We start from the raw sequence: 283,216 nt of genomic DNA, 5'->3' as shown, positions 1-283,216 counted from the left end.
GAGAGAGAGAGAGAGAGATTTCAATCTTGCCCATGGCTTTAACAAAGGTGGCATTTATTCCCTTGCTTGTTTCAGTTTTCCACACTGTCTACAGTTGACACAATTTTTAAATGCTATTTAGGGCTAGCATCTGAAGATAGCCGTGTAAACCTACTGAGTTCCACAGCACAATGAACTAACTTTGCAAAGGAGAAACAGTGTTCTCTTTCTCTGTAGCAGCCAATGACTTCCATGTAGACAGCTTTTTTTGAGGGGCATTCTCTAATAACATTCAAGCTGGGAAGCTTGCTCTGGGCTAGCTTCTACTCTAAGTAGTTCACATGTAGGCACTACTCTACTCTAAGGACTTCACATGCAGTAGATAATAATTCCTTCAGCATCCTCGTGTAATTATTATTTTTATCCTTGCTTCACATCAAGAAAAACATGAGCATGCATCAAGCAAGAGGCACAGGCAGGCTTCACCCTCCAGAGCCCCTGCTCTTAATTACTAACACTGATGTTAACCCCAGGATCTCAAGGACTTGAGACCTTGCCTTTCTTAACTTCTCCCTGAAGCTCTCTGGACCAATCCACGATTCAAAGTCCATCCATAATCCTGTGTCTGTGCTTCTGTGGACTCCAATATCTTGTCTTGCAGGCAAGCTGTTCAAGGTCCAATGAGCTCCCTAGTGGGTCACAGCCACAGCAGCCTTTCATCTTAATTTCCTGTATCCTAATCATCGCTTCTATTAGTTTCCCTGCATAGAATGTCCTTGTAGTGTCTCCTGGCCACATCTTCATGACCTGGTAGAAATGACAGATGCTGCTTCCAGAACACTACCCTGATTAGTTCCTTCCCATTCCAAAGTGACACTTATGTCTTCAATATTCCTTATACATTTTTATTATATTTTACATGACACTTACCTTACAGAAATCATTTAGCTATTGACATAATCACTCCAGTGTAATTCAAGAGCAAAATTTACATCTGATTTCTCTTTGGGACCTATGCTTATGGATAGGTCTGTGCTTGTGTACCACTTTACAAATAAATAAAGGACTACATTTTGTTAACAAAAAAAAGGCATTGCTGGCTAACAAGAATTATGAAAAGATAATTCTGTGGGGCCACTATGAATTAGGAAGAGCTAGACTTTTGAAGGACTTTGAATGGATGATGGTACCAGTTGAGCGAGAAGCATAGGTTTCTGTGCAATTGAGATGACTCTAGGTAAAGCATGAACACACTATTAACCCTCTAGTAAGTCACATGCTCACAAATACCTTTCAAATCATTTTTGTAGTCAGACAAAAGCAAACAAAACCCAATCATATCATGGCACAAAAATGGTAGCTGCTGCCTTTATCTCAACCAACAAGAGACTAAGCATGGATAGTCACCTAACAGCACAATGCAGGGTGTCTGTGGTTGTTGGGATCTTGAGAGGACCATCAATGATGAAGACCATCACTGATACTGATACTGATCCTGCTCTTGCACTCACTGTGGGAGACTTGCCATCCCCAGGTGTCTTTTTTGGCTATTGAGATAATGATCAACAAAACTGTAAATTCAGGAAGGTCAACTCTCTGAGAAAGAGCCTAAGTCCCTTTCTGGTGACTTAAGGGCAGTGGAAGACCCATGAAAACTTACCTGGTGATGGCACAAGAACCAGTGTGGTTTAGTGGGCAAGGATGTGAAACACACAAAGAAACACACAAATTCATTCAGCTTCAGTGAAAGCAAAAGGGGGCTCTCTCTATGTCTATCTTATGTAAGAGAGAGAAACAAAGCAGACCCTGAGACATCTCTGACCTGGGGATTTCCCATAATAGTGTCAGCCTCTTGGGACCTCAAAATTAGTCCCAAGAAATGAGAAGAAGATTGGGAACAGACAAGGTCAGGTCAAAACACAAGCCCTAATAAACACCATCCTAGTGAGGCAGAGGAGCTTCACATCATGGTGAAGAATCAGAATGTTTCCTATGTCTTTGTTCTCACCTCTTATTGTCTGCAGGCACATAGAAGAGATAGAACGCAAGCCCAGTTTAACAGACAGGGGCAGGCATAAAGGGCTGTCTGCTGTCCCCATGTCACTTGGGGAATTATAGGTGGAGCCAGGTCTGAACAGGGTCTTGCCGCTGAGACTATAGCTCCTTTACATACCTGCTATAAATAGAATTTGAGGACTGAGCCAGGGTGGTTTTTAAACTTTTGGATGAAGAGAGAAGCTTCTCTTGGTCTGCTGATAAAGAGGAAACTCAATAAAGGAGACTAATCAGAAGAGTCGCGTCGCAGCAATAGCAAATCCTCAAGGATAAAATGTGTTCCCACCTAGAGCCTTGTTAGTGAGGGCCAGAGGGATTGTGTCTTGAGATTCATGCTGATCCTAGGAGAGGCCATGGAAGCACTGTGCTGGGAAAAACAGGAAGTTGAGGTGGCAAAGTTACTCTCTACTGGGGGTTTCATTGAGGCCCTTTGAGGCCAGGAGCCTTAGCAATAGAGGAGATGAAAGAAGGAACTGGAGCAACTGTGCAATATGACTTTCATATTCTCTACTCTGTCAGACAACTGATCATCTGCCCAAACCCCAGAGGTAGTGCTTGCTCTGTGGGGTGGAGAGACACATCTTCCATTCTATTTTTTTTAAGATTTATTTATTTATTTTATGTATATGAATACACTTTCACTGTCTTCAGACACACCAGAAGAGGGCATCAGATCCCCACTACAGATGGTTGTGAGCCACCATGTGATTGCTGGGAACTGAACTCAGGACCTCTGGAAGAGCAGTCAGTGCTCTAAACCACTGAGCCATCTCTCCAGCCCACATCTTCTATTCCTTAGAAACTGCTAAGAGATCTTTTGGGGGCCTCCATATTCTTATCTGTGAAATGCTTTCCTTTCTTAAATTTTCTATGAGAATTAAATTCAACAATACCCACAGAATTCCTTGTAGGGGATGGCCAATACTTTTAGTAACTTAGTAACAATAAATAACCTTTATCACATGTTTGCTATATTCATTTACCAAGAACTTTACATCAGGTTGATTGAATTCTAATCAGTCCTTCCAATGATTCTGTAATATGCCTATATTTCTCCCATGTTGCAGATCAATAAATTAAGTTTCAATGTGATTCGGCAATTTCCTTACAACCACACAGGAATCTGAGGACTAGAGTTTAAATATGCATTTATAGTCACAACACCTATGCTATGGGTTCCCTCTCCATATCCTTCTATGAGATTCATTGACCCTTACAGTGTGTACTTTTAGATCTATTTTTATGTACAGTGCTGGTTTTTCTGTTTACCTTATTTAACATTTTTTGAGAATTTAATTCATCAGTACTATATTAACATCATTCCCACTGCAATTTCTTCCTCCTTAAACCCATCTTGTGCCTTCCAATTCCTTCTCAAATCCTTGACCTCTTCTTTATTATTATATGTATATATAAATACAACCTACTGAGTCCATTCAGTGTTGCTTATATATGTGTATGTTTACAGCTGACCACTTGAGATTAGATAACCAATTAGGGGCTCATCCCTGGGGAAAACTGATTTTTCTCCCTCTCTTAGCAGACATTAATTTCCTGTAGCTCTTTGTCTAGCTTAAGGCCTTGGTGATATTTTCTTTAGCCATGTCAGCATGTCACCTGGTGTCCTCATTGCATAGGTCTTGCTTAGGCAACTACACTGTTCAGATTTCATTGGTGTAACTTCCTGTCATCTATAGAAGACACTACCTCACAGTAAACTGAACTCCTGGTCCAGTTCTTTTTTTTTTTTTTTTTTTTTTTTTTGATCAAGACTCAATTTAATATTTCCAGACACTCAGTTTATAAAGGAAGGGGGAGGGAACCCAATTTCCCGCCAAGTAACTCAGGGTCCAGTAGCAGGACGAACACGTGTGTGACTCCAGGCAGCAAGGGCAGGTTCCAGCAGTGGGCGTGGCAGGACGAATGAGCCGGTAGCTCCACCCTTGAGCAGGCAGGTTCCAGGCTGGGGGGAAGGGAGGCCACATTTCCCCCCATTAGATAACAAAACAAAAATAAAAAAAGGGGGTGGCCTGTGGCAGAAAAATTATCTATGTTCAATAGTTCTGCCTGAGTTCCTAGGGCTAAAGAAAAAAAACCTATTTCCGTGGGATTCCCTAACTATTCTAATGGTAAACTGTATCTGGCTGAGACTGTCTTAAAAGCACTGACTGAATAGCAGCACTGGGCTGTAGGCTCTGACTTTATAATGCTAATTAGTGCTGAATAGGTAGCTACCTGTTTACATTTTAAGTAGGGCATTGGAACCCTGGCTGAGTTTAACTAAACAATATTAGAATAACACTGAACTGATAATCCTCTGCAATTTTGGGTAAAAGGCAGGGGAACAGTTTGAAGGGGTTAAGACCAGCTCTTTAGTACAAGGCCAATTGGCTTTTTTTTATTATTTGGGTGGGAGGCAGTGAAGGGCTTGCCCTTACGACAGCAAGGTCTCCAATCTCTCTCCCCCCTATTAATTAAGTTTAAATAGGCAATGCTTAACAGAGGTGATCAAATGATTTTCTCATCCGTAGATGAGTGGGCCTTTAACCTTGACTTGGGTGGACATTGGCCTGATTCCTCCCGTGAGCATTGTAACAACTCACATCTGTGGCTCTTGGTATCTTTTGGGGAGGGGAGGCAGAGCCTTAAGTATTTTTGGTTTTTAGCTGGAGTCGGATACCAACCTCCTTCAAATCAGGTGTGTCGCACAGGGAACTCAGAAACGGTCAAACTGGACCTTCCCTCCGCAGTAATCTCCTGCGCCAAGCGGTACCCATACTGTATTCATATGATTATGAATCAGTATCGCAATTCTGAGTTATTGCGAGGTCTCTATATGAGACTTGTCAACCTCAGATTTAGCAAGGCCTAGACAAGAATTATGTCAGTATTAACACCATTAATTTTGGTTAAAATAGGAACTGAAAGTCTTTCCTCTTCATCTCTGTTATTCCCAGTAGCCTGAGGAACTAAGGACACTGTGCAGTAACAGCAAGGGTGAAAAGCCAGAGGCCAGCTAAGGGACTAAGCCTATATCTATCAAAATAAGAACTAATCTTTGTAAATATATATGAAATTTCTACTTCCCTAGCTCTCCTGGTAAATCTAGATCTTATCTTAGACTGAAAAGCCACATGCTGGGATGTCTCTGGAAGGGAGATTAGCAGAACCACCTGTTTGCTCGTAGGGGTGGGGCGGAGAACAGGAGAATGTAGATCGACCTGCTTGAGAGAAGGAAGAATTCTAAACAATGAGAGTGTAGCAATGTAAATTTTCTGTTTGGAGAAGTCAAGGTACTTTATTTAGATGCAAATTGTAAAGCTAAAGCTAGTCTCCGGCCTCCTGTAGGGGATTTGGCTCAGAGGAAAACAATTTTTTCTGAGAGCTTCCACTCCCAGCACAAGAGGAATTTTAGTCTTTAGAATGATACTTACGAGGAGAGACAGAATCTGTGTTTACCTGACGAATTAATCTCTCTGGTAGTCACCGTGCTTCATCTTCATCTCGTGAAAAAACACAAACCGAGCCTCTTCCCCAGATTAGAACTGGATCTGGACCCTTCCATTTATTAGTCAGGGCGTCCTTCCATTTTACCAATGCATAAGAATTAGAAGTAACTGGGTGCCAGTGGCGTTCCGCTGCAGACTGACCTTTAATGTCAGTTTGCAAAAAGTTTAGGACAAATAAGGTAAAGGCAAGGTGAGCCTTTGGTGACCTTGGGGAAATGCTCTGAATTAACTTTGCTAGGTAATTTAGAATATAGGAATCTCTAATAATTGAACTGAATATTAGACCAGTCTAAGATTGAGTTAGAATGGCTGGTCACACTGAAGAAGAGTGAAAAATCATTATGACTCTATTAAATGACTAATTTTACTAAGTCTGAATATACAGTCTCTGATGTACTATTGCCATAAAGTTAAAAGGCTAGAAGCTAGTCTAAACTGGAAAAATGACAAGCAAGGATGGATCTAAAACATGAATTTAATCTTTTAGTCCTTTTAATCAGGACACTGAGTTAACTTACCTGTCAGCTCAGCACACGAATTACCAATATGCTTTTGTAGAGTTCTGTGGAGAGAACCTGTTTTTCCCTTTCCTAATAAGGTAGCTGTTTTAGGATCAATCTATAAGCCAATAAGTAGACCCTTTTAAGATACTAAAAAGCATTTATTAAATTTGACATTTTAATCTCAAATTTTGAAAATAAAGGTATGATTTAAATAGTGTGCATGGAAATGCACTAAATAGTATATATGGGGATACAATTTCTCTCTTTTGTCTTTTAAGAGGTTAAAGTTTAAAATTTTACAATATCTAACCTTTTGAATTAATAACTTTTTGGACAAAACATTTTAAATATTTGGCTGTAAAGGGGCAGTGACTAATTGCACTTTCAATTATTTTTCTTAAGGAACGGTTGTAACTAGAAGGCTAGAAAAGTTATTAAGAGTCACACGTGCATAATTTATTTATTTATTAACTAGAAATATGTATAAGCAATTGTAAATTTGAGAATTAATAGTATCTGAGGGACGAACAATTTTAAGTAATTATGAGCTCAGAGATATAGCATTGACTATTAATATATAAATTAAGGTTTGATTGTTCAGCATTTTAAAACACCATCTACAGCACACAACCAGATTATTTGTGCTGCAATAGGGGCAACTGTGTCTTAAGACTCCGCTCCACAGCAGCTAGTTGGGCCCACGTGGGCTAACGATCGGCTGGGAGGATGAGAAAAATGACTTTACAATAATGGTTTTTCTGGCCAAAGAATTGTCTTGGGCACAACTAATTTTTAATTACCAATTAACAACAATTATAAAAGCTTTCTTTATTTTTTGTAAAACCTTTTGTAGTAAACTAAAACACTAAATAATAAAAGGATACTGTCTCTGAATCTTTTGGGTGAGAGCAAGGATTTAAGGTAAACTTCCCTTGAGAAGCATTAGTTAATAAAATACTTTCCACTTAGGGAACAATATATACTGAAAGATTAAAACTTTTGGCTTCTTGTAAAGAAGCAGAAACAATAAACATTTTTCTTACATAATGTAAAGCTATATTAGCCATACATAGAGGCAAAATTTTCTAGTGATTACCAGTTTACTAGAAGCAAAAATCTTTGAATTTAAGCATTATTTTAAACATCTGAATAGATCTGTAACACTGTTAAAAAGAAATTTTCTTGAACACAGGGAAAAACTTTTTTAGGCATTGTTTGCAAAACAAAAGAAAAGGCCACAAGCCGCTCTGGGACTGCCCAGAGCCCTGTATTGACTCAAAGGTAAAATACTTTTTAATCTGAGCATTAATCTTAAATTTGCAATCAAACTGCAAGCTGCAGTCAATGGAACAATGGCAGTTTTAACCATAATTTTTAAGTTTTTTGTGCAAGGTTAGGATAATACCTATAACTTTGGGAAAGCAAAACCTATGTTTAAAACAATTTATCACTGTTAAAATCAATATTAGAAGCATTACTATCATATTACGAAGTTTGGATATCAATTAATACCTATGAATACCTATTAAAGCAAGCTTTAACGCTTTAATAAAGAGGCATTGCTTTATATCTTATCTTAAATTTTACTATTTAGGATAGGAACCACATTAATCATTATCTAAACTAGAAATATCTTAAGAGACTCAGCCTCTGAAGCTTAATCTCAAACTTTAACTCGCTTCAGGGCCTCACCAACTTTTTCCCAGGTTCCACAATCTATCGTTTCTTCTTCTTTGAACCATGGACAACAGCTATCTATCTTATCTAAAAAATTTCTTACTAATTGTACTTCAAGCCTTACTCCTTTTTCCTTAAGCAACTCCTGAAAACTAAAAACAATCGCCTGATCCATGATTTTGAACCCTTCTTTCTTCCACCTAAGCAGTTTTCTAAAAAACTGTGGCACACCGCCTGTCTCCGTATCTAGTTCCGATTAACGAAACTGCTGACCCCAAGCAGAAACAGTGTTGGGTCAGCACTGCTTCAAACTTGATTCGTATCCTACCGCATCCTCAGCAACACTTTACAAAACTGAAATTTTTTAGGCTAGCGCTAGCATGTGTACCTGTCCGTTGCTCCGATGCTCCTCCGATACGAAGATTCTTTCCTTTCTTGTGGAGCTCCACACAGCAGTCGTTTCTCTTAACATCCCTCTGCCATTCTTCAGGTCCCAGTTCTGGCGCCAACTGTTGCAGCCCGCCCGCGGTCCACAACACGAACGGTTCACTGAGAAAGGCAGTTCAGGCTGAAAGAGAGGAAACTAGACCGGGCGGAAGAAAAGAATGAAGTCAAGACAAGACTCTGATCAAGACTCCCTGGTCCAGTTCTTACAGTCTTTCTGAGTCTCTTCCTTGATGTTCCCCAAACCTTATATGTAGAAGTTATATTGTAGATATACCAGTTGGAGATCTGCACCCTAAAGTCTGTTGTTCTCTGCATTTTGACCAGTGGTGGATTTTTGTGATGGTCTCTGTCTGTTGCAAAGAGAAACTTCTTTGGTGAGGGGTGAAAGATAAACTTATTTGTGGTTATAAAGATACAACATGGCAGACTTCCGGCACCCTCCCAGCCGGAGGACAGAGACCTGCCCTGCAGAGAGCGCCATCTTGGCTCCGGGACTCCGCCGAACTTAGTCTACAGGTTAGAGTGAGGACCACAGAGGCAGACAGCTTCTGGGACAGGCAGGAGCCACAGAGCCGCTGAGGCAGCACCCTTTTGGGGACGCAGACTTCCGGCACCCTCCCAGTCGGAGGACATTGACCTGCCCTGCAGGGAGCGCCATCTTGGCTCCGGGACTCCGCCGAACTTAGTCTGTACAGGTCAGAGTGGGGACCACAGAGGCAGACAGCTTCTGGGACAGGCAGGAGCCACAGAGCCGCTGAGGCAGCACCCTTTTGGGGACGCAGACTTCCGGCACCCTCCCAGTCGGAGGACAGTGACCTGCCCTGCAGGGAGCGCCATCTTGGCTCCGGGACTCCGCCGAGCTTAGTCTGTACAGGTCAGAGTGGGGACCACGGGGGCAGACGGCTTCTGGGACAGGCGGGAGCCACAGAGCTGCTGAGGCAGCACCCTTTAGGGGCCGCAGACATCCGGCACCCTCCCAGTCGGAGGACAGTGACCTGCCCTGCAGGGAGCGCCATCTTGGCTCCGGGACTCCGCCGAACTTAGTCTGTACAGGTAAGACTGAGGACCACAGAGGCAGACAGCTTCTGGGACAGGCGGGAGCCACAGAGCCGCTGAGGCAGCACCCTTTTGGGGCCACAGACATCCGGCACCCTCCTAGCTGGAAGACAGTGGTCTGCCCTGCACAGGAGCCCTCTGCCTCAGGAGCAGGGAGCACATCTTGGATCCAGGACTCCACTGAACTTAGGAACTTAGTCTGCACAGCTGAGAGTGTGTACCACAGAAGCCTACAGCTTCTGTGACCTGCCAAAGCAACACAGCATCTGGGAAAGGTCCTGTTTTCCGCCTTCTTCTTCAGCCAGGAGGAGGTCCAAACCCCAGATATCTGTACACCTTCCTTTTAAGAGGAAAGCTTGTCAGCAGGGAGTGCTCTAACCACTGAAACTCAGAGGAGGGAGCCTGTCTCCCAGGTCTGCTGACAGAGGATACTCAGAATCCCCAGAAGAACAACCTCTGAACAGAGACAACTATAACAACTCCAGAGATTACCAGATGGCGAGAGGTAAAGGTAAGAATCTTACTAACAGAAACCAAGACCACTCACCATCATCAGGACCCAGCACTCCCACTTCGCCCAGTCCAGGGCACCCCAACACACCTGAAAAACTAGACCTGGATTTAAAAGCATATCTCATGATGATGGTAGAGGACATCAAGAAGGACTTTAAAGAACTACAGGAGAACATGGCTAAAGAGTTACAAGTCCTTAAAGAAAAACAGGAAAATACAACCAAACTGGTAGAAGTCCTTAAAGAGAAACAGGAAAACACATCCAATCAGATGATGGAAATGAACAAAACCATACTAGACCTAAAAAGGGAAGTAGACACAATAAAGAAAACCCAAAATGAGGCAACACTGGAGATAGAAACCCTAGGAAAGAAATCTGGAACCATAGATGCAAGCATCAGCAACAGAATACAAGAGATGGAAGAGAGAATCTCAGGTGCAGAAGATTCCATAAAGAACATGGGCACAACAATCAAGGAAAATGGAAAATGCAAAAAGATCCTAACTCAAAACATCCAGGAAATACAGGACACAATGAGAAGACCAAACCTACGGATAATAGGAGTGGATGAGAATGAAGATTTTCAACTCAAAGGACCAGCAAACATCTTCAACAAAATTATAGAAGAAAACTTCCCAAATCTAAAGAAAGAGATGCCCATGAACATACAAGAAGCCTACAGAACTCCAAATAGGCTGGACCAGAAAAGAAATACCTCCCGACACATAATAATCAGAACAACAAATGCACTAAATAAAGATAGAATACTAAAAGCAGTAAGAGAAAAAGGCCAAGTAACATATAAAGGCAAGCCTATCAGAATTACACCAGATTTTTCACCAGAGACTATGAAAGCTAGAAGATCCTGGACAGATGTTATACAGACACTAAAAGAACACAAATTCCAGCCCAAGCTACTATACCCAGCCAAACTCTCAATTAACATAGATGGAAAACCAAAGTATTCCACGACAAAGCCAAATTCACACATTATCTCTCCATGAATCCAGCCCTTCAAAGGATAATAACAGAAAAAAACCAATACAAGGACAGGAACCACGCCCTAGAAACAACAAGAAGGTAATCCCTCAACAAACCTAAAAGAAGACAGCCACAAGAACAGAATGCCAACTTTAACAACAAAAATAACAGGAAACAACAATTACTTTTCCTTAATATCTCTTAATATCAATGGACTCAACTCCCCGATAAAAAGACATAGACTAACAAACTGGCTACACAAACAAGACCCAACATTTTGCTGCTTACAAGAAACTCATCTCAGAGAAAAAGATAGACACTACCTCAGAATGAAAGGCTGGAAAACAATTTTCCAAGCAAATGGTCTGAAGAAACAAGCTGGAGTAGCCATTCTAATATCAGATAAGATTGACTTCCAACCCAAAGTCATCAAAAAAGACAGGGAGGGGCACTTCATACTCATCAAAGGTAAAATCCTCCAAGAGGAACTATCAATCCTGAATATCTATGCTCCAAATACAAAGGCAGCCTCATTCATTAAAGAAACTTTAGTAAATCTCAAAGCACACATTGCACCTCATACAATAATAGTGGGAGACTTCAACACACCACTTTCACCAATGGACAGATCATGGAAACAGAAACTAAACAGGGACACAGTGAAACTAACAGAAGTTATGGATCAAATGGATCTGGCAGATATCTACAGAACATTTTACCCTAAAACAAAAGGATACACCTTCTTCTCAGCACCTCATGGTACCTTCTCCAAAATTGACCACGTAATTGGGCACAAAACAGGACTCAACAGATACAAAAACATTGAAATTGTCCCATGCATCCTATCAGATCACCATGGACTAAAGCTGATCTTCAATAACAAAATAAATAATAGAAAGCCAACCTTCACGTGGAAACTGAACAACACTCTTCTCAATGATACCTTGGTCAAGGAAGGAATAAAGAAAGAAATTAAGGACTTTTTAGAGTTCAATGAAAATGAAGCCACAACATACCCAAACTTATGGGACGCAATGAAAGCATTTCTAAGAGGAAAACTCATAGCTCTGAGTGCCTCCAAAAGGAAACTAGAAAGAGCACACATTAGCAGATTGACAACACACCTAAAAGCACTAGAACAAAAGGAAGCAAATTCACCCAAGAGGAGTAGACGGCAGGAAATAATCAAACTCAGGGGTGAAATCAACCAAGTGGAAACAAGAAAAACTATTCAAAGAATCAACCAATCAAGGAGCTGGTTCTTTGAGAAAATCAACAAGATAGATAAACCCTTAGCCAGACTCACTAGAGGGCACAGGGAAAGCATCCTAATTAACAAAATCAGAAATGAAAAAGGAGACATAACAACAGATCCTGAAGACATCCAAAACACCATCAGATCCTTCTACCAAAGGCTATACTCAACAAAACTGGAGAACCTGGATGAAATGGACAAGTTCCTAGACAGATACCAGGTACCAAAGTTGAATCAAGATCAGGTTAATGATCTAAACAGCCCTATATCCCCCAAAGAAATAGAAGCAGTCATTAATAGTCTCCCAACCAAAAAAAGCCCAGGACCAGATGGGTTTAGTGCAGAGTTCTATCAGACCTTCAAAGAAGATCTAATCCCAGTTCTTCACAAACTATTCCACAAAATAGAAACAGAAGGTACTCTACCCAACTCATTCTATGAAGCCACAATTACTCTGATACCTAAACCACAAAAAGACCCAACAAAGATAGAAAACTTCAGACCAATATCCCTTATGAATATTGATGCAAAAATCCTCAATAAAGTTCTTGCTAACCGAATCCAAGAACACATCAAAACAATCATCCATCCTGACCAAGTAGGTTTCATCCCAGGGATGCAGGGATGGTTCAATATACGGAAATCCATCAACGTAATCCAGTATATAAACAAACTCAAAGACAAAAACCACATGGTCATCTCCTTAGATGCGGAAAAAGCATTTGACAAGATCCAACACCCATTCATGATAAAAGTCTTGGAAAGATCAGGAATTCAAGGCCCATACCTAAACATGATAAAAGCAATCTACAGCAAACCAGTAGCCAACATCAAAGTAAATGGTCAGAAGCTTGAAGCAATCCCTCTAAAATCAGGGACTAGACAAGGCTGTCCACTTTCTCCATACCTATTCAACATTGTACTTGAAGTCCTAGCCAGAGCAATTCGACAACAAAAGGAGATCAAAGGGATACAAATTGGAAAAGATGAAGTCAAAATATCACTTTTTGCAGATGATATGATAGTATATATAAGGGACCCTAAAAATTCCACCAGAGAACTCCTAAGCCTGATAAACAGCTTCGGTGAAGTAGCTGGATATAAAATTAACTCAAACAAATCAATGGCCTTTCTCTACACAAAGAATAAACAGGCTGAGAAAGAAATTAGGGAAACAACACCCTTCTCAATAGTCACAAATAATATAAAATATCTTGGCGGGACTCTAACTAAGGAAGTGAAAGATCTGTATGATAAAAACTTCAAGTCTCTGAAGAAAGAAATTATAGAAGATCTCAGAAGATGGAAAGATCTCCCATGCTCATGGATTGGCAGGATCAACATTGTAAAAATGGCTATCTTGCCAAAAGCAATCTACAGATTCAATGCAATCCCCATCAAAATTCCAAATGAATTCTTCAACGAATTAGAAAGTGCAATCTGCAAATTCATCTGGAATAACAAAAAACCTAGGATAGCAAAAACTCTTCTCAAGGATAAAAGAACCTCTGGTGGAATCACCATGCCGGACCTAAAGCTCTACTACAGAGCAATTGTGATAAAAACTGCATGGTACTGGTATAGTGACAGACAAATAGACCAATGGAATAGAATTGAAGACCCAGAAATGAACCCACACACCTACGGTCACTTGATCTTCGACAAGGGAGCTAAAAACATCCAGTGGAAGAAAGACAGCATTTTCAACAAATGGTGCTGGCACAACTGGTTGTTAACATGTAGAAGAATGGGAATCGATCCATTCCTATCTCCTTGTACTAAGGTCAAGTCTAAGTGGATCAAGGAACTTCACATAAAACCAGAGACACTGAAACTTATAGAGGAGAAAGTGGGGAAAAGCCTTGAAGATATGGGCACAGGGGAAAAATTCCTGAATAGAACAGTAATGGCTTGTGCTGTAAGATCGAGAATTGACAAGTGGGACCTCATGAAACTACAAAGCTTCTGCAAGGCTAAAGACACCATCAATAAGACAAAAAAACCACCAACAGATTGGGAAAGGATCTTCACCTATCCTAAATCAGATAAGGGACTAATATCCAATATATATAAAGAACTCAAGAAGGTGGACTCCAGAAAGTCAAATAACCCCATTAAAAAATGGGGCTCAGAACTGAACAAAGAATTCTCACCTGAGGAATACCGAATGGCAGAGAAGCACCTGAAAAAAATGTTCAACATCCTTAATCATCAGGGAAATGCAAATCAAAACAACCCTGAGATTCCACCTCACACCAGTCAGAATGGCTAAGATCAAAAATTCAGGTGACAGCAGTTGCTGGCGAGGATGTGGAGAAAGAGGAACACTCCTCCATTGTTGGTGGGATTGCAAGCTTGTACAACCACTCTGGAAATCAGTCTGGCGGTTCCTCAGAAAATTGGACATAGTACTACCGGAGGATCCAGCAATACCTCTCCTGGGCATATATCCAGAAGATGTCCCAACCGGTAAAAAGGACACATGTTCCACTATGTTCATAGCAGCCCTATTTATAATAGCCAGAAGCTGGAAAGAACCCAGATGTCCCTCAACAGAGGAATGGATACAGAAATTATGGTACATTTACACAATGGAGTACTACTCAGCTATTAAAAAGAATGAATTTATGAAATTCCTAGCCAAATGGATGGACCTGGAGGGCATCATCTTGAGTGAAGTAACACAATCACAAAAGAACTCACACAATATGTATTCACTGATAAGTGGATATTAGCCCAAAACTTAGGATACCCAAGATTTAAGATACAATTTGCTAAACGCATGAAACTGAAGAAGAATGAAGACCAAAGTGTGGACACTGTACACCTTCTTAGAACTGGGAACAAAACACCCAGGGAAGGAGTTACAGAGACAAATTTCGTAGCGGTGATGAAAGGATGGACCATTTAGAGACTGCTGTATCCAGGGATCCATCCCATAATCAACTTCTAAACGCTGACACCATTGCATACACTAGCAAGATTTTGCTGAAAGGACCCAAATATAGCTGTCTCTTGTGAGACGATGCTGGGGCCTAGCAAACACAGGAGTGGATGTTCACAGTCAGCTATTGGATGTATCACAGGGCTCCCAATGGAGAAGCTAGAGAAAGTACCCAAGGAGCTAAAGGGATCTGCAACCCTATTGTTGGAACAACATGATGTACTAACCAGAACCCCGGAGCTCTTGTCTCTAGCTGCATATGTATCGAAAGATGGCCTAGTCAGCCATCAATGGAAAGAGAGGCCCATTGGACTTGCAAACTTTATATGCCCCAATATAGGGGAATGCCAGGGCCAAAATAATGGGAATGGGTGGGTAGGGAAGTGGGGGGCGCTATGGGGGACTTTTGGGATAGCATTGGAAACGTAATTGAGGAAAATATGTAATAAAAATATTAAAAAAATAAATAAATAAATAAATAAATAAATAAAAGTTAAAAAAAAAAAAAGATACAACATGATGTACTAACCAGAACCCCGGAGCTCTTGTCTCTAGCTGCATATGTATCGAAAGATGGCCTAGTCGGCCATCAATGGAAAGAGAGGCCCATTGGACCTGCAAACTTTATATGCCCCAATATAGGGGAATGCCAGGGCCAAAAGAATGGGAATGGGTGGGTAGGGAAGTGGGGGGCGCTATGGGGGACTTTTGGGATAGCATTGGAAATGTAATTGAGGAAAATATGTAATAAAAATATTAAAAATCAAAAAAAAAAGAAATTCTGTTAGTAATTCTACTGGTTTAGGGATTGGGCAGTAGTAGGCTCTCTTCTAGTATCCATGACTTAACCAGTTATGTGTATTTGGCTAGGTGCATAGTACTAGCCATGAATCTCCTCTCACTAAGTGGATCTTAAGTACAGTTGTTATCTTAATTATACAGTTGTTGGAAGTGCCACTATTGCACGCTTGGGTATCTCTTGTCATACTGGTCATTGTTGGGTTTGGAATTCATAGGCTTTATATCTGGGTGGGACTATTGACTGCCCATCACTCTTTACAGCTTGCACATCACCTTTGGATACTATTTGTAGATCTATTATTTTGGATGACTATTGATGCCTGTGTAGGATGAGCAGTGTTCCAGAGATTAACTGAAGACATCCTAATCCCAGTAATAGCAACCTGTGATCCATGCTAACAGCCTGATTCTTAATGCTAAATCATACTTTCAGCTCCTACTTTTGAAATAACCCTCTCACCATTCTATTATATCTACCACTTACTCTCATCACAAAGAAGTATAAACTTCTTCTTGGGAAGCTGACTTTTCCATATTGACTCTTGGCTTTGTCTTTGTTACTTTTCTGTCACCATGAAAAAATACTGAGACCAAGGCAAGTCATTTTTAAAAGTATTAAATTGGGACTTACAGTTATAAAGGGTTAGAGTCCATGACCATTAAGGCCAGAAGCATGGCAGCATGTAGGTATTCATGATGCTAGAGAAGTAGCTGAGACCTTACATCTGATCCAGAAGCATGAGGCAGGGAGCTACCCAGGAATAGTTTGGGCTTTTGAAACCTCAAAGCCTGCCCCTAATGACATAACTCCTCCAGCAAAGTTACACCATCTAATCTTTCCCCAACAGTTCTACCAACTACGGACTGAGCATTCAAACATATGAGCCTATGGAAGCTATTTCTCATTCAAACCATGACAGTCTACAAAGCTCTTGGTTGAGGACTTATTACAGGAATACAGAGGCTTTTTGTTGTTCAGCAATTTTTTCCCTAAGTATAAAACCAAAAGCACTATGATGAAAATTTCCATTGATAGCAGAAACTAAAACATCAATAACATTAATTGTGAAACTAAGTATACTTTCCTAAATAAATCTTGAGTAAAAATGGGGGAAACTACTGCAGCATTGTTATAGGAATGTCATAATACAATGGCAAGCCATTGCCAAGTAGATTTTCAACTTTGGTTTGTCTTGTACTGGTCATTGGATCTCATTATGCTTTGAATGTGAAAGAGTCCCTAAAGAATTATATGCTTGAGCACTTGGTCCCTACCTGACAGAGCTATTTTGGGAGTCTTGGAACCTTTGGAGTGGGAAGCATGGGGCCCGTGGAGGGCTTCAGACTGATCCTACTTCTAGCCTAAGCTTTCTGATAGCTGTCAAAAATGATATCACAACCATGCTTCAGATCTTGATCTTGCAGCTTTAGATGGAGCTATCCCAGTCTCCATGCCTTTCTGAATATTATTTCTTCCCTTGGTCTGCTTCTGCCCTCAGGGAATCCAAGCATCATTGTGAACTAGATTGGACTTGTAGGAATAAAACTTAGCTGGGGAGGGTGGGTTAGGCACAATTTTGGTAGGTGTGGGAGAAAAAGCCTTCTCTAGAGACAGTCTTCAGTGAAACATCTCTTCTCACTGGGGGGAACAAGAGCTATACAAACCTTGGGGAGGGGTAGTTGTTAGGAGTTGACAAAGGACAAGCTAATAACTAGTAGGTGATCTTCCTGAGATGATCTATCTTGGGTTAAAAAAAATCCACAACAGATTTGCTCTGATAGACAAGGCCCAGGAGAAATTCATTTTAGGAAAGATTCCTGCTATTAATATGTTTTTCCTGTTATTATTAAACATATACAACAATCACTAGGTATTAGCCTAAACTTTTGAACAAATCTCTGCAGAACAATGAAGATGTACTATATTGTAGTGATGCTACTTAGACAAATAGATGACTTCTTAATTCTTAATGATGATTCTATAAGAATTCCTAAAATTATATCAGTATGAATTAAGCTCTTTTATAGAGAAACTGCTATTAGGTCCATTCTGATAGTCAATACTACAATGAGAACGCTGCCAGTCTTTGGTGTCATGAGTTAGTTGCTTCTGAGATAGTAAGCAGGAATTATACTATTCAGAGCACATGCCAAAAAGTTGTAAAACCATTAACCAAAGGTCATAAAAGGGAACTAACAATGTATTATAGGGCTAGGACAGAAGATAAAATGTTGACCAGGTTTATCTGTTCAAAACTTCACTATTAACTTAGTTATGGTTTTTATTTCTCCATGAACTGTGGAGCTGCAACAGGTGATGAATGTTTAGCCAGATAGTTACTCCTAATGGATATGCATGTAAACATTCTCTGTTGTAAACTTCTTGTTCGGTTTATAATTTGAATTTATGTGTGAACTTGTGATGAACTTTTTCCATGTGATCATGTATTCTGAAAGGTATAAGTTCTGAGGGCAAAAAGAGGAGAGCAATCTCCTTGACCCACTTTTCTTAGCAATTCTCCTCATCCCCCTCCTCTTAGCACTCCTTATCCCGCTATCCCCTTTTTCTTAGACCCCTTATCCCCTTTTCCTTAGAAACCTCTTTTCTTTTTTTCTTAGAGAGCTTTCATAGGGAACTTTTTACAACTTATAAATAAGTGCTAAAATCACTTTTCTTTTTTTTTTTTTTTTAACCATGGGATTCTGACTTTATTTTTTTTTAATTAGGTAATTTCCTCAATTACATTTCCAATGCTATCCAAAAAGTCCCCAATACACTTCCCCCCCAGTCCCCCACCCACCCACCCCCACCCCTTAGCCCTGGTATTCCCCTGTACTGGGGCATATAAAGTTGGCAAGTCCAATGGGCCTCTCTTTCCAGTGATGGCCGACTAGGCCATCTTTTGATACAAATGCAGCTAGAGACAAGAGCTCTGGGGTACTGGTTAGTTCATAATAATGATCCACCTATGGGGTTGCAGTTCCCTTTAGCTCCTTGGGTACTTTCTCTAGCTCCTCCATTGGGGGCCCTGTGATCCATCCAATAGCTGACTGTGAGCATCCACTTCTGTGTGTGCTAGGCCCCGGCATTGTCTCACAAGAGACAGCTATATCATGGTCCTTTCAGCAAAATCTTGCTAGTGTATGCAATGGTGTCAGCGTTTGGAAGCTGATTATGGGATGGATCCCTGGATATGGCAGTCTTTAGATGGTCCATCCTTTCTTCACAGCTCCAAACTTTATCCCTGTAACTCTTTCCATGGGTGTTTTGTTCCCAATTCCAAGAGTGTCCCTTTTTCTTCCTGCGACTTCAACTAGCAGGCTGAAACTTAGAGCCATGCTATTCCTTCAGAGATAGAACAAAGGCTACATTACTTAACCTTCCTCTTCTGTTAGACACAGGTGTTAATCACCTAAGCCAGAAGCTTTTGACCCTCAATATTAGAAGAAAAAAAAAAACGTCTTTAGGACTTTTTAAAATTTGTCATCAACATTCAGTACAGTTAGAGAGCTGGAACATCCTGAGACCATCAATCTTTTTTCTTTCTTTTTTTTTTAAATATTTTTTATTACATCTCTTCCTCAATTACATTTCCAATGCTATCCCAAAAGTCCCCCATACCCTCCCCCCCACTTCCCTACCCACCCATTCCCATTTTTTTGGCCCTGGCGTTCCCCTGTACTGGGGCATATAAAGTTTGCAGTGCCAATGGGCCTCTCTTTCCAGTGATGGCCGACTAGGCCATCTTTTGATACATATGCAGCTAGAGTTAAGAGCTCTGGGGTACTGGTTAATTCATAATGTTGTTCCACCCATAGGGTTGCGGATCCCTTCAGCTCCTTGGGTACTTTCTCCAGCTCCTCCATTGGGGGCCCTGTGATCTATCCACTAGCTGACTATGAGCATCTACTTCTGTGTTTGCTAGGCCCCGGCATAGTCTCACAAGAGACAGCTATATTTGGGTCCTTTCAGCAAAATCGTGCTAGTGTGTGCAATGGTGTCAGCGTTTGGAAGCTGATTATGGGGTGGATCCCTGGATACGGCAGTCTCTAGATGGTCCATCCTTTCGTCACAGCTCCAAACTTTGTCTCTGTAACTCCTTCCATGGGTGTTCTGTTCCCAATTCTAAGGAGGGGCATAGTGTCCACACTTCAGTCTTCATTCTTCTTGAGTTTCATGTGTTTAGCAAACTGTATCTTATATCTTGGTTATCCTAAGTTTTGGGCTAATATCCACTTATCAGTGAGTACATATTGTGTGAGTTCCTTTGTGATTGTGTTACCTCACTCAGGATGATGCCCTCCAGGTCCATCCATTTGGCTAGGAATTTCATAAATTCATTCTTTTTAATAGCTGAGTAGTACTCCATTGTGTAAATGTACCACATTTTCTGTATCCATTCTTTAAAGCCACACCTGAGTCGACTCTGTGTCTCCTTTCACCCTACTCCAGGTGGGAAGATCCCAGAAGGTAGGGATTTTCTGGGTGACTGTATATTATTGGCTGTGCCTGAGGTTCTGGAAATGCTTCATTTGCATGAAAAGGGATTCCAGGTGGCTTGCTGAACATGTCCTAATAAAGGAGAGAGGAAGTTTAACCTGAAACCTAGCTACTAGGCTATGTGACCACATCGGAGTCAGCAGAGGTGGGGCGTTGTAATGCTTATGTGAGCTAGGACATGCAAGCATAGAGCAGGGAGGAAGCACTCCCATGCCTGCTGGTCTCAGGGTGAGCTTTTGGGGGGTTTAGACATGTCTCAACCTCACTCTTGCTCTGGACCTACTTCCCCAGTCATGACTGCACAATTATAATGGAACTCTGAACAAAAGTTACCACCCCTCGTTAAAGAAGCACCTCTCTGCAGCAGACTGAGACTATTACAGAAAAATACGACTAGTCAAAATACAGAACCATTTATTTTTGGGTTCACAGTCCTGATAGATACATCTACAACACAAGTCCTGAGCCTCAGGAGTCATCACAGAAGAGGGGGTGAAAATATTTTAAGAGCCAGAGGACCAGGAAATCCACAGTGAGATTGTGTCTCCTAGGAATAATAGGAAAGTTACATCCATGGTACCTCAGCAATATGACTGCCTAGGTAAGACCTGAGCAATGATAATACCAATAGACATGCTATCGTGGAAGAGGAAATCTCACAGGGCCCCACACTCCAGACAAAGAAACTAAGAGATGCTGGCAAAGGGAGAATATGTCTTGTGTAAGAATGAATCCCCTAACTGGTTGTCCAATATCAAGTAGTAAGCCTTGAAATGTTTCATATATATACAAGCAATACCTAATGGACACAGCAGGTTGTATTCATGTATTTATGCATTTATGTATATATAATAATAACAAAGAAGGGAAGAGGCAGAAAGAGCATTAGATGGAGAAAGGGGAAGGGTTGAAATAATGTAATTATAATTTAATTACAATTTTTTAAAAAGTCACTAGGCTGCACAAGAGCTTCTGACAGCCAGAGCCCCCAATAAGTCCAGGCTGGATCAGGCCTAAATGACAGCCACAGCAATAGAAATTGTTCATAACTTTTTGACAGCTCTTCCCTGATTTGCTGGATATTATTAGATATTTAGTCAATTAAGACCCATCTGCTTTAATTAAAAATTAAAAACTGTTAATCCTTGATTGATGATAAAGTATCTCTGCTTTGTGTTCTTTTCTGCCTTTGAATTCCTTTCTTGGAGGATGGTGGAACAAGAACCAGAATGGAAGTCAGTTATGATCTTCACCCATCAGCTGTTTCATTATCTGTAGGGGCCTGGTGTTTACAGAGCTATACAAGTATGTTCAGGAGGAAACCAGTCCAGGGATTTTCACCCTGTCTTTCCAAGATAAGTAGTGGAAAATGGAATTGGCCAGTACATCCTTCAAGTGGTGATGGAAAGTGGGAGGGCTCAGGATCTTTAACTTGTCTGTGTGCAGTATTTATGGGGTGTGGGAAGTATGCACATGAGGTGCAAAGTCCAGGAACTCCATACATGTTCAGGCCAGGTGGTCATGGGGTGGTGGAAGCGTGAGTGGGAGCATAGAGTCTGCAGACCTCAAACCTGCCTGTGTAGGATGGTCAAGGGGCTCTTGGGGTAGAGAAGTGGGTGCAAAAGGTAGGTGGGCTGGAACCTCTTACCTATCTGGAATTGATGTTTGTAGAACCAGGGAAATGTTACAAGCAGTTTTTTTAGTAATTATGACACAATGCCCAAAGGCTTATAAAAATATATTTGAAAACATAAAATATAAAACTTGCAGTTAGTGGAAGATGGAAAAACAAATAAAAGTAAAAGAAAGAATAGCATATTTGGAGACTGGGGTTACTTGCAGAATATACAGCAGAGTTTCTTCAAATCAATGTGAAAATTATTAATGGTCTATATAAATGAAGAGGGACACAAAAAGATGAATCCCAACAAAGTAGCACCAATGGGTTACATTACCAAGCTCAGTCTGCCATACAAAATATTGTCCTGAGTGGCTTAAGCAGAAGAAATGCATTTTGCTACAGTTCTAGAGACACAAATTCCAAGATCCAGCTGTTCCCATAGTCAGGATCTGATGAGGTGTCTTCTCTTAACTGGCAGACACCTTTCTACTGCATCTCCGCATGCTAGAGAGCGAGGGTAGGAGGGGTTCTGAATCTCATAAGGCTGCCTTATTGGATTAGGACCCCCAACCCTACCCTTTTTTAACCTTGATCTCTTACACCTTTTGGGAAGGAGGCTTGAATTTTTGTTTTTTTGCATTTTTGAGAATTTTATACATGTATACGATTATTTTAATCGTGTCTACCTCCATCACCCCCACTGGATTTGCCCTGGATTCCTGCCCCAACATGTCTGCCTCCTAGGTTCACGTCCTCTTTTCCTTTGTAAAGAGCTATACCACTGTGTCTAATTAGTGTTGCCCATAAGTGTATGGGTGTATTGTAATCCACTGGGGCATGTTTACTTTCTAATTAACATATCTCTAGGTAAGTCACATTGTGGATGGAAGGGTCTGGGATTCTACAGATGAGTTGTGAAGGAATCATGATTTAACTCATATCATGAAAATTAAATATTTGATGATATAACCAAACATAGGTGAACCTCCAAAACTGCATCTCAAGATAACAATTTTTATATTATAATGATTTTTAATTATTTGCAGTTAAACATTAAAAGAGTTTATTTATAACAGCCATTGTTACCAAACATTTGGAGATCAGTTTTGCTCATCATTGGAATAATAAAATAGTGTAAAATTTATATAGAGTAAAATTATATATATATATATATATATATATATATATATATCAATTTTTATTTCCTTCAGCTTGGGACTTGTGTTTATCATAACTTATAGAAATATTTGAATAATAAAACAAATCTCTAAGGAAAAATCTTGATATTGAATGTATTGTGGTTTTGTTTTGGTTTTGGTTTTGTTTTTATTTTTATTTTTCTTGAGACAGGACCTCTTGCAGCCCAGGTTGGCCTCAGAGTTGATGTCAAAGAGAAGATTGAATTTCTTATCCTCTTGCTTCCACTGTCAAGTGCTGGGATTACACATGTATACCAGCACACCCAGTTTATACTGTGTTTTCTTCCCTCCTGTTCACCCTCATGCCAAGTCTCGCTTTCCTGTGAGTACCCTTCTCAGGGCACCCTGCACATCAGGGTTCCTAAGGCTGTAGATAAGTGGGTTCAGCATGGGACTGATGACAGTGTTGAGGATGCCAATGCCCTTGTCCTTGTCTGAAGCCTCCACTGACCCCAGCCGCATGTAGCTGAAGACCCCTGTCCCATAGAAGATGCCTACCACAGTGAGGTGAGAGCTGCAGGTGGAGAAGGCTTTCTTCCTGCCCTCTGAAGATTGGATTCTCAAAACTGCAGCTGCCACATGGATGTAAGAGGTGACAATGAGAATCACAGGTGCACCAGCCATGAGGACACCCAGACCAAAGAGCAGCAGTTCATTAAGCTGGGTACTAGAGCAGGACAGTTGGAAAAGCTGAGGCAGGTCACAATAGAAGTGATTGATCACATTGGGGCCACAGAAGTGAAGTGTGGATATGGCCACAGTGTGGGTCAGTGCATTGCCGAAGGCACAAGCCCAGGATGTGGCCACCAAGATCGTCTGGACAGTGTGGTTCATTCGGGTGCTATAAGTGAGCGGCCGGCAGATGGCCAGAAAGCGGTCATAAGCCATGGCTGTCAATAGGAAGCAGTCAACTCCAGCCAGCTGATGAAAGAAGAAGAGCTGTGTGAGGCAGGCTCCATAGGGAACTGTGCGCTTGTGGGACAAGAGACGACCCAACATTGATGGGACAGTGACACTGATGCAGCCGACATCCAACATGGACAGATTCCCCAGAAAGAAGTACATGGGAGTGTGGAGTTTGGGTTCCACAAATACAGCTGCCAAGATGCTTAGGTTGCCCCCAACTGTGAGCAGGTAGGCGAAGAGGAAGATTACAAAGATGACTGGCTGCAGCCCTGCTGTCTCTACCAAGCCCAGAAGAATGAACTCTGTAACTGCTGTTCCATTGCTCTCAAACTTGGACTCCATGAATTCCTGTTATAAGACATTTCAGAGTAGAAACAATCTCTCTTTACTGTAATTAATTAATAAAAAATACACTGGTCCACCTCCATATGCTGAGCCTGAGGGTAAACTTCTGTGTATGCTGGGGATGTTTGCTCTCCTCTAGCCCCAACCTTACTTACTGTCTCCAGTTCTGCTTTTACCTGGACTCTTCACCTGTCAGTTGCTTGATGGTACCATTGCCTTAGACATTTCTCCCCACACCATGAGAGGTAGTTAATGGATAAAGAAAATGTTGTATATACATGCAATGGAAAAATAAAACAAAGCAGAAATTGCCAACAGTAAAACTGTCTAAGTAAAACTCAAGAGAGAAACAAACACATAGGAAACTCAGAATTGGGAGAAAAATCAGTGAAGTGGGTAAATGAAGTAGGTAAAGTTGTCCATGTGATACATGAAGGAGACTGACTTATACTGACAATCAGCCCAGGCAACACAGTGAGGGGAAAAGACAAAGGGAGAGGGACACATAGGAAGGGAGAGAGACAAGGAGAAGGATTATACAAAAATCGAGTTTTTCTAAATCAAGAATCAACTATGAAATCTAAATGTCTTGACTTGTAATATAGGCCACAATTTGATATAAATCAAGAAATAGCATCCCACAAATAAAATTTTGCCTAAAACATGTATACCGACACCTAGAAAAAATGACTAGTACAAAAATGTCCCTCAGTTCCACCAACACATAGGAAGTGGGAGCTTTGAGATTTATTTCGCCATACTTTTCTTTTAATCCCAAATGAGCTATAAGGAGTCATATTCGTCCCATGGTCACAATGTATTATATATTCATGTGTCTTATATGTGTACATACACACACATGTGCACACATTCATGTGCTAGTCCCTCAGGCTCACAGAGTCTCCACTCATGGCTGAGTGACTGACTGTCCCTCTTCTCTTCCGTGTCACAGGCTTGAGAGGCTGTTCTTCAGAAGATTCAAGTTTCAGATTCCGACAAGAATTTTTCAATGTTCTATGACGTGACAAAATAGCATTTATTCCATTCCCTGTTTTTTTTAAAATCCACTAATAACAAAACAACCTGCTGGCTTACCGGTTCCCATCGGCATGAATCTGTTTGGGTTCTGCAGTGTGAGGTATGGCCTGCTTTACATGGTGTGTGTGCTTAAGCAGACGAGTCCTGTCAGAACATTTATCTTCTATTTATCAAGCCAATTCCTTCCTTTGACATCACTCTTGTGATTATTTTGTTTCTGCAGCTGTCAACGGATTTGTTTTTCTCATTTTTATTAGTTCTTAGAGGACCTCATAGAATGCATTTTGATGATAGTCACCTCTACTCCGACTCCTCCCAGATCTGTCCCTCCTTCCCTGTTCAACTTTGTTTCCTCCTGTTTTGTTTTGTTTTGTTTTGTTTTAAGCTATCTAGTACTGTTTATGCTGCCTGTATGCTCTTGGATATACGGCCTCCACTGGGGGATATGCCATGTCCATGCAAATTTAATTTCTAATCATCTATGTCTTCATTAAAATTACCCTTGATATACTTAATTTTTATTACTAGTAGTAGTAGTAGTGGTAGTATGAAGTTCCCTTGGCAATTCCTTGGCACCATGCCTGAGGCTTTTTATGTGGATGCTGGGAATCAAATTCAGTCCCTTATGTGTGTTTAGCAAGCCCTGTACTGACTGAGCCATCTACCAATCCCTGTATTCATCAAATACCTGGTTTTCTATCTTGAAAATTTGTACTTCTTAGGTGTGCTTTTGTATGTCTGCTAACCTCCAAATCGCCAGGAGACCATCAGAGGAAAGATTTGTATGAGGAATGTAGCAATGTGTCCACTGGTCAGGCCAGTCAAGATAGCTCTTCTAGACAGGCACCTAAGAGGACCAAGCTAAGTCTAGGCATTACACACATGCAGAAGAATGAAACTGGGTCCCTATTCCTCACTATAAGTGGAAAAAGAGCTAAAAATGCACCAAAAGACCCAAAGAAAAGATATGAAACTGCTAGGAGACAACAGGAGGAACACTGCAAGACAGCAATATCGGCAAGGTGGTTTTGGATAAGTCCCCCACTCCCCAAGCACATGCATAGCCAAGTGGGATTATGTTTAGATCAGAAGCTGCAACATAGTAAAAGAAATGGGACATATAAGGAACTCGGAAGACTCAATAGCAAACACCCAAGTCCTCTAGTCTACCCCATTTCTATTAGGAGTTATACATCTAAGTTCAGGTTTCAGATTGAGGGCTACTCACTGCTTCACAACAAGCCAATCCTGTGAAAGAGTCTGAATAAGCCATCCTCAAAAGAAGACACATGTTCGTTATGTCTTAACCTAAGATAAAAAGCTTTAAAAGGCACAAAATGTCCAGCTATTCATGCAAGAGAAACAGAGAATTTCTCTTATAAAACTAACTTGGCACTTTGGACATTTTCTTCTGAAGGTTATTGGAGATGGAGGGTGATGTAACATGAGTTGCCTCATGCATTTAAGAGGGACACCAGCTTTGGCTCAAACTTCCATAGTATATGAAGTATACTTCATATCCTACCACTGACAGAGTTCTGATGTGAATGGTGCTGAACCATCATACAAGGAGGCTGTAGGACTAAATTAATTCTGAACCTTTCCTGATGTATAACTGTGTGCTCAACACAGTACAAATGACAGAGGGCAACGTTTTTAAAAAATAAGAATTATCATTATTTCTGTGTGTGTGTGTGTGTGTGTGTGTACACATATGTCCATGCATGTGTGCATGGCATGTGTGCTACGGTGTTATGTGCATAGGTCAGGGGATGACTTGAGGGAGTCAGTTCTCTCATTCTACCATGTGGGGTCTTGGGGATTGAACTCAGGTCATTGAATATGCCAACAAGTGCCTATACCTTGTGGACCATCTTTCTGGCCCATGGAGTGCAATCTTAGTGACATATAGCTAAAAATTATCCCATTTCTTTTGCCAAGGGAAATGTTGGCTGTTAGTAATGCTGCAATTCTTTAATAAATACAGTTCTTCATGTTGTGGTGACCCCCAAACATAAAATTATTCTGCTGCTATTTCATACCTGTAATTTGCTGCTTTCACAAATCATAATGTAAATATCTGATACGCAAAGTATCTGATATGTGAGTCCAAGGGGCCATGATCCACAGATTGAGAACTACTGTGCTAGACACTGAAGACATGCCCTATCTCTACAGTTAATTTTCTATATACGACTTAGTTAAAGCAGCAGATAGGGGCACACAAGGATACTTGGCAGAGTGCCAATCAAAATCCAAAATGAAGGGTCCACAATATAGTGACTATGTGTCTGCTGTGTCTGTGAATAAGGTAGGGTAACACTCAATTTGCCAACTCTTACATTGTCTAAAATCCCCTTAAATCAATGGTCACCTTCACTGGGTCATCTTGTGGATCCTAACCATAGAATAACCTAGAAGTTATTCCATATGTGTCACAAGAATTGGAGTTCTAATGGGAGTAAGATAACTCCAAGGTATATCAAATAACCAAAGCATAAAGTACCTCCTGCTTGCTCTCTGAAATACAGTCTAACTAAAATTATAAAGCACTCTTCGGTTTCTTCTATCCACAACTGTTTCATCTAGAATGATTTCTTATTCCTAACTCTAAACTTTTTTGAATGAAAATACATATCCCCTATGGGGGTCACCCTGCTTTCCACTGCTTTCTGCTAACCAACTCTAGCATCTTTGTCTCTGCTACCCTCTTGTATGGCCACTTCTCTGTAGGACACAGCTGTGCTCCTCCGTGGCTTATGGGAGGGAAGACATTCAGCTGTCTTAGCTTCATATTCTCAATGCATAGTTTATATGCAGTAGATTTTCAGTATTTCCAAAATAAATGCTGAATGAACTTCAGAACTAGAGCCACGAGACCAACATGACTTCAGTGAGAAGGGACACTGGACTGGACTGAAGGGGCTGAGGAGGTCTCTTGGATGAGCCAGAAACTATGCAAAATGAGAAAGTGATGTGTTTGTAGGAAGTACAAGCTTGAGTGAAAGGCACAGATGCACTGCTGTGGGATTTTTTAATCTTTGTTTATATGAGATGTTTCTAAGGACTCATTAGGAAAAATTCAAACAACTTATTCACTTATGATTTTTTCCCAAACAGCCCCCCAAAATTTGTCAATTAGGAGGGCAAGGCCCTATGAATAAATAAGGCCAAACCCTATGAATAAATAAGGCCAAACCAGAAGAGTGAACCTCACAGAGAATCCCATGACCTCTGTTCTGTGCAGGTGGAACTTATTTGTCTTTCCCAAGATTCTGGGATGAGCTAGATCTGTACATCCAAGAGGTCGGTCTCACACAAGGTTACTGTAGTGACCTTGGCAGAAAAGTTCTCCTGCCATTCTCATGCATCCAGCCTGAGATGCAGACTTTCTTAAATTGAGCCTTAAGGACTCTCTGATGTCCCAACCAAACTCTAAGGGTCTGATGGAGAGTCTCAGTCAGGCCCTCTGATGAAGTCAAGATGGCGGGGTCCAGGCAGAAAGGCTCATCCCCCATTAGAAACAATAAGTAAGCAGGTTTCACCCAGGGAATCTGCCAGATGGCAGAAGGGCCCTGGCAAGGGTGACTACCCATCCCTGCCCAGCTTTTTGTTTCATTCAATGGGTTATCTAAACAAGACTTGCCCTACTGAATCCTATGAAATAAGATTCTTCCTCATTTGGTAGCAGCTCCAGTGACTTCTTAAGGAGCAAAAGGAGCTCCCAGGAGTACTCACTTACCTGTTGCAAGTCCTGAGCTGGGTAAGGCTTCTCTGGAAGAAAAAGGAGAGAGGGAGGCACTGTACAGGCCCTAGTCCCAGGGAGCAAGGCGGGGTCATATATGAGAAAAGAAGTAAAATGGAGATGAGATCATCCCACCGTGGGGCTCCATCCACCATAGCGGACTCTCTAGAGACCTCAGAAATTAGCCCTCCCAGGAAGGAAGAGTTTAGGGAGCTGCAATCCAAAAAGTAACCCAGGTCTTTAATGAACCAAATAATAATGCTTTGTGACATTTAACTATTTAAAAAAAAAAAAAAAGGCCTCACACTCCATCCCCTGTTCTACCTCTCATATTAATTCCATGAGAGTAACAAGGGAGTTTAGCAACCCCATTTTTCTTTATTTTTAAAGATTTATTTATTTATTTATTTATTTATTTTATGTATATGAGTACACCATTGCTATCTTCAGACACACCAGAAGAGGGCATCAGATTCTATTACAGATGGCTGTGAGCCACCATGTGGTTGCTGGGAATTGAACTCAGGACCTCTGGAAGAGCAGTTGGTGCTCTTAACTTTTGAGCCATCTCTCCAGCCCAGCAATCCCGTTTTCACATGAGGATTATGAAGTCTAGTGTATTCATTCTCTCCAGTCACTGTGGAACTAAGGACGATGCCTAAGTGAGTTGTTCTATGCTGTCTCTGAGAACCCTAAGCAGAGAAAACCAGGTCCCAGTTGGAATGACCTAGCGATGGGAAGGGGGCACAAGAAAAAGAGACAAAAGGAAGATGCTTTCTTGAAACTCACATGCCTAATGAGTGCCACATGAAGGTAGCACCTTTTCCCTGAGGATGCTGTTAGCAGGATCCTGGGGTGCATGGAGGGATCCCATGAGGGGAAGGCAGTAGAAGACCTGAGCTGTTAGGATGGTCCAACCCAGAAATGCCACTGCACACAGATTTTCCAGGGCCTTAGAAGCTGAGGGTCCCAATGATGAGATTAATGGCAGATGGGGTGGGATCTTAGTCCAGCCCCCCCCCCACCTAAGTGCACCTCAGCTAAACAGGACTTTCCTATCATGGTAGAGGACGTGCCTTCCTTGGGCACAGGACCTTTCTTCCCTTTTCATGATTTCTAGGACAGCCTGGTATGGGATGAAAGGCAACCAGACCCACTGATCTTCTCAATGAAAATAGAGTAGCATTTCATCTACCCAGGGTTGATCTGAAAATCAAATTAAACATGCACAAAGTGCATAATAAGGAATCAACAAATACTATGAATGATAAAATAACAAAAACTGATTGTTATTTTGCTGATGTATCTTACTTAATCTTCATAAAAGCTCTTTTTAAATCTTTTTTACTAGATATTTTCTTTATTTATATTTCAAATGCATAAAAGCTCTTTCATGTAGCCTCAGTATTTGCCCAACGACAGGGAAGAAAACAGGCTCAGAGGTGCTTTACTGGTTTGCCCAGTGTTGATGCAGCAGAGCTGGGACTCAAATTTCCAAATCAAGTTTTGACAGTTTTCCTTCTCTTCTTCCAACTGCTCAGAAACACAATTTTGTCCATTTCACCTACCCTCCGTGATTCTGCTTCTACCTTCAAGACTGAGGTTTGTGTCAGCTCTTTCACATGCAGTCCTGGATCTCTCCATCTGTATGATGTTAGCCAGTGGGAAGGGATGAGAGGCCACATACTCACCAACAGATATTTGTTGTTCATCTTGTCCAAGTGTTCAGTGTCTGCCTCATTGGGGATAGGGTGCATGGAGCCTGACACCCACAAGCAAGGCATGCTAATTCCAGTGTCAGGAATTCTATCTAAAAGCTACCATCACCTACACAGTAGCATTCTTAGTACTTGACTATTCTGCCCCTCACAACACATCTTAAAAGAAAACATGTCATATTTGATTAAAATTAGAGAAATGAATCCAAACAACAAATCAGAAGGCCTAGAAATACTCTGTATAAACTTGATATATACCATGCATCCATCTAGAGAATGATGTATTCAGGGGTAGGAAAATGGGCAGGCTTTTCAGTAAACAGTGCTGTAAGAATCCAAGATCTATAGAGGAAAAACAAACAAACAAAAGCAATGACTTTCTTCTCATATACTCAAAAATGTAAAAATGTTTTCAGTTTCAGGTACTGAGATACTTATATTAAAGAATGAAAATGCAAAAATATTAAGGCAGGTGTGGCAGTGCCTATAGGTCCAGCACTTGGGGGTGGAAGTAGGATAATCAGGAATTTAAGGTCCTCAGCTATATACTGAGTCCAAGGCCAACCTATGCTACATTGACCTTATCTAAAACAAAACATGCCTAGCAAAAATTTAAATATATTCTGTGAAATAAAGTTATGATCTTTTGCAAGATTACTATTTAAACTTACTTTATCAGCATTTATTTACTTTATCAGCCTAAGCTTTGTGACTCTCTCTTTGCACAATTTTTGTCCCTGTTTCTGTTCCTATTGTCCCTGTTTTTCTTCTCCTCTCCTTGACCTCCCTAATACTAAAGACTTTTTGCACTACTTTCATGACTTCAGACCTGACTTTCTCCAACTTTTGCAACATCTTTTGAGTATCAGAGGCTGACTGCATCACAAAGGCTATGTTTATAGATTGCTAGTTTTCTAGGGCTCCCAGATTAATCATGGTATATTCTTGCTCAGCATTGAGGGGTCACTCCAGGAAACCAGCACAGGATTCCTCACTTCCTTGGAGAACTTCAGAGACCTTAGAGAGATTAATTGGCTTTCCAGTGGCTCTCATTCTAGTCAGGAAGGCATGGCAGTGGGCATCTAGAGGTTCATTAGTGTTGGGATCCCAATTAGGTTGAGTAGAAGGAAAGGTTTGCTTATCTGCCTCTTCCATGGTTGCCAGAAGAACAGATAGGCAAACTCAGACAGAGAGACTCACTGCTGGACCAGAGTCTACACCAGCTGCCAGAACTCCAGCCCCCAACTCAGGCAGAAACTACTTGCTGGACTGGAGACCATATTGGCTGCCAGAATTCCAATAGAAGACCCACACACAGACCTCTTCCACTGTCTTCATGGCCCCCACTATCTACAATCACCACTCCCCTCTTAATCACTGTGCCCCACCACAAACTCGGTTAGAGCCCCACTGTTGGGCCAAGGTCACACTAGCTGCCAGAGGTCTAGCACTCAACTCAGACAAACACTCCTTGCTGGACCAAAGGTCTTGCTGGCTGACAGAAATCCAAGCCACAAGGACCAAAAGACCAAACTGGAAACAAGAACCAAGGAACAAAACATATATAACAAATATAAACTCAGAAATCAGGACCTAGACATATGATCACCACAAACACAGATGGCTAGATGCCAGTGTAAGAACAAAATCAACAACAGCCAGAGCAAAATGTCACCACCAGAGCCCAGCTACCCTATCACAGCAAGCCCTCAATATTCTAACACCACTGAAATGCAAGAAAATGACCTTAAAACTAACTTTATGGAGATGATAGTGGTCCTAAAAGATTAAATAAAGAAATCCTTTAAATAAATACAGGAAAACACAAACAAACAATTGAATGAAATGTATTTAAGAAATAAGTCCTTTAAAGAAAGCCAAAAAAAGTTGAAGGCAAGAAATAAAATTGTTCAAGACCTTAAAATGAAAATAGAAGTAATAAAGAAAAACAAACTGAGGAATTCTGGAAATGGAAAATCCAGATAAGTGAACAGGACCTACTAACACAAGCATCACCAACAGCATACAAGAAATGTAAGAAAAATCTCAGGCATTGAAGGTATGATAGAAGAAATAGAAACATTAGTCAAAGAAAATGTTAAATCTAACTTCAGGAAATCTAGGACACTATGAAAAGACAAATCCTGAGAATAATAGGAATAGGAGGAGAAGGTCCAGAAAATATTTTCAACAAAATCATAGAAGAAAATTTTCCTAACCTAAAGAAGGACAAGACTATGAATGTATAAGGAACTTATACATTTATAGAACACTAAATAGATTATACCAGAAAAGAAAGTCCTGTCCCATCCACACCCCCTACTGCCACATAGTAATCAAAACACTGAACTACAGAACAAAGAAAGAATACTGAAAACTAGAAGGGAAAAGAGCAACAGATAAAGGCAGACCTATTAGAATTACACCCGACTTTTCAACAGAGACTCTAAAAGCCAGAAGGGCCTGGGCAGATGTCCTACAGACTCAAAGAGATTCAGACTACTTGCTAGCCCAGCAAACTTTTCAATCACCATACATGGAAAAACAAGATATTCCATAACAAAGCCAAATTTAAACAGTATCTATCCACCAATGAAGCCCTATAGAAAATACTAGAAAAAACAAATTCAAACAATATCTATCCACAAATCCAGCCCTACAGAAGATACTAGAAAAGAAAACTCCAAATCAAGGAGGTTAACTACATCCTCAAAAACACAGAAAATAAATAATCTCACACCAGCAAAACCAAAAGAAGGGAAGTGTACACACACACACACAAACCAACAACAACAAAAACAAAATAAAACTGGTCATTAATGTCTCTCAAGATAAATGGACTCAATTCCCCAATAAAAGACACAAGCTAACAGAATGGATTAAAAACAGGATCCATCATTCTTCTGCATACAAGAAACACACCTCAACATCAAAGATAGACTTTACCTCATAGTACTAAGGGCTGGAAAAGGTTTTCCAAGCAAATGGACTAAGATGCACACTGGAGTGCCATTCTAATATCTAATAAAATAGACTTCCAGCCCAAATTAATCAAAGGAGATGAAAAATGATACTTCATACTAATCAAAGGGAAAGTCCATCAAGATGATGTCTCAATTATGAATATATACTCCCCAAAGGCAAGGGCACCCACATTCATAAAAGAAATATTACTAAAGCTTAAATCACACATTGAATCCCACACGTTAATGGTGAGAAACTGAAACATCCCACTTTCACTAATGGACAGGTCACCAAGACAAAAACTAAACAGAGAAGTAATGAAACTAACCAATGTTATAAATCAAATAAATCTACCAAATACCTACAGAACATTTCACCAAAACTTCTTCTCATCACCTCAGGGAATCTTCTCCAACATCAATGATATAGTCTCATAAAGCAAATCTCAACAAATACTAGAAAACTAATTCCCTATATCTTATCAGACTATCATGTATTAAAGTGGACTTAACAACAACAGGAAGCCTACAAATTCGTGGAAACTGAACAACTCTTTACTCAATGACCACTAGACCAGGGAAGAAATAAAGAAAAAAATTAAAGACTTTCTACAATTCAATGAAAATGACTGTACAAAAAAATTTGTACAGAAAAAAAATTCTTTTAAAAGCTGAATGTACAGAGTTACTCTGTATGGTTAGACAATGTTGCTTTCAGAAGACACAGGTTATCAAACAAAAATCTCAGGGCTACACAGAGAAACCCTGTTTTGAAAAAAACAAAAACAAGAACAAACAAACAAAAAAAAGCTGGGCAGTGGTGGCGCACACCTTTAATCCCAGCACTTGGGAAGCAGAGGCAGGCAGATTTCTGAGTTCAAGGCCAGCCTGGTGTACAGAGTGAGTTCCAGGACAGCCAGGTCTACACAGAGAAACCCTGTTTTGAAAAACCAAAACAAACAAACAAACAAATAAAAATCTCACACCAGGCATGGGAGGACATCTCCCTGCAAGTTCTTGATTGCCTGCCATGACCAAGTAGCAAGATTCTATTTATTGAAAACACCACACACTTTGGTTGCAGTACATAGAGGAATCAATCTCAAACCAACTGAGAAATTTCCTCTCTGCTAATTATCTTTCATGGTGTAGACTGTGTTGTTAAAGCTGCTAGAAGAAAAAAAAAATCAATGATCTTACCCAGTTGTGGCCTCTGCACGCTACAATGCCATCCTACAAGGCAAGATGCTTCCATTTGTTCAATAGTGACATAACTGTTATGGAGGAACCAAGCCTTCCTGATTGGACTTGGAGCCTTCTCCACATAAGGAAATTCTATTTCTGGCACTGTAAACCTGGTCAAAAGTCCATGGCTGGGGAAGTTATAGTCCTTAAGCAGGAACCTACTATTGTTATTTTTCTAAATAATCATGTTGTCAAACTACCTTTTAAAAAAAATGTGTTGATACCTGTAGATATGAGCTACTTTCAGTCTTGGTAGAGAAGAGAAGCTTTTCTTTTCAGTGATCAGTGATCCATGGAGACATACATTAGCCAATTAAACTGCTAAGAACAAGTGATCGTGAGTACCCAGTAAATGGAAACTTGGTATCAACAACCCTCCACAAATCTCAGGGAATATCATGAATGAGTGTGTAAAAAGTATGAAGAATGGGAGTAGTATTATAAAATGCCATCTTCTGATCATGATGTGGCTGCCGCACTAATGAACTTATGATAGCTCTGGTTAACTACACAAGGTCAAGCCAGTCAAAATTACAGCATGGATGAGAAGAGACTCACAAGGCCAACCCTTACCTGAGGCTCTATTGGCAGTTGATAGAGGTTGGGAAAATGATAGTCATTTTTCTTTGGTTATTTAACCACTGATCCAGTGATTTAGCCCATGATCCAGTGGATAGCCCCAAATATATTAACCTATGGGCAGCATGAATTGAATTCAGTGGGCTATAAAAAACAAAGTAGAGATAGTAGTGGTTTCTCCTCCTACTATTACTCTTCTAGATGGGCAAAGTATTAAACTGACTCCTACTGACTTACAGTTGTACCCATAGACTGATGCATCTCTCAACCCTTATCAGAGAATCTTCTATTTCCAGTAGATGGTAGCTAACACAGAGACCCAAAATTGGCCAATGTGCAGAATAAGAGACTGCAGAATATTGTTCCCATCCTGTATGTGACACATGTAGCAAATCCCTCCTCCTAAGGCTCAACAATCATTGCAGAAGAGTGGCCAGAAAGAGTGTAAGAGCCACAAGGGGTAGAAGACTATAGGAAAACTGTTTCTAGATTCAGCAGGATAGCTGTATCTAGGAACTCAGTAATTGAATGATTAATGGGTCACAAATAAAAGCAAGAAATAAATCAAACTTCCTAGAATTGCATGAAAATTGAATAAAACATCAAAACTTATAGGATACAATGAAGAGAGTTCTACAAGGAAATTTTATGCATATGGGTCTGGATTCTTCCCTATATTCACTAGGAAAAAATCCTAATTAGGACTTACTAATTTCTACCATCTTTCATAATACTTAAATGGCTTTTCATGTACATTTTTTCTTTAGGGACATGAATGAAGATTCTCCAGAACATATAGCCCAGAATGGATTATTGGGATCAAGGCTATATGCACTTCAGTACTCGTGGTTGCTCTGGGTACCTTTCTCTAGCTGTTTCACACACCCCTCTCTAACCTTCTCTGAGTATTGACTGAGAATAGCTTGTAATTTCCATTTTCTGGCCTGAGAAGCTGAACAACTCTCCCTGTGCCCACTATCTCCTATCTCCAGGAGATAGGAGAGCAAGCTATGGCCAAGGACTGACACTGAGTTCCAAGACTGTCTTTCTTCCAGTCAGGTGGGTGTGACTCTATTAGTGTGATCTCTGCCCCAGAGCTACTCTAAAACCAAGTGAAATTTTAGTGCAGCCCACATCCTTACTCTGTCTTCTGAGAGCATCCACTCCTCAATACCCACTTTCCCCATTCCCAGAAACCACTCTCCTTCTATAACCATGACAATCTGCAGAAGAAAGAATTTAATCGGGCTTACGGTTCCACAGAGATAAGATCCTGGATATCAGAGCAGCAAGCAGTAGCCCTAGCAGTAGGAAAAGGAAGCTGAGGGCTCACTCTTGAACCACAACCAAGCAGCAGAGAAAACTCAAACTGGCACAAGTCCGTAAAGCCTCAAAGCCTGACTCCGGTAGCATATTACCTCCAACATGACCACACCTCCCAGACCCTCCAAATGGCGCCATTAGTTGGGATCAAGTGTTCAGATGTCCAAGACGATGAGGAACATTTCATTTAAACTACCATAACCAGTAGTGCCAAAATCTGTCCATAATATTTGAACCCATGTACTGTTAAGTCTTTGTTAAGTCAGGACTAAGAAAGAACAAATCAGAGAGTTTAGGGGGGAAAGAGCAAAGACAAAGTTCTGGTCGTTTAGATTCCACATGTGGGCGAGGTCACTCGGTGCTTGTTTGTCCATGCCTGGTGTGTTAACGTAATTCCAGTTCCATCCACGTTGCTGCAAGTGGCTGGATTTGGGGTTTCTTTACAGCCAAACAGGATCCCATATTGACTCATTCACTGATGAATTCAGACTGTTTCTAACTCTCGGTTGTTGCGATCAATGCTTCAGGGAGTAAGGATGTAAGCAGGACAGACTAGAAGCTAACACTGATCTTTCCTGGGTGTTCATGACTGTTCAGTTTATCAAACTTTCTCCCTGAATTTTCAGGTTCATTGTATTTCCTAAACCATAAACATCATTGCTTTCCAGTTTGTGTCTGGCAGCTACATGGTCTGGATCCCCTGTATGCCTTCCATGCTGCTTCATGCTCCTGTGGTCTCACGTTCTTATCTGTCTACCTCTCTTTCATTACACTCTAGATACTATGTTTAAGAGAAATAATTAGAGGTCCAGGTGACTTTATCTCCTCTGTGTATACTATTTTGTCATTACTGAAACTAAACACCCAGGTCCACCAATCAAAATTCACTATTTGGCTATAATGGCTAACCTGGCCAATCAGGACTTACTAACTCATCCTAGCTCAGACTTCCTCTGTGTATACTATTTTGTTTATGAGTCCTCACTCTGTGACCTTGACAGGCCTCATGCATGATCCTCCTGCCTCAGCGTCAGCAGTGCTAAGATGACAAGCATGTGCCACCATCTATAGCAAAGACTTTCTTTTCAAAGTTTAGGATCAAGCCCAAGGCTCCATGTATGCCAGATGAACACTCTACCACTGAGCTACGGTCATGTCCTGGGTTTTTAAAAACTACCTTAACTTAGTACTTGAAGTCACTAGCATTTGATGTTTTCCAAACCTCTAATGGCCCAAGCCAACTTCAGGACTTGTGAGCCATTTATTTCTAGTTTAGTCTTACTCTTAGGGAAACTTGAAGGATTCTCTGTAGTAATGATTTGTTTCACCTCCTGTAAACAAGGTTCATTTCCCAATTCCTTTGCCTCCAGATATTAACATTGGAGCAATTAGTTCCATGTTCATCTCAGGTAACCATCTTGGGATTGTCTCCCCCAAGGCCTCTCCAAAACTAATAAATAACCCTTTCCAGACCCTTTCTTCATGAAACTGAGGTTCAAGCATCAGTTCTCAGAAACCAAGGACCAACCACAGCACAAAGAGCCTTAAATTCTGTCTTCTGATTTATAGGACTGAAAGCCCAAGAAAGAAGCTCCTACCTCCACACTTGTAGCCAAGAGGACAAGGCACCAAGTCCTGTTTTCAAAAGCTAAAGGACTGAAATTTTATCCTGTATATGAGAAAAATGAAGGCAACAGAACTAGAGCCACACAGAGCAGAGGGTAAGGTCTGGATACCTACCTACCTCCCTCTTTGCTCTCCCCCTCCCCTCTCCTCTTTCTCATCTTCTCACTCACACTTCCCCTTCAAAGTACTACCCCCTGCCCCACATGCTGTTCTCCATCCTCAAGGAGGGCTGCACAGATGAGACAAGAAGCCCATATCCATGTCCCCACTCACCATCATCCCACTAAGGAGGACAGAGGACTTGACAAAGCCTATTTTGTTTTTCCTTCAAGCGTAGAGTCCTCTTTTTTTTTTTTTTTTTTTTTTTTTTTGCTTGCCCTATACTCTTTCCACACACAGCCAAACACCTAATAGAGGGGTTTATATCTCTGCATCCATCTAACCACAACCACCCTCTAGGGTAATAAATCTCCTCTGTGCTGAGAATTTGCTGTCTGGGTATGTCCTGTACTGATTCAGGGAGTGGGCCTCCCTTTCACTGGGGCAGTCACAGCTCAAAGGCCTTCTCAGACACTGTGAGACCTGCAGCTATGTAGGTTGCAGAAAGCTGTGGTAGTCTCTGAGCAGATCCGGAGGAGTCATCCTCTTCCCACTCAGATACCAAAAGATCACCCTCACCCCGCCACAGCTGGATAGTTTCTTCTATAAAGAAATTCTAATCATCACCTACTCCACTTTAGTCAGCTCTGAAACACTCATGCTATATAGACTTCTGAGGCTTCTTTGGATACCTTCCAGGATGAGGAATCTCCTGCCTCCCCAGGTCTCTCTGCTGGCACAGCACTTGCTTGGCGTACCCACCTCATTCTGACCATTACTCTTTAATTCCTGACCTGGACAATCTCTCCCCTTGTATGGAAACCAAAAATAGTTCACTTGCGCACTCCACTCTCCTGTGCAGTTGCAACTCAGGGTCTGACATAGACCAGTCACCAACCATCTCAGTATCCTAGGCCCTTCACTGCTGGTACAGGATGAGCTGATGCTGCTCCTAAGGAGAGAGCAGAACCAGGCCCCAGACGGAGAGAACACTAGAAGCCGTGTTCTTCCCCTTTCTCCCACCCAGAGTAGAGTTCTCTGCAAAAATTGGGTGAAATATACCAGAAGGTTGAACAGGTAGCCCTTTCCATAAAAGTCTATCCAATTTATAATCATGTGTTAGGGTTGGAGAAATGTGCCCCATGTGGCATTTCAGGTTTTTGTCCAGAACCCTTGGTGAGATAAGCATTATTACTCTTGATATGTGAGAGAGCAGTTGGGGAAGGAGATTTGGAGGTACATCAAATTCCAGCCCCACCAGTTGCCAGTAGAATCTTGGAAATCCATTAGCCGTCTAAACATTTCTATGGCCTCATCTATAAAATGGATCAAAAGAAATATCTTCTGTGAATTAAGTGACTTAGTAACATCTAGGCAAATAGCAGTGATTTGTGTCTTCAACTAGTGTATTTAACAGCAGCTGTGGTTTTTGGACCACAGCTTTTCTGTTACTCTGGGAACTTGTCAACTGGTTTCCCCTTCGGTGTGTTGAAACTTCTCCCTTCTCCCTCTGGCTCTTCTGTCTCTTGATGCCCTATGCTTTTCTGAGTCTTTGTTCATTAGCTTCTTCTTTTCTTCTTCTTCTTCTTTTTCTTTTTCTTTTTCTTCTTCTTCTTCTTCTTCTTCATCTTCTTCTTCTTCCTTTTCCTCCTCCTCCTCCTCCTCCTCCTTCTCCTCCTCCTCCTCCTCCTTCTCCTCCTCCTCCTTCTCCTCCTCCTCCTCCTCCTTCTCTTTCTCTTTCTCCAGCTTTGGTTTTTTTCTCTCTCTCTCTGTTTTTCTGCTAGCACAGTTCATAGCAGTCCATCTTCAGGATTGCTTCTCTTCTTCATGCTAGATCAAAACTATTACTGAGCCCATCAAGTAAAATCTCAATTTTGCTTGTTGTGCATTTCAAAATCCTAGAGTTTCCACTGTTCTTTGTTTATACTTTCTTTTATTCAGATTCCCTATTTGATACATCATTGTTGGGCTTTCCTTTAGTTCTTTGGTTATACTTTTCTTTGATTTTATGACAATATATAAAGAAAGAATGTGTGTGTGTGTGTGTGTGTGTGTGTGTGTGTGTGTGTGTGTGTGTGTTTTGTACAGCTAGAAATGTAGCTCAGGAGTGAAGCACTTACCTGGTACACACAAAGCACTGAAATCAATCTGGGTTTGAGTTTATTTTTAGGAATGGAGGGAACAAGGTCTTATCATGTTGCTCAAGCTGGCTTCTGCCTCCTAGGCTCAAGAAATTATCCTCAGCCTGTTGAGTAGCGTAGACTATGGGCAAGTGCCTTCACACCTAGTTCTAAGATACCTTTAATACTAGGAAAGCTGTTGGTTTTGTTTATGCTCATTCTGCATCTGAACACGAGTGCTTGGTAAGCAATTGTTGTTGCTCACATTGCAGAAAACTGGGAAATGGACGGAGGCAACCAGAGTGGGGACTCTGAGTTCCTCCTCCTGGGACTCTCGGAGGTTCCTGAGCATCAGCGCATCCTATTCTGGACCTTCCTGTCCATGTACCTGGTCACAGTGGTGGGGAACGTGCTCATCATCCTGGCCATTGGCTCTGACTCGCACCTGCACACTCCCATGTATTTCTTCCTGGCCAACCTCTCCTTCACTGACCTCTTCTTTGTCACCAACACTATCCCCAAGATGCTGGTGAGCCTTCAATCCCAGAACAAAGCTATCTCCTACCCAGGATGTCTGACACAGCTCTTCTTCCTGGTGTCTTTGGTAGCCTTGGACAATCTCATCCTGGCTGTAATGGCATATGACCGTTATGTGGCCATCTGTCACCCTCTCCATTACACTACAACCATGAGCCCCAAGCTCTGTATCTTACTGCTCATCTTGTGTTGGGCCTTATCTATCCTCTATGGCCTCATCCACACCCTCCTCATGACCAGAGTAACCTTCTGTGGATCTCGGAAAATCCACTACATCTTCTGCGAAATGTATGTCCTGCTGAGGCTTGCATGCTCTGACACCCACATCAATCACATGATGCTGATCGCCACGGGCTGCTTCGTCTTCCTTGTTCCTTTTGGATTCATGATCATGTCCTATATCTGCATTGTCAGAGCTATCCTCAAAATTCCTTCAGCCTCTAACAAGTACAAAGCCTTTTCCACCTGTGCGTCCCATCTGGCTGTGGTGGCCCTCTTCTATGGGACACTTTGTATGGTGTATCTGAAACCCCTGCACACCTACTCCATGAAAGACTCAGTAGCCACCGTGATGTATGCAGTGGTGACACCCATGATGAACCCTTTCATCTACAGCCTGAGGAACAAGGACATGCACGGGGCTCTGGGAAGACTGCTAAGGAAGCCACTTCAGAAGCTAACATGAGGGTTGTTTGGGGGAAAGGGGAATGAAGTGGAGAGCATATAGCCTTCATGATATGCAGCTATCACCCTACAGATTATGCAGGAGTGTTTGGATACAGTCCTGGCTCTAAATGAAACCTCTGTGGTGATGGAAAGACATGTAAGTACATCCTAGCATCCTTTAGATCTCACCATCTTTGGTAATAAATAAGGTCACACTAACACCAACACTAGAATATTGCAGGGTCGAATTTTTCAATGTGTCTGACCATAGGACCACATTCTTGGGCTTTTCCAGATATACCCATTTATGACATAGAGACATCTTTTGTGTTATCTCACATACAACAAATGCACAAAAAAGCAATGGTGACGGATTATTGGTCACTGGGCTATGCTGGCATGGAAGAAACCCTTGAGAGATGAATTGACAGAGCCAGAGGGGTGTAAGACTGCAGAACGCAAGGTTCAGTTGATGGAAAAGTCATCCTGCAGATGGCCCAGTCGGCCATCACTGGGAAGAGAGGCCCCTTGGTCTTGCAAACTTTATATGCCCCAGGACAGGGGAATACCAGGGTCAAGAAGTAGGAGTGGGTGGGTAGGGGAGCAGGGCAGGGGGAGGATATAGGGGACTTTCAGGATAGCATTTGAAATTTGAAATGTAAATAAAGAAAATATCTAATAAAAAACATTTTAAAAAAACCCATTCTGCTATTCATCAACATATTCTATCAAAACCTTTGATAGTGTCTATCAAAACTTTCCAACTGGGTTGCAAGCATAAACATGGAGCTCAAGGCCAATTGTGAAAAATAGACAAGACTGTATGTAAATGAGCCTGCCTCACCAATTAAGAGATAATGTTTACCATGCTGATTTAAATATGCGTATCTATCTGCTTAAAATGCAAATGCTAGGGCTAGAGAGACATTTCAATTAAGAGCACTTGCTGCTCTTCCAGAGGACCTAGGTTCCAGTTCCCACATGACAACTCACAATCGCCTGCAACTCCAGTTTTGCAACTCCAGTTTCAGGGAATCCAATGCCCTCTTCTCACTCTTGTGGGAACCAGGCAAAGATATACATGCAGGCAAAATATTCATACACACAAAATTAAAATAAATCAATCTTTAAAAAAAATAACATAAATGAACAAAAGGAAAAAGATGCTACAGCTGGGGGTGAAGGTCAAAGTAGAACATATGCTGAGCATACATGAGGGGGTATGCTCAAGTTCGGGGGAGAGGGAGGAAGGATAGAGGGGGAAGGGAGAAAGAGACAAAGAGAAGGAGAGAGAGGGAGGAGGAGAGAGAAGGGGAAGGAGAGGAGAGGGGGAGAGAGAGAACACTAAAAGAATTAAATACACAACAAAACTTGAAGGTAAAAGGTTACAAATTAGCAGACACCATATTTTAAGTAAAATGTTGCTATAGTAACATTAGATAACAGACTTTAAAATAGAAAAAGCAGACCTTAGCAAGATCATAAACAAAAGTCTCCTCTCTGACCAAAAATAATTGCATAAAACAGCATGTTATTAAAATAAGATGTTTTGTCTAAGCCTCATAATAACAATGAAGATAAGCCTATCTATAGTGGTTGCACAAAATATAAAAAGGACCCTGTACTGGCTCGTTTTGTGTGTCAACTTGACACAGGCTGGAGTCATCACAGAGAAAGGAGCTTCAGTTGGGGAAATGCCTCCATGAGATACAGCTGTAAGGCATTTTCTCAATTAGTGATCAAGGGGGAAAGGCCCCCTTGTGGGTGGTGCCATCTCTGGGCTGGTAGTCTTGGGTTCTATAAGAGAGCAGGCTGAGCAAGCCAGGGGAAGCAAGCCAGTAAGGAACATCCCTCCATGGCCTCTGCATCAGCTCCTGCTTCCTGACCTGCTTGAGTTTCAGTCCTGACTTTCTTCAGTGACGAACAGCAATGTGGAACTGTAAGCTGAATAAACCCTTTCCTCCCCAACTGCTACTTGGTAATGATGTTTGTGCAGGAATAGAAACCCTGACTAAGACAGACCCAAAGCATTTTCACAGTGAAATGCATCACAGGAACACAGGGGGAAGAGGAGATTCCACTCTCTTCTTCCTAACTGCAGACACAATTTGCTCAGCTGCCCCATTCTGAATTATACTCCTTCTTACGCCATGAGCCAACATAAACCAGTCCTTCATTTAAGGGAGAGAAAGAAAAAGGAAAAAATTACAAATTACAAAGAGGCAGTAGCAAATATTCACCTGTGAATAATTAATTACCTTAAATATAAACAGATAAGGTTGTCCAATCAAAACATGTATAGTAACTGGAAGGATTGGGAGTAGGGGATTCAACCATGTGCTGACTACAAGAAACTCACTTTACTGCAAAGGATGTATTGAGATTGAGAGTAAATGGGTAAATCAGCAAAGAAATATTCAAATATGTATGTATATATTTTTTCCAAGCAACTAGAAACTGGAAGAGTAGCTATGTTTACATCAGACAAGTAGGTCAAACAAAAAGTCAAACACTATAAAAAGAAACAATAAAGGCCTCTTAAATAATGATAAAGAGATGAATTTACTAAAAGACATACAGCTGTAAATATCTGTGCACATATCAGAGATCTAAATGCATAAATCAATTGTTAAATGACTTGAAGGAGAGAGATTGCAACCATCAGAGTCCCTGAACACCCCACTCTTAGCAATTAGAAAACATCAGAAGATGAACCCTGGCCTTCCTGTTAGCCGCTTTGCTTGTCTCGATGACAAAACAGAATACCTGACAGAAAAAAACTCCAAGGAGGGAGGATCTATTTTGACAGTTTTGGGGATCTTAGACCACCGTGGCAGGGGAGGCAGGCAGCTGGGGCAGCTCCAACCAAGACAGTGAGAGCTTACAGCACAGGGTATTCACATCAGGACACAGTGAGAGCCCAGGTTTGCACAAGGAGGACACCTTCTTCAAGGCCTGCCCTAGCCATACTGCAGTCCCACTTTTTGGGGACTTTACATTACTTTCCAAAATGGCATCATGAGCTACTGGCCAGATATTCAAACATGCACCTGTGAGGAACATTTTACATTCAAACCACACAGATTGAAATTTCACTTTAGGCTAAATGGATCTAGATCTATCCAAAGCTGTCTATCCATGGTCAGCAGAATGTATATTGCTCTAGAGCTTGATTCCCGTTTGTGTGAACTCACCCTGGCTAACTCGGTCTATTTTGTTCTTCTAAAAGGAAACACCTGAGATTGAGCACTTTATTTTAAAGAGAAAAGAAAAGAAAAGAAAAGAAGAGAAAAGAAAAGAAAAGAAGAGAAAAGAAAGGAAAGTGCAAGGCTGAAGAGATGTGGGTCAGTGGTTAAGACTATTTGATATTTTTCCCAAGGACCAGAGTTTGGTTACTAACACTCACAGTGAGCTGCCTATAACCATCCATAGACCCAGGAGATCCTGTGCCCTCTTCTGGCTTCCTTTGGCACCTGTGCACACATGGTGTACATTCACAGACACACACACACACACACACATTTAAAAATGAAAATAAATCTTTTAAAATACAGAAGTCATTTCTCACAGTTCTGGAAGCTGGAAAATCAAAGACATTGTAGGGGCCAGTCCCTCAGAGTCAGTGCAAAACACACCCAGACACCAAGTTCCCTGCATCAAGGAGATTTATATCCTAGGAAGGATGGGGGTGAGGGTGCTAACTCTACATGGTACAAATGCAGTAAGCAGGTGTCTCTACAGGAGTGATGTTTAAGAAGAAAAGGGGAAGTCTGAGCTAGGACAAGTTAGTAAGTCCTCATTGGCCAGGTTAGCCATTATAGCCAAGTAATGAATTTTGATTGGTGGACCTGGGTGTTTAGTTTCAGGAATGACTTTGGAGTCTAGCTTTAGGAATCTGATTAGCAAGGGAGAGAAAGGAGAGAAGGTAAAACCTGCCAGCTCCCATTCTTGCCATGCTCCTGCCTGTTGAAGACCCACTCAATGCCAATCACTGAACTGGGTTTCCTTGCTTCCAAGATTCTGCCTTATGCATCTGTGCTGGCTGGTTTTGTTTGTCAACTTGACACAAGCTGGAGTTATCACAGAGAAAGGAGCTTCAGGTGAGGAAATGCCTCCATTTTCTCAATTAGTGATCAATCAGGGAGAGCCCATTGTGGGTGGTGCCATCCCTGGGCTGGTAGTCTTAGGTTCTATAAGAAAGCAAGCTGAACGTGATGAAAGGATGGACCATTTAGAGACTGCCGTATCCAGGGATCCTTCCCATAAGCAGCTTCTAAACGCTGACACCATTGCATACACTAGCAAGATTTTGCTGAAAGGACCCAAATATAGCTGTCTCTTGTGAGACGATGCCGGGGCCTAGCAAACACAGGAGTGGATGTTCACAGTCAGCTATTGGATGTATCACAGGGCTCCCAATGGAGAAGCTAGAGAAAGTACCCAAGGAGCTAAAGGGATCTGCAACCCTATTGTTGGAACAACATGATGTACTAACCAGAACCCCGGAGCTCTTGTCTCTAGCTGCATATGTATCGAAAGATGGCCTAGTCGACCATCATTGGAAAGAGAGGCCCATTGGACTTGCAAACTTTATATGCCCCAATATAGGGGAATGCCAGGGCCAAAAGAATGGGAATGGGTGGGTAGGGAAGTGGGGGGCGCTATGGGGGACTTTTGGGATAGCATTGGAAATGTAACTGAGGAAAATATGTAATAAAAATATTAAAAATTAAAAAAAAAGAACAAACCATCAAAAAAAAAAAAAAAAGCAAGCTGAACAAGCCAGGGGAAGCAAGCCAGTAAGTAACATCCCTCCATGGCCTCTGCATCAGCTCCTGCTTCCTGACCTGCTTGAGTTCCAGTCATGACTTCCTTTGATGATGAACAGCAATGTGGAAAGTGTAAGCTGAATAAACCCTTTCCTCCCCAACTTGCTTCTTGGTCATGATGTTTGTGCAGGAATAGAAACCCTGACTAAGACAACATCCTCCAGAGGGAAGAAATGCTGTGACCACATACTGCAGATGTGTGAACAGGAGAGCTCACTGCTACATAAAGATTCTTTTATATGGGTCTTAAGCTCATTCACAAGAAGAATCCTTGTTACCTGGTCCCCTTAGAGGCCCACCTCTTACCACTACAAGTTGGCTATTACATTTAAACACACAGCTAGAGGGGAAACACTCAGACCTTATCATCAACCCAACAGGGAGGTATTGGGATGTTCTAGGAGAGGTTAATTACACATTATACATTACAGATCACACGTTATTACACATTATTAACTACACATTATAGCCCCACCTTGTTTAGTCACCAGATGTGGGGTATCCTGGGAAAGGTGTGATCTTTAGAAAAGAGGGCTCTGAAACCAAGGCAAACCCTTAAGGAAAGGACCCCCAGCGGCTGTCCACTGACCATTCTTGCCGCGGCTGCACAGGGAGTCCAATGTGTTGGACTGTTGCTACTGTTGTTCTCTTGGGGAGCGGGAATTAATTTGGTTTTGAACAGAGTCTCACTATGTATGCCAGGCTGATTTCAAAGTCATGATCCTCCTGCTTCCGCCTCCCGAGTGCTGAAAGTACAGGTGTGCACCACCACAAGTAGCTAGAAAGTCTTGAAGTGAAAACTGTCTTTAAAGGTCATCTCCATTTCCCTGTGGATATGTGTGGGTAAAACTGTCATTAAAACTCTGGGTATACAAAAAACTAATACATCAACTTATCAGTGGCAACCAAGTCTCCTAGAAGATTGTCCACAAATTATGGTTTCTAATAATGCACATAACATCTAAACATCCATAGATGTTTCTAATGTGCCTGTTTTGCTTTACTTTGTTTTTTCTTTCTTTCTATGGGTATGGGTAATTTGATGGCATATATGTGCACCACCCAAGTAGAGGCCAGAGGAAGGTGTGAGGTTCAACCTGGGTCCTTGGAAAAAGCAATCGTTGTTATTAACCTCCATAGACCATCTCTCCATCCCAAAATATGCTTGATTTTATTGGATCTAAATCTTGGATACCAGGAGCCTAAGAGGACCTGTCTCAGGCTGGGAGATCTGAATGGACTTCAGTCACCAGCTCTCTTCCTCCCCACTGAGCGCTGCACCCTGGGTCAGGACACAAAGAGCCCGATGCACTGAGTGCCTCAAACCCACTCCAAGATGAGCTGTGTCCTTTGGAACCCTCTGGCTCTCACCCAAATAGCCTTAGTCTCCGCAGTGTCCCGCAAAGTTTCAGAGAGCGGAGGACCTCGGATCATCAGAGGAACAGACCAAAGAGGTAAACACACCCTGAAGGACAGCCTACCACAGAAGCAGTGGATGAAAAACCAAGAGCTCCCTGACCGGACCGGCGTTCGCATCCTCCAGTTCTACAGTCTTCGCGCTCCATCTAGCGGCAGCGTCTGGAATCGCGTGCGTCTTAGATAAAATTCCGCGGCTGTAATCCAAGATTCCAGAAGGAAGTGCATAAAGGCTGCAGATCCTCTTCTGCTTGACCCCACCCCACCTCACCCTACCCCACTATCTCTGACTCTCCCTAAAATTAAGTCATTCTTCCCCACAATGACCAGCTGGTGCCGGCTCCCAGCAATCTGCATTCTCATTCGCAAAAGCATTTGATACAAGGACGTAAAATGAAATCAAAGATGATTAATCCTAGGATTAAAATTGGGGAAATAATATATAAACACGATGACCTATCAGTCCTTAGACCACCAAAGTCATTTGATGAAACAGCACTCACTAGTGATTGGAAAAACAAAAATCTCTGTAGTCAAGGAATTAAAATAATAAAAACTTAAAAAAAAAAATCAGCACCCCTCCACCGCACCAGCTCCTGCCTCCAGGTTTCTGCCTCGGTTGAGTTCCTGTCTCAGCTTCCTTCAATGATGAACTACCGTGTGAAAGTGTAAGCTAAATAAACCCTTCCTCCCCAACTTGATTTTGGTCATAGCATAGAAACATAGGTCATTGTGTTTCTTCATAGCAATAGTCACCCTAAGACATCGTTATCACCAAGATGTTATAATCCCAAAAGTAGCCACATTTACTATTAGAAACATTAAAATGATTGTGCAAACTGTCTTTCTATGGGTGACTATGACAATGGGAGAAAGATGTCCCTCCAGATTCATTTGCATGTCCATTATAATTATGGTTATTATTTATTTGAAACTTGCAGAATTGTAAAAAGACTCCGAGAGAATCCGAATCAGAGAACCCAGGAAGGTGTGCCCAAGACAATGCAGCTTTCATTGAAGAACAAATTATTCTCCTCCTCATGTCACTTGAATAAAATATCCTTCCATCCCTCAAGGCATTGTTAGCTGATTTTTCTATTTCCTGTAGCTGGGCATAGTCTTCACGGATTCAACAGATAGTTTTGAATACACAAGAGTTTTCTTCTAATTTTCATAGAGAATAGAAAGAGCCAGGTGCCCACAACAGGCAGAGGGAGTATTCCCAACATAAAGACTAAACTAACAGCCCCCTTACTTACAAATTACACACAGGCACACACCCACCAACGCCACCAGGAAGGAAGGAAGGAAGGAAGGAAGGAAGGAAGGAAGGAAGGAAGGAAGGAAAATGTTCAGGCACATTCATGAGTTTTATAAAATGTAAATTAAAACTGTGATAAAATACTTCTCAGGCAAGGACTGGCAAGTTTATTGAAGGTGAGATAAATAAGGTATTTTCATACCCTGTGAAGAGATGTATTCATATAGCCACCTGGAAGGACAGTTCGGCAAAAGAAAGCAGTCAAAATACATATACATTTTATCACAATACTACCACTCCCGGGCATTGATCCTACAGGTGTGCTTGCCTACACATGCAAAACCATTTACAGAGAAATAGTATTTCAGAGGCACTACTTGTAGTCACAAAGGGTGGAGAGGGAAATAGTTAAATAGCCACATATGCCTCTATGAAATGGAACATCATCCAAGTATTTCAAATAATGAGGCATGGCTACAATCACTCCTGGCATCAGGAAGCTGAGGTAGGAGGGTTGCCACGCGTTCTAAGCCAGCTTAGGCCACACAGCGAGTTCCGGGACAGTCTGGGCTACTCTGCAGAATCCTGCCTTAACTAAGCTGAAAAATGAACAAAACAGCCAGGTTTCAAGTCAGCAAGAAGGCTGTGGTTGGGCAATGGTAGCATGCTTGTTGTCCTGACTAGTTTTACATCGACTTGACACAAGCTAGAGTCATTTAGCTGTCTCTAATGAGACTACGCCGGGGCCTAGCAAACACATAAGTGGATGATCACAGTCAGCTATTGGATGGAACACAGGGCCCCCAATGGAGGAGCTATAGAAAATACCCAAGGAGCTAAAGGGATCTGCAACCCTATAGGTGAAACAACAATATGAACTAACCAGTACCCCGGAGCTCTTAACTCTAGCTGCATATGTATCAAAAGATGGCCTAGTCGGCCATCACTGGAAAGAGAGGCCCATTGGACACGCAAACTTTATATGCCCCAGTACAGGGGAACACCAGGGCCAAAAAGTGGGAATGGGTGGGTAGAGGGGTGAGGGGAAGGTATGGGGGACTTTTGGGATAGCATTGGAAATGTAAATGAGGAAAATACCTAATAAAAAATTTAAAAAAAATTTTTTTAAAAGAATTATTAGTATGATCTCACAGTTTATGGACTGTGTAACTGATATTTGGAATTATACCTGACATAGCAATTTTACATCTTGAATAACACTTATAATGTACAGTTACATCATATAAGTAAAAATTGTAAAGTAATATTTCGATAATTCCATAGATAGAACAAAGCACAATGGATATCGTAAGTTACCTATCTTGATACTACTATATAAATTTTCTACACACATAGAAAAGAAAGACCTGCTGTAATAATGCATGAAAGTTATCTCTTATTTTTTGTTATGCCATTTATGCCCACAGCTTCATCTGTGATTCAACTAGAGTAAAAATCAAATAGATTTAAAAAAAAAAAAGGAGGAAAACCTCAGTTGAGAAAATGCCTCCATAAGACCCAGCTGCCGAGCATTGTCTTAATTAGTGGTTGCCAGCAGGGTTGGGTGGGGGGCAGCCCATTGTGGATGGAGCCATCCCTGAGCTGGTGATCCTAGGTTCTGTATGAAAGCAGGCCGAGCAAGCCACGAAGAGCAAACCAGTAAGCAGCACATCTCCATGGCCTCTGCATCAGCTCCTGCCTCCAGGTTACTGCCCTGCTTGAGTTCCTGTCCTGACTTTGATGATGAACAACAGTATGAAAGTGTCAGCCAAATGAACCTTTGCTCCCCAGTTTGCATTTTGGTCATGGTGTTTCATCACAGTAGAAACCCAAACTGGTATTTTACAATTTCAATATTATTTCGACAGCTTTAGTGATGTTTCTACCCGCTAAACATCCAGATATGTTTTTAGGTTATCAATATAATTCAGGTTCCCACTAACACTATAATTAAGAAGCAAAAATCTACAGACTCCAATTAGAAATGTGTTCACGATGGCTCTTTAGCTGCCCCCATCATCCGTTGGGTGATTTGTGGCGACTCTGTGTCCTAACCACTGGCTGGGAACGATTGATGCAGTGAGATATGCTCACCCACTGTTGTTGGGCCAATCAAACTCGGCCTGGTGAGACTTAGTCTAGAACCAAGTACTGCCTGCACTGTTCTCTTAAAGACAAGAACTGTGGACTATGAGTTAACAAAAACAATGTGAGTGTGTGTGTGTGTGTGTGTGTGTGTGTGTGTGTGAGTGTGTGAGTGTGTGTGTGTGTGTGTGTGTGTGAGTGTGTGTGTGTGTGAGTGTGTGTGTATGTGTGTGTGAGAGAGTGTGTGTGTGTGTATGTGTGTGTGTGTGTGTGTGAGTGTGTGAGTGTGTGGGTGGGTGAGTGTGTGTGTGTGAGTGAGTGTGTGTGTGAGTGTGTGTGAGTGAATGTGTGTGTGGGTGTGTGGGTGTGTGGGTGAGTGGGTGGGTGGGTTGTGAGTGGGTGTGGGTGTGGGTATGAGTGGGTGTGAGTGGGTGTGAGTGTGTGAGTGTGTGTGTGTGTGTGAGTGTGTGTGTGTGTGTGTATGAGTGTGTGAGTGTGTGTGTGTGTGTGTGTGTGTGTGTGTGTGTGTGAGTATCTGTGTATATGTGTGTGTCTGTGTGGTGTGGTTGCATGTATGTGCTCAGATGCATTCACCAATGCCTGTATATGAAGTTCATCTTTTTCTATTGGTCTCCCCATTCTTGAGATGGGGTCCCTCACTAGACCTTGGTATGGCACTTTGGCCATGCTGGTTGCAGCCCTCTCTGTCCCCCGGTGTTACAGACTTGCAGGGCCACCCTCGGCTATTTATGGTGGTGCTGAGGATCCTAACTCGGGTACTCATATTTTAACAGCAATCATTTTACCCACTGAGCCAGCTCCCCAGTCAAAAAGGCTTCTTCAGAGAGACGTTAAGAAGCTGGTCTACCAGCCTAGACCCCGTTACAAGAGGAAAAGCCCATAGCAACTTGAAGGGTGATGGTTTAATATAAAGAATTATTAACTATAAACTTTAAGGACTGTTGGAACTGGCAACACAGCCGCTATCCCTAGAGTGGAAGAGATTTCCCTGGAAGAGCTGTCCCACCCAAGGACTGGTCCAGCTCTGCCTGGCTCTGTTCCTGGAGGGTAAACCTCCATGATCCACAGGAGCAGAGCTTACTAGGCATCTGTCTCTATCCTCAGGGAGCTGTCTCACTGGGAGAAAGGCACCTCCAGACCACTGGGGATGTGGAGACAGGAGGAATCAGAGGACAAGCCAAGGGTCAGAGAGGGCTGCTAACCACTGTGCAGTCCATGAACTTTGTACTGGAGGGGCTGTGTGCAGGCCAGACTGGTCCTAAAGAAAGTTCTCTGTAGTAGGAGCCAGCCCTCAAGATGCAGAGAGTGCCACAGGAACCTGTCACAGAAGCCCCTAAAAATTTCTCTAAGCAGCACAGCAGATAGGGTAACCTTTCAGCAGGCCCTCACTTGCACCTGGCTTAGAACACAGCCAATGGATCTGAACCCATTTTCACCATCTCAAAAGTAAAGAGGGCATTTATCACTGAGGCTGATGTAGCTGGACTCAGGACTAGAACGAAGCTAATAGACAATTGCATAGTTACTGTGTCTGAAAAAGCTTTCTAGCTGTCACAAACTCATTTTAATAAATCCAACAATTCGACTCAAACAAAAGAAAGGAACAGAGAAAACCTGAAAGCAGAAGCAAGAAGATGACAAGAGGGGTGCCATGTCTGTCCTTTCGATGCAGAGGCACCTGCATCTTGTTAATAAACGCCCCTTAAAGACTTAAATTACTTTGAGCTAGTTTTGATCCCCATCACAAAACCATCCTACTAAATACTAGCTGTTAATAACGACGTCCTCAAATTAAAGTCTTAATAACAATAACACAAGTACACACATACACACAAATATACATACTCACACATACACGCATGCACACACATATGCACACATTTGCACATGCATACATGCAACATACACATACATACAAATGCCCGTGTACACACATATACACACATACACATACTCTCACATACATACACACACATACACATGCACACTCACGTACACACTCACATACACACATACACATGCATACACATAAAAACACAAACATGCATACATATACACACACCACATACACACACAAATGTACACATACATACATGCACATAAAAACACACATACACACCCAGATACAGGCACACACATAAACACACACACAACACATGCACATATACAACATACACACACACACATGCACACACATACAACATACACACACACACATGCGTACAACACACACCTACACACATCCTTTCCTACTGTATTCAGTATTATGCTTGAAGAGTAAAGCTGAATTTCACCTATACCCTACAGTCCACTTTTCTAGCATTTTCCTCACATTTCTTATTACTAATAAATTTTTATAAAACCTAGAGATCAGTATTTTAAATTTTTTTACATGTTTTCATTTACTGTGTGAGCATGCACACACCCACACATGTGTGCCTGCTGCATACATGTGTGGTAGTCAGAGGACTACTTGCAATAGTCAGTTCTCTTCTTCCACCAGGTGGGGGACCCAGAGATCAAACACAGGTTCAGCAGGCATGGAGGCCAGCTAGCATCATTACTCTCTGAACCATCTAGCTAGTCCACAAGATTTCCTTGTTGACTACACACACACACACACATACACATATACATGTGTATGCAGTGTCTTAGAAGGAGATTATTAAAATCCATCTGATGCCCTGCACAAACTTCCCACCACCTTGTGTGTGCTAATCTTGTGTGTGCCGGTGTCACCAGGCCTGATCAGTATCATCTACCTCATTGTTTTCTCATGGAGCTGACTGGGCACAGCTTGCTTTGATCACTTGCTTCTCTTAAATGGGCTGTTTCATGTTAATATTACATATTATGGGGCCAGTTCGGCAGCTTTGTTCTTGGGTGTGCCTCTCTCTTTCATTTATCTTGCCCCTGATCCTGCTAGCAGAGGGAACACTGGCCCATAAATATGAGCATCTGCTCTCCTCCCCCTCCCCGCCCCCTGCAGCTGTTTGTTCCTGGGGCTTCGAGTCATACCTGCCCTCTGATCATCTGTTTTGGTTTGGAGAAGGCAGCCCAGCTGCTTTCCATTTTAATAGAATCTCCCGCTCTTTGGGCCTCACCAAGCTCTCGCCCATCTATTTCCTCATAATGCTGCTCTTTCCTCCCAGCATTCCCTATTTCAGGATGTCTGTCCTTCCTGCAGCCACCATCCATCTTCATGTACAATTCCTCTTCTCAGGCTTCCTATTTTAGGACCTGTTCACAGTTCTATTCTCCTTGGTAATTCCTTTAATATTCTTACAAAATCCTGTTTTATAGGATATGCATTTTTCCACTAGGGCAGTAATTGTGGAAAGAATCTCCCTAGGTGAGGGGTAGATTTCTCTCCACCCTGTAGATTTAAGACAGGCTTCTGTCTAACCTGTAGGTAGGGGACAAGCGTCTGAGCCTGAGACTAGTCCATGGGAAATAGACTCTTAAATAGAGTCTGTACACTGAATCTGTGGTTCCCAAAGCATGGGACTACAACAGAATTCTCCATGTGCTCATCTAACATTACACATCTTTTGAGGCATACTAGTGCACTACTTTAATTCCAGCCCTTTGGAGGCAGAAGCAGGCAGGTCTACATAGCAAGCTCCAGGACAACCAGGGCTTCATAGTGATCCCCTGTCCCAGGACACACACCCCTCCAAAAAACTGCAGCTCCCTGGGCCTTACTCCAGAGTGATTGAATTATAAAAGTCTCAATACCTTAAATCAGCATTCTAGAGAAAGTTTCCCTGAGTGGTACTTATACAAGGAACCGCCTCTTTCCTGAATGTGGAAGAGGATAGCAATACTGGGTTGGTTTTCTGGGCCAACTTGACACAAGCTAGAGCCACGAGAGAAAGGAGCCTCAGTTGAGGAAATGCCTCCATGGGATCCAGCTGTAAGGCATTTTCTCCATCAGTGCCAACTTTAGTCTGGTAGTCCTGAGCTCTATAAGAAAGCAGGCTGAGCAAGCCAAGGGAATCAAGCCAATAAGCAGCACCCTTTATAGCCTCAGCTTCAGGTCTTGCCTCCAGGTTCCTGACCTGCTTGAGTTCCTGTCCTGACTCCCTTTGTCGAAGACCAGTGACATGGAAATGTAAGCAGAATAAGCCTCTCGTGTCCTACTTGCTTTTTGGTTATGGTGTTTCACTGCAGCAATAGCAAACCTAACTAAGACAATGGCCTAAAGTTGAGAACAGTCTTCTCTAAGGTCTCTGCACAGCCTGAAGCTTCAGATATCATTTCCACCTGAGGAAAGGGGACAGAAAGTCCTGACTCTTAGATCACTACCATAAAGTGACTAATGTGTCTTAGATTTCCTCTCTGAAACCTAACTCTGGCTCCTATAAGGAGTGGCTGCCACAGGAGCACACAGTGTGCCGTTAAATGACTAAGAGGGATGCTGAAATGGACCACAGCAATGATTCAACCCATCCCACACTTCAAATTCAGAGGACCACTGAAATCAACCGAAACAGGCAGGATCTCCACAGCTGTGCAGACGTGAACCATCTGAACAAGCAAGAACAGCAGCAACCCCACCTTACCCCCGAGGCAATCAATACAAGAACAGCTGAATGAAGGCATGGCTGCATTAGGCTTGGGTCGGGACTAGTAACACATCAACAAGACTGGGCTGAGGAATACCCAGAGAGCATAGAAAGCATTAATTTTGGATGTGTCTATCTGGGGCATCCAGAATCCATTGATTTGAATTACTAGGCTGAGTCACCATCACTCTCACCATGGGAATGGGAATCCTACAATCCAGGAGGGCCTGAAAGGAACCGAGCAGAGAAGGGACAGTCATTCTCTGCTCAAGCTGGCCTACTCATGTGTCAGCCTTCATGTGGCCCTGACCATCAGCTCTCCTGGTTCTCAGGCCTTCAGATCAGGACTGGACCTGTGCCAGCAGCCCAGCAGATCTTAGGGCTCAGATCTGAACTACACTGAAGCCTGAAGCCTGACTTCCCACAGGCTGCTCCCACCCAGTGTCTGTTTCCATGAGGAGTGGCAATTATAATTCTGTGGGATCTATGGATTCCTCGAGTGGACAACTTGACTGAGGACTCCCCAGTGGCCTTCAAGAAGTCCTTGTAGAAGTACACTGCTATTGTGGCCACTTCTGCCCAGCCCTTGACCCACTCAGTCTTTCCTGTAGGCATCACATTGACAGCTGTCCAAGCTGCTCCATCTCCCTCCCCGTTCTGCCTCATAGGCCTTTCCCCTAATAAATCCATCATTCCTGTCTCAATGTCTACAGAAGGACATTAGTGGAAGGTCAGACCAGCCCCTAAGCAAAGAAAAATTACACCCGTCAAACAAAGGAGACTTTATCCAAAACTGTTGCAATAAGGAAATGAATTTGAACCCAACTGCAAACATGACAGAGACCAGTGAGAAATTGTAGCCAAGTGGTGAGGTGAGCAATTTTCTGAGGTGGAAAATTACCAAGAGGAACTCAGTTGGGTATGGAAACCAAAGACGTGCTCTGGATGGAAACTAAGGGTAGGGAATCCTTACCTGGGTTAGATTGAGTTTTAACTTAGATGAAGCCTAATCATCTAAAGCGGGCTCAGAGGAGCAGGAGGGAAGTGAGGTTGACAGAGTCTGTATAACAACCCAAGGCAAGACAATTGTCCCATGATGCCAACCTCCACCAAAGGGCTGGTGAGACAAACTTTGAACTGAATGTGAAGTTTAAAACAAGTTTGGAATGGGGTTAATGACTATAACCGCAGAGTCGCAGAACTGGACAGTGATACCGATACTGGACCCAGCCAGACAGCAGGTGGAAAGAGCTGGTCAGAAAGCCTTCCTCCGTATAGTGGATAATGGGCCCCAGTATGTCCAAGAGCTCCAAGCTATTTGACCTAGGGAGGGGGTGTGCAGATGTCAAGAATCCTAAGAACTAAACCTCTGAGTTAGAGGTTCACCCACTTAGTGTTAGAATAATGGAATTCCAGGGTACCAGCAGGGTCCAAAAGTATTAAGGGCTAGTTATTGGCCCAAGTGAATGACATTCATGCCTTGTACAGCACTTTCTACATACATGAGAATTCTGTCCATGGGTAATATCTCCCCTTCCTGTTTTCAGAGAGAAAAGTTGAACCCAGGAAGCAACCAAACCCTGAGGGGCAGAGAGGTACCAGGTGCTTGTGTGAAAGATGGTGCTTCAGTTCAAATCTTGGAGGAGGCACTGCAGCCCCCAGCCCAGGAGACTACAGGTATGGGGTTCCACACAGGACAGGGAAGCCATTAGCACTGACAACGCAGTTTACCTGCTATACCACTGTTGAGCCAGCACTCCCAGTCATCTAGAACTTACCTTCATGTTAATATCAGCCATCAGATTCCAGTCCTAAAATGAGATGTGACTCTGGCCCCTTAAGTGGAATGGAAACACCACCAGTCTCGATGAGCTATTTTGGAGACTGAGATCATAATCAATTCTTCCCTAAGGCTTGTTTTTAAAATAGTAAGTTGGTCCTATGCAGTTGATGTAACCAGGGATAATGTCAATCAGTCTAAGACAGCTTAGACTTTTGCTCTTGCATTTTGTCCAGGAGGAATATTAGGTGCGAAGGAAGACCAAAGTGTGGATGCTTCCATCCTTCTTAGGAGGGGGAACAAAATACTCACAGGAGGAAATACAGAGACTGAAGGAAAGGCTATCCAGAGACTGCCCCACCTGGGGATCCATCCCATATACAGTCACCAAACCCAAACACTATTGTGGATGCCAAGAAGTGCTTGCTGACAGGAGCCTGATATAGCTGTCTCCTGAGAGGCTCTGCCAGAGCCTGACAAATACAGAGGCAGATGCTCGCAGCTAACCATTGGACTAAGCATAGGGTCCCCAACAGAGGAGTTAGAGAAAGGACTGAAGGAGCTGAAGTAGTTTGCCACCCCCATAAGAGGAACAACAATATCAACCAACCAGACCCCCTCCCAGAGCTCCCAGGGACTAAACCACCAAACAAGGAGTATACATGGAGGGACTCATAGCTCCAGCTGCATATGTAGCAGAGGATGGCCTTGCCAGGCATGAATGAGAGGAGAGGCCCTTGGTCCTGTGAAGACTCAATGCCCCAGTGGGATGCCAGGGTGGAGAGGCAGGAGTGGTTGGGTGGGTGAACACCCTCATAGAAGCAGGGGGAGGGGGAGGGGATGGGGGGGTGGGGGGAACCAGGAAAGGGGATAACATTTGAAATGTAAATAAAGAAAATATCCAATAAAAAAATATTAGGTTGAAGTAGGTGACTTCACCTAACTATATCAAGATGCATAGAATCCACAAACACACACAGAGAGAGAGAGAGAGAGAGAGAACATACCTCAAACCTCTGACTGCTGCCTCCATGTAGCCTGTGTACTCTGGACCCCATCCATTCGTCCATTCATCCATTCACCCAGCTGCAGGCTATGGCTCCTCTACCTCCTCATAGCTCCTGAGTGACAACCCTCCCCATGCTTGTCCCCACAGCCAAACTTCAGGCCCATTTCCAGCTGATAAATGTTTGTGTGTATTTCTTTCTTAATCATTTACCATATACGAATTGTTACCAGTTTTATTAAGCTTATATGTCTTTATTTCTATCGGTCACCAATAATGTATTTGAATGTCCCACACTTAGCCCATCTTTGCCACAGTTGCGGTTTCCCACGGTGTGTTATTAGGGGCTGGTAAATCATTACAGCTAACTGGCTACCTCTGTAAACATCAACTGCTACTGTAGAGATTAACATTATTAACTGAATCTCTGCTACTATACATAACTTTTTTCAAAGCGCGTTTGATCAATTAGGAGTTCATTTTTATCCTGATGCTTTCCATGGGGCGTCTATATCTGATAGCACAGAGAGGAAAATTCAGAGCCCGGCAATGTTGAGTAATTTGCCCAGGATCACAAAGCAAGTCTCCGACAGAGGCTTAAAACCTGCCTCTTGCCTTCAAATCTACACCCAGCGGGTCAAGCAAAGCACATGAATGAGTGTAGCCACTGTGAGTCAGAGGAAGATAAGAAAGGCATTAGTCATAGGCGACCCCTCAAACAGAGAATCTGCAAAGGAGCTTGGGCAAAGGAGAGAGACTGGTGGGCAGGAGACAAGTCAGTGAGCAGCAGGAGGCTCGTCTCCTCAGTACCACAGAGGCAAATAGAGTGGGTAAGCGATGGGTGGAGTGAGCAGTAAGGAGTGCTGGAGAGAATATGGTAAACTCGGGCCTCACCATAGGGAGTTCGAGCCCGCTTTGATCAATCCATGCCTGAGTAGGTTTAGTCTGACTTAAAAAAAAAAAAAGAAAAAACCAGAAACTCCCTTTTTTGTTGTTGTTATGGTTAGTTTGTGTGTGCGTGCACACATGTGTTGTGTATGTATGTAGTATTGTTACATATGTATGTAGTGTACCCATGTGAGTGCACATATCCTGTGCACACATGCCAGGGACATCACTAGTCTTCCTCCCTCCCTCTGGACCTTACTGTCTCGAGACAGGGTCTCTCACTGAGCGGGAAGCTTGCCATCTTCCCTTGGCTGACAAACAAGTTCTCAGTATCTGCCCACTTTCACCTCCCCTGTCCCCCACTGTAGGGTCACAGGATGTGCAGTCAGGCATGGCTTTTTGTGGGCTGGAGATTCAAATTCAGATCCAAATGCTTGCGGAGGGAGCACGCAATCTTATCCAACAAACCACTGCCCCAGCGCCAAGTTTGTTTGCTTTGTTTATTTTTAATATTAATAAAGTTTTCAAAGAGGTTCAAGCTGATAGCCACCCTCCAGTTGAAAGGCCCTGCCGAAAGTCTAGGAGAGCCCCGCTCCAAGAAATGTGAACTCTAATGGACACAAAATATGTTATTTATTGTCAATTTCTGCAAAGACACATTTAAGCAACAAAATATACATTTTCGACCTTTTAGAATTTGTTTTTATACATTAACAAATACAATGTGCTACCATAGCAATAAATTAGATGTACACTATTTACATCACATAGGCAGTCAGGATCTACAAATCACCCCCCTCACTGAGAGGAAGCAAAGAAAAGTCATCGTCACAGGGGTCAAACTACACCTCTTAGGTTCTACCACATGGGCATCTCTTCACATGGCAACCCCGGCACCCTGGGAGCTGGAGATCAGGCGGGGACATCACAAGTTGGCATAGACGCTAAGGAGTGGGAAGGGGAATTTCACCCTTTCAAGTAGAAATGTCACAGAACCAGAGACAATGGCAACTAACTCCAGTCTTGCAGCCAAGAGCACTATCCGCACTATCCGCACTATCCGCTGGGGCTGTTAAGGCCCAGGTCAAAGCCACTGCCCCAGCTACTGCTCACTGCAGACGGCCCTTGGCTCTGGGCGTTGTCTTCTTTCTCCCAAAGGAGCACATAGCCTGGCTGCAAAGAGACATGGGATTGGTGTGGGCAAGCGGCTGGTGGCAAAAACAGACACCAGAGCTTGGTAGGATGCCTCAGAAGCCCTCCGCCGAGTGGGCGGCAGGATCAGCCTTGTTCATTGTACCAACCTGTCTTTGTCTTTGATTTAGGGGTAACTAGAAGCTGGGGAGGGAACATGGAGTTCCAGAGTATGGCTAACTAACCTGGTTGCTGCTGGCCCAGAAGCCATATGTTCTATCGGAACCCCAGGACCCGACACAAGTACACACAACACAGCTGTCTTTGCAGACTGAGAAACAAAGGACAAAAGGTGATGTTTGAGTTGGCACCATAAAGGGTCAAAGAAAAGAAAATGACACTGGCTGTGCCCTGCCTGGTCACCTGAGCTGGGCTTTTATTACCCATCTCCATTTTAAAACCTGGAGAGGCCTGGGCCTAGACTCAGTGGCAGGACACTCACTCAGCATGAACAAGGCCTTGGGGACGTTCCCAGCACCACCAAAAAACTGAGGAAGGGAGGGATGGAGAGAGGGAGGAAGAAAAGAGAGATCAGAGAATTGGTTCATTTTATCATTTTCTGTCCTGATTTAGAACAAAGAAGTCAAGGGTAGCTAATGCAGTTTGTCTGGATAACTTTGTCCCAGTCACTGAAAACCCAAAGAAGCACTTTAGTGCAATCCCTCCTCCTCCATTTCCTTCACCCAAGCCCCTGGGTCCTCACTGATCAAAGCTTGTCATGCTGGAAAACTGCAGAGGCAGAGGCCCTATCAATACCCTAGGAACTCAGCACCTGCCCGCCAGTGCAGAGACCCCAGCTACCAGGCTTCCTCAAAACCCAGGCTCCAGGAAATGCAACTGCTTGCTGTGCCAACAGGAAGTACAGTTGGTATGCAGGAATGGGCCCAAGGCTGTTGTGGGTCTAGTGACAGCTTTGCCACTAGGCGGCTGTGTGGCCTCAGGCAAGTCCTTTCTGTTCATCTGAAGGATGACATGGTCTGATGAGATGCAAACAGGGCCCGGGAGGCTTGAGTATCAAATGGGGCCCACAAAACTGAAGTCCAGATGGTTTTCTAAGAAACACCATTTGACATTCATTATCACAGAGAGAAACTCTGGCTAAGGCCTTCTATCTGGAGCCCTCCCACATCTGCTTTAGTGTATCAACAGAGCTGGGGGCATCTGGATGCCTATTAACACCTGCAAAATATAGTTTCCAGGGTTGTGACCAGGAGAACCCCTTGTGGAGGTAACAGTGGAAGTGTCCCCCCACATCCAAGCAGAAGTATCAGCTACAGAAGCTCAGTCACATGAAGGAGTCTCAGCAAGGCTCGGAGCCCTAAGACTTGGTACAGCCATGAAAGGAAAGACTGGATCAGAGTGTGGAAGAACAGTCTCTAACCCAGAGGGCTGAGAGGAGACTGGGCCCTGCCATTATTCTATTCCCATTAAGCAGAGAACTTGAGCTGGGCTGGCGGTACCTACTCTGGAAGCCACAGGATGACCTGTTAGATAGAGAGAGGCATGAGCAGAGGGCAGGGGCATCTCATATCCTGCCCAGAGTACCTCAGCAGCAAACAAAGGGTGAGGACCACAGCCAGGGCCTCTCAGTTCCTCAGCACACAGTCATCCATCCTGTCCCCTGGCCCAGAGGTAATGCCTGCAGGCAGAGTAGCCAAAGCAGTGGGGACGAGGCTTGTAAGGTTTCCAGACAGCGTGGGACAACCTGAAAGTCCCTGAAGAGCCCCAGACCACAATGCAACATAGCATAATCACCAAGTGGGGAAAACTGTCCAACACAGAGAAGGGAGCCAGAGTCCTGTAATAGTTTCAAAGAAAACACAGTTTGACCTTTCAAGTTCAAGCAGAAACCTGCCAGCAGAACACTGCCAGAATCCACCCGCCTCCTTCCAGCCCCGGCTGCCGCTACACTGGCTTTTAATAAAAGATAAACAGATATTCTGTTGACCTTCTAACTAGAACAAATCTTACCAGACTAGTATTTCACGTAAGCAGGTTTCCCAAGTGGAGTGAGGGGAGAGCTTCCCCCTCCCCTGGCTGCACATAAGTGCGTGGGGGATAAAGGACCAAAACTGTGCTCGGATGACAAAGGCAGCAGAAACACAGTTACTATACCAGCCCCAAAGGCTGTCCCACCCTTCTGTACTTTGGCTTGGGAATATGAGCCTATGAAGACAAAGCACTTGGTTGGAAATTCTTGTCATCTGCTCACTGACACAGGAGCCCAGAACCAAGCAGCCCTGTGCCACAGACCCATGTGTACTTAATGAGGTGGGATCTTCAAGTGCCTGCTGTGTAGAGCCAGTGTTTAGCCTGTTGGATGCTCTATTCCACACCCGGCAGCAGAACCATCCTGCAAACCTGGAAGGCTGAGGAGCCAAAGACAGCTTCTCAGTCTTCAGGATGAGCCGGCTCACCCAGAGAAGGCGGCCATAACAAGGAGTACAGATGGCCTGTGGCTTAAAGCGCAGGCTCGTGGGGTCTGGGCTTCTAGGGGCCCTGAAGATGGGACAATGGCCTAAAAACCTGCAGTTGGAGATGGAAGGATGAAGACTAGGGGACTGAGCCTAGAATCAGTCCCTGGGCAGTACTGGTCCCCTCACAGGTAACAGGATCACAGAGGTGGAAGAACACTGTATTGTTTCCAACACTAATTCAACCACCACACACTAGACTGACCAAAACCTGCCAAGTCACCCTCCACTACATCTCCCCCTCTCTCACCTAAGACATGGCTTAAACTATGTCTTTTCCAAATTCTCACAAAAGTGGAGACCTGAACCCCTAATAAGCCTTCTCACCCAGAGGCTCCTGCACTGGCCTTGTGTTCACCTTGGACTCCACACTCCTGGATGCCCATTACCAGGGCTCCTCCAACCACAAAGATAATCAGCAGCTTGTGTAGAATTAGAAAGGAAAAAACCTTGAGACTACAGTCAAGGGAGCATGCAGCCGGGTCCTAGAACACCTAGCTCTGACTTAGAGCGTCCACCAGCCTGAGCCTCTTGAGGGGACCCTGGCAGAAGTGACAGAGCTCCCTAGGCCTGGGCTGGCAGATGTGTCGGAAATGCAGTAAGATTCAACCCGGAGGATACTGGGATATTCCTGGAAAAGCAGCCTTTCCACCATGTCCAGGAAGGCACTGCACTGCAACCCAAGACAGACAGTACCCACCCACCATTCTGCAGTTACCTCTGCTCCCCACCACACAACCCCCTCTGTCTGTCCCTGGGGCAGACAAGCTCCCTAGCTTCTCACTGAGCCCCCTGGGACTCAGAGTCCCCCTTGCCCATATCTTTTCCTGCATGTAAAACAAGATGCTAGTTGACTCAGATAGCCGGTCACATCAGGAGGTCAGAAGCACAGGTTGGGGCTTTCAGGTCTGGAGAAGGATCCGGCAAGGTCATGGCCAGGTCAGGACGTGGAACAGACAGCTGGTGCGCTGGGCAGGTGGCCAGTGAGACAGCAGGCCTAAACGGTCAGAGTAGTGGATGGCACCCCCAAACTGCTGGAATTAGGAGCCTTCGGTAGGCCAGAATCCACACTTCCCTGGGAAGATAAGGAAGGGGAGATGGAAAACAAGCATTAGGTCAAAGAGATGAAAACACACTGGAGCCAGAGTAGGGAAGCCACTTGCCCGTGGCTACACTCAGGACAAGGAGGCTGCCAAGTTCAAGGGGCCTGGACTCAGTCCCAGAAGCCGTGTGTAAGCATTGTATACCAGAAGCATCCACAGTCCCTCACAGGTAGTGGAGGCCAACATCACACTCTCATGTTCTCTTCTGTTTTCTCAGACATGAGTTAAACATAAAGTGAGCTTAACTCTACCCTCCCTCTTGGTCCCAACTCACTCATACTCCAGGGGGACCTCACTGAATAGGTGGGGCCAATGGGTCTCAGGTGACCGAGTTCACTGGTGTATCATGCCAGGAGCACAGACCACCCTGGGGTTGTCCCTCAAAACAACGCTTGGGTAGAGGCATCTCATGTCATATTGGGGAAGAGAGATACCAGCCTGGAGCCTTGGCCAAAATACAAGGAGAGAGACTGACTGTAACGGGGAAAGGAAGGGGTAAACGGGGAATTCCTCCCAGGGAAAGAAGTGAACCTTTCCGCTACTTCCCCTTCTAACTACTACAACCAGCTCCATCTAGTGTGGGGGTCTACCACAATGCCACTGGACAGCCCTTCCTGGCCACTGTTCTCAGCCCCGCCCCCCACAAAGGCCTGGAGATGTCCATCAACAGTAGCCCTCCATGTTCCTCAGCTGACATTCTCAGGCCATAAAGCCATAGACACTCTGACTTCAAGGGAATAGTCCCCTCTCATGGCCACAGTAAGACACTCACCTTGGACAAGGGAAGGTCTTCACTTTCACATTAGTGACCCTGTATAAGAAACACACAAGATTTTTTTTCAAAACACCAGACAACAGCCTCCACCTGTAGCTTTGGTGCACTTGGCTCTTAGCAATCAGAGTTTCAGGAAGGGACTTAGGCTTCCAGGGGCCAGCAGAACCCATCTCACCTCTGGGAATGGCTGTGTGCAAGGATGAGGTTCTACTGTAGGTGTGGCAAAGGTGGCTGGAGAGCTCCCAGCCTGGTCTGCACCAAGTAAGGACAGAAACCGTCACCCCCAGATCTGGTAGAGCACGAATCTCTGCCTGCTTCAGGAGACCCCCCCCCCGCCCCCATGGGCACTCTCTAGGTGTTCTCTCTCTCCAGCCCACTGGAAAAAGTCTGGCTAGGAGGGGTGCTGGAATGTGGGGTGTAGGACTCATAGGGCCCTTCCTTAGATGCCCACACCATCCTTACCGCACTGGAGCTAGCATGGCTGAGTTTATCAAAGCGGAATTTCAGGTTGGACCTCGGGGAGTTTCTGCTTTTGGCATCTAAGAAAAGAAAAAGGTTATGGCGCTTGAGGGGTTATTCTAGCAATGTCAGAATACTGGATAGGGAAAGAGGCCTCAACCTCTCCCCAAAAGCATGCTCACTAACAGGTACCCACCCATCAGAAACAATACTCGGACTTTGAGAACTGATGTACCCTACTTATTAAACACAGGTCACTTCAAATATTTTCAAAATTAAGTTATGGAATCTCATAAGTAAACAAGCCATATTCAAGGAAGATAATGGATATTCAAAATTTGTCATTTCCTCATTATATTATGGTGTTTTTACTTTAATCTGTGTTGTTACATCAGCTGTATTCTTTTATCAGAAATTGGTTAAGGTGGTAGGCTATGCATCTCTCCCCAACACCAAGCCCAGGGATATAGTGGTGGTGGCTTGAGGTCAGTCTCAATGGAAGCATTAAGACTACTGAAGTTGGCCTATAAATCTGGGCTTGGTTTATGGTTTTGTTCCCTAGATTTAAGAAACTAATGGAAGGGCTGGGAAGATGGCTCAGGGGTTAAAAGCACTGGCTGCTCTTCCAGAGGTCCTGAGTTCAATTCCCAGCAACCGCATGATGGATCACAACCATCTATAATAAGTTACAATGCCCTCTTCTGGTATGCAGACATACATGTAGGCCAAACACTGCATACATAATAAATAAATATATAAATAAAACTTAAAAATAAGAAAGAAACTAATGGAAAGTAATAATAAATGAACTAAACTTAAAAGCAGGTTGTACCCGCCGCCGCTACATTGTGAAGACCAGCGTGGGAGCCACCTGCTCCCCAGTGTTGAAAAACTACTACCAAATTCAGCAAAGAGGTTGTTTGCATCCCTGACAAATAAATGCTGTCTTTCTAGTGCAAAATGTCAATGTAGGCAGTAATATCCATCAACACCCACATGGTAACCAGATTTGACTGTCATCTGCAGCCTTGTGCTGGCTACAGGCACCAGAATTAAGTATCAGTAAAACTGTCCTGTGAGTATCTTATAGACAGAGGACTCAGAGTAAAATCTACTGAATATTTTGCCATTATTTTCAAACTGTGTTTCAGCTGGTAATGATGGTAATGTTGGTAAAGTTGACCATGTCCATGTCCCTCTCTCTCTCTCTCTCTCTCTCTCTCTCTCTCTCTCTCTCTCTCACACACACACACACACACACACGTGCATACATGTACACACACATGCTATTAGACCTCCCTAAGTACCCTGATGATTGATTTCCTCTGTGTCCCCAGAAGCCCAAGTATGAATAGCCGATGGCCAGGCATCTGCAATTACAGAAGACTCCTGGGTCATCCCTCTCCTCAACCTGCCTCTCCCCACACTCCCTAGAACAGCTAGAAACAGGTTTCTAGACCCCCAGGTCCATGTTACATGAGGTTAAGGGTCAAAAGCAGAAAATCAGGGTTAAATACAGCCTGGGGGGAGATATACCTGCTGGGGGTGTAGTTAGCACTGGGAAAGATTGCACGCCTGTTCCCCATTTGCTCCTGCCCTGAGTGATGTGAAACCAGATATACCTGCTGGGGGTGTAGTTAGCACTGGGAAAGATTGCACGCCTGTTCCCCATTTGCTCCTGCCCTGAGTGATGTGAAACCAGTTCGTTGCAGACACTCCTACAGCCTCCCCTTCACTCAGACCTTGTCCCAGAGATCATTCCTTTTCATATTTATTTAGTGCCACAAAGGACACAGTTTGGTGATAGATTCTACCCACCAATATTTATTCTATCCACTAATATTTAACCAAACTTTTTTTAAGTCAGCAAATGTATAGGGCTATTCTATTTTACAAACGGGGAAACTGAGGGTTGGGAGGTGAGCCAGTCAGTGCCACAGCTGAGGTTAGCATCCAACCTAAGAGCTGCCTGACCACAGAAGAGGGAGCTGTGAACTGATTGTTAGCTGGAAAGCTGTGCACAAAGAGCCATTTGCTTTTTCTCTGGTCTCTGCTCTATCTCATGACATCCTCCTTTTGACATCAGTTGGTCTCTACCGCGTGATGACCAGTAGATCACCACCCCCACTCCAGCCACTGTGGAAAAAAACAAAAATAACAGTTGATATTGCTGAAGTCCCTTGGGGAGTGAGATTACCCCTGGCTGAAAACGGCCAGTCCCACAAGACACATTTAGGTTAATGGTTGTATGATTTTTATAGTGTATGCTCATCAAATCTTTATAGGGAGCCTTGAAAGTCCTGAGAGAATGTGTTTTTGTCGACCCAGACAGTTATGTCAAGGACCCAATGCCTTAGACCATGGAAATGGCAAAGCCTCCCCTACCACAGTAAAGCTTCGGCCTCCTCTGGTCAAGAGTGTGAATGTTGACAGTGCATGGAAGTACAAGTGTTTACAAGTGATTGACCAGTGTGTGCAAAACCCAGCCACTGCCCTTCCTCTTCCAGTCTGTTTACAGCCTGAGACTGCTTGCCTACAAATGCCTCCCACTAAAACTAGCTCACCCTTCCCCCACAGTGCCCACCTGAGTGAAAATCTGTCACATTGGGTACTAGGTCGACCCTGAGAGCCAACCCCTTTCCTTTTTCTCTAACCTGGTACTTCCTACTCAGCTCACCTGTAGGGATCCAGAGAGACCCAGGCCCCTATACTCTCCCTAAGCCTGCACTACCAACCCAGTAAGCTCTATACCAGAACATGCGCTGCCATGACCCTGCCTCCCCTAGGTGCCCACTGTACCTCTGCTGATGCCTCCTCCCCAGCTCCCACTGATTCTTTCTATACTCAGCATGCAGCTGCAAAATGGTCTTCCTCAATGCCAGGCAGCTCTTCCAGTACCTTCCGTGGCATTTACCAACAATGCCCGAGTCCTCCCCAGGCCTCCTGGCAAGTCACTCATGGTCCCCATAAACCCTGTCCTTTCTCACCTCTCCATCTCCATGACCCTGCTGCCCTGAACCTCACACACACACACCCAGAACACAGTCTCTCATTCCTCCAGCCCCCTCCACTGCCATTTCCTCTCACTGTCGGGTGCTCAGAATCACTGCTGTGGCGGCACTGGCCCTCGGTGGTAACAGGTTGGGCAAGAGGTCAGCAGATGTACAGCCTTCTTAACTTCTCTACCATGGGATCAACATGAAATCATTCAATCCTCTGAGCCTCCGTCTCCCCATATATACGAAGATAAGAAGATGATAGGAAGATGGGGTACCCTAGTGGAGGTAACCGGCCTGACAGCTTAGAAAAGGAGAAGTTGGCCCATCAAGCATGCCTGGGGAACATCCCCTTAGGACTGCAGTCAGGACACATCTCTGCCCTTCTAACTACATCATACAGATCCTCACATGCTACTGACCTGTGGGACTCCGGCTCATGATGATGGGCGTGGCGGCAGCCCCCAGACTGGGGCTCTCGCTGCTCGGGGATGGGCTGTAGGCAAACACCTCCTGCTTGAAGGGCGAGGTTGTGGATGGCTGGCTGCTCTGAGGAGAGAAACTGGGTGAGCATGGCCAGTGTATACCCAGTAGCCCTACAGCTGTCCTGAGATGGATCACGAAAGCCACTGCCTCCAACCTCTACAGCACTTCTGCCTGAGCCATGACTTCAGCCTTTCCCTGACCTCTTTCCTTCCGAGTTGGTGTCCCCCTGGCATAAGCAACCTCCACCGCAGCTCTCAAGCATTCTGCTGAGACTCACTCTCTTCTTGGTAGCAACAGCTGCAGAGGCCACTCCTTCTCCGTGGTATTCTTTTAAAGCAGAGTATGACCAGCTAGGCCCCTGTACTGGGTGCTTTTGTGTGTCAACTTGACACAAGGCAGAGTTATCACAGAGAAAGGAGCCTCCCTTCAGGAAATGCCTCCATGAGATCCAGCTGTAAGGCATTTTCTCATTAGTGATCAAGGGTGGGAGGGCCCCTTGTGGGTGGTGCCATCCCTGGGATGGTAGCCTTGAGTTCTATAAGAAAACAAGCTGAGCAAGCCAGGGGAAGCAAGCGGGTAAGTAAAATCCTTCCGTGGCCTCTGCATCAGTTCCTGCTTCCTGACCTGCTTGACTTCCTTTGGTGATGAACAGCAATGTGGAAGTGTAAGCTGAATAAACCCTCTCCTTCCCAACTCGCTTCTTGGTCATGATGTTTGTGCAGGAATAGAAACCCTGACTAAGACAGCCCCAGAGTGCTGTTCTCTGATTGACTGAGACTCACTTACCCCACTGTCACACTCCTCCATGGCCTCGCCCTCCCCTGCTGTGCTGCTGAAGCTGCTGGTGCTGGAGGAGGAGCGGGAGATGTTGGCACGGCCATTCTCCTTCAACTTGATGAAGGGCCTGCAGAGAATGGGAGGCAAGGCAGATGGAGAGAGAGGCAGGTCTACCAGAAAACTGCGCTTGCCCAAGACGGCTCTCCCAGCCTCTGCTTGGTGGTCTTTGTGTTCCAGAGACTTCCAAAGTCAAGAACTACCACCCCCTGCCAGCCTGCCTCTCCCAAACCCCAACTCCCTTACTTCTCTTTGTTGGGGCAAATTTCTGGAGAGCTGGGATTTGATGAGGTCTCAGATTTTATCTCCTGAGAAGAGTGTCCGCCATCTGGGGTTTTGGGGGTGCTGGAGGCACTGTCACTAGGGAAGGAGAATAAAGAGAAGTGAAGCTGGAGGCCAGGAGCCTGCCCTTGTCCACCCTTGGCCCCAGTCAGAGCTCAGGCTGCGGGGGCCAGTACACAGAGGGTAGCCGCCTCTTCTCTCCAGACCTAAGCCTCTGAGATTACATAAGACAGCAGAGGTTTCTGCTCCCTACAACAAAGGCCAATCTGAATTCATGGTGACAGTCCAAGGCCACCAAACAGAGCTCCTGATGGCCTCTGGCCAAGTCTATCCCTCTCCCATGCTGCCCACCCCACCCCCACCCCCGGGCAGAGCTATGAATGGAGAGCCGGTCCCATAGTGAACTGAGCAGGGCCATACAGAAATCAATGCAGTACCCTTGGATTCCTGAGAGGGACAGGGTAGGGGGGTGGGGGGAGGAGGGGGACACGTGCTGTAATGACCCTTGAGAACATCCTACATATGACAGGCATCCCTGGGTTCTGGGAAGTGAAAGGATACCCTAAGCCCAAGCATCCAAAAGCTTCCTTCTCCTGCCATTCAGCAAAGATCACAATTTACCCTGTACCAGGACCAGGACAGCTCTGTCCTCAATTCACTTGTTTCTTCATTAGTATGTCAGAGCCCCAGGACCACTGATCTCTTTTTCTCTTTAAGCCTTGTTTGTGTACTTATTTATTATCTATGTGTGTTTGCCTGTGTGTGTGTATGTGCACCACAGTGTACTCATGGGTCTGTAGCCAGCACTGGATCCCCTGGAACTAGAATTACACATGGTTGTGAGCCTCTGTGTGGATGCTAGGAACTGAACCACTGTCCTCTGCAAGAGCAGCCAGTGCTCTTAACTGCTGAGTCCTCTCTCCAGCCCTTCCATATACTTCTTGTAATAGCAGCATTAATGAGGCATAATGTACATGTCACATTTTTTAAATGTTCATGGAATTGTGCAGCCATCGCCACAGTCTAATTTTAGAACATTTTAAGGCCTTTTTAAAAAAAGACTCTGGCTCATCTGCAATCACTGCCCACCCCCACCCCCACCCCCACCCCCACCCCTAACCTATTTATTTCTGTCTCTATGAACTCTGCCTAGTCTGGACATTCCACAGAAATGGGACTTGACAGCATACATGGTCTTCACATCTGGATTCCACTAGCTTAACACTTTCAAAGTCTTCCCCGGGCTGTAGCCTGCATCGGCATCTCAGCGCTTGTTATTTGTACATTTCGTGGGTATACTCAGCTCATCTTGCTTATCTAGTCATCGGATGACAGGCCCTTCGGTTGTTCCCACTCTGAGCTACCGTGAATAATGCTACAATTAATAAATATGTGTTGGTGTTGTGGGCAACTGCTTTCAATTCTCATGGTCTCGTACGTACATACCAACGGGTGGGATTGCAGGGTCTGATAAACTCTATGTTTAGCCCTTGGAGGGCTGCCACACTGGTTTCAGAGCAGATGCACTATCTCACATCCCCGCCAGCAACGTACAAATGTGCCAGTATCTCCGCATCCTTCATAACACATACTATCTACCTTTACAATCACAGGCACCCTAGAGGTGTCGATGGCCTATATAAACTCTGTGTGTGTGTGTGTGGGTGTGGGTGTGGGTGTGGGTGTGGGTGTGGAGTGGGGGAGGAGGGAGAGGCCTATGCATGTGCGCACAAGTGCTTTCAACTGCCTGTGCCTATGGAGGTCAAAAGTCACCATGAGGTGTGCCCGCCACAGCTTTCCTCCTCATTTTCTAAGACAATCCCTCACTGACCCTTGAACTCACTGATTAACCAGAAAGCCCCCAGGGACCCTCCTGTCACCACACCTGGCTTTTTATAAGGATGCTAGGGATCCAAACCCAAGTCCTCATACATGACCAGCAACATTAACCACTGAGCCACCTTCCCATCCCTCCATGCACTTTAGTGACCTCCTGACCGTCAAACCACAGGGTTGGGTCACTACAATGAACTTCCCTCCTAGCTTTGGAAACCACACACACACACACACACACACACACACACCATGCAGTCTCTCCTGTCTCTTCCTTCCCAGCTGTCCTTGCCAAGAGACCTTCTACTTGTCTGAGTACACTGGGGCTCTGTGCACTCTCTCTGAGTAGTCATAGAAATCTATTCAGTTTTTTTTTTTTTTTTTTTTGCATCAGGAACTCTGATCGCTTCCCAGTCAGGACCTCTCTCCTAAACACAAGGAACAGGACATGCAGGCACCTGAAGTGAGGTCGGGGTTCAGGGGAAGCCTGACACTAGGAAAACCTGTGCCCATGCGTGGGCACCTGACAGCTATCAAGGAGAAGAGAGCTGACTGGCCCCACAGCTGGGCTGGCATCCTGACAGTTACCATCGTGTCCGGCTGTCTCCCTGGCCTTCAGAGCCCGAGTGCAGGCGGGGGAAGAGTCCCGACCGCCGCTTGATGGGGCTCCGTGACTGATTCTTCACGGTTGCTGCGGCCACTGGAGGCTGATGATAAAACCGCCACAGTGAGTGCACACGCCCTCCCGGTTCTTCCCACCCCTTCTCTGATCTTCACATGACTCCTTGTCTTGTGAGACCAGAGAAACCAGCAAAGAGCTCAGACCCTGGCACTTGGGCCACTCACGGCCTCTTTCCTGCTCTTAAACCAAGCCCGTGCCAGCAGGTAATGGTCCAACAGAGCCTAGAGCTCTCGAAGGATCACCATAGTGGGGCCAGATGCTGAGCTGGTTGAGATGATTTAAATCACAGATTGAAACATCTAGAGGTCCCCTGGATGGTCCAGCGTCAACCTTTCACCTCACTAATTAGAAAGCCGAGGACCAGGAGACAGCGATGTGTCAAGGTCAGCTAGCAATAAGGACCCAGGGCTCCTGAGTTTCCATCACTGCTCGTGAATAAATGGGTATCAATGGACCCAGGCAGGAGTTACAGCAACCAATGAGAGCAGCTGAGCTGAGTGATGCACTGATGGGCAGTCTCCGGTCTCTGGGGAGGAGGGGGACACAGAGGTGAAGGTCTGAGCAAGAAGCCATGGAGCCTGCTAGGTTTCTAACCCCAGCCTCAATGCCCATCATGTGCTGTGCCACTCTGGGAGAATGGTCAGACTCTCTGGGCCTCAGTTTCCCCATCCTCTGCCACTAACATGACCTTCTGGGAGAAACAAGGTGATATATGTGAAAATATTAGGTAAATCAAGCCATTGCTCAAAAGGCTGTTTATAATAGAAGTCAACATCTTGGTGAGTCTATTCTGTTACTTAATTTTTTTTTCAAAGAAAACTCCACTTTATACAAATCAAAAGCCACTTGCCTTATTAATGGCTGACTATGTGGTTCCCTCCCCCGCCCTTGTGTGAGTCAAGAAGCCTGAGTTCACAGACCCACAAGGCTGGCTCTCCCCAAGAACTGAACACACAGTAATGAAGAAGCTAAGTTTTCTATCAGGAGGTCCTGCATTCAAAACCCAGACCTTCATCTTAGCTGGGTGACTTTTAGTCAGTTACCTAACCTCTCTGAGCCTCCTTTTCCTAAAGTCTAGAACAGAGAGTGCTCCTGTGTCTACACAGACAACCGTGACAGGGATCAGGTAGGATCTTGGATATCAGTCACCAGCTCAGTGCCTGGTGCAGAGCAAGCTGGTGTGGTCACTGTTACCATCATCAATAATTAGGGTCTACCTCGTGAGTCCCCAAGCTCAGTTCTTAAGAAAACTCAGAGAACAATTCATGGTACAAGCCAACCCCAGAGGCGACCTGGCCTAGAAGTACCACAGAGCCACTGTCATCAAGCAGAGGTTGGCTCACCTCCTCAGCAGCTTCAGTGTTCCCCAGCCCATCAACCAGCTTGCCCTGCTAAAGTTGCCTAGCCCAAACCTGGCATGGGACACACCCTTCCTCCCTCCTCCTCTTCCCCCACATGCAGGCCCAGTGTGAAAACACTCACCGAGAAGGTGGTCTTGGTGACTTCCATGCTGTTGTGGACAATGCCCCCGCTGAGGCTGCCAGGGAGGTTCCCACCATGCAGCTTCCTCTGGCTACCCACCATGGTCTCCATGGAATGGCTGCGCACACGGATGGCCCTCTGTGAAGGGTACAGAGTGAGAAAGGTCTGAAAGTCAGAACCTGGTACTACTGGATGACACTCTGCCCTGGGCTCAAGTGTACACACATGCGCACACACGAGCAATGAATGTACACACTGTTACAGAAGTCCACGCCTCAGTAATTGGTGTCTACAGAGATCTCTAAATTCTCTCAAGGCAGGGTCTGAGGGCTCAGTGCTGCAAGGTGGGCCAACCTGCTATCCTCATCTTATGGGGAGCGGAAGCAAGTCCTACAGCTCAGCAAACCTCAATGACACTGTTTAGTGAGCGACTCTACCTCTCTGAGGTATAGCTTCATTGTCTATAAAATGAGTGTGTCACGATTCCATAAAGGATGGAGGCTAAACACAGGTGCTGAACACTAACTCCTTTTTATTTTGGGGTGTGTGTGTGTGTGTGTGTGTGTTGTCTGTCACTGAGGAAAAGACCTAAGATCTCCTTCATGCTGGGTAAGAGCTCTACCACTGAGCTACCACGTCCTCAACCACACATCAGCTCTGTGTTCACAAAGCTAAGCTTCCTCCTAAGTGTGTACTGGACTTCCCTCCCCACTGTGACCACAGGTGTGACTTGTGCAGTTCCATCCACCCTTGATGTAGAACCCTGTAACAAGTTCCTGCTCATCTCTGACCCAAAGCTGCAACTTGCCACCCCTTGGACTTAGAGAACTGAAGTTATACTTTCCAGATCAACACAACAAGATCTGCATGGCTGTTCAAAGAGGTATGTGCTCAGACTGGGCACACAAAGGAACTTCTGTGGGTACAGAACCTTGTGTTCACTTATAACTGGCAAAAAGCAAAATGTGGGGCAGGTTGGGTGGGTACTGGCCAGCTGTTAAGTGTCTGGCCAATGACAACCAGGACAGTCAGGTTTGTCATGGTGCATGAGAAAATGAGAATAACTGAGCCATAGAAATGGTGACTGGACCCCTAGAAGAGCTGGACCTGGGGTGACAATCCCTCCTCAGACTTCTCTAGGGTACAATACTGCTCTGTGCAGGACCAGAGGTGCTTCTGATGCTTGGAACTCAGCTCCAACGACGGCAGGACTCCCAGTCAACAAAGTGCTCCAGGATCCTGGCTCCCTGGGATAACACTCTGTTTTGTTTCCATGGTGTTTGAAATGTAGGTACATTTCAGAGGTTTTCTCCAGTGGCCCCAAGCCGTTATATCATTGTCCTCTGGTCATCTATCTAGTTTCTCAATAAGATGGCTGGACAACACAACTTAGTGGTAGAAAGCACAAAAGTGTTAGATGCTGCTGCCAGGAGTCATGCCTGGGCTCCCTGCTGTGCCCCGTTAGCTGGGAACCCTGCAGGTTGCTAAGCTTCTTTGAGACTTATGTGCAATGGGACAGGGTGTGTCAACACAAGGAGTAGCCTTGAGAGCCTATAAAGCTCTTAAAGGAGAGGCCAGCACATCACACATGCAGCTTCTCTTGGTGTTGATATTAAGCACAGTGTGTTTGCTGTGTGCTCAGCACCACGCCAGGAACAAGAATTGCAGTACTGAGGCCAAAGAGGTAATGCATCCAAGAGTGCTCAAAACACACTTCTAAGAGGAGGCTAATAATGCAAGACCCAGTGTCTGTGATGATGGTCTCTTTGTGTCAGTTGTTTTGGGGCCTAAAGAGCAAAGGCTCCTGGACACCTGTACTATTAGTGGCTCAAGTACAGGTACCAAACTCCAACTGGCAGATCTCTTGCTGGCAGGACCAACATGCATTTCAATGTCTCCTCTTCCTCCTCCTCCTCCTCCTCCTCCTCCTCCCTGGGATACAAAGTACTCAGGCTCAATCTAAAGCACTAATTTAACTTATCCCTTACTAGAGAAGCTGGAGGGATGTCTGCTGATGGCTTTGGGGAAAGCATCTGAAAGCACTGAAGCCATCGGGGAGACCAAACCTGATGACAAAGCTGGAGAGGCCAGGACCACATGGAGGGAAAAGGGAAAGAACACATGTGCTTTGACCAGCTGTGCCAGAGTCACCTGGACTTCTTGCTACAGCAATTAGTAGATTTTCCTCACCATGGTGTGAGCCTGTCAAGACAGAGTAGTCTCAGAACTTGGCACCAGCCATCAGATATGGACTAAGCTGAAGCCGGTGCCCTTACAGCTGGACTCGGGCCTGTGCGTTACCCCTAAGGAATGTCTCTGGAGGAAGAGCGAAGCCCCTTGCTTCCCTTGAGACATCAGGAAGAGCTCCCACATACATCCATGCAAACACTGTTCTTCAGGACCCCAGGAACACCTTTGACACCTTGGAATGGTGAAAGGCCTCATCCTGCCTGCCATTCCACCTGACATGGGACAGAGACTCAAAAAGACCGCTGGTAGATGTCACAGCCCTCAAGACAAGCCACGAATGAGATGTAGGACTACCAGCCTCCAATCAACATCATGTAGCCTCTATTGTCTGAATCAAAGATGCCCCATGAGGGATGACACCTCTCCCCTCTCGGAACCACAGAAGAGTTGCCTAGCAACAGTGTTCCTGGGACACTGGTTGCTAGAGCCAGAATATTTGATTCATTCTACCACCCAAGCATCAGAGACTCCCTGGACTCATTGAAACCTGAGGATATGTGCCTAGACTGGAAGAAAGGCTTCTTACATGACACAAATGATTTGGTAAATGCCAGCATCTTTTTATATGGTTGTTCCCCTGGCCTGTCACCACCACTGTCACCACCACTTCAAACTCTTCATTTGTGTTCTGATCTAGCCCTCAGTCTCGCATGCTCTGAAAGGATCCAAGTATGAATAACAAGCCCTGTGTAACGTGTCCAGTCTAAGGAACTGCATACACACAATCTGATGAATCCTTGCAAGACTGAGGTATAGAGAGAATAGAAAATCTCTCAAGCGACAAATAAAATGTCACACACCACTAAGAGACAGAGCTGGGATTCAAAGATAGGATCCCAGACCCCAAGATTGAAAACACAGAGCTGGATATGGGAGTGTGTGCCTGTAATCCATACAACTTGGAAGACTTGAGAAGTCAAGGTTAGCCTGAGCTGTAGAGTAAGACCCCATCTCCAAAAGAAATGGGATAGGAAAGGAAGGGGTGAGGAAGGATAGAGGGAGAGGAGGGGATGGCAGGGCAGGGGGGAGGAGAGGGAAGGGAAGGAGAGATACAGGAAGAGGGAGAAGGAGAGAGAGGTGGGAGAAGGAAAGGATGTGGAGATGGGATAGAGATTAAGGCCAAGATGGAGCAATTCACTGGCTGATGAATTAAAGATGACAGGAAAGCAGGGGGTTTGGGGATCCAACTCTCATAAAAATGTCAAAGGCCAATGTCAGGGAGGACAGTGTCTTCAGATGCCCATGTGCCACTGTCCGAGTCAACAGAAAGAATCTGAGGACCCAATGAACTGACAGAATTCCAGGGCTGGGCAGGGTGTCAGTCACCTGCTCTCCTGCTCTTGGCAACAGGAAGGGTGAAGCCCTGGTTCCCTGGCAGGAGGAGCTGTCACAAAGATGAAATGAGACAGTGTGTGTGTCTAACCCCTGAGATGACATCTGCCCACTCAGGTCAGCTCTCCTGCCCCCATTTTAGAGTGAAGACAAGTGATGGTCATCGCTAAGACCCAAAACAATGCTTGATTTGAATGAAACTGTCCAGTGACATCTAAATAATTTTTCCATACTGTGGTCCAATGGGCAACTGAATGAAGTGCCATCCCTACCAATCTAGGCAACAGAATCAGAAGACAGGGGGTGAGGGTGGGGGAACAAAAAGGGGAAGAGGGACGCAGAGGAGAAGGGGGTAGTGATAGCATGAGGAAGGCAGTGGGAAGGGCAGTCATGGAAGCCTTTGTATTAGCTTCAGGAGGCTGGGGCACTTGTGCTTGATAAAGATCACCTGACCCCTGCTTGAGTCCTCCATTCTAGCTCATTCCAGCAGTGGGTGCCCTGACCCTCAGTCCTGTGTGCAGAGCGGGAATCTCGCCTACATTTCCAACCATGCTGGCCATTTCCCGTGACTGTCCCTTGCCGTCCTCCCGGCCGATCACCTCTAGCTGCACCGATCTCCCTCAGTCCCTATGGCCCCCAGCCCTCAGCCCACCCCACTGCTGTGCTGTGAGGTGACAGAGGAAGAATGTACTGCTTTCTCATTACCCACGAGTGTCACCTCAATGCCCAGCCACCAGCACCACAGCCTCCTTACAAGAGGTTTCTATGAGTTCTTTCAACTTAACAAACTCATCATCGGAGACAAAAATCAAGGAGATTAGCACAGGGTGGGGGTTGGGGGAGAGTGGAAATGCCCATCCAAACCCCAAGAGAAGTAACAGAGGCAGGGCCTCTGACACAAAGATATTACTAGTCTCCTGCCTGCTGAGATGGCTTCCATCAAGGTCTTCTGTTCTTCCAGCAGGAACATGCTGGTAGCTCACTTAAAGACTATGGCTCCAACCTATAAGCTGAGCAGAGCCAGGCCAAGGCCTGAGCACCCCACTCCTCTCTCTCTCTCTCTCTCTCTCTCTCTCTCTCTCTCTCTCTCTCTCTCTCTCTCTCTCTCTCTCTCTCCTTCCCTTCCCCTCTCTCATTGCAATCCATCCCTAGTACCATGACTTCCCCTTCCATGGAGCAAAAGGAATGGCAGAGATGTCAAAGGCTGGGGACTGTGTCTGCCCCATCACAATCCCCCATCCACCATTACTGGTGTCATGCAGGCCTGTAGCTACAGGACCCCCAAAAAAGACTTTGCCAGAGATGTCTGTTGACCTCTCCTGCCACTAGAGGTCAGGTGAGACCCATGCACTACCTACACCAGTTCCTCAAAGGGTGAGAGAAATTAGCCTGCTGCCTCCCTGCTCCCTGTGGTTCCAATTCTGTCCCATTGTTTTCTACCCCTGCCTCCATATTATGAAGACAGTAGAGAGTTGAGCCAGTCCAGTGTTCCTCAAACGAGGGTCCATATGTGCTATACCCATACCACATGAACAAATCAACTGTCATTTTCTTTCTTTTTACTTCATTACAGGTGATCTAGAGATAAATACCTTCCAAAAGGAAGTGATACACAGCTTCTTCATCAGATTAAAAAAAAAAAAAAAAACTGTGAGATTCCCAAGAACATGGCCACAGCCACCCCCTTGAGCCACAGAAACATCTTTCATCCAACGCAACACTGCAAAGATGAGTCTTTTCCATTAGAAATGTGTAGATTCTCAGATGGTCATCTAAATGAAAATGAAAACTTCCAAATGTCAGTAGACCTGACAGGTCCTGACATCCCTCCAAGCCACTTGGTTTACAAGCAAGTCTAGGTGTCCACAAAGCAACCAGTGCGTGTCTCCTGAAGGGGAAGCTTCCACTCACAGCCAGAACTAAAGTGAGGTATGAATGAACCGTCCCCATGGGGCGCACACAACCCAAGGCCACAGAGGCCACAGCTGGTCTGCTTCTGGGATGGGGCCCTCTAGGGAAGACCAGTCTGAAGGGGATAGAGAGTGGAATGTCACTCATCCCTGCGCATCCTTAGCTCGTGCCTGCCTGTGAGAGAACTTTCGAGCCACGCGTTTTCTTCCTGAAATCGTTGCAGATAACCCTTTATTCTGGAGACATCCCACAGAGGTCTAGGATTAATCCCAAACAAATGTCAGTAATCCTGACACCATATTCCTGCCTAAGGCACTAGAGACAGACTCTTGAACTGGGCCAGGGCCATGCCTGCCCCCTTGCCCAGGCTTCTCCACATGGGAGACCTGAATCAACAACACTGAAGAGGTTGACAAGAGAAGCCAAGGTCTCCTTCTAGGAGAAGAGAAACTCACTGGCCATGGTCATCAGTGCTCCAGAGGCTCACTCTGTGTGCCTGACCCTCATGGCCCCTTCTATCTGTCCCCACAACTTCACAACCTCAAAGGCAGGTATGAAATCTGAATTGAAACACGGGTCTGCCTTCAACCACAGAGTTAAAACACAAGTCCCTGCTATACTGGCTTATAGGCCAGTCATAAAAGAGTCTTGCAGCAATGCCCTCGCTTGAAAGCCCCTCTAGGAATACCTCAGACACCCTGAAGTGAAACAAACCAACGGCCACTCCTAACAGACGCAAAAGACTGAGCAAACTGTCCTGGAGCCACCATCCTTCGGCTGTTGAGCCACCTCATCCAGTGGACCCATGGGCAGAATGTCCAGAGCCGACATACAATGTTACAGAAACATTTGAAACCTTAAAAAAAATATATATATATATATAGCTCCTACATACAAAAGAAAACCTGTAGGACTCAAAGCAACCAGTGTTCATAGAATGTCTGCAAAGCACAGCATCTTACTAGCTTGTCAACCGCGGCTCAGCACTGATCATGCTACGTAAATTAATTTACTGTGGGAGGGAAGCGGAACACTTTGATAGGTGTGATACGAGATGGGGCAGAGCCCCTGGAGCCTCAGGAGGACACTAAGTGGACGATCTTCTACCTTCCCTTGGCCCAAGCCTGTCTCCTATTACCTTGCCTCATGCTGACCCTCCTTTTGGCAAGACAATCTGTCCACCATGGCTCCCTCTTCCTTCTCCATTCCTTTTCCCCTCTGTCCTTCACTTTTCTCAAAATCCAACAGAAATAAAGAAGAATCTCACGATGTAACCCAAGCTGTCCTTGAACTCGTCATGTTCCTGCCTTGGCTTCCCAAATGTGGGTCATACAGGCAGGCTCCTCCACACCCAGCTCCTCTTGCATCTAGATGCACCCGGCTTTGGCTTCTCCTCTCTCACAGCCTCTTCAATCAAGACTATACCAGAAACCCTAAGAATCTCCTAACAGCCTGGACAAGCACCTCGGCTCCTCCCACCCTCAGGAGGAATCTCAGCAGCTGGTTCTAGCTAGGGCCAGCAGAGCTCTGCCTGTTCTCAGCTGTCAGCTGGGCAGTGAACAACTGACCCAGACCTGTCCAGGCCTGGCCAGTCTGGGTGGAATCTTCATGGTCAGAAACTGGGAGGGAGTAGTATCATGTAGCTGTTAGGAATTTGGGAGACCTGAATTCAACTCTGTCTCCAGGGTGACCTAAGACTAATTATTTAGTGTTTGTGTCTTTGTTTCCTCACACGTAAAACTATCCTTACAATTACTAAAATTGAGTGTGAATTATTATGCCAAAATTATTATAGCCACAATTCCAGCCTTCCACACAGAGCTCTAATGACAGTTGGGAAGTTTAAGTCTATATGCAACCTACACAGCACAGTTAATGGGTGCCCTATTACCACAGCGAAAGGTATTTACTGTGTCATAGGCAATCTGCAATTTCTGGGCATTGTTCCAACGAACTCGCACAACAAGGTGACAGAGGTCCAATTTATTACCTCTGGTTCCTTAGCAAGAAAGCTGAGCCTTAGGAACTTTAAAGGTCTTTCCCAGTATCCTGTAGCTGGGTACTTTTAAAAGCGCATATAACCCCAATCCTAATACCTCAAAATGTCACGTTTATGAATCTCTCTCTAGTGGAAAACCTGGCAGAAACATAAGCTTAGAGTCAGAAAAATCTAGGTGTGAACCTCTGAGGTGCAGGGTCCTGAGACCCCGCGGCCTCTTGTAGCCTGCCCTCCAGCACTCACCCACACCCCTGTGTGTTAAAGGGGATATCCAGACATCACTATCCAAACGTACACGACTATATATATAGTCAGGATCAAGTCAGATGCCAATATAAGTGCTGTGTGGACCAACAAGCATGCAGCCAGGACATGATAATGGAGCCACCTGTACCCCTCACTGGTTCTGTGGTCATCTGAGTCCTTCAGGGGACAGGAAGCTCATTCTAGGTAAAACTTTTCTTTTTCAAAGCTGGAGAGACTTGCCTGTGGCTCCACCCACTCATCCACCCCCAACCAGGCCCTAGCACCTGCCAGCAAGGAAGAACCACGCAGCAGCAACCAACCTAGCTACTAAATACCCTAAGGCTTGTGACCTCAGTCCCACCATTCCACCCTGAACCACAGAGGGAGACAGTGGAAGCAGTAAGGGTCTTAGTTCATATGGCGTGCTCTCCTCTGCGCACTCACCTACCTGCTTATGAGACTTCCTGGGCTGAAGATGGTCCAGGCCAAGGGAGAGAGCATGGAGATACCCCATGCTCTGAAATCACCGCTGGCTGCTCCAATCTCACACACCATGCCCCAGCCCTTTGAAAAGTCCCACCCCATCCTGTCACTTCTGACTAGTCCTTGGGTTCTCAGGCTGGATCTCCAATAACTTAGCCATTTTCGTTCTTTGCCCTCTTCCACAGCAACCCAAACTCAGCCTGCGACCATACCTTAAAAGACTCCAGGAATCCTCCATGGCCCCCATTCTCGAACTTGTCCTCCTCCGGGCCCATGCCTAGCATGACCTGAGTGTGTGTGTGGAGTTCATCATGAAGGTTGTCCAGGAGAGCAGCTCGGGTCCGGTCCTACAAAGGAGTGGTATATACAGGTGTACAGACACCAACAGCAGAGAGAGACGTGTATTTTTTTCTCTGCTCTGGATGCCTGGTCTGAGGGCTGCTATTCGGTCACCAGCTCCTGGCCACGGTGGGATTTAGGAGAATGGGCTTCATGCTCACTAATGCTGCAGTTAGCACAAATGTTCCAGGCCTGCCCCCCTCTCATTCTCCCTGCCATACCAGCTCTTCCAAGGCTTACCCTGGGGACCCCACCCCCACCCCAGATCTCAGACCAGGATCTATATGCACAACCCCTCTGCCCATGGTTCTGTAACAGCCAGGTAGCAACCAGGGGCATGCAAGCAACCTCCAGGGGGACTCCAGACACAACAGACTGGACAAGCCCTTTCTGCAGGCCACAGTCCTAACAAAGCTCCTCTCCCAACTGTCCCCATGTCACCGCCGCCGAGCCTGAGCTGAAAGACTGAGTCACCCCACAATTCCACTTTCCCTGCCCTTATTTATTTCTAGGAGTCCATCATGTCTTCCCAGTCCAACCTTCTGACAGTGTGACACAATGCCAATCTATAAGAACTTCACAGGCAGTTACCAAGGGAAACGTTCATAATGTTTTATACCTACTGGTCTATGATTTTTGCTTGGACCACACTCATGGCTACCCTGAGGCACATGTGGCTTGCAGGCCTCTGGTTGGACACGCCTACCTGCAGTTTAGCCCAGTGCCTCCTGTGAAGGGTTCGCCTTTATTGAGCCTCTTAGACTCTTTAATCATTTCTAACTGGCCAGTTCCTGTTCTATCTCCCCTTCAACCTCTCCTCCTCCAACTCTAATGCCTGCTGGCTAATGATGTCTCTAACATGCGAGTCAAACACTTTAAAAACTTCATAGTGCCTACCACTTGCAAGCCACAACCCTGCTCCATTCAATGCAGCCACCATCTGCAGTCCCGTCTTCCAGCCACAGGAGGCTGTCATCTGGCCACACCCCCACCCAACAATGTCTGATTTTGTTGGGCCTTGACTGTTCCCTGAGTCTTGAATGACTTTCCAGACTCTCTTCATGCAAAAGCTTTGTCAGATGTCAAGATTCATCAGCTCAAAAGCAACATCCTCCAGGAAGTCTTCCCTGAACACACCCTCCATTATCCCTAGCAGAAGCAGTCACTACCCACTGGCTCCATCATGGCCCATAGTATAATACAGTAAATACACTGTATTACAAATCTTAGCTTCTCTTCTGTAAAGGTCCCTCTACCAGCATGGGCACTACATAGTACAGAAGTGATGTCTCACTTATCCTTGGTAACAGAGCAAGACCTGGACATACTACATGTTCAAAAAAAAAAAAAAACCTAAAAACCTAATGATTGGCAGGTAAGACCTAGAATCTAGATGAGTTCCTACCAAGGGAAAAAAAAAAAAAAAACGTTCCCAAAGCAACAGAGAGCTGAGGGCTTAGGATGAAGCAAACAAGCCCAGAGGAGACTTTCAGTGTGGCCCTCTCACCTCCAGCTTGGCGAACTTGTCTGACTTGCAGCAAGCATTCTCTGCATTCGTGAGCTTGGTGAGCAGAAACTCCCGGAATTCTGCGCCCTGAAATAGGTGGAAGAGGTTCAGAACTCTCCTGGCCTCTGCTGTCAGTCAAACGCCTCCAACCACAGTGACAAAAAGGCAGGAGAACCCCTGCATTAGCCCTCTCATATCCGGTCATTTCCAGCCAAGGCCAGGCCTGCCTGCTAATGTACCAACTTGAAAGCCAGCTTCCCCAGTGTTGGGAAACCCACCCTCCATAGGGCACCTTGGTCACTGGAGGCAATGCTTGAGGCTGGCTCCTGGGTCTAGAGCACAGTATAAAAGTCCTTCTAAAAACAGGAGGACAACCCTGGCATCAAACTCCCAACAAGGGCCACATTGACCTCAAAGGGTGAGGTGGGAGATATCCAGAAAGGAGATACCCCCAAAGCTATAACAGGAGCTCCCCACAATGCTCCCAGTCTACATTCAAGCCCATTCCAACTACTGACACATGGGTACAGAGATCTGGGGTCTTGGATGGGACAAGTATAAAAGAAAAGGTTCTTACCTTCTGGAAAACAGGTGGGCTTGGCAGAGGGGGGCCAAAGGCAGGCACATCTTCCCTAGCAGTGACTGATACCTGAATGAAACAATTTCATGTGGACTAAGACCGACTAGGAGTCCCACACCTTGCAGAAGACCAACCTACCTCTTCCCTCCTTCCCAGAACACAGAATGTCTATGTGAGCATCACCCACGAGCCCCATATGATGCTCCTCTAGTGGGTTGGATGGGATGGAATCCAGCATCCTTCCCTCTGCCTTCCTAGGGGCCAGAAGCAAGTTGGCCAGATGATGCCCTGGGCTGGGGAACCACTGAGACCCTAAGTACAGACAGTGCAGGTGGTGGCTAGGAGGTTTGCCTCCCTACCCTATTACAGCATCCATCCCAGAGAAGGGAACTGAGAACTACTGCTCATTTTACTGATGAGGAAACAGATGGCTAAGACATGGAACAAGCACCCCCAAAGCCAGAGAAAGGGGCACAGAGAATCCAGATTGCTCCAACCCAACTCTGATGCCCCATTAACCTGGCCATAAGTCAAACTCACTTAGAGTGTTACTGGACCACAGAAATGGCTCCACAGATTTAAAAAACAAAACTGACACACAAGCTTGATAAGTCCCCAAATTGTCTCTGCCCTCAATACCTGTGTGTCTGTGTCCCCCTCCCAACATAACAAGTACACATGTGCACATGCACACTCATGCACACACATACACACACACCACCACCACCAGCAGCAGCAGTAGCAGCAGCAGCAACAAAATCAACAACAACAAATAATTTTTTTAAACAAGTAAATACTGGTTGCAAGGAGAGCTTGGGGCTCTTTGCAAGTTGACACAGGCAGTGACCCAGGTCTGAAGCCTGGCTCTACATGTGGAGCCATTCATTCTGGCTGAGGCTTGGGCACAGAGATACCAAGGGCATTGGCTGGGAATGAGGATGGGGGACATCCAGGCTCTGGCCAGATGCTGAGGCTGGACTGTAAGACCATCCAGAGACTCCAGCACAAGGGTGGTCCTGCAGCAGGTGGCTTCCACTTCTCACCTCCTCTCTCGTGCAAGTACCTAAGTTTCACCTGCTGTCAGCCCCTGAGGCTACAGGGCTCTGGGGAGGCTGCCCTATCCCTTCACTAGCAGTGGCTGACGTGAAGGCCCTGGCAGGCTGCCAACCACTCTGTCCTGTGAAGTAGGGCAGATGCAAGAGTCTGCCAGACTGGGTGAGCAAGCAGCCTGGGGCCCTGCCAGGGCCAGTGGAGAGAAGCAGAGCTTCGGTCAATGGGGCCTTCTTCTTACAAGCTCAAGGCCATTTATATGGCCCAAACTGAGGTACTCAGAGTCTCAAGAAATGGTTTTGTGTTCACTGACAAGATTTCTGGCTGAACCCCAGCTGCTAGACACAGCCCACCCCCACCCCCAGCCACCAACCATGCACTGGTGGCCCAAGTCTAGTGCACATGTGTACTTGTTATGTTGGAAGGGGGGGACACAGACACACAAGTATCGAGGGCAGAGACAATCTGGGGACTTATCAAGCTTGTGTGTCAGGTTTTTGGTTTTTGTTTTGTTTTGTTCCATCTCAGAACAAGAATCTGGCTGCCCACTCTGGGTATCTGGGACACGTGGGACAAAGCACAGATGCCTGCAGGCCCAGCTGTTTCCCTGGCCCGGCCCCTCCTCCTCAGACTGGAATTAAAGTAGTCTATTCTGACAGGGTAAGGGTCTTCGGAATGCCTTTAAATCCACAGGTCAGCAGGGCAGGGCCCAAGACCTTTCTGGTAATGTCCATCCACCTCCCATCCCTATCCTAGCTCCTCTTCTGACCTCGGTCCCATCCCCTCCTCTCGGCTTACAACCAGATGCCCAGGGGGGCTCAGAGAGGGAAGGCTGGAGACCCAACAAAGCCCCCATGCCCAGGGATGGCCTGCCACCCAGAAGACTGGCAGGGCTGCTCAGAGGGAGTCAGGATAGGCAAGGGAAGGCCCTCCCCAGTCGCCTGCTTCACAGCCAAGACTTGAAACCTTGGCAGAACTCCAGGAGTGAGGTGGACTGGCCCCTGTGGGGAAGGATGGGGGAATCCTATTGATTGTTGAGCTGGAATCTCTTTCCAATCTAGAGTGATGGGAATGAGATAGCCCTACCTGAGAAGTGATCCGATTCTAGCCACACTTCACACACACACCCACGGGGCCGGTTTCTCACATGCCCCAGAGGCTCCTGGGAAGACTTCCAGCTCCCAGCTCCCTGGCTCTGTGGCTCTAAGAGCCCTCAGCATCAATCAGATTCAATCTCTTCCCTATGAGCAGGCGAATGGGCCTTGTTAGGCTTCAGGAAGACTGTCCAAGGGGCTAGAAACACGGCTCTATGGCTAAAGGCACTTGCCACCAAACCTAACAACCTGGGTTCAATCCCTAGGAGCCACATAGTGGAAGGAGAGAACTGACTCCTGCAAGTTGGCCTCTGATTTCCATGCGCGCGCGCGCGCGCGCACGCGCGCGCACACACACACACACACACACGTAGAAGACGAAGAAGACTGCTGTAATGCAAAGCCCGGCCCAGCGCAGAAGCCACCATCAGTCACTCAGGTTTTTTTGTCTTTACTTTCCCTGTCGACCTACATGTACAAAAGGGCACCTTCAACACAGAGTTCCCCAAACCATCTGGCAGCCCATACCCCATCCTGCCTGTCTCTGCTCCCATAAGTAGCCATGGCTAGAAGGACCCTGAGGTTTTGAAATCCAGATTTCCTGTTTTGCAAAGATAGAAACAAAGGCCCAGAGAGGGAAGGAACTGACTTGCAATCACACATCAACAAAGAGACAGAAGCAGAGACCCCAAGCTGCTCCGTCATTCTGTCTTCTGGGGTCCCTCCCGCCTTTACTCTCCTTTTTCATTGTTGGTCCTCCTACTTCAGGGTTCAGCTAAGGCCCAGTGTCAGCCAGGAGGCCCTGAGGGATCTAACCCAGTTCTCCTCACAGTTTATGCATCACCCATTGTGCCTGGGGGGAGGGGTGCTCTGGGGAGCACCTTAGAAGACACAGGCATCTTCACAAATTCAAACCTGCCTCAGTAGTGGGAAGGGGTCTTAAGATGCTGGTACCCAGTGTTCTGTGAGGGAACCCTGTGGGAACTGAACTCTGATCTCTCTTCCCAGGAAACAAACAAACAAAAAACAAACAGAAACCAGCACTTGGTTTTACTCACAAGATTTCTGTGGGCTTGGAGCCTACCTAGCCCTACCCTAAAATCCCCAGCTCAGCCTATCTCCTATGGGTCCTAGGTTCCTCAAACCAATGGACTACAGAGACGTGCTGCCCTGGGGGTTAGGAGAAAGAAGGGAGGTGAAGAAGCAGCCAGTGAAGAGGACAAAGGAGTGAGTGTGTCCTGTCTCTGTCTGATGCTGAGGGCTGGGAGCCGAAACAGTCTACTATATCCTACACACCTCCTCCTGTTACAGCAGGTGACCCTTTTCTTTTTCTTTCTTTTTCTCTTTCTTTCTTTCTTTCTTTCTTTCTTCCTCTTTTTTAAATTAGCGTGTACTAATTATACATATTAATGGAGTTTAATGTACTATTTCCACACTTGCATGCAGTGTACACTGTCTAAAATCGAACTTCCTTTAATCTCCCTCATCTCCCACGCCCTCCTTATCCTCTTTTTATTTATTTATTTTTAACAGGGTCTCAACTATGTAGGCCAGGCTAGCTTGTAACTCCTGACCCCCTGCCCCCGCCCTCACATCTGCCAGGATTTGGGGATTACAGGCATGTGTCACCAGCAATGACCAGGATAACATTTTTAGCTTTCATCTTAGAAAGAAAGAAAAGTCCCCAGTCATGAGTCTCACCCAGGTCTTGCATTCTCACCAAAATCTTCCAATTAAATTTGTTTATTTGTCCACACCACCCTGATGCAGAGACCAGGGTCTGTGAGGCCTCTCTAGCCTTCATCTTCTCTTGTCTTCCTCTCCCCTTTCCTGACCATTCTCTGCACCTCTCCTTCTCCTCCTCCCCTCCTCCTCCTTCCATTCTCCTCCCTTCCTCCCCCCTTCTCCCCTTCTCCCCTCCTCCCCCTTCTACTCCTTCCCTCCTCCTCCCCTCCTCCTTTTATCTTCCTCTTCCCTTTCCCCCCTCCTCCTCCCCTCCTCCTCCTTTGGCTTACTCTAGCTAATGCTATCACAGTGGCCAGTGCTCAGGGCTTCTTCACTGTTGTATGAGAAGCTGAAGAGCTACCAGCAGCAGATGGAGACCTCAGAGGGCACTTTCTACCCAGAGCCAGGCTCCAAATCCCAGAAGCTGGGCCAACCATGGGGACTGCAATACTGGTATGAACTGGTGTCTCTTGCTGTCACTAAGCCCTCCAACCCTAGGGATGTACATGGGCCCATGACTATCCCCAATGGAGGCTTTTTCCTTACCTTGTAGGATGGGGTCTCTGTGCCAGGGCTCTCAGCCTGAACGACAATGTAGGCATGTAAGAAATTTGACGCAATCATATCTGGGACAAACGGTGTATTTTCTTCTTGAAAGATGATGGCCACGATATCATTCCCAATATGCCGCTTTCTCTGCAGCTAAACAGAAAGTGCCTCATTGGTACAGAAAATACCTCCTAGTTATGAGAGTTAGGGCCACCCCCAAAACAGGAGAGAGCTCAACAGCAAATTCCTCTTTATCCTACCGTCTATAAACCCTGAATTCTAAGGCTAACTCTTTGGGGAGCTGTTTCTCTCAGTCTGTGGGAATTACCAAAAGGAGAATTGAAAAAGACAGCCATGTTGTTAGGTAACAGCTGGCCTGAGTGCTATAAACAACAGTGTACAGAGCCTGGACTCGGAACCCTGGAGAGAATGGAGGTCTGTCCCTGAGACAGCCATAACTGATCCAGAAGAAAGGCAACCACAGGAGAAGCCACCTAAAAAACCCACTAAGCAGTCTGTCAGCCATGGCTATGTCAGCTGCTCCCTGGCAGGTGACAGCTTTAGGAGCAGAAGCAGTGGCAGCACAGCAGAGGGCTCAGCAGTTACCCACAAAGGCGTCCTGAAAACACAGGCAGGGTGGTCAGGAGATATACACAGAGGAGGCAGATCATTTCACCAGAGGTGAGGACAGAGAGCAGTGCAGGTCAGCAAGCTAGGGGAGAACCCATGGACCAGCAGTGCCGGGCGCGTTGCCATGCGCTCTAGGTCACAAGCCCCTACTGTGTGCCAGGAAGTGTGAACTGCTATTCATACATATGATTATCAATGTCAAGGTCTTCCTGCATGCCAGGTCCTGCCTGTGTGTTTGCTCCTTTATTAAACGCATCCTGAAAGCAGGACTTGTGCTCAGCCCTTTCTAACTGATTTTCTCATTTAGGGTATCTAGTAATCTCTGAACTCGGTTCTGGAGGCTTTTATGCAAATGACCTCACTTGTTACATACAAGCGCACACACACACCTGAGTTCTCATTTCGCAAAAAGAATGAAAGAACTATCATTAATTTGGTCCCTGCCAAGAGTCAAGCTCTGTAGCACATGCCAGGGCAAAATGACCCTGACGTAAGAAGCCTCGGAGACCTACTGTGAAAGGGACTGCAAAAAAACAAAAAAACAAAAACAAAACAAAAAAACAGGGACCAGAGAAGAAACCACCAGGGAAAACCCATTCTGGCTACACAACAAATCTCACAGCCATTTGTTTCTGGAACATCCAGTTATTTGGGAACCAAATCATAATTCGCTTGCCAATTTCTTTTACTCCCAAGGAGCCATGAACAGTGTTTATGACTTCACATCCCTGCTCCTAGGCAGAAACAAACTGGTCAAGAGGCCCTCCCGTGTTCCCTGAGATAGGAAGGAGGAAAGAAGCAGGATGGGGTCACTGCTGTCACAACAATCAGGATCAGCTGCCAAAGCCAGACCCGCCCCAGGGATGTGCAGCTCAAAGCAGCAAGCCTGGAGAAAGTTAGCTAATGCTGGAGCCACAGGTCTCACAGAGTTTCCAGGTTAGGGACAGGCAATGAGGCTGAGAGGCTACTCATGCAAGCTTCACAGTCATAGGGCAGCAAAGACCCAGAAGGGCTGAAGGGCCAGGATAGGGGACAGAGGTTCCACAAGAAGCAGGCACATGCCAGGTGTGGATCTCTTAGGAGCCCACTGTTCGGAAACCTAGAGAATATCACAGCAGTGACACAGACACTACTCAAAAGCCACATTCTGAAGCCACTGACTTGCTGAGAGTCAAGCACTCACCTTGTTCTACCGGCTTCCAGCTCCCATCTACAGATCTGCTATGCAGCCTTATCAACCTTGTTTGCTTTGCCCCCAGCTTGACCCTTCATTGACTTCCCAGGGGAAGTTTTTGGCCTTGATACTAGAGATAGAGCCCAGGGCCTCCTGCCTGCTAGTCAAGTACTGTCCCACTGAGCCTCGAGAAAGTGTTTTAACCGGGTGTGGTGTCCATATCTGGCAACTGAGAGGGACCTGTAGCTTGGCCCTGCCTTCCTGTGCTGGTTACCTGCTGGGTGTCACCATCCGTAAAGGGCAGCTTGGTAGACACATGGAACATGATCTCCCGGTCCCGGAAAGTGGTGTACACTGACTCCACCCCTGTCTGTCCGTGGGTCACATCCAGGCCTCCTCGGAAACTGACATAAAACAGAGCAGGAGAGAAGGAGTGAGGTGGGGTGGCATCTTGGTGACACTATGGATGAAGAGCAGATAGGTGGGTGAGAAGAGATGAGCTGAGGGCCAACAAGGGTATAAGACAGGGAGGTGTGAAGATCTGTTCTTCTGAACAGCCTAGCCCAGTGTTCCACCATCTGTCATCCATATGAAAGACAAAGTCCAGCCTGGTGGCCTCATGTTGGTAAGCCTAGCACTTTGGAGATCAAAACAAGATGATCCTGAGTTTGAGGTCAGCCTGGGCTATAGAGTAAGACTTTGTCTTACAACACAACCAAATTAACTAACTAGTTAATTAAGACAACAAACAGAGCCTCAACTTCAAGACTTTGTTATGCATCCTCCATGGGGTGGTTCAAGTGGGATGACCATCCATTCATAACCCCCCACAAACACTTGGCCTAGCTTCCCAAAGCTCCCAAGGCTGAGCCTTTGTTCTGTCCAAGTCATCAGTTAAGAGCCAGGGCAAAGAGTCACTCCACTGGATGTGGGTGAACCCACAGGAGACTGGGAGACCACAGAAGAAGGGACAGATGACTGGCTTTAAGCAGCCAGCTCCTGCAGAGACCAAACCCCTCCATGTTTGTATCATCCCAGGCAGGAAGGAGAAGTTATGGAGGAACTGATGGCCTTCCAGGAGCTAGCCCTTCCCCCTTCACAGAGATGTGGCTGCCAGCCTAGAACCAGTCTTCAGCAACTGGGAGGGGAAAAAAAAAAAAAAAAACAGATGCACCTCAGACCCAAAGGGCCAAAAGGACACTGCCAGGCACTCAGCTTCCAAACCTGCTTTGTCTGCACTATCTGTTCTAATTCCCTGTGACCTTGGAGGTGCTATCGTGTTATATTTATCTCCCTTTTTTATAGATAAGGAACCGGGATCTTCTCCAGGTAAAGTCACTGGCCCGACATCTTAGGGCTTGTAGCAGAGGTAGGATTTTAAGCCTGGTGTAGACTGACTCCAGCAACAGTAGTGACTTCAAAAATAAGGAGAACACGGAGCGAAAAGGTAGAGAAAAAGGGAGAAGGAAGCTAAGGAAGACAGTAATTATGTAAACGCCTACTGCAACTGGACTAAGTGTTTTTACACAAGATGTGAGGTGCTGGTTTTGGCTCCTGGGCAGGGGCTGTCTTAGGACTCTCAGCCATATGCCAGCTGAAGTGTTGCCTTTCCTTAGGAAAATCAAAACCAGAGACTTCCAAACGATAGTCCCAATATTCTAGCTTTCTGTCCATTTAAAGGACCATACACTGTTGTGTGGATTTCTGCCAAGAGGGTTATTATGTTTGCGTGAAGTCTTAATTATCTGTTCTTTGAGCGCTATCCAAATCGGGTCATTTCCTTCCAAACGGCCCAGGGTTCTCTTCCGCCTGCCAGGTGAGTGGTAGGGAAGGTGGATTCGTGTTGCTGCCAGTCTGAGCCGAACGTAATTAGAAAGGCAAACCGCAGCAGGAGCGAGCTCATCACGCTGCTGAGGCCACTGCCTTTCAGCCAACCTGTCACTCTGGGTTATTCCTAGGACCACTGAGTCTTCAGGAATTCAGGCAGGTACATGAGCAAGGGATCAGAAGATGAAAATGTCCCAGAGTTCCCCAGGACAGAGCTGCCCCCTCACCCCCACCAAGGCCCTCAACCGTATATGCTGTGGGCCCCTGACAGAACTCACCCTTTGAAATCCTGCAGTGTGATGGTGTCCCCCAGGAGATCCAAAAACTCCTTGAAAGCTGGGCTCTCCTCGTTATTCCCAAATAGCTCCTCCTCCAGGGTCTGGAAGAAACACAGAGGCCAGGGAAGGAATGAGAAGAGTCGGCTGAGTGTGGAGTGGAAGGGTTGTCCACACTCCAGGTCCCTTTCTCCTTTCATTCTTGTCTAGTACATTTGCTGTAACTGTCCTAAGCTAGAGGATGGGTTAATGGAGGAGGACTCTGCGGGGCTGGGTGCTGGCCCCGAGTCAGGAGGCCTTGGAGTCCAGCAGAGGTCAGAGCAAAGAGCTCTTAGACTCGACACCAAAATCATGACCCAAAGTGAACAACCAATCACGGGCTTCCAAAAAGGCTCTAGAAAGAATTCTCAAAACTCTAAAGTAGGGCTCAGCTGGTAGCATGCTCCTTTAATCCCTGTACTCAGAAGGCAGAGGTAGGCAGAGCTCTGTGAATTCGAGGCCAGTTGGGTCTACAGAGCAAATTCAAGGGTAGCTGGGGCTACACAGTGAGACTCTGTCTCAAAACAAAAAGTGTTTATTAATCAAAACTACAATAAGACCTCATTTCACAACCACTAGGATGAGTCTGATGACCAGACCAAGTATGAGTGAAGTTACAGAGTACTCAGGACCAGTATTCATGGCTCCTTGTGAACAGGGAAGATAACTGTCAACAGTCTGTCAGTTCACCAAAAGGCTAACAACCACTGAGCAATTCCATCCTGGGTATATATCCACGAGACATCAAAACGTATACACACACACACACACACACACACACAAACCCACATGTTCATGAATATCAAGAGCAGCACTGTATGTAACCCACAGGTGGAAACAACTCAGATATCTGTCAACCAACAAACAGATTTCTTTTAAATGTGGTATATCTATTCAATGGAACATGATTTGACCATAAATAAAGGGGAGATACATGTTACAACATAGATGAACCCTGAAAACATTTATCTAAGTGAAAGAAACCAGTCAAAAATGTCACACATAAAATATTCTTCCACTTATAGTGTTTATATATATATATATACATATATATATATATATTATATAATATAAATCCAGAGAGCCAGTAAGCAGACTATTTGGCTTTGAATTTGGTATCTTCCAGGAACTGAAGGAAACAGAACAGAGACTGTTCATGGGTGTAAGGTTTCTTTGAAGGGCGGTGAGAACACCCTGCAATTAGATCATTATGGCTGTGGCACTGTGACCACACCACAGCCACCTGTGGACATAATTCTTACTGTTGTAAACTACACAGTATTAAGAAATATGGATCAGTAAAGCTGCAATAAAAACCTAGCAGTATGAAAAGTCACTATTAGAAAATGGTCAAAAGACATAGGCAGCCATTTCACCAAAGTGGACACATGGATGACAACCAAGCACACGGAAAGGCACTCAGCACCATTAAGGCGGCAGGGAAGTGGAGACTGGACCATGATGTGGTACACCACGCATGCACCAAGAGGGCTAAACTCAAAGCCAGCAGCACTGAATCTGGCTTGGATGCAGAAAAGCTGGATTGCCCACACACTGATGGGAAGACAATCACTCCAGAAAATGGTCTGGCAGCTACACATGCAATTTACCATGAGACTAGAATTTATACTGCTAGGCCATTATCCCAGAGAAATGAAACCATAGTTCCAAAAACCCAAAGCCTATGCAACAGTGTTTACAGTGGCTCTAGTCATAATTCCCCAAAGCTGGAAACAACCCTGACTGATGTCTTAGTGAATGGATAGCTAAACAGAGTGTGTACAGACAGACCATGAACTACTTACTACTCAGCAATCAAAACAGTGCCTAAGCCAAGCATGGTGACACACACCTGCAATCCTAGCACTTGGGAAGGTACCAAGTTCAAGGCTAGCCTGAGCCATACAGTGAGACTCTATCTCATATTAATAGAAGGAGAGAGGAAATAAACAGGGAAGGGGGACGGAAGAAGGGAAAAGAAAGAAGAAACAGAGGGAGAGGGACAAGAAAAAAAGAAAGTCATGACACACTTGAGAAGTTGGATAATCTGCTGAGCAGAACAGCCCCAAAGGTTTTTAACTAAAAAGTTGATAATAAAGATAATGGTATACCATATCGGTGCAGTGCTATCACACTGTAAAATAAAAACGGAGAACAAATAAATGGTTGCCAACAGTTAGGAACTGGAGGGAAGAGCAGAGGTGGAGGAGCAGAAGACAGGTGTGACTATAAATGTAGGGGGCCTTGTAGTAAGAATCTGTTTCTTAACTATGGAACCTACGAATGGATAAAACAACATAGAACAACAAACACACAAACACATACAATATGCATGACACACATACATACACCACATACAATTAAACCCATGTAAGGGACCTGCACAATGGTTCAGCAGGTAAAGGCACTTGCTGCCAACCCTGAAGACCTAAATTTAACTCCTTGACCCACGTAGTATATAGGGAACTGACTTCTGAAAGTCATCCTCTGATTTCTGAATGCATATAGCCGAGGGATGTTAGATAGATAGATAGATAGATAGATAGATAGATAGATAGATAGATAGATAGATAGATAGACAGACAGATAGATAGACAGACATATGATAGATGAACGGATGGATGGATGATAGGTAGACAGACAGACAGGTCCATGTGAACTGGGAAAACCAGAATAATATTTAGATTGGTCAGCAATTGTAGTTGTCACACACACACATATATAGACATAAACTGCCTTCATTTCATAACAAGGGACAGTGACAATGGCTTTGTAGATAGAGTAGCATTCTAGAATTTCCTTTCAAAATAAAAGCCCCTAGGGGCTTGGAACATGGTAGCCTTGCCTAGCACATGTAAAACTCTCTGGGTTTGATCCCCAGCACCACAAAAATAAACAAGTCAATGAATACACTTACAGTTTAAAATGTGTTTAGGAAAATGGGAGATAATAATTCAGGAGTGCAAAGCCTGTGGCGCAAAGCCCGAGTGAGGTCTGTGAGTGCGTGAGTGAGGTCTGTAAGTGTGTGAGTGAGGTCTGTAAGTGTGTGAGTGAGGTCTGTGAGTGCATGAGTGAGGTCTGTAAGTGTGTGAGTGAGGTCTGTTAAGTGTGTGAGTGAGGTCTGTGAGTGCATGAGTGAGGTCTGTGAGTGCATGAGTGAGGTCTGTAAGTGTGTGAGTAAGGTCTATAAGTGCGTGAACACTGCTGTTCAACAGGAGGGAGGCAGCTAACACTAGCCTCGGGGCCAAGACCAGCCTGTTTCCTCTCTTCCTAGATAGTTTTATTAGCACACAACCAGCCCAGCTCTTTACATATGTGTGAGTGGCTGCTTCTGCAAGCCAAGTGGAGTGGTTGTGGCAGAGCACCCGAGGCTCATAGTCTGAAGAGTCTACTACCCTGCAGTTTACTGAGATTACCAATCCTGATCTTCAGCATGCCAGAAAGGTGTTGTCACTCCAGGCTGTGTGGGAGAGCAGCTGCTTCTAGGCAAGCTACATCTCCACTAGGAGACAATCTAGTGTGCCTTCTGGGGCTGGCACCGCTCTCCCAGGATTCACACCCAGCATGGCTAGTATCGTTGTCTTTGTTTATGTACAGCCCTTGAGCTTGACCATACGCTCAGGGAGGAGGCCTTAGTCATCACTGTATCACCCATGGTATTTAGCACAGTTCATGATAAACAGGACAGTTTAGGTGAGGCTTATTAATATCCAAAGACCAGGGTAGAGCTTTTATGCAACAAATGTTCATATTAAATGTCCCCCAGCTCTAGGTTTGCAAAGCGACAAGCTGCCTGGCATTTTTTTTAAAGTATGTTGTCTTCCTGGCTTCACCCCTGCAGCAGCAAAGCACTGGGCACACAAACAATACACAAGCTCCTTATCAGAGGTGGATGGTTAATATTCAATAATTATAGCGTTTGCTGAAACACTAGGTTGTAATCACCTTGTAAGATATGTTTTGGTAAATTTCACAAGCAAAGAACTTTAATCACAGGGGTTATAGTGGCTGAGATGTATGAAATAAAGATGTTACTTTGTAGAAATCATTACAGTGGCAGCCTGAATAGTCTCCCTTAAATTGTGAGATGCATCTGCGCCAGCCTTTCAGCTCTGAAACTCTTCACCCAGTTAGTGCTTTGAAGCAGACCTGTGTCTTTTGTGGTCTGATAGCTTCAGACAAAGAAACCAGCTAACCAAGAAAGAGATGGCCATGTAAAAGCCCCACAGGACTTCAATGACCAGCCATTAGCAGAGCCTGGGCACTTGAATACCAAGAGGGAATGAGGATGGAATCTCCTCACAGAACCAAATGAGGAAGCAGCGGTGCCTTCAGTCGGCCATCCTGCTTGGGATGTTAGTAAATGCTCATTGCCGGAAACAGGTAGGGGAGATGGAAAGTTTGTGGCCAAGTGTGAAAACCACCAAGTTCAACCAAGGTACAAATAGGTCTTTGCCTGTTTAGAATGTTTCTCTGCAAAAGTCACCACACACAAGATTTTGCTCAAAAACACTTCACTAGATTGCATGCCATAGAATCCCACTTTAAGAAAGATGATTTTAGCCAAATAACTCCAAAGAAGCACGTGAGGTACTATGAGAGACAGAGACAGGCAGCAGTGGGGTGCAGGTGAAACTTTCGTCCTTAACTGGCTTTCACAACTGATGTTCCAAGGGAGCAAAGGAAGCCTTGTCCCTTCTAATCTCCATGATGTAAATATCTCCAGCATGGCTGACTTCAACCTGCCAACACCCCACTGAATGAGATGCTTATTCCCCACGGGGAGAAGGTGGGAAGAGAGTAGCTTAGGCTAACCCATTCATTCCCTCTCTCTTGTTTGAGTTTGCTTGTGGTTGATAGCTCACAGATAAATATAAGATGAAGGAGTGAGGAAGCACTAGGCTATACTGTGTAGAATTAATCACCATCTACGAAACTCCTAGGCCTCTTTGCAAAGTTGCCTCCCTTGAACATTCAGCTCCCTCCAATCCAATTCATGCTTTAAACGTGACAACTGTATTCAGAACATTTAATAACTGCAGAAATACTTACACACCCACGTCTATAACCACACTGCTCACAATAGCCAGGAAATGAAACCAGCCTAGATGTCTATCAACAGATGAATGGGTAAATATCACACAATGGGATTTTATGCAGTGGTAAAGAAAACTGAAATTATGACATTTGCAGGAAAATGGATGCAACAGAAAATCATATGTTAAATAATCCAGACTCAGGAAGACAAATGTTGCAGATGTGCCACCTGAATTTAAGAAATTACGTGTATCTGCCAGGCATGGTAGTTGGTGCATACCTTTAATCCCAGCACTCAAGAAGGAGAGGTAGGCAGATCTCTGAGTTTAAGGCCAGCCTGGTCTATATAGTAAGTTTCAGGCCAGCCAAGGCATAGTGAAACCCTGTCTAAACTAAAAAATAAAATAAAATTATGTGTATGTGTAGACTCATATATGTGTGTGCTCATATCTGTGTGTGTGCTCATATCTGTGTGTGTGCTCATATCTGTGTGTGTGCTCATATCTGTGTGTGTGCTCATATCTGTGTGTGTGCTCATATCTGTGTGTGTGCTCGTATCTGTGTGTGTGATCATATCTGTGTGTGTGTACTCACGTATCTGTGTGTTCATGGTCTTGGAAGAATAAGCGATCTCAATGAAGGCGGGAAATAGAGTGGATAATGAAGGATGTGTAACAAGAAGGCAGAAGGAAGGCCTGACTGTGAGGTAAGAGAACCAGCTGAAGCCCAGGAGAGCAGAGGGGGACAGAAACGAAGAACAAAATAGAATGACATAGGTATGACAATATCAAGATTAGTTTAGCCTGCTAAGCTAAAATAAAAATACATTGTTTTCATTGAAAAGGGATAGATGGGTCTGGAGAGATGACTCTCTGTGGTTGCTGCGCTTGCAGGGGATCTGAATTTAGTTCCCAGTACCCACATCAGACGTTCACATCATAACTCCAGTTCCTGAAAATGCAACTTCCTCTTCGGGAACCCATGGGCACATGCACTCACATGTGCACATACCCATACAAACACACACACACACACACACACACGTATACACTCTGAATTAAAAAAATAAAACAAACCTTAAAAAAGAAAAGAAAAAGAGAATCTATCTCAGGACTCCTGCACTTGGGGTGGGGAGGTAACGCAGTCACAAAGAAGAGGCTTCAATGACCAATGTGAAGGATGGCACTTACCTGCCTGGCTTTTTGATAAATGACCCCAAACTTGAAAGTGTTGTTGACATCATGCTCATCATAGGACACAATCATCTGGGAGGCCTAAAAAAAAAATGGAAAGAAAAACCCAAGATTGAAGTCAACAGGAAGCAAGGGAAGACAGGAGAGGTGTGCCTGCTTTGGCAGAGTGGACCCAGACAAGAGACAGCCACACACGCAGAGGAGGAGAAGCAAAGAGCTCGTCTGTGTCGGGATGCTGCTCCAAGACCCTATCCCACTCCCAACACCTCAGCTTCCTCAGCAGTAGCCAGCCTCCCATTCGGATCCCATCCAGATGTGCCAGCCACAGCTGAGACATAAGGAATTCACTTTACCCCGCAGTTCTATTTATGCTGAATAATAATAATAATAATAAATTCCCATGCAAACAGCCAGTGAGGATGGCTCTGCTTAATTCAAACTCTTTTCAGAAATGAAAGTTTGAGCAAGTCACTGTTCCTACCCAGGGATCAGCCCATAAAATGAATGCACTCTGAGATGTTAAAAGGGAAAGAAGAAGAAGGAAGGAGGGAAAGAGGGAGGGAGGAACAGAGGGAGGGATGGAGGGAGGGAGTTAGGAAGAGAGGGAGAGCGTGCAAGCGCCTGGTCACAGGTTCTAGCTATTCTTCCATTTTCCCTCACAAAACTGGTACCTGAGGTCAGAAAACACTGAAGTGTAATTCTGAACCCACTGCTGGGACTATGTAGTGTTCAGTGAGCAGCCAACCTCTCTATGCCTCAGCACCTTCCTCTGTCAAAGGCAGATGTGGACTTTCAGAGATGTAAGGAGACCAGGCACAAATACAGTGGCGAGCATCCAGCTGTCACTGTCTTACCATCTATGATGGGAATAGCAGAGCTGAAGCCAGAGCAGAGAAGAAGACTGCCTGAGTGCTATGGTGGAACCTCTACAACACAAAGAAGGAATTGCCTGTGTGCCATGCTAGAGGAAGAAGCCTGCCTTGGCTTGGCTTGGCTTGGCTTGGCTTGGCTGGAATATGTGGCCCCAGAAAGGCTGTCATTACTCTTTACCGCTGCAAAGGCCTCAGCTATCTGAGGAAAAGGGTGCTCCTCAGCTTTCCCAGTGCTGCCTGGGTGAGTCAAAGAGGGAAGCAGCAGGGCTGGAGAGATGGCTCAACGGTTAAGAGCACTGACTGCTTGTCCAGAGGTCCTGAGTTCAATTCCCAGCAACCACATGGTGGCTCACAGTCATCTGTAATGGGATCTAATACCCTCTTCTGGTGTCTGAAGACAGCAACAATATACTCACATACATGAAATAAATAAACCTTTAAAAAAAAAAAGGAGGGGTGGGAACAGCTCCCCTGCAGGGAAAAAGCAGTGGCAATGGAAACCCTCCAAGGAACACCGTAAACTCTGCACATGTGAACACACACATCACACACATGATTCACATTGCAGCTGGACATCAGGCAGACAGCATCAAGTATACAGTTGCTCTTCCGTTACCACCAGGCCCCTCGGGCTTCCCAAGGCAGAGGTATAAATGAGCCTCCAGATGATTGTGACGAGGACCGCCAAACCTGAGTTCAGTTAGGCCCCTTTGATGGGGTTTTATTGGCTGATAAACTAATTCAGCTTTGATTACAAAGGTAGGTCAGCCTGAACGACAGAAATCATTCTCTGGAGTGCAGCCCCTTGCTGGCGTCTACCAGATGCTAAAATGACTGCAAAGAGTCAGCTGAGAGAAATGTTCTGTGCAGCAATGGACTCCACCACCAGCTCACCTCCCCCACCCCCGGCAGACACCCAGATGATTCTGAGAGTGTGGTGCCCAGTCGCTGCCATTTAAGATGTGGTCTAGAGTGTTCTGAATGTGGAAGGACGGTGAAGGTTTTGCTTCCCGACCAGAAATCTCATCTCCACATTTCCTGGTTGTCAGAGCTGAGACTTGGGAGATAGACAGACCTGACCCCAGCTGCAGCAGTGTTGACCACAGCAGCAGAAGTCATAGTGGAAGCACATCTCTGCTTCCATTTTTCTCCCCGAGCCTCTGCTAGCTTATGAAGCACCAGTCAGTACTCAAGGTCTTTTCCTATGGGCAATTTCAAGCAATTCTCCACTGCGGGTGATTTAAGCACTGTCACGCTGTAATTGCTGTGGACTGCATTTGTTGGTTTGTTTTGTTATTATTGCTTCTCCCTGTGCTCATCCCCATACTAGAACTGAGGTCAAGATCAGGCCAGTCGTAGGAGGGTGAATATCAGAGAACAGCCGGCTTATTAACTAAGGCCAGCAAGGTTTAGGGGACTTCAGAGCTGTAGTAACATAGGCAATGGGGATCCAAGGTTTGGCCTCTAACTTCCTAATGTGTTTCTTTCTGAGTTCTGTACCCCATACCTCCAAGATGTCAGGGTGACTGGCTCCCCAGGAATAGACAGAATATACCCAAACCCAACACTGGCCTCAGAGAAGTACATCTGGGGAGAGGCAGAAACTTAAAAGTTACTACCCTCCCCCACCAACCTTCACAGCAGGCCAGGAACTTACTCAGTGGGGCTGAAGCCAAGGAATGGCTGGGTATGGTTCCCAGGGTACCAGTTTGTGGGTGGAAAAGAAAGAAATAAGGAAGACATAGGAGACCATCATAGAGATCCCACATGACCCCTCCATGATACAAGGAACTCCCCCCCACCATGGAGTCTCAGATCCAAGCCAAGCTAAAGAGCTTCGGACAACTGCCCCACAAGCACAAACTACTCACCTTGGGGTACAAAACAGGGTTGAATTTCAGCCCCACTGCATCATCACAGAAAGCCTGAGAAGGTAGAGAAACACACAAGTCAAGAACTATGTCTATAAAGCACACACAGGCTCCTCTGCCCATAGAGAAAGCATCACAGGAGGAGGAAGCACACAGGGTTCAAATTCTGTTGCTCATTAATATGGACCCAGGACAGTCTACTAGCCTTTCTAGGCTCTCATGATAAAGTAAAGGGCACACAATGAAGCCTAAGAAACATTTCTATTCTGACTAGAAGACAATACCAAGAAACTGTCACCCTGCCCCCATTCCTATTCTGAGTGGGGCCAGCCAGCCTCCCTTCTGACTCCATTGTGCTGACTCCATTCCCAAGTTCCCAGTAACGCATGCAGTGGCATGCACCTCTGCCCTGTGACAGTCCCTTACTCTTGGCAGGGTAGGATCTGGATCACCAACAGCCCAGCCCAGCCCCCACTCCTCAGTGAAGGCTCCCTTAGCCACCACCCACCTCCTTTGAAGCACTAGCTATGGCCAGCCCTGCCTTCCTACTTCTCCTGTCTCCCAGGTGGAGTAGGCTGTTCCCTAAGCAGCTTCAGGTGCAAGGATGAGATGGAGACAGGGAGGGAAGATGGCGGCAACTGCTAAGAGCCATCTCACCCCATCTGGGCAAAGACAAAGTAGCCTTCCCAAAGTAGAGCCTACACTCCCTCCCCAGAGCTAGCCCTAAGGGGATAGAGAAAGCCACCTTCCTTCCCTTAAATTTTGGCTTTTACCTTGGCAATCTGAGGGACACTGGGCAACTTGCTCAATCCAGCCAAGGGGATTCTCTCATGCACCGTCTTCAGTTTGGACCTGTGTATAGATAAGGGTAAGAAGGGGGCATCCATGAAAGAGTCAGTGGATGAAGTGGCTGAGGTCACACCAGACAGGGCTCCTTGCTTCCATCTCCCTGGGAACAGATCTGCCTCTCCAGCCAGGAGTCCCAGTTCATGAAAACAGATACCACACTAAAGATGAGAAAATGAACTCCTTACTGTGTGCACCAGGGGTTGTAGACACCTAAAGATCACACGGGGGAAATGGCTGATGCAATTAGCTGCTTGCAAGGCCACCGTTATTCTTTGGTTTATAAGGTTTTTGTTTTGTTTTGTTTTTAATTCTCCCAGTGCACTGGGCTGAGTTTCTAGACATATTTAGATTTTGACATGCAAATGAACCTGTATGAAAGATAATCTAATATTTGAAAATCTGGATTTACTCAAAATATAAATGGGATGGAATCTGCTTTAGAATGGGATTCAACATAAGACTCTAAATTTAGCCTGTTCCCTGATTCATTTAGCACATTATCAAAGCGCTGAATTTCACGGAACACTTTCTACATCTGCTTAGATCATCATATGATTTTTTAATCCGTTAACCTTGTGGGCTGTAACTCTGTTAAGCCATCTTTTTGTGCCATGGTGAAACTCCGAGTGTTTCTGGTGTATAAATTTTTAATATTCTCCTGAATTTAATTGGTTGTTTATTTAGATCATCACATCTACGCTCCAAAACAATGCTGGCCGCTGCCGCCGCCTCCTTCTTCCTCCTCCTCTTCTTCCTCCTCCTCTCCTTCCTCTTCCTCTTCCTCCTCCTCCTCCCCCTTCCTCCTCCTTCCCCTTCATACACCTCCCTTGCCAGGATTCCATAACAAGGAAACAAAATAACAGGATAACTTCCTGTCCTTTAAATGGTGTATTTGATGCATGAATTATATTTTTTTCCTTATTCTGTTTGCTAAAGGTGTGCTACACTGTTTGTGTGAACTTTCTTGGACACCTATCCTCTATAAGAGACCCCTTTACAGTGGTAAACAGAGAGATTTCAACTCTTTATTGAATCAATTTGGATAATTTAAGTTTTTCCATCCAAGTGTTCATGACATGCATTGATATGAAGTTGTCTTACGATCTCAGGCTTTATTGTTAGCAGCTGCATCCCTCCCACATAGCGATAACCTTGTCTAATCACAGGTAGTTTTCCACTTCAGTCTGCAGTGCCATGAGGCTGGACCCAAGCTCTTACACATGTTAAGTCAGCACGCTGGCAACCAGGCTCCACCCGTCACCCACCTGCTGTCTGTTCTCAGCTGAGCTTTACCCGGTTCAGCCTTATCACCTTTACCACACATGCTTTCTGCTCCCAGGTTTGTCCTCATCTTTCTCATCCCCTTCTTTCTCTTCCCTGCCTTTAATTTTTTTTCCTGGCTTACCAGCCTGCATATGTATTCATTTTGTCTTTCTTCTTTCTTACAAACACATCTGCAACTCTGCGTCTGTGTATAAGCCCGCTTCAGCTGCATCCCACACACTTTGATAGGTAGTGTTTTTATTGCCATCTTGTTCCAAATATTTTGTCAGTTCTTTTGTTGATTTCCTTTTCAGCCCACAAGTTATTTAAAGGGGCTTTAAAAAAAAATTCCAAATACGAGATTATTTTCCCCTCTAGTGTTTTATTGTTGGTTTATAAATTAATTGTCATATTTGAGGAGCATAATCTATATTGTATTATTTTAAATTTGCAAACAATACAGAGGTCTTTTTATTCTCCTTTCTTATAGTCTATGTGGGTTCATTCCAAAAGGATGTATTTTTTTCTTTTGTTGAGAGCAAACATACAAGATTGAATCTATTTATTGTAGTGTTCAAATCTTTTATAGGCCTTGCAATTTTGTTCTGTCTTAGCCATTGTTTTCTGAGAGATTTTTATCAGAATTTTCTACTAAACTGGGGTTTTTGTCTACTCCTCCCTAAATGTCTTTCAATTCTTGCTTTGGAGTTTTTGTTGTTGTTTTGTTTTCTTGCAAGGGGCTTTGCACATGCTGAGCAAGGCTTCTATCATGAAGCACCACTGCAGCCCAGGTTCCTCCTTTTTAAAGTTAAGACAACCTTACCAAGTACACATCCACAACAGTTAGTACTCAGGGACCTGTCCTCTTTATATATATATATATATATATATATATATATATATATATATATATATACACACACACACACACACACACACACACACTAAATGGGTGTTTGGCCTGTCTTTATGTCCATGCATCAAATGCATACAGTGGCAACAGAGTCCAGAAGGAGATGCCAGATCCCCTTGAACTTGAGTTACAGATGATTTTGAGCTGCCATGTGGGTGCTGGGAATCGAACCCAGGTCCTCTTAACCACTGAGCCATCTCTCCAGCCTCCTGTCCTCTTAACTAAAAGGTAGCAAATAGCATCATTCCGTACTCTATACTGAAGAAATTCAAAACAAACATAGTAAGCAGGAAGACTAGGCAGTGAGGCGCTGAAATCATTCCTCTGTTGCTGACAAACATCTAGTGAGAACACACAGCTCAGTGTGACCATGAAACAGACTTAGCCAAGTCTCAGAAATTACCTACATCACAGGTACAGTGAGGCAGGGCCAAGACTCCTCCTGTGGACGCTCAGGAGAAAACTCCATCAGGAAAGGGGAGAAGGAACATAGCTGTCCATCAAGTTCTTGCTCCAGAACAAAGCTATGTGAAACAGGGGGAAGAACCGGGAGAGCCAGGAGTGCAACACAGCAGTGTTCCTACTACACAGTGGAAAACCCTGGGAGTGGGGAAGAAACATTCCCAGGTGACAAAGGCAAGCTTCTTTATGCCTGGTGCTTTTTTTTTTTTTTTTTTTTTTTTTTTTTTCGAGGCAGGGTTTCTCTGTGTAGCCTTGGCTGTCCTGGAACTCACTTTGTAGACCAGGCTGGCCTCGAACTCAGAAATCCGCCTGCCTCTGCCTCTGCTGGGATTAAAGGCGTGCGCCACCACGCCCGGCTTGCCTGGTGCTTTTTAAGTAGACTCTAGACTGCCTTGTTTTAATATTGCCATGCCACCTTTCTTAGCTATTATTTCCCTAGTGTGTCTTTACCCATTCCCTTACTCTAAACCTTTTCATGCCATTGTTTTCTCAATGTCTCTTAGAACAAACTATAGCTACGTTCTTAATCCAATCTGATTTTCTAATATTTTAGTGGCTAACTTAATCTCTTTGTATTTATGGTAACCACTAACATGTTGGGAATCACTTTGAGTCTGTCCTTTTATATTTTCTGTGGGTTATTTTCTTATTTCTCCTCTCTAGCATTCCACTGAATGAATGAGGTCCTGGTGTTTGTGGGTTTGTTTGCTTGATTTGGTTTTACTATTCTTTTTATCCCTCTGTATCCTGCATCTCCTGGTATATTATGTGTTAACCTCCCCTCCCTGCACCCCCACCCTCTGCGGCCTCTGGAACTTTGTTGCCTGTAAGCTTCATCCACTGACTTCTTCCCTCCTGACAGCCTTTCTACTTTCGTTATAAATAAAGTTCAGCATTCCTTTTAAACTTGCCAAAAGCCACTGCTTTGTGCTACTCAGCAACTGGACTCATCAATACTATTTACCTATTTCTCGTTACTTTTTAATTGCACCTCTGCTTCCAGGTTCTCTTTTCTCCTGGCTAAAGTGTAGCCTTTGGTAACTCTTCCTGGGAGACTCTGAGAAGCACACTGCTCAAATGACTTTTAATGTTTGAAAAGTTTCATTTTATCTTTAATGATAAATGATACCGTGGGTTAAAAGAGTTCTTGTTTGCTGTTGCAACACTTTAAAGATGGTATCCCCGTGTCCAACAACTATTAAGGGCCAAGGGGAAATCTGTTCTCCACCTAGATGCCAGCACCTCAGAGATGCCAGCACCTCAGAGATGCCAGCACCTCAGAAATGGCAGCGCCTCAGAGACTGCCTTTAACTAAGTAGCATCACCTTAGACTAAGCTTTGATTTCTGTTGTTTCATTTAAACATGTCTACTGGTATTGCTATATTTTGAAACCATGATCTGCAGTATGTCTGTGAGCTTTCTCCAGCTCTCACATAGTCACAGCACTGACTTCTGGGTAATTATTCACGACCGTGTCTACTCTTCCCTCAGGAACTCCCAAGACAAATGTAGAGAGCTCCCAGCCTGATGTCCAGTCTTCTCTTCTTTTGTTACATTTAATCTCTTCATCTGCGCTGGATCCTGGGTGGATTCTGTGGGACTACCTCCCAGCTCACTCTCTGAACAGATTAGATTTTATCCTGTGCATTACGTTTATGTCAACAACTGCTTTTCGCTCTGATAATTCTAATTGTTCTCTAGATACACCCATGCCATCCTGATTCAGTTCTCCCAGCAGCAGTTTATGGCCCAGTTGAAAGACGCTCTTTATTCTTTGCCTTCTTTTAAGGTCTTAAATGTGTTTAAGTCATTCTGAAAGCACACCGTTATTTGCATTTCATCAGCAGTAAATCCCTTTCCCATTTGTTGACATTTTGGCTGTCTCTTAATGTCAGTTCTCCCACGTGTTTGAAACTATCCACCCACTTTTCTCTATTCTCAGCACAAGCTACCATGGCTTGGTTCCCACCACGACTGCCAGTCTGTACATCTCTGGAGGAGGCCACTCACATTGTACAATGGTAGCCTGGATCATAACCTGCACTTATCCAGCTCTGCTCAACTTAGCGGCCTCCTGACCCACCTCCCTGCTGGGGTCTTTCCTTTGTCCCAAAACCATTCTCCTCATCCTAGCCACTTCATTCATTCTATATACCTGATCATAATATACTCATTCATTCTACATGTCTGATCATGATATACTCATTCATTCTACATGCCTGACCATGATATACTCATTCATTCTACATGCCTGACCATGATATACTCATTCATTCCACATGCCTGATCATGGTATACTCATTCATTCTACATGCCTGATCATGGTATACTCATTCATTCTACATACCTGATCATGGTATACTCATCATTCTACATACCTGATCATGATATACTCATTCATTCTACATGCCTGATCATGGTATACTCATTCATTCTACATACCTGATCATGGTATACTCATTCATTCTATATACCGAATCATGATATACTCATTCATTCTATATGCCCGATCATGACATACTCTCCTCTATAGTCTGGAGATTAAGAAGACAAACAAGCTTCCAAAATTTACACATAATCTAGATTGCCTCTACTCCCTAGGACAATCTTTTGATTCTACATCCACTCTGACACACATCACACGGGCTTTGAACTATTATCACTAGCTATCTTTTATGCCACCCCAAGAAACCTATGAAGATCCGAGTCCACAGAAAGGAGATGAGTAGGATTGAGAGGAATAAGAATATTCAAAGCAAGCCGGGCGTGGTGGCGCACGCCTTTAATCCCAGCACTTGGGAGGCAGAGGCAGGCGGATTTCTGAGTTCGAGGCCAGCCTGGTCTACAAAGTGAGTGCCAGAACAGCCAGGGCTACACAGAGAAACCCTGTCTCGAAAAAACCAAAAAAAAAAAAAAAAAAAAAAAAAAAGAATATTCAAAGCAGGCGCTGCAAGGGAAGTTCAGTGGCAGAGTGCTCGCCTAGCATGCACAGGCCATGGGGTTGATCCCCAGTACTCTGGCACATACCAAATGCTGATGAAACAGACATTGAATGAATAATGCTATAACTATATAGCATATAGCACAATAACCATTCTTTACATTGCTAAGTAATTCTTTCTTGACCATCATAAGTATTCTTTATATTCTGCACAGATTTGGGTTTCTCTGACCAATGCTTTGCTTAAAATATTCTTAGCTGGGCATGGTGGCACACGCCTTTAATCCCAGCACTCGGGAGGCAGAAGCAGGTGGATTTCTGAGTTCGAGGGCACCCTAGTCTACAGAGTGAGTTTCAGGACAGCCAGGGCTACACAGAGAAACCCTGTCTTGAAAAACCAAAAATATATATATATATATTCTTTTATATTCATAAACATTGGACCCATTTTTTTTTCATTTTTATAAATTGGCCTTTCACTTGCCTGTTTGTTTGAGGATCTACCTGTAAAATCTTCTAGAGCCAGAAACATCTGGAGAGAGAGATCTCTGAGAACTTTCCTAACTGACACCACAGTTGTTGGCACATTTGGATTTTTCATCTCATGATGTTGGGTTAAACTTTAGTGACGTGCTCATCCCTAGAAGGGCATCTGTTTCTAATGGAATGTTCACTGTAATGGCATATGCTGCACACACCATTCATTAATTATTACTTAATCTCCATATCTGTAACTATTATTTTAGAGGGTCATTAATTTTTATTTTATGTGTATGAGATTTGCCTGCATATATGTATGGCCACCACATGTGGCCTACAGAGGCCAAGAGAGGACACTGGATCCCATGAGGCTGGATGGTTGCAAGCTGCCACATGGGTGATGGGAATCCCAAATCTTCTGGAAGAGCAGCCAGCTCTTCTTACCACTGAGCCGTCTCTCTGGCCCCAACTATGTCTCCTTTAGGTCTCATTTTGTTTACTTTCATATAATATAATATAAATCCATATATTATTTACATTGAAATATTTTGAATGTTTTTATCTATGTGTGTGTGTGTGTGTGTGTGTGTGTGTGTGTGTGTGTGTGTGTGTGTGTTTTGTGTATTTTATCTATATGGAGAATGATATACAGTCCTTATGTATCCCAGGCTGGCCTCCAACTCCACTCATATAGGCAAGAGTAAGCTTGAACTCCTGGTTTTCCTGACTTTATCACCCAAATGCTGGGATAACAAATATGTACTACCATGCCTGGCGTCTTTGTCTCTATAATTGTCCAGATATTCATCTATCTTGTTTTGCTTTCCCTGGTAGAAGCTGCGATTTGATAACCAAGACTTACATTCTTTCCATTCTAATTAGTTTTCCACATTAATCTTTGTTCATCCCTTCCTACTGCCTTCTTTAGATAACAGTGTTGATAATCAGGAGGCCAGCATCATTATCAAGAAGCTATAATATGTGGGGCCCAGACTCACTAGTGCACATAAGTACTCAATTATTTTAATAATTTCCTCACGCATAAGGACTAAAACACCAAGAAGTCACTAATAATAACTCTCTAGTCACTTGCAATTATCATTTTTTATTCGGCAATAAGCTGGGTACAGCAATATATGTTCTTCTAACTATGACTTTGAATACAACTTATATCCCAATATTATAAATGGCATTTCTTTTTTTTAATGTGTCTGGGTGTTTTGCTTGTGTGTATGGCTGTGCACCATGTGCATGCCTGGGACCTTGGAGGCCAAAAGAATGTGTTAGAAGGTCTGGAACTAGAGTTATAGGCAATTGAGAGCCACCATGTGGGTACTGAGAATTGAACCTGGATCCTCTTAAAGAACAGCCAGTACTCTTAACCTCTAAACTATTACAACCATTAAATATCATTACTTTATACATATTCCACTACCTTGTGGCTTTGACTTCCTCTCTGGTCTAAAAAGTACTTAGAAATTTATTGAGATTATTCCTAAATGGGTAAGTGAATTTTCAAAGGCATTATTTTGTTATGAATTTCTAGTTTTATTGTCAGAATCTAAGTGAATGTGTGCAGCAGAGAGCTCACATTTTGAAACCCATTTAGACTTACTCTATACTTGTCAGAACTACTTACAAGACTTTTAAAATAGGAATGTCAAGCTATAATCTAATTTAAAAATGAACAAGCCTTATGAACAGAACTCATAGCAAATAAATACAGGTGGTCCTTTAAATACGAGAAGAGATGCCTGTGATGGGTGGGTACCCCACAATAGGCAGAGGCTGTCAGCATGCTTGTCTCATGTTTTAGGCTGGAGAGCTGGTTGCTAAAAATTCCAGACACCAAATGAAATAATCCAGAGGTCTACGCTGGGACAGTCATCACTGCCAGCAAGGGAATGTCACCCCTGCCTAAGTCCTTCTTTGTGTCCAGTGAAGCTGTTAAACCATGAAGCCAATTTTTCCTGCCTAGCTTCCAACTGGCCTGGCAATTAGTCCAGGTCCATGCTGCGACTGTCCAGCTTCCTGGCTGGTGTGTGAAGCTTCTCATTGCCTTTCTACCCGCTGGCTTTCTGTGGGAGAGCCACATTTCTGTTTCCTGGGTTCCTGGAGTTACTGGTTTCAAATGCTATAGGCGTAAAACAAAAATAATTCTACGGAGAAAGATATCTGGCTATTCGTCCCTAAAGAGCACCAGATTCTTCTAGAATCTCCTATGGAGACTCACTATGTAGCCCAGACCGGCCTCAAACTCTTGGCCTATGAAGTGCTATGATTACAGGCATGAGCCACCAGGGCCCAACTCAGAGTCTCTAATTATATCTGTTCCATTCCATTGCTTTCTGAGAAAGGAGAATCAAGCTTCAACTCTATCTCACCCACATTTTGATCCTAACTGTCCTGTAGGATATACCTTTTAAAAAAAAAATGTGTGTGTGTGTGTGTGTGTGTGTGTATGTGTGCCCAACACCTTTCTCTACCTTTTGTCCCTGGTAAATAGTTCATCTGGGATATATGGGATGTAACACTAGAAAACAGCTTTGGAGAGCTAAGCAAGGTGGTTCACATTTCAACACTCAGGAGCTTGAGGCAGGAGGATTGTGAGTTAGAAGCTAGTCTTGACTACACAGTGAGCTCCAGGCCAGTCTGGACTACAAACCTTGCTTCAAAAAAAAAAAGTCAGGAAAGAAAGAAAAGTTAAAAGGTCTTTATAATCAGTTGTCAGCTCAGAAACCCCATGAAATCTTGGGGTTTTGACAGAAGCTCATCTAAATGGAGATCCTATTTAGAGACCAGGATCCAGGAACTGCCCACTCTTGAAACTCTAACTGACTCTTCCATGCCTTGCAAATATGTTGTCTACCCAGGTCAACACTTGCATAGACAATGGCTTCCTTTCCAAATAAGTAAATAAGGTCCTGCTTAGTTGGCAAAGAACAAGCCTCAGGTGTCCAGCCCCAGGGGCTCGTTCCCCAGCATCACCAAGATGCAAACAGAAGTTGGGCATATGCTAACGACTTCCCCAAATATCTCCTCCAAAGCAGGGTTATATATTTCCTTGTATGTTCCCATATTGAGAGCTTAAATTTTGGGAAGAAAAAAAGAATCAAAATGTTATTTCTGGGGCTGAGGAGATGGCTCAGTCTGTAAAGTACTTGCCACTCAAGCAATATGGAGCTGATTTCAGATTCCCAGCACCTGAATAAAAACCTCGGCATGGTGGTACGTGCCTGTATCCTGGTGCCAGGGAGGATCCCTGTGGCTTACAGGTCAGCTAGACCTGATGAATTGGTGAACAGATTCAGTAAGACCCTATCTCCAAAACAAAGCTGTCAAGAAATACAGGAAGATAAGCTGGGGGCAGTGGTGGCGCACACCTTTAATCCCAGCACTCCGGAGGCAGAGGCAGGCAGATTTCTGAGTTCAAGGCCAGCCTGGTCTACAGAGTGAGTTCCAGGACAGCCAGGGCTACCCAGAGAAACCCTGTCTCGAGAAAAGAAAGAGAGAGAGAGAGAGAGAGAGAGAGAGAGAGAGAGAGAGAGAGAGAGAGAGAGAGAGAGAGAGAGAAAGGAAGATACCCAACATTAACCACAGGCTGCACATACACATGTGCACACACACATGTACACCCATACACAACAAGCACCCAGAAAAGAAGCCTGTTACCCCTATCTTCAAATACCCCCAAGTGTTTCCAATTACACTCAACACAGTTCTTCCCAACTTCACCATAGGGACAGAGATAAACACACAGATTCATCTGGGCTCCTATAGCATCCTATGCAAAAGACCAGAATAACACTTGTGACATATATTAAAATTCTGTTTCTCTCTTGTGAGACTGTAAGTCTCTGTAGAACAGGAACCAAGACTCAGACATGGCTGTGCCTAGCACTAATCACAGCTTCTGGAACAAAGGAACTTAGCAAACTGTATTAGTTGAACGAAATGAAAACCAGTTCTAGTTCTCTCACTTGAGATTCAGAAGGACGGACCCCGGCTTCAGTATTCCTGCTGTGGACAGCACTCCAGCCCAAGGACCAGAGCACACACAACCTTCCCTGGGTGGATAGCAAGCCCTGGCCAACTCTCTCCCAGAACATGGGGCTGTGACTACCCTGATGAACCACACTGAGCTATCCCTATTCTGTCCTTCATCTCCTCAGAGTCACAGCTCTTCTAAGAAAGACAGGAAAGTTCCAGAAGTTCTGGCCTAGGTGACCCTGAGGCTCAGACAGGAACACAGCCAGCAATCTCCTGCTGCCTGACAATATCACAGCTCCCAGGATTCCAGCAGGTCTGGCCCTCCTGTACAACCAGATCAGACTGGTCAGTCTGGTACTTCTCCCCCCAGCCCCCATCTTCCTTTATGCCAGCTCTGCCTGGGAGAGGCATGGTCTCTGCTAGTGTTGCTGCCCTACCTGAGGATGATCCGAAGGTACTCGATGCCCTCAGCTTCCTCGCATTTGATGGACAGGATCAAATTCCCCAGGCTGCTGCCAGTGCAGTAAAAGTTTAGATGATCCTAGAAACAGAAATTGGATGTGAGCCTCCAGACATGGCCCCCATATCACCTCCTTCACCAGAAGGGAGAAGTCCTACAGAAAGGAGGAAGAGAGGGATGCTACTGCTACAGCCGTGGTGACAATGATGGTGACAGTGACGGTGATGGTAAAGATATGATGCTGATGATGAAGACAACATTAATAGTTCCCAACTACCAAGTCCTCAGTATGTGCCAGGCACCATCTCATGACCTTAGTACCCATTATCCTCTTTAATCCTAACCACAGCTTTGTGTAGGAGACAATGTAACCATCCCCATTCCAACCACACAGCCAGTCGCTGACAGAGCCAGGCTCAACCCCACATCTGGCTGGACTCTCAAGTTCTCTTCACCGCCTGATGCTGAGTTCACTTTCTCACCCAGAGGACAACCCTAGCCAGTTGAAACTGTGGAAGAAATCAAGGAGGAATCCATGCAGAATGCAGAATGACAGTCCCTCTTCACAAGTGAGGGGGGGGGCTCTCACTGGCTTCCAGGAGCCCACCTCCCAGGCCCTCCACATTCACAATAAGGCCATGGGAGTTGCACTTAAACTGCATTCCCTCATGTGCAGTGAGGTTCGGATACAACCTCTTCTTTCGTGTGAGACTGCAAAGCTATCTTAGGCTAGAGATCTCCAAAAGCTTCCCTTGGGACTGTGGGGAATGTATCAAGTCTGAACAACAAGAGCGTGTTTAAGAAAATGTCACTTTGTCCTTGTTGAACAATCAGTCTCACAGGACACCATCCAATCTGAGTACTCAAGAGACCACCCTGAAGAGAGCCTGAGAGATGGGCCCTGTGCAAATATAAACAGAGCCATTCAAGCAAGGAGGGCATAGTTTGCCATGAGCGGTTAAAACTCTGTCACATCCTCCTGCACCCCCAGTACTACCCATCCCATCACCTCATAAAGCATTTACTGGAGGCGGCCTCCAAAAGGGCCCCTCACTGGGACTCTCCCATTCATATGACTCTAAGTAACACAGGTACGCAGTGAGTAGGAGAGAACTTGGGAAGAGAAGACCGAGGAGCCCTGGAACAGAGATCCATGTCCCCCTCCCCAAGGCAGGGCCAACTCTGCAAGGGTCCCTAGGCTCACCTTGCCTAGAAAGTGCCTGCGGTAGGCCCTGGCTTCACCCCTGCATTCGAGCTTGTAGCCGAATGTGTTGGGGCTCAGGCTGTCCTCTTCCTCCTCCTCATAGACGCTGCTGCCCAGTGACGTTGGAGTACCCACGTTCTCTGGGTCCTCAATCCAGTAGCCTCCAAACTGAGGCAGGATGATCAGAGGATATGGGCCTCCCTTCTCCACAACCTGGGGGCAGAGGGAAGTTCTTGCCCTGAAGCATAACCTGGCCTGCAGTTGAGAGGAACCCCACCCACCTCCAAACTGTTCCAAAGAGGGAGGCCCTCTATCTCAGATCAAGAGCATCTCTAGCTTCACTGGGACTCTGGGTTTTACAAGGGGACCCCCAAGTTAAACCTCAGAAAAGCTTTGGTCACAAGGCAAAGACAGGAAGGGCATTAGGTCCTCGAGTCTTAGGCCTCAGATCTCCCATGTGGGGCTGGGAAGGCCATGTTCTCCTCAGGAAGGGATCCCTGAGAAGGATGTAGTAGAGTCAGGGAGCTCCTACCTCATCAATGCTGGGGTACGGGATATAGTCATCCTGCAAGAGAAAGCACAGGACAGTGCCATTAGCTCCACACGTGGCCATGACAGTCCAACTTCTGCTTGCATTTGCTCACCCAGATCTAGTGAAGAGATGAGTTAGGGGGACCTAGTAAGATGCACCAGGATTTCAAGGGAAGCAGAGGCAGAGAACCGTCTGGCCGCAACTTGAAGGGCTCAGCATCCCATGCCCACTGAACAGTAGACCTGAAGGCAAACCCAGCCAACAAAAGATGTAGCACACAAAAGGGAGGCCCTGGTCACCACCAAGACACTAGCTTGTCATCCCACGGGGCTAAGACAGAAAGAGAGCTGGGCGAGTCAGCACACAATCTCAGCACTCTGGGGGCAGATCAAGATGGAGGTCATCCTTAACCACCCAACAAAAGACAAAAAAAAAAAAAGATCCTAGTCCCTCTCTGTCCCTCCCCACATCCTCTTCAAGTTGACTAGGCCGTAGACACAGAACTTGAAGCTAAGACCTGGTGGCCCATCAGAATCCAGAGCCTAGCAACCCTCAACCCCGTGTAGGTGCACAGAAAGAACAGGAAGGAGCCAATCCAGGCCTCTGATCCTTCGGTCTCACCTGAGGTCTCCACTAACCTGATGGGAAGTAGCCCTAAGACACCGAGCCAGGGTCCCTTGGCCACCCACCAGACATGAGTGTAACAAGAGTTCAGTCATTAATTGGTTCCTAGTACAAAGCAGAGTTGGTGTGCATACGAGGAGAGTCCAACACGCTCCCTGATCCTCCTGCCCTCTTCCTACACTGGCCCTTCTCAGGGCCCACCTGGCCACTCTACTGCCTATCCCACCTTGTTCTTCTGGGGTCCTGGCCTCTGCTCTTCAAGCTTGATTCCCTGCAGAAACAAGGAAGAGAGGATCCATGTAAGCATAGGTCACCGCTCATGGGTAGGAGCGTCTGGGCACTTAGCCAGCTGATGGGTACTGGAGCCTCTCGCCTCCCACACTTAGCAGTTGTCAGTCCCAACACCAACCTCAGATAAGGGTGTGGGGGTGGCCAGTTAAGGCTATAAATAGACTTGAGCCAGGTCGCCTGGATTCAAATCCCAACATTGCCACTTCCTAGACTAGTGACCTGGAACAAGCCACAGACTCCTCTGTGTGACTCCTGTTATCAGCTGTAAAGTGGAGAAGGTGACAGTGGCTTCCTTCACAGCCCAGGTTAAAGGCTGGTGATGGGCTATGCATTTCAAATGCCAATGGTGTACACTAAATGCTGTGCGTAGAATTAGTGAAAATGGGTAGTATTATCATCTCTGTGTCTAAACCCCTTCCTGAAAGCCATAGGGCAGTAAATGGGAAAGATGAACACCCACATCTGCAAGTGTCAGAGCCAGCACATCGGTCCTCCTGCCTTCTAGCTCCACCTTTTTCCTTGAAGGAAGAGTGTTTGATTGACAGGCAGGAACTACGGTCCTTCAGGTCCTCATTCCACTTCCTATTTGTAACCAGGAAGCCTCCCTAGCTACATATGTAGAAGGAGGATTAGACCTCAGCCCAACACCTGCATCTTCCAGATTCAAGGACCGGGGTTGAATTAAAGGGCTTTGCCTACAGTTGCTGAGAATTCACTTCTGGGAGTAGCCCACTTGTCCAGCAACCCTGGTTGGGTTCTGACTTAACTGGACTGTGCAAAAGGAAGGAAACACACGGCCTTTTCAAGACTGGATGCATTGGGTGATAGCATGAACCCGGAGGGCGTCTGGGAGTTACATCCGAAGCTGGGTTTATAATAAACACCCTGCTCCCCGGACAGCAGGGCTCCTGCTAACTGGGTGGAATCTGAAACAGCTTCTCTGGACTGCTGGACTGAGTCATGCTCCCAACATTGTTCAGGAGGGCGTGGGAAGGCCCCTCCCGCTGACAGGTGCTTCTCACACACACCCGAAGGAAGCTGCCTGGGTGGCCCTGCAGACCCCGTCCAGGTTTGCACACTGGGTGGGTGGGGGAGTGATGTCAGAGTTTGTTTTGTTTGTCCTGCATTAGTCATCCTGGTCTGGGAACAGTCCTCAGGGCAGGCGTGCAACCTTGCCCCAGCCTCACTGACTGACACTCCACCCCCACCCCCACCAGGGAGCCCCATCCTCAGCCAGGCCCTCCCTCCACCAAGCATTACCCTCTGCAGGAGGTACTGTCTTCCCTTTTCCCTGTCTCCAAGAAGAAATGGAAGTTCAGAGGGGGAAATGACTTGACCAAGGGCACTCAGCTAGAGGACATTCAGTTCAAATCTGTATCTGGGCCGGGAGTCTCCAAAGTATGTGGCCCCAAAGCATGCCTGGCTTCAAATTCCTACACTAGGACTGGGACCGAAGATCTTGGATCCCAGTTTTGGTGCTTCAGAACTAGCAATGTGGCCCAACCACATAACTGCTCCAAGACTCAGTTTCCACAATGGCAAAATGGAGAGAGAGGAAACCCACACCTGAGGATGGGATCCAGCCACATCATGCAACATTCTTTCTCTGCTCCCTATACGCAAGCTCCAACCAGGAACTGCTGGAAACTGCGTCCACTAGTGTGCCTGGTGCACACATGAGTGCATCTTACACACCACAATTTTGCTCCCCGCCATTTCTACTGAGGTTCATCTGGGAAGTGATGGGAATCACTGTCTCTGACATACCGAGAGACTAAAGACAAGCCCCTGCTCCCAGAGTGGCTGGGAGGGCAAATTCAGACAAGCAGAGGGGTCCAAGAGTCAGTCCACAGGGCTGGGTTCTATGGAAGGAGGCAGGGACTTAAGCTGCAGGTGAGGGTGGGCGGGCTGAGGAGCAATCACAGGGAAGGCAGAGGGAGCCACCAGTCTCTCCCAGTGAGCTGAGATCTCATTGGCTAGCAGGAAAGTTCCCCAGCTTTGCTCTGCTGTTGAGCACTTAATGATACCCTGTCTCCCGCTATGCTGCGGTACCATAGCTTGTTTCCGCAGCTAGATTATGAGTTCCCCTAAATGCGAATAAAATGAGTTTGTAGTCCACAAACTGCTGGGCGCAGAGGAGAACTGAGCAGTTTATCTGTAGTAATGGCACAACTACTAACAATTACTCTCCCCTAATGCACCCTTCCCTTCCTTCCCTATCCTCAGGGAAACCTGGCAGTGCCTTCTGCTCTGAACAACAGGACCACCCTGGACCCTTTCTCTGCCCCACCTCCCAAAGCTGACAGCCCCTTATTTCAAACCTTCCTCCTGAAATAAGAATAGAAAGAAGAAACTAAACCAGACTCTTCCTCCTCTGGAGCAGAAACGAGCATCATGCTTCCCAGTGCTCTTGCTAGGTGCTGTCCCCTGTGGCACGGGGCTGGGAGGGTAATGGGATATGTAGCTCTGAAGGCCTCATAAGGACAAGACAGCCCCTGTCAATCTATGATCCCAGAGAAGCGCCTGGAATATGTATGCCATTATCAACTGCTCCATCACAATCCTGTCACTAAGCCCGGACCTCAGCTGACCCCAGCGTGGACAACAGAACAGCTCCTACCTGTGAACCCTAGTCCAGGGTGGGAGACACTGGCTCCAGAGGCACATGGATAGGAACAACCCTGGACACTCAGTTCTCTATGTTCAGTGGCATGGTGCCTACACAGAGCATGCTCACATCCTGCTGTGTCTTCCGTGCCATCGCTAGGTGACTTACAATCCCTAACATGATAAATAGTGTTGCTGCCTTGTCCAGGGAAGAATGGCAAAGACAATGTCTATACATGCTAGGTACAGCTGTTATAGTGCCTCAGTGATTATATCCACAGTTGTCTTAACTCACAGAGCTGGGTCTGTAGGTACAGACTGTGACTACAAAAGGGCCCTCACATCCACTCCAAACATTGACTTTCGTGGGGTGCCCCCCCCCAAGCATTTCCATATAGGATCTCATTTCCTCTCCAACACTGTATCAATGGGTATTTTTTTTCTCTTATTTGGTTTTGGTGACTTGGGCAATGGCCAGCAGGTTGTACTAGTAAGTGGCAAATGTAGGATTTGAACTCAGATCTGCATCTCACTTGTGGCTCTGTCTCCCTGACTCCACATAACTCGCCCCTAAGTGAGTCTTGCTTTTTCAACTCCTTCCAGAATCAGCAGCTCTACTGAGCTGTCCCCGTATTCCAAGGGTTAATGGTACTGGGCTAGCCCTCCATGTTTCAAGGCAGGAGTCTACCCAAGAACTCAGTGCCACTCATTCAACAGCGAAGTGGCCTAAGTTGTTGGGGCTGAGGGCCCCTTCCCTCTGAGCCACCTCCTAGTATTGAGATCCACAACCCTGCCACCTCCACGCCAGAGGGCGGGCTACTGCACCATTTAGGGTACTCACCTGCATTTTCTCCAGCATCTCGAAGAACTCCGCAGACTGAAAGATATAAAGGGGTTGGGGGTTCAGTAAGGAGGGCTGCTGGGAATCTCTCCCTTAGGAACCCTCTAGAAACTGAGCCCCGGCCTTCCTTCACCAGGGACAAGATTCATTTGGGTCAAGAGAGATGATAATGTGATTTTTGCCTTTGCAGGCTTGCAGAACCAGAGCATTCCAATCAATCAAAGAAATAAAACAGGCCCGGGGTTAACGATCAGTCCTGCAGAGTGCAGTCCCTTGCAGGAGGAGGGTATGTGGTCCCCTGGAGAAGATCCAAGTCATTCCAAAATGCCTGGGCAGACCCACACTCCAGAAGAATCGGTGTTTCCAGCCATCAGCGGTGCTGACATCACCAACACTCATAGTTGTCTGCCATATGTAACATCATGGTCTTTTCTGTCTCCAATAAAATCTCACTCAGGACCTGACAGAGAGAGAGCCAGCAAACACACAGCTGCTCTAGCCTGGGCCTGATGTGGCCCTATGTCCCCAGCTGTGCTCTGAGGCACAGCTTTGAGACCTACAGCAAGTTGGTGAGGCAAAGCTCCAAACGTCCTGGGCCTCCAGGTCCAAGGATGAATTATTTTTCAATGCTCCAACAGCACCAGTCTAGACCTTTAACCTACTTTGGTATCACCTGTGTAAGCTCCAGTGGGGGGGGGGGGCAGCATCAAGGACACAAAGTCTTCTCATACATCCCCCAACACCACTGCCCACATCTGAACTCTGGCATCTGTAAGTCAGCGAGTGCCCAGAGCAGACACGCCCTTCATGAGAAAGGGCTGCAGTGATGAGTAAGAACACGCCTCATCACCTGCAGACACCAGTGAGCTAGAGCAGCCTGCAGCCCTACTGCCCTTAGAATCCTTCAGAAGGGAAGGACTTCTGGCAAGTCACCCGGAGAGGCTCATTCCTGCTTCAGGTGCCAATCATCTGGCAAACTATAAAGCAGGCCTGCTAAAGAGGCAGAAAGCCTGAGACCTATATTGATCTAGGACGTACCATCTGAAACCCAACATAGCAGGTACAGGAGAGGCCTGAAGCATCCATATCCAGCACCCATGGCCACAGGAGCCACCAAACATCCAGACTCCAAACCTGGCCTTTCTACACACTTTAAGTACATGCCACTCAGTGCTCTTTCCACCTCAGTCTTCAGGACTCTGGGACGGCCAGACACAGAACTTACACAGATCAATAAAGACAGGGACAAGAGGACAGAGAGAGCCATTGTCCATTTAAATAGACTCCTGATCCAGCAGCTACACCCTAGCAATCTATATCCTAACACATGTACACTATATCAAGCACTCGTAAAAATGCTTATCACTGCACCGATTATTACAGTAAAAAACAAAACAGCTCCAATGCTGATCTATAAAAATGTTTCAACTTAGTTACAGCCATAGAACGAGAATGCAAATACTGTATACAATTGTATGACAATTTAATAACTTACATGAAATGGGAAAATTCACAGGAAACCACAAACTATGAAAACTGACTCAGAAAGAAACAGAAAGTCTAAAAAAGAAAATCAAAACAAATAATGATTTAAAAATTACCCACAAAGAAAGCCCCAGGGCCAGATGGCTTCAACTGTACATTCTACCAAATATTTAAATAAGAATGAATACTAATCTTCATGATCACTGTGAAAACACGGCCCACAGACTAAGACTGTGTTTGCAAGCCATGTATCTGATAAGAGATTGTATATAGACTATGTAAAGAATGCTAACAATCCAGTAATAAAAAAGACAAATAGTTCCATTTAAAAATAGCAAACGTGGGGCTGGGAAGATGGCTTAGCAGGTAAAGGGCTTGCTGTGCACGTGTGAGGATCGGACTTTAGATTTCCAGAACCCGTCTAAAAGCCCAGTGGAGCAGAGACCTATCAGTAATCCTGGGACACAAAACCAAGACAGAGAATCCAGAGCCAGCTAGACTAATTGGATCACTGGTGAGCTCTGAGTTCAGTGGAAGACCCTTCCTCAATATATAAAGTAGGAAGCAATTAATGAAGATTCTGGATATCAGCCTTGGGACTCCATTTTCCTTTGTGCAAGCATGTGAACATGGACACACACCACATACATATATGCCATACATGGACATGCATCACATACATATATGCCAAAAAGCACAAATGCCTGTGTAGACACACCCCAACCCTGAGACACAGATGGGCAGTAAGCACACGAGAGGACTCGCTGTGTCATTAACCATCAGGAAACAGAGCAAACCCACAATGGGACTCCACTCACATTGTTCAGATGCCAAAACCAAAAGATGAGGGAGAGGAAATCTAGGAGGACTTAGGGGGAGGAGCAGGGCTGGTCAGGATCCAAATACACTGTATGAAATTCTCAAAGAGTTCATTATTTTTAAAACGAACGACAGAAGGGGAGGTAAGGACTCGATGACATTGGGGTTCTGTGATCTGCTGTCAGGATGTAAAACAGCACACACAAAGAAAGCAACTTTTAATTCCTAAAAACAAATACTAAACATGAAACCAAGTAAGGTGGCTCGGGAGACAGAGGCAGGAGGATAGCTGTTAGTATAAGGTCAATGAAGTCTACATGACAAGTCTGGGCCAGCCAGAACTATACAGTGAAAGCCCATCTTAAGAAAGAAAAATTACTATATGAAAAAAATCTATTTTCAATAAAAAAGAAAAAGATTAAACATAGAGATGTTACCTGACCTGGAAATTCTATTCCGATGTATACACCCTAAAGAACTGAAAATGGGTACTCAAATATTTACACACAAGTAGCATACCAGCATTTTTTCACACTTGCCAATAGGTAAGAAACCCCAAACGTCCACCTGGGTAAATAAAATATGACCTGTAGATACAATGGAATAGTATTCAGCCATAAAAAGGAAAGAAGTATTGATTTGTACTATCATATATATCAGTGGTTCTCAACCTTCCTAATGCTATGACCCTTTAAAACAGTCCCTCATGTCGTGGTGACCCCCAGCCACAAAATTATTTCGTTGCTTCTTTGTAACTGAGTTTTGCTCGCCATGGGTGAGGCTTGAAAGCTACCGTAAGTACAAAAAGGCAAACACAAAAGGCTACATAGGAAGTGGCTCCATCTATGAGCTTATGAAGTGTCCAGAATACAAGTGTCTGCACACTCAAAGTAGGTCAGTAGTTGCTGAAGGAGGAAGGGTCAGGAGACTGGAGGGTGATGGGCAAAGACCATGTGCTTCTCTCTGAATGGATACGTAGAACTTCTCTCCTATTGCTGCAACAATGGCTGCACAGCGCTGTAGCTATACCCAAGACATTAATTTGTATCACAATAGATATATTTTTATACCCCACACAACAATTCAAAACTAAAAACAGTTTATACTGTTCAGGAAAGAACACAAGTCAGAGGACATCACATTGAAAATGTTCTCATGCAGCAGGCACACATCATTTGTACAAATCATTTTTGTGAGGAAAACAGAAAAATGCACAAAGGACGTGGAGCATTCACTAAAGGAGAAATAGAACTGACCACGGAGCAGAGAGACGAACATACGGTTTCCTAGACATTACAGGAACAGAACTATGAATAATAAGACATCATTCATCTATCGAGTTGTCCAGTATTGACAAGGATATGGGGTGATGGGCACAGGATCCGTAGGAATGTGTGTAACTGTGGTGTTCTTTCTAGAGGACATTTTGGTGCTCAGTGTCCAAGGTATTAAAAACGTTCACAGGTTTTGGTCCAATAAAACTGCTCAGGGAAACTGACCCTAAAAGAATATGTGAGCAACTGCACATGGACAGGCGTGCACACAGTGGTGTTTACAAGTTTAAAAAAAAAAAAGGAGATGGTAAGCATACGCGGACTAGAGAGGGGAAGAGCAAATGATGAGAAGGGCGTGCCCATACAATAGCAGCCCACAAGGGCTGGGCAAAGCAAAGCACTCAGGAGGCTGAAGCAGGAGGACCAGGAATTCAAGGTCGTCCTTGACTACATACTGAGCACAAGGCCAACCTGAGATAAAAAAAAGAAAGAGTCCCACAAGAGAAAGCCATGTGAGTTCTGTCCACACAGATTCACAGTGCAGGGCTAGCTGAGGAGAGAGCACTGGAAACAAAACAGGAAGGTGGGACCCTGCCGTAGCCCTGGCTGTCCTAGAACTCACTCTGTAGACCAGGCTGGCCTCGAACTCAGAAAGTCGTTCTGCCTCTGCCTCCCGAGTGCTGGGATTAAAGGCATGCACCACCATTGCCCCGCTCTTCAGAATTTTTATAAATTGCTTTTAATGTGTAATCAAAGTTTTAAAGATTTTGACATGTATGTGGGGGCTCCGGCAGACCTTTTTTTTTTTTTTTTCTTACTTTCCCTAAACCCAGCTTCAAGTCCAACCCACAGCTTCACATCAGGGAGCTGCCAGGTCAAGGGTCACACAGTCTTTGGCACCTACAGAAAGCTCTAGATTCAAGCCAACTTACTCTCAAGTACACACTTAGCTCTGTGTATCATTGACTAGGATGCTTCCCTGAGTCACCCATAAACCCAGCTCACTCCCAGCTGCTCATCCGCCTGGTAGCCAAAACCTCTTCAACAGTTCCCTCTTATGGATCACTGAACCCCAACTGATAAAACACTTTTGAGATGTGAACAGGATGCTAGAAATACCAGGAAGGGTCCAACTGCCCAGGAACCCGATCTTAACTGTGAGACAAAGCTACGCGGGGTTATGCTGCAGATGACCAGTTCACATTGCTCAGAGGACACGTGAGGCACTTCTTACCACGATCCCAAATGTGCTTCTCTCTTTCTGTGTAACAAATCACTCCAGAACCTAGTGGATCTAAACCATTTATACAGTGTGCATTCAGGAGTCAAAAAAGATAGAATTACCCGAACAGCCACGCTCACAATAAGAGGAAGCAATGCAAGAGAGGACACACACAGAAAAGGCAGTATCATACTGCTCTATTCAATCTGAAATCATACACCATCATGTCCACCTTATCCTATTATTGGAAGCAAGAAATAGGAAATCCAGCCCACACTTGACAGACAGGCAGCTGGTTTCTACCTTTTAAGTTGAGAACTATGAAAGATCATGTGGCTGTAAGCCAGGCAAGGTGGTTCAATCAGTTAACTGCTTGCCCCACAAACACGTGGACCTGAATTCAAATCCCAAGCATCCATGTAAAACGTGAGGTGCTGCAGCAATGTGCCATAATCCAGGCACTGGGGAGATCGCAATGTGTATTCCAGAGGCACGCTGGACGGCTAGCTAGCCAATCGCAGATCTCCAGGTTCAGTGAGCTATCCTGTCTCAAAATCAAAAACAAAACAACAAGAAAAAAAAAAAAAAAGCAAGGTAGAGAAGCAACTGAAAAAGATATACCTGATATAGAACTCTGGCCTAAACACCTAAACACACACACACACACACATGCAGTGTGTATGTGTGAATAGAAATTAAAACTAGTGGTGGCGCACGCCTTTAATCCCAGCACTTGGGAGGCAGAGGCAGGCGGATTTCTGAGTTCGAGGCCAGCCTGGTCTACAGAGTGAGTTCCAGGACAGCCAGGGCTACACAGAGAAACCCTATCTTAAGAAAGAAAGAAAGAAAGAAAGAAAGAAAGAAAGAAAGAAAGAAAGAAAGAAAGAAAGAAAGAAAGAAAGAAAGAAAGAAAGAAAGAGGGAGGGAGGGGAGGGAGGGAGGGGAGGGGAGGGGAGGGGAGGGGAGGGGAGGGGAGAAATTAAAACCAATACGTCAGGAAAGCCTTCTGCAAATGCAGGGTCCAGGCTGACCTTACAAGATAAAGAGAAATGTCTTGATAGAGAGGAACAAAGAGTATATAGTACCCAGAAACCAAGCAGCAAAGGTAAGAAAGAAAAGAAATCCAAGCATTTGAATAGCAGGGTGGACCAGCCCAGCTGGACTGAGGCCTCCTAATCAAACATTTTAAGGTCGAATGGAAAGGACAGCTGGGATATAGACCTGAGAGACTTTGGACCCCAGAACTCAGGCTTCTTCTACAAGTCAAATGGTTGGTTGCAGCAGGAGGATAGCAGCAGAGCTCAAAGCTGGGGACCAGCCATCCTGCTACTACCCAGCTATGTGGTAAAAGTGTATGCTGCACTTTCGATTTCCTCCACTGAAAACTGAATCAAATAATCCTTGGCTTCCAAGGGTCTTACACAGATTAAGTAAAAAGCACCCAGCTAGCGCCTGCTCCACAGCAAATGCTAAGCAGACAGCAGCCACAGGCAGACAGGGGCGGAAAGCTGCCAGAACACCCCTTGCCTTGCTGAGAGATGCTCTAGCAGCTTTAGAATATTCTGCTATTTGTGCCTCCAGTAGCCTCCCTACAGATGGTGTTTCTGGATGACTATTGCAAGTGAGTGTCCCATGGCCCTGAGGCTGGCATGGAAGGTAAGAAGAGCCATGATTCATCCTCAGCTGTGAGTAACACACCAGGTGGAAGATTCCTTTGTGGACGGTGCCACGGATCAGAAACTAGCCAATGCAAGCTGGACTCCACTGGGCTGGCCCAACTTGTCAGTGACTCGCTGAACTTTCCAATGGGACAATTCCACCCTTGGCAAAGAGTAGGTCTCTTTTCCACCCAGAAGCAAGGTGACTCAGGCCAGCCTAGAACTATACTGTGGACATTTGGACCCACCCTCATCTCTCTGAGAATATTCCACCCAGCCAAGAACATGCAATGTCATAAAGGCTCACTGACTCCCTACATTTTCCCATATACAGTACACATATATGTGTGTGTGTGTATATACATATATACACATAAACATACATATACTGTAGGATACAAGAAAGCCACGGCCAGAACATCCTTAGGAAGGGGGTCTCCTTCCACTGAGAAACCAGGCCCCTGGATTTCACTGAGGAATGTGATCCAATAGCAGTGTAAGCTCAGCTGTGTATTTTATTATTAGCAACAACTGTTGCCACCCAAATGGGAGCAGTGGCCAGCATTTCCCCCTGGGCCCTGCTTTCACAGTCAGTCAACTAGGCCATGAAATAATCACAGAACCAGCCCAGCCGGGAAAGTCACAGGCTGGGCCTCAGGGTTCCATCCATTCAATCCCTGTCCTCTTCACCTCCCAATATAGAAACCATCTGGTCTTCCCTCTGAAGGCCCAAGCGAGCCCTTGGGGAAGGTAATGCTGGAGGAGGTCAGAGGAAGCAGGAACAGGCATGGACAGGGATTGTGGGGAACTGTTTGGGTTTAGGAGATCATGCCTGAGATTTTCCCTGCCAGCTCCCCACTGCCCAGGGAGTGGAATGAATGGAAGATAGCATTTGTATGAGACAGTCGTACCCTGGAGTCTGGACAGGATTGGTTCCAGGACGGTCTGCATATACCAAAATCCACAGATGCTCAGGGTTCTTATATAAACTGTCATAGTTTTTATATATAATCTACATGCATTTTCCCATGTACTTTAAATCCTTTCTATTTTATAATATCTAAGGCAATGTAAATGTTTTGTAAGTGGAAAGGGATATATGTATGTTATCAATAGAGACATATGTTTTTGCTCTCTCGCTCACTTGTTCTTTGTGTGTGTGTGTGTGAGCGCACGCACATGCACACTGGCGTCTAAACATAGAGCCTTGCATATGCTAAGCAGGCTCTCTATCACTAAACTCTATCCCCAGCTTTTAATGGGTTTTATTTTGAGACAGGTTCTCACTAGATTGCCCAAGCTAACCTTGAACTCATTCTGTAGCTTGACTTCGTGAACCTCCTGCCTCTGCCTCCTGATCAGCCAGGATTACAGGCATGCACTACCAGATCCAGCCAGACATACGTTTTAATTTGAATGCTCTTGATCTAAGGTGAGTTAAATCTGTGGTTGCGGGTCCTGTGGGTCTAACTGTAGAAGATAATCAATGACAGCCACTTCACCCCTCAGTGCCCTTCCCATCTGCCTGCCTCCCTCTGGCCCAGGGAAGCCCTACATTGGCATAGCTTCTCTGTGCAAACAGTCTATTTATTTTTCTCTTTCATGCTCCCTAGCCCATGGAACGTCTACCAGCATCCTTCCTCCTCACTTCTGCTCCTGTTTTACTTGGAGAAATGATACCCACTGCTGCCCACCTACCTGCTCAGCATGTCCTACTGAGCCACCTGCCCCAGTTCTGGGCCCTGCTCCACACTCCTCTACTTGAGGAGGGGTATTTGAGAATCCTTGCGATCGTTAACTCTCAGGAGTGCATTCATACACACACACACATACAACGTACAAATAAAATTAAATATTCTCAGAATTTTGTCAGTGGGTTTATATAAATCTGGTAGAGCTGGACACCAGAACACACACACTCCCAAGGCATCAGATGTGCCCCCATGGCATCAAGTATATCATGCCATCCTGGTCCCCATCCACAGGATGGTCAGGATAGATAACCAGGGCTGATGGCCTGGTTTCCTGGGCCTAAATATCAGATGCTCAATCAAGCAGCATGAACTGAAGGCTCTTCTGACAAAGGCAAAACTGAAGCAAACTGTGGAACCTGAGTCTTAGGCCCTGGAGTGGCCAGGACTGACTCCTTGGAATGCCTAGATTAATCTGGATTGATCTAGATTCTAGATAGCCCAGAGCTCCTGTCCCACAGAGCTATGTGTTCCCTGACATATAACTGCACTCCTCCCCAGAGAAAGGCCAACTCTATCGCCTTGTAGAACAAAGTCTTGTTCCCCCCAACCATCGTCACCACCCCCACTAAGACACCTCCATTCCTGCTTCTCTTTCCTGTCCTTGATCCTCTACGGCACCCCACACTGGGGCCAGCCCCTCTGCCCTTGTATGCACTCCTCACTCTGTCACCTGAAGTCCAGAGCCTGCAGATCTCTGGAAGTTTTGTCAAAACCTGGGAGATCTGCTAAGATGCAGCTTCCTTCCATCCACCCCTGGGCATTTCTGATCCTTACCCAGATGATCTGCATCTCTAACAAGGTCTCAGGTGGTCTCAGACCTATGGGTCGTATCTAAGGAAGAAAGTACATAGTCGGGAGCATTGCTGAACAGAGAGACTGCAGCAGAAATGGAATGAGATCCAGAGGGTGGGAAGATGATGCAGTTTCATATAGAGAACATGCTAAGGGTTAGGCAGACATGTTAAATCCCTGGGACAGGACTTAAAGATGCCAAAGCCTGCCAGGGTAGCTGCCAGGATGTGGAGCAGTAAATGGTAAGAAGCAAAGAGGCTGAATCAAAAAATTTAAGAACAAGGAAGTCCAGACTCCATAGTGAATTCTACCAACCACTTAAAGAGGAGTCCACACCGATCTCCTGAAACGCTTTCCAAAATAAAAGAGAGGGGAATACTTCCTGCCCCACTCCCTGAGACCTGAATTACTAACATCAGATAAAAGAAAATCATAGACCAATAACCCTAATGGACACTGAAGCAAAAATCCTCAGCGAAATACAAGCAGACCAAATCTAACAGCATATTAATTATAGACCATGTTGGTCCCATTCCAGAAATGCAAACTTGGTTCGACATAAGAAAATTTATGCAGTATATGACATTAATAAAAGAGAAAAAATAACTATTTCATTTGATGCAGAAGTGTTTGACAAAAATAAAAAAAAAAACAATCATTTTCATGATGAAAAATGTTCAGGGGCCCAGAGATCCCCCAAACAGCACAGGCTACTGTCGTTATTACTGGCTGACCACCTGCTGCTTGAAGACATAACACACTATGGTTGCAAGACAGAGAAATCAATCTTGAACTGATCTAGACAGCTACCTTCCTGCCGGAAATTTTCATAGTGGTGGAAGGGATTATGTCACTCCCAGGGAGGATGGGGGAGTCATCAATGGACTTACCTGGAAGTGAACCCTACATACTATAATACTGAACTAAGCAGCAAGGTATGCCTAGTGATGCCACAGTCGCTGTTAGAGGGGTGACCAACACCTCTCAGCTTGGATTTGAGGTCTGTTCCACAGAAAGGAATTCAGACCTTGAAATGTATGCCTCATCCAACACCCATGTCTGGGGAGGTCATAAGCCATGGGGGTTAGGGGTGGGGTTCTGCTGCTGTCATTTTACTCTACAGACATGTTATCAAACTGACTCCTAAATCTTTGTTTATACCTATACTCTCAACCTTGGTCAAGAAACTTCTTTTTGCTGTGGGCATCAGAGACTCAGAACAGCTCAGAGTGCTGAGAAGAAGTGATACAGTGTTCAACTCTAAATGGGACATTTATGTCAACTCCTCCCACGAGTTCAGGGGACACTGAAGAAGAAGGGGTGGAAAGAATGGAACAGCTGGAAGATGGGGGAGCCAGGCTGAGAAATGTGGCCTCTGGATATGACATGGTCGCTGTTATGAACCAGGAGCAGCTCTGACTGCCTGCACACGACTTGTACAAGATGAAGCCAGTCTACACTCTAGCATGGATACGAGAGGCTTCAGATGTTGTATCCCCACGGAAGTGCCAGTCACTCGGGGAAAGGGAGTCACTTTTCTGCACAAGTGTGACTGTTGTAGGTTGCTGGTGGATGGCTCCGGACCCATGCTCACGTGAGCAGCACGAACTGGAAAGCGCATGGGTCTAAGAATGATCCCCTAAAACTGAAGTAAACAAAGCCAGACATGGAATCCCAGTGCCACGGAGACAGACAGACTGATCCTCGGGGAGCCCTGGCCAGCAAGTTCAGATGACTCTAAGTTCCAGGCCAATGAGAGATGCTGTCTCAACAAACAGGATAGACTGTGACTGAAAGACAGCTGAGCTTGTCCTCCAGCCTCCATGAGCATGCGCTCAGAAAACTAAGAAGGAGGGAGGACATCCTCAATGTGACAGAGGGAGGGCATTGCTTTTTCACAAACCAAGGGCCACGCCCAAGCTTGCTGGCCAGTGTGCAAGCCTTCTTCTCATTGAGCTCAGGAACAAGACCCATAGGCCTGCCTGCGTCGCCACCACTGTTCAGAATGCTGAAGGCTGTAGCCGAGAGTCAGGAAAGAAGCAACTTCCACAGCGCAGAAAGAAACGAAACGAGTTACGTTAGGACATAGTACAGATCCTACACAGGCAACCAAAACAAAGAGAAAGAAGGGGAGGGGAGGGCCTCTGGAGCTAATGAACAAAACCAGCAAAACTGCAGGGGGCAAAAAAAAATCAGCTGTGTTTTTCTACACTAGCAATGAACACACTGAAGAGGGAAACATAAAAAGCAGTTCCAACGGTGGCCACATAAAGAAAAATAATGCATGTGGGAACAAATGTAACCAAAAGACTTGGGACTAGAAACTATAAAGCAGAGCTGAGAGAACCCGCGGCGCAATACACTAATGGAGTGACATCCCATGCTCGTGGATGGGAAGACTTGATACTGTTAACACGGGTGACTGAGTCCGGAATGTCCCTTAGAGGTTCACATATTAAGTACCTGTGTCCCAGCTGTGCGGCTATTTTGAAGGCTGTGGGTCCTTTAAGAGGCGGGGCCTGGCTGGCAGATGTCACAAGGTCAGGATAGACAACCTGACCTGCCTGTGAAGTTTACACCTGCTTCTGGTTCCATCCTGTGTTTTCTGCTTCCTGGTCTATGGCTGGTGAAGAGCCTTCTGCCACAGGCTCTTGCCAACATGCCTACCTTGCCACGGTGAACTTAAATCCCTCCGAGACCATGCGCCAAGATAAACCTTTCCGAGCTTTAAATTTTGTCTGTCGCAGCAGTTAGAAAAGGAGCCACCTACAAGCCGCAACCGTGAACAAAGTAGTGTGCGTATTAGCACAGTCCCTAGAAGAATGCTAGCCGCTGCAGAAGCTGAGAGTCTGACCTTAAATTTAATTTACACAGGTTCTGAGGGTCAAACTCAAGATCGTTCTTTTTTTTTTTTTTTTTTTTGGTTTTTCGAGACAGGGTTTCTCTGTATAGCCCTGGCTGATCCTGGAACTCACTCTGTAGACCAGGCTGGCCTCGAACTCAGAAATCCACCTGCCTCTGCCTCCCGAGTGCTGGGATTAAAGGCGTGCGCCACCACGCCCGGCAAGATCGTTCTTTATTGAAACAGCTCCCTCTTTTTTTTTCTTTTTTTTAAGTCTCCCGAGTGACCTCCACACTGTTTTCCATGGTAGCTACTCCGTTTCACACTCCCACCAGGAGGGTGACAGGAGTCCCAGCTTACCTGATCTCCCCAAGACTTATCTTTGTGCATGTGGAGGAGAGGTATCTAACTCTTCTAAGGGGTGGAAGGTGTAATTTCTGTAGTTCAGTTTGTGTTTCTCTGACTGTTCTGATTTGCTTGAATACCTTTCACATGCTTGTTGGCCATTTAAATGTCTTCCTTGGAGAAATGTCTGAAAATCTTTCTCATTCTGTTCCCCATGCACCTACATTAGTCCAGTATCTTCTTTTAACTAGTGTGGTACGTGTGTGCGCATGTGTGCCACATGGTGTATGGGTGAATGCAGAGGCCAGAAGAGGGCCTCAGATTCTCTGCAGCTTCGGTTACAGGTGGTTGTGAGCTGTCTGATGTGGGTGCCGGGAATGGAACTCTGGTTCTCTGTAAAAGCAGATTGCTCCCCCTAGGTATTTAGCCAGCTATCTCTCCAGCCCCCATACCCCCTTATCTTTTATGCACTTTGTAAATATTTTTCCCCCACTCCACAGCGTGCCTTTTCCCTCTGTTGTTTCTTTTGCTATACAGAAACTTGATTACTGCATTCCTATAAAATATCTAGAAAGCCAACAGACTGGTGGTTGCCAGCGGCTGGGGGTGGAGGGTGGCGGAGGTGGGGAGTAGCTGTTAAGGGGAGTTTATTTGAGGGTGGTGAAAATAAAATATTTTGGAACTAGATAAAGATGATGGTTCTACAATATTGTGCCCTTGTGAAATGCCAACAATTTGTTTACTTTAAAATGATTAATTTCATGTTATATAAATCTCACCTCTTTTTTTTTTTTTTGGAAAATGGAATGGATGAGTAAGATGACGTTAAGGTATCAAAAGAGACATCCACTACTTCTCTCAAGAGAAGCTGCCAAATAGAAACACAGGCTCAGTGTGGCTAGAGTTCTCAAGATATGCCAGAAATCCAAATTTTTATGTAAGCTATCTCGATTTTTATACAGTGGCCATCAACTCATTATTAATCAACTAAGTGTTTAAAAACCATCTCTGCATGGGTGGAACTCGCTAAAGTTAGAATTCAAATCAGCCTATGAGACATAGGATGTTCTGGACAATATAAAGCTGAATATTCCCAACTTGAAGACTTAGATGATGTAAGGGGTCTTAAGGTGTCTCCTTTTGGAGATCCTGAAATGTGTCAGCACTGGGTACTGATCAGGCACTTCACAAATGCCACCCACCCTCCTCTTCCTCCTCCCCTTCCTCCTCCTCTTCCTCCTCCCCCTCCTCCTTCTCCTCCTCTTCCCCCTCCCCCTCCCCCTTCTCCTCCTCCTGCCACTGCTGCTGCTGCTGCTGCTGCTGCTGCTGCTCACCCTATGGTAGGGAGGGGGCTGCTCCAGAACTAGTCATTTGGGGAATCAAACGACTTTCCAAAAAGGCAGAAGAAGCAGGATCAAGACAAATCTAGATCCATCTAGATTTGCCAAGTCACCATTTCATCCACATGCCTTATAGGGGTCTCAAACTTAGTAAGGCCAGAATAGCGTGCTCCTTAAATCTTCCCTTAAAATACTTTCATCTATCAGTCTCACCATCACAATGAGTAGTAACAAAACCCTAGGAGTCACTCTCGATCCCCACGTTAGCTCATGCCCCACCTTACCCCACCCCCAACACTCCAATCCTCCTGCAAATCCATGGCCAGTTCTTACAGGTCTAATGGCATCTCAGCTTCCCCCAGTTCTGGGCCCCCATGCCCCACCCCCACCCCACCACCTTCATCATTCTGTCTTCCCTGCGGTTATTCATGGGCCTCCTCATTAGACTCTAGGTCTCCCTGACACCCCCTTCTCACAGCTCCCCCACAGCAGCCACATGATCTTTTAAAACAATGCACCCGGTGACATCAGTTCCAACTACCACTACCTATCCCTGCATGGTACAGGGAACTCAAACCATTTGATTGATAATACTGAGATGGGTTCCTCAGCACTTAACTTGTAGCCTGAGATTGGAGAACAGTATCCCCAAACTGTACCCCCATCATTCCTCATACTCATCCTACCCTGCCACCCTCAGCACCCAGAAGACGAGAGACAGCATAGCCAAGAAGGGGAAGAAAGCAAGCCAGTCTCTGGCCAGCAGGTGTGTGCACAGGAAACCTAGCAGTCCTGGCCGGGTTGTGTTAGCTAGGGCTATCCAAGTCTACCAGGAGAGGCACAGAAGCCCTGGACCAAGTGAGAGTCCATCAGACCTCCAGCGCAGCATCGGGCATGGCTCCCTCAGTCTCCAGCCCAAATCCCACATCAACCACATCTGAGAATCCTAGGCTAAGCTGGAATCCAGCAGATTCCCTCCCAAATACTAGAAATGCCAACCTGAAATACGGCTTTGGGTGAGCAAGAAGGCATCTGAGGCCCTGACACAAACCAAGAAGCCTTCTCAGAAAAGCACGTAGGTGAGACCCAGCTGCAGGCCAGGATTCTGCCTCAGATCCAGGCTAGGCAGGAAAGATCTGGTCTCTGACTCCAACACCTTTCCTTCTCCTACCTCTTCCCCAAAACAACAACAACAAAACAACAACACACACCACACCACAAAATAAAAGTCTGTCACTGACTTCTGCCCCTCCTTCCCCTGAGTGACAGGAAGCCTCTATGCCTGGAATAGACAGACAGCCTCTCAGGGCTCCCTGCCAAGTGGGGTTCTACCTACAGCCCCTCCAGCAGCAGGGTATGAATAGGATCCCATCTTCCCAGCCAGGGACACTCACCACGAAACTCTTTAAGAATTCCATCATCTTCTCGGTGCCCGTCCCCCGCAAGGTAGGGCCTTTGCTTCAGAAGCACTGCCCGGGCTGCTACCTGCTGTTGCTGCCACCAAGGTGGCGGCAGCTGCTGACGTTGGACAACTTCCTTAAGATCAAACAAGGAACTGCAGGATTTGGGTGTCTGCCCGCCCAGAGCTGTTAGTCCACATTGACTAGCCATGACCTTTGACCCTTCATGCTGCTTTGGCTGCTTCTCTGGGTAACCCAGGGCTTGGCAGAGTCAACTCTATGTATGTCATAGGGTGAGGAGTCACTCCCAAGGAGCGCCACACCGGAGGAATGTACCTGGGGCCCAGGACAGTCAAAAGCAGGCTCCCTTTCCACTCCTGCCTTGAAAACAGGGCTGGATCGAAGGATGCCAGCGGGCTGGAGGACAATGAAGACAAGTGTACCGGGCAATGTAGGACTCAAGACCTGTGAGTTAGGAAGTCCTGCATGCAAGCAAAATGCAAAGTAAAAGACAGCAGAGACACCTACATCCCTGAGAACCACAGTCTAAAACACCATTGCCCAAAGTGGGAGACGCAGCTAAAACAGTAAGCAGTCAGTTGCTGGGAGGTGGGGGACTCGTGGGAAGGGGTGCAGAGGCATGGGGAGCTATTTTCTATCAGGAACAGCCTGGATTACTTTGGTTATTGCTTTTGGTTTTTTTTTAAATAATTTTTAATGCACTTTAAAGACAGCAGTTGCTTCGTGCCTTAAGAACCCCAAAAGGAATTTTTTAAAGAAACACAGCAAAAGGCCTGAGGAGACTCACACACATTTCAAGCTCAGAGGTGCCCACATGCTGAGTTGGAAGAAGGGGGGCAGGGGTTGAGATTCTGAGTTTCTGGGTCTCTTTCCCAATATAAGCATGTCAGACTCCACACATTTCAAGCTCAGAGGTGCCCACATGCTGAGTTGGAAGAAGGGGGGCAGGGGTTGAGATTCTGAGTTTCTGGGTCTCTTTCCCAATATAAGCATGTCAGACTCCATGCGTATCCAGCACCCTCACCAGAATCAGCTCTGGGAAAAGGCAGAGAGCCCAGCTCGGAAGTGACGGCATGAATTATTAAATTCCTTCAAAAGAGGGTTGCAGTGCACATGAGACAGCCATAGATTTGGTATGTGGCGGGCACACTTCCAACCCATGGTTCTGCTGCTAGTGAGCTGTGGGGCTAATTGCTCAGCCTTCGAGTCTCAGTTTCCATATCTGTAAAATAGAGAAAGATGGCCACTTAGCCTGGTGTAGGTACTAAGTCTATGGCAAGATGAAGCATGGAAACCAATCTGTAAATGCCTGCATGGTGATCAGCTGGTTCTCCCCACTCCAGCTCCCAAGACAGCTTGAGAAGCGACCCACCCAGAAGGCTCCTCTCTGCCTCTCCAGTCCTGTTCCCTAGCTGCCAGACACATCCCCGCCTGGCCTGTATCTGCTGTAGTGGCCCTAAGAGTATCCCACAGGAGACAGAAAGGTCAGATGCCCTTGGGAGCTAGGGGAGGGCATGGCTCAATAGAGGACTTGGCATGGGTCTATCCCTGAGGTTAAAATAACATGGGAGATCAGAATGGGTGAGAAAGAGAGAAGCATGGAACTAAATGGAGTCTGGGCCACCACACTTGCAAGTGCCACATGGGAGAGGGAACTACAGCTCTAGAGAAGGCTGGCAATGTCCCTTCCAAATCCTGAAACACTTGATGGAGCATAGTGTTGAAGAAGCCATGGGGCGATTCTCTGCCCCTGCTGAGCCCAAGGACCAAGTGTGGGGCTCCTGTGTCCCTGACCCTTCCATACCTGCTTCTGGCTTCTCTCTGTTCCTGCTTAGGGTCCCAAGAGCCTTTTTGTAGAGCCCCCACCCGGCCCTGCCATTCCTGCAGTCCCAGGGGCATAGTAGGCTCTAATTAGCAAGACACGCAATACCCAGTATGCTTCTGCTACCTGTCTGCTCACAGTATACTCATGGTCCAGATTCCTTCTGCAGGGATGCAGTAATAGGAAGTGAGGAGGCAGGAGAGAGAGAAAGCTCTAACTTACTGATTTCTGGACACTGCTAAAGATGAGGACTCCAGGAAGATCATGCTCAGCCCCTCTCCTACTCACCCCCACTTCATCCAGGCCCAGGATGAGCCCCTGCCCCATCTCATGTGGCCCCCAGGGCTATCAAGGAAAAGTGTAACTACAGTTCAGAGAGGTTACTTGGCCTGTTGAAGGTCACACAGCCTGCTAGAAGCAGAGCCACGTGAGGGTGAGCTGGGTAGGATGTCAAGGAAGAGAAGGGAAAGGCAGGGAAGGACTGAATGAGCTTATGATTAACTCTGGGGTCAGGAAAGACTAGCTAAGGAAGCCTGGAGCTCTGGTAGTGTCATAAGCAGAGTGTGGCCATAGTGTCAGTCCAGGGCGCAGGCATCTCAAGCACTTCCAAGGAGGAGGAGGAGGAGGAGGAAGAGCAGAGGCCAGAGAGACAAATAACCATCCTGTGATGCAAAACCAACCACTGTCCATGGAAATAGAGGGTGTGGAGAATAACGCCCATGCATATTCCTGCTTGGTTTAATGAGACTCTCATCTGTATCCAAGAACCCCTGCCTTACCCCTACACCCGCTCTCTTCCAAACCAGAAGCCCCATCACACAGGACACCCAGTGATATTGATGTGATAAAGCACCATGAGCCTTGTGAGCCCCCAACCAACCAGACTTCCTTTCTGGCCTCAATCTTTCCCCAGCAGCTGTGGTCCAGGGGAAAGATCCACTGACAGTCAGAGAGACTGGCATCCAAACCACAGCAGGCCACCAGCCAGGCCTATGACTTCCAACCTCATTTTCTTGGCTTAAAAAATAGAATAATGATCCTACCCCACACCCTGGGTGTTTCCCAGGATGAGCCGAGATCACAAATGCAGAAGCGCCTACTGCACACGGCAGCCATCAATAAGCGCCGCTGGACCGACAGAATTTACTCTGGGGAGAGGTGCCAACATGTACCGAGTTCTCACTGCCTGTGCCAGACCCCAACTAAACACTTCTCACTTGTTCTCCTACCTAGGCCTCAGCACCACCAGGACCACAGGCATGCTGGCCCTGCCCACTCTGCAGATGAAGAAACTGAGGCTGAGAGATGAATAACTTGATCAACAGACAGCCTTGCAAATCACAGCCATCCTCAGGGTTCAAACTTTACATCAGCATGCTAATGTGGCTTGGATACACATTTGTAAGACCCAAATACCACTTGTCCTCCTGAAAGTCAGTCATCCAGTCTCTCTCTCTCTCTCTCTCTCTCTCTCTCTCTCTCTCTCTCTCTCTCTCTCTCTCTCTCTCTCTCTCTCTCTCGTTAATGATGGACTTCAGCGTCTTGTGCATACTAAGCACACACTCCCATCCCTGGGCTGCATCCACAGCTCCTCAAGCTACTGGAAAGCTCTCAGCCAACGTCCCCACAGAACTGGGCTTGGTTTGCATACTTGTGTAGGTATCAAAATACAGTTAATGGCTAGGTCTGATTGTTCCTCTCAACTGGAAAGCCCTGGTGGCAGAAGCTGTGTCTACACACACCAGATTTCCTCCCATCTACAGCAGTGCCCATGATAAGATAACATGTTATTGTGTGCACCACATATAGTGTGTAACACAAATAGAGCATTGGCAATGGCAAACCCTGGATGCTGTTGCTCATGAGATGCTCCTGACTTCAGAGAACTTAAACCAAAAGGGGAATGTATGTCTCTGGAGCAGTGCTTCCAGTAGCAGAGGCTTAGTAAGTTTTGGGGCAGGGGGTGGTTTGGTTTGGTTTGGTTTGGTTTGGTTTGGTTTGGTTTGTTTCCTTCTTCCTTTCTTCCCTTCTTCTTTTCTTCCTTTCTCCCTTCCCCTCCTTCCCTTCTCTCTCTCTCTCTCTCTCTCTCTCTCTCTCTCTCTCTCTCTCTCTCTCTCTCTCTCTCTCTCCTCCTCCTCCTCCTCCTCCTCCTCCTCCTCCTCCTCTTTCTTTCTTTCTTTCTTTCTTTCTTTCTTTCTTTCTTTCTTTCTTTCTTTCTTTCTTTCTTTCTTTCTTTCTTTCTTTGAGACAGGCTGTCCTGGAACTTGTTCTGTAGACCAGGCTGGCCTCGGTTTCACACAGTTCCCCCTACCTCTGCCTCCTGATTACTTCTTGGGATTGAGGCAAGAACATGAAGCTTGGAATCACAAGACTCACACTTGTGTCCTTGATGCCCAGTGAAGGGAAATGTTTCATTTACTTCCCCGAGCCTCAATTTCCCTACCTATAAAATGGGAGAATAACAGTTCTCTTCTGGTAAGAACCAGAAGCGTTTAGGAAAGTGGCTTGTACATCATAAAGCACTGCACCAACTCAAAGCCTAAAAAAAGAAGAGGGACAGAGACCCAGCGGAGGGAGGATGTGGACTGACTGTGTGCCCCAGGGTTTCTGTGTAGAAAACTCCACCTTGGACTTCCAGGATCGTGAGCCAAAATTATCATTTTCTTTCTAATGCTATGTAGCCTCAGAAATTTTGCTATATATATATAAAAGCCCCATTATTCCATACAGCCCCACTTTTCAGGATGCAGCTGGGTTCCGGTTACCAAGCCACCCAGTGCTGGTTGAGGTGCAGGCATCAGCACTGTAGAGAGACTCCTGGCCTTGGTGTCCTCTGGCAGAGCCCTTGGTCTTGATCTAGTGTGTGGCCTGAAATTTCCAGTTTTCCCCACATGAAACTCAGCTTCAAGAAAAACAGCTATAGAGATCCCTTGAGGTCACTGGAGACAAACCTTATTGAGTCTCTGTCAGCGGGGAACTGGTGGGTTCAGCAGACAGGGAGAAAAAGAGGGACACGTGTGACTCTGACCTCACAGAGACCTCAGGGTTGCATGAGGCTTCCTGCTGAAAGAAAGAAGAGAGGGAACAGACTCCAGGGCTGAAAGGGTGAAGCCACGGGCCTTCCAGAAAAGCTTCCTTGGCCCTGGAAGACACAGATGGCAAGGGCTGCCTCCTGACAAGCCTGGTGGGGAGTCCAGTCATGTGACAGGCCTGCCTTCACACTTCCCTCTCCCATTCCTTCTCTATCCCTGACCCCTGCTCACTTTCTGGTTGGCACTTCCTGCATGGCACACTTGGGACTCTGGAGTAGGAACCAGTCAGCAAGACTTTCTGTCTATCATCCATTCTCTCCCATTCACAGACAAGTTTGGGACCACAGGGGCTGGCCATTACCATCAGTATGAGCCCCCTCCTCCCCAGCACTGGCCCGGATTTGTGCCCAGAGAGAAATGAAGAGAATTCTGTGTATTGTCACCCAGACAGAACTCACCATGGTGAGATATGGCACCTGGCCTGACCCAGAGCTCCTGATTCCCTCTCACTAGCTAGCTGTCCCTGCCTGAACATCCTTCCATCTCCTGCCCCTGAGGAGTCTTCTTGGGGAACTAGGAACTTGGCTACTTACCAGAGAGGATTTCTGAGTCCTGCCAGTAACTTGGCTGTGAACCCCAGCTCAGCACACTAGTCCCCAGCATGCAGGGTCATCTAGACCACCGCATAACTCATGGCCAGGGTTGCCAAAAAGGATCCAACCTCACACTGGTCAAATGTTAGGAACTGAATCCCCAGACTGCTGCCTACATTCCCTGGTGGACCTCTGCTCTCCAGTGCCTCACTTCCCACTCTCCTGCAGGAGAGCTGCTGTTGTCCCCTGAGGGACCATTAGGTGCCTGTCACCAGCAGCAGACCAGTACTGCCCAGCACCATCCTGCCTTGGTGACCTCTGCTGCCCAGCCTCTGCTTCAAAGTGAAGAACAAGGCACCTATCCACCTACCCGGGCCAGCACTGTCAGTCAGTAGTGAGGATAGTTCTGGAAGAATGTCAATGATCTAGGCTCTTCTTCTGAACACCTTCCTGCACCTGGGACAACAGACTCCTGGGATTTTACCGGAGCTTGGGTCTCACCATGCACACAGTAGGTGCACAACAAACGTGCTGCTGGGGCTGAACACTGAGTTGATTGGTTTTGCAGCCGTGGGTTGAGATATCGGATATCCCGCATACCAGTTTGTTACATTACAATTTATAACAGTAGCAAAATCACACTTAGGAAGTAGAAATGGAAATAATTTCATGGTTGGAGGTCACCACACCATGAGGAACTGTTTTAAAGGGTCACAGCAATAGGAAGGTTGAGAAGCCCTGGTTTAGAACAAAGAGAGAGAGTGGGAAAAGGCTCATAAGAAATGGGGTGGGGTGAGTGACTCTTCTGATGTGCACAGGACATGTCATCTGAGTCATCCCCACCGGTCCTGGCCATCATTAAAAGATCCCCAGCCTTCTGTCACCAGAGAGCCATGGCAGAGGGAGGCTGGGGTGGGGGTGGGGGTAGGGGGGGGGGGGCTCAGCCTCCCCACCAGCTGGGAGCTTCACTTCAGGTTAACCTGCAGGAGGGGAGAACATCTGCAAATTGCATGTTCGCTTCTTTTCCATGTTCTAGTTAATGATTACCTAAATAAGTACTTCAGTCCCTCGGCTCCAGCAGCCTAATTATACATGTACAGTGCATGGAGACTTTGACGCTAGACAGCTCTCCCTTCCATAAACCATATGTCAAATAACATGAGTGCCTTCCCTGGTTTTCCAGCTGGGACTGGTAAATGGGGTGCTGGGGAAAATGAAGACCCCCAACTAGGTTTATGGGAGGAACGGTGGACTGTCCATTCCAGGCCCAGAGGTCCCTGTTTGGGGAAATCATTTGGCTGAAAAATGCATTCACAGTGCAGAGTCCCAGGATATCCACCCCCAAACACCCCAAACACTGGGCTGGCATAACAGAGTGCTACCCAAAACATTTGCATTCAAGTCCACCCCCACACCCCACACACGCAGTAAACACTCACTCATTGCAAACACACACCCAGTCCCTCTGAGGTTTATGGGCCCCAAAGACAAGGAAAAAGAGATCAGCTGCACACGCCTGCCCATCATAAACACTTATCATCTGCACCCGTTCCACTCTGTCTCCCCAGATGACCCAGGCTCAGGATCACAGACAACAGAGGAGGGTCTCGGAGCAAGGGAACATCAAGGCAGCCCCTTATCCTTTTGCTCACAACCCAACACCTTGCTAACCAAAGTAATGGATACATCCAGCTCATGTGTCAGAAATGTTAAGGAGCCCTGGTCCTAAGGGTGTAAGCCACCTTGCAGATCTGGGACTCAAAGCTTTCAAGCGGGGCTAGACTGAAACAGTGGACCAGCCAGCAAAGCAAAGCAAAAAGTGAGGCCCATCAGACATCCTTGCCCTGACTGAGGAAGCTGTGTTGGCTCAGGTATGGTCTAAGAGAGCTGAATAGTGAGTCTGGAGGTAGGCAGTGGGTCTACCCAGCCGACACAGTATGCAGCTGAGCAGCTCAGGACCTCTTCCCTAGCCACAAACTACCTTGTCATTGATGGTGTTGGCTACAAGGGGGAGTCCCAGGGAAGAAGCAACCCACAGGTCAAAAAAGTTCCAGGTCACCTCCTAGCCATTCAGCATGTGAGGCCCAGACAGTGGATTGCCCAGAACCCAGCAAGCAGATCCATCCAAGAGTTCTAGCTTCCCTCAATCTTACCGGTGTTCCCAGGGCCTTTAGGCTCCCTAAGGAGCAAAGTGCCCTGGACCCAAAGCACAGACCCAACTTCATTGCTTTTGTTTGTTCTTTAGATTTTGGTTTGTTTGTTTGTTTGTTTTAAAACAGTTTCATTCTGGAGCCCAGACTGACCTTGAACTTCCAATCCTCCTGCCTCAGTCTCCCAAGTACAAGCATTACAGGTGTATACCACCATCCTGAGCCATTTTCACTAAATCAAGGAGAACTTTGACAAGTGGTACCCTGTGAGTAACTAGTCAGACAGGACCACCAGGAATGTGAACACCTTGGCTTTGTTCTCAAAGGCCTAAAGGTGAGGGTGTGGTTGCTAGGGCAGGGATGGACACAGGTGAGCTCAGCATGGCACACGTTGAAATCTACAGAGCGCCATCTCCTGGAGCTGGCAGGCAGCGCAAGTCAAACACCTCTAGAAAGCAGAGTACCTGGATGCCAAGGGAGCCCTCTGTCTTCAGCGGGCAGAGCAGGCACTGGGGCTTGGCACTTGGGAGACACTCTTCCTTCTAGGGTGGTGGAGTCTCAGGCCTGGTCACCTCGGTGGAATTCCACACACCTCACACCTTCTGTGACAGACTTCCTGTCTCCTTTGGCCGATCCATCTAGCTCTCTCCCTCCCCCTCATCTGCCACCAGCCCATTCCATTGACTTGACCTCTCTAACATAACGACCATCCACTCCTTCTTGACACCTCCACTGACTGCACAGGTCCAAGGTCCTGGATTCTAGTGGCAGCTTCTCACGAAGCCTTCCTCCTCCCACATCTGCGGATCGATAATTCATTCTCCATATACGGCTGCCAGATGTAGATCACGTCTCTCTCTTAATTAAACTCAAACCCCTGGCCCAGGGAGATGGCTCAGCATGACTTGCAACCAAGCCTAATGACCTGAGTTCCATCTCTACGCCCCACATGATAGGAGAGAGTCAGTCCCACAAGCTGTGCTTTGACGGCAACACACACACACACACACAGACACACACACACAGAGACACACACACAAAATATTAACCAAAACATATCTCTTAAAAATCCAAACCCACAGGGCTAGGGAGACGGCTCAGTGGTTAAGAGCACTGTCTGCTCTTCCAGAGAGTCTGGATTCAATTCCCAGCACCCACATGGTAGCTCACAACTATCTGTAACTCCATTTCCAGGGGATTCAAACCCTCACACAGGCATACATGCAGTCAGACCACCAGTATACATAAAAGAAATAAATTATTTTTTAAAATATCCAAACCTACTCACAGGATCCACATGTACGTATGTGCTACTGCCTCTCCGCCCTCCCCTGTGCACACCCTTGCAGCCACGATTCCTGTCTGCTCCCGGGAAGCAGGCGCTTGCCTGTCCATGTACTTTGCATTTATTATCCCCAGGGTCTAGACATACCCTTCCTGCCCTTCACAAAGCCCTTCCTTCTCTGCTAGGCACAGCTTGCCTGTCACCTTCCTGTAGACTCTTCCCAAGCCCCAAACACATTTGACTTTCCCATTTGTGCTGGTTAGATTTTGTCAACTTGATTCAAACCTAGAGTCATTTTGGAAGAGGGAATCTCAGTTGAGAAAATGTCCTCCACCACCAGATTGCCCCATGGGCAAGCCTATGGTACCTCTCCTTGATTGATTCACTGAGTGGTATCCTGGGTGCGAGATAAGAAAGCAGGCTGAGCAAGCCATGAGAAGCAGACCAGTTAGCAGCACTCCTCCATGCCTCAGCTTCTGCCTTCCTGCCCTGTGTGAGTTCTGCCCTGACTTCCTTCAGTGATGGTCTGTTACTGGGAGTGTGAGACGAAGTGAGTCCTTTCCTCCCCCCAGGTTGCTTTGAGTCACAGTATTTTATCACAGCAATAGAAACCCTAATACGCCACCCTTAAACTCATCCATTCCAAAATAATACAATGCATGGCTCTCCGTCAGAGCATCGAGGAGCTGCAACAGGTGCCGGCTTTCTGTTCACAGTGTCTCTCTGTCCAGAAGTCGGGCATATGGGGATAAGAACTGTATCTGCTCTGTTTCCTGCTGTGTGTGTCCCCAGGCCCTAGGCAGAACTCACCCGTGAGAAACACTCGACAACACTGTAAAACACCCTGTGGTGTGTGAGGAGCTGAAACTGCACTAGAGGCGTGCATGGAATGCTGGGTAGGGGGAGCAGCTTCCCAGCTGTGCCTGGAGAAGGGCTATGGGTGGGGAGAGGATTCTGAGCCACAGGTAAGAGGCTTGTACGACTTGCTCCTGACCTCCAGTGCTGGATCCACGTGATCCCTTCCTGTCAGGAAGACCTAACGGGCCAGGTGCTTCTTAGACGCCCGAAGCAGCTGTGTGAACCTGTGGAAGAGGAGGTGGCCTACTTTCCCACTGCACATATGGACTGCCTGCTCACTCCCTAACTCCTCTATCAGGACCCCAGCTTTGAGGAACCCTTAAACTACCTCAGAAAGAGATGAGGCTGCAGGGAAGCCAGCCATGTTACACCTGGAATCCCACCTTCAAATTGAGATTCAACCAACTTAGTGAAAAGTCTCTGTTTACAGGAGGTCCCATGGAAAGAGTCATGGGTGCCCTTTGAGTGACCTAGGAAAGGGCTCTTCTTTGAAAAGGAGCCTTTCCTCTCAAAAGGACACCACCCGTGACAGGTTCTCATCCTCTGCAATACCCTCTGAAGGACAGATCTGCACCAGCCAGCCCAGGCCTCCCAGGAATCTGCTCAGAATGATCCAAGATAGTGACCAGCCCACCCCCACCCTGTCCCTCACAACAGCTGACAGGCAATTCCCAGAAGAGACCATCTGGGTCTCAGGGCAGAGCCCCGCCCGCAAGGAGTGGGGAGAATTAGAGATTATCAGTGGGCTGGAAGGCCCCGCTGGAGTGTTTGCCAGGACACAATATTGAATTTTAAACATGTGTGCCTGTTCTCTCTCCCCACTGGAGCCTCCTGTAGCCTGGCAACGCTATCTGACCTGGAGGACCAGGAGGGGGAGTTTCCACACCAGGCAGGTCACCTGGGGTTATCTACGCACAATGAGTCGCCTCCCACCCTCAGCCTAATGACCCCAGGCCCACACACAGATGCCCACTCCACTAACACAGAGATGACAAGGGTCTTGGAAGCACATTTGTGCTGTGGTTAGAATAAGGCAGAAAACAGATTTATAGGGGATTAGGTGTCATTATCTACCTATGAGCGGACTGCTAAATTGTAAGACAGTGATCTGAATGTGCAGCAAGAAAAATTCAAGCTAGATCAGAGGAGGATGACAGTGTGTGACTGGAGGCAAGCAATGACACTTTAAAGAAAAAGGTTAGACAAAGGCTGGGGTTGCTTATAATCCCAGCATCCAGGAAGCTAAGAAGGAAGAACCATGAGTTTCAGGCCAGCTTGGGCAATAAGCAAAATCCAGGACAGCCTCCAAAATATGACAAGACAGAAGAAAGAAGAAAGAAAGAAGGAAGAAGGAAGAAGAAAGAAGAAAGAAGAAAGAAGAAAGAAGAAAGAAGAAAGAAGGAAGAAGGAAGAAGAAAGAAGAAGGAAGAAGAAAGAAAAAAAGAAAGAAAAAGGAGGGAGGGGGAGGAGGAGGAGGAGGAGGAGAAGGAGAAGGAGAAGGAGAAGGAGAAGGAGAAGGAGAAGAAGAAGAAGAAGAAGAAGAAGAAGAAGAAGAAGAAGAAGAAGAAGAAGAAGAAGAAGAGAAGGAGGAGGAGGAGAAGAAGAAGGAGAAGGAGAAGGAGAAGAAGGAGAAGAAGGAGAAGAAGAAGAAGAAGAAGAAGAAGAAGAAGAAGAAGAAGAAGAAGAAGAAGAAGAAGAAGAAGAAGAAGAAGAAGAAGAAGAAGAAATAATAATGAGGAAGGGTGCACATCTGTAATCCCAGCACTTGAGAGGCAAGTTTGAGGCCAGGCTAGGCTACATGAAACTGTCTCCCCAGAATGTCCATTCATAGTGAATGATTTTAATCCCAGCACTTAGGAGACAGAGATAGGCAGATCTATAAGTTCGAGACCAGCCTGAGCTACATACTGAGTTCCAGGCTAACCAGTGCTACATAGTGAAAGCCTGTTTCAAAAAACAAAAACAAAAAAACCAAAATCTAAACAAATGAAAAAATTCGACAAGCCTCTGTTATAGCTGAGGAAATAAAGCATTCTCATCCTCTCTCTCTCTCTCTCTCTCTCTCTCTCTCTCTCTCTCTCTCTCTCTCTCTGTGTGTGTGTGTGTGTGTGTGTGTGTGTGTGTGTGTGTGTGTGTGATCTGCAAGTTTGCTAACTGAACATTACAAAGCAATCATAGGACTGGAAAATGGCTCTGTGGTTAAGAGCACTTTGTGCTTTTGCAGAGGACTTGGGTTTGATTCCCAGCACCCACAAGGTGACTCACAATCATCTGTAACTCAGGTTTCAGGGGATCCAACCAATGCCCTCTTCTTACTTCTTTGGGTAGCAGAAATGTGCATGGTATATGGACATATATGCAGGCAAAACACTCATACACATAAATTAAAATAAATAAATATTCAAAAGCTATTTTTAAATGGGGGTCATGTCTCCACTCTAACATGACAACAGGTTATGTAGCCTTCTTTCCTCTGTAGCAAAACAGAGAGAACATTCAATGAACTTCCAACCCCAAGGCTATACAATCAAGGTAAGGGCATGTGAGAACTCACCAGTTACAGGTTCACAAAATAATGAAACCCGAATGGAAGCGCCTCAGTCACAAGGCCATGGAATCTTTCAGAGTCATAAGCTGGTGTGGTTCCCTGTCTTACATATGAAGAGGCAAGGCCTGAACAAGACCTGGCCTCCACCTTTGACCCATAAGAACCACCCATCTGTTCCTCAGAGATGCTCTCATCCTGATTCCCAGAACTACAGATGTGTAAGCTCACACAGCCATGAGTGTTGCTGTCACAGATGGAATCCAGGCTGCTGTGACTGACCCTGACATGGGAGAAGAAGCAGCGTGACCCAGGTGGGCACAACGTCATCAGGAAAGGAAACCTGCAGGGTGGTATCATGAGAAGAAGGAATTGGCTCAGAGTCACTGGCTCTGGAAACAAAGCAAGGGAGATGCCAAGACACAGAGGCGGCCTCTACCAAAAGCTGGATGGGGCTAGGAAATGGGTCCTCTCAAAACCACCACGGGGAATGCAACTTCCAGTACTAACCAGGGGATAGGGTGTTTCAGAAACAGACAAACCTGTGCTGTCTTCAGACCCTGAGCCGTGGCCACTTGTTACAGCAACCAGAAGAAACTGACAGGCCTGACAGGCACAGGTCCAGTTTGGATCCGTGGAGGAGAAACTGAGGCATTCTGGAACTGTCTCTACTAACCATTCACTGCTCCTCAAAACTGAAATGCCAGGCCAGACAGGGTAGCACACACCTGTAATTTCAGCACTCAGAGGTGGAGATAGAAGGGTCAGGAGTTCAAGGTCACCCTCAATTACATAGCGAGTTTGAGGTCAGTCTGGGTGTAATGGCTATTCTTGGTTGCCAACTTGACTATATCTGGAATTAAGTAAAACCCAAGCTGTGAGGGTTTTTTTTTTTCTTACTTAAATCACTTAAGTGGGAAGAGGAACTTTTAATCAAGATCTGCAGAGATGACAAGATCCACCTTTAGTCCAGATCTTTTGAGGTGGGAAGATCCACCTTTAATCTAGGCCACACTTTCTCCAGGCAGCTTAGATAGAGGACATGGGAGAAGGATGCTTTCTCTCTTTGCCTGCTTATTCTGGCTCTCACTGACAACAAGTTCATTCCTTCACTGGCATTGCAGCCTACTTCTTAAGGATTCTGGCATATATTGAAGACCAGCTGAGACATCCAGCATTGTGAACTAAACAACTGTTGAATTCTTACTACTTCTATTGGTAGGCAGCCATTGTTGGACTAGCTGGACCAGAACCTGTAAGCCATTCTTATAAATTGTCTTGATGGATGGATGGATGGATGGATGGATGGATGGATGGATGGGTGAATGGATAGATAGATAGATTGACAGATGGCAGATAGGTAGGTAGGTAGATAGATAGATGGCAGATAGGTAGGTAGGTAGATAGATAGATAGATAGATAGACAGACAGACAGACAGACAGATAGACAGGAAGGAAGGTGTGTAGATTGATTCATTCTGTAAATTCTGTCCCTCTAGAGAACCCTAATACACTGGGCTGTGTAGGACTGTCTCAAAAACAGCCTGCTATGATACCTGATGGCTTGAGTTCATTCCCTAAGACCCACATGGTAGAAGGAGAAAATTAATTTCTGAACGTTGTCCTCTGACTTCTTCATGTACACCATGGCATGTGTGCACCCACACACGTGTACAAATATACATGCGCACACATAAATAAATTAAACAAATAAGTAAAGAAGAAGAAATGTTGAAGTGAACATCTGAACTGCTGCACAGAGCCTGGCTGCCTGGTCCCCACTTCTACCACTATCCCTACCCTCAAGTGCCTCTGAGCTCCCTGTGGCAGGTCCCTAGCCCTCCTTAGACACTGACCTGCTTTCTGCTTTACGAAATGGGTATTTGAGGAGCTTTGAAAGTCAGTTACCATGAAAGCCCCCCCACCAGGTAGCCTTCTTGGGAAGTAGGAGTGGGGGGTGGTCACTGTCTAGGGGTTTCCTAACTTTATTTATTTATTTATTTATTTATTTATTTATTTATTTATTTATTTATTTAGCTTATCCAGGCCCCTCTTCCCTCAAAACCCAGCACTGGACCATGAGTTATCTTATGTTGACTTCAGAGGGCCATCTCTGTGGTTCTACCCTTCCTACAGATCACATCTTCCCAGTTCAATTAGGAGTCACTAAGCCTTAGGCTCTCCCTAAACCCACCCCAGCTTCTGTCTCCTGTCCCTCATAGCCCAGGTCTGTTGACCATATAAGGAATACCCCCAAAGAACATACCAGAGCTCTTTCTGGACACCTACAGTGGGACAAGGCCCTGAGTGCATCTGACCTGGTTCTCATCCTGAGCCTCCAGGTCATCTCTGAGAGAAGATCAATTCTAGTCACTTCAGAGACCAGGTCATCACCAGGACCAGACCCTGGGAAGAAAGGGCTGGAGAAACACAGCAAGTCATGCTGCAAAGGACTGCAGGGTGCATCCCTCTGAATAGCACTGAGAGTTCCATCAGGTTGCCAAAGCCTGTCAGAGTGTAAATCCAGTCTAGTCCTGAAGCTCATGTTCCTTGCTGCTGCAGGCCAGACTCACCTCACCTCTCCTCTCCCTCCCCTCCTGATCACGGCGCCAGCAGCCTCTGTCCTTCCACTTTCCCTCCCTCCTTCAACCTGCTTTCTTCTTCTCCCCCTTTCCACTTCCTTTCTTGCACATCCCTCCTGGACAACAGATGACGCTGCCCAGCCATCCACCCGCTACTTCTGGCTCCCACTGTAGAGCCTGCCAGCCATCATATTAACATCTGACATTTCGGAAACTCCTTGACCGCACCGCCAAATCAAATTAGCTGAGCCCATGCTATTCCCTCCCAAACCACATTCACTCTTGAGATAGGTTCAGCAGCGTGGTTGCCGTGTGTGTTGGAGCTCCAAGCTCTGGAAGGCTTCGTCCATGCATTTGAAGAGACAAAGCCACCACCCACAGCCATTCCCCCTCAAAAGGAGAATACTCTTCAAGGGGTCAAGTTCACAGGCAGCACTGTCTTCCCTCCAAAACCCACCTGATTCTCACATTCCAAAGCAGAGAGCCAGTCACAACACAGAGGGGCACTATGGGTTCATTATTAATCATTGCCAGCTTTTTGTTTATGAGACAAGGTCACTGTAGCCCAGGTGGACCTCAAACTCACTCTATGGCCAAGGATAATCTGGAACTCAGATCCTCATGTCTGTACCTCACAAGTTCTGGAACTGCAGGTGTGTACCATCATCATCCCTGGCTTGCTTCATTTTAACGATGACCTTTCTCAAAACCTTTAGAGAACCCATGAAAAATATTGTCTCTTCTAGAGAGGAAATCTCTCTCTACACTCCAGCAATTTCTTCCGAGCCACTTGGGGTTTTGCCTCATTGAATAAATGCAAGGAAAATTGAATTAGACTCTTTTTATTACAAAGGAGCATAAACAGAGTGATCTCATTTATGCATGGCTCTCTATCTGTCTGTAAGATGCCAAGGTATCTGGATGCTTAGCAAGTGGTAATACTGGATATTTCTGGGTAACAGGATCATTAAGGCATTATTAATATTTTAACAACGTACTTCTTTGTGCTTAGCATTGCTTAAACATTTCACAATAAGCACACATTCATTAAGAGTAGTTCTGTGACGCTGGGCTTTGTTGGTACTGTTGATACTGTTTGGTACTGTTTTGTCTGCAAGAGAGACATGTCTTATTAGAAATTCTCTAGAATACTGGGCTTTTCACGCACATCCACATTCTAATATGGACCAATTGAGAGGTTTCATCCATCACTTACAGGTGAGCATTTATTGAGCATCAACTGTGCACTCTGTGCATATTGGGTTCTATGGTGGCAGTAGAAACAGACAGTGCCGAGACTGCATTAGTTAGGGAAGCAGAAACCGGCCTGAGTAGGGCCACAGGCCTCAGCCGGCCGGATCAGCGCCGGGGTAGCGGGAGCGCAGGGTTGCCTGACACCCGCCAGCTACCCACGACCCCCGCCGCAGGATTTTGGGACTGCTGGTGAGTGGAACACAGCTTCTGCTCCAATCCAATTGCGCGGGACCTGAGACTGCATTAGTTAGGGAAGCAGAAACCGGCCTGAGTAGGGCCACAGGCCTCAGCCGGCCGGATCAGCGCCGGGGTAGCGGGAGCGCAGGGTTGCCTGACACCCGCCAGCTACCCACGACCCCCGCCGCAGGATTTTGGGACTGCTGGTGAGTGGAACACAGCTTCTGCTCCAGTCCAATCACGCGGGACCTGAGACTGCTCTGGTTGGGGAGAGAGAAATCCGGCCTACGTAGGGCCACAACCCTCTTCCGGTCAGAAAAGCACCGGGGCAGCTGGGGCGCAGGGTCGGCTGACACTCACCAGCTACCCACAACACCCACCACAGGATCTTAAGACTTCTGGAGAGTGGAACACAGCTTCTGCTCCAATCCAATTGCACGCGGGACCAGAGACTGCATTAGTTAGGGAAGCAGAAAAAAGGCCTGAGTAGGACCACAGGCCTCTTCCGGCTGGACCAGCACCGGGGTACCGTCAGCTACCCACGACCCCCGCCGCAGGATTTAGAGACTGCTGGTGAGTGGAACACAGCTTCTGCTCCAATCTTCAAACAGTGACAACGATAACAACTAACCCCAGAGATTACCAGATGGCGAAAGGTAAACGTAATAATCTTACTAACAGAAACCAAGACCACTCACCATCATCAGAACCCAGCACCCCCACTTCGGCCCAGTCCAGGGCACCCCAACACACCGGAAAAGCTAGACACGGATTTAAAAGCATATCTCCTGATGATGATAGAGGACTTCAAGAAGGACTTTAATAACACACTTAAAGAAATGCAGGAGAACACTGCTAAACAGGCAGAAGACAATAAAGAGGAAGCACAAAAATCCCTTAAAGAATTGCAGGAGAACACTGCTAAAGAGTTACAAATCCTTAAAGAAAAACACGATAACATAATCAAACAGGTAGAAGTCCTTACAGAAAAACAGGAAAACACATCCAAACAGATGATGGAAATGAACAAAACCATACTAGACCTAAAAAGGGAAGTAGACACAATAAAGAAAACCCAAAATGAGGCAACACTGGAGATAGAAACCCTAGGAAAGAAATCTGGAACCATAGATACGAGCATCAGCAACAGAATACAAGAGATGGAAGAGAGAATCTCAGGTGCAGAAGATTCCATAGAGAACATCGGCACAACAATCAAGGAAAATGTAAAATGCAAAAAGATCCTAACTCAAAACATCCAAGAAATACAGGACACAATGAAAAGACCAAACCTACGGATAATAGGAGTGGATGAGAATGAAGATTTTCAACTCAAAGGACCAGCAAACATCTTCAACAAAATTATAGAAGAAAACTTCCCAAATCTAAAGAAAGAGATGCCCATGAACATACAAGAAGCCTACAGAACTCCAAATAGACTGGACCAGAAAAGAAATACCTCCCGACACATAATAATCAGAGCAACAAATGCTCTAAACAAAGATAGAATACTAAAAGCAGTAAGAGAAAAAGGCCAAGTAACATATAAAGGCAAGCCTATCAGAATTACACCAGATTTTTCACCAGAGACTATGAAAGCCAGAAGATCCTGGACGGATGTTATACAGACACTAAAAGAACACAAATTCCAGCCCAGGCTACTATACCCAGCCAAACTCTCAATTAACATAGATGGAGAAACCAAAGTATTCCACGACAAAACCAAATTCACACATTATCTCTCCACGAATCCAGCCCTTCAAAGGATAATAACAGAAAAAAACCAATACAAGGACAGGAACCACGCCCTAGAAACAACAAGAAGGTAATCCCTCAACAAACCTAAAAGAAGACAGCCACAAGAACAAAATGCCAACTTTAACAACAAAAATAACAGGAAACAACAATTACTTTTCCTTAATATCTCTTAATATCAATGGACTCAACTCCCCGATAAAAAGACATAGACTAACAAACTGGCTACACAAACAAGACCCAACATTTTGCTGCTTACAGGAAACTCATCTCAGAGAAAAGGATAGACACTACCTCAGAATGAAAGGCTGGAAAACAATTTTCCAAGCAAATGGCATGAAGAAACAAGCTGGAGTAGCCATTCTAATATCTGATAAGATTGACTTCCAACCCAAAGTCATTAAAAAAGACAGGGAGGGACACTTCATACTCATCAAAGGTAAAATCCTCCAAGAGGAACTATCAATCCTGAATATCTATGCTCCAAATACAAAGGCAGCCACATTCATTAAAGAAACTTTAGTAAAGCTCAAAGCACACATTGCACCTCATACAATAATAGTGGGAGACTTCAACACACCACTTTCACCAATGGACAGATCATGGAAACAGAAACTAAACAGGGACACAGTGAAACTAAGAGAAATTATGAATCAAATGGATCTGGCAGATATCTACAGAACATTCTATCCTAAAACAAAAGGATATACCTTCTTCTCAGCACCTCATGGTACCTTCTCCAAAATTGACCACATAATTGGTCACAAAGCAGGCCTCAACAGATATAAAAATATTGAAATTGTCCCATGCATCCTATCAGATCACCATGGACTAAGGCTGATCTTCAATAACAAAATAAATAATAGAAAGCCAACCTTCACGTGGAAACTGAACAACACTCTTCTCAATGATACCTTGGTCAAGGAAGGAATAAAGAAAGAAATTAAGGACTTTTTAGAGTTCAATGAAAATGAAGCCACAACATACCCAAACTTATGGGACGCAATGAAAGCATTTCTAAGAGGAAAACTCATAGCTCTGAGTGCCTCCAAAAGGAAACTAGAGAGAGCACACATTAGCAGCTTGACAACACACCTAAAAGCACTAGAACAAAAGGAAGCAAATTCACCCAAGAGGAGTAGACGGCAGGAAATAATCAAACTCAGGGGTGAAATCAACCAAGTGGAAACAAGAAAAACTATTCAAAGAATCAACCAATCAAGGAGCTGGTTCTTTGAGAAAATCAACAAGATAGATAAACCCTTAGCCAGACTCACTAGAGGGCACAGGGAAAGCATCCTAATTAACAAAATCAGAAAGGAAAAAGGAGACATAACAACAGATCCTGAAGACATCCAAAACACCATCAGATCCTTCTACCAAAGGCTATACTCAACAAAACTGGAGAACCTGGATGAAATGGAGAAGTTCCTAGACAGATACCAGGTACCAAAGTTGAATCAAGATCAGGTTAATGATCTAAACAGCCCTATATCCCCCAAAGAAATAGAAGCAGTCATTAATAGTCTCCCAACTAAAAAAAGCCCAGGACCAGATGGGTTTAGTGCAGAGTTCTATCAGACCTTCAAAGAAGATCTAATCCCAGTTCTTCACAAACTATTCCACAAAATAGAAACAGAAGGTACTCTGCCCAACTCATTCTATGAAGCCACAATTACTCTGATACCTAAACCACAAAAAGACCCAACAAAGATAGAAAACTTCAGACCAATATCCCTTATGAATATTGATGCAAAAATCCTCAATAAAGTTCTTGCTAACCGAATCCAAGAACACATCAAAACAATCATCCATCCTGACCAAGTAGGTTTCATCCCAGGGATGCAGGGATGGTTCAATATACGGAAATCCATCAACGTAATCCAGTATATAAACAAACTCAAAGACAAAAACCACATGGTCATCTCCTTAGATGCGGAAAAAGCATTTGACAAGATCCAACACCCATTCATGATAAAAGTCTTGGAAAGATCAGGAATTCAAGGCCCATACCTAAACATGATAAAAGCAATCTACAGCAAACCAGTAGCCAACATCAAAGTAAATGGTGAGAAGCTTGAAGCAATCCCTCTAAAATCAGGGACTAGACAAGGCTGTCCACTTTCTCCATACCTATTCAACATTGTACTTGAAGTCCTAGCCAGAGCAATTCGACAACAAAAGGAGATCAAAGGGATACAAATTGGAAAAGATGAAGTCAAAATATCACTTTTTGCAGATGATATGATAGTATATATAAGGGACCCTAAAAATTCCACCAGAGAACTCCTAAGCCTGATAAACAGCTTCGGTGAAGTAGCTGGATATAAAATTAACTCAAACAAATCAATGGCCTTTCTCTACACAAAGAATAAACAGGCTGAGAAAGAAATTAGGGAAACAACACCCTTCTCAATAGTCACAAATAATATAAAATATCTTGGCGTGACTCTAACTAAGGAAGTGAAAGATCTGTATAATAAAAACTTCAAGTCTCTGAAGAAAGAAATTATAGAAGATCTCAGAAGATGGAAAGATCTCCCATGCTCATGGATTGGCAGGATCAACATTGTAAAAATGGCTATCTTGCCAAAAGCAATCTACAGATTCAATGCAATCCCCATCAAAATTCCAAATCAATTCTTCAACGAATTAGAAAATGCAATCTGCAAATTCATCTGGAATAACAAAAAACCTAGGATAGCAAAAACTCTTCTCAAGGATAAAAGAACCTCTGGGGGAATCACCATGCCGGACCTAAAGCTCTACTACAGAGCAATTGTGATAAAAACTGCATGGTACTGGTATAGTGACAGACAAATAGACCAATGGAATAGAATTGAAGACCCAGAAATGAACCCACACACCTATGGTCACTTGATCTTCGACAAGGGAGCTAAAAACATCCAGTGGAAGAAAGACAGCATTTTCAACAAATGGTGCTGGCACAACTGGTTGTTAACATGTAGAAGAATGCGAATCGATCCATTCCTATCTCCTTGTACTAAGGTCAAGTCTAAGTGGATCAAGGAACTTCACATAAAACCAGAGACACTGAAACTTATAGAGGAGAAAGTGGGGAAAAGCCTTGAAGATATGGGCACAGGGGAAAAATTCCTGAATAGAACAGTAATGGCTTGTGCTGTAAGATCGAGAATTGACAAGTGGGACCTCATGAAACTACAAAGCTTCTGCAAGGCTAAAGACACCATCAATAAGACAAAAAAACCACCAACAGATTGGGAAAGGATCTTCACCTATCCTAAATCAGATAAGGGACTAATATCCAATATATATAAAGAACTTAAGAAGGTGGACTCCAGAAAGTCAAATAACCCCATTAAAAAATGGGGCTCAGAACTGAACAAAGAATTCTCACCTGAGGAATACCGAATGGCAGAGAAGCACCTGAAAAAATGTTCAACATCCTTAATCATCAGGGAAATGCAAATCAAAACAACCCTGAGATTCCACCTCACACCAGTCAGAATGGCTAAGATCAAAAATTCAGGTGACAGCAGATGCTGGCGAGGATGTGGAGAAAGAGGAACACTCCTCCATTGTTGGTGGGATTGCAAGCTTGTACAACCACTCTGGAAATCAGTCTGGCGGATCCTCAGAAAATTGGACATAGTACTACCGGAGGATCCAGCAATACCTCTCCTGGGCATATATCCAGAAGATGTCCCAACCGGTAAAAAGGACACATGCTCCACTATGTTCATAGCAGCCCTATTTATAATAGCCAGAAGCTGGAAAGAACCCAGATGTCCCTCAACAGAGGAATGGATACAGAAATTATGGTACATTTACACAATGGAGTACTACTCAGCTATTAAAAAGAATGAATTTATGAAATTCCTAGCCAAATGGATGGACCTGGAGGACATCATCTTGAGTGAAGTAACACAATCACAAAAGAACTCACACAATATGTATTCATTGATAAGTGGATATTAGCCCAAAACTTAGGATACCCAAGATATAAGATACAATTTGATAAACGCATGAAACTCAAGAAGAATGAAGACCAAAGTGTGGACACTGTGCACCTTCTTAGAATTGGGAACAAAACACCCAGGGAAGGAGTTACAGAGACAAAGTTCGTAGCTGTGATGAAAGGATGGACCATTTAGAGACTGCTGTATCCAGGGATCCGTCCCATAATCAGCTTCTAAACGCTGACACCATTGCATACACTAGCAAGATTTTGCTGAAAGGACCCAAATATAGCTGTCTCTTGTGAGACGATGCCGGGGCCTAGCAAACACAGGAGTGGATGTTCACAGTCAGCTATTGGATGTATCACAGGGCTCCCAATGGAGAAGCTAGAGAAAGTACCCAAGGAGCTAAAGGGATCTGCAACCCTATTGTTGGAACAACATGATGTACTAACCAGAACCCTGAAGCTCTTGTCTCTAGCTGCATATGTATCGAAAGATGGCCTAGTCGGCCATCACTGGAAAGAGAGGCCCATTGGACTTGCAAACTTTATATGCCCCAATATAGGGGAATGCCAGGGCCAAAAGAATGGGAATGGGTGGGTAGGGAAGTGGGGGGCGCTATGGGGGACTTTTGGGATAGTATTGGAAATGTAATTGAGGAAAATATGTAATAAAAATATTAAAAAAAAAAAAAAAAAAAAGAAACAGACAGTGCCATCCCTGACTGTGTGAGCTTTGGCTACAGAAGGCCAGGTCTTCCCAACCCTGTCACACTCTTCCCCTATGCAGGCAAATACAATCACATCTGCTAACAATGACACAAGTGGAGAGAGTTTCAACCAGACTCTGGGCCTCACCATGTTCCCACAGGAGCTCTCAGGATAGGACAGTCCAGACCCTGTATCAGGTCAAACACTACCCCCATCCAAAAGACATGTGCATGTCACAAGTCTGTGGATGGGACCTTGCAGTAAGTGGCCCATAGGGTGCACACTAGCAGATCCCAGAGTGTGAATGTGCATCCCTCCAAATTCATGTGCTACAAGGGAATAGCATCAGAAGGTGGAGCCTTTGGGAGATGATTGGCTCATGAGGGTTTTAACCCCGCAAAAGGAATCAGTGCCTTATAAAAGGACTGGACTATACAGACAAATGTAGTCATATGTTCAAGGGCCACATGTGGGAGTAAACAGCAAGGTGCCATCTTGGAAGCAGAAAGCAAGCCTCTCTAGATGCTAAATCCACCAGCCCCTTGAGTGTGAATGTCCCATCCTCCAGAGTGATGGGAAACAAATGTCTGGTCTGGTGTTTATAATTCACCCAGTCCCAAGGCACAGATGCACAGTGCAACTGAAACAGCTCTCAAGATGCAATCACTATCCTGGACTAACTACCCAGAGGGCTCTATCAGATGACAAGTGTCCAGACACATCAAGCAGACACACCCAGGGAGACAAGCAGCCACAGAATCACAGAGGCAGAGGAAGGCAAGGAGTAATGACTAGAGCTACCTGGAGCTGGAAGAACAAGCAAGATCTCCCTCACAGATTTTGGTGGGAGCAAGGCCCTGCTGACACCCTGATTTCAGACTTCTGACTGGAAGAGCCGTGGGAGAATGCGTTGCTGTTATTTTAAGCCACCCACTGAGTTTGTGGTAATTGTTACAGAACACTCAAAACTCTAGCTCCACAACTCAGCCAAGAGCAGGGAGTCTGCAGGAGGTCAGGGCCAGAGTGGTGGGAGACTACAGGTAGCATGTACCATCTACTGGGGCTTAGAGGGAGACACAAGCTATTAAGGCTTGGAACTACACCTGTGTCAATGCTTCAAGAAGAAAAGAAGCCACCAACCACTGGTTCCCAGGGCCCCAGACACTAGGCTTAAGGAACTGGTCGATGACACTTGTGCAAGGGGCAGGAGTAGACTAGGGACAGAATCTGGTAGCTCCAGCTGCCAAGTGGTCTCAGTGTAGCATATGCCAGTTAAAAGAGAAACATGGGTTTGTCATTAAAGTCACCCTGCAGGTGTTTGGTTCGCTGACCATGACGACAACGGCTAATCTTTAAAGAAACTGAAATATACCACCTATATGATGTTTAGATCTTCACAAAGCCCTTGCCAGCCCATGTTCTCCTTAAGCCACACAGTGACTATGTTAGACCTATGTTAGAGCTGAGGTTCACAGGGCCTTGCTGATCTGCACAGAGTGGCACTGTTGGTGATTAAACTCTAAGATTAAGGGCAAGTAATATGACCCAACAGATAAAGGTGCTTGCTACTGAGCCTGGTAACCTGAGTTTGATTCCTGGGACCCATACGATGGTGGGAGCAAGCAAACTCCTATAGGCTGTCCTCCAATGGGGGGGGTGTGGAGGGGGGGAAAGAGAGAAAGAGAGAGATTGATTTTGAAAACCAAAGTCCAAGTTCAGGACCAAGACTCTGTGCCAGACCCAGCCAGACCCAACACTTACTAGAGGAGGTCATAGGACCAGGTACTAAGTTCTAAGGCAGGGTGAATGGTCAGGCCTTCAAAAGCACATGTCATAACTAGGAATGCAAAGCCCAGAGAGCATTCCCAGGGAGACACCCTGAATATTAAGTGTTCCATCAAGGTCTTCGGAATGAGTAAGTCACGCCAGACTGAGTCTTGACTCACCTTCTCCAGGCACCCAATACTCAGACAATAGATAGCTCAGGCTGAGTTCTGCACACCAAACTGTACCTCACACCGCTTCCCAGAGCTTTGATGCCCTACCCTCAGCCTTCCAATGTTCCCCACAATGTCAGCATCTGTCCAGAAACAGGCTTATTTCAACATCAGCTGCAGAAGAGGGAACCAGCCGTGGGAAATTCTTGGTAGATCAGAAAATGTTCCAAGAGCTGTCTCAGAGCTCCCCACAGTCCTGAATCATCCAAGGCTCTGTGCAATCCCCTTCCAAAGGCCTCTATGAGGAAGGTGGCCTTGCAGGCCTTTCCTGTCCCCATAGAAACCACCTGGAGTGCAACCCTTGCTTATGTCAGAGTAGACTTTGGAGAATTCGAGAGTCCAGTTTGACGCTTCTGGAGCAGCACTCCTCCAGGCCTGCCTGGTAGGCTGAGATGTCTTACTGTTGTCCTTTTTCAAGCATCCTGTGGATATCTGAACCTAACAAGTAACAATTTATGTCTGAGACAGAGGCTCCCACAGTATCGGCTCCTCTGCTGTGGATGCCTGGCAAGGCAGAGAGGACAGGAAGTCCTCAGAAGAAACATAGTAGCAACAGAAGAAAGGATGCTTGTATCCTTCCTAACCCCAGCCCTAACCCTAACCTGAACTCTAACCTTAGCCCTAAGCACTGCTATCTTAGAAACAAAGTATCATCTTGAAGAAAGTTTTTATTTTTGAGGGACAATACTGACACTGAAGCAGCACAAGCCACACATGTCTGTTCTGAATGAAAATGTCAACTAATTTCAACTAAGGACAACCTCCTGACAGCATCCGCCACCTGGGAACTCTTCCTGTGCCTGCTCTACAAATGAGAAAGGTAAGGCTCAGAATAGTCACCCAGCTAAGAAGCCCCTTCATCCCTGGCAGACTGGCTCCAGAAACTGAGATGTTTACCGCTTTATATGGGTTAACTAGTTTGAAGAAGCCCCTTAGGGACCAGGTTACAGGGACTATATTGGTATCCACACCAGTAGGGGATCATGGGGCCAGTGTGAAGATTCGGAAAGGGAGCTGCAGAATCAAATGACAGGGGAAAGAAGTTCCCAGAGAGACAATTCAAGGAGCCCCCACGGTCTTGATCCACCCACTCAGAGGAGAAAGTGGACAAGGTTCTGGGAGCCTGGAGACCTAAGAAAAAGTCAGTGACTGTCTCCGTACTAGTAGGGGTTTTTTTGTTTGGTTGGTTGGTTTTTTTGTTTGTTTGTTTGTTTGGTTGGTTGGTTGGTTGGTTGGTTGGTTGGTTGGTTGGTTTTGGTTTTGGTTTTAGTTTGGTTTTTTGTTAGCTTGACACTGCAGTGGTTCAGAAAGAGAACCTCAATTGAGAAAATGCCCCCACCAGACTGCTACTGATGATTGGTGATGCCCAGCTCGCTGTAGTTTGTACCACCCCTTGGCTGGTGGTCCTGGGTGCTAGAAGGAAGCAGGCTCAGCAAGCCATGGGGAGCAAGCGGATAAGCAGCACCTTCCATGGCCTCTGCATCAGCTCCTGCCTCCAGCCCCGGTACTATTTGAGGTTCTGCCCTGACTTCCCTCAGTGAGAGACTGTGATGTGGAAGTATAAGATGAAGCAAATCCTTTCCTCCCCACGTTGCTTTTGGACCCCAGACAGCTTTCTCTGATGGTGTCTGCAAAGCAGGGCTCCTCTCTAGGGCCACCCATCAGAAGACCAAGGGTTCAAAGGTAATGGAAATAGGCAAAGCTTACCCAGGCTAAGCCTGGGTTCTCTAAAGAGAAGCAGTCATGGTCTGTTCCTCAGAGACAATAACATCATTGTCACTGTCCTCAATCACCATCCTAGGAGCCCATGACAGAGCACCTGCTGCGTCATGGATTACATCATGGCTGCTCAAACTGCTCCTGTGGTGTGTTGTCCCCATCACAGAGGGGAAGAGACAGGAGTCAGGGTGCCTGTGCCCTTGCTGAGAAGATGCCCTACCAGCTGGTGGGATAGTGGCTAGGGTAGTATAGGGTAATGACTAGAACACTGGCTCCGGCACACACCACAGGCTTGCCACTAAGCAGCTGCAGGACCTTCAACAAACAGCACAACCTTCCTGTGACTATTTCAGGCAGAGGAGCCAAAAGTGATTCCTGTCAAATGACATCTCCAAATGACTATCAGGAGCTTTCCACAGAGCTTGGTGGGACAGGATTCTGGTCATGTGGAAGCTCTTGGGAAAGACCATGACAGCCAATGCCTACTATATACACAGGGAGGAAGGTGGAGTCGTGTTTTCAGTTCCTCAGCTAGGGAGGTGCCAGAACTGGCAGAGATGCTATACAGTGCATGGGAGCACATCTACAGTCAGCCGGTTTCTTGGCTAAGACATCTAAGCAATGCAATGGAGGAAGAACTCTCCTCCAGATGATGGAACACTGGATGCTTATGCGAGGATAAATGAGCAGGGTCCTGACAGCAAACCTCACACAAAGTAAGTAGACACGGATCTCCCTTGGGCTCAGCATCATGGGTCATTAGAAAAAACGCAAATTAAACAGAGTGAGCTGCCAAGCATACACCCACTGAGGTGTATATTACTAAAACACTAAAAATTGACAGTGGTCAATGTCAGTAAAAAGTCAGAGCAGCCAGGACCTAATGGCATTGCTGGTGACATGCAAAATGGTCTCAAATGACGTTTAAGATTTAGGGCGGAGAATGTAGCTCAGAGATACACTTGCCTAGCATGCACACACACTACAAGAAAAAATAATAACAAAATAAAGAGTTTTACCATGCCCAGCATGATGGCACATGCCTGTAACTTCAGCAAGAGACTAAGGGAGAAAGATACTTGCAAGGTTAAGACCAGACTAGTTTATAGAATGAGACTCAGGTCTCCTAAAAAGAAACAACAAAAAGCTCACTACTCTTTAATGTAGTGATTCTATTCCTTGATAATCCAAGAGAAAGGAAGATACAAGTCCAAACAGATAATACTACAGCAGTCATAGCTTTTGGCTATGAGTACAGCCCAAACCAAAAAAAGACTCAGTTGTACCTCAACTGGAACACAAGCAAACCAATTGTGGTGTCTTCATGTGACAGAGTATTGCTCAGTAATAAGGGGAGGTAAAGGGGTGGGGCTGGCACCAGGAAGAAAGTAAAGAGATGGACTGGCCATGGGTCCGTGTGACAGGTTAAGGAGGGGGGTAGTACATGGGCATGCAGTAAGCCTAGGGGAAAAAGGTGAGCTGAGCCTCAGTCCAGAGGGATGCAGTGACGCTCATCGGATGTCTGCTTCCTTCACACATACAAAGGTTGTACAGCTGCCTCGCCTATGACTGTGGTTAAGTAGGAGGAGGGATCAGTGGCCCTGGGGGACAAAGCCCTGAAGGACCAACATAGGAATAGACAGTCTGCACCTTTCTCAGGAGAACCCTAGCCTCCACCACCTTCTCCAAAGGAGACCGTATGGCTCAGGGTGCCCCAGGGTTTCATGAGGAGGTCTTTAGAAACTAAACAAGGGTCACAGGCCAGCTACCAGCCTACTTGGGGCTCCAAGGACAATTCTGCCAGTTCGGGTCATAGCCATCCCATGCCCTAGAGAAATCAGTGTCTAGGAGATGCCTTGATGGAAGAGAATCTATTCCTTCCCCTCCTCAGTACAGAGAGGTCTGCTCTACAGCCCCAGCGGGCAGCCCAACCTTGCTTCCTATGGCCTCTTCTGACTCCCTCTTCTTCTCCACCCCCTCCCTCCTCCCCACTAAGAAGCCACTTTTAATCTGTGAGCTTGTCACATGCTGAACCATCTGGCTTCCTCTGCTAAGTTAAGGTACCCTGTAGAGGCTCTTTGAGGGTCAAGGACCAGTGCTTCTGGGTGTTCTCAGGGGAACCCACACAAAGCCAGTCAAGTACACTGTAGAGTCTGCTAAATGCCTACTGGTCCTTGTGAACATGAAAAGCAAACTCATGAAGACTAAAACCCTGGCAGCAACCCAGTGCACATCCAGGCAGCCAGCCCCCAACCCCACTCCCATCCTACCCTGCCCATCCTCAGCCTGGGAACTGGGCTCCCGTTTCAGCCCATCTGCTCAGCTTTTTCTCAGCTTCATATTGGGGGTAGGCAATCCCCTAGGAAAACAAGCTGCACAGAGGGAAAGGAGGACCGGACTGTATCTGTCTATAAAGGAAATGATGGATCGTTGATCCTGGATCCAAAGGAGCATTCTGCACCGGGGTCACACTACCAAGGGAACAGATGAGCCCTTCTCTTGCCAGGTACCTGCTCAGGTGGCAGGAAAAAAAAATGATTCAAGGGGCTGAAGAGATGGTTCTGACAGTAAAATACTTGCCAGGTAAGTATAAAGACTTGAATTCAATCCCCAGAACACATTAAAAAGCCAGGCATGGGGCCGACAGATATGGTTCAGTGGGTAAAGGCACTTGCTGCCAGACCTAATGACTTGAACTCCATCCCTGAGACACATATGATGGAATGAGAGAATCAACTCCTACAAGTTGCTCTCTGACCTCCAAACTTGAGATGTGGTACATGCACACACATACACACTCACAAACACACACACACAATTAAATAAACAAATTTAAAGCCAGGTTCAGTACTATTAACCTTAACTCTGGAGAGACAAAGACAGACTACTGGATAGATATGATACCCTGGGGCTTTGGGGCTTGCTGGCCAGCCAACCTGGCTTACTTGGCAAGCTCTCAGCCAGTGAGAGACCTCGTCTCAAAAAAAATATCATGGAATTTGTATAGAAATATCAAGGGACTTGTAAAGAAAAGAGGCTCAGTGGGTATGCAAGGGTGAGGACAAGAAAGGGTAATGAAATGTGATTATCAAATATCATGTGTGTGTGTGTGTGTGTACATATGAAATTATCAAAGCATAAAAATTTCAAAATAAAAATATGATTGTCTGATATCACCCTGAAAACAGAAACAAAAACAGGGATATGAGGAGAGATCTCCTAGATATATGACAGGATAGGGAGTGGGGGGCAAGCTGGAGAGATGGCTCAGTAGTTTAGACCACTGACTGCCCTTCCAAAGGACCTGAGTTCAATTCCCAGTACCTCCATGGCTACTTACAACCATCTATAATCCCAGTTCCAAGTGAGTAGGGCACCCTCTTCTGCCCTTCACAAGCATTGCACACACAAAGTACACTGATATACATTCAGGCAAAGTACCTATACACATTTAATAAAATAAATCTTAATCTTAAAAGGAGGGGAGACCCAGACACTCCTTCAACCTAGAGGTCTCAAGTTGTCCACAACAACTCAACCACCCTAAGCCAGAGGTCAAGAGCCCCAAAGACCAAGGGTCACCCCAGGAGCTCTGTGTCAAGAGGGATGAACAAACCCACAAGGATCAGCAGTACTGATGGCTGAGCACGCCATGGGACTCTCCATCCGTGCTGAACAAGTGTGCTGTGCACACTGTGGCTTTAAATCCCTGGAAAGCAGTTACCTTCATTCAATGGTGACATTCCTTAGGCATAGAGTCAAACCCTAGCCACAAACCATGACAGACACAGAGAGACAAGATATAACAGACCCCACACCAGCTACACACAAGATCTCCACCCAGAATCTTAAGGGCAGGGCCAGTCCCCTCCATTCCTAGCTCTCTCTATCTAACCCTGCCTCTGGAGTCTGAACACAGAAGTCACAGGCTGGGGACTTCCTGCGCTGAGTTCAAAGCATTTTTTAAAAGACAGAGTCTGGAGCTGGGGACGCCTTCTGATCATGAGTCACAGAGTTCACCAAGGATAGATGAGGGTCTGCCTGAGGCTCCTGAAACACCTGCGCCCCTCATTTCAATAGATCTCATGGGGACTGTCTACATCCTCTGACTCTCAGTGCCTCCACTCCTCAGCGCTGCCCTCTGCTGTCACCTCACCTCTCCAGACAGGCCTCAGTCATATCCCAGCATACACCAGGCCTCTCCACCCCGCGCTCCTCTGCACAGTCCACACCATACTTGGCCTCTCCCAGCAGCTGGACCAGCTGGCCATCCCTCCCTGTGAAGTGACTGCTCTTTCCCTCTGTGTCTATGCCCAACTTCTTCCATAGTACCATCCTAAGAACGTCCCTCTTCCGACTCCACCTTCTCCCTAGACAGCTGCCTTGGGCCTGAAAACACCACACGAACAACCTGACCCTTCTCTTCCTGCTGGGCTACCCCACCTCAGAAAATGCTTGCACCAAGAAATGTTGCTCCAGACCTTGAGACAATTCTTGCCTCCTCTCTTGGAATCACCTTGTCTCGTCAACCTACCACCTGAGAACTCTGAGCTCTGTTTCCAAATAAGCCTGCTGCTGCCCTGGGCAAGATCACATGCTCTTCCTGGTACTCCGACAGTGGCATCTGCTACATCTGCTGATTCCCACTCTGTTCTACTTCAGGCATCCTTCTCACAGCCATTAGGGTGAACACTCACAGTCCCCATCTCAGCAAGGGGCAATGGAAGCCGAAGGATCAAGAGTCCGAGTTACATGGTAAGACCTTGTCTAAAACAAAACAAAAACAAAACTGCACCTTTCCAATGCCCTTAACTGGGAACATTTTTTAATCTTTAGCCTGTCTTCAGGCCCAGACTCTCCCACCCTAAGTCAGGATGGTCCCGTGCTTCTAGTCTTTCCCAGTTCCTCTCCTTCCACCTCATCTCTGGGATCCCCAAGCTGTTCTGTGCTTCTGGTCACCTGAGATACCGGTAAGACCCAGATCCCGCTGGGCAGTCTGAAGTGGGGTACAGACACTGAGAGTGTGGCTGGTCCCTTTACCTCACTTTGAAGAGCAAGAGTCTTGAAGACCACCCTGACTCTACCTTAGTGCAAGTTCTCCTCGACTCTCAGGGCTCAGCTGAAATAGCATTTCCTCAAAGAAGCCCCATCAGTCCCTCGCCAAGGTCTCCTCAAGACCCACGACTTTCTCCTTCCTGAGTGGTACAGAGCTTCTCCTGCAAATATTCACCTTCCCTAGCTGTCCATCCCTCATTCTTGCCGCTCCCTTTTCAACTTCTGGCCCGATGGGTGAACAGTGATCCCCAGGGAAAAAGAGACCTCAGTCTCCAGTCCACTCCTGAGTCACTAAGCATCCAGCACTGGGCCTATGGGCTCACCAGTCCCTGTAGTGGGTCCTGTCTACTCTGAGTCTGGTTCCCCCTCCCTAAAGCAGTGCGTCAATTTTCCTTCCTGGAGCCACCTCATTTCTTCTCTCAGCCTCCCTGGTGGAGGTCATGAGACTCAGACCTGTCCAATCACAGCATTCCATTCTCTCTAGCCAATGAGCTTCCTCCCTGGGACTCTGTCAGAACTACTGATTAAAAAAAAATGCTATTCTTTTTCCATGAGAGCTACTTATCCCATAGGATAAGCTGCCATCACAAAGAATAAAACCATCACAGAAGAAAGTGGGAGAGAGGTCGACTCCCCCAGATGCAGCCATGCCTGGGAAAGTTCCTAGGCTGAAGTGAGTAGTGCTTCTGTCACTCAAGAGTCCTGACTAATGCAATACTCACATAAACACTGGGTGTTGAATGAATTAAATAGTCATGCGAGTGAAGCCTGCCAAGAGAACTCTCTGACTCTCCGTAGGCTTCCTCTCTATAAACTCTTGATGATGTCCCTGAGCAGAGGCAATCTTCCCACGACCCACTCTGCAGACCAGAAGGCTGAAACTCAGACTGGCCACATCCTCCTAGGTATTGCTCCATGCCAGCAAACCACCCTGAAGTTGGGTCACATACTATGCTGAGGGCTTTGGATGCCCAGGCATCCCCACCAAGAAAAAAAGAGTTGCACTACCATCTTGTACACTAGCCCACACACTACCCATCTCTGAATGCCTAATGAGGGCTCTGCTGCCATCGTGGCTCAGTGTGAGACAGGCGAATGCCATGCAGTGATGTTTATCTGCTGCCTCTGGGATGCCATGGGAAAGGGGAGCCGCCACACAGAGCAGCAGGGAAGAGGAGCCAAATTGTTACTTGTGAGTCATCTCAGAACAGAGCCTCATGCAGGACTAAGATACCAACAGGCCTTGAGGCCTGTTGAGGACTTGGGAGGCAGGAGACTTCCTCAGATCTAGTCTTTACCCGATGAAGTGTGAAGGAGGAAGTTGGGGGTGTATGGCTAATCTAACAGCCCTTCCCAAGGACTAGCCTAGGACAGGGTGGTCATCCCATGGACGTTGGAGGGAGAGACTGAACACAGAAAGGGATGGAAGGAGAGCTCAGTGCCCTTTCTAGGAAGGGTGGGGGTCCTAATCAAAGATGGGGTTCTCTCCAAAAGAGATTTCTTTCTGACCAAAGCCCCAGAACAATTCTCCCACAGAGACCGAAGCCATAGGCAACATCCCCACAGAGACCAGGGTAACAAAGCCAGCTGAGAGGGGCTGATCAAATGCTATCCAAGTCCTAGGAGGGTCTGCTTAGTCCCTTCCTGTCTTGGATGGCAGCTCCTTCAAACACCCAGCTTCCTTCCTCCAATATGGACTCCTTGTTCTCAGCCTCACCATTCCACATGGCTTCTCACTAATCTAAGCATGCTGCCAATCCCACCGCCACCCATCTGTTTCTTCACTGCCCCTTGTCACAGACACCCAGGCCTCAGTCATACTTTCTCCTCACTCTACCAGACTTAACAGGACACTGACTCCTGAAGTGTTGGACCCTCCATGGCCACCATAGAACAGAAGCAGCTGGACTGGAAGCTAAAACAGCAACGAGGCTTCACGATGCTCCCAGCATTCCCATCCTCCCACCTCTTGACTTTTGAGCCTCTTACCTTCATGGTCGGGGGAGCAGTGAGAGGAGGGGACAGTGGCCGATCTGGGAGGGTCACATCCGAGCTGTTGGCCAGCTCCTGCTTCCTGTAAAGAGACCAAAGGGGACAGAAGCTGTAAGCAAGGGCTTTCTTGAGCCTTCCCTCTGTGATCTAAGAGTGGCTGAGCTTGAAGACTCGGAAAGACACAGGAAACTAAAGTTGACTGCATCTCTTCATAGGGATATACTAACAGTGAAAGCAGTACAGTGCAAGACCCTGGTCCATCAGCATCCCCTAAGGACATGTAAGCCCCCAGATGCATACCAGAGTCTCTAAGGATGGAACCTGAGAATCTGCTTCACCCAGTTTCCCATGTGATCCTGATGCACCCAAAGTCTCAGAACCACTAGTTCTAAAAGACATAGGTCTAGGGTCAGAGGGAGACAAGGAAAGAGGTTACCTTTCCCATTGGTGTCTCTGTCCACTTGGACACATGCTCTCTAGCTCTCTCCCTCCCCCCTCCCACACATACACACACAGGGTGCACGCAGGGTGGGGGAGCAGGCATAGACCCACCCTTGGGAGGACAGGGATGCCTGCTGTAAAAGCCACAGGTAAAACTTATTTTAGTCCATGTAGGATAGGACCAGGTTTGAGGCAGCTAAACAGAGTTGTGTTGCCATAGAAACGCTGCTCTCACACACTCCCCACTTCCCATCTGGCCCTTGCTGGTGACCAAGGAGAGCTTGTTTGCTGTCCCATCACCAACCAGACTGCTTAAGTTGGGAGAAACTTCCACAGCAAGTTATGCAACAGGACCATCTGGGCAGAGATGGGGGATTCCCCCCTCCCAGTGGGCCAGGAACCTGATGTGCCCTGGGGGTAGAGCGGGGAAGATGGAAAGCCAAGACAATAGTACTGAGAACTGACAGAGATCACAATTGAGCAGCTAAAACCCCTAGCTTCACAGGAGCCCCATCCTGAAGCACTTAACAGTCAGCCTGTGTCTATGTTAAAGTGACCAAGACCCACCACTCCCCACTGGAGTGAACGCTCACTCTTCTTCTTCCTGGCCCATGTCCTAGTAGTGACAGCCCCAACCCAGGCTGCTTCATGAGGGAAACCCACATTCCCTAGAGCCATGCTCCCCAGCTTTCCAAAGAGAAAACCCAGCCCTGGAGCCTGGAGCCCAGAAACAGTCTCATAGTGGCTACCCAAGATCACAGGCTAGGACAGTCTAACACCTCTTGAGAAACCAGGCTAGAGACGCGGCCATACTGTCTAGCACAGAGCCCCTTGCTTCCCTTGCAGTCGGCCACCCGTTCTGTTCTCTAAGCAGTAGGACAGGGAAGCTGGTGAACATCTGGTTTAGCTCCACCCTGGCCAGCTCCCTTCCTCTCCTCTATCTGCCTCTGTCCTTACTTCTTCCTGCACCTTGATAACAGGACTTAGGATAGCTGGAGTGGAAGAGGTCTCTTCTCTATTGATCGAGACTGCTATCGGTCCAAGAACTAGAAAGGACAAGATTCAGACACACACAAACTACAAACCTCCCTTTCCATATATCAACTTAGCTGTGGCTACTGCTATGCCCTCACCTGCCTCCCAAAGCTGACCCAGCACAGCCTCTGCCCTCTGCCCTCTGCCCTCTGCCTTCTCCCTCTTCCACTCAGCCCTCTTTCAAGCAGCCACTGCTTCTCCTGATGAGTCTATCCCTAGAAAGCCAGAAGGTTGATCAAGGGTGGGAAATGGCACCCTCAGGTACCCTAGGACAAAGATAAGGGCACCTCCTTTGGGAACTGGGAGGCTGGCAGAGAACAGAGAAGAGGCAAATTTTCCATGAGAGAAGATAAGATTCTCTGGGCTCAATTGAAAACTTCCACCTATGCCTCTGGAGATGACTTATGGAGATGACTTAGACCTTAACTGGCAGCAGTCTTGAATCTCCAGGAACAACCCTGGGGATGAAGGAGAATGGTGTGATGAGATTTCTCACGCCACTCATTGGTGGACACAATGCATAGTCATGCTATCTAGTCCCATGTCCACACCCATGGGTCCAGAGTAAATGCAATTACTATCCAAGATCTAGGAATCCCTAACCTTTTCCCATGCACCTGCCTGCCTCCCCTGGATGCTGGATCAGCAACCAGGACCAGGAAATGATTAAGACCACACAAGGTAGCTTCCAGTCAGAAGGACTTCCCAAGTGATAGTGGGGCAGGAAAGAACACTCATGGCCAACGGTTTCCTTATAACTCCCAAGGTGGGTCTAGGAGTCCAGAGGGGATAGGAGATGGACACAAGGATGGCTACTACCCTGCAAAAGACTCAGGGTACACATGGGCCTTGACTCATGCATTAGAACCCCCCTTGCCTTGGTATCTTGATAACATCAAGTATACCTATAACAGGCACACTCATGGTTCCTCTTGGCACACTCTTGCTTCCATCCTTACCTCCTATTTAAGAGCTAAATGCCTATTGTTGGTTAAAGTGTGTCCCCTCAAAAAAGAGTATGTTGACATCTCAACCTGTAGCACCTATGAATAGGGACTTATCTGAAAGTAGAGTCTCTGCAGATGTGATGGAGGTTCAGATGAGGCTGTGAGCAAGGACATTAACATGCCCAGTGACCGTGTAAGAAGAGAAGGCACTGTAAGCTTGCAGGCCCACATCACACAGTGGCATGATAGACTTAAGAGTGATGTGGCTGCAAATGGAGAGATGCTAAGCCATCATGCCAAATGCCAGCAAATAGAAGAGACAGGAAGGACCCTTCTCCGGGGGGGTGGGGGGACAATCAAGCCACTGTGTTTCCATTGACATCTAATTGGATGTCAGAACTGAGAAAAGAAATGTCTGTTGTCTCAAGCCAGTTCTGGTACTTGGTAAGAGCTACCCTGGGGAAGCAATACGCCAGTTCTCACATCTACCCTTACTTAGCCTTGTGATTGAGAGACCAGGATGAAGAAGGTGAAACTACAGATTCTACCTCAACCCCACTGCCCACACGCTGATCTGCTGAGCCTGACCTTGTCCTGCACTAGCCCTCTTGACAATGACATTTACATATGAGCCAAGGCCTCCCCCAGGACACCAGGGCCAGATCCAGTCACCAGCTGACACAAAGATAAGGTGAGAGCCCCATGCTCTGTGGAGTTCCTGCTCTTTCTCTCTCACTCAGCAAACACATCACACATGCGTAGGTGAAATTGATGTGATTCTATCCAGGGACAACCTTGAACACTCTCATTTGTTATAAGCAAAAGGTAAATCATTACCAGAAGTAATGAGTTTCTTGGGAGCCGCAGTGTCACGAACCTGAGATTGGAAACTGCCCTCCCACTAGCCCAGACAAACAGGAACATATGCTGTAAAGTCACATGGCCCCATATTTACCCAGGGGCTCTTGGAAACACATAAGGGAAGGTGCTGATGATAAGGGCAGGTGGTGGAGAGGAGGAGGGAAGATGGAGAGAAGGCAGAAGGGAGGAGGAAGGTTTTAATCTCGGCTGAAATAGAGAGGCATGCAGGCACTGAATGAGTGGCTCCTCCAGGGGTTCCTGGAATTGCAGCCCACTCGGCAGCCTGGCTACTGCAGAGCCACATGAGTTAACGTTCTACTGGGAGATTGGCTTTTTGAAGCACAGGAGATCCCAGGGCAGAGAGGAAGGTGCTAGGTGGCCAGAAGAGCCCCCCACCAGGATTTAGCAAAATGCAATCTTAACAATGAAGGACAAAGGGACCTGGAGTAGAAGCTGGGCAGAGTCCTTGGGAGGTCCCTGTGACACCATTTCAGCATCCAGGGTCCATGTCTCTACCCTCAAAAGACTGTGACCTGGGCCCCTTGCAACAGCACATTGTCTTTTGCACATCACTATAGAGAATGCCCTACAGTTAGAATCAAGTGATTCCTGGGTTCAAGTTTGGCTCTTCCTGTTACTCTGTCACGTGACCTAACCTCTGTGCCTTGACGCAAATGCAGGAGTAGTGATGTTCTATGGGATTAAAAGCAATCCTGTAGAATAAAACTATGAAGCTCTGTACTAACGTAGACTAGAGCAGTGACAAACATTGCCAATAGGATTCATAAAATGTCCATCTGGGATGAGCAGGATGGCTCAGTGGGTAAATCCACAAAGCCTGATGACCTGGGTTCAACTTCCAACAACCTCACATGGTAAAATGGAAGAACTGATCCCCACAAGTTGCCCTTTGACCTCCACCTGTAAACCATGGCATGAGGGTACCCGAACGCACACATGCACACGCAGAGGTGTGTGCACAGGTGTGCACTTAATTAAAAAATGATACCAGTAAAGTAATTTAAAAAAAAAAAAGGTAATCTATCTCTGAGTGCAGAAAGAGAAACAAGGACCTCGGCTGTTTAAATGTCTGGGAAAACACTTCATCATCTCAAATACAGCAACAGTCCTTGCCCCTGGAGGTTTGTTCTTAGGATCATAACCACCCACTGGTTAATAATCAACAACAGGAAAATACCCACCTAGTAACAGATGGCCCAGGGGCCAGGTGCAAGGCCTCCCTCTGGCAGAGAGTTCTCACAAACCTTCATCCCTACCACCCTGGCTCCCCAGCCACCCCACGGGCACTTACACTTGCTTTCCAAATTAGCCAACCTAGGGGCTTACAGACACCTGTATGCACTGAGTAGCTTCTCAAGAAAACCAAACAAAAGGGGACACCAAGCATGAGTCACAGGAGCAAAGGACAGAAATGACCCCAATGTCCCAGAAGATGAACTGATAGCCCAAACACAAGTAGTCTGTAAAATGGAATATTGTTTCACCACAAACGGGAATGATGCATGGATGGCACTATCATCCGGTAAACCCTGAAAGCGTAACGCTAAATGAAAACAGCCAGTAGCAGAGGGACATAACTAGATCAATGGTTCTCAACCTGTGGGCTGGGACCCTTTCACAGGGGTCGCCTAAGGCCATCAGAAAGCATGGATATTTACATTAATGACTCACAACAGTAGCAAAATTACAGTTATGAAGTAGCAACAAAACAACTTTATGACTGGGGTCATCACAACATGGGGAACTGAATTAAAGGGCCACAGTGTTGGGAAGGTTGAGAACCACGGCTCTAAATGGTTCTGAGAGGTCCAGAACCAGCATATCCAAAGCCAGAATGCAGATCTGTAGTTGCCAAGACCTTGAAGGAGGAGACAAAGAAAGCACGGCTAATGAGTGGCTAAAATGTAGAGCTAGACCATCATGGTGGCTGTACAACCCTGTGCATGTACTGAAGCCTGGAGAATGCCACATACTTTCAAAGAATGAGCTTCATGGTATACGAATTCCATCTCAATTTTTGAAAAAGGACCAAATGCTCCAAAAGGACTCAGCCTGAGGCACAGGGGGAGAAGAGGTAGCTTGGTAGCCAGGCTGAGCTCTGGCCCAGATGAATGGACCCTCTACTTCTTGGTGTCTCTGCTTGATCCTCTGCAGAGAAGACAGAATGGATGAGTTGACTCTTGACTCCTGTTCCCTCTACAGAACTAGTCTTCATAGGAGCATAGAATTGTGTGTCACTGGATAAGCTACGAGGAGCACAGACAGAAGGGACTTGGCAGTGAAGGCTTCATCCTCAAAGAAGTCTACCAGAAGCCAGGTGTGGTGATGCACGCCTTTAATCCCTGCACTCAGAAGGCAGAGGCAGGCAGATCTCTGTGAGGTCCAGGCACTGATCCCCAAAACAAGTTCCAGGTCAGCCAGGGCACACAAAGAAAACATATCTCAAAAAAGTAAGAGAAGGAGGAGGAGGGGGAAGGGGAGAAGAGGAGGAGGGGGAAGAGGAGGAGGAGGAGGAGGAGGAGGAGGAGGAGGAGGAGGAGGAGGAGGAGGAAAAATAATTAGAAAAAAAATTAGAAGAATTGAAGAACAAGAAGAAGAATTATTAGAAGCAGCAGCAGCCTACCAGGCCACCCAGCCCTTATTCTAGTATCCAGATTTGCTGGGATGTCATCATGTCTGCAAATGTCTGTCCATGCTAACTGGACTTGTTAAAGAGCCGAGCTCCAGCCTGAGGGAGGGAGACAGACTTACAAGAGCACCATTGTGAGTGTCTGACAGGCCTGAACTTCACTCCCAGCATCAACCCTGACTAGCTATGTGGTCAGGCTATTTCCCCTCTCTGCATGTCAGCTTCCGCATCTGAAGTGGTATCAGTCTCCCTACCCTGCCATTTTGAGAAAGGCATGGAAAGTCCTCAAAACAGTGTCTGGGTACATACAGAAACACAACAGATGATCCCCACAGCTATGGTGGTGATTGCTGTTGTCCCAACCAAAAGAAGTAAGTCTGATGGAGAAGGAGCAGGAAGCCAGTCAGAGAACAGAGGTGGACAGCGATAAGAACAGATATAAAATTTGGATAACCTGGATGTGGGTGCTCCCAAGTCTAGGAGGCTGTATGTGAGAACCCCCACTGCATCCCTGGTGAAAGACAGAAAGGGACACACAGACGCCACAAGTGTACATAGGAGCTGGGTCACTAACATCCATCCTGCTATGCTGGGGCCAATGTGGAAGGAGGGCAGGATCCCTGCAGAACTGACAGGAATGAGAGGCTACGGTGCTGGAAGCGGGCAGATTCTGCCCCCTTGATGAACCCTACAGGATGGAGCACGTATTGCTCACATATGGATACCCAGCAGGGTTGACTGACCTAGGTATTCCATCCCATCCTCATGTATAGTCCAAGGTCACCACAGAGATAATGCTTAACCTTCAGTGACTTGAATCTCCCCCAAACAACAACCCACCCCACCCCAATTCAATTCCATGGTCCATGGATACAGAGACCAGCAGCACCTGGGAGAAACCCGGGAGATGTTATCTGATAGCCTAATCATAAAGCCATTGAATAACGGATGCCTCTCTCCTTAGAAGTCAGCTCAGGCTGACCATGCCAGAAATGAGCAGCCACAACCCCACAAGAATATGTCAGGAAGGGCTATACGTTTATAGACAGACATTCATAAAGTGCTTACTGAATGGTGGGACCCTATGTTAAGGAAGAGAAGAAGAGGGAGCTATTGGAGTTTACAGGTTCCCATAAGTGCATAAACAGCAGAGGCCCATGCATCAGGTAGAGGGGTGGGGGGGAAGGTTTCACAGAAGATCGTTAGCTATGCTAGGCATGGACTCTACTAAAACCCACACTCAGGTAGCAAGAGACATATGCACCTGGGAACCTGGGAAAACTTGCTCAAGGCTAGATGGCTGCAGCATCTCCTCAGATGTGTGGTTACAGATAGCTCTGCCCTTCCCTGGAGAACCTTGAAGCTCTAAACTAGGACAAGGGTAGGAGAAAGAGCAGCCAGAAAGCACGAGGCACAATAAGGCCGTTGAGCCATGGAGAGACAGCTGTGAACCCCGGGTCACCCCTAGTGAGGTACCCACACAGGCAAGTCATCACTCCCTAAGAAGATGAGTCTTTGCTGAGCAAGCACCTTTCAGGACAGACCAAAGCATTACAGCTCATGCATGAGCAGGTGGTAGCTCTGGGCAGTCCAATGAGGGCCTCAAGACCCAGCATGGGAATGAGAGAGGATGGGTTTGCATCCCAGATCTCTGACACCAATTCTACTGGTCTTTCTCTTTACCATGAGAAATGCATCTTTGCCTGGTCTGTGTATCACTGCAGGGTGAAAGCTTGTGTCCTCTCCAGCCCTCTAAGCTTTGAGTTTGGCAATCATGGCAAACTGTCTCTGCATAGAAACAAAGAGATATACTTATGGAAGTACCGTGAGGCCCAGGGAAAAGAGAGCCTGCCCTACTGGGAGATGAGCTAAAGTATCAGAGAGAACGTGGCAGCTGTCCTTCAAAGGCTGACTGCAGCAATCCACAAGGTCTTCTCATTAACTACTCACCAACATCCCATGGGTGAAATATTATTGGTCTCATTGTGCTGATGGGGAAATTGAGGCTCAGACATGGCAAGTAAGTCATGTTACTGGCAAGTAGCAGAGTAAGCTTTGAACTAGGATAATCTAGTTCCAGAGTTTATGACCCTGACCACCTTCAGCAAAAGGGGGACTTCCATGCTGTACTGCTTCCCTGCATGGGGTGCATGCAACCCAGCTGGCTCCCGAGATGGTGTGGGACAATCTGCATTGCAACACTCCAGCTTTGACAGGAACCTAATCAGAGCAGGCCATGCCAATTGTCCTTTTATGGTAATGGCTCAAAGTTGCCTTCAAGAGAGAGTCCATTAAAGCAAAACAGAGCCAGTTAAAGGGAACCTTTGAATAATATGACAGGAGCAAGGAGGGGGGTTGAGGATAGCAACATAGAGGAACACAGGTACTTAGCAATCTTAACTCTACCTGGCTGGTCTCTGAAGCAGGGTCGGGGCGCTCTGCCTGTCTCCAAGAAGTGAACGTGAGGGCAGCAGAGAAGGCTGGAGGCAGAGAGAGGAAGGAAATGGGAGGAGCGGGCAGTGCTCATGGCAAGGAAACGAAAGAATCTCACTCTCAAGGCATTAAGGGGCAAAGCTGAGAGGGTTGCAGAGGAGGGAGACGGTTGAACAGCAAAAGGTCCAGTTTTTAGAAATATGTGTGGCAGATCTTTTGACCATAATGCAGACAGGGAAAAACTGAGTTTGCAAAAGGCAGATGATAAAGACTCAGACACAGTGGGACAAGGAAAGCTCTAACCAGAAACAGATTCCAAGGGCACCGAGGTAATCAGTGGTGACCAGAAAGGTGGCCCCAGCAGAGCTGGTAGGGCTATAAAATCAAAGGGAGCAGGAGAGAAGGTGAAGTACCCAAAGGAGGGAGGGCATAGCAGGCAAGTCACCTGCTAGACCAGAGATCCACTTCCCCAGCACTTAAGACATCCCTACCCAGCTGCACCTGTGCCCTGCTACCCTCACCACATCATCTGCAAACTGCCAACCGAGCAGCTCTTCTCACGTGGTCAGCGCCTCTGCTCGACACTACCTGGCCTCAGCTGAGAACTACATCATGGTCAGAGCAAAGGCAGCCAGCTCCCAAGGTCACGGACAGTCTCAGACTCAAACACAAAAGCACAAAGTCACAAAGGCACAGGATATCGGCACTTGCCCCAGCTGACAAGCATTTCTAAACCTGGACTGCAAGGGTGTGAGTGTTCACTTTGTGATTCGCTCAGCTTAGACGTAGGACATTTATCACAATGAAGCATCGCTTGCAATGAGTGATAAGTATGTTCCTTTGCTTCCTTTAGGAAGTAGAGACAGAGATATCGTGAGCTCAGACTTCTGTGATGGACATGTCAGGTTGACCACATGCATTTATCGCACTCACCCTGAAAATAAAAGTGGGGAAAAGGTCTGAATTGCTGTAACAGAGGAAGAGGTGGCCCGTGAAAGGGTGCTCAGAAGACAGGCAACGGATACGAGATGCCCATGACATCGTTGAGAAAGATGTAACCAAAAAGAGGATGCTTCACTCTAGAGAGCCTAGGAGGGCACCAGAAATATAGAACAAAAGATAAGGTGGAAATAGATACTAGGAAGGCTGAGCCTTTGGAGCACCTCCCCCACCCACCTCCCCACTAGCTGGATGATAACCCCTCAATCCCTATCACCCTGGGAAAATGAATCTTGAGAAAAGCTAACACCCAGATGATTCTAATGGGAAGATCAGCCTGCTAATAACCACTATCACCCCCATTACTTTGAAGCCCAGAGGCAGCAAGCCAATGTCCCCCACTAAACTCACGATGGGCTTCCTAGGGTCTCACTCTTGAACACAGAGGGAAAGCCTGAGGAAATCTCTAACATGGCACCAAAATAAACAAGAGGAACCTTAAGAATGCAAACAATGGGCTGGGCATTGGTGGTGCATGCCTATAATCCCACCACTTGGGAGGCAGAGGCAGGTGGATTTCTGAGTTCGAGGCCAGCCTGGTCTACAAAGTGAGTTCCAGGACAGCCAGGGCTACACAGAGAGACCCTGTCTCGAAAAGCCAAAAATAAAATAAAATAAAAAGGAAGGAAGGAAGCCAGCCAGCGTGTGAGGGCTGACTGGTGAGAGTGCTATGCTGTGCCACTCCACCCAGAGAGGTTGTATGGAAGGAGACAGACACACAGCTGATTCCCTGTGCCACTCCACCCAGAGAGGTTGTATGGAAGGAGACAGACACACAGCTGATTCCCTGTGCCACTCCACCCAGAGAGGTTGTATGGAAGGAGACAGACACACAGCTGATTCCCCAGTGATCCAACTCTGGGACCAAACCACAGTCCTTGACAGGTAAAGAAACCATCTTGGGCATTTCATTCGGAGCAGAGAACTTGGGAACTGAGCCAGAGCCAATGAGTGACCTTAGCCTATATCACCAGTGGGGCACCCCAGCCACTTCCAGCATCTGAGCCAGCAATATCAGGTCCCAGATACAGTGAAAGTAGAGATGGGCAGCTGGGTGGTGGTGGCACACACCTGTAATCCCAGCACTCGGGAAGCAAAGGCAGGTGGATTTCTGTGAGTTTGAGGCCAGCCTGGTCTACAGAGCAAGTTCTAGGACAACCACGTCTACACAGAGAAACCCTGTCTCAGGGGTAGATAATAATAATAATAATAATAATAATAATAATAATAACAATAATAATAATAGAAAGAGAGGAAGGAAAGATAGAAAGAGAAAGGAAGGAAGAAAAGGAAGGGAGGAAGGGAGGAAGGAAGGTACCAGCATGTCTCTTCAATGTGCCCTAGCTGAATCCCCAGTCCACAGAAAATGAGCACAGTAGAATGATTATTGTACCATAACAGGAGAAAATTATCAGAGAAACAAAACAAGAACACTTCCCATACTTTAGGATCCTGAGCCTCTCAGTACAAAAACCCAGGATAATAAATGACACAAGATCTACCCAAAGCCTCAGGACTCACAAATAAATAAAAATTCAGTGGCCCCTGGAATATATATGCCAAGGAATATGAATATGCATCAGCAGATTTTTGCAATGACAACTCTGGAATGCAAGGATTTAAAACTCTTCAAAATAATTTTAATCTATAATTTTATACCCAGACTAACTATCATCCAAATATAGGAGCTGAATCCCAATATTCTAAAATATCTTTTTTGGAACAAGAGCTCTGAAAACTGCTTTTCCTTTTACATACTTTCTTGGGAGGCTGCTATTGAAAGGGAACCATCCCTTCAAGGATAGAAGGTTCTAGATATAAGGTCTCTTGCTAGAAAAAAAAGACATATGTTAAGTGCAAGCTTTCAGGGGGAAAAACTATTGGGGGATTATAGTTGAATAAATTACAATGTTAAAACAAATAAAGGCAGGCACATAGAAACCTGTGTTAACTTTGGAAACCCAGAAACATGAATTAATCCATAATTCTAGGAAAAATAGTTACCCAGGAAAGAAACTTTAATTGTAGTTTGTTCCATGGTTTGCTAATGATATTTATGCTATGATAAATATACATTGACTATCGGATGGACCAATAGATGTTGTGACTGAGAGGACACTCTGTGTGTTGAGGAAATCTGTGTCTTAGTCACTTCATCACTTCATTGCACTCTAAAACCATCTTCCAAACCTTAGCTCTTCTGAACAAGCCGGCAGTGACATATCAGAGAAGGGGTTTCCATCTCTGGTTGAAACTAAGTAACTGCCCTGGTGGTGATGACTCAGCACCTCAAGATAACTGTGTCTGGTCTAACCAATTGACAAGTTACTCCTTATCTGTAACTCTTTCACTCATTAGAGGGACAGACACTTAAGCTGTTTCTCTACCCTGAGACAGAGCATAAGGCCAAAGCTCATGCCTGCCTTTCTTTGCTTATGGCCATGGTATATCACTGGACAAGAAATGTCATAGGCAAAAAGCTCCACCTGTGACTGAGCAACCAAGCTCAGAAAACTCAGCCCATAGTGACCAGAAGTGCCACCTCAGGTTAATAACATGCTCAGAGGCACCACCAATGAGTCAAATCCAGGGACAGCAAAGCCCTGCCTCCTCCCAGGGCTCTGACCTCCTTTCTGTCTAGGGAAGGAATGACTGGAGCCAACAGAGGACCCAGCAGCTCTTGACAGACACTGTGGCTGGAAGGTTAAGGAAAAGGGTGGATGATTAGACTACCATTGGATAAGCAAGACTCAAGATGATAAGCAAAAAGCCCCGCCCAGAGACCCCTGCCTTGCCCTCCATCGGGTCTGTCATGAGGATCCCACCCACTGTCTGGCCCTAGCAGGAGTTTAACCTGGGATATGTGTATGTAATTCATACATACATGCATATTTGTCTCAAAACCACAAGAGCAGAGGATGTAAGTGTGCCTGGTACTGAATGAACTGGAAGCAGCTCCCAGACCATGACAGCTAAGGGACTAAGCTGAATCTAACCTCCACTGCAAACGGTCTGCCCACTACCTCTGCCAACCTCAACTCTCTGGTCAACAGCCTGAGGCAGGGTTCACCCACTTCCCTGCCAGTGTGAACTGTTATTAACCTCTTGTTCCTCCTTAGCTTCCTCCTCTCCATAACCAACTGCAACGATAACAGAAGTATTGTCGCTATCCATCAGCTAACATTTGCATGCTTGTGTTAAATGCTTTGGGTATAGTATATCATTTGATCTTTGCAGTGGTCTATGGCATAGAGAGATGATAATTCTCCCATTTTACAGAAGAAACCAGGCCTCACAGAGCCTAACCATAACTAGGGGGCAGGTCTGGGATTTGAAAGGACACTGAAGATAGGCTTTAGTGGACTGCCCTGGCCTGCTGAAACCCTGGGGTCATTTGTTATCCCCTCTGTTGGAAGAAGGGTAGCTCAGATGCTTTGGGGACACCTTCCTAGACAAGCCTGAGATCCAAAGCAATGCTATCTGGGAAAGGACCTGGGGTGGGAAGCACCCTTTTCATCTTTCTTCCTTTCTACAGGGTCTCACTATGTAAACTAGGCTGGCCTGGAACTCACAGGGATCCACCTGTCTCTGCCTCTGCCTCCGTGAGCTGGGATAAATTACAGACATGTGCACCACATCCATTTTATTGTTTTACAAGAATATTTATTTTAAATTACATTATTATTATGCATATGAGTGTTTTGCCCGCATGGATGTATGAGCACAAGGTGGCTTCCTGGTGCCTGTGGAAGTCAAAAGATACAGATGGTTGTGACCTGCCATGTGGGTGCTGAGAATCAAACCTGGATCCTCTATAAGAGCAGCAGTGCTCTTAACCACTTGAGCCAACTAGACAGCCTGAGAATGTTATATCCCCCCCCCCACTGGTTAACCAACTATCAAAAGTCTTTTCAAGCCTGTAACCCCTGCACTTCACTTAGGAGACAATATCTGGACACAGTTCAAGTATAAGAACATGCAATTAATATCTGGAATATTATGAGTTTGAGTTTAACCTGGGATATGTGTATGTAATTCATACATACATGCGTATTTGTCTCAAAACCACAAGAGCAGAGGATGTAAGTGTGTAGCAGAGCAGTGGTTCTCAACCTGTGGGTCACATCCCCTTTGAGAGTCAACCAGAGTTGCACCAGAGTTGCAAATCAGATATCCTGCATATCAGATATTTATATTACACTTCATAAAAGTAGCAAGATTACAGTTATTAAGTAAGAATAAAAGGTAGTTTTATGGTTGGGGTTCACCACAACATGTGGAACAGCATTAAAGGGTCACATCATTAGGAAGGTTGAAAACCACTGTAGTAACCCTCGTAGGGTAAGACCTTGGTGGCTATCATTCTATTTCTGATATTTATGTTTTCTTTTAATTTTTTGTTTACATTTATTTACTGTAGCGGAGGGGGTACATGTAGGAGTAAAAGGACATTGTGTGAGAGTCAGCTCTCATTTCATCCTGTGAGTCCCCAATCATCCTGTGGGTCCCCAACCATCCTGTGGGTACCTGGACACAGACTCGGGCCCTCAGATTTGACAGCAAACATCTTTACCTACTGAGCCCTCCCTCTTGCCAGCCCCTTGATCTTCACATTTCTGTTGTAAATATTAATACAGAACCCTAAGGGAAATGTTTTCAGAGAATCCAGGGGCATCTAATGAAGTGGCCTAGGTGGGGGTAGGAGTCCTGCCACATCTGCTTTCTGTCTTTCTGAAGTGACATGTCAAACTACAGTGTCAGGCCCCAGAAAGCAGACCCAGCACCTGCCACGGGGAATCAGGGCTGAGAAAAGACTGGCATCTTGGGCCTTTCTGCTGAATCATTTCTAGCTGCCCCGGTCACTTAAGTGACAAGATGATACATCAACTTCAGTATCGCTGAAGGGTCTGCCCTGGAGGCAGAGCTCTTCTCCCTCGGGGGTACTGAAGGCAGCCTCAGCAGCAGCTGGAGCCACTGAGAATGAAGGATCCCTGCCCAGGGCCGCCATCTCCCCCTCCCAGATTCACTCTGTGCCCCAGTTTGCAAGACCAAATGATGGCAGGAAGAGGCCACTCCTAAGCCAGCCAAAAAGTTATCCAAGCAAGCAGACACAGCTTCATCCCCCTCATCACGGAACTGGTGCAAGCACAGGAGAGAACCACTGAGCGTCTCCCCACTAAAGGAGCTAGTCACAGCTACAGGACTCTGAGAGGGTCATGGCCGAGGCTCTGCTGGCCTCTGGCATGCTCCCAGACACTGGTTCAGCCCCACAAGTCACCTGGTTCCTCTGAACATCTGGAGACTATTTGTGGAAAGAAGAGCTCCTGATCTGTGCCCGCCCGAGGGGAAGCTTGAAGAAGCCTTCCAGGCAGATCCTGCCAACGATGGGCGTATTTACATACCAGGCTATGGGCACTCGGAGCAGGAACTGCCTGCCGCGCATCTCTGTCTTGCTTCCAGGGTGCATGCCTATGCTACAGGCCCTCAAAACACTGTTTGCTCGTTTGCATAGATCCTACACACAGCCTCTCCTCCACTTTGTTTTTTATGTGTGGGGATGTTTTGCCTTTATGTGTGTCTAAGAACCACGTGTATGCATGATGCTAGGGGCAGGGGGGCGGGGGACAGTGCACAAGAGGGCATTCAATGCCCTGAAATGAGTGTAATAGACAGTTATGATCTTTCAAATGAGAACCAGGAATCAACCCCATCTCCTCTAGAGGAACAACCAATCTTCTTTACCACTGAGCCATCTCCCTGGCCCCTTCCCATACACTTTAAGATGTCTCTACCTATAATGCCTAGCCCAGGAAAAATGTATGGAGTTGTTATGTTGTTTAAGGAATAGTGGGAAGAAAGCTCTACACATATTCAGTGAAAGTGTGTGTCTGTGTCTGTGTGTGTGTGTGTGTGTGTGTGTGTGTGTGTGTGTGTGTGTGTCAAATATTTTGAATCTATGGTTGATTGAACTCAGGAATGTGGTCCCTGGGACTATGGAGGGCCAAGCCATAACAATCTTCAGTGGCTGTGTTTATGTGTTTACTAGGGTCACCTTCCATGTCAAACACAGTTCTGTGAGGCTGCTCAGGATGAAGCATGAAGTTTCCTCTCATCTAGGAAGGAAGGAGTCAGCTCTGGCTTGGGAGAGGCTGAATGCTAGCTAAAGAAAGTGCATCTAGTCAGTGGACGTGCACCTAGTCAGCCAGTGGACAAACTACACCTTGAAATCCAGAACTCTAACGGGAAAGCCTGGACTGACTCACCTGTGTATGCTGGATGGAAGGAAGGAGAGAAGGGACAAACAAAAGGACCATACAGTCCCTGAGCTCTGTGTTCTCTCTGCATGCTCCCCTGCTCTGTGTTCCCCCAGCCCAAAGCAAGACACGGACTGCATTACACTCAGTGCCCTCTGACACTCGTGGCCCTACCAAAAGAAAGTAGAGTCTACTTGCAATTCAAAGGAGACGCTTCCAGGGATGGTACCCTGTGCTCCTCAGACCTACAGGCACACACCTCAACAGTACTGAACAAGCAGTTCCTGAGTGGCCCAGCAAAGGGCTCATCTCTCTGGGGAGAGGAATTAAGAAGCTGTGCCCTGCCAGAAGTCCACTGTCCACCAACACAGAGAAGTGGCCGCTGCTTCCTGTCCAGTTCTTTGTGTGTCTCAGAGACTGGCTGAAGTCTCCAACCTCCTGTGCACTTCCTGGATCTCTCTGGACAAGAGGGTAATGAGGGAAGAAAGGCGAGTGACTGTTTACCCACCTAGCAGAGCTTCAGAGACAAGAGTAGCAAGAACCCCAGCCTCACGCAACCACCCAACGTGTATGCCAATTGCCCTACAGCCAGCAGGAACAAGGCCAACAAATGCCCAAAGCTCGAAATCCAGCACTGAAGCAAAACATCTCTATCCTGCTCTGAGCTACAGATGGGACAGATAAGTAAGATTCATAAAAATGTGCCTGTTTTGGAGATTTATGGAACACAGAAGACGGAAGGAGGAGAGAATGAGAGCCAGGAGGATTGTGAGCAGGGTAGAAAGAGAAGGAGAGACAGAAGACTGGAAAGCTGCCTGCAGGTCATCAGACCACACAAAGGTCATTTTCTCCAGCCCCTGGCCCTGCCCACATGTCCCTTCAAGAACTGAGGGACCTTGAAATAAGGACAGAAATGGAAGTTACAGTGATAGGGAATCTGCTATCATGAACAAGAGCCCAGTTCATACCAAGCACCATGAAAAGGAGGGGAAAGGGGCTGGAGAGGGACTCAGCAGTAATGAGCACTGGCTGCTCTTCCAGAGGACCTGCGTTCCATTCCCAGCACCCACATGGCGGCTCACATGGTGACTCCAGCCCCAGGGGATCCAACATCCTCATCTGGCCTCCTGGGGCATCAGGCACATACATGGTATACAGATGTTCATGCAGACAAAATATATAAGTGTGTGAGTGTGTGTGTGTGTGTGTGTGTGTGTGTGTGTAATATTTTTTTCTTTTCCAAATAAGGAATTAAAGATGGGGTAATCCTTACAGCTTTTGACTATCCAGCCCCAAGGTCACCCTGCAGTCTCCTGCATTATACAGACTGACAAAAATCACTCCTAAGTCCTCTTCTCTGACACCAAGGACACTATTGAAAACATGTCTGGGAGGTGCCATAAGATAGACCAAAGAGCATCAAAGTCCACATTCTTTCTCCTTGGGTAGCTAGAATTTGTTCTGTGGAATAAAGCACCCACTATGTGCCTGCACTGGCCTAACCTCTGGGGACATGACATAAATAGGTCATTCTGGAACCTCTGCTTTCCTCCCAATGGACCTATGATATCACCTCATCCTCAACCACCTCCTAGACTGCTCCATGTCCCTACCCTATTATCATTATTACATCATCATCTCTCACCCAGGCAACAGCTGCCACATCCTAACCTAGCTCCATCCCTTTCCCCTAAGCCAATCCATTCTTCAGGAAGGAGAGACACAGTGATCCTTCCTAAAGGAAAAGCTGGCAACACTCAATAGGATGGCCATAGCTTAAAACAAAACAAAAAAAGCACAGAAAAATAACAAGTGTTGGCAAAGAGATGCCGATAAACAGGAACACATATGAGGTTGAGGGAATATGAAATGGTACATCCTCTTTGAAACCAGTTTGGCAGCTCCTCCAAAGTTAAACATAGAGTTACCACATGACCCAGAAGTTCCACGCACGCCAAAAGAATTGAAAACAGGTGTTCAAACAAAAAACGTGCACACAAATGTTCATAGCAACACTATAAACAGCCCAAATGTACATGCATGGTCAGATGAATAAATAAAATGTGGTATAGCCACACAACAGGCTATTATTCAGTCTTCAACTGGACATAAAGTAGCAATATAGGTCATGGCATGGTGAACCACAAAAACATTCCACTAAGTGAGAGAAGCCAGCCACAAAAGACCACAAATCATATGATCGCATTTACTATGAGATGCCCGGATCAGGCAAAGCCATTGAGTCAGACATTAAAGAGGTGACTGCCAGGGGCAGGAGGGAGGAGGGATGGAGAGTGCCTTGGAAGCAGGGAGAGTTCTGGAGAAAGATGTAGGGGATAGTTATAAAATATCTAAGATAAACAACGCTACACAGCAATGTCTATCAACAGACACCTAAAATGGGGCATTGTATATGGCATGAACTTTTACCAGGATAGAGTGAGAACTTGCCTGGCATCCCAGCACTCAAGAAGCAGAGGGAGGAAGTTCCTGAGTTCAAGGCCTATCTGGGTCAAGTGTTGAATTCAAGGATAACCTAAGCTGTATAGCAAGACCCCATCTCAAAAGAACAAAAGGAGAGAAATAAAAGCAAAGTCGATTGTTGTTCTCCCTCCAATAGTTCCCTCCTCTCTGACACCCTCAGTGCCCCCCCATCCTGCTACACTCCCCACCCCCTCCTGCCTGCCCCCCTCACCCACCCAGGCTGAATGACCAACGATTCCTCCAGCTGGTCATTCTCATGTTCACATCAGTCTGCAGAGCATGCCCCTCCCCTCCCACAGCCAAAATTCCCCCAGATTTTGTCTACCTATGTCCTGTTAACCCCTGGGCCTCCGTTCTATGTCCCTTCCTTGAGATGTCACACAGGGTGTCTTCTGGGTCTGGGTGTTCTCTATTGCTGTTGTCTCCCCACCTTGTAATAGCCAATTCAGCACCTGTCTTCCACATTAGACTATAAGTACCAGGCATAGAGTAATCTGCCTCATTCCCTCCAGGGCCTCCTCACACGGTAGCTTCTAGCGTGTCAAGCCAAGAAGAAGGACCAGGGAGGAGCAGAACCCTTGGCTGTAAGAAGAGCATGGAGACCAGGCCAAACCATGTGCTGGAGAAAGGGAAGAGAGGGAGGGAGCCAAGCCAGTGTATGACTAAATGTGCCTGGTAAGCAGAGATGGTTAATAAATGCTGTGCATGCGTGTATGTGACACAGACAGACAGATAGACAGACAGACAAGTGTGTGCATGCACATACACAGGTACAAAAAAATAGATATGAAACAGTCATAGCATAAACCGTCTAAGCCCATTTTAACATATATTCTATGTCATACAGAATGGTGGGGCCCAGTCCCAACGGACAGATTTACAAAACACTCCCACACCTAAGGAACATGGAAGAAGAGGAGGTGGAAAGACTGTAAAAGCCCGAGTAACAGGGAGTTTGCTGTGAGACTGTGTCCCCTAGAAAATCCAGAAGCTACATCCATAAAGTGTCAACAATATGGCTGCCTAAACATGACCTGAACAAGGAGGACACCAAGAGACATGCTAACGTAGAAGGAGGGAAGCTCACAAGGCCTCAACCCTACATAAGAACTGCAGGCAACTAAGGAATGTGGGACAAAGTCTTCCCCATGGAAGAGCACACCAACTATTTGTCTAACACCAAATGGTCAGACCCGAAAACATACATACAAGTAGCAGTACATAGGCTGAGCAGGCTATATTTAGAAATATAAGTATATACATATTCATATATGTATGTGATAACAATTAATAATAAAAAGAGGCCTTGGTAAAGAGCAAGGAGGGGCATATGGGAGGGTGGAGGGAGGAAAGGGATGGGAGAGATGATGTAATTACAGTATAATCTCAAAAATAAAAAATAAGTGCTTAAATGTTAAATGAGTATATATATTTTTAAATGTCTATGGTGTTCAAGCAACCAACTATGGTCTAATTCCAGAACTGCCCACCCATCATTCTGGAAAAAAGCTGATCTGTCCCTATATGAATAGCTAATACACTGTGTGGTTCAAAATTAAAAGAAAAAAATCAGAAAACCTACTTTATCTTCTCTTTTTATCATTATTCTGTGTGTATGCATGTATGTCTGTGTACCACATGCATGCCTAGTGCCCATGAAAGCCAGAAGAGGTGTCAAGTACCCTGGAACCAGAGTTATAGGTAATTGTGTGCCACCATCGTGTGTGCTGTGAATCGAACCCTGGTCCTCTGGAAAGATAGCCGGTGCTCTTAACCACTGAGCTAGCTACCAAAGCCCCCACTTTGCCTTATCTTTGTTCCAATCTATCCAATTCCTGGTTGGCCCCTGAAATGTCTTTTACACAACCATTTGAAGTTTCTTTATGCAAACATACCATAGAGAGAAACCCCTTTGTAGCTGTGGGAGTCGATTCTCACCACCTCAACCACCCGCTGAAGCCTCACTTACTAAAATCTGAGGGTACACTAAGTCCCTGTACAGAATGTCATAGTACTTCCACATAACATACACAATCCTTCCCCAACTCAAAATTGTCTCTTGATGACTCTTGATGCCTAAAAATGATGGCAATGCTTTGAAAACAGCGCCACGCAGCTCATTTAGAGAGCAGAGAGCAGTGAGAAGAAAAACGGTCTGCCCATGCTCAGTACAAGAACACTTCCTTTTCAAATAATTGTGGTCAAGTTTGGTTGAACCCATGCGGACAGACCCGGAGGATGGAGAGGGCCAACTGTACAAGCCAGCACAAACACAAAGTCTTGTTTCCCCAATTTTTTTTTCATACAAAGGCATGCATCTGCTACATTCTATTCTGCACCTCGCTTTCATTATGTGAAGTTTTTGGGGAACCATGAGATCATCACCCAAACTGCTTCTCCATTCTTCAAGTGCAGGAGACAGTCTGCGGCATGCATGCAAAATGACCAATGAGATCAGTTCCCTCTGCACAGGCATCTGGCTGCTTTCAGTATTCTGCTACTTCAAATAATTCTCAGAAAATACCAGTCAATGAGCTGGTATGACACTCCGACGTCTGAGAAACTGCCAAAGGGGATTCACTGGGTCAAAAAAATATGCGTTTTCACCTTCTGGTGTGTGTGTGTGTGTGTGTGTGTGTGTGTGTGTGTGTGTGTGTGTGCATGCGCAGTACACACGCAGGGAGAGGTCAGAGGGCAGCCTCAGCTATCATCCTCAAGAGCTGTCAACCTCCTCTGAGACAGAGTCCCTCACTGGGCTGCAGCTCATCAGTTAGGCTAGGGTGGCTGACCAGTGAGCCCAGGGACGCTCCTGCCCCTACTACACAGCGCTGAGATCACCCACACCCACCACCATGACTGGCTTTTTATGCCAGTTCTGAGAACTGAACTCAGGTCCCCAAGCTGTTGAGCCATCCCCTCAGTCCCACTGAAAGGGCTCTTACACTACACGGTCTACGCTCTGGCTCCCAGAATAAGCACCCTCCCCATGCTGGCTTAGAAATAAACATAGACTGGTATCCAATCCCAATCCCCTCCTTAGAATTTGCCTCAATTGAGCTGTTGAAAAGCAGCTTTCATTCCTCTCTGGAGGTCAAGAAGCTAAAACTTCTTGTCCATAGTGAACTACAACGGTGAACCTAACATCACAGAGACAGATGACCCAGGAGGATAAAGCCAATCCACAGACAGACACTAAGTCAAGAGACAGAGAGGGACAATGCAGATGGCCCTGGAGCCAGCTGTTCCTGACTGAGGTCCTTGCACACATGGGAATGCCTGCCGACAACCTGCTCTGTTTGGCTAACGAGGCTTTCTGGCTCTCAAGAGGCCTGATTAGAGTGCACTGTACAGAAAGGAGAATCCCAATTTGGTTATAATTGGAGAAATGCGTAAAGATGCAGATGTGACTCTGTGGAGTCTGGATGATGAACAGACAGGAAAAGAGGACACAGTATGGATGAACAGTGGTCGCCCCGAGTCTCGGTCCCAAGCTGGGGTTACCTATGATATTTTATTCTCTGCAACTTTTCGGCTTTTTCTAAATTTTCTGCAAGGAACATGGGTTTTAAAATATATTACAGTTAAAAATAATAACAATAACCTCAGGTTGGTAGGAAGCAGCCCAGAATGGATTGAGAGAAAGGCTCCAAGCCCTGCAGGGGTCAAATCAGCCCCAAAGCCCAGACTGCAGGCTGCTCAGGCCATCCGCACTTGAGCAGATGCTGCCTCTCAAAGGATGGGCTGGAAAGTCACATCTACTATGTCACTGAATCCAAGCCTTCACTGGAATGGTCCAGACTTTTCCCTCCACACTCCTCTCAGGCCCCATGCTGCCTCTGGAAACAGCAGAGTCCCACCCAGCACTGTCTGTGAACCCAGCAGAGGGGAGTGTCTGGAGAACAAAGAGGCCCAAGACTTCCTCAGCTTGAGTCTCACCCTCCTGATGGGTAAGGTGAGACTCAAGCTGAGGAAGTCTTGGGCCCCTTTGTGAGGGGTGGGGTCACTAAGGACCTTTAACTTCTCCATATGGAATGTTTAAGAAGACTTTGGCTTGCCTGAGGTCCCCAAAGCTCATGGACTCTAAACATACCTCAGTGCTCAGAGGCTAGGCTAAGGCGCCTGTGCCCAGCACATCTTCAGCTAGAATCAGACACCCTCTCATTTTGCCTTCCACATGGACGGTCTGGACAGAGTCTATTTGGATTCTTTGTTTTCACTATTTCAAACAATTGTGATTAAAAACCGTTGCCTAGAACTTTCCATCACCCCAACTAAAAACTCTATATCCACAAAACAAATAATAATTCACAAAACAAAGGCTCCCCAGGAAATCTATATCCTACTTTCTGGCTCTAAGTTTGCATAGGCCCAGCATCTGAAGAGTATGCCACAGACTAAATGGCTAGGTACTCCCAAAATCCATTATGCAGGGCTACTTCCTACCTCCCCCATGAAGTGATAGTCTTAGGAGGTGATCAGGTTGGTAGGGCAGGACTATCGTGAGTGGGGTTTATTCCCTTATAAAGGAGGTCTCACCAAACTCCCCTGTATCTTCCTCTGTGAAGACATAGTAAAAACATGGCTGTCAGGACTGGTAAGACAACTCAACCATTACGAGCACTTGCTGCTCTTGTCAAGAGGTTGAATCTGACCCCCAGTGCCCACATGGCTCAGAGCTATCTGTAACTCCAGTTCCAGGGGATGTGACACCCTCTTCTGGCTTCCACAGCTGCTAGGCATGCATATGGAACAGATAAACAAACAGGCAAAACACACATACACACAAAATCTTTTTTGAAAAGGAGGAGGAGGTGGTGGAGGCACCACGGGACAGGAAGCAGCCTTCACCGGGTGCTGCATCAGTCAGAGCCTGGACTATGCAATTCTTAGCCCCTGGATGGTAAAGAAATAAATGTCTGTGGCTTAAACCATCAGGTTTCTGATAGCTTGTAACAGCAACTAGAACAAAGTAAGGCAGAATGGAACCCCAAGGACCTGTCTCTTTGTGTTTGGCCCATTTCACTTACCATAATGTCTTGATTTCCTCCCTGTCGTGAGATGATTCCATTCCATTTGTAGCTGAATAGTACTCCACTGTATGGATCTACTACATTCTGCCCATCCATCCATTGTTAGAGGACACTTGTGTTGCCTCCGCACAGGGCTGTTCTAACTAGTAACTAGATTAATTCTTACATCCATAGAGTAGACTTGCAGAATAAAACTTCTGATTGCAGCAGTAATCCCACTCAGGAACAAGTAGAAAGGACCCATTAGTCTTATCCCCATCTCTCAGCAAGGAAAACTGAGGGCTACGGCCTGAACGCTGTAGACATTCGGGATTATTACATATCTATGGCCTCCCTGGGTTTTCTGTGAGGTTTCAGGCTGCCCCTCTGCCCTTCTGCAGTTGTTTTTTGCTATCCAAGGGTCTCTACCTCTCAGACTCTGAAACTACTGCAGGGCCTGGTCCTCCAGCAGGGGAGTGAATCACACAGAAGCAACTCCACTCTCACAGCCAGAGTCCTGTGAACAAAAGTGCTCTCAGCCAGGGGCTAGAAGAACTGCAAACAGACTGAACCCAAGAGATGCTGGCTTTCCTGAGTGATGGATAACTGGGTCCCATGATGAATTAGCAGAAGAGGATAGGAAGCATCGCCCAGTCCTAGAGCTGAGGGTTCAACGCAGGGCTAACCTGTTCTCTTGGGCAAGGTCTGACAGGTTCACCACTCAAGACAGGCTCAAGAAAAGGAGTCCCAGAAGGGAACATACTGCCAGAGACCAGAGACCAGAGACCCCAGCTGCTGGACCTACCAGAAAAAGCCTCACCCAGCACAGCCATGGCACCCTGAATCTGGCTCAGCAGACGAGCATCCAGCCATATCAAGACCAACTAACCCAGCCAGCCAGGAAACAGCCACGGCTGGGGTTTCTACCTGCCCACTGCCGACAGCACAACTTCCTCAGGCCACCCTTCCCTTGTTCTCAGCCAAGCAACTCCTCTCCCAGAACCAGAAATGGCCACAAAACCCTGACTCCTGAAACCAGATGCAGCCTATCCCCCTAGCCAAAGATCAAAGGTGGGGATTTCTTTTTTTTTTCCCCCGCCTGGATGGGTGGATGTGCACCACGTGTACGCCCAGTACCCAAGGAGCCAGAGAGGGTGTTGGATCCTCTGGAACTGGAGTTACAGACCGTGAGGTGCCATGTGGATGCTGGTAACCAAACCCAAGTGTTCAGCAAGAGTAGCAAGAACTCTTAACCCCTGAATGGTCTCCCGGGCCCCATTGTCGCTGATTACTTCAGATAAATTACCAATCAGAATTGGGTATGGTGGCTCACACCTATCATCCCAGCACTAGGGAGTCTAAAGCAGGATTGCACAAGCATGAGGTCAAACTAAGCTGTAGAGTGTGACCCTATCCCAAAAGTCCAAACAAATAAAAACAACTAGAAGCAGGGTTATTTGGGGTGAACCCCCTGCCATTCCTCTAAGGCACAAACTATCTGGCCTCTGCTTAATAAGACTGCAGTGGGACACACAGTACAGAACAGAGTTTTAGGTGCCACACAGCTGATCCTGCTCTGGGATGTGACAAAGACTGGAGGCTGGGGGAGGTGGACAGGGCAAGCCTTCCACTGCCTAACCTGGCCTTCTTTCCCTGACATTCAAAACCAGCCTCTGGCACTGCCCTCAGGCCACCCTGACAACCTCATTTCCACCACTGCCCAGGTGAAATCCACACTACAGTCAACCCAGCTCGAGGTGACCCCGTGCCTTTCCCGCCTCCATTCCTTTGTTAGTGATCTCTAGCTAGAAAGCAGTTCTCCACCTCTCTTTCCTGATGAAAATCCTGTCCAATCATGGGCCATCTAGCCAACAACTGCGTGATGTCTTTCATGAGGGTTACCCCTGACTTCTGATCTCTCAAATACCACTTCAGAACCCACACTTTTTTGCCTTGGTTCCTCCCCTGACCTATCAGGTTTCTCTTGCTTGAGTCAAGAAGAGGGTCTTGTCACCCTGACCCTGTCACATGGTCCCTAGCACACACCTGCACCCCATATACACCAACAGAGGAGAACACAGGAGTTGGATATTTAGAACATACCTACTTCCACAAATGGCTGCAACTTACATTTGTATTTAAGAGCGGGAACAGGACTGGTGGCACAGTGCAGGCTAAAGCACTTTCCAGAAGTGAGGTACAGAGGGGCAGTGATGTGGACCCAGGTGCCTCTGTTCCCATCCCTCCCCCACAGCCTGTGTCCAGCCTCCACATGGCCATGCCCCTGGGAGACTTTCTTGGCTACCATGGTTTGCTTTTGTTTGATGTCGCACTCAGAAGCCTTGCCCAGAACATGCTCGGGTCTACTTTTCAGATAGCGTGCTTTTGTTACCTTTGTAGTTTCTACTTTTGCATCTTGGGTTAAATATTTTATTAAAATATGTGTCCTATTAAAATACAGAGCATGTGGGTAACCGTGGCTGCAGCCAGGCCCTGCAATTCCTGTCTAATTAGTGAGGACAGCTGCCAGGCAGCCAGGATGCCCTTTAGCTTTTCTGAGGCCTAATATGACAGATACACTCTTCCCCAGCGTGATGCTCCTTCACCCCTCAGCTTAGACCAAGAATTCAGAAGGAGCCCAAGTGCTCCAGACACCTGTCCTGTCCCTCCCATACATGTGTGTGCATGAGTGTGTGTATGTGTGTGTGCATGCATGTGTGCATGAGTGTGTGTATGCATGAGTATGTGCACATGTGTGTGTGCATGAGTATGTGTATGCATGAGTATGTGCACATGTGTGTATGCATGAGTATGTGCACATGTGTGTGTGCATGAGTGTGTGTATGCATGAGTATGTGAACATGTGTGTGTGCATGAGTTTGTGCATATGTGTGTACATGCATGTGGGCATGAGGGTGTGTATGAGTGTGTGCACGTGTATGTGTACATGAATGTGTGCATGAGTGTGTGTATGCATAAGTGTGTGTATACCTGTGTGTGTGGAACGTGCTCAGGTGCCACAGGTTTTATGTTTGGAGTTTTGTTCCGAGACTAGACACCTTCCCTACAATCCCTTTCCTGAGTACTGAAAAGCAAGCACAACTAGCTAAGTACTTTGACCAGGGTCACCATATACTGAGTAGGAGGGGGAAAGAGATGGAATTGGGCATCGGATTGTCCCAGAGCTGTTACACAAGCTGGGTGACAGGAGACACTATGAAAAACAGACTGAATGAAAATAATTGACATTACAAGAAATAAAATTAAGTGAGGCCCAGGCAGCATCTCAGAGTGAGGCCAAAGTAGACTCCATCTGGACTCCCAGACTAGCGCTCCATGCATGTTCCTTCCCTGCCCAGTCCATGCCCAGGGTGGTACTACAGGCATGCTCCTCACCTAGTACATACCCAAAGTGAGGCATCATGCATGCCCCCAGCCCAGCGCATACCCAGAATGAGTCTCCACCCATGCTCTGACCTCACCCCCTTTCTATATTGTCTTAAGCTTATGTAATACATAATTTCTGTCCCTTTCTGTGAGGGTCATTCCAGGGGCAAGGGAAGAGGGATATCAAAGGCAGGTCCACAGCACCGTTTCCGCCAGCTCCTACAGGGAGCCCAGCTCAGCGGCAGGGCTCCTTGAACCAATGATCACAATGCACCTATCCCAAGCCAGCGGAGCCAAGGTAGAGGCAAGGCTGGGCGTACCCTGACAGCTCCTCACTCCAGACCTCAAACCTCTCACATCCCGTGCATCAAGGCTGAGGCAGATAACACTGTGGGCAGGTGTAGACATGTAGAGAGGGTCAGCGAACAGGTGGCCAGCATTTTAGGGAGAGCCCCAGTAATTTTGCCAGAGCTACTGGTTTCTCCGGGGAAGGCTGAAAAACAGTTATAACACAGAATCTACAATCTTAAAATATAAACTTAAGGGGAAAAAAATAAAGACAGGAAAAGCTCCATGACTTCAAGGCTAGCCTGGTCTACATAGCAAGTTCCAGGTGAGCCTGGAAAGCTACACAATGAGACCATGTCTCAAGAAAAAAAAGAAAGTGGCAGAAAAATGGCTCAGTTGTCAGGCTTCTCTTTTAGAGGCCCCGAGTTTGATCTCCAGCACCCAAGTAGCAACTAACAAACATCTATGACATCAACTCTGGGGACATCCAATGCCCTCCTCTCACTTCTGTGGCACCAGGCATGCTACAAAGACTCTATTATTTATTTCTCCATGTACGTCTTTGTGTGTATTTGTATGCTCTTAATGCGCATGCCATGGTGTTCACGTAGAGGTCAGAGGTCAGCTCTGGGGAGTTGGTTAACTCCTTCCACCATGGAACGTCTCAGTATACAAGGAAGCTCATCACTCTTGGTGGCACACACCTCTACCTGATGAGCCTTTTCTCTGGCCCTCGTTTTCATTAAATTCATTAAAAATTATTTATCTTATGTGTATATGTGTACGTGTGTGTTTGTGTACACCTGTGCATGTGTGGGCCTGTCTTCTTCATTACTTTCTCCTTTACTGAGACAGATAGGTCTCTTGCTGAGCCAAGTAGCTCACCAATTGCTGCTAGGCTAACTTACCAGCTTGGCTGGGAAGTCCCAAGTCTTTGCTTCCCAAGTGCTGGGACTGCGATGCTGTGGCTGCCCAGCTTTGACATGGGTCCTGCGGATCTGAACTCTGGCCTTCATGCTTGCAGAATAAGGGCTTTATCCACTGAGTCACCTTCGCCAGCCCTAATCCAACACATTTTGTAGCTTTCTATTTGTTAGTCCCTGAGCTTATGTGTACATCTTTATGAATTCTGCTAGTTTTATTTTTTTCTTTTCTATTTTGGTTTGCAGTGGGATGGATAGGGACTAAACTCAGGGCCCCTGATTGAGTTATAGCCAATGTAATCGAGAGGCTGTGTAGTATCTCTTGTTGTCATTTGCTTTGAGAATGGGGTCTTGCTGTATAGCCTGGAAACTATGATCTGATATCTTCACCTCCCAATCCTGAGACTGCAAGGGTCCATCCCCACACTCTGTGTAGCTGTGCTCCTGATGTAACCACCTCAGTCAGTTTTTGTTGCTGTGCCTGAGAGAAACAGCATAAAGGATAAAAGGTGTATTTTAATTCCCAATTTCAGGTGTGAGCCAGTGGTCAGCCACCGCCATTGTCCAGAACCTGTGAAGGGGCGGAGCATCCTGGCAGAGAGGGTGTCGTGGGGAGGGATGACGAGGTAGGAGTACAGTTGTTCACCTTGTCTCCGTAGTGGGAAGCAGACAGATAAAGAAGAAGGGTCAGGGACAAGGTACCCTTCCCAAAGGCATGCCTTCGGTTGCCTATGTCCTCTCACTACGCCCCACCCCCTAGGTCCATTCAGCTACCAGTAGTAGGTCAGCAGACTGACCCGTCCGTGATGTCAGAGTTCTCTTGTTCCAGTAACCCCTCAGGAGCCCGTCAGATGGGCTTAATCGAACCCTTAATAAACACGCAAGCCTTAACACCCCGGACGTTTAAGAAGATTTATTTACTTTTACTTTATGTATGTGTGTGTTTTGCTCACATGTATGCATGTGTGTAACATGTGTGCCTGGTGCCTGTGGAGGTCAGGAGATAGTGTCAGGTCTCCCGGAACTGGAGTTGTGGGTGGTTGTGAGCCATCTCTAGTCCCCAGGGGCATTTGAAGATTCAAGCCACAGCAAGGGTTCATTCAGAACCTAAGATAAGCACTTTGCAGTGCCTGGCTGGATATAAGCTCTCTATGAGGGCTGTGGCTTCTGTTACTGATGCATGGAAGTGTTGTGCACAGGATAAGGGTGCACTTCTTAAGGAGAGAGCGCAAGAGCTCTACATGCACACTGACCTGTGTAGACACCACCCAGATAAAACAGATTTTTTTTCTCCCTAAAAGCATGGTCTTTATTTGTACCCGAGGCTTTCCTTGGAACTTGCATATAGCCCCAGGCTAGCCTGAACTCATGATCTTTCAACTCTGTCCCCCAAGGACTGGAACTACAGTTGTGTGCCACTGTGCTCAGCTTAACATTGGGGTGTGTGAATGGGAGCCCTGGGTCTTCTCTCAAGAGGATGGTGTGAGGGAACAAAGACTGGTTTCTAGGGCCGAGTGAACTTGGTTTGACCTTCTCTTCTTCCAGACATAGTGAGAACCTGGAGCCAGTGCTGTGATTATTCACTGCCCTTGGAGCAAGGGTGCTTTAAAAAATGTCACTTGCTTTTAAGCTTATCAGCTGTGAACACACTGTTTCATGAAGGCTGGTGCCTTAGCCAAGTCCTGCCTGGAACCCTCCAGGAGCTGGGCACCTCTCCGGAGACACACTGGCCTCATGAGTGCTCTGAAATAGCTGGTTCTGTGGAGCCTTGGGGTTAGCTCTGTAGGAAGAAGGGTCAGGCCTTTTGGTGAGAGTCTCCCTCCCTTGTCTCTTTTCCTGCCATTGCACAGGATCCAGTTCCAGGAGGGCATGCTGGTTCATCAACAGATGGGAGTCCCAGAGCAGAGTGGGAGTGGCTGCAGGGGTCCCTGTCTTTCACTGTGCTGGAAGAGCCATCCCTGCCACCTAGGAACTTGTACCTTGAGGCAGAGGTCAAAAAGTGGCTCCTAGGGTCCTTAGCGAACCTTGCAGCGCACACTGCGGTGGGCGCCGGGGGTATGGAATGGATGGCAGAGAATCACTCCTGTTTGTGGAGCTGTCATCTGCTAGAGTTCATGCTAAGTCACAGATCAGGTCTCCTGGCTCTTTTTTGTGTTTTTGTTTTTGTTTTTGAGATCTATTTATCTTTATTTTATGTGTATGAGTGTTTTGCCTGCATGCATGCCTGTGTGCCCTCATCTGCCCTCAGCAGTCCTGGGACACTGGTGTTTTGTGGTCCATTTTCGTCTATAAGAAACTCCCCAAATCTCAGACATTTTCACACCACCTCCCCAATTTTCCCCAAATCCTAATACCACCTGACAATGACTCCCTTAACACTTTTCTTTAAATTGACTTGCAATTTTTGACTTAAACAAATTTGCTTTTTTAAAAATGTTATGTAACTTCCACGCATGGAAAACCAGCGTAGCTTGCCAGAATTCATTTTTCAAAATAGCTATTAAAATAAAAAGCATTTGTCCACCTGAAAACATCTTGCCTACCTCAGTTGCTTTTTTATGGATTGGGTAGACAAGAACCTTGGTTGGCAGGGGGCGGGGCTGTGGTTGGAGGGAGGCCTCATCTGAAAATGACTTATGCTCTTCCTGGGCCCTTGGGCAGCTCTGGTGGGCACAGAAGTGACTTTCGTTGGTTGAACCGAGCAGGCCTGGCAAGCCCTCTATTTGGCAACACCATGGTAGGGAGCCATCTGTGCGCCATGCAGACTCCAAAGACATAAAACTGTGTTTAGAGAGAAAGCTATATTAGCTAATAGCAATTGTTCACTAATTCAGACGCCCACTGGCCTCTCTGCCATAATGAAGAGAATCTGCCTTCGCCTCTCATGAAGCAGCTTGGGGATGGGAGCTCTCAGAATCCAGGGCCAAGGACAGCCCAAGTGCCCTGCCCAGCCCTAGGGACGGTCAGGGCTGATCCCAGTTTCTCACGCCTATAGGTCCCAACATGATACACAGGCAGGAAAGGAACCAGAAGAACTACGAGAAGATAAATGAGCCATTCTTTGCCTTTCTCCTTGAGATCTCACAGAATGGCCTCAGATGAGAAGAGGGTACCTTGAAGCCCGCCTCAGAATGGCACTGCACGATCGACAGGCTGTTGGAAACCCAGGCTATGAGCACATTTTACTTGGGGAGACAATTGCCTCTTAAGCATCCCTCTCCACTCATTCAACAAGTATTCCACTGAACATCTCCTGTTCCAGACAATGGAGATTCAGGTGTGACATTGGCAAAGCCACTGGTCTCCATTCACATCCTGGAGAAAGTAACCACCAATACAACTTTCATTGCATGGAGTTGGTATCATTTCACATAAGCATGACAAAATAAGCAAATCATAGCAAAGCAAGAGCAACTGAAGTGAAGGCTTAGACTACCTGGCCCTGGGAGCTGTGGCGGGAGATGGTTCGGGAGTACAGTGGAGAAAGTAACAGTCAATTAAGTCACGAACAGCAGGTGCAAAGGGCCTGGGGCAAGAACATGCTGGTAAGTTCCAGGGACAGAATGAAGGACTCTGCAGCAGAAAAAGGATCATGGGACATGGTGGGAGGAGGTAAGGCTGCTGTTGGCTTTCCTCTGAGATCCAGTGAAAAACCATGGGGACACAGAGCTTTTCACTATGGGTGAAAGGCTTGATTTTCCGTGACTCTTTCAAACTCCCAGATATGAGCTAGAAGCAAGGACACAAAATGGGACAGAAAACGAATTGCTCCCAAGCTTGTGGTGGTGGTGCACACACTTAATATCAATATTCAAGAGCCTGAGGCAGGAGGGTTGCGAGTTCAAACCACCCTGGGCGACAGCGTGAGACTCCATCTCAAAACTAAACAGTAGCTCAAGAGAAATCGAATCAATTCATTTCTGCCTTGGGTTCTGTCCATTAGACTCCAAGGGTCTGACTCTCAAGCACTCAGAGAAACTAATCACGGGAAATTGGTTAAGAGGAGAGCTTTGTTCTTTGAAACAAGAACAGCTAACCAAGCAGGTGGCATCCAAACATCAGATGTAAAGAAGCAGGAGACTGGCCCTCCAGAAGCAGAAGGCCCCAGCCGCCTCCCAGGACAAGAACAAGCTTCCATGTCTTCAGGGCTGGGAAGCAGAGAGCTTCCTGCCCTGTACCTCTTCCAGCTCGGGAACACTGGGGCTGGGAGGCCCAGGCTCCTGGACACCTCACAGGATCAGACCTTACATCAGCCAGTTCCTCACAGGGCTGTGTCCAAATCAAGTCTCCTCCTGGACACCAGGTCCAAAGCTCAGGAACCCATAGCTGCTAGCTCACCAAAATAGATAGCAGATACCTCCAGCAGTTCAGTCAGGCAAGCGCCTCAGGGTTCACCAAACTGAACCCAGACAGAGCCTGTAGCCTAGATCTGTATGATAACTCACCGATAACACGTCAGGTGGGAGAGCTCAGCAAACAACACCAGGATTACCGACCACAAAGCCCTCACTGTGGGAAATGTCACAAACAAGCCAAGCGAAGGTTACGGTTCTATGGTAAAGCACCTGCTTAGTGCAGGCAAGCCCCTGTGGTGGCGGAGACAAAGGAGGCAGAGAAGGCTCGTTCCTTCAATAAATAAATTGTAATAAAAATAAAAAGAATTCGAAAGAAAATGTAGATTTGAGAAGTACATCCGTCTCACCTGATTGTCTGAATCTCGACTCAGAAAACCTTTTATGAGGCTGGAGAAATTAGAATACTGACTCGATAGATGATAGAATTATACTGTTGGGCTGGGAAGATGGCCCAGTGGTTCAAAGCACATACAGAGGATGTGAGTTCAATTCCCAGCCTGGGGTCTGTGTGTCCCCCACACTCACACACATGCTAAGCACGTGCTCCACCACTGAACTGCATCTTCAGGCCTCAGTTCACTCGGCTTTGAAACAGGGTCTGCCTAAATTGTCCAGACTGGTCTTGAACTCACTCTGTAGCCCAGGCAAGTTTTGAACTTTTGATTCTTCTGCCTTGGCTTCCTAAATAGCTGGGGTTGCAGGCCTGTGTGAAAAGGCCCAGCTTCCCATAACCCTTACATCCTACAAAAGAGGTGCTCCGGGCCTCACCCCCATCTACTGGTGTAAAAGAAAGCAGGCTCTTCTTTCTCCATCAACAGATGTTGAAGGAATTTCTTACACTGTGATTTCAAGCTACAGTGTCAGAGAATATGTCAGATCCATGCTCCCCTCAAACCCAGCACTGACTTGGCCAGCTCCCCTATGCCAGAAACCGTGCAGATAGTCAAAAGGAGACAGACCCTCCAGGCTGTTCCAAACTCTGGAAGACGTCTGCTAAGACTGATGAGACAGGCTGGAGCCATAGCTCAGAGGATAAATGCCTCTGCCAGCAAGATTGAGGGCCAGAGTTCAATCCCCAAAGCCCACATGGTAGAAGGACAAAACTGACCCCAGCAAGCTGTCCTCTGAACTCTATATCTTCTCCAAGGCACACACATACACACACACACAATAAGTAAGCAAAATAATTTTTAAGACTGATGAATCCATGCACATTTCTAAAATGGGTAAATTGAGGTTGGAGCTTTGAGCACATCTCTTAGGAGAGCTCCTGGAAGAATCTCCTGACCTCTGGCCCATAAGACACCTATCCCAAGACCATTCTCTCTGGCACATCCGTTAGCACTTTAGTGTATACTACCTCCAAGCAGCACAGAAAGGAGATGGCAAGGACCACCAGAACATCAGTACCAGCTACACGTGACCATTTCAGTCCTGAAGGCAAAGAGTCCAGAGTCTTCTCTGCATATGCCTGTCAATTAGGTGCTGGGAGGATCGATGGATGGATCAAGCCTTCCGGAAGGATGGGGAGGGGCCTGAGTTTGAGCTGACCCCATGATGAGAGGAAATGCGAATTTAACACCCAGCATGTAGTTTGGGGAAGGCTTAGCAAGAGCCAGCAGCTGCCACCAGCCCCTAGACTCCCTATGGCCAGTGGGCACCCACAGAGCGAGGGTCAATAGTGTGCACCACACTGATTCCAGACACTTAAAGACACAAAGCCTCCAGAGTAAAGCAAGAGAAGAAAACAAAAGCCACTTCACACTAAGATAAAGCCAATCTCCTCTGTGAAGAGGGCAAGTGTGTGGCTAGAGGCATCGGGCTATAACAGCAGAAGCACCAGATGAAGCCAAGGGTGAAGGAAGGCTACTACTGCCTGCCTGGCTGGCAATCAACAGCTGAGAGCATCGAGAAAGGGCATCACCATGAGGCATCCTTACCCCAGCAGACCTCTCCCCAACAGACACCCCCCAAGTCTGCTGCTACCTCATTGTAGACCCCCAACCTATGCCCATCTCTCTGCCTCCTCTGCCTGTACACGCTATGCCTTGACCACTACTGGTAAGGTTGTCACCACCAGACATCTTTCCTTTGTCATCAAGGGCACAGGGCTAGTGAGAAATGGGAGCCATTCAAGCCACACCCCCTTCATCCTCAAGAGCACTGGAGACTTTTCGGCTATATCTTCACCACACTGTAGCACTAAGCAAGCCCTTTGTGTACATTCAGAATGTGATACCCTAAGAACTGAAACCTATACCACTGCCAATAGGTGAGGCAAGGCTCAAAGCTCTGTGTTGTACACGGGGCTTTCTACCCCACCACACATTCTGTCTTTGGTCAGGAGCTGGTTGGATGCATCTGCCTTCCACTTCCTGAACTCATACTCAGGATGGAACCTCCTATGGCTCTACTCACATTAGGAAAGTGTTCTACTACTAAGCCATATTCCCAACCTTCCCTCATTTTTTTTTTTTTGAGACAAAGGTTTACAAAGTTTCCCAGGCTTGTCCTGAATTCACTCTGAAGCCCAGATAGGCCTTAAACCTGTAATCCTCCAGTCTCAGCCTCTTGAGTAAGGTGGCATCACTGGCCTTGGCCATCAAGTCCAGCTAAATTTGCATTTTTATGGAACACATTTTCCTTTTCTTTCCCCAGGGCAGGTCCTAAGACTAGCCACTCATCCATCCTTCTAGTGCCAGGGGGTTGGTTGGTCCATTGGTGCCTCCTCTACAGAGTGTGTGGAAAGAGGAAAGGAATCCAGGCTCAAGGGCAAAGGGTCCCAAACCCAGAGCACTGGGTTCCTGGTTCTCCTGGCAGCCTTTCTAGTGGACACTGGTGTTCTCAAAATCAGACACCCTCGGTACACCTGAAGGATCTCTGCCACGTTCAGTGCCACTTACGTTTTTTTTTTTTTTAAGTTTCTATTTTATTTTTATATATGTGTCTATGCTAGGGGGTTGCACATGTGAATGAAGGTGCCCTGAGAGGTCAGAAGGTTTCAGATCCCCTGGAGCTAGACTTATAGGCATCTGAGAGACAACCCCCATCCCTCGCCCTCCCCACACATGGGTGCTGGGAACTGAACTAGGGTTCTGAGGAAGAACAGGATGTGCTTTTAACCACTGAGCCATCTCTCCAGCCTCAACACTTAGTGTTTTTTTTTTTTTAATTACAACCATTTCGATTGAACAGATGCATTCTGGGGACTGGCTACCGTTAAGTAATGCCTTACATTATTGCCACAAATGGAAAGATGAGTCCCACTAATGCTAACTAGGAAGGACTCCTCAAAACAAAATGACCTCCCCTCGGGACAGATCCTCTCTCCCACACTTAAAGAGCCTGAGCCAGCCCAGCCAGCCCTGGGTTACAAAAGGAACATAAGCAAGAGTTAAAGGTGTTGAGGCCAGACTGCCACCATGCAGAGGCTTTTCCTTTGAAGGAATCATGAGGATGGGGAGAGAACTGGAAAGAACTTTCTTACCAAGTGACTCAATGTTATTTCATACTCAACCATCTTAATCATTTCCCTGGCTTCTCAGCCGCTGCTGTGGGAAACATCTCATTAATCCACATTTTGGGGAAATGGGAACAAGAAGGACCAGACATGACCTAGACCATATTCTTAAAAGCCCTCTTCCTCGATGCCCAGCACTCTCAGACTCAGTCACCACCCAGGCGTCATCTGTGACTGTAATGCCCTTGGGGGGCTATGAGGAAGTGCAAGAATACCCACCCCAAAACTCCTCAAGCAGGACTCCTATAAGTCAGGCAGTGGGTTTCAATATCCTCAGTCGCTAGGACCTTAGCAGAAATGGTAGGTTATGGCCATAACCTACAAGAGCAGCCCCGGGGTCTAATGGTTGTCAAATCTGCATCTGGAGGCTGGAGCCCAGGCAGCTGCCTCAGCATCCCCACCGCCACCATCAATTCCATAAGTCCTCCCCCCCCCGCACCCCCCACACACACGCAGATGTCCAGGGTGTCCCTGAAATAGCCTAGAAAACAATCTTCAACGCCCAGTAGCAAACTGAAGATCGAACAATCTCAAGAAAAGAGTCAAAGAGGGGAACACCCAAAAACAGATACGGCGGGGAGGCGGGGGCTGAGGCACCTCCAAACTTGGTCCTTGCCGGCACCCAAGAACAGAGCACGCGGAGCCAGAAAGGCAGCTCGCGGGCTCAGCCAAGTTACAGAGAAGCTTGGGCTGAGCCAGGGACAGTAGCGCAAGTCTCTTCGCTCTGCAGGCTTCGGGATGGGTACCAGGATCCGTAAATGTCAGGTCTGGGGCCCCTCCGACTCCTCTAGTGTCCCGTCAGAGCCAGCCAGGCTTTTTTCATATCCAACAAGGAGCCAAAAGGAAAAAGTCCACCCGAAAGACAACAGGAATTCACCGCGAACGAGGACAGGGGATCCGGCGCAGCCAGCTTTACCTTTTCTCTTTATTCTGTTTTCGAGATTTGTGCAGGAGTCCGATGAGCACCACGGCGGCTCGGATCCCCGCCTTTCGGCAATGCATCCTCCCGGCCGGCTGGGACATGGCGAGGCCGCCGGCGGTGCCCAGCCGCGCCCTCGCCCGCCGCGCGTCCCCGCCGCCCCAGCTCCGCGCGCTCCGCGCTGCCCGCGCCCCGGCCCCTGCTGCCCGCCTCGCATGGGCCCCGCCCCGCCTAGGTGCGCCCGAGGGTCAGGTGACTGGGCGCTCACTTCCTGACGACCTTCAGCTTCTCCCTGGGGCCCGCGGGGCGGCCGGTGTCCGCTCCCCCAGCGCGGGCATTTCCGAGGCTCGCTCTGGGCGCAGCGGGCCAGCGGCTCCCGGCCTCCCGCTCCGACGCACCGCCCGCCCCGGCCCCGCCCCGGCCCCGCCTCCCGCTCTGGGGCTGCTGACTCCCCCAGCAGGCTGAGACCCTAAGGAGTACAGGCGACCCGACCCGCGAAGCAACCTTAGGGAACTCGGCCAGAGAACTCGGGAGAGCAGGGGACCTGACCCAAGGGGGCGCAGGCAGCTCGACCTTAGTGAGCTCAGGCGTCAGAACCAGGGAAGAGCAAGGTATCGGATAGCGAACTAAAGAAAGCGACTGGATCGCGCCGGGCGCTGCGGGGCTTCGACGATCCGATTCGCACTCTGCTCTGAGCGCGCTGTTCCCGGCCTTTTCTCCCCTGTGCCCGGTGTCTGGATCCCTGTCCCCGCGCCCGGGCCCCGGACCCCGCTGGCAGTCTCAGGCTCCCTCCCAAGCTGACAAGCTCTCATGCCAGCCCGCCGGGATACTTCTCTGATGCTGTCACCGGCTTTATAGCAGAGGAGAAAAACACACTCGGAGAAGAAACGCGCGTCCACCACCACCTTCCCTCCGTCCCAGATAAACCGCCTTTTCGAGTGGCCAGCGCCAAGGCCTCCAGCCCTGGGGTCCCACTTTAGGCGGTCCCGAGACCAGTCAAGAATGGGGCGGGGGTACTTGAGGGCGATCAGGAAAGATGCTACCTCCCCTTCCACCACCTGGGATCCGCGAAAGGATTGTCTTGAGTGGTGCTGGATCAGCTGCGGTCAGCTCCCATTAACATTTCTACAGCCTCGGAATTTAACCACACGGGGTTGGTAATCAACTTCACCCGGGCTTGCCTCTTCTTAAAGGACCAGGTTAGCCAGCGAGCCTCGGGTTTTGAGCTCGCATCCACCCGCTCAGACCCTCAGGTCCTCAGCACAGCACATGCGAGCTCCATCCAGACTTGAACACAGAACGCCTCAGATCTTAGCTAAGGAAGAGGCAGTGGCCTGAGTCATAACAGAACCAGCACTGAGCCTCGCTCTAGAGTCCTCTCCTTCATCACTTCCATTTGCCACGGGGCCTCCCAGCCCCCTTAGCCCTTGAAGCGTAACTAACTGCCTTGCCCCCTTGAGGGAAAGGAATCCGGCATGAAGGGGTGGGGGGTAAAAGGAATTAAAACAAACCAATTAGCCCATCTTTGGAAACAGCCCTGGTGGGGCCAAGAGGTCCCTTAGCAATTTGCTTTGTTTTTTACACAGTCTGGTGTTCAAGCAAACAGAAAATACGGGGGTTGAGGGGAGGACTGTATCAAAGAGCAGAGGGGGCTGCAAATGAACTCTAGTACCCTGGACTTCTGGTGAGCTCAGCTCCTTGCTACCACTAGAGCTGGGACAGAGAGAAGCAGCCCCAAGGTGATTCCAAAATGCACCTGGTCTATTTATGAAGCATCCATTAGCAATGGCCTTGGGCCCTGGTGAGCCTCCTGAGTGGTGGGGGATCACAGATACAGCCATGGACTTCTATTTATAACCGGACAGGAGTGACCCACCCCACCCCCAAGGCCCTACCCATGGGTTAGGCAGCTAGGCAGCTGCGAGGATTTCATCAGGGGTGACTTCAGAATCTGCCTGGGGGAAAGAATGGGAAGTAAGTGTTCTCAAACAGGGAAACAAAAATAGCTTCGGCCCAGGGTGCAGGGCCTCTGGAGCCCTTGGGAGCACTTAGCACCTCCAGGATAACTGATGGACAGCTTCAGCTACAGGGGGCAGGGAGGGTGGCCCAGCATGGGGTATATTTTATTCCCGCACAGAGAAAGGTAAAATCTGAATGGAAAGTCCGCCTGCAGCTGGTGAGCAGTGTAAACAGCTCCCACCCATCCCCCACTGCCCGGGAGTTAGTTCAGGTCAAGTGCACAGCAGGTACAGAGGCATTAGAAGAAGGTGCAAAATCTCTCCATCAAGTGGGTTCCATTATACATTCTTGTTTTGGGATTCTAGGCTCTCTCAGCTCCCCCAAAGTCCCAAGGTGGCAAAAAAAAAAAAAAAAAAGTATCTCCAAAACACCAGCAACTTTCAGCCCTGGTTGCTGGAACGTGAGCCCTGTTTCTTTCCACCGGTCACCAAGCCTGTCACCAACTCGATTCCGCCATCACCCATAGCCCACAGCAGCCATGTACCCGACCCAGGAAACACAAAGGGGCAAGGAAATCAATGCCAAGTTCCTCACACCCGTCTCTTCTAGGCTTGGTGCCCTACCAACATCTATTAAACAAGATGAATCCAGTCTCGTACAAGAGACAAGTGAGGACAGAAACGGAAGGCTGTCCTCGGTCTATTGTTATCCAACCAAGTCATTTCTAACTGCAAAGAGCTAACACACACCTCATTGCAAATATGCCCATGTCCAACAAACACATACAGTGTGGCCCAGACATTTGGGTCCCAGCATTGGCCAGCCTGTGCCACCTTCTCAACCTTTAGTCTTAAGGTTGAACTGTCAATTATTTACTTCTACATTTGTGGTCCTTGCACCAACTTGCTTTTTTACCGACATTGAAACATTGGTATCATTGTAGTGAAAACAAGCACGCTCATTAGACTGACCTCCATACTGATCTCACTCATTCAGAAAAACGGGTGACTTGGAAGTTTCAGCCAGGCAATTGAAACAAACCAAGGCATGGTCTTTGAAAAAACCAAAAGTCACAGTTTGAAAGAGAAGTGGAAAGGGGACGTTTTTTCACATGAGTGACTGGAAAATATTCTCAGATCACTTTTGAGTAGACCGAGACATGGTCAGGCCATAGGGAATAAAGATACGGAAGACAGGGGTGGTCACAGAGGGAATCTCTTTCTGGGTCCCATCCCATACCTTACCCCAGCAGTATCCTCCCTCATTTACCATCCTTAAAGCCCACAGTCCTCAAAAACAAAGTGCCAGGCAGCCGCCCCACACATCCCCACTCCCCACACCCCACCCCCGTGCAGGGGAAACTCAAAGACTGGTGGGGCCTAGGAGGAGGAATGCAAGCAAGTTAATCATGAACAGAGGACAGACAGCTGCACCGTCACGCTCAGGGCCAGACACACAGACACGCATGCCTACTCCTAAAGAAAAGGGCTTTCTGAGTCCGGAAACTGACTGCAGAAACGCATTCACATGAAGGCCAGAAGATAATCAGCACGCCTGGTCTCAGAGACAGTCCCCAGCTGACAACTCCCACCTTAGGCTGGCACTGCTCTGAAGCAAAGCAAATAAGAAAGATTCGGGCACCTGGAGCTTTTGAAGCCAGGGTACAGCCAGATGCAGTGTTCCTTCCTTTCTGCAGGAATAGAGTCTCCAGCTAACCTCTGCATCATCAACCCTTTAAGGAAAAGCAGCAGTTTAAAAAAAAAAAAAAAAAGAAACAAACAAAAAAACCTCAGGGACTGGAGAGATGGCTCAGCGTTTAAGAGCCCTGTCTGCTGCTCCTTCCGAGGTCCTGAGTTCAATTCCCAGCAATCACATTGGTGGCTCACAAACTATACTAGGATCTGATGCCCTCTTCTGGCAATCACGTGTATAGGTAGAGCACACATGTATGATAGATAGATAGATAGATAGATAGATAGATAGATAGATAGATAGGAAAAAGATTCTAGCTTTAAAAGAAATATCTCAAACAGCAGAGTACATCACCACCACACCCATCTACTTTGAGGAACATGTATGTACACACATTCTTGGAGAAACCACTCCTCAGCCTCCCTCTGGCACCTTACACCTCACCCCTGTGCCCTAGGAACCGCACTGCCTTCTTTCTTGGCAGGTATACTAGCGCCCCCTCCTGGGCAGCAACACAGTTACACTATCAGACGAGAAAAAAGAAAACTCAGTGAGGGAGACAGGAGGCAGACGGAGGGTGGGAAGAGGGAAAGACTGAGAAGGTCATTCGAGGTGGGAGAGCAGTTTCCATTTTGAAAGGAGAGAGAGGAAGAGTCTTTGCCAGCACACCAACTCTCCTCTCGACAGCTAACAGCTCCTCCCAGGGCTGGCAAGCAGCCCCTAAAAGGGCCCATACCCACAGTGACAGCTACAGGAAGCCATCCACAGGCAAGACGCTAAACGAGCCTTAGGAACCTTAGGGACCGCTGCCCAACCCCATGCTCCCAGAAACACACACCCCGAAAGCAGCGGTCCTGCAGGAAGCCATCCAACCAAGCAGAGTCCCCGCCCCAAGCCAGCTCGAATTTTTGGAAACAGGTCTAGGAAAGCGTGTGGCATTTCCGAACTCCCAGGGAAGGAAACCACACGGAGGAAACCCATGGAGCCTGCTCCAGCTGGGCATCCTAACCCTTCACATCCCTTGGGTGCCCAGAGTCTAGGGAAAGCACTCCAGGTGTGATTTCAGTCAGAACTTCCCAGCTATCTACTCAGGGGATCAAAAGACTGTTTAGAAGGAAGAGAGGAATGCTTAAAATACTGCTTGAGTTTCTCAAAATACTTAAAATTCATATTCTCTCCCTCTCCCTCCCTCCTTTCCTCTCTCCCTCCCTTGCAGATTTCCTGATTTTTGCTAAGCTGCGTGACTGATTTTTTCCCCACACTGGGAACATTTGAATGAAATTCTTTGGAGTACCCAGATTCTGAGGAACGTTAGACAGTGCTTTTTTAGCATGGAGGTTTCCCAGGGCTCATTCCAGGAAACAAAGAGCTTGTTTGGCCAAGTGACCTACAGTGCTACCTTTCCTCCCAGGGTCCCCTGGCCCCCATCTTAATCGCCACAAAACTCTCAGTGGCTGCTACCTGTTAAGCCCTTTGCAACCACAGAAGTCCCCACGGCTGAGGCAAGTCTCAGGGAGGCTGTCTCTCCATAATATTAGTAACATTGCTTAGCAACAACACCCTTCGAAGCAAGAACCGGCAGACTCTCCAAAAACCTTCTCTGCCTGGCTCTACAAAGAACGGAGTGGATTCTAAGACATGTATTATTTATATACTATCTCACATGCCCAGTCACAGTCTGGGCTTGACTGTCTGGGAGATGAAGAATTATACCGATGTGACTTTGTGCTTGTTTGCTTGCTGTTACTGTAACGACCTTGGTTACACATTTCTTTTAAATGCCTTATGGTGTTGTCCTTTTCAAAGGCAATCTCACATAACCTTTCCATGGCAATTCAAAACCATTCGTATCAATATCCGCTTCTATGGTAATACAGCTAGCTAGGTGCAGTTGTGGGCAGACAGCCATTGAGATGAACAGCCATTTGGCTCTACATTTTGTGGCCCCCAAATAATGTTTGAGATACTACAGCCTGAGAATCAACAGACACCCCTCCCCGCACACATACAGAGATATCTGAATTGGGATTAGAAACTCGCCTCCAGTTTTTACTAGCTGCATATCTCAGGCTAAAAACTAATTCTGTGCCTCTATCACTTCATCCCCACAAATAAAGGTTGCCACAAGGCCATCCTAAGTCTACGGCAAGGATTCAGGGATCACGGCAGGAATCTCACAAAGACTTCTATGAAAATGCATAAAGCAAATTTTATTCCAAATAGTCAAGTCTGGAAATGGCAAATGTATCAGTCAATAAATGTTGATACATCCACCCAGTGAAATGTCCCCCAGTAACACAAAGGAACAAAGGCCCAATAGGTGTGGCTGCTTGGGTTCAAAACCATCAGGCTAGACACAAAAGATGCACACCCTTCATGGTTCCATTCATAAGAAAATTTAAAATGCCAGGCAGTGGCGGCACACGCCTTTAGTCCCAGCACTGCGGAGGTCAGAAGCAAGTGGATCTCTGTGAGTTTGAGGCCAGCCTGATCTACAGAGTGAGTTCTAGGACAGCCAGAGCTACACAGAGAAACCCTGCCTCGGAAAAAAAAAAAAAAAACAGTGATGATGATGATGATGATGATAATGATGCAATTACATCATTTCTCCCTTTCCTTTCCTCCTTCCAAACCCTCTCAAGGACCACTTTCCTTTTGCTCTACTTCAGATCCATGGCTTCTTATTATTGTTACTGGTGCGTGTGTATGTGTGTGTGTGTGTCCCTAAACATACGAATACAATCTGCTCAGTTTGTATAATGTTACTTGTGTATGTGTATGTTTTCAGGGCTGACCATTTGGTATTACACAAACAATTGGTGTGCTCTCCCCTGGGGAAGACACTTTCCCTGCCGACTCTCAGAATTCCTTACTTGCCTGTAGGTCTTTGTGTAGGGCTGAAGCCTGCTGGCATCCTCTTTGCCCCCGGCCTGTTTCGACAGCCAGGACAGTGTAACTTTATAGGTGTAACTTCTGAGTTTTCTAGGAGCATCTCCTAACAGTAACATTCCTTGTTCCTCCGACTGACAGTTACCAAGCCCCGCCCCCTGAGCCTTAGGTGCAGCAGTTGCACCGTGGATGTATCTGTTGGGAGTGGACTCCACAATGCCACACTTTGATTGGTTGTAGTTTTTGGATCAAACTATTCTATATCAGGATAGGGCAAAGTGTCCGTTAGACCAAAACATGGGATTACAATTAATTTGTTCATGCTCTTTGGGAGAGAGCAGAAGTGAATAGCAATAAGCAGAAAAGTGTAGAATGAATCCAGGGATAAACAAAATATAAAGGCCAGAATGATTCTGGGGAAACGGACCCACAAGTAAAGTGCTGGCACACGGGCATGAGGGCCTGAGTTCCGATCTCCAGCATCCACGTAAAAAGCAGGGCACAGCAGTGTGAGCCCACAGTTCAGAGAATAGAGGCAGGATCCCTGGAAGCTCACTGGCAGGAAGCCTAGCTCAATCGATGAGCTCTGGGTTTATTGAGATACCCTGTTTCAAAAAAAAAGTAATGTAGGAAGCAATTGAAGAAGACAGCAGACATTGACCTCTGGCCTCTACCTGATTTACATCACAGAGAGAGAGGACACACACACACACACACACACATACGCACATACATTTTTTTTTTAAATTAAATTTAGCAGGATAGCAGAATTTGTGAGATCACCCAGGAATCTGAGGCAGAAGAACTGTGAATTGACACCAGGCCAAGCTATGAAAGGAAAGAGAAACTGAAGGCTGAAGACTCAGAAGAGCCCTGGCTGCTCTTCCAGGAGGTCTAAGCTCAATTCCTAGCAGCCTCACTTGGCAACTCCGTAACTCCAGGGGAGGGGATCTGATGCCCTCTTCTGGTCTCTGCAGGCAGTGCATGTACATGGTGCAGATACACATGCAGAAAAGACATTCACACAAAAGAAAAATAAATTAATCTTTAAAAATTAACCTTTAAAAAAAGGGGAGGGGGATGAGGGAGAAAGGAGAGATGGTGGGAGGAGGGAAGAAAGAAGAGGAGGAAGACGGATATGAACAGGTAATTACTGAAGTGAGGAGAGGGCCCGGGAGTTGATGACATGACTCTGTTTGCTTTGTGTTGCTGGACAAGTTCACAATTAAAAAAAAAAATTTAAGAGGCAGGTGTAGTGACACCTGCCTTTAATCCCAGCACTAGAGAGGCAGGGACAGGTGGATCTCAGTGAATTCAAGGCCAACCTTGAACACTACACAGGACAGCCAGGGCTAAGCAGAGAGACCTTGTCCCAACAAAATGCTGTAGTGGGGAAAACGGCCAGTAGCTGTTATCTCAGGAACTATGACTTCCATTGTTTCCTTTGTAGCTTCCTTTGATTGCCAACTTTTATGTAAAGACTATACATGAGTTTTTCAAATCAAACATGGCTGTGGCTAGAGGCACAGGGCTTGCCCAGCACGCACCGTTAAGAATGAATAAATATCAAAGAGTTAGATGAGAATGCACTCGGAGGCCTCTTGCCTGTAATTCCCGAGTTCCTGCTGCATGGGTGAGCAGCGTACTTGTCTCTACTGCTCATGCGCAACCCAAGGCAGGCACCCTCATCCCCGCCCCACCCCGTAATACCTCTCTGCCTCCCTTTTGTCCTCCTGCCTGGGACATCTTTGCAACCTTCCAGAACTTTAGGGAAGGCTGGCATGTGGCGATCCATGTCTCCTAAGTCGGAGCACACAGAGAACACGCAGAAACAGGTGCAGGGCAGACGGTACAAGCCAGGATCAATCACAGCGGGTCCACTAGCCACCTTTGATTAAACCTTACAGGTTCTGCCAGCAAATCCACAGGCTGGTACCACATCCACCCAGTTCCTGCTGGATCCTAGTTTATTTCCCAGTGTCTGAACTACTCTTTTTCTCCAACTGGTCCCTAAGAAGGTTGGGGCTGGGTGTGCCTTTCCTGGAGGAATTGTCCCATATTCGTGGGTGGAATCAAAGCCCTGCTGCTAAAGCGCAGGACTCCGGACTCCGACTCACTGATGTGTTGATAGATCCTTCACACCCTGACATTAAATCCTTTTAGCCTAAAAGACCAACACAAAGCTCATCTTTGGTGCTTCGCCAGTGTGGGCTGAATGGAGACCGGCTCTGAGCAGCTGCACCTTGCACTAAGTTTTTTCCCAAGCCTGTTTTCCCAGGCCCTTCAGGTTCCTCCAGCTGTCTAACCTGCGTCACCCCTGCTGTAACCAAAGCTCTCTTTTTTGTTAGCAACACTTTTCTCTCCCTTGGGGATTAGCTGCTTCTAGTTGTTTCTTCACTGACCCTCCCCACGTCAGAAGGAGCCCTCAGAATCTGTGCATGCTGGCTGCTTTCCTTTGACTTGGCAGCCCCACGCTCTTAGCGCCCGTCCATTCTCTGCGATACCCACTTCACGCTATCACCAGATAGGTTCAAGGACTATACAAAAAAATTAAAATACCCCCTCCAAAACAGATCTGGGGTGGGGGACTAATTCAAGAGTATCTCCAAGGAAACAATAAACCACTGCTGACAGAAAAGTGGCTCTGAGGTTTCCCTTTTGGAAAAGGAGTAGGGGGAGGGGTAATCCATTCATCAGTTAACAGCCGGCTACTTTGGTAAACTTCAGATACAGGCAGAGGCTTCTCTTTCAGATGTGCCTTTCTGCTTAGGGACCGTCCTCCCAAGCAAGAAGAAAAGGGATGTGGGGGAGGGGGGCACCTGACACCTGGCCTAGGCCACAGGTATCTGTCACCTTATCTACCGAGAAAGATCACCGCGTACTCGAGCATACACACAAACCAGCAGCTGCCACTCCCTTTGCATCTTGTCCTTTGTATCTTTCTGCCTATGTGACCACAGTGCCTAGGGGCCAGTAAGACTTGAAAGCTCTGCTTCCTACTGTCTGCCGTCCATTTGTTTGGCAGAAGCCCTACAGAGAGACAGAGACAAAGACAGACAGACAAACAGACAGAGACAGAGAAAGACATGAAGAACATTTAAATCTTCCCTCCAGAGCGAGATATAGTGGCACTCACTGGTGCTTAGAAAGCAGAGGCAAACTGATCTTTGTGAGTTCAAGGCTACCGTGATCTACATAGTGAGACCCTGTCTCAAATAAAAATAAACAAACAACTAAAACATTTTCTCTCCAGGCACATGGGGTCACAAAGGATGGGTCCAGACACAAAAATAACAAAAGGTCTAAGGTTTCCTGAGACTCTCCTTATGAACACGTTAAATCCGTGTCAGGGTTGAGAGGAGCTGGGCTGGTAATGATATTCTGCGCACACTCTCCATCCAACATTTCATCAGGAGAGTATTCTAAAGACAGAGCCCAGGCAAGGCCAGCAGTGACCTTCATGTGACCTCGCATCCATTATGAGAGTGCAGTTCCTCAATGCTGAGGAAGCAAAACCTCTGCTTTTCATAAAGAATCAGGACCTGAGACAGCCTGAGCCTCACACTGAGCCCCCAGGGCGGAGGTCCCGTGAAGGGTACAGCCAAGCAGCCAGTTCACAAGTGGGGACAAAAAGAAACATCCAGTGAAGTGGAGGGTTTTTTGATTCCTGTCTCATCTTTTGAGAGACTCACACATCCCAGACTGGTCTCAACTGGCTACATAGCTGAAGCTGGCCTTGAACTCCTGATCCTGCTAACTCCACTTCCAAAGAGCTGGGGTCACAGGCACCTGCCGTCAATCCCTTCTGTTGTTTTTGCTATGCAGCCCTGACTGGCTTGAAGCACAGACTCTTCTTGCCCGTCTTTCCCACCAGTTGAGATTTCAGGGGCAAGCTACGAAGCTAGCTCAGAAATCGCATGTTTCTTCTGGATTCTGGAAAGTAGGAACTTCTTTAAAATATGTTTTTAGCAAAATAGAACACTAAGGGTCTAACTCAACATTGTTAGGAGTGGTAGTTAGAATGCTGGAGGCCCTGGGCTCTAGCCTCAGCACAGGGGAAGGAAGGAAATGGGGGAACTAATTTGTTTCTCAGTCACAAGTGGCAGGCCAAATCTGCTTCTTGTCCAGGCAGGTGCTAACCAGCTGGCTGATGTGGGTCTCTTCCCCTTATGAGGAAATGAAAAGTCACTGAAACAACCCAGGGTTGGGGGGTAAACCAGACAACACATATGGGATGGCTCTGTACAGAGCGTTCACTGACCTCCCGACCTTCAAGGACAGGGAAATGAGAGGTTAGACCTTTGCTGGCCAGGTTTTTTGTCAATTTGAAACAAACTCTAGTCACCTGGGAAGAGGGAACCTCAACTGAGAAAAATGTCAGCTTGTTTCTGTCCACTTCTGTCTGTCCATCCGTCTGTCTGTAGGCAAGTCTACAGGGCATTTCTTGATTCATGGTTGATATGGGAGGGCCTGGACCACTCTGATTGGTGTCACCCCAGGGCAGGTGGTCCTAGATGGTATAGGAAAGCAGGCTGAGCAAGCCACGAGGCGCTAGCCAGTGAGCAGTACTCCCCCGGCTCTGCTTCAGTTCCTGCCCTGAGTGCCTGCTCTGCCTTCCAGGAAGCCAGGATAGACTCGAACCTGTGAAGTGTAATAAACTCTTTCCTCCCTAGGTTTTTGTTTTGGGATTTTTTAAAAAGATTTGGGGGTGTAGGGGACGTTGGAGAGATGGCTCAGCAATTAAGAGCTCTTCCAGAGGTCCTGAGTTCAAGTCACAGCAACCACATGGTGGCTCACAACCTTCTGTAATGAGATCCAATGCACCTTTCAGGTGTCTAAAGAAGGCTAAAGTGTACTCAAACAAATCTTTAAATTAAAAAAAAAAAAGATTTGTGTATGTGTTTTGCTTGCATGTATTATGCACCATATGCATGCCTGGTACCTTGCAGAAGTCAAAAGAGGGCTTCAGCTCCCCTAGAACTGGAGTTATAAACGTCTGTGAGCCACATGCAGAGGCTGGGAACCAAACCCTGACCTTCAACAGGAGCAGTAAGAGCTCCAAACTACTGAGCCATCTCTCTGGGCATCACACACACACACACACACACACACACACACCACACACACACACACACATACACAAATACACAGACATACAGACACATACACACATTCACATGTACACATAATCACACGCATACATACATACACACAGAGAGATGCACAGACACACATGTGCACACACACACATGCACACATGGGCTCATGATTTGAGTGACAGACTCTAGCTTGTGCCAACGTTTTGAAATCTATGGAACATTTTAAAGGAAGCCGCTAGGGCGGGCCTCTGGAGGTGACACCGATTGTGGTTCTGAGCTTTTTTCTAGCTTAGCTCCTCATGTGACCAGCCACCACCACAAGCTCCTGCTGCCAGAGACTGAGCTGCCCCTGCCACCATGACCTCCACCATGAAGGACTGTGCCCTCAGCAAAGTCCTTCCTTCCCTAAGTGGCTTCTCTCAGGTATCCTGTTACAGTGATGCGATAAATGCCTGATACAAAATTGTCCACATGTCTATCAATCTCACTGACTTAGTATTTTTCCTATACAGACTTAAATTTCCAATTAAATGTTTTTAGACTATTTCATAGTAACCTTACAAATTGGGGGCAGGTGATAGGACTTAATGAGTACAGGCGCTTGCCACCAAGCCTGACCACCTGAGTTCAAGCCCCAGGACCCACAGAGTGGGAAAAGAGAATAAGTCTTGCAAATTGTTCTTTGACCACCATATCACATGCTATGATGCGTGTGTGTGTGTGTGTGTGTGTGTGTGTGTGTGTGTGCGCACGCGCGCGCCTAAGAGGACAGCCAGGGCTATACAGAGAAACCCTGTCTCGAAAAACCAAAAAAAAAAAAAAAAGAATACAAGATGACAGAATATAACATAAGGGCCAAGTGGGATCCCAGAACAGAAAAACGAGTCAGAATAAACTACATAATAATAATAATAATAATAATAATAATAATAATAATGATAATAATAATAATAATAAATACATCAGTAGCACTTGAGTAATTGTAGCAAACACACTATAGTAAGCTAGGACCCAGGGGAAGCTGGTTTCCACGGAGCAGAGAATGCCAGTATGCACTTAATTTTTCTCTAAATCTTAAACTGTTCTAAATAACTAGGTCCACTAAAATAATAAATATAATGAAAATTAAACCATGTTATTATATTCTGGCAAACTAAACAGCATTTTCTGACCAAGGTCTGTCGGAGTCTCAGACTGCTCTCTATTGAAAGGGGAAATAAAGGGAGAAATACAACTCAATTGGTAAAGCATGAGTCACACAAGCATGAGGACCTGAGTTCGATTCCCAGGACTTACAGAGTGGCAAGCACGTGTAATCCCAGTGCTGGGGGGACAGAGACAAGATCCCTCACACCTACCAGCCAGATAGCCAGATAGCTCAGTCCAATCAGCAATCTCCAAATCCCAGTGAGAGACCTTGTCTCAAAAAGCAATCAGAAAAACACTGTAGGGCATGGTGGTGCACAAGCAAGTGGTTCTCTGATTTCAAAGCCAGCCCAATCTCCAGAGCCATATAGAGATAACCTATCTAAAGTAAAAAACATCAGATGGACGATGCTTGAGAAATAAAGACCCTCCTGCTTATCCTCCAGCCTCTGTTCATACATGTACATGCACGTATAAACACACATGAGCATGAAAGGAATAGAGTAAAACAGCTTTGGAGGCACAGGCGTAAAACCCAGAGGCTCACAAGGCTGAGGCCGTGGGATCTAGGTTCAAGACCAGCTTGGGGAATTTAGTGTGAACCTGTCTCAGAATTTAATTTTTTTTTTAAATTAAGTCAAAAAAGGAGGGAGGAGGAAAATTAACCAGTGTTGTTTGAGGAGGTGTTAGAGGTAGATCAGTACATCTGGGCCATGCTCCTCAAGGTCAAAGCAGGAATAAATAACTTTTCCTGGCCATCAATCAGACGACGCTGACTCCTGGTGTCACCTGAGACCACCTCTCCAATTTGCACGTTGTTACATCAGCTCAACTAACTCCACCTTTTTCTCCTCTTCGGCCAGAGCCCAAAGCATAGACAAAGGGCTTGGACAGTCCCTGTGGGACAGTATGCTACCCTGTTCCACAGTCACTTGTACAGAGACCACCTGACACATCCTCAGGGCTCCACAGGCCAGCACAGGTCTCCATCTCAAAGGCCTAGGTGCAACTCCAAGAGCAGGTCCTGCATATTCGGAAGCCACGCCCACCTGCAGCTGAGTAAACTGAAACCAGCAAGGTCATTCTCCTAAACGGGACCACACAGCGGGGTTGGGGAGCAGCACGCAGACATCACCATCATCAACCTTTGTGTTTGTGTGTTTATACCTCTCAGCCTGTCCATCCTCAGCTTTGTAGTGGGAGCCAGTCAAGCCTGACTGATTTATACATTCTGTTTTCCAAATCCATAAACCTGGCTGTCGAAACGGAGCAAACACCTACCTTATCGTCACCAGCACTGCAGGAAGACACTTAATAAAACCTACTGAGGTTTTTTTCAAAGTGACAGACCGCAGCTGTGGAAAGGTAACAACTATCTTATGAGAGGGAAGAGGATCCTGTAAGGACAGTCGAATCAAGAGATAAAGGGTCGTATAGCTCAGTGGGGAGGGCACCTGACTAGCATGCTCAGAGCCCTGGGTTTGAGCCCAAGCAGTTCACACACTAGGCTCGTGGTTCACCCCTGTAATCCCAGCACCAAAGAGGTGGAGGCAGGAGAATCAAAAGTTCCAGGTCATCTGGCACTGTCTATAAAGTTTGAGGTCAGCCTGGGATACATGAAACCATTGTTCAGATAAATCAGGGGGAAGGGCAGCATGGGCCATAATAAATTATGGCCCCAAACTGGGTCCAGCCATTCCCAAAGCTGAATTTCTTCAACGTATCTATTACGAGGGTAAAGCGTTGTCTTGGATCTCACTTTTCCTTTGGAACGTTTTTCCTAAGCTAGTGTGAGCTAGGTTTGTCAGCAGAGAATAAAGTAAAGGGATGTAGAAAAAGACTTTATGTTTGCTCAGTGGGGTAAGCATACCCGCAAGGGGACTGTGAGCAAATATGCCCAGGATGAGCCCCCAAAACAGCTTCCCCAATACAAAGCACAGATGCACTAAAGCATTGACAGCAAAAGACTCAGGGACAGATCACAGAGCATCATCAGTCCAACCCCAGGGAAGGCAGCAATGCCACAACTCTCTCTGTCTCTGTGGATAAAACAGCAGCAAAACCTCAGGCAGGCTTAGTGGTGGGCACCTGCAATCCTAGCACTGAGAAGGCTGAAGCAGGAGTATCTGAGTTCAAGACTGTCCATCAGAACTCAGAGGTCCATCTGAACACGGCACAATCTTGTCCCCAGAAAACAAAACAACAGCAATAACAAAAACTGTGGTAGGGAGACGGTTCAGGTAAAGAACTTGCTCTACAAACACGAGGGCCGGGCCGGAGTCTGTTTGGCCTTTATGGTTTTGGTTGGTTGGTTGGTTTTGTTGGTTTGGTTTTGGTTTTGGTTTTGATACAGGGTCTCAATACTTAGCTCACTGTATACCAGCTTACCTGGAACTCTTTATTTAGACCAGGCTGGCCTTGAACTCAGAGGTCCATCTGATCTGCCTCCCAATTGCTGTGATTAATGATATATACCACTATTTGGAGCTCTGGCACCCATATAAAGAGTTGAACATGCAGCACACACCTGTGATCCCCGCATCGGGAGAGAGAAATGATTAAAACTAGTTTGAAGCTTACTGGCCAAGAAATTCGGCCAAAGCTACAAATTCAACTCAATAAGAGAATCAATGAGAGACCCTACCTCAAAAGCTGAGGTGGAAGCTAGGCATGGTGGCTCATGCCTTTAATCCCAATATTCATGAGGCTGAGGCAGGAGGATCACTCTGAGGCCACTAGCCTGGTCTACAAAGAGAATTCCAGGACAACCAGGACTACATAGAGAAAAGAAGAAGGAGGAGGAGGAGGAGAAGAAGAAGAAGAGGAGGAGGAGGAGGAGAAGAAGAAGAAGAAGAAGAAGAGGAGGAGGAGGAAGAGGAGGAGGAGGGGGAGGAGGAGGAAGAGGAGGAGGAGCTACTGAAGATGTCTACCTCTTGCCTCTGGCCTCCACATGCATGTGTTTACATATATATGTGCATACACACAAGAGCACATACATGCACATAATACTTACACATACTTCATTTTAATCTAGCAAAAAGTCTTATACCTAGAACACCAGCACTCAAGAGGCTGAGGAAGCAGAATCATAAGTTCCAGGCCAGACTGAGTTGTATAGTGAATCTTAGGCAATCTGTGCTACACAGAAATGCCTTATCTTATAAAGCCAAAAATAAATAAGTAAATACATTTTCCTTTCTTGTACTTGCCCTGAGATCTGCCCATGAGTGTATATTCCTGAAAAGGGTCAGGCATAATACACAGGAGCAGACATACAGTCTATAGCCCAGCAGAGAGGTATGCATGCATAGAACTCTAGGCAAAGCCGCGGCAGAACCACCTTCCAGCCCTGATCTGTTCCTTTCCTAGGCCATCTTCTTAGGTGCAAAATACAGAGTAGCCCTTCTCCCAACACACACACACACACACACACACACAGAGAGAGAGAGAGAGAGAGAGAGAGAGAGAGAGAGAGAGAGAGATGAGTGGGGCAGGGAGGATGCAGAACTGAAGGTAAAACCCTACACAAGATGTCTTTCTCAGGAGGAAGGTGTGAGTGGGAAAACCTGTACCCAAAGTCAACCCTGTTCATTCTAGGTCTGTCATAGATCCAGTTATTAGAACCTGACCCTGGATTTTGAGATAGACAGACAATACCCTGGATCAGTGAGAACTGGTCAACAGGCTTCAGACTGCAAAGGGAATATATTTAGACTTCAAGCTGTGGCTTCCAAGAGAGCACTTGGGACAGAACGTGGGTATTTGGGACGATGACAGGATGCAAAGCCAGGGCTAGTCCCTCTGACCTTGGCCAAGAAATCCATGCAATGTCTCCACAGCAGCTCTCCAGCTAACTCTGGTCTATAGAACTCTCCCGAGATAGCTGCAAAGACCCCCAAAGAGGGGTAAGGACTTCAGAAGTTAGAGTCCACCTGATTCCCAAAGGACTTACACATCTGGACAGCCACAACCAGGATGAACTCAAAGGGCAGCCAGAAAAATACAGACCAAACTCTGCACACGTCTGATATTGAAGGCCATAGGACGCCTTACTCTATATGTCTTGATTGTTTTAAAAGAAAATGTTTCCCGCTTTTCCCCCCCTGGGGGTGGGGATCTGGATGTCCTGCACATTTTTGTCTGAACTGGCTTCAAGCCATCATCAGTCTCCCAAAGAAGCAGGACAGCTTCTTAACTCCCTGTTCCTAGTGCAAGGTAATCGCCATCCTTCATAGGACCATTTGCATCCTGCAGGTCTGGCTAGGAGGATACATTGTCTTTCCCCGGAACACCCTTTGCATCTTGTATGACTGGCTAGGGGCTAGGAGGATACTTTTTTTTTTTTTTTTAACTTCCATAGTGTCAAGTTAAATTTCTTAAAAGCATTCTCAGGTCTGTGGGGAGGCACTGCTCTGTGGTAAAGCCCTCACTGAGCATGGGTGAGGCCCTGAGTTCAGTGTCCAACACTGTAAGAAATAATCAGCCTCTACAAGCGAATTCACATGGAGAATACCGCACAGTGATTTCAAACGCAGGTGGTGACCGGTGGGGGGGGAGGGGACCCCCAACTGTGTGAGAAGATCCTCGAGCTGCATTTCTGCTCAAGATGCAAAACTGTGTGTGCTCTGTGGACTTATATATTTATATTTTATATCAATATGTGCTGGGAACAGCCTCATAAATCAGCTTGAGAGGGTGGGGTTGACTAGAATAAAAGTGACTCTTCCCACCATATCTATCTTTATATCACTTTGGGTTTGAACCATACTGTTCGGAGTAAGCTATAAATAAGTAAGCAGCCTCAGTCAGCACGATGACAATGCTCTCAATGGTATTGTGGGTATATTTAGCAGTAATCTTAAAGACATAAATCCAAATTCCTTAGGCCAGTTTTTTCACCCCTGGCACGTGTCCTTACTGAAATAAGTCTTTGCCAAACGCCACACGGTGGCCATTGCAGAGTTGCTTCTGGGGGTAAGGAGCACAAGTGACCTAAGCGCCCACGGAGAGAAGACCATCTCATCACCCACGGCTGGAGAAAGACAAGGTGGTGATCTATGAGTTCAAGGGTCCTCCGTGCCAGTCCTTCACACAGTCAAACCTGATCTCAGGACAAGAGCGATGTCCTTCAGGTGTGTAGGAAGAGTGATGCCAGATGAGACCCACCAACATGCAGGGTTTCCAGCCACCAACCACGACGAGGGTTGCAGACCCTCCAAATTCCAATTCAGTTCAGAGCAAAGCCCGGGAACCTGAATTTTCACAAGTGACCACCGTGTCCCCTTGGGTACTTGGGACAGAATGTGGATGAGTACAAACTTGCAAATGGTTCTTGGGTGAAGGAGGGAGGTCTGTGACAAGGGCTGTTTAGCCCACTTTATCCTTCTGGGGGTTGGAGACAGACAGATCCTGGGAGGTCTCTGGCCAGTGATTGTGGCTTAATCAGCAAACCCCAGGCCAATGAAGGACCCTGCATCAAAAAACAACATAGAGAGTGGTAGAAGAGGACACCTGACGTCAACTTCTGGCTCCAAACACACCAACCAGCAAGGGTGAGCGTACCTGCACACACCCACAAATACCCCATGTGCCCGCACACACACACAAATAATAATGGTGATAATAGTAAAAAGTAATGTTGATGATGCATTGCTATTATGTTGCTACAATACAGTAAATTAATATTTCATAAATATAAGTATATTATAGCTAGGCATGGTGATAAATGCCTTTTTAATCTCAGCACTTGGAAGGCTGAGGCAGGTGGATCTTTGTGAGTTTGAACCCAGCCTGGTCTATAGAACATGTTCTAAGACAGCCAGGACTACACAGATGATAGGAAATAGATAGATAGATAGATAGATAGATAGATAGATAGATAGGAAATAAATAAATAGAGTTTTATCACCTGCTCTATCAGGTATAGCTGAAGCACTTTGAATAGCCCAACCCATGTAAAATTATCATTACCATCCCCATTTTGCAAATGAAGGTGAGAAAAAAAATCTAACCAATGATCTCAAAGTCTGTGGCAAGATAAGGAGTTGAACTTCCCACTCAGGAGGAGGCTCTAAGGGCATGGCAGGCATGGTGGCACAGACCTGTAATTCCAACCAGTCAAAAGGCAAGAGAATTACATGTCCTGGAGCTGCCTGGGCAACTCAGGGAGGCACTGTCTCAAAATAAAAAGTAAAAAGATGCCCAGGGATTGGTGCCACAGCTCAATGGGAAAAGACTTGCCAGACGCTCCAGACGCTCACAAGCTAGACACCTAGCTTAATTGTCAAGTTCCAGGTTCCAGTGAGACACTATCTTTAATAAATCATGATGGAACCTGGAGAAATGGCTCAGCAGTTAAGAGCAATGGCTGCTCTTCTGGAGTGCCCAGGTTAGACTCCCACAACTCCAGGTCCAGGGGATCTGATGCCCTCTTCTGGTCTCCTCGGGCACTACATGAACGTGGTGTACAGACAGAGGCAGAAAAAATCACCGACCCACAGAAAATTAAAAAATAAGTCTTAGCCAGGCAGGGGTGGTGCACGCCTTTAATCCCAGCACTTGGGAGGCAGAGGCAGGCGGATTTCCGAGTTCGAGGCCAGCCTGGTCTACAGAGTGAGTTCCAGGACAGCCAGGGCTACACAGAGAAACCCTGTCTCGAAAAACCAAAAAAAGAAAAAAGGAAAGGAAAGGAGAGGAGAGGAGAGGAGAGGAGAGGAGAGGAGAGGAGAGGAGAGGAGAGGAGAGGAGAGGAGAGGAGAGGAGAGGAGAGGAGAGGAGAGGAGAGGAGAGGAGAGGAGAGGAATAAAGAAAGGGAGGAAGAAAGAAAAAATAAATCTACTTTTTAAAGTTGAAGTACACAGCTCTTCAGTAACAACACCTGAGATTGACCTATGGCCTATACCTAACACACGCGTGACACACACCAAGAAGAGAAACTCTTACTTATAATCAAGAATAATGGGTAGTGTTATCAACTAGGATGGCAGATCTCATGTTAAGCATTCTTGCCACAATAAAATAAAACTCAGATGCTTCTCCTCAGATGCTGAGGGTGAGGTTACATCCCAGTTTTAAAAAAAAAAAAACAAAAACAAAAAACCCAACAACAACAAAAGAGCTTACGGTAGAGAAGTTTTATCTCTGTAGACTGAAGTGGCCCCTCACAGCAGTGCCGTGATGCTGTCTCCTGTCTCTGCCTGATTATTGGGTTTCTCTCCCTTTGCAGCACGAGCTCTGGCTGCCTCGATCAAAGGCAGCAGGAACTTGCTGGAGTGCTGGAGGAGAGAGCTGCGTGGGACAGGAGGAGGAAGGGAAGTGGGTATTCTCAGTCGGGGGAGGGGTCACGACCTCAGTCAGCCTCAGCCTTTCACTGAGAACTGAAGCTCCTGGGAGGAGGGGCAGGCACTGGGGTAAGGAACAGTCCCCGTTATCTGAGAGGCACCGGAAAGCAAGTAATTATCTTTGAGATGGAAGCCAGCTGCACCAGCGAGCAATGCAGAGAGGGAGCTGAGACAGAAGGCAGGGAGCAGGGGAAAGAAGCAGAGAAGGGAAGTGGGGGTCGGGGGGAGGCAGGCAAGGCATGTCATGAACAAGATCTATGGCATGCTCATCTACCCTAGTCAGAACTTTCATATTTGTCACTTCTTGTGATAGAATAAAACCTATGACGGCTCAGGTTCCTACTCACAAAGCTGTCTAGTTCTATACATCTCCTCCGACCACTAAATGAGCAGGCAGTCCTGGGACAACACTGCCACCTTCTGGAAGTAAGGAGAACTGTCGTTATTTCCAGCTTACCCACCACCCAGAGTGGTCTTCACCTCACCTTCACTGCTGCCTAGTGGTTCCCACCCCAAGGCCTTTGTACTAGCGGTTCCCAGCCCTCCAGTCCCAGGGTGCTCCTCCCCTACTTCCAGATATTCTCACACTCAGTCTTTCTTTGCCTCTGGTCCTCTCAGTTGTCACTTCTATGAAGAGGCTGTTTGCTGATCACTCGTCTACTATAACCCCAGGTCTGGCATGGTGATACACACTTATAATCTCAGCACTTGGAAGGTGGAGGCAAAAGGATAGGTCAAGGCTCATCCTTGGCTACATAGCAACCCAGCGTGAGACCCTACCGAAAAAGCCCCAAAATAAATAAATTAGAAGGCCCTATCCTCACTGTTTCCTTCCCACAGGCCATTGTCTGGAAACACATAGTCCCCGGCTCTCACCATCTCACCTGTCGGCATGTGAGTTGTCCATTTGTGCAACTACACTCAATAAACAGACTGCTAGCATTGCTGGCTATGAGACTCTGCATTCATCCAGAGTAAGCCATCCTGAGCTCAAGGACCCAAGTTCAAAGGCCACGGGGATGAATTGCAGATTTCCATTCGTTCTACGTCTATGTCAAGGGCGTCACACTCCCACACACACCGGCTTGACTTCACATACACAGCAGACCCGCTTTGCAAATCCCCCAAGCACGAGACCCCAGTTTCCACAGAACTCCTTTCACACTCTGAGGTGTTGTCTAAGATGGACCACTAGTGTAGCCTGCAGCCCTGAGTCACCATGAGATCCAGCCCCACCCTTCTTAGTAACACATTCATGGTGCCTTGGCCTCCCTATGCCAGTCTCCAGGGAAGAGGGAAGCAGCTCACTTCCAGGCCACCTGTCACCTCAGCCCCACATTCAGACGCCCCTGAACAGACTTTCCCATACCCCTACAATACATTCTTCCACATTCTCCCACTGGGTCGTGGAGATGGACACACTGCTTAAGAAACAGCTCCTTACACTTCCTGACCCCGAGTCCTGGATGTTCTCTCTGTTCCAAACTCCTAGAGAGTTCTCTTTTCGGCTGTCACGTGCTGTCCCTCCAGAAGGAAGTTGCCACTCCTCCCAAATCTTTACAGGGATTACCTCATGCTTTGGGGTGACTACTAAGTCTCTACAGCCTGAACTCTTTGCAGGCGAGACCAGCTCCCATTTGCAACTGACTCCTCGTTATCTTCTGTAATAGGACTGAGCAAAGGGATATACTGAGTGCCTTTTGTATCACCTTTAGTGTGTTAGCTTATTTCATCCTAAACATCCCCGTGAGACAGAGAATCTTGTCATCTGCACCTTCAGGGTGGGGAGGTCAGGGCTCTGCCCTCACATGACCTAAGCAATGACTAACCAAGCCAGGATTCAACAAAGGAATCCCAGCCTCTGAAGCAGGGCGGGCTTAAAGTGGGTGCTCATTGAATATTCATGAGACATGGACAACCTACATTCCTCCTGCCTCTGTCTGACCTTGGCACTGACAGCTCCATCAAAGGCACAGAGCACTGGTGTGCTTGCTTCCCCAGCTCCAGTTCTGACCCAGTTGTTGCAGACAAGTTTCTTCCCCTCCCTTCCTCCTGCCCAAACCTTGAACAGAAAATGATCCAGCTGGGACCAGCAGAAGAGATGCTCTTGGCAAGCCTGAGATTTCTGTTCTGTTCGTTTGTTTTCAGAACACAAGTCTCTTTAGAGCACAGCCTGGGGGGCAGGCTCTACAGAAACAAGAGTACTTACTGCCCTCCTCTCTTTTGTTCTTCTTTCTGATTAGTTTTTTGAGTGAGGGTCTTATTATGTAGCTCAGAATGGCCTTAGACTTATGGTAATCTTCCTGCCTCTGCCTCTGGAGTACCAGGATTACAAGCATGCATCGAGCTCACAAGCCTAGATGTGGATGGGAAGGTGGCATGGTAAGTTTGTAACTGAGACTAGACACTGGACAGAGGCCCCCCCTGGAAGATTCAGAAGTGCGGGTACCTCAGCCCACTTCCTTCTGGTTGTCTGCCTCCTCCCTGTGACCAGCGCACTATTTCTAATTCATTGCCACTGTATCTCCACTCTGTTTGCTCAAAACATGGTTATCTTTGCACTCTTCCTGATGCCCGACTGACGACAGGGCCACTCGGAAGCTCAGCCACCACCTCTTTTCATCTTGCCTGGGTTTGTGTGAGCATCCTGAAATAGAAATAGAGAAGGACATACAGGCACAGGTCCCTGAGGTCTGAAAGCCCACACCAGTGTGTATCCCCAGGACCCTTGCCTGCTCGCTTGCTCGCTCGCTCGCTGGCTCCACACCCCCCACACCTTCTTAAAGTGTCTAAGTGTTTTGCCACCATGTATCACATACCTAGTCCCTAAGAAGAGGGTGTTGAGTGCCCTGGAACTGGAGTTATAGATGGTTATGAGATATGAGATGTGGGTGCTGGAAACTGAACTCAGGTCCTCTGAAAGGGTGGTACTTACTCTACTCCAAACTGCTGAAGTGTCTCTCCAGCCCAGCAAGATGGTTTCAACAGAATTAGAATCCTAGTAAATTCCTGAGCTCACACCATGTGGGTAAAACCCTTAGGCTCCCCCTTAACAAGACTAGATGCCATCCCATTCCAGTGAGTTAGTCCTAGATTCACAGACAACACAGGGGCACATCTACTCTGAACACAGCCTTCCCATTCTCTGGAAACTAGCATGTTCCCAAGGGAAGATGGGTGTGCATCAATTCCCAAGGTGATGGGGCTTCCCTCGGGAACTTGGGATTCTGGAGGTTGTGGGGTGTCCAACCAGATGTCACAAAACTCAAGAGCTGAGGCAGGAGAATCACCACAAGTTCAAGGCTAGCCTGAACTACAAAATGAAACCATGCCTCAAAAATAAAATGATATAGGGGTGGGATAGGAGGAATGAGAAGAGCCAGCTCCCAGGACTAGAGAGGACAGGAGGGGACATGGCAAGCTCTGAGACATCACGGCTGGTTTTGTCCAGCTGTAGTGGGTTGTGGTACTAGGAGTGTTTGTGTGTATGTGACCCTGAGTGACCTTATAGAGTCAAGTCTGGAGTGTGTGTGTTCAGGATATGTCAGGACCCTGACATGTTACAGTGAAGCTGAATGTTAGCCAAACGTTAGGACTCTGCTATGGTGACAGCTCTCTGCGCTTGTCCCAGGCCTTAGGAGGCAGGGCTCTGAGAGCTACCAGCTGCACCATACCAGTTTGTGGCTGCCTCCTTGGTGCCATCTAGTGTCACTGGATTTGCACACCTCTGATACCTGTCCTTGGAGGTGAAGACAGGTCACAGACTGGGTACAATGTCTGGGCTTGTCTGGCTCTTGGAAGCTGACCTGGGAGCCTGGCCTTCAGTCTCAGCCAGTGTTGCCTAACAGAACTGTCTGCAATGGTGAATATGTTCTCAAGTGTTCTATGTGTCTGTCTAAATGGGTCAGGCCTGAGCACTCTGTCCCAGGAAGCAAAGTGCACTTTGTTTGTTTATTCTGATACTAGGGCCTTGCATATTTAAGGCAAATATTCAAACAAAGGAAGGAAGGAAGGAAGGAAGGAAGGAAGGAAGGAAGGAAGGAAGGAAGGAAGGAAAGATTCACCTTTACTAGTAATTGGCCAAAGGAAATAGTCAAAAACACATTAACAAAAAATGTTATACAGATCCTTTGTATAATTTGTTATAGCCAAAACTAAAAACATTAAAGTCTAGAAATAAAGCAATACCTAAATTAATTATGGGATCCCATGATCACAGGGTAAGTAGTATTTTAAATCATGGTGGGGGTGTACATTGTTTGATTTGGGATTTTGTTTTGTTTGTGTTTTGCTCTGGTATTAAGACAGAGTCTCGTTTAGCCCAGATTGACCTCACTTCCGCCATGCAGCAGAGGATAACCTTGAATTTCTGGTCCTCCTGCATCCATCTTCTAGATTACAAGATCATGGGAATACACCACCATCCCTGGTTTTATGTGGTGCTAAGGATCAAACCCAGACCTTCACAGATGCTTGGCAGGCATTGTGCCAACTGAGCCACACCCCAAGCCCTGAGTCACCTTTTAAAAGATCACTCAGTGTTGAAATGACATTACATAACACGTTTTTAAAACCTAAAAAAAAAAAAAAAAAAAAAAAAAAGACTATTAGGAAACACTAAAACAGTAACGTGTAGAGGGGACATTGGTTGGTGGCTTGGCAGTGGCTCTGCAGGCATGAACCCCTGGATTCGATCCCCAGCACCATAAATAAGAAGAACAATTTATTTTGGGTGGTGGGTTATGGGTTATTCTTATTTTTTTCACTTCAACATTTGTACATATTTTTTAAATCTCTCACAGTGAGCGTGTACTATTTTTATAATCAAGAAAACACTATTTTTAAAGATGGGGAAGGGCTGTACCAGTATGGGAAAATATTTTTGAACCAGCTTTTAAAATAAGAGAGAGAGAGAGAGAGAATACACAAGAACACACCCAGTCCTGCAGGGAGGAACTCAAAGGAGACAGACATTGTGATCTGAGGGCTGCAGAAAGAGAATTTCCATTCATTTATCCAGAGTTCTATTAGTGCCCTCGGAATAAGTAAATGTGATTTTGCCGATCAGATTTGGGCTTGCACAACTGTGAGGGCGTGGGCAGTAGAGACATGGTGGGTGGATAAAATCCCTCTGGCAGTACCACAGAGATCTGAGGACCATGGCATCCCTTCTTACCCTTGCCACGGACATCTCTCACAAATACACAGAGGGTCCAATGGGGACAGCCACTGAAACAGTGTCTGAGAGATCAAAACATAAAAATGACCAAGGGATCCAGGCATGCAGGATGCAAAATGTATAAACAGACTCTGACTGGCAATTAAAAAGAAGGAACTACAAGTTGTCCTTAGAGATTCCAGAATCCCCGAGGAAGGGCACACTCAGAGCTATAATAGCATCAGCCACATACGCATGTACACATCTGATGGACTCTATGCTCCTGCCTGCACTATTCTTAGCAATAAACATATGCAAACTTACTTCATACCCTAAACAACACTTTTGTGCTTTACAAATAAGGAAGCTGAGGCATAGAGAAATGAAATAACCTGTCCAAGGACTTACAACTGGTAAGAGGCAGGGCCTAGCTCCGAATCCAGACAACCTGACCAATAGGGCACCTTGGGAAAAGTCAAAAGGATGTCACATGCATGACTTATTTTTTTTGATACAGGGTATCTCTACTATGTAGCTCTGGCTGTCTTGGAACTCACTAGTAGAGCAGGCTGGCCTCGAACTCATGGAGATCCATCTGCCTCTGCCTATAGAGTACTGAGATTAAAGGTATACATCTGTAAGGATGGCACATGTGTGAATTTTTAATAGTAGTCTCAAAGGACAGGATCAACTCTGGCAGATGCCAGGATCCAAAGATGCTGAAGTCTCTTATCCAGAATGGACTGGTACCCACATGGAGTCCACACATCCTCCTGTATGAAGCCCATCTTCTCTGGATTACTTATGACATCTAACACTCTGCAACACTGTGTAAGCAAAAAGTTACACTGTGTCATCCCGGGAATAATAACAAGCAAAGGGGTCTGCACCTGTGCAATGCAGGTATGGTTTGAGATATATGTATTGCTGGGCATGATGGTGTATGTCTTTAAGCCCAGCACTCAAGAGACAGGAGCAGGTGGATCTCTATGAATCCTAGGCCAGCCGGATCTACAGAGCGAGTCCCAGGCCAGCAAGGGCTACATGGTGAGGCTCTGTCCAAAACTATGTGTATTTTCAATCCAAGGTAGGTTGAATCTGTGGATATGAAACCCAGAAAGGTCAATTACATACACAAAACCCATAGATTACTTCTAAATAATCGTATGAAACTGAAGAGATGGCCCAGTCTATAAAGTGCTTGCCAAACAAGCATGAGGACTTGGATTCAATCCCCATCCATGTGATATATATAGTCACTGGAGTGCACACCTGTAATCCCAGCCCTGAGGAGCCACAGACAGAGGTCCCTGTAGTTCGCTGACTAACCAATCTAGCAGAACTGGCAGGCCAATAAGAGAGTGTCTCAAAACTAAGGGGAAACAAAAGGAATAAATGAGCTGGAGAGTAGTCGAGTGGAGAGCAGCTGAGAAAGACACCAAACATCAGCCCCTGGTCTCCATACACATGGGAACATATACATTCTTACTACCCCCGGCCTCCATACACACAGGAACATATTCATCTATACTACCCTGGCCTCCATACACAGGGGAACACATACATCTATACCACCCTGGCCCCATACACACAGAGACACAGACATCTATACTACCCTGGCCCCCATACACACGGGAACATACCATACATACACACACAAAATAAATTCTGACATATGCTGCAACACCAATGGATCGGGAAGCCTCTATAGTAAGTGGCCATGGGAAGGAAGACAATAGGGAATGAGGAGCTACTATGGAGTGGGTGCAGAGATCCATTTACGATAATAAAGTGCACACTGATGCACAGCAAGGCTCGAGCGCCTAATGCCACTGAGTGATGCACCTAAGGGGCTAACAAGGTATGTTTTGGGGATGTAGTTCCTAGCATGGACACCCGCTCTGCATAAACCATGCATGGTGGCGCAAGCCTGTAATCCCAGCATTTGGGAAGTGGAGGCAAGAAGAGGGTTAGAAGTTCAAGGTTTTTCTTAGCTACATAATGAGTTTAAGGTCAGACTGGGCTAGGTGAGACTGTCAGAAGGGAGAAGGGAGAGAGGGAGTCAGGGAGGGAGGGAAGAAGGAAGGAAGGGAAGGAAGGAGAAAGGGAGGGAAGAAGGAAACTTTTTCTATTATCTATATTATATTAAAATGAAAAGAGTTGGTGAATGTTAGATTAAAATGATAGCTGTCAGCTAAGGGTGTCACTCAGCACTGGAGCACCTGCCTGGCACGCAGGAGGCCAGGTTTCAGTTCCAGATCCACATCAAAACTGTTAGCAATGGTCCATCCGTTCTGGGCCACAAGTATCCAGATGCCTAGCACAGCACTACCTAAGGCAGGGAGGGAGAGAGGAGAGAAGGAAGGGGAAGTCCTGAGTTTAGAGGAGACAAGGAAGCCAGCTCAGAAGGCAGGAAGGCCCTGGAAGCCTGCAACGCAGGCTTTCCATCTTCCCTCCCCCTCATTCTCCTGTTTGCCGCACAGTGGTTGCTATGGAAACAAGGGGCACCTTGGGCTCCTAGAGCTCAGCCCAGGTGCTGCTACTCTGGGAATAATACCAGCATGTGAGTAAGAGAAAGGCCCAGTCCTCCGGGCTTTGTGTACACACACACACACACACACACACACTCGTCTGCCCCCAGTGTCTCCTGTCTGTCTAGTGACCTCTGTCGTCATCGGGCAGACGTGAGTGGATGCGCACATCAATCCAGCTTGCTCTGGTGGGTCCGTGGGGGTGTTTACAGTCCTGTGGGCATGTCGTTCGGTTCTATATGCGATCACACAGCCCAGGACTATTGTACACCACCAGAAGCACTATGATTAGACACCGTGCTCCACGCTTCTCCTGAGCTATCACGCTCAAAGCTCACAGCAGCACCGTGTGTAGCACTATTAATATTCACTGGTAAGGAAACTGGAGCACAGGAAGGTTGTGTGGTTTCCCTACGTACACCCAGAGCATGCGAACCTGACTACTGGATCTGCACTGTGGGAACAGAGCTTAAAAAAAAAAAAAAAAAAAAAAGATTTGCTTATTTTAGCCAAGGTATACCCTTTAATCCCAGCACTTGGAAGGCAGAGGCATGCAGAGCACTATGAGTTCGAGGCCAGCCTGGTTTACAGGGTGAGTTCCAGGACAGCCAGGGTTACAGAGAGAAACCCTCAAAAGAAAAAAAAAAAAAGACTGTCTCAAAAAAAAAAAAAAACAAAAACCACACACACACAAAATGTATTTTTACTTTATGTGTATTAGTGTTTGCCTGCATGTATGTCTGTGTACCACATGCATACCTGAAACCTGGAGAGGCCAGGAAAGGACACTAGATCTCCTGGAACTGGAGTTACAGAGGGTTGTAAACTGCCATGTAGATGCTGGGAATTGAAGCCTGGTCCTTTGCAAGAGTATCCGGTGCTCTTAACCACTGAGTCATCTCCCCAGACCCAAAGGTGAAAGCCCTTTAAACAAACTAGATCCCAAGCAGCTGTGGCCTACCTCACCTCAAGGACCACGTCCTGCCGTGGTACAAACACCAAGGCTTCTTGAGCCCCACCCAAGGGTGATAAAAGAAGAATCCCTCAGATGGGGCCCAGGGAGCTGCCTTTTAACCCAGCCCCTGGACTGATCTGCCTGGCCAGCAGACTAACTGGTCATAGCAACCTACACTGGTCATAGCAAAATGGAGGTGGGGCTGTCCCTCCTGAATCCAGCTCCTGAGCTCAGTAACTAACGGGCCTGTGAAACTCCTCATGCAGCGGCAGCTCCTGCCTACCACAGGCATCTAAAAGCAGCCAAGCACCCAGGCCAAGCCAGCTGCTGTCAGCACCCTCCTCCCCAAGGGCAGGGTCCCGCAAGTCAGTTATGTGGCTTTGTGGCCTGCCAGGCGCGGATTTCCGCCCACTCCACCCTCTCAGAATGAGTTGGGTGTGGGGCGGAGGCTCACACAGTGGGTAGCCTGCCTATTCACAGATCAGCCAGAGGCAGGGAGGCAAGCCACCTGGTCAGGGCAACAAACACTGCAGAAAGCTCCTGCTGGGAATAAGAACAGACAGAAGCCATACAGAGACAGCATTCACTGTGCCCCTGACCAGAGAAACTCTCTCTGCTCCGGGAGGCTGAGGAAGCAGTGGCTGTATATACCAGGAGTGAAGGAAGCTAAACCAGGAAAGGAAGGGTGGAGGCATATTTGCAAGAAAACAAATCCAGAAACTGACAGAGGTGAGATTTGAATCTGAGATTACTAAATTGCTTCAGATCATCCAGCAGGTGGAGACAGGATTTAAACCCAGACTGCCTGCCTCCGATATCTACAAAGTAACCCACTGGTCGGTAGATCCTGTTCTGCACACATTTGAGAGTGCTGATGGATGGTAGGGAGGCTATGACCTCAAAAGTTCCGTTAAACCTGGAGATGGTTTTCCTTGCCACAGCTAGAAGGTGTGTGGTAGTGGCAATAGGTGGGTAGAGATCCGGAGATTTCGTTAGACATCCTACAGGGGCCAGGACAGACACCACCCCCGCACTCCACCCCACCCCCAGGGACCATCCAGACCACTATGAAGAGTCGAGCCCTGGATTAGAGTGACAGACCCACCTGGAGCCCCCACCTGACCCATGGGCCACCATCACGCTTGTCAGTCCCTCGAGACAGCGGTTCTCAGACTTCACTGCCTACAAATGTCATTCATGAGTCCTGAGAAGGTGCAGGTGCCAGGCTCCTCCAGAACCCTCTGATTTCATTGACATTGACTTTATTGTTGTTGTCGGTTTGTTTCCCAGAAACTAGGCCTTTCTTTGTAACCCAAGCTGGCCTTGAACTCAGATCCTTGTGCTTCAGCCTCTGAGAGCTGGGAGGACAGGCTTGTAGCGCCCACCACGCCTGGCTGGTGATTAGAATTTTCACAGTCACCAGATGACATTCTCCAGATGCACAGACAGTTGGAGATCACTACCTTGTGGAAAGAAAGCAAGGATCTTACTATTGGCGGGGAACCTAAGACAGTTGATGAGCATTCCACAAAGAGAAGTCCCAGCAAGCTCCACAGGACCATGACTACCAACCTCACCCCTACCAGAGACAGGGGCCAACCCACAACAGCTCCTGGAGACAAGCACTAAAGGAGTCTGCATACCTGCATCTGACTCCCCAGACCAGGACAGTTAAGTGGCTTTTGAGTTGAGGCCTTGATCACACTGGCAGAGACAGGGGGGAGGAGATTAACTTCCCAGCTGCCATCACTGTCTGGGCAGGAGATAATGGGCCTGAATTAGGAGACAGGAGGACCAGCCCTACATGAGTCAGAGGCTTCTCAGCCCAGAGAGGGAGGAAGCACTGGATATGAAAACGAGAAAGGTTAATTGGGAGGGAGCCAGCCTGGGAACAGAGCCGGAAATGATCAGGCAGTCACTGAGGGGACAAGAACTGGAAAGGGGAAAGGGGAGCCGAGGATAGGGGTTGGGGAATCAGCTGCAGAAGCAAGAGTAGAGGCTAGGGCTTAGCACATCAAGACCAAGGTCAGCCACAGGTAAACCCAAAGCCTGTCCATGCTCTTTCTTAGCTCAGAAGTTACTTGTCCGGACTTTGCCCAAACTCCAGACCTCCAGCAAAGCAGTAAGATTAACAAGACCGGTCTGAGCACTCCAGAGGCTGCAACAAGGGGATCACAACTTCAAGGCCAGCCTGGGCAGCTTACCAAAATCATGCCTCGTATCTGTGGGGCTGATGCAGGCTGCCGAGAAAGCTTCCAACAAAATGCAGTACAGGCACTGAGAAAGCCTACACAGAGAAGGTCCAGGCTGGTCACCCAGGAGAGGAGAAGAGACAAGTCAAAGGGGCAAGCCTTCTGCACACTTGGAGAGCTCTCAGGAGAAAAGGGCTTCTTTGAGGAAGAGGGTTATGACTGGTTACGCAATGGCAGTTTCAGAGATTCGGAATGAAATTAACGGGAAAACAGTGAGCAAGCAGGCACCCTTAAAAATGTCATGAGCTCCCTGACACTGGAGACAACCAAGCGTAACTGGCTTCTGAGGCAGAGGGAGTTGAAGGCATGGCGAGTTTGCCTTGCTTGTTTCAAGTCCTCAGCCTCCAGGAACCTAAGAGCTAGGGTCTCTCCTGATGACTTCGTTCTTCTCTCGGGACTCCCAGGACTGGTGCTCTGGAATCTGCTTCCCAGGGAGGCTCAGACAAAGCACAGACAAAAAAAGCACACTTCCTTCCTCTTCCTTCCATAGAATCCAGAGCCTCCCATCTAGGCCTTGCAGAGCTGAGGGTCTGAGAGACCTGTGGAGATCCCCAAGGCTTCCAGAAAGTGAGTGGGGTGAAGAAGACTGAAGGGAGAATTGAGCCTAGACTGGCAGGCCACAGGCAAGCCATCCCATCCTCCTGAACTCCTGTCCTCACCTTCCTCACTGACACAGTTAGCTATGTCCATCCCACTCCACGACTCCACTAGCCACATAGAAGACACCCTCCCCAGGATCCAGGGATCAGCTGAATCTTGCTTTGCTGTCTCACACCCACCTGAGAAGGTGCCCCAGTCCCCAGAACTTAATGCCATCAGTAACCACCCACCACCTAGAAATCAGAGCATGGACTCACCAAAGCTTCCTGGGCATGATGGGACTGGTCAGGGTGAGATTAAGAGCATATAGGTCCCTAGAGTTTGCAGAACTTGCCACCTAGCAAATGGCACCTCCGGGTACATCCCCAGTGCCTGGCAATAAAATCAGGACACAGCCCAATTGCCAGCTAAGCACCCGCCTGCCTTGCTTCTCCTGGTAGCCACTCACACCGCCCCAGACTCAGATCCCAAAACAGACATGTTCGTGGTTACCATAGGAACTTGCTAAAGCCAAAAAAGGCACCACACAGGCACCCACATGGGCCCTCTAAGCTCATGTCCACTTGCGTTGGTGATCATACACACACACACACACACACACACACACTAACACTAACACTATTCGTGCTCAGGACCCATCCTAAAGAAATTAACGGCCCAGGTTCTGATACTGGGCACAGAAATAAAGAACTCTCCTATGGCTCCCCCTGCAACATTGGGCACCAACTGCCAGGCACAAGGAGCTCACTGGAGCTCACCCACTGAAGGCACACCAGAAGCTGAGTTAGGTTGGGGGGCCAGAGTAAACATAACCCCACTGTGCCTGCAGGGCCACAGAAAGGGCACTGCTCTCTGACTCCCTGCCATATACCAGCTCCTCTAGCCCTCCACCCTTCTCCTTCTCTATTCCCTTCTACTTGCTGGCATGTATAACTTCCTGGACTCCAAACACAGGATAAAGAACAGGAAAGACAGAGAGGTTTTATACTGAGCCCTGTTGCCTCCCTGAAACTGACCCGATTCCTGAGTTCCCCATCTCTACCAAGGGGACCCACCCTACTACCCCACTCTGGTCTACATGCCGTAAAGTATCTGAACCTGACCACTGACACCCCTTCAGAAAGCCCTCTCCTTGTGGCCAAGCTCTCCCACAGCCCAGCCACACTCCTACAGGCAGCCCAACCAGTCAGTCTCCTGTCTGGCAAGAACAACAGCTCCTAGGTCCTCCCACCCACGCTGCCTCACACCTCAGTGCCTTCAAGATGCAGTGATGCAGCACCAAGCCTCTCTTCCCCCACTGGACCACTGATCTCACACACTCTTAGAGACAGCCTAGGCCTATTGTCTCCAGAAGAGGAAAGGGCCCTTGCTACATCCCCACGGCAACTGTCTGTGCTCTCCCTATTGGGCCGAAGGCTGCCATAGGCAGACTGTCTTCCCACCCCACTTCTCACCCCCTCACCATCCCTGGCCTGACAGGGGCTTTGGAATGAAGGTGCCAAGAGATGTTGGCTGGACTGACTCAATCATCTCCCCACAAAACATTAAGCTCCCCATGTCTTTGGCAAGCCCAGGAAACCCTCTGCAAGCATCCTAGGTGTGTAGGACTGGAGCTAGGATGAGTCAACTGCAGAAAGTTCTAGAACATCCTTGTGGTGACCGAAAGATTCTTGTAACCCACGGTAAATAAAGATCTGCCAGCCAGTGGAGAAATGAACTGCTGATCATGACCTTTGACTCAGAGCCTTATTGTCTCCCTGCAATAAAACCATGCAGACTAGAGTAGGGTAGTAGGACTAGAGAGAGTGAGCCCCGGGTGGATGTGGGTCCCCTTTGTAGAGGTGGGGAACTCAGGAATTGGTTCAGTTTCAGGGAGGCAATAAGGCTCTGAGTATGAGAAGAGCCATTAAGTAGGGATCAATGATGGACTGCAGAGAAAGGGGCTCTCTGGAGAGTCTGGGAACACACACTGGTACCCAGACAATCAAGGCCTGGCTCCACTAGTTCTCTCCTCTGATGACATTGTCACGGGCTGGCACCAAGAGAACCAAGAGAGCAGATGTCTGCAGAGATAATCACCTAGATTGTACATTGCTCTTACAGGCTGGCACGCAAGTCTTGGTGGGAAAAAAAAAAAAAAAACAAAAGCAACAACAACAAAAGCAACAACAACTGGTATGAAGGTGCACACCTTTAACCTCAGCACTCAGAAAGCAGAGAAAGGCAAATCTGCGATCTTGAGTCAGCCTGGTCTATACAGTGAGTTTCAGGCTAACCAAGGTCACATGGTGAGACCCTGTTTCCAAAAAGGGAGGATCTTGTAGAGAGCTGTGACAAAGCAAGAGGCACTTCCAACAGGTGGTATGTACTATCCTGCACAGTGCCTATAGCAGCTACGCTCAGGGGTGCTGGTGACCAGGGGAAGTTGCACTGAACACTGAACACCGAACACTGAACACTGAACACTGCCTGTTCCCATCTGCATACCTATCTTTTTTCTAACAGAATTTGAACCCTTAGCTGCGTCATCAATTCAGAAGAGCAATGGCTGCTTGAGGCCAAACCACAGCATGCTCACCCCAAGTCAGACCTCTGCTTCCCTCCCTCGAGGAAGAAATCCAAAGGCAAACTTGCACTTGACCCATTATGTCTGTCTGTCTGCCTAAGAGATCATTTCAAGGGGCCAAGAGCGAATGAGCCATCAAGTATGCAGTTGGGCTCCATATTTTTAAGATTAATTTATTTTATTCTGTGTAAAAAATATGTGTTGCCAGTATGTATATATGCACACGCATGTGCCTGGTGCCTGAGGAGGCCAGAAGAGGGCACAGGATCCCCTGGAACTGGAGTTATGGATGGTTGTAAGGCACCGTGTGGGTGCTGGGAACGGAACTAGGGTTATCTAGAAGAGCAGCCAGTGCTCTTAACTCTCTCTCCAACTTCCAGTTAGGTGTTTTCTCCTACGAGATAATAGACTCAGATTTGGCCACTTGAGCTTGATATTTCCCCCGCAGTAGAGACGATTAGTCCTCACCCAGGCTCATGTTCATTTGGTCACTGTGGCTCTCCCTGAGCACAAAAGTTGTCTCAGGTGACTGGAGCCATGCATCAGACACACAGACACACACAGAGTGAGGGCACTCCTTCCAGGGATTCCCTCTAGGAGTAAGTAGGCCAACTGTGATTTAGTTACTAGGTCTTTGTCCTAAGCCAGCCCCCAAAGCAGACTGAAGGTGTGGGACTCCTACCTGCTGACCACATTACCTGTATCCATACTCCTACCTCTATGTCTCCTCCTCCACCTACATCCCCCGCCTGCCTCTGCCTCCCCTCCATCTCCACCCCTCCACCTGCATCCCTCCCCCTGCCTCTGCATCCCCTCCCTCTCCATCCCTCCACCTGCATCCCTCTGCCTGCCTCTGTCTCCCCTCCCTCTCCATCCCTCCACCTGCATCCCTCTGCCTGCCTCTGTCTCCCCTCCCTCTCCATCCCTCCACTTGCATCCCTCTGCCTGCCTCTGCCTTTTTATTTCTATCTGGGATCCTACTTCCTTGTGATGGGATAAGCATATAACCCACAGTTTCTTCGTTCAGTGAACCTATACTGAGAATCTCCTTTAGTGCCTGCCCAATGTCCAGTCTTGGGGATCCAAACATGAAGGGCACAGTCTTTAAAGCTTGCATGTTTACTTGCTCAGCAGGGAGCATCTGCCATCATTCTGGTTCTCCTCCCCTCACCCCTGAAATACAAAAGGGCATAAAGGACATAAGGCAAGACTGGAATGTGGTCTAGTGGTTGAGAACTTGCCCTGCACGTACAGGTCCTGGGTGTGATCCTCACCATTGAAAGGGGGCGGGCATAGGCCATGCGTACAGCTAGCATGTTAAAGCTAGGAAGGAAGAGGCCATTCTGGTCCAGCTTTCCCATTTTATAGACCCAGAGAAGTTACTGACTTGCCCATTTGTTAGCCCAGGTCTAGAACCTGGACCTGCCAACCCACAACTCAAGCTTGTTTCTCCTGCATGGTACCACTGTCACCCCTTTTCCATGTTCCTGTGTAGCCCCATCTTCCTTGCATCCCCAACAATAGTTAAGTCCTAACCTCTGGGGTGAGGGTGGAGTCCTCCTCATGCAGGCTTCCTATGCCCCTCTCATTCTGGGCATCTGGCAGGAAGCTGGGCACCAGGAGGTCAGGGATGGAAGGCAGAGTATTTTGTGGCTAAGGACCCTAGACACATGACCCCTGATCAGGAGATATGGGCTGAGAACACACAGCTCTACCCTCATGGAACAAAACACAAGATTCAAACTCCACCTTCACAACTGACCTTTGCTGATGACCTTGAACAAGATTCCCGACCTCTCCAAGTGCCTATTTCCCCATCTCTCAAATGCCAGTAGCAAAGGTCCCTTCTCCACACAGTGGCTGGAAAGCCTCTGGACAGCAAGCGATAACATCTCAACGCTCAGTGTCCACAGGGCAGACCTCATCTTCAGAACCACCTGCCTCAGGGACACCTCCAGGGCTATCTCAGTCTCAGTGACACCAGGTCCCTGGGGAGGAAGCCAAGGAGATCAAGGCGCACAAACCATGGGCTAGGAGTGTCTGCTGCTGAGCAGAAAACAGGCTCCAGGAGGAAGGCTGCTTCAGCCAGCAGAGGCAGAAGGAGAAAGCCTTAGACCCTGGAGCATGGATATGACCAGATCTTTTTAGTCCCACAGCAAGTAAGGAGTGGACCTGACCTCTCCTAGCATCTTCCTGGTTTCTATCCTGAGAACAAACATCCCCCCACCTAGAGAAATAGCCATCTCTTCATCCAAACTGATTGGACAGTGGCTATATAACCCTTAAAGGGTTAGGCTAACTAAGTCCTCTTTTTTTAAAGCATTATTGATAAAATGGACATGTGGCACACACTGTAATCCCAGGACTGGGGAGGTAAAGGCAGGAGGGTCAGGAATTCAAGGCCAGCTCTTGCTATGTAGGCATAATGTTTTTGTATACTGTGTAAAGTTTATGCTTGTGTTATTCAAATGCTGATTTCTCTGTCCTCACATTTTGTTTCAATCTGGACTTGGCATTGTAGTGCTTATTCCAAGAATCTCCTGCCTCAAGTGTGTGTACACAATTCTTAACATTTATTCTCTGCCTTGTCAGTAAATACTGATCACCCAATGGCTGGACAGTATAGAGAATAGGGCGGGATGTCTGCCAACCAGAGGGAAGGGAGAGGGAGAAAAGGAGATTCAGATCATTGAGGAGGATGAAGGATTTAGAGCCACGAGGAAGGGGTCCAGAGAGAAAGATCATGGAAACACGCCTGAAGCCCAAAGAGCCAGATCTATATTAATATGCAAGTATCAAGGGATGGTCTGGGAGGTCCGATGACCATCGAAGGCTAGGTAGGTCATTTAACTGCTCAGCTATTGAGGTGCAGTTTTAGATAAATCTTGGCTTCTCTGTGTAGTTATTGGGGACCAGCATGAGGTAAAGAAATACAGGCACTGTTTTAATTCTCTGTTTACATCTATGTTAAGAATAATTCATTTACGGGCTACACAGGGAGTTTGAGGTCAGACTGGACTGCATGAGACCCTGTCTCAAAAGACAACAAAAGTTTATTGAGGCAAACTCCATATACCATTTTAGGTGTACTTCAGTGCTTCTCAGGACAGTCACAAACTTGTGTCACAGTTACCACTATCAACATCATACTAGCCATTCCTTGGCCAGAATCTATTATCTTCTAAATTTCACTCTCCCAACAGATCCCCAAATCCTCAGAAACCATTAACTTGCCCAGTTTCTAGGGACTTGCCTATTCTAGACATATCACATAAGCAAAAGGGTGTAAGATGTGTTTTTTTTTCAGTGTCTGTCTTCTTTTACATAGCTTGTTTTTGACTTAAGTCTAGTATCATGCCGCCTATAGCTTTGTGGTAAATTTTAATAGCTAAAGTACAATCTTCCAACTTTGTTCTTCTCTCTTTAAGATTCTATTTGAACTTCCCTGGACCTGATTCAGCCGGTCCTGAGCATCTCTTGGGTTCCTTAAGGCACATTGAATGGGATCCTTTTCCATCTTTAGCCTAACCGGATTACACCCTAAAGCTCTTGTTGGCCTGTTTCTTTTTTGAGGCAGGTGTATTGGTCTCATGTGCCCCAGACAACACCTGAGGATGGCCTTGAGGTCCAGAACCTCCCCATCAACTCCAAATCTTCCTGCCTCCTCCTCCTCCTCCTAAGTGATGGGATCACAGGTGTGTGCCATCCCACTCAGTTCAAAGGGTCCTACACCCCGCAGGTCACCATCAATGCCATGTTTCCATGCCGGAGCTCTAACTGGCCCCCATATATTCAGAGACCCTACTGAGATCCCACTCTCAGCACTGGCCCATCCTTCCCACCCCTGCCAGCTATTCACACCTTCCCACCCCTGCCAGCTATTCACATCACCCTGTACCTCCCTCCTTTATGGGTTACAAATAGATGTACCTAGAACAAACAGCGCCTCTGTAAACCACTGCAGTGGTTGCAGTAGAGGGCTCAAGGCAGCCCTCCAAAAACACTTCTCCACTCCACCATCCCTCAGCAGCCCTGCTTACCACCTCACATCTCATTCACTATGCAGATATACCCCTGGGAAGCTCTGGGAAAAGTCAGACATGCTGCTAAAAAAAAATAAAGGTATAGACCTGTAACTCAGGCTACTGGAGAGGTTGAGGCAGAAAGATTGCAGACTCAAGGCGTTGCTCTCTCTGAACTCCAGACCCCTGACCATGGCTACCATAATATCTCTGATTATCTACGGGAGACACTCACAAGATTGGGCTAACAAGCCGGGCGTGGTGGCGCACGCCTTTAATCCCAGCACTCGGGAGGCAGAGGCAGGCGGATTTCTGAGTTCGAGGCCAGCCTGGTCTACAAAGTGAGTTCCAGGACAGCCAGAGCTACACAGAGAAACCCTGTCTCGAAAAACCACAAAAAAAAAAAAAAAAAAAGATTGGGCTAACAAGCACCCTATCATAAAGGGGAGAAAGGTCTAGGAAGCAGTGGACGATCTGCAATACATGCCCTCCCCCAGAAAGATAAACAAGCAACTCACACACAGTTGCTCAGGAAGGAGGACCCTTCTTAGGCAGCATCAGGATCAGTAAGTTGTCCCCACTCGTGTGTAACCCCTCAGCCATGATCCTGTGAGTCACCCCAACTCATCGGTCCACCAAGCTCCACTTGCGTGAAGCCATTTCTTCAGTCTGTCATTGGTGCCCTACCTGGGGTAAACAGACCTCTGCTCACAACTCCCCAAGAAAGATTAATGCAATACAAGGCCAGTCTGGGCAACTTAATGAGATACTGTGTCACATTTTTAAAAGTAAAAAGAACAGAGTTGAAGATGCAGCATCTTGACTAAGAGCACTGGCTGCTCTTCTAAAGGACCTGAATTCGATTCCCAGCACCCACAATGGGCAATTCACAACCACTTATAACTCCAATACCAGGAGATCCTATGCCTTCTTCTGGCCTCTGCGCACGCGCGCGCACACACACACACACACACACACACACACACACACACCCCACACAATTAAAATATTTTTGAAGTAAAATCAGGTCTATCAGCCAGGCGTGGTGGCACACACCTTTAATCCCAGCACTCGGGAGGCAGAGGCAGGCGGATTTCTGAGTTCGAGGCCAGCCTGGTCTACAGAGTGAGTTCCAGGACAGCCAAGGCTACACAGAGAAACCCTGTCTCGAAAAAAACAAAAAATAAAAAAATAAAAAAAATAAAATAAAAAAATCAGGTCTATCAAGATTTCTTGGATAAAGGCACTGGCTGCCACACCTGATGGACTGAATTCAATCACAAGAATCCACATGGTGAAAGGACAGCTTGGCTCCAGCAGGTTGTCCTCTGACCACCACAGGAGTGCTGTGGCATGTGCCCCTTTTCCCCCACCTACAAAATAAAGGATTAAAAAGGGCTGGATAGAGCTCAGTGGGAGAGCACTTCCCTAGCATGGGGGAGCACTTGCACAAACTCCTGAGTTCAATTCCCAGCACCACCAACAAAATAAAGCAAAACAAAAGGAAATGAAATTGAAGCCCAGACTTCCATGTACCACCTAAACAACCTGCCCTGAACTGGGCTGCACCGGCACACACACACCGTGCTACACAGCGGCCCCATCATCCTGCCCAGCTTTAGAAACCAAGAATGCTTCATGGCCTTTCAGGCCTCAACCCCATGGAAAGACTAAAATCTAGCCCCAAGCCCTGACACCCTCCAGGGCCCAGGCCTGAGACATGGGGTGTGAAAGCCTCAGGGAGACCCCAGGCTGGGCTCACCAGGATGATCAGACAGTTACAGATGACTCAAGGCCAGCTATTCCCACACACACATGCCAGTGATGTTTGAAGAGGTTCTAGGGGCTGCAGAGAAGGCTCAGTGGTTTAGAGCACTTGTTGCTCTTCCAGAAGACCCAAGATGGATTCCCAGAACCACATGATGCCTCATAACTGTCCAAAACTCTGGTACCAGGGAACTCTACACCTCTGCAAGCACCAGGAACACATGTGGTGCACAGACACACATTCAGGCAAAATGCCCATACACATTGAGTAAAATAGTAATAATCTGAAAAAGAGGTGCTAGGACATCGTATCATAGTTTTTCAAATAGATGGATAATGTCAGGAAGATGCCCTCTAGGTGTTGGAGCTTCACATAAAAATTTAAATAGTAGAAAATACATCTTTCTTATCAATAAGGGCATGGCTTAAAGGTCATAGCCACTAGACACATTTCCACCATCCTTGTCCCTGATTCTATCAATCACGCCTCTGCCTTTCCCTGGGCATCCCAGGACTCAAGAGGCCCATGTAGTCTCCTCCAGTGAAGAAGCCCCTTCAGCCAAGCCTGGAATCTGACAGTACACAGCATCCAACTGTTAAACGCAACCTGGACAGAGCGAGTCTCAGGGTGCAAGGAACCTTGCTCTGTTGTCATCTCTGATCTCTAAAGAATTGGAAAAGGCTACTTACTTGACCTTCAGACCCGCCAGCATGGTCTTGTCGATCCTGCCAAGAGAAATGCAAGGATTTCAGTCAGTGTGAGGATGCAGGCTCCCTTCTGCATCTGTCCTACAGAGAACGTGGCTACAAGACAAATCTCCAAACCAGGAAAGGAAGTCTCAATTCCATGAAGAACTGGGCCACATATATTTCTTTGGGAAGCTTTCCTGGATGAGCTTTCACTGTTAACCTGATACCATCGGAAACTATCTAGAAAGAGAATCTCAGTGGAGGAATTCTTTAGATCAGCTTGGCCTGTGAGCATGTCTCTGAGAAATTGCCTTGATTAATAACTGATGTAGGAGGCGCCAGCCCACTGTGGGCAGCACCATTACCTAGGCAGGTGGTCCTGAATTGGTAAGGAAGTTAGCTGAGGACTGGAAAGATGCGCTCAGAAGTTAAGCACACATATTGTTCTTCCAGAGAACCCACATTTAATTCCCAGAGCCTACACTTGGGTGCTTACAACCATCTGAACCTCCAGCTCCAAGAACATCTAACAGTCTTAGCCTCTGTGGGCACTTGCATTCATACACACATACCCCCACATAGGCACATACATATAATTAAAAATAAGGAACTGCTGGGCATGGTGGCGCACGCCTTTAATCCCAGCACTCAGGAGGCAGAGGCAGGCATATTCCTGAGTTCGAGGCTAGCCTGGTCTACAGAATGAGTCCCAGGACAGCCAAGGCTATACAGAGAAACCCTGTCTCAAAAACGCACCCCCCCCAAAAATAATTATGCCTATGCCTATGCCTATGCCTATGCCTATGCCTATGCCTATGCCTATGCCTATGCCTATGCCTATGCCTATGCCTATGCCTGCCTGCCTGCCTGCCTGCCTGCTAGCCAGAAAGCAGCATCCTGGCTCCTGCCATGCTTCTTTGACTGTGAAATGAGCTCCTTGGTCAGAGATAATGCTGTGTGCAATAGCAAGCTGGCCTGTCTTCGTGTTCCTGCCTTGACTCCTCTCAATGACCCTTTCTCCCCTAAAGGTGCTCTTCTCAGGGTGTTGTCACGGCAGCAAAAATGAAACTGGAACAGAAAGAGACCAGAACACTCTGCATTTTAGAGATGGAGTCTAGGCTTCAAAGGAGTGAATCTCTGGTTGGGTCTGACTCTAGACCAGCGGTGACCCCCAACCATAAAATCATCCTCATTGCTACTTCTTAACTGTAATTTTCCTACTGTTGGGAATCATAATGTGAATATTTTTGGAGATGGAGGTTTGCCAAAGGGATCTCAACCCACGTGTTGAGAACCGGTGCTCTAGAACTTCCAACACTCTGTGTGGATGCCACGGGAGATGCCAGTACCCCAGCCACAGGAATGCTCCATCAGGCAGGTCAGAAGCCAACAGCAGACTCCAAGGAGAGCCGCAGGTTGGTTCAAGCTGGGAGCAGGGAAGAGCGCATTGGCTGCAGACGCACAGCAGCACTCCCCGCCCCTGCCTGCACCACCTTCTCTGGCAAAGGAGGCAGTGTGTGAGGTTCTATTTTTACCCCCACATATGCCAGCCCTTATGGCTGGAAACGGAGGTCCCTCCCCCCATCAGAGACACAGTGGGCAATGGTCTCCCTGCATAAGTCTTTTATTGACCAGAGGTCACTTCACCCATGTCACCATTGTGACAGCACCATCCCTTAATGGTCACCACCACCTGAATCACTTCCATAGCCAGTGTCACCACTGTCACTCACAGTGTCCTTACCACCATGTCTCCATCACATTAACATGTCAGCAGCATCATTAACAGTCAACACCATGACAGCATTAATCACCCCAGTCACTACTGGTGTCATCACCCACTTCATATGACACTTCAAGTCACCACCATTACAATGTCATCCACCACTGTCACAACCAGGGTCATCACCATCATGTCACCATCATGACCAGTTTCACCACTACCACTATGTCTTTATCTGTGTCACCATCGATATCAGTGTCTCCCCAGAGCCACCACTACCTTCAATGTCACCGTCACTGCCAGTGTCTCCACCATCACCAGTGTTGCTATCATCAGTGCCACCAGCACTTCAAAGATGCTTGGCACCCTGAAAGTTCACTCAGGCCCCAGTTTTCCCAGTTCCTTCCCATAGGCAGGCTCTCAGGGAAAAGAGGGCAGAGACGTAAGGGACCCACACAGCAAGTGCACAGATGCCCAGACATCCCAGGCTGGCATTAAGCTCTGAGCTGTGCTAGAGCTTCCCAGTAGAGAGTAGGATCCCCTTTCTCTGAGGATCCTCCAGCACCTCATCTCAGTCCCTAAGAGCAAAACCAGATACAATACCAGGGCATGTATTCTTTAAGGTTTCCACGCTGAAAACAGACCCTCCTGCCTTCCTATTCAACCTAACAGAGCCCCATATCCATGCCATTGTTAGAACACCACCACCACCACCACCACACTCATAGCCAGAGCCATCTGATGAAAACAAGCCCACGCATCCTACATCTTCCCTAGGAATCTCTCTTAATTCTTCTAGCAGTCCTCTGCTACAGCAGGGGTCCCCACTGACACATGGGGAAAGTGAGGCCCAGGGAGGAAAGCCTGTGCTGAGAGCTCCCCAATAGTTGAGGTGGAGGCGGCTCTAAATCCCTCCCCACTGTGTGCTCTCCCAACCTCTGCCTGGTCAGACAGGCATCCTCACCACAGCAGACCTTGCTAGTCCCTGTGCCCAAGTCTCTCCCACACAGCAGCCTGCGCACCAGGGTTCCAATGCTAGAGTGTGGCCCTGGGAGCTTGTAGTTTGGGCAAGGCTGTAAGGTGGGGACTGGTCCTTTTAGAAATCCAAGTCCCCAGCTTCTCTGTTTCCTGAAGCACCTCACTCATTTTACCATGACAGAATTGACAGCACTGGATCTCTGCATTGACAACAAACGGAGCCTTTGGAACTCCATCTGAGGTCAACTTCGCTGTCTGGAAGGATCTGGGATCCAAGATCAGCTGCATCCCCTCCCAGCTGCCAGCTGTGCCCAGATGATCACTACACTGCAGTCCAGCCCTCTTTCCTAACTTAACGCTATGAAAAGTCTTTTGCGTCACTCCAGACTCGATGGGTCTCACCCTATCTTTGCATTGGAAACAACCCAGTTATCCCAATAGCATCTACTGAGCATATATGTTCAACATACCAGGAAGGCATCCTCTTACTCCCATGGTGAGCCAGATAGAATCAGGCCTGTCGCCCTAGAACCTTGTTTAGAGGACAATGTGGCTAACATATAAAGAGAGTCCCTTGGACATAGGTCATTCTCCCCACTGCTGTCTTTGCCTCTGAGACAGCTGTGGGTGACACACTGTGTCCCCTGCCTCACCTGGCCAGGTTTAAACCATCAGCCGGTTTTGCTTGGGAGCGCTGAAGCAATCTGATGCACAGAATTGCTACTTGTAGGGGCTGGACAAAAAATAGATCAAAACAGTAGTGACTGGGAACAGAGTTCAGTCATTAAAGTATCTGCTTTGCAAGCTGAATATCTGAGCTGGAGCCCTGGACGACACATAAAAAAATAAAAAAGCCAAGGATGAGGGCACACACTATTAACCCCATGCTGGGGAGGCAGACAAGAAGGGAACTCCTGGGCTCTCTGGCCAGCCAGTCTAGGCTAATCAATGAGAAGCAAACCAATGAGAGAGCCTGTCTCAAACGTAAATGAATAAATAAGTGGGCTCCTTCGTTCTTGGCTGCTAGAAGAGCACTGCCATCACGAATGACACGGGACTACCCAGAGCAGGAAACCCACGGTCAACCATCTACTTCAGAGGCTGCCCTTTACCCTAGGGAAGCAACAGCCCCTAAGACAGAAATCCAGGGAAAACTAGCCAAAATGTACAAGACCGCACCAGATGTCTTCTTTGTATTTGGATTCAGACCCTGTTTGGGTGATGGTGAGACAACTGGCTTAGGCAGGATTCGTGATTCCCTGGGTTATGCAAACAAAAAAGAAAAAAGAAAAAAAAGTGAGCCCAAGCAGAGACTTGCAAGACAAGGGGGTGGGGAAGAGCTTTAGAAAACAGAGAGAGTGTGCAAGAGGAAGGTCGGGGAGACTGCAAAGTCCAGAACTGGTGTCCCAGACAAAAGGAACCAGATCTTGGACAATAGCTACAGGAGCAGAGAGTCTGTGGTGACTCAACCTGCCATGGTCATGAACATCTCTCCAGAAAGAACTAACAGACTGACAACTTTAACAATGAATAAACAAACTAAGGAATGACACCTGAAGGTGTCTTTTGATCTGGACATATATGTTCACTCTCTCACACATGTGCCTGCACACACAAACCTGAGTAAATCAAACACTGGATAAATTAAAACCGTCTAAGACCTAAGCCTTGCAAAGCAAACTCTCTGATGGCAGGCCCTTGGCATAAGTCACACTTCACAGGTGGGTCTGGGAGAACAAGATCCCATTACCTAAGCTCTGGCCTGCAGTGATCCCAGGCTGACGTCACACACTCCTCCCAGAGCAGGAAGCAGACTGTGTGACTCAAACCCAGACTCTCCATCAGGACAATAGTCCTTACCCCAGCACTGGGGATGGCCAATGAGCAGACACCACCCAACCCTGCCACCCTAGCATCCTCTTCTCTTTACTGTCCCATCTGCCAAGCAGAGTGACCAGAAAATCCCTTCCTGCAAGAGAGTGGATGGCAAAGGGTTCTCAAAGAGGAGCAAAAGAAAAAGGCAAACCAGGAGACAATCGGTGACTGGAGAAGCAGAGCCCGTCCCCTCCCAATCCCTCTGTGTCTCCCAACCTTCCTGCCAGCCCCACCAATGCCAGCCATCATCCTAGCCAGGACCCCAGACACCCTCAGTGTGGCAATGCCCTAGGCCCAGAAGCTGAGTGGAGACTGATAAGGCGAGCCATTAGGCTGCACTCCCCGCTGACCTGCATACAGCCGGTAAGGTGAGACACGCCTTTGACTTCAGACCCTACTTTTAGCATCTAGGAAGACAGACAGCTTAGAGGCAAAAGGTGCCTAAGAGCAAAAGGCTGGATGCAGGGCTGAATGGAGCAAAAGTGGGTCAGAGAGAATGGCAAACTTGAAGACAGGCCTACTCCTCCTCTCACAACCCACCCAGAGTGGAGGCAGTGCACGGGTATCTTGCCGTAGACTCATGACAGCCCAGTAGGAGCAAACATGGATACAAGACACCAGGGGAACAAGGTAGGTACTTGCTCTGAAACAGTACACATGTGGTCACACTCAGAGGCAGGTCTGTGCAGCCAGGCACACAGCACACACGGTCAGATAGCTTACAGTCACATTGAACCTGCACACATACACATGAATAGCCCCACATATGCACACACATACAGGAGCACACTAGCACAGGCATACACACCGACTGCAGGTGCTCACTCACGCCCACACTCCCAACCACCCTGACCTTCTGGATCTCGTGCAGACCTTGCTTCTGACAGGGAGGCAGAGCTTGGCCTCCGATGGCCCCCCTCAGGATCCTCCAGGTCTACCTGGCGTCTGAAAGTGCTTCTCACAGACTCAGGTCTCAGGCACACCCTGAGCCCTGCTTCCCAGCTGCCCAGTGAGACCCCTTCTCCAAGTCCTCCCTCATCTCTGCCATAACCCCTCCTGTAACCCACCATCCAAAGCCCCCAAAGGAGACGCTGCGCTTCCTGCCAAACATGGTCGCAGCTGAATAGCTGTAGAGCCCTGGGTCCCAGAGAAAGTCCCTGGGGCTTGTTAGAGAAAGATTTGAGAAGCAAGCAGCAGGGCCAAAGCCACAGGGTGGGGCACCAGGCAGGGCACCTCCCTTTTTGCCTGTCCCCCAAGTTGAGCTTCCTGTGGGTGAGGCTCCATGGCCTAGAGGTGTGTCCTGCACTCCAGGAGGCACCACAGCAGGCAGGGAGGTCACAAAGGGCAGCTTCCCCACACCCAGAAGAACCCACAACTCCGGAAGGGGCTCAGCCAACAGATTGCACCACAGCCCCATTTGGCAGCTGGCCCTACACAGCCCCAGCTTCCTGGAAACCAAAGGAGGCCCAAGGATTCCCATACCCTTGTCTGGGAGAGAAGAAGAGACCCATCTGAAAGTCTCAAAAGACCCTTCACAACAACTCCCAGATGCCCGGAACAGAGAACTTGCTGTTCCCCAATGCTCAGTACATACTCAAAAAAACAAACAAACAAACAAACAAACACCACACAGAAATAACTGCATGCATCTGTATACACAGACACACATCCACACATGTAGGCACAGAGAAAGCACACACAGGCACCTGCACATGTACACATGCATATACACACCAAGGACGCATAGGTCTACTCAGGCATGGGGATGCTCACATTCAAATCATTAGAGACACTCCCATGTGCACTGTGCAAGTAGAGTAACCCAAACTTTTACAGAAGTGAGAGCACACCTCTCGTTTACCTCCAAATGCCCATCCAGACACATGAACATGCATGGACGCAGGTGGGTATTCGTGAGTGCCCAGGACCGTACATATCCACACACTCAGAATGCTCATGTGCCTGGAACTGTTTATTTCATCACATGTACACACACACATAGAAGGAGTCTCAACTGCACTTCTTGGCCTCTTAAGGATCTAGACCAAGCTGGGAACCTGATTCCTGTAGGCAGAAGTGGGGAGGAAAACAAGCAAATTCATCCTTCCAGTGGGGAACATGCACTAGTTCTCATAGCCGCCCGCACCAGCGCTAACACAGTGGTGTTCTCTGGTAACAGCCCTTTGATCACAGACTCTACAGAGACGGCAGGTTGGGGGTTCCTAGGCAACAAGCAATGAAGAAGGACATGAAGCTGCTCTAGTTGCCTCCAGTGACCTCTGACCAAAGACCACTGTGGCTCCCAGCACAATCCTGAACGTCCTTGGTTGAAGCTATCCCTCATGCTCATTTGCAGCCCAGAAAGGAAGGTTTAGCCTGATAAGTTCAGACCTTGATGGCTTCCTACCGGACAGTTACTGCAGCAAGCTACTCCTGCTGTTTATCCCTGTACCCACCTCATACCAGGAGATTCCCAACAGGTACCAAGGACATCCTGGGGGCCCCACCTGCCCTGTTTTCCTTTAATCCCCCTCAGAGAGAAAAATATGTGTACTCAATGAGTCCCATGGTCAGGGGCGATTCCTTTCAGTCTGAGTTTGGCCAGCCCAGCATCTACTCAACTGGCCCCAGCAGCAGACTCAGATACCTAAGGAGACTCTAAGACCCAACCCACAGATGCCCCCATCTCCCTCTGCATCATGTCCTAAACTACAGGACAGAAGACTAGGGCTATGAAGAGTATAGGACACTGAAGCCCACCTGCAGGAAGATGGCAGAGAAAATGGGCCAACAGAGATCAATTTTTTTTTTAATTCTGTGTGTGTGTGTGTGTGTGCATGCGCGCGCATGTGTGTGTGCACACACTAGTGAGAGAACATATGTGTGTGGAGACCAGAAGGTGCGTATCAACCTCAGAAATACTGTTGTCCTCTCATTGGCCTGAAGCTTACCAATTATGCTAAGCGTGCTGGCTAGCAAGCCCCAGGTATCCACCCCCCTGTTCCTATCTCCTTAGGGTTAAGAATATAAATGCACACCATTATGCCTGGTTTTTCACACATGCATATCGCCAGTGCCAGAGACTGAACTCAGGTCCTCAAGTTTGCAAGGCAAGCGCTTTGCCTACTGAGTCATCTCCCCAGCACAGGAATCAAGTTTTAAGAGCATTGTCTGAGTTCCTATCCAGCTAGGTCAGAACCCAATGACCCAGTATGAACTGGATCTTTCTTCTCCTCTCCTCTTCCCTCCTCTGTCTCACCACTGGGAATGTCCTAAGAAAATGCCTTAATGAGCAAGACAACAAACAGCCAATCTATCAGCTCTGCTTCTTTAGCCAAGTCTGAGACTTCCAGCAGGCCGCCAAGCAACCTCACTGGGTAAAAAGCTTCAGGGTGAGCTACATGTTTTCCAAGGGTGGTTGAGGTAGATATCACATGAGTCTACTTAGAACAGAATGCCTTGTGCAAACTTCTCCGTTCTCATCAGTTAGCAGGAGCTGAAAGTGAGGCTGTCTCTGAAGCATACATCCGTATGTTTTCATGTATGTATTAAAGAAAGAGGTGGCGTGACAGTTGCACCAGACTTGGGCACACCCCACCACCCACATGTACCATGTGTGAACACTGCCCATCACACCTATTCAGGGGGAAGAGACAGTTGACAGATGCTCTTATCATAGGCCTCCAGGTCCAAGGAGACATGAAAGTTTGAGGCCACCTGTACCAAGTGTTCCAGGACACAGGCCCAGGCCCAAACACCTGCAGAGTATTAGGAAAGCAATGGGGTGGATTTCAGGCTTGAGGCCAGGCTAATCTCTGTCTCCAGAGTCTCCAACTCCTGGAAGTCACAAAGGGCATTGATAGGGCCCAGCTATCCCTCCAAGAAGCAACAGCAGCCTGGGGCACTGGTAGGAAGGAGACAGGAGTATTCTACATTCCTCAAGAACATCTGGATCCAGGGATGTTGGAGAGGCCAGAAGATCCTAAAGTCCCTTCATCCCCATGGTAAAAGCTAGACAGATGGAAGCTCCTGTGTGACTGACTCCATTTCAGTACCTGACCTCTGGAGGCAGGTGAGAGCCATTCTAGAGCCATATGTGCTAGCCCCTGCTGAGCTCTGAAGATAGGTGACCTCAGCCAAGTCACTTAACCTCTCTGGTCTCAGTTATTTTCTGTCATACAGGAAGGATGCTGCCAACCTCACACTGTTACGGAGGAACAAAAATGCTTGGCACAGGCTATGGGAACCATTATAATTACCACCTATCGTGACTCCGCCCCCTGCACAGTCCCTTTCAGCTTCCGGGCCCCCACTTATTCTGCCCTTTTTTGTTCCTCTTCTGTGGGGTGGTCAAAAGGAGGCCACCCAGCTCTCTGGGAAAGATTGTGAGCCAAGCGAAAAGGGAAGCACTATGTGAGCTTGCCCAGTCTGCCTGCCCCCACCCACTCACCCACCACAGCCTCCACTGATGAGAATGAACCAGAGCCAAGGGAGCACCCATTTATGGGAGATCACTATAAGCCAGAACTGATCCAACCACCTAGCTTAGTTCAGCCAAATACCAGCCACTGAGAAAGAGACTGGAATGCTGAATTTATGCAGCACCCATTGTACAGAATGAAAGACTAAGGCCTTGAAAACAATGTATGGCTCATGATAGAACAGTTATGATGTGGGAGAGAGCAAGTGCTAAGTCCTCCTAGTTCCTGCCCAAATGGGCCTCATCCCTCCCTAGCAGGCGTAGGCGAGTGTGTATACATACATACATACATACACACACACACACACACACACACACACACACACACACACACACGCCTACTTCAGGTCACATGTCACAAGGTTCATCATCCCTGGTGGAGCCTGTGGGAATTCCTGGGAGACCATCCTAGGAGACAAGACTTGTCAGGGCCCCGGCTTTGGGCAGAGCTCCAAGGAACAAACCCACCCATGGGCATTCGTGTAGATGGAACTGGTTCGCTGGCTGAGACTAGAAGACAACCCAGAGGCCTGTCAGTAGCAGGCCCTCCCTCCACTGTGTCCCCAGGGTCCCCAGGACAGGGGGTAAGGAAGAGGCAGTGGAGTTTCATCTGCTTGGGCAGCTCAGACCTTGTAGTTATTGTTTTTTTTTTTTTTTGGTTTTGGGGTTTTTTTTGGTTTGTTTTGTTGTTGTTGTTTTGTTTTGTTTTATTTCGAGACAGGGTTTCTCTGTGTAGCCCTGGCTGTCCTGGAACTCACTCTGTAGACCTCCTGGAACTCACTCTGTAGACCAGGCTGGCCTTGAACTCAGATATCCGACTGCCTCTACCTCCTGAGTGCTGGGATTAACTATTGTTATTTTAAAATGAGGACTGAACAATGAGACAAGCTCCTTCCCAGGGCACATAGATGGGCAGTCACAGAAAGTTCCCGGAAATGGGTGCCCCTAAAGAAGAAGCTGTAAACGGACCAAGCATTCTGTCCCAACCCACATCATGAGATGGCAGAAGGCTGAGCTGGGCAGCTCAGATCTCATCTCCCTCTTCCACTGTAAGCAAGTTATTCCTTCTTCTGGGGCATCCGTTTACCCTCCACAAACTGCCCTCTACTCCCTTCCCAGGTCAGCTGAAGACAAGGACAGAGGCAGCGTATGGCACAGATCTCTGGGGGAATGTAGGTCACTTCGCTGTGTGCCTTTCTTGGGGCCAGGGCTGCATGTCCCGTTGCACAAGTTCAGAAAAGGCAAGATGATGACAGAGACAACTGCAAGGGGCCACTTGTGAAAACGGGGGTACAAGTGCAAGACTCATACACGCTTTGATTGCACAACTCCTTCCTATCTGTTCAGCACAGCTGACCTGCCGAGGGAGTCACCATAGTGGCTGGCTGTGGCCTACAGAAGTGAGGGATCCTACCACAAACATTTCAAAATAACAATAAGGCAACATTTTTGCCAATTGGATAATAATTACTTTTAAAACAAGCTAATAAAGAAAAGCAATCACTTTAGAGGCTGGGGCTGTAGTTTGTCAGCAGAGCACTTTCATGACACTTACCAGGCCCTGGGTTCTAGGTCCATAAATCAGAAACAATAGGATCTTGATTTTAAGGCCAGCCTGAGCTACATAGTGAGACTGTAAAGCTAGAACTGTAATTTTGTTGCTTACAAGGCTAAGACAGAAGGACAGCTGTGAGTACAAGGCTAGCCAAGCTATAGAGGGAGACCCTGTCTCAAAAAAAAAAAATTAATGATAAAGTGCATACTTATAATCGCAGAAGTTAGGAGGTGGAGACAGGGGAATCAGACTTTCATGGACATCCTCAACTACATAGTGAGATTGGGGCCAGCCTAGGCTACATGGGACTCTATCACAAAATAAGTAAGTAAATAAAGTTACAAGAAAGGGCTGGTGAGATGGCTCAGCGGTTAAGAGTGCCAACTGCTCTTCCAAAGGTCCTGAGTTCAAATCCCAGCAACCACATGGTGGCTCACAACCATCCATAACAAAATATAATGCCCTCTTCAGGTGTGTCTGAAGTCAGCTACAGTGTACTTACATATAATAAATATATAACTAAATAAATAAATATTTTTTAAAAAGAAGGAGTTACCAAAAAAGCTCACTATAATATATGTGTGTGTGTACATATATATATGTGTGTGTGTATATATATGTATATATAAGATATACATAAATACACAAAAATACTTTCTTTATGAAACAGGGTTTCTTTGTATAACATCCTCACCTGTTTGTAGACCAGGCTGGCCTCAAACTCACAAAAATCAATCCCACTGCCTCTGCCTTCTGAGTATTGGGATTAAAAGTGTACACCCAAGTAGGTATGCAGATTTTTATAGCTCCCTAGACAATTTCTGGAAGGAGCCATAAGTAATGATCCAAGAGTGGTAACTTCAAAGAATGGGAATGGAATTGTCTGTCTAGATTCTAGAGGGTGCAGACTCACTACAGAAGACTGTTCTATGCTGTTATATTGTTAATGTTGCTTAAACCATTAACTCATTTTTTTAAGAAAAATGTTAAATAGATAGGGTGTGTGTGTGTGCGTGTGTGTGATTCAAAAGTATGCATACACAGGTTTGTATGTATATGGGTATCTGGGAGGGGCAGTGTCTGTGGAAGCCCAAAGTGTCTCCTTTGATCAGTTTCCACTTTATTCCTTTAGGTTGGGTCTAGCTAGCCAGCTTGCCCTGAAGATCACCTGTCTCTGCCTCCTAAGTCCTAGAGTTATAGGCAGCCACCATGGTTGGTTCTAGGGATGGGAATTCTGGAAACTTCCATGGTAAGTGCTTTATCTGTTGAGCCATCTGTCTGGTTCTTGCTCTGTTTTCTGAGACTGGGTCTTTTACTATCACTCAAACTGGTCTGGAATTGACAGCAATCCTACTGCCTCGGTCTCCTGACTGCTAGGATCACAAAGATGAGGAGAGGGAGGAAGAGGTTGTCGTGATGAATAGGGTAATTTTTTTCAAGCCTCTTGAATTCAAGTTTTAGAGTTCAAATGATCACTGACCCTGGTGCTGGTCCCAACCTTTCTAAAGGAGTCTGTCTTCACAAAGAAGAGGTAGGACCACGATCCCTCATGCCTCGACTCCAAGTGGTACTGTCATCTGGTCTTCTTAGATAAAGAATTATAAAGGAGCCTGGAACACAGGTTTTCTAGAAGGAATTTGAACTTATGAATACAAATCCTTTTTTAAAAAAAACTGTACATGCCAAGCACAGTGTGGTGCTAGAGACCTACAATCACAGCTGCTAGAGAGGCTGAAGCAGGAGGATTGCTTAAATCAGGAGTTCAAGGACTAACCTGGGCAACATACTAAAATCTCAAATAAAAAAAAAAAAAAAAAAAAGGGAAGCTACTGGGTGTGGTAACTTTTTCCAGGCGTCCATTACATAACATATACACCTTTAATCCCAGCACTCGAGAGAGAGTCTGAGGCAGGAGGATTTCTGTGTGTTCAAGACCAGTCTAGTATAGGTAGCAAGTTCTAGCCAGTCAGAACTATATAGTGAGAATCAGTCTCGAGAGAAAGAAAGAAAGAAAGAAAGAAAGAAAGAAAGAAAGAAAGAAAGAAAGAAAGAAAGAAAGAAAGAAAGAAAGAAAGATAGAAAGGAAGGAAGGAAGAAAGAGAGAGAGAGAGAGAGAGAGAGAAAGAAAGAAAGAAAGAAAGAAAGAAAGAAAGAAAGAAAGAAAGAAAGAAAGAAAGAAAGAAAGAAAGGAAGGAAGGAAGGAAGGAAGGAAGAAAGAAAGAAAGGAAGAAAGAAAGAAAGGAAGAAAGAAAGGAAGGAAGAAAGAAGGAAAGAGGCAGACAGACAGACAGAAAAAACATGGCACTGGGACTTGTAAAACACCAGTTAGTATCCCGGTTTGGTGTCGGATGCTGGCTTTATAAGTGTATGCTGAATTGGTAGGAACTCATCCATGTGTAGGCTTAAACAGTGTGCACTGCTATGGAGGTATATTGTGCTTCAATAGAAAGTTTTCTCTTTTTTTTTCAAAATATGCATGCCCTTTGACCTAGCAATTCCATCTTCTCTTCTGCTCCCTCCCATGCTCAGAGGTGGATGCCCAGTTGTTCTTTCCAGGTCTCCATCACATAAGTGTCAACCCCATTAGGTGCTGGAAACAATAGGAGTCTCCAACCCGGTGGGGAAGGGGTAAACACCTCCTGTCAACAGGGTACAGGCCAGCCAACACAGTGCGCCAGGACACAGCACTCACAGTGGCGGGCAAAGTCAAGGTCAGCTTCAGGGTGGATTAAAGAGAGCACAATCGAATCGTCCTCTAGAGCAGAGTGTTTGGTGGGAGGGCATTGGGCAGAAGTTTCTCCCCCCTGTGCTTTCCTAAGTGTCCTTACTAGGAGGCCTTATTTTTATAACTGGGGGGAAAAATAGTAGATACTCTTTAAAGGAAGCCTAAAGAGGCAAACTCACATGTGCTCAGCATTCAGAAAGCCCTGGCGTCCATCACCCAGCACCAACCCATTCATGTCTCAAAGGTACTAAGTATGAGGATCCTTTGCACTTGAGGAGCCTGGATTCAAACCCCAGCCCCGTGGCTTGTCAGTAATTCGGGCTTAGGCAAGGTTCTTAACTGGCCTTCAACAGGTTTGCAGCTCAGACACAACTTCTGTAAAGTAGAGATAATAGTGCCTTCTTCAGGGCTGGAGAGATGGCTCAGCGGGAAGAGCACTGACTACTCTTCCAAAGGTCCTGAGTTCAATTCCCAGCAACCACATGGTGGCTCACAACCACCCATAATGAGATCTGATGCCCTCTTCTGATGCATTTGAAGACAGCTACAGTGTACTTACATATTATAATAAATAAATCTTTTTTAAAAAAATAGTGCCATCTTCTAAAGGGCATTGGGGGTCAAAATGAGATCACACATGTTAAACCTTCAAGGCCATGCCTGCCACAGTCCTGTAGACTTGTCAATTAATGTGCCTGCTCAAATTCTTCCCTATTGCCAGGCAAAGTGCCCCATGTCTATGATACCAGCTACTATGGAAGCTGAGGCAGGAGGATTGTGACTTTGAGTTTAAAGCCAGCTTGGATTAAGTGCTGAGCCCAACTGGACTATGTAGCAATACCATGGCTCAAGAAAGAAAGGGCTATCGGGTCTACCATTCAGAAGTAGGGCCAGGGAATTGCCCCCAGATGACTCTGATCCAGTAAGAAATTCTGGAATGACACTCACTAGAGCATTTCCATCATCAATGATGGCCCTATTGGCTCTCGGTAGACTTGGATGCTAGGGGCTGCCCTGAAGGGCCTTCTCACTAAAGAAGATCACACTTAGCTGGGTGTGGTGGTGCACGCCTTTAATCACAGCACTTGGGAGGCAGAGGCAGGCAGATTTCTGAGTTCAAGGCCAGCCTGGTCTACAGAGTGAGTTCCAGGACAACCAGGGCTATACAGAGAAACTCTTGTCTCGAAAAAAAAAAATTACACTTCTAGGTCTTTGCCTTCCATCTGTTCACTCCATCCAGCTGAGCCCTCCCCAAGTCTCTTCTAGCATCCGAATACACTGCTCACCAGGGTGCGGCACAGGGTACACACTTGCGCCCTCTATGTACAATTTCTGGTAGTGCGAAGAGAGCACGGGATGTCTTGGTTTTTTGTTTTTTTGTTTTTTTGTTTTTTGTTTTTTGGTTTTTTTTTTTTTTTCTAGGAAGGCAGCCACATTGCCTTTGGCAAAAAGGAGAGAGGGATAGAGAGAAAGAACCCTCAGTGTTGCAACAAGGACACCATGTGAGGGCGAGTGGTCCCAGCCTGGGTTCCGACATTAAATGTAGCCATGGAGGAAACACTTCACTCTCCCAACCTGAGCCTTTCAGCTATACAGAATAAGAATAAATTTAGTTCACTCTCTCTTTCCTTCATTCTTTCTTTCTTACCTTTTTCTTTTGAGACAGATCCTTGCTAAGTTGACCAGGCTAATGATGAACCTGCAATTCTCAGCCCCACCAAGTAGCTAACCAGGCCCAGTTTGTTCCATGTTTGAAGCAGAATCATTATGCAGGCCAGGCTGGCCTGCCCTGGCGATCCTCCTGCCTTCAGCCTCCTGAGTGATGAAATCAAGGTGTGTGCTAATACATCTGCCAGTATAAATCATTTCTTGAGCACTTCTGGTGAACTAGGAAAGCCCAAATTTCTTTTCCCCATTCAATCCTTATTAGAACCATATGTACTTTCCTAATAGTTCATTAGAACCTTGAAGTTAAGAAGTTAAGGCCCAGGGCTGCTGGGTAGCAATGGCAGAATTCAAACCAGAGCCTTCTCTCTGCTATTCTTACACACTCTTACATACCAGTCTCCAAATGAGTATAGTGTTGAATGTGAAATGCCAACAGGCTGGACTTAAACAAATCTCAAGATTCTCCCCAGAGTACCTGAGAACGCCTGGCAGAGAAGCCTCGCCATCCTGGGCCAGAACAGACAAGCTGGGCAGAAGGACCATTTCCCTGGCAGGTGAACATGAACTCCAGTGAAGGCAGGTGGCTGAGACAGAAGGAGAGCCAGGGAGCTTGCCCAGACACTAACCGGGGTGGGAGCTGCAGCTCAAAAACAGCACATTCATGATCCAGTCGCTTGCATAAAGATGGAGGTGCTGTTGGGGCTCAACCCACACCCAGGCCCAGAGTGCATCTCAAGCCCCACCCTCATGGCATGACCACCAGCAACACATAGAAGAGAATGAGGCTAAACCTGGAATGATAAAACAAGCCAAGACAGAAAAGATCTTTTCCAGGCCAGGAATGCTGCTCAGTTGGTGGAGTCCTTGCCTAGCACACAGGAAGGTCTAGAGTTGTATCTCAGCACCACAAAAACTGTATGTGATTGTGTGTGCAAGAGGATCAGAAGTTTAAGGTTATCTTCAGCTACATAGTAACCTTGAGATCAGCCTAGTTTTAAACAAGACCTTGTCTCAAAGAGGAGGAGGAGGAGGAGGAGGGGAGAGGGAGAAAATAGGGAGGAGGGAGAAAAAAGGAGCAGGGAGGGAAAGTGGGTAGGAGGAGAGGAAGGGAAAGAGAGGAAGGAGGAAGAGGATGAGTCCACACATGTGTGTATAGCTGCAGGTACACTCACGTGTCTTGTGTACCTGTACACTTATGAACATGCATGCATGCACACAAAAAAAGACGCAAAGAAAAAAATGCCTTGTCCATTCAAGTTTCTCCTCTTCCCTCTGCATGCCCCACCTTTAGAAAGCTCTACACGGTGTCCACACTTAGCAGATGGGGAAACTGGGGCACAGAGAGACTTAGTCAGATGCTCAAGGTCAAGAGCTGTGGCAAATGTGTGTGTGAGACTCTGTACCTTGGAAATCATGCTGTACCACTCCCAAGGTTGGGTAGGAAAAGCAAGATACCTTCCTCATGGTTTTCTTGGGTTGCTTGTCTCTTCACTCAAACAGTATGCTGGGCAAAAGCCTAAACTAGCACCCGAAAAGAATGCATAAATATACATGAGGAGAGGAGCCATGTGTGACAATAAGCCAAGTGCCAGACATGAGCAATGAAGCCAGCATGTAATTCACCCCTAAACCTTAAATCACCCAGATGACACTAGGTAGAGAAGATATGAGTGTTCCCTGCTGAGCCCTGTCCAAACTGCAGATTCATGGGCAAAATAAATGCCAGCGTGACTGTAAGCCATACACCTCTGGTGGCTAATATGCCATATTAGATCAGTAGAGAAGCAGCAGAGTTTGAATTTTAACCAGTCAAGCTGGCTCTGGAGGTGATTCTGCAGCATGCCCTGCTGTGCAAGAGGCTGTGCAGAGGAAGGGGCTAGAGACAGAGGCAGAGGGCAGAGGCATGCCTCACCAGTCACTAGCCCATTAGTCATCAAATGCTTCTAAGGTTTATTGTTGATTTGGTTGGTTTTGGGTGTGTGTGGTTCTGTTTGTTTGTTTGGTCGGTTTGTTGGTTGGTTATCTTTGGCTTGTTTTCCAGTCCTTACTGTGTTCTGGGCTCTTCTAGTTCTGAGAAGATTTGGGGAAATAGATTGACACACCCGTGCTCCAACGGGCAGTGAGGAGGCGGGACAACTCAGGCAGGTGTGTATAGTGAATGGGTATGATTCACAGGGGACCAGCTGGCCAGGGAGCCCTGCTTCAGTGGAGTAACCCTGAAGGCCCTACCTGAGGGTGAAATGAAAGGGATGAGGTGGTCAAGGAATGAAAGACATAGGAAGCAGTGTCAAGAACAAACCCGGGTGGGCGCAGGTTCCAGCTCCACCCCTTCCTACCTTTGATCTTGGGGAAGTTACCTCCACAAGGGAACAGCAATGAGATGTTACTTCTTAGGACTGTCATCCCCACAGGTAAGGCTTGCTTCAGGGAGTAACTGAGCTAACACACATGGAGCATGTAGCCAGAGCCCAGCACAGGAAGACCTATTCTGCAGAGACCAAGACCCCAGCAGGAAGTCCAAAGTCCCAGAGACCACTTTGTCTCCTGTCAATGAACCATACTAACCAAAAATATAACAGAAGAATATACATAGGGGTCAGAGAGCCTGCCACCTGCAGCGTAGGTGACAAGAACTAGAGTAGGTCAGAAGGTGAAAGAAGGAACATGCCTCACCAGCAGAAGCCAATACACAGACCCTTCCACCTACTCCTGCAGCCAAACCCCTCCTCCCCCCACAGAGTTCAAGAGGATGGGGTTGGAGGCTGGACTCTCACTCTCCAGGAGACACCCTAAAGGCATTGGACTCCCACACATCCCAACAGGGGGAAGCAGCTGTCTCAAGGCAGGGGGGGAGGGCAAGGTAAGGAAAGCCAGTGAGAGGGCAAAACTAGGTGGGGGAGGAGGGAGACACAGGGAGCTTCAAAGAAGGGCAGAAACCCAGCTGGGATAAAGTATCACCTGCCATCGCACTCTATAGGACCTTGGTGAGCACCCAGCGGGTGGGTGGCTGACATACATCCAAAGGTACCCAGGACAAGCACAGTGCATGCAAAGACATGCCAGGAGCCACAGAGATGTCTATACATTGATCCAAAAGCAAGGCCTCCAGGACACACAATGGCACCCAGCATGGGTGTGTATACACACACACACACATACACACACCTCAGTCCTCTTGACTGCCTGCCACTCTCCTCCTGCTCCAGTTCAATTCCAGCCACTGACCCTGGATGTACCAAGGTCCTGCAGGTGACTATGCCTGGTGCCATCTGCTGATCCAGACCTCATAAATCCCAGCCAACCTAGCGTGACACAGGAAGAAAACTATCTATCCTGTGTCTACATCAGAGAGTGGAGGAGAGGTGACCTGGTCTTAAGAGAAAGGTGCAAATCAGAGCTTGGGCAAAGCAGAAAGGGTCAGCCCAGCCTTTGCCATAGGCTGGGGCCTCCAAGTCTGAGCAGGCTTGGGCATTCCATATGCCTTCAAAGCCATGGCTGCTTTGTAACATGAACAGATGGGCAGGAAAACCCTTAGCCATATCTGGATGCCCCAAAGAGTGATAGCAAACAAAGAAAAAGAAAGCACACGCACACATATGCACGCACGTGCACACACACACACACACACACACACACACATAGAATGGCAGGAAAGATCAGGCATGAAACAGAACTTCCCTCTGGAAAGACATCAAAGCACTGACAAGGATGAGGAGAGAATGGGTATGGCAGCATCAGTTTTCGCTTTTGTTTTTGTTTTTAAACTAAGCTTATTAGGACAAAAGCCACCCTCAACTGCAGAAGTCAGACTTGTCTTTAAATGACTGCTGAACCTCCCCAGCCTGTGTGGGGTGTGACCTTGCCTATAGACAGAGAGATGGAGGCAGTGACCTTTGCAATGCCAGCCTGAGCTGTCTGTGCATGGGTGGGAGGTAGCTGGATACTTCCCTACAGCATGACCTCTCCTAGAGGGAGTGCCACGTTGCTTAGAGATGGGAAAGGGTAAAGCGGTCAGGGCCACCTGGTACCATGGCAACAGGCCCTGGCTAAGGCACATCCACAACTCCCTTAGCAGATCATGACAGGACCTAAGTGTTTGAAGATGGCACCACCCCTGTCAAAGAGGGTGTATAGCCCAGAAGGAGCAGTGAGCGCATGGGAGAGAAAAGCGAGGAGGATTGGAGGGGCCGGACCCTGACATATGAAGTCTGCTTGGCTTATCTTCTAGGACTCCCCGAGTAACTTTCAACAGCTCCTTTCCTTCCCCTGCTGCCACCATCCCTCTCCCTCAGGCCCAGCCTATACTACGTTCCAGACACCTCTAACTCCGGGTACCACGGCTGACTACTCACCGCCCAGCCTTGTACTCCAGCGTTTTGGCCACCTCCTGCCAGTCTGCTCCATCTCCTGTCTTGTCTGCAGTTTCTCTAGGCTTCCCCCACCCCCTGCCCTGTCCTTTCCTGACTACAGCCCAGACCAGTGCCCACGACCATCTGCCATCTCCAAATGCAAGCATCCACTCCTCCTTCAAGCACCTGCTTCCAAGCGACTGCTCTCTCGTCCTTCCCTGCCCACTTTGGGGCTCCTGCACCCTCCTGGGTATCATTGGCTCCAATTATCAGACTGTGAACCAAATCTAGTCCAACCTGGGGAACTGGGCCACAGCCCCAGAGGCACCAACAAGAACAGAAGTCTGGCCCTCGAGCCTCAGATTTCACAACTAGGAAGGGTCTTGGTGGGGGTGGGGGGGTGTCTACCTGGTCTCATTCACAGAAGTGGATGAGAATCTGTACCACCAGACCCTGCTGCCTTCCCAGCTGCTCAGAACTCTTCCATCAGTAATGCCCTTAGCCAGATACCCAAAAATCCAATAAAGAGCCAGACATACTGGTGTGTGCCTAAAACCCCAGCCCTTGGGCGGTGGAAGTAGAAGGATCCAGAATTCAAGGTTAGACTGGTTTACATGAGACTGCCTCAAAAAATATTTTTTCCACCAAAGGCTAGCACAGAAATGTCTACCTATAATCACAGCTACTTGGGCAGCTGAGGCATGAAGATCTTGGAGCTACACAGCAAGATCTTGTCTCAAAAAAAGAAAAAAATCAAGTCAGACATGGTGGCAAATGCCTTTAATTCCAGTACTTGGAAAGCAGAGGCAGATGGAGCTTTGTCTAGTCTACAAAGTGAGTTCCAGGACAACCCAGTTTACACAGAGAAACTTTTTTTTTTTTTGAGACAGGGTTTCTCTGTATAGCCCTGACTGTCCTGGAACTCACTTTGTAGACCAGGCTGGCCTCAAACTCAGAAATCCGCCTGCCTCTGCCTCCCGAGTGCTGGGATTAAAGGCATATGCCACCACTGCCCACCTACAGAGGAAACTCTTATCTCAAAAATCTCAAAAATAAATAGATAGATAGATAGATAGATAGATAGATAGATAGATAGATAACTTGCAATATCCAGATAAGAAAACTGAAGCTCAAAAAGCTCAAACTTGCCCCAGGTCAGTGTGTGGGATGCCTCAGCATGTCACTGCCAAGCCTCTTACCCTACCTCCTACTCCAGCCACCTCCATATTGACCAGTCACTGCCCTTCACCCTAGATTGGAAGTAGGACATTCTAAGTGCCATGCATCAGAACTGAATGAGGTCACACCAGGCCCTCTGCAGAAGTGGTGTGGGTCCCCATAGAAAACCATTTGAACTTCACTTGTGCATCATCTAAAAGCAGAAGGGAGTTAATGACCATGGAGGGACCCTTGGGGGAAGTGGAACTGCTAATGGTTTCTTTCCCCAACAGAGCAGTTCTGAAATGTAGCCCTTAGGCTCCTCGGGAGACCCTCAGGAGAGGAGCAGCAGATGGTAAGGAAAGCCTCTGTGCACTGCTTGCCTTTTTCATCCGTGTACCCTCTGCCCCACTGCCCTCTATCCACTTCCCAAGTAAAGCTGGGGGCAAGCCCTTCTCCCAGGCATGCCTAGAGTAGGGAGTGGGGGTGAGCACACAGAGAGCTGGGGATGGCGCAGCACTTCACATCCAGGTCTCAGTGCCAACCAGTTATCACCAACAATGTCACCAAAGATAGTAGTTAAGCCTTCATGCTCAGCCAATGTGCCACTCTGTCACCGCCATCCATACCAGAGCCCTTTTCCTTTAAAGTTCAAATCATTCTGACCTCCTGTGACTCTGTCACACTTGATCAGATTTGCTTGCTTGCTTGCTTGCTTGCTTGTTTGTTTGTTTGTTTGTTTGTTGCTTTGGAAATCTCTAGTTTGATTTTGAGTTTGTGTTTGTGGCTTCTGAGACGGGGTCTAACTTTGCAGCCCAGGGTTGCCTTGAACTTGTGGCAATCCTCCTGTCTCAGCCTTTCAAGTACTGGGATTACAGGTATAAGCCACCATACCTCAAAGCGGGTCTTAGGAAAGAGAGAGTAAAAAGCTATGGAGGGGTCACTCACAAGAGGACCTTCTGGAACAGGGACCACTTCCTGTTGAGCTAGGATGCCCTGACCCTTGCCAAGGTGAACATCTGCCCCTGCCCCAAAACAGCAATCACAAAGGGTCTTGGCTTCAACATGCCATCCCATCCCAAGCCCCAACCTTCCCCTGCTCCTCAACATCTAGTGAGGGAGGAGGGGCCTGAGTCAGCTTCCAGACACCTGAGCAGACACATCCAGCAGATACCCACCCTTAGCGCTGGGCAGCCCAGAACCCTTGCTTAGAGGTAGGTGATGCACAACCCCTCCCAAGTCCTGAGGGAAATCACTGCCCAAGACCTCACAGGCCCTGAGTCACTCCCAGCCTCCAGGCAGCTGTGCAAGCTTTTCTGTTTATTCTTCGCCCACAGCAGGAGGAGCAGAGGGGATGAGAGCTTTCTTCACCAAGGGAAACTGAGACCTATGAGGCTCAAAGGATGGCATGCCCCGATACAGGTCCAGGACAATTCAAGTAATACCTTTAGAGGCGACCTGATGGGAGCCATTCAGAGGCTGATCCATGAATTTCGAGCGCAAACCCTGGTAGCATGTAAATGCCCTTCAGATTCGGTAAGGGTGAAAGAAAGCTACAGGGGAAAGCAGGGTGCCTCTTACCAGCTCCCAAGTCAGACATAACAAGTATAGGCAAAACCAAAGTGCAATCTATAGAGTCCCTCTGTCCTGTAAACAGGACCCCCACCCTTGACTGTCACTGCCACACCCACCCAAGGCCTCTAGAAATGAGCATCAGGCTGCAAAGCTGGCCTTGCCCCGCAGGTCCATGAAAGTCTCTGGACCGATTACTCCAATTCTACTGCCTCTCCCTGGAACAGGCACAAGCTGGCTTGGGGACAGACAGGCTGGGGCTTCTGCTCTTGCCAATAAAAACAAGTCCTCCCTCCCCAACCTAGCAGCCTAGCTTCAGCATCCTCTTGGGGTTCCTGGCTTCTTTCCTGCTACTGCCACCTGTAAACACCCACGTCTGACCTCCATCTCGGTCAGCGTCTTTCACCAGACTCCAACAGGGAGCTGACCAATATCACACGCACACACGCGCGCGCGCGCACACACACACACACACACACACACACACACGCCCCTCTTCATGGTGTGTATGCTGTGTCGCATCCGCGCACCCGGCAGGGATTTCTGTGGACTGTCACCCTACCTCCCAAACAGAACCCAGTAAGCCTAACTGCTTGGTGCGATGGGCGCGCGGAGCTCACCCGGGCCATCAGTGCTTTGCCAACACACACATCCACTCTCACAGCATCCTCTCCAATTCCACGCTCAGTCACACCCAGGACTCGCGTCCAGATGCACGCCGGCTGTGAAATTACAACCTAGCCCAGAGCCACTGACCTTCCCACACTCCCGACGTGGACGGAATGTTAATAGTCAGTCCTGCCGGCTCACCCAACGCGCGCGCTGATCGGCGCGGCGCCCACAGCTCTCCATCAGGACCGAGCCCCCTCCTCCTCAACGCGGGGTTCCCTCGCAGCCCGCCCAGCCGCGTGCACCGTCACCGCGGCGCGCACACGCGCACACCGGCCGGCACAAAGCTGCGCCCTGCCGCCCGCCCGCGGCCGCTCGCACACCTGGCGGGCGCGCCCCCGGCCTACGGAGCGCGCACACGCAGTCTCTGCCCTAGTCCGCTAGATCCCGCGCTCCAGCCCCTCGGGGCTTTTCGGAGCTGGGTCCCAGCGGCGCCCACCGCGCAGCTGCGGGAGACCGGGCTGGGTTTGGGATACCGCCGGTACTAATCGTCGAGCGCCCTGAGGGATGCTCGTGTCCGCGCTGTCAGGATATTGCCCCGGGCGGCTCCTCCTGAACAAAGGCGCAGGGTGGGGCAGGTCCTGGGGATCCCAGAGAATGAAGGGAGAAGCCCACCTGCCCGCAAAGGTTCCTGAATCATAGGGCGCACGACACTGGGGGACTGAGAAGCTGAAAGATTCCTGGATTCCTGATGGGACTCTCCTGAAAGCGTGCTGTTGGAACTTGGAAGTAGGAGATCTTCAGGGACTGCCGAAAACCCTGACGCTGACCCCTGACTGGGACCTGACAACCTACAGCTTTGATTCATTCCCTCCGAAGACTCTATCCCATCTTCCACCAAACCAAAGATGCTCCTGAACTTGATGTTGAGGGACCGATGTTCCAGACATTCTCCGTAACCCCCACAGCAGGCAGCCTCTGATGCGCCTCCATTAATGGGAAGCTCAATCCCTGGAGGCAGCACTCCGGCAGCTTAAGCCCGAAAACATCTTTTATTTGCACGGAAATCTTCCTCAGTCCTAACCGTTGGACATAGCTCATTCTGTTCTGGGCACGATGTTCTGCGTCTAGAACATACCTCACACTTACTGTTTTCTTTGCAGAGATATAGTCTTACATCAGTGTCCTGCGCTCCCCTCCCCTAGCTAAAGCTCTCATCACCACGGTCTCTGTATGGCTGCCCCTTTGTGTGGTCCAAGACCTCTTTCCATGCAAGTCACTTATCTGCGTGCCCTATTTTAGACTTCTGAGCAATCTTATCGGCTTGACAAACTATCTCCATGTTTGCATGCTGATGGTTGGCCTTTCACACTCCAGTGTGTGTCCTATGTCAGGCAGAACCCTTGCCTGGACCACTCTAACCCCAGAACCTGGCCCAGAGCACAGTCACAATGCTCAGTGTTAGAAGGAAGTAAGGAAGGCAGGGACGGTGGACAGACCACAGTCTGGATCCTGAAATGCTAAGTGCCGGACATTGGAGGTTCTGGCATGGGATCCAGTAGGGGAAAGGAGCTGTCAAGTGCCCACGGAACCAACAGGCAGACAGCTTTACAATAGAGAGAACATTTCCTTCCCTTTGGATCCTATCCTGAGCACTTGAACCCCAAGATTCCAGTGCTGGTCAGCAGAGACAGTTCAGGAAGTCCAAGCTAACCCTAACCACCTGAGTGTGATGCTCAGGACACACGTGATGTAAGGAGAGAATTGAGTCCTGAATGTTGTCCTCAGACCTACTCAGGCGTGCCATGAGGCACATGCATACCATTACACACACAGACACACACACCATAAATATATTTCTTAAAGAATAATAAAATTGAAAATAAAAACTACAACAAGAAAGAAAGAAAGAAAGAAAGAAAGAAAGAAAGAAAGAAAGAAAGAAAGAAAGAAAGAAAGAAAGAGAAAAAGAGAAGAAAAGAAAAGAAAAAGAAAAAGATGAGTGCTTACTTTGGTCAGTGTCTGAAACAAGCCACTGAGTCAGAACCCTTCAGGAAGCCACTTGCCTTGCTCAGGTGCCTGGGTGCAGACAGGATTAGAGGCCAGCTTTGATTTTACCTTACCCCTGTCATACTACCCATAGTCATCCCTCTATCCTCCAGAAATATTACAAGCCCTCAGTCCCAGTGAATCCTGAAACCAAGTTCAGTACCAAACTCTAAATGTACTGTGTTTTTTCCTTTGAAGATGTCTTAGAGGCCTTTAATCCCAGCACTCAGGAGAACACACATCTCTTGAGTTCAAGGCCAGCCTGGTCTACATAGTGAATTCCAGGTCAGCAGGAGTACCTAATGAGACCTTGGGGGGCGGGGAGGGTGACTTAATAGCTTAGAGCACTGGCTGCTTTTGCAGAGAACCTCGGTTTGGTTCCCAGCACCCATGTGGGATCCATGTAACTCCAGTTCCAAGGGACCTGACCCCTCTTCTAGCCTCCACCAGCACCAATCAAACAAACACATGGTGCATGCATATGAGGTATACTCATACACATAAAATACAAATAAATAAATGCTAATAATAACAGACCTCCCAGACTTAAAATGGCTTTAATTACAAGTTGTTGACTTTAGGATTGTGCGAAAGGAGGAAGACTTTTGGTCTTTCTCCAGGCTGGAGGTCTGCCATAGATACTCTCCAGAGATGCTGGACAGCAGCCATGAGCTCCGACTCTCAGCTACACTTCACAAGGGTAAACAGCTGATGCTACATGCACAGGGCTGCCAGCGTCTTTGGAAAAGAGATATTGTTAGTTACTGGACATAATCAACACGTTATTGTAAAGTAGGCTAAGCTGTAGTTAATGTTCAGTAGACCCGTTGTTATGTTAAATGCACTTCATATTTTCACCTTACGGTGAATCTGGTGGAATATGGCCCTGTTGTACGTTGAGCATCTGAACACACAAAGCAATAAAAAGTTGAGATTTTCATCCTTTTCCCATGAAGGAAGCACTTTAAAACTCTTAACTGACACCATCAAAATTGTCAGCATCATTAGTCTGTCACCTTGGGAGCCATTAAGCAAAAGACGAATTATCTGAACTCAAGCACTCAGATCCCAGGGCCATGGGCAAGGCTAAGTGGCCAAAGGTGGGAAGCATATATAGTGTGGCAGAGTGATGAGCCACACCCCAGATGGGACAAACCAAGAAGGAACAAGATTCCACTGGCTATGCAGAGCAGGCATCTCAGAAGAACACACAGCTTAAACCTTAGGAATGCTTCTGGAGCTTTCCATACGCTACCTTCAGATCGTGTTTAACTACAGGCAACTGAAACCGTAGAAAGTTGAACCTCAGATAAAAAGAGCTCACTGCTAGGTTTGCACCTACACTCCAGCATCCAGGACAGCTTGGGTCCCATTGAGGCCATCTTGCCTACTGACATAATGCCTAGGATCCTGCTGTCAGCAATGCCATCCACATCTGTCCGAGAAACATCCATGGCTGAGCACAACTCCAGTAACAGCAGTCCACTCATCTGCTTCTTAACTGCTATCCCCCTGCCCATGTTCCTCTGTGTCACCCAAAAGGCTCTTACGGGAAATGAGAATACTTTCTTGAAGAAACAAACATCCGCTGTCTCACACTTCACCACCCTGAATGCAATTTCTAGTCTAGAAAACGAATCAGATAAACAATCCTTCCCAGGCGGGGTGAGTTCTCAGGGAATTCATTCTATAATGATAATCATCCGATTCTTCGCTAAGTTTCCCCAAGCCAATTTCTTTAATAACAGACTCTGAAACTTGAATGAGGCCTGATGTTCACCCTGTTAATGTGAAGTTTCTCTGTGGCACCGTTTTCCCTCTTTGCAGAGATAGAAATTACCCTCCCAGCCCCCCGCCTTTGGACGTGTGCCTTGCGCAAGAGAGTCGGTGAGCACAGGGGTCACCAGCACTCTCTCTCATTGCTGTTACTGACGCCTAGGCCTCAGCTCCTCCAACAGTGAGGAAGGATAGAAGTACCAAGATTATCGCCTTGCTGTGGAGACTGGATCAGTTCATTCCCACAGAGCATTTAAATGATGTTCAATAAGCATAAAAATAATAATAATAAAAATAGCTGGGTGTGGTGGTATGTAATTGTAATTCTGGCAGTTGGGGAGACTGAGGCAGGAGGATTGGGCATCCTAAGCTGACCTAAACCTAGGCTCCAAAAATGAGATTCTGTCTCAAAACTAAAAGAGTAATAGAGCTGGAGATGTAGTTCAGCGGTAAGTACTCACCTGGCACATGCAAAGCCCTGTGGGATCCCCAACACTACACAAATCGGACATCTTTTGAGGGTAAGTATTCAGTAAGGCTCATGGCCATCTGAGCCCTGGAAAGGTGGAGGCAGAAGGAGTACGAGTTCAAGGTAATCAACTGCTACTTACTGAATCTGAGGCCAGCCTGGGCGGCATGAGATCCTGTCTTAAAGAAAATTAATAATAATAATAATAATAATAATAATAATAATAATAATAATTAATAATAATAGGGCTGGTGAGATGGCTCAGCAGGTAAGAGCACCAACTGCTCTTCCAAAGGTCCTGAGTTCAAATCCCAGCAACCACATGGTGGCTCACAACCACCCATAATGAGATCTGATGCCCTTTTCTGAAGTGTCTGAAGACAGCTACAGCATACTTACATATAATAAATAAATAAATCTTTAAAAAAATAATAATGACAAAAATATTCTATCACATACATAACTGTGGTCAATGAGCTGTAGCATACTTCTCTTCAAGGCCCCTGAACTGTAGAAGTCTGAGGGCAGAATCTGGAATTATTTCTAATTGTTCTGTTTTGTCATGTGGTTGCCCTTCCTCTTCCAGGGAGCCTGCCTGTCTTGCTCCTGTGACCCTGAAGCACATCCTTTTCTCTGACTCCAAATGCAGAGCAGTTGCATTCCCTTCAGATCACTGGAAGGAATCCTGGCTCCCAGCTCCCAGCTTAACATTTTTTGAGATGCCTCCTTAGTCTCAGAGTTCACCTCCTCCCAGCCTCTCCATGAGTTCAGAGCCAATTTTACGTTCCTGTATGAACCACTCACTAGCTATTGAATGAGCTCCCTCCTTGGGCCACTTGTGGTTTTAGGAGATAGAGAAGAATAAAGTGGAAAGGTCCCTGTCCTCCACCCCAGAGCGCTTACAACGCAGCAAGGGATGAATACACGGATAGACAGACAGACAGACAGAGACATTTCACACGGCAGTGAGAGCTCAGAAGGAAAGGAAATAAGCCACATTATGTCAGATGGCAGGTGACATGCAAGGGGACTTGAAGATGGTCTGAAACTAAATCACAGTATGTCCTTCATGACCATGTCTTGTCAGAACGACAGTTCCCCATAACAGACTACATCTTCATAAGCAGTCACAATCACACACTTGGTTTTCAGGGTAGGAGCTGATATTGTTTTATGTGTATGAGTGTTTTATCTGAATGTATGTCTGTGCACCACATGACTGCCTGGTGGCCACAGATTCCAGAAGAGGGCATCAGATCCATTGGCGTTGCCGGTAGTTGTCAGCCATCATGTGGGTGCTGAGAATTGAACCTGGGTCCCTGGAAAAGCAGCGTGCTCTTAAATATAGAACCAGTCTCCAGCCCTATTTTCTATTGTTGAAAAGCTTTGTGTTTTGGGGGGGTGGGGCTTGAGAGTTAAGAGGACCAAGTACTCCTCCAAAGGTCCTGGATTCAATTCCCATCACTCACATGATGGCTCACAACCATCTCTAACTATAGTCTATAACTAACTAACTATATATACATACATATATATATACATATTCTGGTGTGCAGACATATATGGAGACAAAACACCCATATACATAAAAATATGTAAATGATTTAATCTTAAGAAAAGTAGATTTTGTGTGTGTGTATGTGTTGTGTCACAGTGTGTGTGAAGTATGTGTGTATGCATGTGTAGTGTGTGTGTACAGTGTATGTGTGTACAGTGTATGTGTGAGTGTGTGTATGTGCAGTGTGTGTGTGTGTGTGTGTGTGTGTGTGTGTAGCTGCCTAAGGAGAGTAGAGCTAGTGAATCTTCCTGGCACTGGAGTTACAGGCAGTGTGAGACACCCGATGTGATAGCAGGGAGCCACACTCAGGTCCTCTGGAAGAACAGTATTCATTCTGAGCTATTTCTCCAGCCCTTGACGTTTTATTTTGAGACAAGGTCTCACTGAGCTGTATGTGCATTCAGCCATGTGCATGGAGAAATCACAGACAACCCTCAGGAGTCAGTTAGCTCCTCCCACCCGGAGCAGGGTTCAGGGATCAAACTCAAGTCATCAGCATAGTGTGACAAGTGCTTTTAACCACTGAGCCATCCTGCCAACCCCATCCTCCCTTTTAAAGAACCAGTTGATCTCTCCAAGCCTGAGAAATCTCCACTGGCACCATATTCTGAAGATTCATGATATCCTGAAAGGAGGGGAAATAAATACACACCCATTTTACAGAGGAGAAAACAGAGGCAGTGAATTAATTTCCACTCACCCTGTGCATCATTCCAGGTGATAAACTCTTTCCAGTACCCCAGGAGACCTTGTCATCGTGGAGAGCCAAATTTCCCACTGTGGATTTATAAACCATTGTGAGCTAGCTCGAGAGGCACCAGCAGGAAGCATTAACCCATATGAAGAACGAGGAGAAGGCTGGGCATGGTGGCACATGCTTTTAATTCCAGAACTCAGGAGATAGAAGCAAGCAGATCTCTGTGTGTTCAAGACCAACCTAATCCACATAGCAAGTTACAGGCCAGTCAGGGCTACACAGTAAGACTGTGTCTAAGAAAATAAATGAGTGGATGGGAGAAGGGACAAGCAGAAGTTTCCTTTACCTGGAAGGGGACTCGAGATCAGCTCGGCTGAGGATTCTGTGCTGCTGAGGACTGTAGAGCCACTGGAAGGCTGTCAGCGTTCTCTCTTCTATTCGGAACCGCCCTTCCTGTATGTACCTGTGGGAAAAACTGTAAAGTTAGGAGCAGACTCTGCTAAGCTTGCTCCTTTAGACAAGAGACACCTATAGCCACATAACCCTGCTTGTCTGCCAGAAAAGCCCCATCTGTTCTGGCCACAATAAACAGCTCTGCTGAGGAAGGAATAAAGAGGAGCAAGTTTCAACTCAATTAGTAGAAAAGCTTTCTCGTAGTCAGCTGCTTGGAGTTGGAGAAGAGTCCCTTGGAAGTGATGAGGTTTCTGTCACTGGAAGTGTCAGGAAAACGTCTATCCTGTAATCCCACAGGGCTAAGGGGTGTGTGAGTGTGTTCATGCACACATCTGTGCATGTGTGTGCACTGACCCACACATGCACATGTAGAGACCAATGGTGTATGCCAGCTATCACATGAGCCCTGAGCAGAGTAGGGAAGTTTTCCTTGAACCTTGGAGCTCAGCTCCACCTGCACCCCCAGGGTGTCCCTAGAAAATTCCTTCCCTGAGCTGATGGTCTGGGCTCTGCTGGGTAATAGCATAGCAGCTGCACATTATTTACCTCATAGCACTTTGCCTAGTTGTAAACACACACACACACTCACACACATTCACACGCACACACACAACACACACACTAACACACATACAACATACACTAACACACACTCACACACACACACACAACACATGCACACACACACAACACATACAACACACACACTAACACACACACACAACACACATTCACACGCACACACACAACACACACACTAACACATACACACAACACACACTAACACACACTCACACACACACACAAAACACATGCACACACACACAACACATACAACACACACACTAACACACACACACAACACACATTCACACGCACACACACAACACACACACTAACACACATACAACACACACTAACACACACTCACACACACACACAAAACACATGCACACACACACAACACATACAACACACACACTAACACACACACAACACACAAGCAGACTTTTTAAGGATAGGGAATAGCTCTTCCCTCTGAGACGTTATTGATATAGGATCACTTTCCCACGGCCTCACCCACCCTAGTCCACACCCACTCCAGGAAGTAACATTTATTACATTCTACACCTTCAGAGTTTGTATACTTAAGATAAGCAATCCTCTTTTAACGTCAACTACCCCTAATGCTCTGCACGTGATTTCCCAGCCCCACCCCTGTCTCCTAGCAATGAATCTTGGGAGATGGCATGATAGCAAACATGGACACCTTCATTTAAAGCTTTTTTTTTTACAGCTTCACATGGTTTTACTGTACAGACACACCATCATTTATTTAACTAGTCCCTGCTGGAAGTAGGTGAGTGGATTCAGTCCTCAGGCTTTTGGTGTTCTTAAGAAAAAGATTTATTTATTTTTACTTCATGTGTATGTATATTTTGCTTGCATGTATGTCTGTGTATTGTGTGCATGCAGTACTTGCAGAGGCCAGAAGATGGCTCTGTACCCTCTGTTAAGTGGAGTTAACTAATTGCTGTTAGCTGCCATATGGGTGCTGGAAATCCAGCCTGGGTCCTCTGAAAGAGCAACAAGTGCTCTTAACTTCTGAGCCATCTCTCCAGCACTGGTCTTTTGCTATATTAGCATATTACAACTATCCTGATCTGCACTTATCTGTAGATGAAGTCTCCAGAGGACTAACCCCCTATCTAGTGGGGAAATGCATTTACAATTAAACAGGTATCAGGCTGTTTCAGAGGGCTGGAGACAATTGGCTCTCTGGTGGCAGTACAGCAGAATGCTGTAGTAATGACGGATTGGTCGTTTGCTTAATTTTTTGCCATTTTGAGACAGGATCACACTGTATAGCCTTGGCTGTCTTGGAACACAATATGTAAATAGGGCTGTCCTTGAACTTGTGGTGATCCTCCTGCCTCTGCCTCCCAAGGGCTGGGATTACAGCAGTGCAGTACTACGTTTGGATCATGACATTTATTTCTCTGATTTCTGGATACATATTCACAGGCCTGAAAGCCCTGGAGTGATATGTATCAATTTCTCACAGTCCTGCAGTGCAGAATCATGGCACTATGTCTGGCAAAGGTCTCTTCCTGGTTGGCAAACGGCCTTTTTCCCATCATCACAAGGCAGAGAGAGAGGCCCCATCCCCAATGCTTCTCTCTATATAAATATTCTTTTTTTTTAAAGATTCATTTATTTATTATATGTAAGTACACTGTAGCTGTCTTCAGATACTCCAGAAGAGGGCATCAGATTTCAGCAACCTTGTGGTTGCTGGGATTTGAACTCGGGACTTTTGGAAGAGCAGTCGGCGCTCTTAACCACTGAGCCATCTCACCAGCCCTGCTTCTCTCTCTAAAACAGTGTCTCAGTCCATCAAGATGACTCGCTAGGTAAAGGACCTTGCTGCACAAACCTAAGACTTGAGTTCGATCCCTAGAACCCCTGTAAAGACAGTAGGAGAGGACCAACTCTGCAAAGTTGTCCTTGGACCTACACCATGTGTGTCATGGCACTTGGGGGTGTGTGCAAGCATCCACATGTACATGTGCTGGAATGTGCTCAAGCTCAGGCATAAACACACACACACACACACACACACACACACACACACACACACACACACACTTTTTTAAGTTAAAAAAAAAAAAAAGCTGGGCATGGTGTTGTATGCTTTTAATCCCAGCATCAGAAGGCAGAGGGCAAGTAGATGTTTGGTTCAAGGCCAGTCTGGTCCAGAGTAGGTTCCAGGACAGCCAGGGCTACACAGAGAAACCATGTCTCCAAAATCAAAAACCAACAACAACAATAACAACAACAAGAAGAGAGGATGTCATATATCCCAGGCTGGCCGCAAACTCACTAAGTATCTGAGGAAGACCTTAAACTTCTGACCATCCTACCTCCACTTCCCAAATACCAGAATTACAGGTATGAGCCACCACCGCTGGTTTTACGAGGTTTGGAGGATTGAACCCAGGGCTTCATAAATGCGAAGCAAGCACTGTACCAACTGAGCCACATCCCCAGCTTCATGTCTCTCCTTATAAGGACATTAATCCCATTCATACAGACTCCAGTTAGTCCCCTCCCACAGCACTCACCCACCTGCTATCTCCATCACTCTGGAAGGTTGGGGTTTGAACCTATGAATCTAGGGGGACACAGACACCGAGTCTGTGGCAAGGATTTGCAAGGAGAGGGGACAGTGGTGGTGTAAGAGCTTCAGCAGAGGGATCTGCGGGACAAAGCTAGAGATAGAAAGAATGAGGTGCCTTTGAGGCTCTGGAAGAAGCCGGGGAACTGAGAGCAGAGGACTGCCATTGCTCCTGTGTTCTCCCAAATAGAGCTTGTGGCCCTCCATTGCCTTCTCCGTCACCCAATGGGCTTTCAGGAAGGAGGTCCTAGCTGCTGGGTGGAAATGGCACCAGGGCCATGTCTCAGATAGGACAGTGCTGGAGTTGGGCAGACAACAGTAGGACTTGCCCTTTAGCTAAGAGGGTAAGGTGGCAAGACCTGTTCCTGGGGTAGGCATGGGCAGGGTTCATGGGTAAGAGAGGCTCCTGGTTTATCCAGCAGGCTGGCTATGTTGCTACTCACTCCAAATGAGAGAAGTTTTGGGAAGGAAACTCATGACTTCTGATTGGGGCATAAACTTTACTGTGTGTAACCGTCTTCCTGTCCCCAAGGTGATTTCCCCCTACCTTGCCTTAAATTCTACCTCCTCCTGGAAAGCCACATTGAATTACCCATACTATCTTGACATCAATTCTCTGCCTTCCCCCATCCTTAGACTCCTCAAATTGACCCAGAGTGACATGACATGCTTCTGCCATGTCCGTGGGGAAACCAATCACACCAATAAACTAGTGAAGAGAACAGAGTGGCTGGGGAGCATGGATGGGTAGCCCTGCATGGGGAGCACTGTACAGGGAACACTGTGTGGAGAGCCCTGCATGGGGAGCACCATATGGGGAGGACTGCATGAAGAGCATTGTATGGAGACTGTGTGGAGAGCCCTGTATGGGGAGCACCATATGGGGAGCACTGTATGGGGAACACTGTGTGGGGAACCCTGCATGTGAAGCACCATATGGGGAACACTGTGTGGAGAGCCCTGCATGGGGAGCACTGTATGGGGAACACTGTGTGGAGAGCCCTGCATGGGGAGCACTGTATGGGGAACACTGTGTGGAGAGCCCTGCATGGGGAGCACTGTATGGGGAACACTGTGTGGAGAGCCCTGCATGGGGAGCACTGTATGGGGAGCACTGTATGGGGAACACTGTGTGGAGAGCCCTGTATGGGGAGCACTGTATGGGGAACACTGTGTGGAGAGCCCTGCATGGGGAGCACTGTATGGGGAACACTGTGTGGAGAGCCCTGCATGGGGAGCACTGTATGGGGAGCACTGTATGGGGAACACTGTGTGGAGAGCCCTGTATGGGGAATACTATCTGGAGAGCATTATGATGACCTTGGTGCCATTGGAGTGTGAATCGTGTGATAATATCATGTTTTCAGAAAGTGAGTAATCTATTTTTAATATAAGCTCTCTTCTGTTCCAGGTGATAAAGGCCAGAAGTGTCCCAAGAGGCCATCTATCTGGTCTAACGACTGTGTCATAGATGAGGGTGTAAGGTGCAGCAAAGGCATAAGACAACTCCCCAGCTTCCAGGCCACACATCAAGCTGTCCTCGATCCCACGAGGCACCTATATTTAGCCTCAGGCTGAGAGGGGCCATTCAGCAGCCATCCTCCATTCTACCCCTCTGCTCATACATCCCTTCCCCTTCCTTGTACCCATTCTCTGGATGCATGGCTGGAAGGGACTGCCCTCCACTCAGCCAAGCAGCTTTGAGGCACCTCAACCTAGGTTCCAGCTGTGAGTGAGGAACTTTCCTTGTGAGCTCCAGACTTCTCACACTAACTGTGAGCGCACCAGTCATATGAACTTCCAGGGACCATTGTGAGGTTGTGGGGTGTATTTGGGGGTGTTTATTATGGTTTTAGTTGGCTGTTTGTTTTTTCAAGACAAGGTTTCTTTCTGTAGCCTTGGCTGTAGAACTAGTTGTATAGACCAGGCTGGACTCAAACTCACAGAGATCCTCTTCTCTCTGCCTCCTGAGTGCTGGGACTAAAGGCATGCACCATCACCTGGTGGTGATGGTTTGGTTTGGTTTGGTTTGGTTTGGTTTGGTTTGGTTTGGTTTGGGTTGGGTTGGGTTGGGTTGGGTTGGGTTGGGTTGGGTTGGGTTGGGTTGGGTTGGGTTTTTTTGTTTGTTTGTTTGTTTGTTTGTTTGTTTGTTTTGAGATAAAGTCTCATATAAACTAAGCTGACCTCCAGATGATGACTAAGTGGCCCAAGCAGGCAGTGAAGTTTTTATTCTGTCTTCTTCCTTAAAAAGCGCTGGGGTTTCATGCCTGCTTTACCACCTCATCCCTCTTGTTTCTGTGCCAGCCTTCCCTTTCGCTGTATGCTGCATTCAAGCACACAGAACCTAGGGACCTTGATTCCTTTGTTTGATTCATTTGCTTTCTCAAACATACCCTGCCTCTCCTCACCCGGGAGTGCCTCTAGCTGAACTACCCTCCCTCCATGTTTGCCCAGTCTCCCAGCCAGAGTCCAAGTCAGAGCGAAGATTCGGGGAGGTATCACCTAACCTGATTCACAGCATCAGGATGGCTCAGCCTGCCCAAGACTGAATTATTTACACCATGCCTCTCACTCTCCCCACTGGAATGTGGTCCAGCTCTGAGATCCTGCAACGTGTTTCCACACCCCCCACAGCCTCTGATATTCAAGTCAGCCTGCTGTAGAAATCACAGTAACAAAGATAGTTGGCTCATCACTGCCTTGGGAATGCTCTGCCACATTAGATTTTCATTAATGAATTCAATTTACTAACTTAGGAAATGTGTTTTACCAAACTGGATCTCATGGAATGTAAGGAAAAAATGGACCATCGGCAAATATCTTCCTTTTTTGTTGTTGTTGTTTTGTTTGTTTGTTTGTTTTTTCGAGACAGGGTTTCTCTGTATAGCCCTGGCTGTCCTGGAACTCACTTTGTAGACCAGGCTGGCCTCGAACTCAGGAATTCACCTGCCTCTGCCTCCCGAGTGCTGGGATTAAAGGTGTGCGCCACCACGCCCGGCTCTGGCAAATATCTTCCTGACCACCCTGCTGTGTGTCTGAAATTCCACTGAACAGTCCTTGCATGGAAATTAACTACTGCCCTACTGCCCAGGGTTTTGTTTTACTGTTTTGGTTTTGGTTTGATTTGGATGTGTCTTAGTTAGGGTTTTACTGCTGTGAGCAGATACCATGACATTTAATTTGGGCTGGCTTACAGGTTCAGAGGTTCAACCCATTATCATCAAGGCAGGAGCATGACAGCATCTAGGCAGGCATGGTGCAGGCAGAGCTGAGAGTTCTACATCTTCATCTGAAGGCTGCTAGAAAACTGACTTCCAGGCAGCTAGGATGAGGGTCTTAAACCCATGCCCACATGGACACACCTACTCCAACAAGGCCATACCTCCTAATAGTGTCACGCCCTGAGCCAAGCATATATAAACCATCACAGGGTGTGTGTCTGTCTGTCTGTCTGTCTGTCTCTCTGTCTGTCTGTCTCTCTGTCTCTGTCTGTGTGTGTGAGAGAGAGAGAGAGAGAGACAGAGACAGAGAGACAGAGACAGAGAGAAAGAGACTAGAGATTAAAATCAGACTTTGCACATGGTAGGTGCTCTACCACAGAGCTATAGTCTTAGCCTAAAGGCTAACTTTTCAATCCACTGTTAAACACTAAAACTTGAGCAATGGGGTGCTGGAAAAATGTGCAGCAGTTAAGAGTGCTTGCTGCTCTTGTAGAGGTTCCTACTTGAGGTCCCAGCACCCACATCAGATGGCTTACAATCACCTATAACTCCAGTTCTAGGAACCCAACATCTTCTGGCCTCTATAACACAGAGACACACCGAGATACATACACACAGATAGATAGATAGATAGATAGATAGATAGATAGATAGATAGATAGATGATAGATAGATAGATAGATAGATAGATAGATAGATAGATAGATAGATAGACTTTTTTAAAAAAAAATAAATGGCTGGATGTTAGTAAAGGTATTAGCCTTTAATCCAGCACTCTAGACGCAGAGGCAGGAAAATCTCTGTGATTTGAGACCAGCCTGGTCTACAGAGCTAGCTCAGGACAGCAGAGCTACACGGAAAAACCCTGTCTCAAAAAACAATAGATAGGTAGGTTAATAAAATTAAGCCATAAGAAGTCTCAGTGAGTAAAGGCTCTTGCTGCCAAGCCTGATAACCCCAGTACGACATGGTGGAAAGACAGAACAGACTCCCACCAAGTGGCACACATGTATTCTCCTCACAAATTAATTAAGTTTAATTAATTAATCAATTTAACACCTTTTAGCAAGAACTAGTGTCTTGAGCCCTGGAAGAACTGAAGTTGAGACCCATTGCTACGGTCTGAACATGTCTCCCTAAATTCCTATGTTGAATCCTAACCTCAGGGGCTTGACGTCAGAAGGTAGAACCTTACAGCAAGTAAGGCAGTCTAGAGGGCTGAGCCCTCATGAATAGGGTTAGCTGCCTTCTGCAAGAGACCCCGGAGGGCTAGCTGCCCCATTACCACAAGAAGACACAGTAGGAGGGTTCCATCTATCAGGAAGTGGCCCTCCACCAGATACTAAATAATCAGTTGGTACTTTGACCTTGAGCATCTTGGTCTGCAAGACTGTGAGAAATGTTTCCTGTGTATAAGCTTCTGACCCACAGTGTTTTATTACAGCAGTCAGGACAGACTAAGACACCTGGCACAGCGAGTGACATTTGGATGGGCATACAGATGATGGTGACCCCTAGAAGGGATCAGGAAGACATCATGTGCCTTTAAAATAGCTGAGGAAACCAAGACTTTGCCACATCAAAAAGTAACTAGGTTGGGACCCACAGAACCCTCGAGACAGGTCAGGACTCCAGCTCCCAGGGCAGTACTCTTTCTAGAACACACTCTACAACTGACAAGCAAGC

General features: G+C 46.8%; 3 protein-coding genes across 7 annotated transcripts; 1 reads left to right on the top strand and 2 right to left on the bottom strand.

Annotated features, from left to right (window-relative positions):
• Positions 1–23,342: 23,342 nt before the first annotated feature.
• Positions 23,343–24,290, bottom strand: LOC110306048 (olfactory receptor 3A1-like). The gene has a single exon (XM_021178240.2). The coding sequence runs from the start codon at positions 24,288–24,290 to the stop codon at positions 23,343–23,345; it is 948 nt and encodes a 315-aa protein (XP_021033899.1).
• Positions 24,291–41,032: 16,742 nt separating this feature from the next.
• LOC110306075 (olfactory receptor 1D2) lies at positions 41,033–41,971 on the top strand. Its single transcript, XM_021178264.1, has one exon. The coding sequence runs from the start codon at positions 41,033–41,035 to the stop codon at positions 41,969–41,971; it is 939 nt and encodes a 312-aa protein (XP_021033923.1).
• An 18,342-nt stretch (positions 41,972–60,313) lies between these two features.
• On the bottom strand, positions 60,314–275,043 carry Rap1gap2 (RAP1 GTPase activating protein 2). 5 transcript variants are annotated; one of them, XM_085829826.1, is made up of 25 exons: positions 275,025–275,043; positions 245,438–245,473; positions 168,264–168,348; positions 119,845–119,880; positions 116,332–116,376; positions 115,482–115,514; positions 114,950–115,162; positions 113,723–113,826; positions 103,160–103,238; positions 102,387–102,440; positions 99,641–99,724; positions 93,378–93,478; positions 91,547–91,676; positions 89,466–89,621; positions 85,048–85,119; positions 84,471–84,557; positions 82,837–82,971; positions 74,404–74,541; positions 72,828–72,946; positions 70,371–70,484; positions 70,077–70,194; positions 69,227–69,353; positions 65,812–65,888; positions 65,347–65,385; positions 60,314–64,546 (listed from the first exon to the last, which is right to left on the bottom strand). In XM_085829826.1, the coding sequence occupies exons 2-24, from the start codon at positions 245,458–245,460 to the stop codon at positions 65,377–65,379; spliced, it is 2,139 nt and encodes a 712-aa protein (XP_085685952.1). In that variant the 5' UTR covers positions 245,461–245,473; positions 275,025–275,043; the 3' UTR covers positions 60,314–64,546; positions 65,347–65,376. The 5 variants fall into 5 exon arrangements, 4 of the variants coding, with proteins under 4 accessions (XP_085685952.1, XP_029339576.1, XP_029339577.1 ...); XM_029483716.2 differs by lacking the exon at positions 275,025–275,043 and adding an exon at positions 268,277–268,456; XR_003838023.2 differs by lacking the exons at positions 245,438–245,473; positions 275,025–275,043 and adding an exon at positions 204,769–205,124 and having other exon boundaries at positions 69,227–69,348.
• Between the last annotated feature and the right edge of the window lie 8,173 nt (positions 275,044–283,216).

The sequence above is a fragment of the Mus caroli genome, unplaced genomic scaffold (genome assembly GCF_978045245.1).
Source record: "Mus caroli unplaced genomic scaffold, Mus_caroli_1 scaffold_13, whole genome shotgun sequence".
NCBI lineage: Eukaryota > Metazoa > Chordata > Mammalia > Rodentia > Muridae > Mus > Mus caroli.
The sequence above is the reverse complement of the archived record's forward strand: the minus strand, read 5'-3'. Positions and strand labels throughout refer to the sequence as shown.

What these genes read in the sequence shown, in the direction of transcription:
- LOC110306048 (XM_021178240.2), bottom strand. Translation starts at nt 24,290, where the DNA reads ATGGAGTCCAAGTTTGAGAGCAATGGAACAGCAGTTACAGAGTTCATT.
- LOC110306075 (XM_021178264.1), top strand. Translation starts at nt 41,033, where the DNA reads ATGGACGGAGGCAACCAGAGTGGGGACTCTGAGTTCCTCCTCCTGGGA.
- Rap1gap2 (XM_029483715.2), bottom strand. Translation starts at nt 204,875, where the DNA reads ATGTCCCAGCCGGCCGGGAGGATGCATTGCCGAAAGGCGGGGATCCGA. An exon ending in GCAGGCACTTTCTAGGCAAG is followed by an intron (nt 113,827 to 114,949) that starts GTGAGCCTAGGG and finishes TTCTGTTTCTAG; the next exon opens with GATCATCTAAACTTTTACTG. An exon ending in CGGATGGTGACACCCAGCAG is followed by an intron (nt 89,622 to 91,546) that starts GTAACCAGCACA and finishes CTTTCTGTTTAG; the next exon opens with CTGCAGAGAAAGCGGCATAT.